The sequence below is a fragment of the Carassius gibelio genome, chromosome B7, assembly GCF_023724105.1.
Source record: "Carassius gibelio isolate Cgi1373 ecotype wild population from Czech Republic chromosome B7, carGib1.2-hapl.c, whole genome shotgun sequence".
NCBI classification, from domain to species: Eukaryota; Metazoa; Chordata; class Actinopteri; order Cypriniformes; family Cyprinidae; genus Carassius; species Carassius gibelio.
In genome coordinates this window covers 7,847,815-8,136,172 of record NC_068402.1, presented here as the reverse complement: position 1 = coordinate 8,136,172, position 288,358 = coordinate 7,847,815, and the positions used below count along the sequence as shown (strand labels likewise).

At 35.8% G+C, this 288,358-nt stretch overlaps 4 protein-coding genes, 2 long non-coding RNA genes and 2 other non-coding genes across 9 annotated transcripts; 3 read left to right on the top strand and 5 right to left on the bottom strand.

Moving 5' to 3' along the window:
* Positions 1 to 24,118: 24,118 nt before the first annotated feature.
* LOC127962699 (uncharacterized) lies at positions 24,119 to 39,732 on the bottom strand. Its single transcript, XR_008154622.1, has 5 exons — positions 39,323 to 39,732; positions 37,808 to 37,994; positions 35,655 to 35,720; positions 34,009 to 34,249; positions 24,119 to 24,783 (listed from the first exon to the last, which is right to left on the bottom strand). It is a non-coding gene; the product is annotated as an uncharacterized LOC127962699 (long non-coding RNA).
* A 3,418-nt stretch (positions 39,733 to 43,150) lies between these two features.
* Positions 43,151 to 43,223, bottom strand: trnar-ucg (transfer RNA arginine (anticodon UCG)). Its single transcript has one exon. It is a non-coding gene; the product is annotated as a tRNA-Arg (tRNA).
* A 423-nt stretch (positions 43,224 to 43,646) lies between these two features.
* LOC127962446 (kinesin-like protein kif7) lies at positions 43,647 to 66,347 on the bottom strand. Of its 2 annotated transcripts, none has more exons than XM_052562004.1 (19): positions 66,206 to 66,347; positions 64,860 to 65,231; positions 63,202 to 63,402; positions 60,216 to 60,603; positions 58,620 to 59,160; positions 58,313 to 58,456; positions 55,207 to 55,404; positions 52,648 to 52,787; positions 52,427 to 52,557; positions 52,150 to 52,311; positions 51,306 to 51,508; positions 50,721 to 50,918; positions 49,451 to 49,576; positions 48,850 to 49,026; positions 48,542 to 48,757; positions 47,176 to 47,382; positions 46,523 to 46,721; positions 45,211 to 45,372; positions 43,647 to 44,353 (listed from the first exon to the last, which is right to left on the bottom strand). In XM_052562004.1, exons 2-19 carry the CDS (start codon positions 65,185 to 65,187, stop codon positions 43,992 to 43,994), a joined length of 4,083 nt encoding a protein of 1,360 aa, XP_052417964.1. In that variant the 5' UTR covers positions 65,188 to 65,231; positions 66,206 to 66,347; the 3' UTR covers positions 43,647 to 43,991. The 2 variants fall into 2 exon arrangements, with proteins under 2 accessions (XP_052417964.1, XP_052417965.1); XM_052562005.1 differs by having other exon boundaries at positions 66,116 to 66,224.
* A 14,269-nt stretch (positions 66,348 to 80,616) lies between these two features.
* LOC127962543 (28S ribosomal protein S11, mitochondrial-like) lies at positions 80,617 to 88,209 on the bottom strand. Its single transcript, XM_052562148.1, has 6 exons — positions 88,026 to 88,209; positions 86,683 to 86,799; positions 86,129 to 86,227; positions 85,641 to 85,770; positions 84,339 to 84,404; positions 80,617 to 80,932 (listed from the first exon to the last, which is right to left on the bottom strand). Exons 1-6 carry the CDS (start codon positions 88,106 to 88,108, stop codon positions 80,825 to 80,827), a joined length of 603 nt encoding a protein of 200 aa, XP_052418108.1. The 5' UTR covers positions 88,109 to 88,209; the 3' UTR covers positions 80,617 to 80,824.
* Positions 88,210 to 88,421: 212 nt separating this feature from the next.
* mrpl46 (mitochondrial ribosomal protein L46) lies at positions 88,422 to 90,829 on the top strand. Its single transcript, XM_052562147.1, has 4 exons — positions 88,422 to 88,713; positions 89,393 to 89,597; positions 89,713 to 89,883; positions 90,330 to 90,829. Exons 1-4 carry the CDS (start codon positions 88,474 to 88,476, stop codon positions 90,575 to 90,577), a joined length of 864 nt encoding a protein of 287 aa, XP_052418107.1. The 5' UTR covers positions 88,422 to 88,473; the 3' UTR covers positions 90,578 to 90,829.
* An 11,634-nt stretch (positions 90,830 to 102,463) lies between these two features.
* On the top strand, positions 102,464 to 102,536 carry trnar-ucg (transfer RNA arginine (anticodon UCG)). Its single transcript has one exon. It is a non-coding gene; the product is annotated as a tRNA-Arg (tRNA).
* Positions 102,537 to 126,645: 24,109 nt separating this feature from the next.
* ntrk3b (neurotrophic tyrosine kinase, receptor, type 3b) lies at positions 126,646 to 238,720 on the top strand. Its single transcript, XM_052562346.1, has 17 exons — positions 126,646 to 127,252; positions 143,028 to 143,102; positions 146,969 to 147,040; positions 176,169 to 176,237; positions 185,348 to 185,502; positions 186,514 to 186,656; positions 186,737 to 186,878; positions 189,880 to 190,185; positions 190,835 to 190,849; positions 192,127 to 192,176; positions 192,264 to 192,366; positions 214,962 to 215,150; positions 225,042 to 225,172; positions 227,297 to 227,469; positions 231,149 to 231,392; positions 235,946 to 236,104; positions 237,343 to 238,720. The coding sequence occupies exons 1-17, from the start codon at positions 127,005 to 127,007 to the stop codon at positions 237,526 to 237,528; spliced, it is 2,460 nt and encodes an 819-aa protein (XP_052418306.1). The 5' UTR covers positions 126,646 to 127,004; the 3' UTR covers positions 237,529 to 238,720.
* LOC127962697 (uncharacterized) lies at positions 231,823 to 249,775 on the bottom strand. The gene is made up of 3 exons (XR_008154621.1): positions 249,715 to 249,775; positions 235,898 to 236,064; positions 231,823 to 232,271 (listed from the first exon to the last, which is right to left on the bottom strand). It is a non-coding gene; the product is annotated as an uncharacterized LOC127962697 (long non-coding RNA).
* Between the last annotated feature and the right edge of the window lie 38,583 nt (positions 249,776 to 288,358).

Genomic DNA, 288,358 nt, shown 5'->3' with positions numbered 1-288,358 from the left:
GAGACATGCATTGACTAACTGTTATCTAGAGTCTGTCAAATGCTCTTTAATTGAGCTGCTGGTCATCTGTTAGTGTGAGTTTGGTCACCCTCAGGCCAGACTCCTCCATTCTAATGGAAATAGACTCTTGTAGAGGGTCAAACGGGGTCAAATGGGTCATTTCCTGATCAATCACCATGACATTTAATGAACTTCAAATACACACTGCTTTTGTGAATGAGCACAGTATGCCAATGATGGTGAGAGAATTTGAGCTTTCATGAAGGACTTTAATCTGTGCCTGATTTTATGTTCATGAATTTAACAGGTGTGCCATTATTAAAGCTGAGTGTCTGTACTCACTCCTGACAAAAGCAGAGCTGTTTAATATTATGGTCAGAAAGACTCAAAATAGGTTTTGTTGAAAACAAAAATAGTCTTACTATTTCTGCCATTAATATTATATTGAGTATATAGATATTTATTATTTACTTATATATTTATATTGGAACAAAAATGATGAACAGACAATTTTATTTTCCAAGTTTTGATATTACTTTTTTATTCAGTTTGACATAGATTCTATGCTTATTTTTCCATTTGTATGATTAAAAAAGTGCCATATAATATTTCAACCAGACAAACTACAAAATAGCCTGTTTTTCTTTGAAAGAAGAAACTCATTATACAGTATAGATTATGTATATGGAGCAAATTGTGTAGATTTTCTGTATGCATAAAATAGACAGAAGACCTTCGCTAAAATGTGCAGAATACACAGAGCACACTGTATCCCACAATGCACTGTGCTTGGCTTGAACTTCCGTTTCCTGTCATCCACAATTTTATAATATCTTGCTTCAATATTTTTCATAACTTTAGACATTAAAATAAACACACCACCTTTTTCAAAATTTTCCAACCCCACCACCAAGATCTACAGAGTTCTTTACATAAAATGCATTAATTTCCCATCCAAACTCTTAGAATTAAATGGTCTGCCCTCATAAAAACTATTCAATTTAATGCAAGGGGATAAAAATCTACACTCTTAAATTAAAGGCTAGCATAATCTAACCATCCTAGTCTCCTCAAAGTTCAACCATTTTTATTCTTAGTGTGAAGAACATTTAAATAATCTACAGAACCCTTTTCCACTTTAAAGAAACTTTTGTGTAATAGAAAGTTTCAATGGATGTTACAGTCTCTTCGTGGAACCATCAATGCCAATCTTTGTTTTTAAGAGTCTATGTTCTGCAAGGGCAAGTCAAACGAGAAGAAAATTGTGTCAGGGCAGATATGCAACAGCTCCCTCAGGTTTAAGGGATTACAAGATATAAACTATATGGATGGCAGTGCTGATTTTGAGCAGTTTTCCCATGGGGATGAGGAAAAGGGGGGCGGAGCCCAGAGCTGAGGATCTACCGCCGCATGGAGCTGAGCGGCTGAAAGCAGGAGAGCCAGGGTCAGGTCTCTTCTCCTCTCTAATCAAACAAGTCTGCAGGGGCCGGGGGGGTCGGGTGTCGCTCCTGTAACAGAGATGTTCTGGTTAATCCTCTGTGTGAAGGGGAGCGGGCCGGCAGGCGGGCAGGTGGGCCGACCCAGCCTTAGTTTACTCTCAAAAGAACTGCCAGCGGAGTTCGAGCGCCCAGAGATCCACACTTGGATCACATAGCTCAGAGGCTGTGTGTGGAACCACTTGGCCTGCCTTTGTCCTACATGGCCAGTCTTGTCTGAAAAGCCCTAGAAAGCCTGTAATCAGATTAAAGATTGCCAGGATGAAGGGGGCTAGTTTTTCTTTCTTTTTTTAAAGGGACCAGGGAGGGAGATTGCAGCCCCTCTAATCAGTACCTGCCATTGAAGAGCAGGAGAGGAGCTAAATAACTCGGCAGGGAGTGTGGGTACAAGGGCCTCATGGACAAATTGGCCTGTTGTTGCTTGGGTATAATGGTGGGCAGTGAGTGGGGGGGCTGGAGGAAAGGTGCTGTCTTTCTTTCAGCACTCTTTCCCCTCCTGACCTGATAATTATATCACTCTTAAGGGCTGATTGGCACTGCTTGATTGGTACATCTGTGCCGATAGACCTTTTTACCCTGAATCTGTCACTGAATCCTTCTTTACTCGTGGTTGAGGGAAAAACACTTCATTTTGGTTGGGTCCTGACGCTGAAGATCCCATTCGAGGGTTGAATTGGGGTCCTGAAGAAATTAAAACTGTGAAGAAGTTCTGTGGCTTTAAGAGTTAATAGATTATTAAAAGGCATTGTATTCAAATTTTTTTATAAAAACACTGTGATTAATTGTGTGAAATATGTAAATAACACATTGTTGAATAAAAATAAAAATATATAGTAAATAGAGATTACAATGAAGTAAAATAACTAATTTTATATTGCAGTTTTTATAGAACACACTTTTTTAATTCTAAGATGTTATTTATATCTGAAAAAACTCAAATTAAGGTTAGATGCAAACAACAAGCAGGAAGCCATTTGTTGACATGTGACAAGAAACTCAAAAACAGGAAGTGATCCTCATGACTGTGTGTCAAGATCTGTACATATAATTTTATGTTTTCATGGCATTTTGTGGTCAAGTTATCAGATGTCAGATCATATAACCCCAAAATACCCTCTTATCCATAAAATACAGATGTTTATTCATAAATATAGGCTTGCATTTCACCTTTCACCAAATAGGTTTATAAAGTGTTTACTTGAGCATCCTAGATACAATAAAGCAAGTTTTTTTTGCTGAAAATTTTTTAAGTTTATTCAAACAACATATTAAATTAACATGAATGCAATAATTACAGTAGCACATTAATTTATTTATTTTGATATCTTGGTCACCTCGGGTGTGTGTGTGTGTGTGTGTGTGTGTGTATTTTGGGGACAAATGTGTACCAAAAGTGGGCTACATCCGATCTGACCATATATACATACATATATATATATTATTTGTAAAAAAAACAAAACAAATCAGAACAAAAACAAAAAACAAAAAACATATATGAATGACATAAAAATCTAATTATGCATAAACGGGGTTAGATTGTAAGTTAGGTCACAGCAACTAACTTTAAATAAACAGTAGAAGTCTATAATATGTATACCCATTTTGAAAAAAAAATTAATTTTGCACTTTTGTTGGGTTAATATAATCATAAAACAATTCCAGGGCCAAACCTCAGTCTTTTATTGGGCAACTGAAGCAAAATTTCTAATGTGAAGTCCAGCATTATTTTCTTTAATTTAAAGCGTGTGAATGTGAATCATACCTTTCATAGTCTTTTTTTCCTTAAGTGCATTAAAATCTATCTAAAGCATCATGAGCCTTCAAAACCTGGCCCTGCTTGTCATGCTAATCCTCATTATTTGTCCCCTTGTTAGAGGACCTTTCCTTCTCTCGTGTGTTGGTTTTCCCAAACTGCTTCTCATGTCGGCTGTTCCTTTATATATATTCATCGGTTTCTACATCCAAGAGCATTACGCCTTGTTAAAACTCAATCAGGCTTTTTCAGTACGACATGAATCCATTTGCATGGGTCAAAGGGTCAGGTCTGAGAGAATATGACCCCATGGACAATAAATATAGCGGTCCATTGACGGCAGTCCGGCTGAGGCAAAGTTGGAAATGAAATCGATGGTGGCAGGACAATAAAGATGGAGCACGAGCCGCTCAAAACATAATGTTCTTCTAATTAGAGGATCCACCTGCATTGGGAAAAGCGTGAAAGCGAGAGTCCATTTAATGGCAGTTCTTTTGAAAAGTGATTATTTGCCTTTTCAGCCACCTTTTGTGCTTGATTGGTGGGTTGCTGGATGAAAAAAAAGGACATTTTGGGATTAGGTTGCAAAAAGATGTTTAGTTTTTACATTTGAGATTAGGATGCAGAATTATTCAAGGATTAATTGACCCACAAATGAGAATCTACTAAAAATGGACGTACTCTCAGGCCATTCAAGATGTAGATAAGTTTATTTTTTCATCAGAACAGATTTGGAGAAATGTAGCATTACATTACTTGCTCACCAATGGATCCACTGCAGTGAATGGGTGCCGTCAGAATGAGAGTCCAAACAGCCAATAAAAACATACAAATTCACAAGTAATACACACAATTCCAGTCTATTGGTTAATGCCTTTTGAAGAACATTTTACAATGACATTTTAAAATGTAAAGTCCTTTATTGTGGATATTGCTTTCTTCAGTGAAAAACTAATCTCATCTGAATCAGGAGAGAATTATGCTCCGATCAAGCAACATTTATAAGCAAAAAAAGTCCAAAACGGTTCTAAACAAATAAGCAGGTGGATTTTGATTATAGAGGGCATCAAGGGATGGACTTTTTCATTAGTGGAAGTGTTTTAATGGATTAAGCATTTGTTTGTTACAAACAAGCAGCTTTTAATTTCACAAGACATTAATTGATGGGCTTGAGTGGTTTGGATTACTTGTGAATTATTGTGATGCTTTTATCAGCTGTTTGGACTCTCATTCTGACGGCACCCATTAACTGCAGAGGATCCACTGGTGAGCAAATGATGTAATGCTAAATTTCTCCAAAGCTGTTACAAAAAAAATTAAAATGTGTACATTTTTTTTTAACACATTTCCATTTTTAAATGAACTATCCCTTTGAGTTAGAAAACACTACAGTCAGTGGGAATGTAGTCCGAATGGAATATACTATGGCTCTCTTCATTAACACATTCATCTCACCTTTTTATCTGGCCAATCCTCCTTTCCCCATCTCTCCTATCAGCTGTGCGCTGCACAATATGGAGGAGGGATGGAATCAATAGATGAACACATCTGCTGTGTTTAAGAGAGCATAGGCTTTCCTGTTCTCCATGCTACATTCCCACCCCCAAAGTGACAAGCCCTTAAATGAGGATCTTAAGCCATGTCAGCACTAGAATTACAACTAATTACGAGGTGGAACCGATGATTATGGCCGGCTGCTTTAAGCCAATGCTCGGGGCAAAAGGGGGCTAATTGGTCGGAATAAACTGATTGGCTCCTTTGATCGATTCCTCTGTTGAGGGACACAGGCAGGGACAAATTATTTTCTTTCAGTGGAAATGGAAAAAAGGGTTGCCTGACGAAGAAGAAGAAAAGCAGAGAGTTCTGGAGCAGGGATGGACTTACAGGGCAAGCTGTCAAACAAAAGTGCTAAAGCAATGGAAACACCTCTCTCCCTCTGTTCCACCATCTGCTGCTGTTTAACATGTGTTTAAGGTGAAGTGCAAAGGAGGCACATAGTCATTAGCTGCGTTATTGCAAGTTTCTTATGTAAAGTTTCTAATTGAATAGCATGTTCTTGGGGTTCAAGAGAACATTATATTTTTCAGCTCAAATTGTGGAGTATTTTTGTAAAGTAGCAGCACCTGGGCACACTATGTTTGTTCTTCGGTCAATTTTTTTTTTTTTTTTTACCTACCTACCCCTTTATCTAGCATGGTAATACTGTAGTATTCTTTGAAATACCTTTGTAGTACTATAAAAATACTGTGATATATGAATATTAAATTAGAGTGTAAAACAAATACTTCTTAAAAATCTCTCTCTCTCTCTCTCTCTCTCTCATACACACACACACACAAACACACACACACACACACATATATATAAACTTTCAAAAAGGCGTTTTCACCAAGTTTGACCAACTTTTACATTTATTCAGTGATGAAAACCAATCAAAACAAATCCCTCCAAAAGTCTGATAATGACTTCCGATGTATAATAATCATGGAGTACCACACTATATATAAAAGTACAATTTTTGGTCACACTTTATTATAAGGTCCAATTCTCATTAAAAACATTAATTACGACTTTTGCCACAACAAACTGCTAATTTGCTGCTTATTAATAGTTAGTAAGGTAGTTGTTAAGTTTAGGTATTGGGAAGGATTAGGGATGTAGAATATGGCCATGCACAATTTGTGCTTTAAGTAGGCTTAATAAATAGCCAATTTGTTAACATTAATAAGCAAACAGTTAAGATTATTGGTCCCTATAATAAAGTGTTACAATTTTTTTCTTTAAATACATTTTCGTGCAACTTTGAATGTTCACAAGCACTTCACAGGATTTCTCTGAAGAAGATTTAAAGGAAAAGTCATAGCTTAGCATCATTACTCTCAAACTGAATCAATTTTTCAGTGCCATCCAAATTTCATGAAAGTGCATATCAATAGCACGAGTTTCGAGTTGGAGTACTATTTATACGCAGAAATGGACTTTGGCATGCATATGATATGCAATGGGTAAGATTAGGGTTGTGGGGTGGATGCATATCATATGTACGAGGAAAACAAAATTGTATTAACCTATATACATGCCGACAAATTGTGTATCATATGCATGCAAAAACTGCATTTTATATGCAGGTCAAACACGTGCGCATCTTATGCATGCCAAAGTCCATTTCTGCGTATCAATAGCAGTATTTTCTGTTTGTATTTGGCATAGTTTTTATAAGCATTTGCATGAGACCGTCACATAATCAGAAATCAAGATGGTGATCTGTTGCTCAAGAAACATTTCTTGTTATCATCATCAGTGTTGAAAACAGTTGTGCTGCTTGTGGAAACCACAATACAGATTTTTTTTCAGGACTCTCTGATGAATAGAACATTCACAAGAACATCATTTATTTTAAATAGAATTTGTCTTTATTGTCACTTTTGATCAACTAAATGCAAATTCTAATTCAAAATTTCAAAGTGGTTTAGTATGTGTAGGAAAATTAATATTAACTGGACAAAGAGAACCTGAAATATTAGAAACATGCAGGGGAAAAAGTTGCATCCCACCAGAAAGTTGTTTCCCGCCTAAATAAAATTCCCAGCCCATGATCCAGAGAGGAGACCCAGTGTCATCTGTATGCACTGCTGCGTTTTTTTAGAGGCCCCGTCGGATCTTGGAAGCAAAAAAACAACAGATTAGTCATGATCTTATCCACCAAGTATCTGCCCCTTTCTTTTCTCCATCTGACAAGTGTCTGAGAGGGGGAGGGTCTGCTTTTCAGAGCCATCAGATGAACTTCACACCAGAAAAAGAGGTGGGCGACGCGGGGAGAGGGAGGTCTTTTCAGTCACACTTACAGAAGCGCCCTTCTCAGTTGCAGGGGCCTTGTTGCTAAGGGGTAAGGCCTCTCCATCTCTACGCTCTTGTTGCTAGGGATGAAGCCTCTCTGTCACTGGACAGCAGTTGCTAGGCAGGGCAGAAAGTGGAGGAGTGCATGCAATGCCGTCTGGCAGCATTGTTGTCTTGGCTGAAACATCTCTTTCTCCCAGTGCTCGCTGAATGACAGGGTGGTTGTGTACCTCACGTGGGACCCGGTTCCTTGTGAAGGGGACTTACTGGGTGGTACCACAGGAAAAAAAGTTTTGAATGCAGTTGGATGAATATAGACAGGGCAGATTCCCCTGATTTCTCTTTGGTTGAGGACATGCTGTTTATTTCACTCTTGGTGAATAAAGCACATTCTGATTCTGATGTGAAAATCTGATAATTAAGCTGAATTCAATGGTCATATTGGAATTTTTTTAGCCGTCATTCACTTTAAAAATAAAGATTCTCAAAGGTGTTTTTTTTTTTTTTTTTTGCAGTAATGCCATATATTATATATTTTCAGTTCACAAAAGAACCCTTCAGTGAACATTTTTTATGATAACTTTTTTTTCTTATTTTAAAGAACATTTTAATAATCTAAAAAAACATCTATCATCTTTCATCTATAAAGAAACTTTTGAGCAAAGGAAAGGTTCCATGGATATTTAAGGTTCTAACAATATATGCCAATAAAGAACCTTGCAACCTTTTTTTTCCACACAAAATATAAACCTCCCAGGTAAAATGACAATATCTTTCACAACGAGGGCCCCAGACAGACTCTTGCATCTAAATCGGGGTCAATGCTCTACATACTAACTTTCCAGGACATAAAGCAGAACAGCTAATGCACAATCACAACGCAGCCAGACTCCATTTATCAAAGCATGCATATTCATATCTCTGCATGCAGCTCTGAGAACCAAAGGACACGTGAGGCCCCTGGGAACCATCTTGGGCTTCCCAGAGTCTTTCTTTAGCATGACAGCACCACATAGGATGCACGACTTATAGACTTATAGGATAGACACCATCCCAGACAGACCCTTGTCTGAACCAGACTGAGCCATGTTCAAGTTCAAGGAACTCCAGACAAGGACGGGTGGAGCCAGAGAGGTGGAGTCACATTACTCCATTGACTCAGACATACAGACACCATCTGATCAGACTGCTGGTTTTCAGAAGTGTACGCTTTTGCCTCCCACTACCATTGGAGGACGCAATTCTCAGACAATGGGGTCAAAAAGTCAGTCTGAGGCAACTAATCTGCCACTTCGTAGACTAGACTGCATTTCATATGTGCCGTCTATTGTGTTCAATCCATGGGAATTCTCACACGGCGGCTGAAATTAAACCATCAAAATGAAGCTGTTGTTACGTTCTAATCCCTCGAGCATGTCGGGTTCTGTATCTAAAGATTCTTGACAGTGCTGCAATTGCAATAATTCATGTGTGTGATTATATTTGAGTCCTATTCTCTATGAAAGAACATTTAATCTATCCTTCAGACAATATACATCATAAGTGTGTTACTGAAACACTAAGATGAGCCCAGGAGCACTGCAATTTACTACTACACGTTGTGAGCTTCAAAAAGCAGGAATGTTTCAGTTTATTGCCATTTAGAAATCATTGGTTTCCTAAGGCTTTGTAGATTGACACATAACCTACTGTAAGAAGCTTAATACCTTGACCCCGAGCAGTGGAAAATATCTACATGGAATAATGAGTCATTTTAGCCTTGTTTTTACCTTTCACCATGCTGATGGTTTTGCATTTGCAATGCACAGTTATTTACTATTGCTAGCGGTTAAACATGTTGAGGTATCTATAAAGATTACTTGTGGGAGGCATAAGGTGTAATGATTGCTTTGCATTGCAAAGCCAAGGAAGCATTATCAACCCTGTCAATGCTCTCATATACTGCTAAACAAATTCAAGAGTCGTTACATGAACAGCAATGTGAAGTCAAGTGCCTTTCATGTCCTTCATAATCAACAGACCTATAAGAAACTCTGGAATGGCAAGAGTAAAGTAGATTTCAATGGTCTGCATTTCTCAACTTGTAAGATGTTTTTATCCATGTCTACAGCAGTACTGAATTTTCTAATGAAAGACTGAAGGAGTTCTTAGGATAGTTAATCCAATAAGGAATACTTGCAGAATAGTGCTCTCTCTCAGGCCATCCTAAATGTAGATGAGTTTGTTTTTTATCAGAATGGATTTGAAGAAAGTTAGCATTATCTCACCAATGGATCCTCTGCAATGAATGGGAGCTGTCAGAATGAGTCCTAACAGATAAAAACATCACAATAATCCACACCACTCCATCAATTAACATCTTGTAATGCAAAAAGCTGTGTGTTTGTAAGAAACAAATCTTTCAAGACATTTTACCTTCAAAACATTGGTTCTAGTTAAAATATTAGTCAAGATCAAGTAATGTTTACAAGCAAAAATAGCCCAAAACAGTTCTAAATAATATGGTGGTGGATTATGTATTGACAAAAGTTTAAAAATGAAATGCCGTAATGATGTATTTGTTTCTGACAAACAAGATAATTTATTGTTTTGTATTTTCATTGTTTTATGTAGATTTTATTTGGAAGAAAAAACAAATGTTGCAATTGCATACATAAATCAGAGGTCTTTTTATGTCTCCTTTGCAATGACATTAAAAAACATCATTTTTATTCTATTGTGTCATAAACCACCTAACAAATTATTTTTTTCTCTTCTTTTTTTTTTCTTTCACATTAAAATTCCTGGCTCCTCTCAGTGACATTGACATTGACACTGATGACATTGACATTGAGCTGGAGGAAGTGTCAGGGAGAGGGAAGTCTGGACGTGTCTGCTTAGACTACTGCCCCTACGACCCGGCCCCAGAAAAGCGAAAGAAGATGGATGGATGGATGGACATTAAAAGTTACATAATTGATTAAATCAGTAAGTAAAACTATATATATGTGCCAACCCACTGCACTTCTCAGGATACACTGTCCAACAGTGGTGACCACACATAGACAACACACAATACCACACACAACTCTCATCCTTTACTAACTAAGAACACACCTCCAATCCCATTTCAAAAAATGTTCAAAGTCTTTGCAAGCTTTTGGAGCCAAACCTTGTCAGAGCTCAGCCAGCTGCAAGGCATGCTGGGAAATGTGTGACACTACATTATTAAATTTTCTTCCTCCTTCACTAGTTTGTTCACAGCTGTCTTGAGTCTACACTTTTTATTGTTTAGTGTAGTTCAACATCACAATAGTTTCTCTCAGGAGTTAGTATTTTAAATGATCTTAATTCATTCCAAGTAATGTCTTGTCAGCTTTTAAACTGCAGCTGCATTTTTTATTTGGACTTGCCTGAGCCTCTTACTCTCACACTGCTATAAGACTACAGGTAATGACTTTTAAGAGTGTGCTAAAGACTAAATAATTGTGTAACAGCCCTTTTGTATACTTCAGAATTGTCAGTCTATCATGTCTTTGCTAAATCACATCTCACAGCGTTTACAGCTCTATCAACAGTCCTGTGATTAAAAAAAAAAAAATGTCCAAGAACCTGCTATTTAAAGGTCCTTTTATAAAATCCTGTCATAAAATGGTTAGGTTCCTCTAACCATCCAAGATATAGCAGTTCTCCTGCACATTTCTTCTCAGCTCAGTGGCAAAGCATTTGAAAGGGTGTAATTATGGCTATAGACGTAACACTAGGACGTCCCATTACAGTGTAGTGGTTGGTTATTACACAGGTGCCATGTTGCAGAGAACAGACTTTACTATTTAAAGAGCATGACCTATAGTGAGTGTCCACTCATCTCTGCGAACCTTAAAGTGGAATTCTGAATTGATTACTAACCTTTGGCCCCAGGCCGGCTGCTGACTGACAGCCAGCTCAGTTCCTCTAACTGTTGCCCACTTAATTGGACCATGCATGATGTGCCTTGACAGCTGTAGTAGCAGAACATAATGACTAAGCACAGAAAAATGCATAGAAAAATCAAGCCAAATTGTCACCTGTTTATTCTGAGAAACTTAAACTTCTAAAAACAGTTATGCATTATTGAGTGTTGTCATGCATTTGTTTGAGATCTGTTGAAGGTCTGAACAGTGTAAAGGACAAATGTCAAATGTCATCATTGTGTCCTTAATACTTCCGCAGGTTGATCGAGGATAACTGTCCTTGCCACAAAAGTGCTGTGAACTAATTTGCAAAAAAGTGTCAAGTAAATAAGAAATTTGCAATTGCAAGTATATGGCAACTGCTAGGTGCAGTGTTGGGGAGTAACTAGCCTACATGTAACGGAATTATGTAATTTAATTACAAAATAAATGTAACTGTAATCCGTTACATTTCCTGAGGAAAAAAATACGTGTAATTAAATGTAGGGGTTTACAACCGAACATTTTCATACACATACAGATATGATTGATTTCTTTCTTAAATTGCATTGACTGCTTTAAAATATGAGACACAAGTGTTTCATGAGTTTGGGACATAGAGTAGGACAATTTTTCAATAACTATTTTATTTCCTATTTGGGTCTATATATACACGTTATACAAAACAACTTACAAATGAGGACATGTTAAGATGCAAGCAGCTATTCCATTTTAAATAGGGTGACATGTAATCTGTAACCTATTACGTTCTGCTCATATTCTCCAAAATGGCCCTATGGTTATGTGTAGAGACACAGAGGAGAAAAATTGTTGAATAAAGTCGTTGTTTTTGTTTTATTCGTATACAAAAAGTATTCTCATTGCTTCATAACATGACGGTTGAACCACTGATGGCAGATGGACTAATCTGACAATGCTTTTCATACTTTTCTGGACCTTGACAGTGTATTTTACTTGGTCTATGGGACAATCACCAGCCCCCCATTTTTCATCCAAAATATCTTAAATTGTGTTCCGAAGACGAACAAAGCATTTAAAGGGTTTGGAACGACATGGAGGTAAGTGATTAATGACAACATTTTAATTTTGGGGTGGAGTATCCCTTTAAGTGCATCATCCGGGTATTTCAAGTGCACTTTTTCTTTTGAGAATTTTCTGTGTGAACACACACTACTCTCACACTATTCATTAAACGAAATGCCATAGAATAGTGCATACGTACGCGATTTGGAACGCTTTGATTTGATTTGATTTGGAAGTTGTTTATTAAAACTAAGTCTCCCCGCGCGCGCACGAAGCACCTGCAGCACCAGGCAGAGAGAGGGCAGCCGATTCCTAGCAGAGCTGCAGGAGAAAGGGAGATCATTGAGGAGGAGGAGGAGTACCGTGAGGGTCCGGAGTGTGTGAGGGGGTGTTTGGGTGAGAGGCGACAGCGTGAGTATTGTCCCAGCGCCTGACTCGCCACTCTCAAGAGGCTCAGGGTTCCCACGGTCCGCACAGCAAACAAACGCACCTCAGCCTTTCTTCCCCTCGCTTCGCAGTGATGTCATTAATTACCATCAAAATGCGCGCGACAGCGAGCGAGAGTGTGTGAGTCTGCTCGCCTGTGTATGTGTGTGTGTGTGTGTGTGTGTGTGTGTGAGAGAGAGAAAGAGCAAGCGAGGCAGTAGTATAGAAAGGGACCATTGTCTGCGCTGAAATAAAGAAATCTCCACTGAACCATTGTAAATGGGTAAGGCTGGAAAATGCACCAAAATTCAGGGTTTGGTGCGTTATAGTTGGCCTGTCACATCTTGTCAGGAGCTCACAACTGATGTCCAAATGCAAACAGGCCTGCCCTCTGACAAGACACTACCTCTGTGATTTGCTATATTCTTACTTCTGTAACTCTGGCTTGTATTTGAACATCCAAAAGATTTTTCTCATAACTGGCAAGGATGTGGTGTGTATGTGCATCTCTGTGGTTGCTTGGCTATAATTAGCTACCTGAATTCTCTGTGTGTCTGTTTTCATTGAGGTTTTGGGTGTATTGTGTATTATGACTATGTAGCAATACTTTCAGTGCTTCCCAAACCTGTCCTGGAGGCCCTCCTGGCCTGCACCCTTTTGTATGTTGCCCTTATTTCACACACCTGATTCCACTCATCAGCTCGTTAGTAGAGACTGCAAGAACTAAAATTGATTCTATCATTCTAAATAATTATTAATTAATTGTTAGTATAATAACAATACTATTTTTGTTCTAAAATTGGGGTCAAAGGTAAATAGTATCCACAATATTTTTTTAAACCTCTAAAATAAAAAGCATTGTTTTTATAAACTCTAAAAAAAAAAAGAAAAGTCAGAATCTGTTCGTTCTTCAGTTCAAGTTGTTGTTTTTTTATTCTAAAAATGTGCTTTAATTAGTTTATTCAATAAAATGTAAGAATTCATGTAGTTAGTAGGTAGTCTAGTCTACCACCTTCATTTACATGCATTTGTGTGTTTACTGGGGTAAATTTGAGTGCCTCTTTGAGGAGATTTAGGGATGTCCATGATAAGAAATATAATTTGCGAATAAAAATGCTATGTTTCATTTAAAAAAAAAAAAAGCTAAGTGTGTGTGCGTGTGTGTGAGGACGTGTATGCCAATTTGTGTGCATTTGTTTGTGTGTTTACTTACGTTGTCATTCCTTCAAGTGTCTGAACACTCTCCTAAACATGTTTTTTATGCATGGACAAGCATGTTTTTGAGGATGCAAAATATGCCCTGTACCGGCATCTTTCTGAATGCAGCCAACCTGTAATGGGCATTACCAGTGCCCTGGCAGCATTGTGCCCTGGAATGTGAGTGAAATGACCCGAACCTCCAATCTAGCACTCATTACTTCTGGGTTGCACGGCGGAAGAATCCACACGGAACACTGTGCTGCCTCATTGTGCTGTGTGTGGACCCACAATGATTGTTTTTAATGTGCATTCACTGGAAGTGATGGCGAGTCTGCGCCATCAAAGCACAAGCAGATAATTGTGGGCATCTGATCTCTTCAAGGACATTCAGTGTTAATTGGGAGCTTCAAATGGCCATAGTGGCCAAAGTGAGGAGAGTGTTTTGTTTGTGCCGTACAAAGCGAAGGCTAAACTTTGCTCAGGCTGTGAGGTACATCTCGGCCCCTGACTGAATGCCTTGTTCTCTTCTGTAGGGCAGGCCTTGTGAAAAAGCCCATCTACCTCATTTATTCAAAGGCTGTCGGACATCTCCGTAATTGGAAACAATGACCTCTTCTCGGAAAGAAGAGTGGGATGGAAATAAATTATTTTTCCTCCTGACTACTAATTGTTTTTCTGCATTCAGCTCATTGTTGCAAACCAACCGTGCAAATCTTGTTACATATTTTTCTAGATCCTTCAGGTCAACTCTTTCTATTTAGCACACAGGAATTGTGGGATATTGTGTATTGAAAGGTTTGCTGACTGACATGAAGGGATAGCCATTTCAAGCTTGACTGCCCCTGTTGCCACAAGATGGTGCCACCGTGGCATGAGACGGGCACTGCTGGTTTGTCTGGCACAGAGCCCTGCTCTTTTACATATAGACTGTATTCTTATTCATGCACTACAGCCATATTATACATCATCTGAAAGTGTGAAAAAGTTTTTTGTCAAGTAGACCTTATAATGGCAGATTTTACTGGAAGTATAAGACTTAGCCTAAATAATGCCTTTACAAGCATACAATATGCAGCATCTGTAAAATAATTATAAGGAGTGCTGATTTAATCTTTTTTTTGTGTGTTAATGGCTTTTTTTAGTCCACACAAATAAATGCGAACCCTGTTTATTTCCATTGATCTCTAGCTGAAGTGATCTGTTAGATATATTTACATCTGCATTATGCCTATAGACACACTGTCCTCAAAACATATCCACAATTATTATTTTGGAATTTATAGTTTTTGTTGTTTCGTTATTTCAACGCTAGTTTAAAAGGTTGTTAATATGTAACTTTAAATGAAAATGCCAATTTTAAAGCAGATATCAGATTACATTTGTAGCCTAAATGTTCTGTCTGTCTGTCTGTCTATCTATCTATCATCTCTCTGTCCGTCCGTCTGTCATTTATGTCAGTTTATGTATGTGCATGTTGTCCATTTTACTTCAATTGTAATAAACTCTGTTAATGAAATTATTATTATTTTCTTTTTAACTAGTTGACTTAAATGCTACTTGCAAAGGCGATATTTTCTCAAAGAAACAAGAACCTGCAATGTTGCACTCTAAAAATTATGCTGGGTTGTTTCAACTTATAAATTTGGGTCAAATATGAACCCAGCTGTTGGGTTGAATTTTTTACATTACATTTTTACCCAAAGATGGGTTAGTCCATATTTTACCCAGAGTTGGTTTGAAACAAACCAGCATTTTGTGTTATCAATCCTGTATTTTGTCCAAACAAACCAAAAATAGCTTGAAAACACAGCATGCCACATACCTGGGTGGCACTTAATGACATCCTAGGGGGTCGCCAGTCTCAAACCCCCCAAATCTTCCATTGCTTTCCCTCTTTCAATGGGCTACACTTTACTCAATGCAACACAGGAAGAAGACGATGAAAAAAAAACAGTCAACAAATCACAACGTCCCCTTGCATGTGAAAAGAACCACAGCAGTGTGTGCCTGCTCTCACAACGGGCTGAGTGCATTAACATTCTGTGTTAGTCCTGCGCAGGCTTCTGGGCCCTGAAAGGCAATGCTGAATCGCTGTATGAGTGTGGTGGTCTGCTAGACAATGACTCCACTGTGTGACTTCCTCTTTTTTAACTTCCCTCTTTTGGACAAGTAAAAATTCCCTCACCTCACATACAAAATTAATCTAAGCTAAATAGCTCAACTTTTTGGGTTTTCTCTTGGTCATCGCCATCTCCTGCTCTGAATGTCTCTGTGAGTTATTCTGCAAGCTTTGCTGAATCGAAAGAGGGAGACACTTTTCTCAACCCTTACATATAAGCTGATTCTTTTATCCTCTTCATAGACAAGCTTTTCGAAACCATATATGCTTCCACTCTCAAAGCTGTAATTATCTTCTTTTGTGTGTGTAGAAAGGTTTTGAAACTTTCTGCGTTCTGGCCCTTTTGAGGCATGTGTACATGTTTTCTGGGTTGGATTATTTTATTCTTATGGTGATCCTCAAACTGGCACTAGATGCCGCACTAACGATTAGCTTTTATCTTTTCTGCACTACATGCTGCACAAAGAAATCATATTTATTAAAACGAGTTTGTTTCTAGAGGATAGAAATGGAACATATATTTGTATACAGTATACATGTACTTTTACGCAAATATGTAAACTTACATCAGTTCTGAAGTTGACAGTATTTCAGATGGTTGAAACTATAGAGAAATAATTGTTGAAAATTATTTTAATTATTAATATTAATTATAATTACAGTAATAGTAGTAATAACAAAAATAAAAGCATGCTAATGAAATGATTCATTATTATTTTTGTTATTATTATAGTTATTACATATATTATTGTTGTAGGTGTTATTACTACATTAAGCATCATGTGAATTCTATTGACTTCTCGGAGACGAGTGACAAATCTAAATTCTTGGATGACTTAAACTGACTCTATTTAGATAAAAAGCGTTCTTTGTTTCTATAAAAACGATCCAGTCTCGCCGTAGGAATCTTTAGAGACGGTAATGAGTAGACAAAAGACCTGATGACAAAGACAACATGGCTTGTGTTGATGCTTTAGCAATTTTATGTGGAAAAAAAAGTGATTTCATAATGCACTGTCAATCTGAATACAGAAAAAAAAATACATTTATGGAGATTTAGCCTAACAGTGTTATAATAATAATAATAATACATATTAGTTTCATTAAATAAAATACCGTTTTATATATGTCTATGTATACGACCATATTTGTTTAAATTGTAGTTACAAGTCACCTTTGTTTTTATTCCTTAATTGAATACACTGAGAAAGGCACATATATAAATCTCTGATCAATATTGATTCGACATCGGGCCCATTTAATGCATTTATTTCGCTATAATTTCGTTTGCTTAGAATTTAAAAGTGCTTTTGCGAAATACGTTTATGCTTAAGATAAATTTCTGATCTCATGTATGAAACAAAGGCACACGGATAATGCAAGCGTGCAATTAACCAGAGGCCCTTTTGGCAGTGCGCCAAATTAGGGGAATATTTGCATCACGAACAGTAGAAAGATGAGGGTTCATCTGAAAAACAGCTTTGTAGTCTACCTTAGAATAAAAAATAAAAAAAACAGTAGAGCTTGGACACTATATTAAAAGCCTTTAGAACAATATTTGATCAAATATAAGGTGTTTTAAAAAGAAACACTCCTGACAACATTCCTGAAAATCGTAGTATATAATTGAATTCATTAAGAATTTTAAAGGTCTGTTAGACTGTCTTTTGAAATGGGAGTTTGGTTCAAGCACAATTTTTGTTTTACCCCTTGTGATTTGCTAATTTAATTTAATCTTATGTTGATTCTTATTTAAATGTCGCCATCAAAAAAAAAAAAAAAAAAAAAAAAAAAAAAAATGAAATATGCCTGTATGACTATATTTCTAAATGATTTGGTGTTTAATATGAATAAGAACACAATTCCTTCGGACAAGAACCAGTATTTATTTTTATTATTATTATTTTATTTTTGTCTAATAAGGAAGTCAGAATATTTAACACATTTTTCCATACAAAATAAAAATGTCATGAAACTTTGATTAACACATTCTCACATCTATATACAGGCCCTAAGCAATTATATAATATTTGTTAAAAAGTATGAAAGTTGTTTTCAATCAGAAGGCATATATGTTCCCTTTACAGCATATGCATCCATCACGACAGGCTTTTGTACTCGAGCTCTAAGTGTTGGATACGCGCCAAATGTGGCACCTTCTTCTTGCCAAGTGTTACATTAGCTGTAATTATGTGTAAAGGGTCTGTTCTGTGTGCTGAACGCTGCACCACAAGCACTAAAAGCCAAGTCAAACTGGAATTACAACAGCAGACCTCATGAACCGCAGCCTGGGTGTTTATACAGGCCTCGATTGAGTTTGATTTCCTCAAAGCATTTTCCCTTCTCTCAACCATGATGTTAAAGTTACTGGACAATAAGTCATTTACACATTGTTAACGCACTGCTTTAACAGAGGATGAGCAGGCTCGTGCTGAGAATGATAGGTTAGTTATGTGTAAGTATAATCAAATCTATTATAGGTGTCATATATATTCTTGTTAACAAATTGCAGCTGAATTTAACGTTGTTTTTCAGCACATTTTCCATCTCTGCAAAAAAATTAAAATAAATGCATGCACATTTTTATTTTAAAACATTATTTTATAAATTATTTAGTTTTAAATGAAATGTGTGTGAGTTTATATACGAGAATGGGTTCTCGTGCAGCACAAGCAAAGGACTGAGACTAAAAGATCTGTTTATTCTCGCGATACAACGAGGTGCAATGTGACATCACACACAATTAGCCTATGCATAAATTAACTCAAGATAATTAATGTTGTTGATGCCTTGATGTTCACGCAGTTTAAAATCCATTCAGCAGCTTACACCAACGCACATCCCCTTGATGGAGGCGTAGATCATTGTGGGGTAGGCTATTGATACTTTATTGATTATTTAGGGTTTATTTTCACGTGAGCCATGCCTGTTAGTTCTGCATAATCGCATGCATCTATTTCAGGATGAATCCAAGTGGTTGTTCAATGCCTTGTTCAAAGCATGCGGCGGGGTTGTGTCTTCTATTGTTGGTATTCCAGCCAAAAGATGTCGCCTTTTTCCTTCAGTTCTACAGATGCGTGAATAGGCAGTTCGCGTGGGGCGCGCTTGACGGGAAAGAAAAAAGAAAAAGGAAAACAATTGGGGCTCTCACATCCTCAGTGTCTCATTATTATTGGAAATCCATTAATAAACATTCATGTAACATTTAAATCAAATGCGCCGGGGCTTATTAATCGATGCATTATCATCAAACAATGAAAAGTACAGTAGGTGCCCATCTGCCACATTAGATATTCACCATTCATCAAAGAGGCAGGGGTATTTCTTATTCTCGTGCACGCGCCTAATGCCTCAGACCTGCCTCACTGAGCAATTATAGAGCCAGTCTTGAGCTTCAACTTGCTACTTAGTTATATTTCAATTAACTGCAAACCCTACAAGAAAAAAAAATGTAAAGAGTTAGCAGTTGCAAGATTTAGGGTGCATCCTATTATTGTTATTGTTGTGGAGGTGAGTGCAGACTAATCGTATGCTATTCTATTTTTATCAAAATGATACTGAAAAGATGAGAACACCATTCATTTTGGCTTTTTTAGGTTATAAGAAAAAGCTAGACCCGTAGCGGACCGAGCAAGGAGCTCTAATGACAAAGTGAATCGACATAGATGCCTACATCAAACTATAGAAAACTGGACTCAAGCAGCCGGGGGGCTTCAGATATATTAAATTACCATGATTGGGAATTTAGGCATGGTTCAAGCCTGTTGAAGAGGCTGGGGTGTCTGAAAGTGGTGCTATTCATCTCGGGAAAAGAGGGTCAGAAGGTCGGGGAAGTTCACAGGACCTGTTCCTATTCTTATGCTAACTTACAATACAGACTCTAATGCTTACTGGTTTGGAAGATATAAATGATCGGACAATAATCCCGGCGCTCTTGGCTTTGCAGAGCTGCTCTGTTGCTAATTGCTGCTCGTCTGGCTCTTAATGAAAGACTTTCGGTGCTGAGCTTTTTTTTTTCTCCGTGGATCTTTCAGAATCTTGGGGACCGGGTGTTAAGGGAGACCGAGGCGTGTTGCAACACATTTTCTACGCCTGTAGCTTTGTGGAGTTTATGCTAAATGTGTGTCAAACTTCCGTTATTTGTTGTAAATCTATGACTTAAATGTTATGTTTTGTCCGGTGAAGACTCTGTTTAAATTACAGTTGTATTCAAACTATGTTTTATCTCATCACACCTAATTTTGAATATATATATATATATATATATATATATATATATATATATATATATATATATATATATATATATATATGTGTGTGTGTGTGTGTGTGTGTGTGTGTGTGTGTGTATATATGTATATATGTATATATATGTATATATGTGTATATATATATATATATATATATATATATATATACGTTAAACACTTTAATTTAAAGCAGCAAATAAAAAGACAAACAGACGGAAAAAAATAGACAACGCAAATATAAAAATATAGGCTGGTTGTGTGTGTGTTTATAACTAAACAAGTACAAGCATTTCTGTCGTTTAACATCAAACGACGCGATCACAAATCCATAAACTACAGCCTAAACAAATAATTTGTAGTTATTTTCTGTCTTTTAAAATATTTTATTTTTTACACGTCTACTGTCACATCAGAAGGGTGGTGCTAATCATTTTAGTAATGTAGCTGATTTGTAATCGATTAAACTTAAAAACCCACCCCTAATGTAAATTTCTTTATTTACTTTTATTTAATGGAAAAAAAAAAACATATGTTTTCTCTCTCCTACATCAAGCCTAACTATTAATTTCTCAGTATTTTTAAATAGGTGAAACCTTTATGCCCGCTGTACAATGGTTGCTATTTATCTGCTTATGACAAGCAGAAAATCCGAGCAGAATAAATGAATGAATACAAGCGATCATACAGCTCCACGTGACTAAACACCTGCAGTTAGCGCGCGCACTTTGGTGGGTCATTTCCGGCAGTTTTAGCGTTCCAATGCGTTCCATTTAATACAAAAGATGAAGAATGTACATCGGATTGCAGAATGCAGCAGAATACGAGGTAAGAGTGTAGCCTACATTAGAACACATACAGCGTCATATCATGTTATGAAATATATATATAAAAATCGAATATTTTTTTTTATACAAGCTTAAACTAGGACGCATTTAACCTGTTTTATTTGGATTACATTTTTTTTTTTTTACTTAGACATTTTTTTTTTATGAAATTCGTGTTTTGTCATAAATATCAATAAGGCATATGCCTTGTTTATTTCTAGATGCTTTCAACTAGTTTGTCTTTTATAAGTTAAATTAAGTCAAATGAATTAATAGTGCTACACAGAGCAAAATCATGCCATCTCTTTCATCTTTGATCATTCAATTGGCCCTTTGGGAATAACTGGACAAACCACTTGAACCTAGCACATCACCTCTGACCCCTGTGTCAGCTGTGACTGGTCCTCAAGAGAGTTGTGTTGACATCAACTTCAAATATGACACTAAAGAGCATCAATGAGGTCTTTTGACTGACGGATTGCAGATTGGTTGATATTTGTGTAAAATTTATACATTTTTGACAAAATAATATTAATAGAATGCTTACATTTTTATAAAAGCAACTCATTTAAATGGATTTCACTGGTGGTCTAGATGATTGTGAATTCTCTTTTTATTTAGGTTATATTTTAGCAATACATAAAGACTTATATGTTGCTTGAGCAAGAAGAATGAATTTATCTTGTATTGAAGAAGTGGTATTCAAGTTATTTAAGAGGCTTGTTAGGGCAAAGTGAACATGTCTGGTCAGTTCTGAGTCAGTCTAAACAATTGGTCAGACAGGTCATAACCCTATTCTATTGAGGTCAGCGAGGAAAGATTTTGAAAGAATCAGGATAGATCATGAAGTGTGTGTGTGTGTGTACCTTGACCATATTTTAGGGACAAATTTGTTCCCAAAGAGTGAACTAAACTTGACAAAATCTCCCAGAATGTCCCTCTGGCGAAGTCCTCATTTGTAAAATTGGTATAAAAATAAAGTAAATATAAAGTTTTTTCTTTAAATTGTTTTTTATTGTAAAAATGCAGAAAGTTTTCTGCTAGGGTTAGAGTGTGGGTTATATGGCTAGGTTACAAAATGTGTAACAGTCTATAGGCCTATGTCCCAATTTAGATAGCTATGTATAAATAATAATAATAATAATAATGATAATTCTGGCTCCAACATAACAATGAGACATAAACATATTTATTATCTTTTTAAAATAAAAGTTGTTTTAAAATGTGCAACCTACACCGTGCAATTAATGTCAAGTACAAAGAGTGCTATACTGGTACAATTGCCATGGTGTATTGAAACATTAAAAGAAAACAGGGACATTTTAATTTAACAATTATAGGACGATTTAAAGGAAAACAGCAAATACGTTTTGGAACAAACTGTAAAAACAGAGGAGTGTTGAGTGTGTCAGGCATTCTTACAGTCATTGTATCGTTGTCCTCGATATTTCTGGGTCCAGTAAGTGCATTTGACTCTTCCTGTCTGGTCAGAAATACACATTTTATTTTAAACATTTAATAAAAAGCTTGTATTTCAAATTAAACGATAGAACTAAATTATAAAGAAGACGCGAACGTCTTGATGCTTTTTGTCTTGTAAATCGTCTTTTACAGAGTCTTGCGATTTGTTCTTCCACCTCACTGGATTGGTGCTCATGTATAGGCTATGATGCCGATTTCACCCCTGTAGCTAATTTCTAATTGCAAACTAATGGTGTTACAACTTACCCCGAGTTACAGCAGTCCAGGTCTCTCCTACAATATTAACTCGATATCCGACGACTAACGAGTCTCTTCTTTCTCCACAGGCTTATCCAGATATGAACACTTGTTTTTGTTAGATTTAGATTGCTAGAAATCTAATACAGAAGTCGTTTATTGCTTACAGTAAATGTTTATTGAATAGCATATAGCCTACAATGGATAGTTGTTCAGTGTTTTTTAAATAAAATATGATAAAATTATGTGTTCTGATGATATCGTCAGATAGTTTCTTCCCCTTGTTTTGTTAATATAATTGATGTAAGTTATTTCCGCCATGATGTACTACTGGTGGGAAGGAGTTTTATTATGTAACAAAATAGACAGAAGTTTCCGCGTCTTTGTTAAACTTTTTTTTTCCTGCTTAAAGGCAAAAAAATCTCAGTTACATAGGCTACAATTTATTTGTAACCTATTCAACTCATTTAACGATTGCCAGCTATATGCTGTGGGAAGAGGATAACGAGAAAGTATACTTTAAAATGTTTTTAATCTCTAAAATGATCTGCTTGTATTGTGTATAGGCTACGCGACAGAAAAAACTGAATGGAACAACATAATGATAATTTTATTTCTAAATAGAATATTGCACCTCCAATTACGTAAAAATACTTATTGAAAGGTATCCAAGTAAAATATATCACAACTGAATAATACGACATTTAACCTTTCGAGTTTACCTTGCTCACAGAGAACACGACATCTCATCGCCAGTTTACCCTTCATTTATAAAGGTTTGACGTTTAACGAACGATACGCTGACGAACTCGAGAGCGAAAACTCTTCCAGTATTTCTGTCATTCTTGAACTGCGGAGGGAAGACACCCATTAAAAATAATTTCACGAAGATTATATCTTGTCTGATTTGGCAGAGAGACATCCATCTTAACTTGAGAGGTGTACGTGAATCCTTATTTTATGGCTTAATGTAATTTAACCAGTGTTTTACATCAGGTATATTTCTCATCAGCTGTCAAGGTGCTGAATGAGTATCTCAGCTCAGACATAGAAATTAACCCTACATTTTGATTCAGAATAATGTTTTATTTCATATGTTAACTATTCTGATTATCTTTTAAATGGCACAACTTATGTATGCTTCACATGTAATCTTAGTAAATGGAAACAATCACTGACATAATGTCTGCCAATCAAGCAAATCCTAGTGACAGAATTATATAAAATCGTTTGATCTCCTTCCCACAGATTAAAAACAAAAACACATCACCTTAAGCACACTGCTTTGACTCACTCCAGAGCAGCCCATGTGTTTTTTTGTGATTTCTGCATGGATAAGAGAGGTGATTTCTTTGCTAGTTATTTTGCTCACTTGCTTATTATGTGCTGTCCAAGGTGCTGACAGCAGCGCCAGTACCATGAGCTGTCAAGCTGTCTTGCAGTAGGTGGTTACAAAATAGCCTGTGGCCACTACATTTGGAGCTGTGTTGACATCCACATCCTATTACAGTACATTTTTATATTGAGTATAACTTAGAATTGCTTTTTCAGTGTAATGCTTTAATGTCATTTTTTGTGCAGTGTATACAGCTTGTTTCATACATCACATAATCAGACAAATGAAATTCCAGAGAGAAACTGACCATAATTCTTGTATTAAACTCCATACATACAGTATAGCTATACAAAATATTTGGATTAAGCACAATTTCTTGTACATCCATTGAAACTGGAACATTTTGTAAGTACAATAACAAAAAATAAAATAAAAAGAATGCTAACATGAAAGTTGCAAAGAAGCATTAAAAGCAAAATTCAAGACATTGACGTTAACATCAACTCTCATTGTAAACTTTTCACACATTAAGGCACATTATTCTCTTCAGTTTATATGGCACTGATGAGACTACAACACGTTTTCTAACATCTAAGATTAACTGGGTGAACAGCCCTAATCCACACGCCCATCCAGTATTAGTGATTGTCTGAAGACTGCAAGGTTTTGACACCCAGTTAAATTAGTTAGTGCACATTTTAAACCATTCCTCATTTGCTTTCCACAGCAGACCATCTGGAAGAGATGTTGGACGCTGGATTCCTGAGGTGATGTGATTTACCATTTGATTCAAACATAGCAGGATGGCCTCAGTTTCTCCAGTAGCTGATGACAACAATGGGGATTGTTCAGTTTCATTGCCAGTAGCCTGGTTAGAGAGAAAAATAAAATAATTAATATGATGTGGCTTATTGTTATGACATAAATGTCAAAAAGACAACATTAACAACGATATGCAAAATCAAAAATATATTTGCACTGATGTTAGTAAGTGTAGTGCTGTTCGAAATGGTGAAAATTAAAAAACGTATTAATGTTAACATTTGAAATAGACCCAAAGATCTGGAGTTGCATGGTCACAAGAGATGGCAGATTTTTTAATGAAGCCTCTGGAGTTGTTTTCTATGCTTCTGAAAGGAAAATAAAAATACTTCCAAAACGAATGCAGTGTACTGATGTTTTTGATGTCTTGAATGTCTCTTCAATATCAACTTGCAAATGCAAATGACAACCCTGCTGTCTTCTGTACTCCATTCCAGATAAATCTAGTCATCTTATATGAGAAAACTTTAGAATTATCAATCAGTCCTGCTACAAATATGGCAAACTGAAACAATGCAGTGCAAACACAACATCTTCAGCTGTATTTTGTTCTTGTTTCACCCAAGGTTGGAGTCCATTTTGGTGGCTTCTCCAATAGTTTATTTTAATGAGAACAATCAAACATCTAAATTGCAGTTTAGGGTAATGCTGTGCTGTCATTTGTGTGTGTGTGTGTTATATGAGAATTTTACAACATCACCATGTTCATTCAGCTTAGTGGTCATTATAGTTTTAAAGAGGATGACATTTTGAGAAAATGTTTTTTTTTTTTTATTGCTCCAAATAATGCAGTCAGTAAAATAAATTTGTTTATCTGGCAAAGGGTAATGCATAAAACTTAACAACACTTTTACATGCATTGACCATATTTGTTTACAAGCCCTAATTCTTCATTTGCTTCCAAAAGTGGTGCAAATCATTTCTATACACTGTCACCCTTAGAATTTGTGTACGATGTGTACCAACGCCATTACCAGTTTTCCCAAATTATATGTAGAGAGGTTTATGGACAATTTAATCCCTGCAGGAGACTTGGCAAGACCCTTTTCTCTGTCAATTTTCACCCTCTGCTTCATTCAAACCCCTCTCTCTTTCTGCGCCTCTACAATGTGGGGTTTCTTTCTCTTTCTTTTTTTATATTCCCGCATATCTTTTTTTTTTCTCAAGCTCCCACCACCCCCAAAAAACCTTCAGACAGCATGCAGCTTATGCAAATCACTGGCCTTTTATTCTCAATTCTCGTCCTCAGCCTTGAATGAGACCTCAAGAAAATGCACACACACACACACTCACTCGACTCACTTGTTCTCACCACACTCTACTGTAATGGGTACGGAGCCCTCCATGACATTCTAATGAACTATGTACCACAGCGCTCCACTATGTTGATTATACTAGCAACAATCATATTAAAAATTTCTTAATATTGTTGCAACAGTCCACAAATGTGCAAAGAACTACACTCTTAAAAATGAATGTGTTTCAAAAGGGGATTTTCCCAGTGATGCTTTTGGTTGCCCAAAGAACCTTTCAGGGAACTGTTAATAATAGGACCGTTTTAGCAATCTTAAAAACCTTTTTCTCTTACAAAGAACCTTTTGTGGAATAAAACTGTTACAGGTTTTTCTTGGAACCTTTGATGCCAATAAAGAACATTCTTAAAAATAAATGTTCCAAAAGGGAGTTTTAGCAGTGATGCTTTAGAACCAATTTAGTAAAAAACTAATTCACTAGAACCAGTTTTTTTTTTTTTTTTTTTTTTTTTTTAATGGAATTGGTACAGAGTCATCATGGAAGCACTGATGCCAATAAGGAACATTCGTGGAAAAAAAAACAGTCTGATTTAAAAAAATTCCCACTAAAAAGAACCTTTTGTGCAGTTGAAAGGTTCCATGGATGTGAAAGGTTCTTAATGGAACTGTCAATGCCAGTAAAGAACCTTTTTAAAGTTTGTACACTGGTACAAAAAGGTATGAAAACAACTCAGAAATTGATGGTAAAGTTCACAAACAATTACAAAGAAAGAGAAAGTAACACACCAAACGGATTGTGTAATCTTGAAGCACAAAAATGTGCTGTAAAACGTAGGTCAACAATCTGTGTTTTATTCACAACTTTGTGAAAATAATTTTTGGTGTACATTGTACTAAGAGAGTATAGTGTATTCATAAAACCTAAATGCCTGCAATCATCCAAGAGTCACACATATTGTTCCTAGATAAAAAGTGGCAATGAGAAGGATTATGGGATGGAAGTAGACATTTTAGGAAGGAGGGGGGCTGTTTACCAAAGTCACTGCGGCAAGGGGGTGGTGGGGGCTGATGAATATAAAGTGCTTGCTGTCATTCCCAGGGTCTGGAACACACACACACACAGGCTGTATATATCAGAGTGTGTGTATATACGGAGGGGCGAGCCAACCATCCTGACTTCCCTCAGACACTTTGACAGACGGGCCTTTTCAGCAGCGCATTGCTGGGCCAGCCAGCTCTCGCTCCCTTAGCAACGGCACAGAGTGAAGAGCCCCCTCCAGCCCGCCACCAAAACCACACGGGTGGGGGGACGGGGCAGATAGGGTGTGGGTTACAAGGGGTGAGCTGGTCCACAGGGGTGGATGAAGAAGTTTGCAGTCTGGCTGGGACTCCCACAAGCAATGAACTTGAACTTGACTCTGATAGCATTAATGAGGATTGCATGTCCTTATACGATAATTGCATATACACTGGATAGGGTGATTATAATACTAAAACTAAAAGCATGAAAAGGATGTTCATTATTTGAACTAAAACAAACATTAACAGAAATACACACACAAAAAGTAAATAAATAAAAAATCAGTTAATGTTTGTTCTTTCAAGTATTGAAAATGGTTTTATGGTTTTAGTTTTAGTTAATAATAACCCAATAATTGTAACAATAATAATCCTGAATTGGAGTAGGGTTATTGTTAATATTATTGGGCTTTATAGAATAATTGTCTTATATTATCTTGTTTTTTATTCAGTTGGTTGCTTACATTTATCATTGTCATTTAATTTAAATGTTAGCACTTAAATAACAAAAACTAAAGCTTAAGAACTATACAGACATATAAATAAACAAAAATGACACAACAAAATGACTTTATCGAACGAAAAATAAAATGAGAACAGATATAACAAAAATGGGGGGTGGGGCTCATTTTCCACGAGTTTATATTTGAAATCATGGGAAAGTTCACGTCATTTACTCACCCTCATTAAAATTGCCATTTGTCAATACACTAAAAATCAAAGAGGTCCAATGTTGTTTGGACCACAACAATTTTCTAAGTAAACAATGGCACACTTTTCTACATATATATATATATATATATATATATATATATTTTTTTTTTTCCCTTGAACTATCCATTTAAGAGCAAACAGAAAAAACTATGATCTTTCAAAAATATATATTTCCTTTCTATTTAAATTTTACAAGTGATGGTAATTCTCCTTATTAGGATGTAAAGTGGGCAAAAAGTGAAGCTAAGCTACAAAGTGAGGATAATTATATCTCAAGGTCTTTCATAATTGTGGGGCCATGATGTGTTCCCTGGTTTCCACTCTCCTGTTTTTGAATTCCTAGTCCTACCCTTTGCTCTCACATCCTCCAGGATACAGTTACTGATGTTCCTGTGAGTGCTTGAAGGATTTGCAGGGTAGTCCCAGCTTCTCTTTTATTTCATTGCTTTATTACAAATTACATCGGCAGAACTTGCAATGCAACTGTAGTCAGGTCACTCCAAACTCATCTTTAGCTCTCTGCATTGTTACCAACAAAAGAAAAGTCTTTGAAAGAACTGCTTTCCAGAGTGACCTCATTTCTTTCAAGGTTATGCCCTCAATACAATACAATACAATACAATACAGAAATTATGATTTTAATGGCATAAACCTGAATAATAAGGAACGAAACATCATCGAAACTGATCTGAAGGTGCTTTTTATATGCTTTTTTTATATCTAAAAGCCCACTTAAAGACACAAATAAAAATTTGTCATCATTAATTCACCGTCATGTTGTTTCAAACCTGTATGACTTTCTATCTTCTGTGGACAAAAATATATATTTGGAAAGGCGATCTTCCTTTCTCTTGTGTCCCACATTAAAAAGACGGTGAAAAGAAGGTGAGTAAATGATGACAGAACTTTACAGAGTATTTTAGGGTTAACTGTCCCTTTAAGGTACAATACTGGCTTTCATCCATCTCTCAAGTTCATGCTTTGGATCAAGGCACCGTGTAGTTATGTGATCCTAACATCTCCATTGTGGCTCTGGATTACCTGCATTTAATAGTTCAGTTTAGATCTACCACTATTCTGACTGTGGTTCTTTTTGCTGCCTGTTATTCCAGCTCGGGAATCCCAATCCCAGGCTTTTCATGGCCACTTGTCTAAGGGGGGGAGAAAAAGGTGGGGGAAACAATTTCAAAGCTCCCCCGTAGCTGATACAAAGCTGAGAACAACCCTTCGTGGGATAATCGCGTTTATCCCAGGATTAAGACGGGATCTACAGCTGAGGTATCCTAGGGGAATTTTACCGAAAACCACACAATGGCCTTCAAACACAAACACAAGAGATGCTTCTGAGTCATTTCTCGCCACTGTTCATTTCTTAGTTATGATCAGCGATGAAAGCGATTCGGAACTCGTCTACCCTTGTTAAGTGTCTTCATTAACACTATCCATTCTCAAATTGTCCTCGAGAGACATCTTCAGTAAAGCATGCATTAAAATGACTTCTATATACAAGTGTGAAGTTTCTCAGAAAGCAATAGCAGCTCCCATTCTCCTGCAGGCATATATGTTTCCAAATCTAATCTGGCACTAAGTTTTTATCACAAGAGCATGAAATGAAATCTCACAGAGCTGGCTTTTAGAAATAAATATGTGAGGCCCTATAACACTGGACATAAAGATGACATATGATGGGGAGAAAACTGTTAGTATGCCAGACAAATATTCCCAGATAGCCACCTCCCATAGGCCTTTGATATTAACATGCCAGCTGCAGCAACTGCCACATGGGGCCACAGACTGAGCCAGACAGAAAAAAGCCCTCCCCCACCTCCTCTATTCTCTGCCAAACACACATTTCCTCGATATTTCATTGTTCATCAGTGTATTTATTAGCGTCAATTGTTTATCTCACCCTGTTTTTTCCACCGCATTGCTGTCGAGAGAAGAAAACCTCAGTTGGTGACATAGTGTCCTCGATGGCTTTCTATGCAAGTCCTCTAACTCTCATGCATTACTTTTTTTCTCCTCCTCACTGCATCCATCTGCTTTTTTTCTATTTTATTTAGCATAAATAATTCCTCCTTTCTTTGTGACTCCGCTTTTGCTTTGCTGTGAAATACTGTCGCTGTCCCAGTGCAAACTTTCTCCGTGGTTTTCTGTATCACTGCCTCCATTTTACTGGGTAATATATTGTAATGGAGCTTTAATTAATTGCTTGCCCAACTGCTGTGCCCTAGCAGAAGGGGGAGAGGAACAAACTGTCCTTCAATTTCAACTGGATTTTACATGAAAAATGCATTAATATATACACAGAATTGTATCAATCCTAAATACCTTGAAATGCACATCATGCATGATCTAAAATACATTACATTTATGCATTTAGCAGATGCTTGCAAAAACAAATGGTCAAAGAGCCAACAATATGTGCAATACAAATAAATAATTAAACTGCACACACTAAGACAGGAGACCTTTAACGACAAACTTGGTAACAACTCGATACTCTAGTAAGCACTGCAAAAATATGTCACAGAGAGGAAGGAATCTACATTGCTGCTAACAACACACTCTCAACACAGCCAGAGAAATAAAGCCCATCCTCAGCCGTTCCCTCAGGATAGTCTCTTAGGGTTTTGGTGCAAATTTAGGCATCTGGCTCTGTCTGGGCCTGAGCATCATTCTCAGCTTATTACCCTCCAATGTCTTTGGCACTCCATTCGTACAGACAATGGTGGGAAACAGGGGGGACCGCGGACCCACGTCAAGTACTCGCAGTACAATGCTGCCATTGTATAAGAGGAGAGGGGTCTGGAATAATAACATAGGCACTATCAAACTGTTTACCAACACAGAGCCTACAGCTGATGTTTTACTCCTTATTTAATACAAATCATCATTTGTGATATTGTTATTGATGCTTGAATATGTGTAAGGAGAAGTTTTGTACAAAAACACTCTGAGACTAATTGACTTTCTTGGACACAGACACTTAAACACAATTATCCATCATTTACACAGATGCAAATGACCTTGTGTTGAAGTGATTATTGTGCCAGACACCTTGGGAGATATTTCAAGGAATTGCCCTTTGCAGTCCATGAAAATATATAATCACGGTCATGCCTAAAATCCACATATGCCACTCCATAAAGCACGTTACGTTGGACTACCAGAGAGAGAGAGCTACAGACCAGTAATCCAAACATGCTAAGGATTTTATTTATTTATTTATTTATTTATTGTTTCATTTGAATTATTAGATTTTATTTCAAATAATTCCATTCATGCAAATACGCTTGTATGAATGAGTTATTTCACAGCACTACAGTGCATTATTCTCTAGCTATTGTGCTTGCTTGATACAAAAAAGAAAAAAAAAATCATTTTCAGACTCAAATACTCATGTGCATATTCTGTTTGACTGAAAGCACAAAGAACTGGTAAACCACAAAAACAATACACAGTTCAGCGCATGATTTGCATATTGAAAACTGGAAAAATCTAGTATGGGTTTGGCACCGTGCCAAGCGGCATAATTAACACTTTTCAGCCACTGCTCTGCAGCAGTCACATTATGCTCTGACAAGCATCCACTCCCCCTGCTCGACCGCTTATACTCACACACACAACATGAACACACGAATGCAAACGTGAACATTTATTCTTGCTACTATACGCTTGTAAAAGCTGTTAACATTTGCTGTTAAACCATCTATAGTTGTGCTACTATTATGCGCCATTTGGGCAAATGCAGTGTTGTTGTGTAACAGTATCACATTAGACTCTCTGTTCAAGGGTGTAAAATGAGTTTTATGTCCCTATGTGAGATATTTAAGCATTGAAGGTCTTTTACATAAAACCCTGAGAGATGCAGAGGGAGAAAACCCCTCCCCCTCACAGCAAGATACACAGCCTAATTAGAAATTCTCTATTAAAGGTACAGTCTCTAATTTCCAGGCTACTATTTCGTCCAAGGATGAGTTTAAAATGTATGCAGTGTTTGGTTGTAAATCCTCAGTTTTGTATTAGTCTGTCTTATTTTCTGCATGTAGATGGAGAAACCATTTTTATATATTAATAATAAAAAAACATCAATTGAGACAAATGTGCTGTGTTAAATCTGAAGCTTTGTGTTGTAGTATAATCTTTTCTTTCACAGGCTCAAAAATGTCCTAAATTATTCTAAGCTATTTCCTTTAAAAATATGAACACGGATTGTTCTTGTCTTTCATATGCAAAACTGAGAAAGCAAATGCTCCTGCTTAATAAAGATTTAAAAAATAATATATTGGATTCAGAATGGACACATTTTTGCACTATACATTTGTGTGTGTGTGTGTGTGTGTGTGTTTGTGTGTGTTTATCCCTGGAAATTTCTAGAATGCATTTTAATTCTCTGCAAGAAAAAAAGGCAGACAGAACACAAGCACAACAATAACATCAAAGTCTTTTTTTTGCTTTGAAATTCAAAAATCAGAATTCAGATTTAAACACAAACATTCAAAATAAAGAATGCTGCCACGTGCCGTTGCTAAAGCGCCACTGTGCCTTTAATTGGGGGCTCAGTCCTCTCTGCTTGTTCCTATGCAATTATGTTAATATGCAGAGCTTGTCTGGTCTTTTTCATTAACAGAGGCGCTTGCATCATTGTTTCCTTTATTTGTAAGCTCCACGGGCACCTTCCGTACATCAGTGGTCTTTTTTTACATTTCTTTTTTGATGGGCTATTCTGCCAAGCCTCCTCTTTAAGGATAAAATGTCAGTCTTTTTTTTTTAATCTCATTTTTGGACAACGAGGTGTTTTAGGCACACATGGTTTCCATGCTCAGTGAGTATGCAAAACGTTTTTTTTCCTCTTATTACGAGGAGGATTCAGTGGCTTTAAATATTCAGCAGATGACGCATCATTTGTCTCGTCTTCGCATTTCAATACGTTTTGATGTATTTTGAATATTTACGCTCTGTTCGTTTGTGTTGTTTTGGTTACAGCACGAAAGCAAAGCTAATTTGTCATCCTAGGGCAAATATGTTTCAGAATGCCTGTGTTTCACCTATCGTAGTCATTGTCTGCGATGAACACACCGGCACAGCTCTGCATATCACCAGCAATCCATTATGACGCAACCAGTCACCTTTGTGAAATGCATTTCAGTGTCTTCCATCCATTTCAATGACATAACATGCAGTTCTCTGTAACCAGGCGGCCCGCGTACATTTCCGTTTACCACGTAACATCCTAGTGAAACGAGCGAGCAATGCGATGTTTTGCACCTCTCGCCTCTTGACTGGCTAATGATACAAACTGTGGCTATTTTCAAAGGCACCAAACATCATTAAAAGCATGGCACAGTGCGAGAGCCACATTTAAGCTGGGCAGGGCAACATGCATGCTTTTGTAAGCTGGTGAGGGGCACTTGGCACCTTTGTGCCACCAATTTGGTGTATCATTAAGCAGCAGAAACAAAAGTGCTCTTCAGACCAGGTTGACTCTGTTGCTTTGGTCAAGAGGATGCCGTATGTCAATTAACGTAGTCTCTCGAGTAAATTCAAGCAGCTCTCGCTTTTTGGTTTCATCTGAAAATCTGCTATGGTCATTTCGGTGTCATCGCTGAACCGAGGGTTTCTGCGCACGGTTTTGTCATGTACACACACATATCACAACCTCCAGTCAATTAACAGGGTAAGAGCACGAATTAATAGCTGCTTTCATTGAAAATGTGTATACAGCAGCATGAGGAATTAATTTGCATTCAAAGCTCGCCACAAATCAGAAAGTCTTTGTGAATATCTCAGTGTGCGCATTTAGATAACGGGGATATTTTCATATTAGACAGGAAAGATGGGAGTGTGATAGCTCTTTTTAAAAGAAAACAATTTGGGCCTAATACTTTCTAGTAGGCATTCGCCTGATTCGTTTGCTTTATGTTTCGAGCGACCTGGCAAACCCGCCGGTGGAGCTAAAAGCAGTGCCAATAACGTCTTATATAGGCAATGATGCAGCTTACCTCATGCCAACACAGCCATTTTAGGGAGCAGCAGCCAGCTTCTCCATCAAGATGGCTTCCTGAAAGCACACCCCTCATTCAGACTTGCAGTCTTCCAGCATCTGGTGGTCCGTGGCAACTGGCAGCCTCTTTGTCCCCATTGGCACTTGGGATGGAGAGTCTCACTCCTTTCTTTTTTTCCTCTTTTCTCAGGGGGCACAGATGGCACTAAATGCTTCCGTTGATGAAGAAGGGAGGGGAGCTGGTAGAAGAAGGATGAGGGTTGACTATTATTTTTCTTTTCTTTCATTTGGACAATTGCACCATTTTTTCCTCTCTCCCTCTTGCTCAAAAAAGGCAGTGTAAATGGCTGGCAGTTGCTAAGGGGAAACAAGAAAATAAAGGACAGAAAAGCCCCTTTTATCACTGCCAAAGCAGATGTCATGGCAACTGCTATATATTATTTCTTTGGATAATATAAATGGTATCAGGCGACTATAAATTTCTTGCTCGTGTCATGCTAAGTAACTGCATGACCGTTCAGACAAACCTGGTATTAGTAATGTAAATAGTTGTGCGTTAGCTCAACACGAATGGTGCGAAGACACGAATGTCTGGCATTTGTGTTCTCGATTGGTCACTTTGAAGGTATACTGAATCGGCCCACATCAATTACTGTCCACCCATAATTTGATTGAATAACCCTTATTCAATTGTTCTAGGTAACCAGTTTAGCTGGAAAAGATCATTGTTAATGAATGATGACAGAATTTCTTTGCTCACATTAATTTTACATAAAGTAATATGCAATGTGATAGTGGCCCATACATTCTTATCATTATCGAGATGGAGACGGACATATAATTTCCTCTCTTCGATCATTTATCGCATTGAAGCCTTTGGCCTAATGTCCTGCAGTCATACTAAGCACAGATTCTCAGGCATGTTGAAATATATTGTGATTTTGATTTATTTTCCTTCTTTTTACACAGGTCATGCCTGATGCTTTGAAGGATATTTCTCGAGACAATTATGCTGTTTTATGTTTAACAGCCATAGCGAGTCCTTTTTTTTATTCATTTGCTTATATTGTGTGTGAATTGCACGTCTGCCTGATATTATTTGAATTCTCCAAGAAAAAAAAAACATATACACCATACAGCTTAACACAAAATGTACCTATAGAAAAATTAAGAAAACGTTTTTGATTATGATTTGCCCTTTACTGTAAAGAACTCGTTGGTGTCTGGTACAAATTTAAAGGTTGAATATCTACAACATGCATTTATGTGCAATTTATCAAAAGAAAATGCATGAGGATTGTATAGGCAGATGGTTTGATGAGTGTAAATTTGTGAGGAATAAACTCTAATGCATACATACGCAAAAACAGGAAAACATTCTCACAGATCTAGGTCACGTAACCACAAACAGAATGCTTTTTATGAATATGCATGTATGTGGTGAGAGAAGGAGAGAAACGATTTGTGTCATGCATATAGTGTCTTGGACTTGATTGGGGATTACTATTTGCATTTGGTTCCTTTCAAGTGCATGCATTCATTAGCATATACTTCATGATTTACTGTGTGTTTGAATCAGATTAACTCAACAAATAATTGTTCTAATTACAATGTTGCATTGTAATATGCCTTGATTGCACTTACCAGATGGCGTTTCCCCCCTTAGCTCCAGTCCTCTGGTCTCTCACAAAGACACTGCAGTTTGAGAGGCTACAGTGAGGTGAAGTAATAAAAGACACTAGGATTAGACGATCATCAGAATATTTTAGTTTTACATTTAAATTATTGATCTAATTCACAAACACATAGATGACAGCCAGATAATGAACACTAAATTAAAAAACTCAGTTTGCACTTTAAATCATATTTGGCATTTCAAACATTTTTTTTTTAAGTGGCAAATATAGAGAGTGTAAAATGAAACTTATTCTTTTATTGTTCTCTATCATCTCTTTGTTAGTTTTTGTTTTCTCTTCAAATTGAAATGATCAATCATTTCCTCTTCTCTTCAATTAGTTTAATTGGCACCCTAAGCATAGACACCTCTGTCTCTGAAAATAAAAGTATGCATCTTATGTATTTAGTATAAGCATTTATAATTTCCATAAAACAAAGAGTAATATGTCAGGCAATCCATTGAATAAGATTAAATTGGCCTAAACTTGATGCACACACGCCATTGTTTTTTTTTTTCGTGATTGTTTCAGAAATGTCTAATAATGTCTCTATAATAAATATCTTAATTAAATATAACCATAAATGAAGGATAAAATATTTTTAACACGTGATTTACTGAAAAGCATCGTAACACACAAGACAGCGTGTGTGTGTGTGTGTGTGCGTGTGTGCGTGCGCGCGCACGCGTTTGTCGTGGCCTGAAGCTCCAAAAGGGCTTACACCTTTAATGATTTTGAACTCTAAACACAGACATAATATTTACATAGTTTCCAGTGATTTTACAGTAGTATAAGGGTGATTTATCAAAATTACGTCTTATGTCATAAAAAAGCCACAGGGATGAAAAAAGAATGCCTTCATTCCGCATTCGTTTCCGCCTCATGTCTTCATCTTTGATGTGTAATTATGGCCAATCATAATGAAGCTGCTTCAGCATGATGTCATTGCCTAATGGTTGTTACTGTGAGCGCATCAAGTGACGTCACATTAATTTTTTTGAATAACACGGTTGTTTAAACATGCATTAATTTACTTTTTTTAGTTTTTATTTATTAGTATGACTATATTCTGTATGTCAAGTAGCCTGTCTAGAGACAGTAAAATAATAATAATAATAAATTCTCACTAAAAGTCAGAGATTCTTTTGTGATTTAAGATTACAAGATTATAGATTAGGCTAATAATTCTTAATATTTTAGAACCTTTTCTACTAAATCATCTCCAACACGAAGGGACACATTTTGTGGACATGTGACAAAAACGATTTCACCTTTTCATCATCTCAGACATCCTTATTTGTCATCGTGTGAATGTTGAGAGAAGGGATTTTCAACACACTTTTTAAGCGTTCATCTATACCCAATTAGTGATCGACTAGTTGTAATATTCACATGGTTTCCCTTCTAGACCAAACCAAGATCGAGATATGATATCTGATTGAAGCGCGTTGAACGCAGGCCTCATTTTGCGCGTCAGAAGCTGAATAAACGCAGGCATAACAGCAGCATTGGGTTGGTCTGCATAAGTGAGGAAAATATATCGAGGGGGTTTGAAGTAGGCAGAGTTTAGGAACCAGCTAGAAAGTTTTTTAACTTATCCAACGCAAAGTTAAATTACAAATTAAATTTAAAATACAAAATAGAGTACTCGATTCTTGCTGTTTTTTTCTCTCTCTCTGTTTCAGTTTTCTCCTTAAAATATTATAGGCTACAATAAACTTACTACCTTATCAGGCTTTATCTTCTTAAAGCTTTTTAATCATTACTCAAACTAAATCACACATTTGACATCAGAACCAATACTGACTGAACTGAAATCAAACTATAAATTACATCGACACTTAAGTAAATCAAACGTCAGTTTATATATATATAACGTCAGTCCATATAGCCCATTTATAGTGTTTCCAACAAAAGTTAAATATAGTCCCTACTACTGTGTAGGTTTTCAAAATTGTTGCAGTAGTGAACGCGTCCACAAACGTGCACCTGTCCGAAGGTGCATTTAAAATGATAAAGCCTCAAACATTACTTTTGACCTATATGTATGATCATATTACTTTACATTGCAGCGATTTCAATAGTCTGTACTGCTCAAACAGAGCAAAAGGGCCTGCTTACCTCATGCAGTTCCCTGCGATCATTGCTTCCCAGCTTGTCCACTATGCAGTTAAGGAGGACGTTTCTACTTTCGGTTATCTAGCTTTATGAAGGAAGATAAACACTCATACAGCTAGATAACCAAAGATAGCAACTACCTCCTGTCAACACTTTTTTTTTTTTGTGTGGAACATCTCATAAAGTTGACCTGATGAACGAAAACAGGGTTAATGCGCAATAAATAAATTACACTCAGATTACACACTCTTTTTATAGACTGTAAATACTGTTAACAAGTCAAGTGTTGAATGGATTTATGAGGTTCTCCAGACCTCGTGGTGAAGACATAATCCACAATAGTCAAGGCCTGAAGTTGCGCTCTGGAGACATTTCAAATTGAGCCTTTGGAGTTATTGCCAGGGTTTCCATTCATCTAAACGGGATTTTGTCCCTTCTGGTCACTAATAATGCTTATAAAATGACGATTATTAGGGCTAACCATTTCATCTGGCTCGTTAAGCTCCAACAATCAGACAGTTATCACGCCTACATCACCATGCATCATTTCATCTTCATCTCGTGCATTATAATTCCGCAAACTGCAGTGGGTAAGGCCTTTTAGCCAACAGTTTTTTTCCTCCAAAATGATGCAATTAAGAAATAAGACCCAAATAGCTTATAAAGTTAATATTATGTAAGTTTTATTTTACAGGGACGCATGTTAAACAGATTTCAACATTTGAAACTATGAAGACGTTCCCTGACTTTTCAAATCGTGTCTACTGAACCCACGTTTCTCTCACGTAAATGTGACGTCATTTAGTCAAAGCTATTGTTAATTACATTTGGTGATATTTGTAAATTCTACAAAATATTATACTTTTTCATCAAGTATATGCAAACTGTATTGTATTCTAAAAGCTATTTATATAAGCATGCATTAAGCAAAATGTCCGCAAATAGACTAAATTAATATAGAGCTATTTTTATTTATAAATATAATACTATACAAGAGTAGTTCAATAAACATGCTTTACCAAATCGAATGACACTAATTTCAAAATGAAGTTATTAAAGGGCTAAAGCACTGAAAACATACAAGTAGTGTGCATCATCCAAAATTACTTAAAAATGGCTTCTTAGGTTATGTTGCCTATTCATATTACTGTGAAAGATACACACGCTACATATTTCATGAAAATGCTCCAGACATTCCAGATGCACCTGCTGTGATGTGAGTGTACAAAGTACAGAGGGCCACATGCACTTACCAGTCAACATGGCCTGTTGTGGTCAGTTATAAGCAATCCACGCAAATTGTTAGTATATTATTATAGTATTAATAGTATATTGCATGCATTTTTGCAAATATGTATTTATTCATAATTTTTTTAAGTCAATTTACAGACTTCTAAGTCACTAAGAGTTATTGCGACCAAAACAATTCAGTGATTCAAGCTGTGCTACGAGTCAATGTTTCAAAATACAAATGCACAAGAGTACGCAGAAATAGCTGAGGTAATTTAAAAAGCTTACTTTTAACAATTGACGTGCATATTCCTCTCTGTCAAAAAGTAAGCTACGAGTGGCCGTGTGTCGGGGACAAATAGAGGATCCCGTGCGTCTCGCGTTAAAGAACATGACGCTAAAATCTCTGAGCAGCGCAGAAGCATCTAGTCAGAAGCCCAACTCTTCAGTGCATCTCTTCAGCGATGCGTTTTCCATTCAGAACTCGCAGTCCTTGAGTATTCGGCCATCGAACGCTGCGTCTCAGCCATCCAGATAACGGAACATGCAGTTAAATTTCCACGATGGGGAATTCCTCCCTTGAAAAGCATGCTTACAGTGTTTATGCATGGACGTGAGAGGAGATGCCAGGTTTACTTTTTGAAAGCACGCACGCATGCGATGCTCTCGTTCCCTCCCCTCCTGTGTTCTGTGCATGCAATGTTCTCTCTCTCCAGCTTGAGAGAGTCTAGTTTCCGACTAAATGCATCCTCCTCTGGCAGTTCTCTCCTGCAGTGACGTCACTCCAGCAGCAGGCTGCCGAATGGCCAATCGCAATCCCACGCGCGTGCTCCCTTTCTCCTCTTCTTTCTCTCTCTCTTGCGCGCGCTTTCCATGGGCCACTGAGTGCGCGCGTGACAGAGTGTCGCCTATAGGTTGCAGAGTTCCTATAGTAACCTAAAATGAATCAAGTTATGCCTATAGTTTCAGCATTGCCCTAAATATTTGCCTTTTAAAACGATTAGGTTTAATAAACTCAAAATATACAACTTTGTAGAAGTAGGTCGGCTTCATCATTTCAGTTTTGCACATACCTTTACATTGGAAATCACTATTCGTTTATCTCTTCGTGACTGCAATCTGTTACTCTGTTATCAAGTGTCTATTTGTCTCCCAAGTACTGAAGCTTCTGGAACTGATCCCGAAAAAAATCCTTGTAATCCAATAAAGCAGATTATGGGTCTAAATGGAAAATACAAATAACAAGTGTGTAAGTACAATTGTGCTTTAAAAATATATCTACATATGCAGTTTTTTTTTTTTGGGGGGGGGGGGGGGGGGTTATAGTATGTATATTAAAAATTAAATAAACTGGGCAACAGCAGGTGTAAATATTTCCCGTTTCTTTTTTGTTCTGTTTCTGATGACCACTGTTGCATTGGGAATTATTGTTGTGGAAACACGCAACAGAATACATCAAAAAAGTAACACTTCTTATTGTTGCATTTGCTACGACAGTACATTACAAATTACTGACAGGAGATGTTTAGCTCCTGTATTGCTATAGACAGTTTATTTCGGCGAACTTGTTGGAAACTGGTCAGCTATGAAGAACTAATTCTTGAAATCCACTACAACTGTTTGCTCTGATTGACAGTTACCCAGATCATACAGTCTATATTCCCTTCCCGCATTGAAATCCATTAAAATTGTATTTTGGACAAATAGCCCTATTTCCAACACGCACTCTCCACCTCAGTTGGTTTTAAATTTTTTATTTTCTGTCAGTATACAATAGCTATAAATAACATTATTAAGACCAATTCTTCCTTTAACCTATTATTATTTAATTTTTTAAAATCAATTTTCCCTTTATAATGTATAGCCTCTTAGAATAACTTTTTTTTTAACACGGATACGCGCGCGCACACATATTTAGATGAGTGTCAGTTTATATTCAATCAGCAAAGAAGAAAATGTGTGCATCTTACAAGTCTGAAGGCAGAATGTCCATTCAGACAGAGCATGGAGACTAAATACTGTTAGTTTCTTGACCCCTACACGCGTAATGAAGCGCGTTTAAGTGAAGAGTCCGCTCTTCATTCACAAAGGTCACTTAGGTTGAATGAATGTTCTGTGTCCAGTCCTGTGACTACTGACCTTGTCTCTTGAGTGTTTAGACATATCTCTGTTACCTGTGTTGAACCTGTAGAGCACTAAACAGGACTTTAACCAGACAATGATCCCTAAGTAACAATAAAAGAGCGCTTTTCTGGCTCAAGGGGGTTTTGTAGACTCGCATCATAAATTTGCAAACAGGATTAACGAGAAGAACTAAAAAAATACCCGTTCTGTGATTATCACTAAATTTTACACCAGTCTCCATGTTACATTAGCCTACACAACTAATCGGTTTACTGATGTACTTAATATTTAGGCTTGTGTGGTAGGCTACTGCTTGTAGAGCCGTTTTGCTTTCCTTAATCCTGTAGTTTATATTTTCCATGCACATATTAGCATGTGATTTGTGGACACTAATGCTAAGGGTTGCAAGGCCTTTTATAATCCTGTAGCCTGATTTTTGCCAATGCTTAATTTTGGACACGTAACGTGCCACCCAAACGCGTCTTGACATCAGCTACCCCTGGCGGTGACTTTCCCATTATCAAGCGCGTATCAGGTGCTTTATACAATTACGTTTCTGTGCAGATAAATAGAAATATTGCAAAGAATTATACGTGATTTCAGAGAATAGATAAAACTGTGTAAGTTGTATGTAGGCAGTCCTGTTTTCCATGTTTGTGAAGTCGAGATGTGTACAATAAAAGTCTCAAGATACTTAGGCTGCAGCGCTGAATTGTCATATTTGTAACTGGTTAGCATTATTTCTATTTCTATTTAAAATGCAGAGATAATTTGTCACCCTGCTTGTAACAAATATCCCAGAAATTGGGATCTAGATGGAGAAAACGGTAGGCTACATTTTATTTAATACAATCCAATCTTACAAATGCGCAATAGTCACATTTTAACGTCAAATGTTTATTTAGACGTCGCAGCACTCACTTATAATCACAAATTTGCTATCATTTAGGCAATTTTTTTGTAAAATTTAGCTATTTTATTTTATCACAGTTTAACAAAAGAAACTGAAACAAAGAGCCAAAGACAAATACATTGTCCAGTTTTTCTTTGTTCTTGTCATTAAAGGTTGATTTTACACATTTCTAAACTGTTTTATTGTCATTCATTTATACCCAATATTTACTCGTGCGTTATTATATATTATTCTCCTCATGTGATTACAGATTTGCATGTGCTCATTTATGACAGTCAAGAAAATCAAACTTTTAAGTGATTTTAGGTTTAAGATGATCGTTGATCATGCAAACGCAAAAGCATGCTAATGTAAGTGGAATACGTTCCAATAGTCTAATAAAAAAATACCTAGGCCTAAACAGCCTCATTATATATTTTTCAATTTACCAAAAACTTTTTGTCCGTAAGGAATCTCTGCGTCTCTCTTCTTATAAAACGGGTTTATATGCCCAACATATAATAATATAGAATAGCCAATAAGAAAGACTGTAACAAGAAGCACTACAAATGTCCTTAGACTTTTAAATCGAAATATGTGTCTACTGTTTCGGAACACTATTTTAAGGTCAACTTTCTCACAGAAAAACGTCAAAGTGGGTGAAATACGCATAATCACATTCTATAGCGATCTGGAGCAGAAAATCTTGAAGTGTGGTGATATAGCGCCACCTGGTGGTTATTTAAGCCATGCCGTATTATATTGTTTTACATGTAAATAAATCTAAAGTTTTTTCATTTATTTTTCAATGCTTTTGTTGGTATTTAAAGTGATCTAGCTAAACAATTTAAGTCGGCACGCTGTGCAGAAATAAGCTGATATAATTATATTATATTATAACATTATATCATTGCTCTTTTTGTTGTTTTGATTGCTTCCACTGTCTTCATCTGTAAGTCGCTTTGGATAAAAGCTAAATGAATAAATGTAATGTAACGTAACATAGTCAACTCATTTATTTACGTCTTTCTGAGTCACTAACAATATCAGGTAAATTACAAACATTGATATATAAACTTGTCCTCAAAGCTTTAAAACTGCGACCCCGGCAGGACTCGAACCTGCAATCTTCTGATCCGAAGTCAGACGCCTTATCCATTAGGCCACGAGGCCGACAAAATCACTTCGCAGGTCACGTGTCACACAGCCAACGACTGAATGTTAGCTATAAGTTCACCGCCAGAGGGCGCAAGGTTTATTCCTTTAGCATCACTTCCAATCAACAGATGTTCCAGAAGAGGGCGCAAGCAGACAAAAGATGACTTATTTTCCAAACGAGACGTTTTAATCATGAAAAGAGTTGCTCCGAGTCAGATTTTTCAGGTTTACACCTTCAATTACACCACTGCAAACTATTTGGCCTATTAATAGTTACAACCAAACGCGGTAGTCGCAAAGATGATTGCGACGATAGGACTGTGACCACGTGGGCCAGTGGCGCAATGGATAACGCGTCTGACTACGGATCAGAAGATTCCAGGTTCGACTCCTGGCTGACTCGATTTCCTTTTCAAAAGTACACAAATTTTAATAATATTGCTTCTTAGTTATGCTATTTTATTTATTTTTCGTTTTTTAATGAAATATGATTTGGTTAATGATTTTTTTCTGTCAAGGCATTTTTATTTCATTGTTTATGAACGAAAAGCCCTTTTACATTAACTAAAAATGTGTCTGAGAGTGTCAGAAACCTACAACAGTGGAATAAAAAAAAGTGCTTGAAATGTGACCAAATGAAACAAAAGTACATTCCAAGGACGATTGACAATGAAGAAGGAAAAAAAAACAATTAACAATGAGTAATCTTTATCAATAAAAAGAATGATATTCTGAAAACAGTGGATTACTGGTACAATATACTGAGGATACTAAATGTACAAACTACACCGGATTTCTCCGAACATCAATTATTGCTGAACTGGAATGAAGTGGTCCTGTGTTGAGGCTCAATCTCCTTAATTCTCTCCGTGCTCTTGTCCCGTTCCAGTGTGTGGAATTCATACCAGGCTGAATAATCCTGTTATTTGGCAGTTCACAAGCTGCTCTCTGCCTGAGCTCCTCCATGCTGTACTGGTCCTCCGTGGGGAGTGAAGAGCGCCTCCATGTTGGTGGAAGAGGGGCATGTACCAGCTCTCGCATCTCTTCTCTTGACTTCTGAACTCTCTCTGTATCAAGCGTAGACTTGGCATCTTCAGGAAGTCTGACCTGGAACCCACTCAAAAGCCGACTGTCACAGCTTGGACCTGAGAAAAGGTGTAAAAAAAAAAAACAAAAAAAAAAATTGAGCCCATGGCACATTAAAACCAAAAAAATCAGACAAAAATGTAATTCCAGCCCCATATTATTTTCTTTACCTTTAGATTTGCAGTCACATTTTCAAATGCACATGATTGTATAACTAAACACAAGCATAAATGACATCTTTGAACTCTGGTTATAGATGGCCGGGATAATGTCTTAAATATCAGTCTGTTCCTCACATACGGACGTCATAAGATTTAAATACGATGCACAAATGAACTAAAATAAACTATTCTTCAATTAAGCTTTTTTTTCATCTTTGACGGTATAAATCCACTTCCATTAAGTGCAAAAAAGAAGCTCAGACATGCTGTGATTCACTTAAAAAAATATATATATAGTTCAGAACAACAAAAGATAAAAACTACAAGAAGTAATGAAGAAAGCTGTTCATTTTATTTATTCTAGTGCTGTCAAATGATTAATTGCATCCACATGAATGTATATATTTCAGAAAAATTTTGTTTATATATTATATTTATTTATAATATAATTATATGAATATAAATACACACAGACACACAAATACACACACACACTAAATAAATATCCACAAATCACAAACACACACACACACACACACACACACACACATATATATATATATATATATTATGCAAACAAAAGCTTTTATTTTGTAGTTGATTAATTGCTATAAATCGTTTGACAGCACTACTTTATACATAAAAAAAACTGGAAATACTTAGAATTAAATTTCTTCCACAGAAAAATAAAAATGTAAAACACTGAATATATATTTAAAAAAAAAACATTGTTATTGAGTGACAGCAGTTCTCACCTTTGCTTTGTTCTCCAGCATGATTTACAGGGCCACACATTTCCCTTAGTTTGATGTTCAGCTCCTGATTGGCTATTTTGCAGAAGTTGAGCTCTTTGCTGAGGCTGTGGATCAATCCCTCATACTGCCGCTGTCTACCAGCCAAACCCTCATCCATTTGCTCTGGAAACAATAAATTGCCAATATGTTCACCTTACAAGTTTATAATGATTTGTGAATTCATGGATGATATTGCCTCATTTTTAACATGCCATAGCTGCTATATAAAAATAAAAAAACAGAGATAGGTTCTAAAGTTTCATTTTGCACTGAATTACATAACACCGGCTAAGCTCTTTAACCAAGGATAAATAATAACAAATAAAATCTAGTGAATGTGCTTAATATTTAAAATTGTATAAAAATGTCATTTACTCACATTCAGACTTTGGTTCATCTATGAAACACATATTAACATATTGTTTAATGTAACCTGGGAGGTTTCTATCCCTTAATTGAAAGTCCAGGTAACTAAAACTTAAAAGACCGAAAATTTCACAAATGATAAACAAATCCATATGAATCAAGCAGTTTTAAAGGGATATTTCACCCAAAAATGAAAATGTGATGTTCATCTGCTCACCCCCAGAGCATCCAAGATGTTGGTGACTTTGTTTCTTCAGTAGAACACAAACAGAGATTTTTAACACAAACCGTTGCAGTCTATCAGTCTTATAATGGATGTGAATGGGAATCAAGGCTATTATAAGACTGACAGACTGCAACGGTTTCTGTTCAAAATCTCTGTATGTGTTCTACTGAAGAAACAAAGTCACCTTAATCTTGGATGCCCTGGGGGTAAGCATATAAACATCACATTTTCATTTTTGGGTGAACTATCCCTTTAATATCATGACTTGTCCAGAGATACGATCAGTTTATATAATGAACAGATTTAATTTAGGCTTTTATTTACATCTGGTATGTTTGCCAAATGTGATGTGCTCAATGTATCTGTCTATCATTGTTCAGATGTAAATAACAGCCTAAATTAAATCTCTACATCAAATTAAGTGATTGTACCTCCTCAGTTGGATCACGATTATAATGCCCGATTCATTTTTTGACACCTATATTATAGCTTTTTTGGATCTCCTCAATTTTGGCTACCTGGATTTTCAAAAGGGAAAGAAACCTTTTAAGTTTCCTTTAAAATATTTTAATTTGTGTTAAGTCTTATAGGTTTGCAACAACATGTGGGTGAGTAAATGATGGAAGTATTCATTTTTGGGTGAACTATCCCTGAAAACTGCAGTAGTCTCAGAACCCTTACCTCGGCACTGCTGCAGCAGCAGCTGGATGTTTCTCTCATGTTCCTTCTGCTGCTGTGTGAGTCTACGGTCTGCCTCGAGCTGCTGTCTTTCCAGAGCTGCTTCCAACCACTCAACCAAGTTCTGCTGCTCCTCGACTCTCAGCTCCAGCTCAGCTAGAGCCATCTGCAGCCTGCGCTCCTCCTCACGAAGTGACACGACCTTTGCAAAACACACAAAGCGTCATAACGGTCACATTCTCAGCTGAAGCGGAAGGTCGAGTGAATAAATAAATATTTCAATTTACTTGCTTCTCACAATGCGTGCCGTTACAAAAATCACACAATTACACAAGTCTTTGCCTTTCCCTAACGTGTTAAAAAGCTATTAAATGGCAGCATGAATATGGAAATAATGTGAGAAAACGTGTGATGTTAAAAACTGTGTCTACATTTGCCAAAACAGAGTAAATGTGACCACACAGGCTAGAAGCTAACGTGTGGCTGTGATAAACACAGACGTGTAAGTGTTGTTATTGTTTAACAGGGATTCGGTGCTGCATTACGATGCTTTGCCAACTGATAATAGATTGCACGTCTTTGAATAAGACTCACTAAAGTGTCACCCTATAACTTCACAAAAGAGATCATTGGAGGAAACTCAGATGGTGTCTGACCTTATCAAAGTATTTACAAAGCAGAGCTCTAGTTTCAGAGGCAGACAGGTAGCTGAGTTTGGCCATCAGGTTCATCTCCCATTGGGTGAGCATGCTGCCCGACGCCCGCAGCTGCCTCTGTCTCTGGGTGATCGCCTCGTTTTTGTACTCGATTGCTGCATCCAGAGCCTCGATGGCCTCGTCCAGCTGGAACAGTGTTCGCTCTTCCTGATGTTTAAAAAAGGACAGTTCAGCTTTAAAACATTTAATATGAGCATCATGCAGTTTAACATTCTAAGGCACACGTGTAGTTATGATATTCTAACTGCAGAATGAAAATTTTTTGAATTCTTAAACTTTTAAAGCAGCATCTTAAACAGCAACTGTACATTATTTTTCTGTGAAATCTGTTGATTCAAACTGCCTGAAGCAGGGATGTCCAATCTGCTCCTGGAGGGCCACTGTCCTGCAGAGTTTAGTTCTAACCCCAATTAAACACAATCAATGTCTTATTAGTCATACTAAAAAGGTCCAGGCAGGTGTGCAGAGGCAAGTTGGAGCTTAACTCTGTAAGACAGTGGCCCTCCAGGACCCCTGGCATTACGTTTGCAGACTGGTTTGGACTTTCAACAACAATCGACTCCTCCGATCCTGCATTTTGAAGTATAAATTTGGGCTAAGTCGTGTACTGTATTCCACCCTAAAGTTAGGCAAATATGACAAATCCTTCATATACTTCAATGTGTTTTCTTTTTTTCAATGTAATTTTATATATTAAATTTAATTGAAATATATAAAATGTTTTTGTGCATATGAATAAGGTTTTATGCATGTGAAATTGTCTACACTCCCAAAATTCTACATTCTGATGAATTAAAACAATGTTAGCTGGGAAATTCTAACACTGTGCACTCTTAAAAATTAAGGTTCCAAAAGGGTGTTTTGGCAGTGATGCCATAGAAGACACATTTTTAGTTCCCAAAAGAACCTTCCAGTAAACAGTTCCTAAAATAATTCCTTTTGAAGAACATAAAAAAAAAAATCTAAAAGAAACTTTTTCCGACTATAAAGAACCTTTTTCTGAATTTGAAGATTCCATGGATGTTCAAGGTTCTTAAAAGGATCATTGATGCCAATAAAGAAACTTTATTTTTAAGAGTGTGTCTACACTGGACAATGAAAAAGACACTAAATAATGATTTGGTTTACAATGGATGTGGTGCAATATTACTGTTGATGCCATGTTCTATTTCTGACATACTCCAAAAGCTTGTGCTGAATTTGTAATGGTCACTTTGTCATGTCCAGTGTAGAGTGTCTCAAGCTGTTGCTGCGTGTCTTGTAAAGACATGGTTCAGTTTTGAAAGTTAAGACTTAAGATTTTTACCTCAGGAGAGAGCAGGTTGCCCTGTCTCAGTTTGTCGTCCAGCTCTACCCTCTGTTTGAGATGCAGCTCCTTCTCCTGCCGGAGGTTGGAAATCTCCTGTCTGATCTGCTGGGAGTCCTGAGCACTGCTACTGCGCAGCAGACCGTTCCTCTCAGTCAGCTCCCGTTCCAGAGACTCGATTCGGCTCGACAAGGTCAACAGGTCCTTACTAAGAGCCTGCAGAGAAAACAGACCATGCCACAACTTGTAAAGACTCATAATGGGGTGGGGATAATAGGACAAAGCAAAGCCACAATGTTTTTACAGACTTGACTAGAGCGAAGCTTTTTGGATTCTAGGTCACTGCGTTCCAAGAGCAAGGCCTCCTTTTTGGCTAAAATCTCTTCTCTCTTGGTCAGTTCTCCTTCCAGGTCTTCAAGTCCACGTCGTTGTTCCAGAACCTTCTCCATTTCCTCATCAAGCCAGCGTTTCTGCTCCTCTATCTTCTGCTCAACCACAGAACATTTTAATGCAGTTATTTACAAATATATTATGTGCTCAATAAATTTGGAATGTATTCATCAGATGCTTTTATCAAAAGTGGAACTGAATTCAAGGTTTACATTTGAACTATATGTTAATTCCTTGGGAATCAAACCCACAAACATGACCTTGGAAAAAGCAAATGCATTTCACCAACATAAATAAAGAATATACCACTACCAGGCTGAGAGGGAATTTGGGCAGCAAACTGAACCCTGAACATGTTGAAACAAGCTACTGAAATGTACCCTTAGCCAAACGTCAGTCAAACTATTAAACACTGTGATGGCGTAAACAGATCTAAAAATAATATTTTATTGCTGGGTAATAGCTGAGGGGAGGGCATGATGAAAAGGAGCACGATTTCGTTTCTCTGTCTCAACCCACCTGCTGTTCCTCTAGTGATACGACCGAGCCGTTACTTCCACTTCTCCTCTGGCGCTGGAAGGCAGCGATTTCCTCCGTCTTAATCCTCAGAATTTTCTGCTGCTGTTCGTTCTTTATCTCCAGTTCCTTCGAGGAAAGAGAAAGAGGCTGTTTGGAAAATTATTCTCTATTGAATGACAAGAATAACTGAGAGGCTGAGGTTTCGCTCGAGATTATTGTTCAGAATACAAAAACGCAGATGACTAATGTTGGCCCTTACAGAACAGAACAGTTTCCTGAAAAAAAATAAAAATAACTGTGATGATCACTCCAAAAAAACATGAAATGTGTAATTTCTGCAACAGTAGCAGTACCATATAAAGAAAGATGTGATCTGAAGCAAACAAGACAGAAAGATAGCTACATTTTATACTTTATGAAGAAACACATTTAATGTGATATATTTTATACACTACTGTTTAAAAGGGCAGTGTTTCTGAAAGAAGTCTCTTATGCTCGCCAAAGCTCCATTTATTTGCTCAAAAATACAGTAAAAACAACAGCTTCTTATTACAGTACTAAAATGGAACTAATTTTTGTATTTTATTATCAATGTTGAAAAACATTGGGTTCTTTCTATCGGGAAGTCATGGCCTAATGGTTAGAGAGTCGGACTCCCAATCGAAGGGTTGTGAGTTTGAGTCCCGGGCTGGCAGGAATTGTGGGGGGAGTGCATGTACAGTTCTCTCTTCAATACCACGACTTAGGTTTCCTTGAGCAAGGCATCGAACCCCCAACTGCTCCCTGGGTGCGCAGCATAAATGGCTTGCCCACTGCTCCGTGTGTGTGTGTGTGTGTGTGTGCGCACTTCGGATGGGTTAAATGCAGAGCACAAATTCTGAGTATGGGTCACCATACTCGGCTGAATGTCACGTCACTTTCACTTTTTTTTTATAAAAAAGAAAAAAACAACTTCAAATGAACGGCATTATTTGAATTTGAAATGTATTCACTGTCATTCCTTGATTAATTTAACGCATCCTTACTGGGAAAAAAAAAGTCTAAATTTCTTTCTGACCTCAAACACTTCAGGTATCAGGTATTTATTATATCAGGAAAAACAGCAACCACAGCCTCTGTCTGGAAACAATCATTATTTCTGCAAATCCACTGCTAGTGAAGCATAAATTACACATTTCTCTTTTAATTCCATTTACACTATTGATTTCTCTCAGGCTTCGTTTCCCACCTATGCAGATAAAAGACTTGCTGAATGCAACACTTGGCTAACCTTGACTCTGTGCTTTCCTTTCTGCATCTCACTCTCCAGTCGTCTCTTCTGCTGGCTCTCCTCTCGCAGGCGGCGCTGCAGGAGGTCCTGCTGCTGCTTCATGTTCTGCACGTTCCTCTCGAGTTCCTGCACGCGCCGCTCGCTCTGCGCAGACAGGGAGGCCAGCTGCACAGTGTCCCGCTGCTTCTGCTTCAATACCTGAAAGAACAGCACCTGTGAAGAGCTACATATATACTGCAGGAATCTAGTTTTGCAATTAACTTGTATTGCCACCATCTACAGAATTAGTATTATAAATGGATAGAGTTCTTAAATATTTACTAAAAAATGAACATTTCTTTATTTCTTTCAAGATTATTCACAAACCTTAAAGTCACTATTTTAATAAATATTAGTAAATTCTGACAGAGTAAGGCCTGTTTCAAATGTCATTTTAGTAATTTTATTTGGTCAATTCTTGCTGTGATATTCAAAATACAGAAATTCTGGTGTGGTGACAACCCTAAAACCTTTCTAGAGAAACGCCAATCAAATGGGATTTAAATAATGATGCCTTTCGGCAAGCCATAGCTGCCAGACACAGACCTGAACTTTGCTCTGCGCAGCTGCGATTTTCCTCCTGCATTCCTGAGCTTTGGAGCGGTCAGCAGCATCACGGCTGCCCTGAACCTCCAGATCCTGCAGCTGCTTTTGTGCCTCTGTGAGCTCCGCACGGGCCTGCTCCGCCTCTGCTTCCAGCTCGGAGATCTTACGACTGTACTGCTTATTCATGGCCTGGGCATCCTTACCTAGAGAGAAAGAGAGGACAGGATTATTTTAAGAGAACTGACAGATTTGTAAACCACAACAAAAAAAAAACACTGATAATTATGAACTCAAAACTTAGGGGACAGTGTACATACCTAAGAAAGGTAAATTTTATTTATTAAAAGGTAAATACATGGGGTAGGGTTAGGTTTAGAGGTAGGTTCTAAATTAGTAACTAGTTATTGTAATTATAAAAGTAAAAAGCATGTGGTATGTACATAGGATACAGGACTGTAAAATAAAGTGCTACCGAAAAAAAAAAAAAAAAAGGAATACTTTTATTCATAAAGAAACCAATAAATTGATCAAAACTGAGAGTAAATTTTTTTTTTTATAAATGTTCTTTTGAACTTTCTAGTCTTCAAAGAATCGTGAAAAAATATGAAGCAGGACAACTGTTTTCAGCATTAATAATAAGAATAAATGTTTCTTGAGGCAGCAAATCAGCATATTAGAAAGATTTCTGAAGGATCATGTGACACAGATTAACGTATTTATCATAAAAAAAAGCACACAAACATTTTCAGATATTTGAGTCAGTATTCTATACAAGAGATACTTTAGTTTTGTTTCAACCTTGCCTTCTATTTTAGTGACCAGCATGTTTTCGTAACAGCCTCACCTGTCTTGACCAGCTCTTTAATGAGTTCCTCCTTCATACGGATGGTGATGGAGAGCTCTCTGATCTTCTGCTGTGCCTGCAGAAGCCCTCTCTCTGAGCAGAACTCGCCTCCAAAACCTCTCACACTCTCCCACACCGAGCTCTCGCCAATGCTGGTGTCAGCTGGAGAATCAATCAAAACAAATCAAAGCTGACTGACTTAATATTGGAAAGAAACTAATGTGGTCCATCAAACACAGAGACCCTTGCCAAATGTTTTCAAGGATGTTTAACTCACATGTACGTCTGTTGCATTGTACACCCAGAGGATGGCCGAGTCCAAACGGCTGAGACAGGGTTGCCCTGGTCCCAGCACAAGACCCTTGGAGCAATGGAGCATCTTTCTTCATCCAGGTTACATTGATGGATCTGCCGAGAATAATGGCAATGCTGAATAGATTAGATGTTTATTCTCAATTAACCTTTTTATTAGAACTAGATTATTTAAATTTTGCATACTTCCGTTTATCTCTGGTGGTTTGAACATGGCCATCTTCATCTCGGTTCAATCCTTTCCCAGAGGTTTCATAGTAAGTGTCTCGTCTGCTTTCCCACTGGGTCTGGTCTGAGCCGTTGTCTACTGACGCACACATTTCAACCTAAAAACAGGTGAAAGGTGAAAAAATGCATTATAATGGTTCTGACTACACATTGTACGAATCGATCCCATACAAAGCACAAGATTTTTTTTTATTATTTTCCTCATGGATTTCAAAAAGTATTTGGTATAATAAAAACATTTGATTTGAATTGTTTAGGGTTGTTTGGGAACCCAACTGACTATAAAATATCTGACACACACATCATGTGTAACAATTTCACAGATAATTATGCTAGTGAACAATATTATTTGGCAGAAAAAAAAACGTTATGTAATTTATAAAATAAATGCAATTTATTCCTGTGATGCCAAGCTGAATTTTCAGCATCATTACTCCAGTCTTCAGTGTCACATGATATACTGATTTGCTGCTCAAGACACATTACTTATTATTATCAATGTTGAAAACAGTTTTGCTGTTTCACTTTTATGTGAAAACAAAATGGTTCATCTGAAGGTGCATTTATTTGAAATATTTTTTTTTCAATATAACCGATTCTTCTTAGTGAACTGGTTGAACCAGTACACCAAATCGGACTGAATCGTTTGAACCGGTTCGTGTCTCCAAGTAAGCATCGAGTCAAAATTAACCAATATCCTAGAGTAATTAATTTACTCAGAAAGTACACTGACTGAACCACTGTGAAGAGAGAACTGATGATGAACACGAGGCGAACAGCTTGTTTGTTGTACTAATGGTTCAATGTGGACTCAGAGGGCTGAGCAGCCTGCACACTGTGACTCTGTGTGGTTTCAAACTCATCATTCTATGCACGGGACATGCATAAGCTCTCTGTGAAGCTCTGTATTGATGCCTTTAGTATTATAATACTTTTCTGCAAAATGATTATTAATAGTCTTTCTTGTTTTGTCATATCTATAATATGTTGCTGCCTTTATGACTGTAAATATACATTTAAAATAAACGTATTTTATATTTCTATATAAATGTATATACTTGTTTTTCCTAGAATGTATTTACAACAATACAAGATTTTACAGATACAGATTTTAGACTTATTCACTTTTGTTTGTAAATAAAATATTTCACTAGATTATATAAAATTATTGTGCACCCATGATTTTTCTTGAATTTAGAGTTATTTCGCTGATGAATTATCCACTAACCTAGTTTATAATAGATTTTTTTTATTTGTTATTTTTCATTAAAATGAATTTGTCTATATGTAGTAGATTGTGTTTAACACACAAAAGAATGATGATCAGGTCAACACAGAGAAGTATGGAAATTCTACACTGTTTAAAAATGTAAACTGTTTAAAAAAAACTGCGCTGGTATTGGATCGGATCGGTCTCGGCAGATACTCAGATTTTTCGGTATCAGATCGGTTCTGAAAAAATGGTACTGTTGCACCCCTACTATGTAGTGCTTTGTGATTAGCCGGCAACAATACTACAGTGAGAATAAGTTACACCTTTCATTGAGTGTTGTTATGTAAATCTTCCAACCCAGTGATGTAGATATGTGGGGGAGGGGGCGTTTAAATGTCGCATTATAGGAAAGCGTGGACAAGCCTTAACTTTTGTAAAGAATATCTCTTTGGGTTAGAAACTTCAGTCACAGATCTTAAATATGCACAAACAGCTTTTAACACTCCAAAGACAAAAAACATTTTTTAATTTGCATCTTATGACCCCTTTAACGTGTCTGTGCTGAATACAAGTATTCTTTAAAAAGTATTCTTTGAAAAGACTTACTGATCCCAAACTTTTGAACAGTAGATGTAAATAAGTAATCTTGACTAGGTTGTACAGTGTAAACAAAACCAGAGAAGAGTCACTGTAAATGCTGGTTGTTGAGTGTTTCTGTTTTATCCCCCTTTTGAATCTGAAATGAATAAAAACTAATAATGTCATACCTAGCTAGGTAAACGTTAAATTTGGCAAAGTGCTTCTTCAATGCTGTTTCAGCTGATACTTTTTTCTGCGCTGCCATCTGCCATTTTGGAGAATAGTGCAGTTGCTGAGTGTGTCAAGTACAAACATCTCTTGTGTTCGGTGAGCCATCCCAAACAAGGCTTAACACACAGCCGCTCATAGCTTATTGCTTTAATAAATAACCCAGTCTCCAGACAATACATCAAATGCCAGCTTTTCATACAACAGACTTGAAAAAATAAGCATAAAAAAAAGCATTAAAAGTTTAAGGTGTATAATTGACTGTTAAGACATCATAACATTACATTGGCAATTAGCTGAATTTGTTTGCCTCTGAAAGTATGTGGGTGAAGTCAAAACACTGAATTACACAGCGTGTGTGGCAAGTGTTTGAAGATGTTTGTGTACTACTAACAGCTCAGCCCAGGTGGTGGCAGCTGCGGATTGTATCTTGAATTAAACTTGATGTGTGTTTGTGGTCGAGGATGCTGTGAGACAAATCAAAACATATCAATTACCTGTCTGGCGAAGCTTCTGCCCACATCACTGTCGCAGGGAGGAGTGAGGCGGCCGGCTGTGTCTGAAGCCTGCAGTAGTGAGTGGATAGGAGCCGTGTGAGGTCTCTGTTTCAGGTGGAGCAGCCCCACTCCTCCAGGCTGGGCTATCAGACTGTGAAGCTCCGCTATTAGATCCTGCTGCTCCTGTAGCTTATCACTCTAGGAATAAAAGAAAACAGCATCCAGTTACAACCAGGGGAAAACACAAAAAATGTCCCCAGTGTTGTTTTAAGTCTTGTGTGCACTGAACCAGTGATGTGGACCATTTAGAATGGAGTATAAAAGTGGCTGAAATGGGTGGATTTTGAGATTCCTAAAATTCCTGAATTTGAAGGAGATGGATAGATAGATTATATTTTTACTAAAATTAGTTTAAGATTTTCATCTAACATTTATTTTTTACAGCTTTTTTATTTTTATTAATTAAATTGATTTTTAATGGTTTCAGTAAAAAATTACACTGATAGACAGACAGACAGATTCATATTATCAAATAAACTTACACTTATTTTATTTCAGTTGGTTGCCACAATTAGACTCTAACTTTCTAAAATGCCGTTTTTCATGTAATAGTTATATTTTTAGCTTTTTTTATTAACACGTTTAAGGTATTTTTAATGGTCTATTTAAAAATAACAACAATGATAGAATGTACGCATTACAAAACGAACAATTCTATTTGTTGGACTTATCCTATTACATTTGGAAAATAAGAGAACTTAAAGTGTGTGAAATATAATGTTCTCAGTGACACTGTGCTCAAAAAGGCAGCGCAAACGACATAACAGTCTGCTCCACGATTGCCTCTCCTTGCTGGGGCATGTTAAAATCATAACCAATGATATTGTGTCAACGGTAGCCAGAGATACTGTCAAAAACATCAACTTTTGTCAATATTCAGATATTTAGCATTTCCAAATAATGTAGGTCTACATTAGGTTACATTCTTATTTTTATAATATGAGAATATGAAGCATCAGATGCCGAAAGCTTCGTCATTAACCTGTCGTTCCTCATTTTTATTTTCTGCACAGTGAATTAACTGAGATTAAGACTTTCACTGGAAGAACTCTTGCACAATGTTTGCACGTTGCTTGTGTGTGACATCCATTGGCTCGCTTTGGTTTTTAACAGAAATATTTCCAACACTGCGATATACCGTGATACCACAGTGTCGTTTCGAACCGAACCATGAATTTTGTGAACCGTTACACCCCTAATAGATCGACAGACAGACAGACAGATACTGTACATGAAGGAATGAAGGAATTCAATATGAATTCCATAGAAATGACAGACGCCTGCCATAAACAAAGATTCCAAGGAGTCCAACTCCTAACTCCTTGCGGGCGGGTAGGAGTGCAGATGACAAATATGTGTAATATTTGTATGTCTAAATTACCATTACACATACACAACAACGATATGACATTTGACCCATCACGTCACCACCACTGCAACAGTGCGTCAGCGCTGTGAGAGAGACTTTTCTACAGCTGGATTTGTAATTCAAGAACGGAGAACGCAACTTAAACCTGGGACTGTGGACGATACCCTTTTCCTGTACAGTAACCTTAAGGGAAAGTAAATGCATAGTTTGTGAGCGAAAGGCCCAGGTTGTATTTTTTCTTGCTCTTTTTTTTTCATTAATAGGTCTATTTGCGTATAGTTATCAGGTTCCATAGTCTATTTAGGTGTCGATGGTAGACTACTTGAATGGCGCAAAACAAAGCGCACTTTCGTTTCATTAGCACATTAATGACACTGTTGTGATGTTGAGAGAGGTGCGAGATAAAAAAAATAAAGCACTTTAATTGGAATGATTTTAGCGTGTGTGATTTATTGCGGGCATGGATCAGGTAACGAGCCAATAATTGATGGGTCTAGGCAGGTGCGGATTTAATTGGTATATCATCATGGGTGACGGGTCGGATCTGGTGCTGAACTTTGCGGGTACGAGCGGGTGCAGGTCCCGTGCAGGACTCTAACACAGATATTATTAGTGCTCCGATAATCAGTACAACATGGTCTATATTAATTTAAGCGTTTTTGCCAATCCATCTCTATTATATCATTCAGCGTTACAAAAACAGAAAAACGTGTTTATTGGGTATGTTCTGAACTGTGCTCAGATCAATCATCTATTTATATATCTGACTGCTTAGCTTTGTTGCCTGTTTTTATGGCTGTGGGTAAAATACTGTCTGTAAAATATACAAAAATAGACAAACAACCGAATGATGATGCATGACAGATTTGACGATGCATGGGCTCATTGGAGATTTTTTTAAGACAGCAAAGCAATTTAACAGCATCATCCTTTGTAAACATTCTGAGTTCTCACACTTATTATTCCCATGCATTTCCATGACTTCACTATGATATTTCCAGTTTGTTTGCAATGAAAACCGGACATTAAAGTTATCATGTTTCACTTCATTTGACCCTTTTCACATTTCCAGGGTGAAAGTATCAAAAGGAAAAAAAAAAAATTCACAAAGGTGTTTCAACAACTTTCCAAAAGAGGACTAAAGACAGATTCGTTGTACCATCACTCCCTTAGGAAACACTTTCACAAAAGTGTTTGGTCATTTAATTCCCAGGTTATTAAATACAATGTTTTACACGTACAATATTGTTGAAAAAGCTTCAGTAAGAATACGTTTTTCGAAGGGGGTGAGGGGGGTTAGGACTGTGTATTAATGTGCAGTAAGAACACATTAAATTGATCAAAAGTGACAGTTAAACATTTACACGGTTACAAAAAATTAATTTAAAATAAATACTGTTCTTTTGAACTTTCTAATTAAAAACTGAAGACTGGAGTAATGGCTGCTGATTTTTAGCAAATAAATGCAGCCTTGGTGAGCATAACAATCTTGCCGATCCATCTTGGGAACCTAATTAAAGCAGAACCTAATCAGACACATATTTACTAAAGAAACTGAGTTTTTCCAGTTTTAAGAATGCATTAATTTTCAACTCTGAAATATAGCATAATTAAATTCATTCAGAAACACAAAATCTAAAACCACAAAGAATTTGGTGGAGACTTCAGTTCCCTCACCTGTTGTTTGTATTGTTCCATGGCATCTTCCAGGGCAGCTAAGAAGTCAGTGTTTTCTTGCTCTAGTCGCTGTATCTGGGCTTGCAGCTGGGAAATGTAGTCGCGTCGGTCTCCACTCCAATCCTCTTTCACATGGCCAGGATCCTTTGGCATACATAAAAAGAATTATGCAGATAATCACATCATGACATCTCTAAAAATAATGCTTGAGGAAAAATGACCTGACAACACACATTATTGCCTTTTTATGATTAATTGTTAAACATAAAATATTCATATGTGAAAATGGATGTGCATGCAGCCCAACCTGGTTGTTCAGTGCCGCCCGCCCTCTTTTCAGCGCGGTGCTGTCCTCGGTAGAGCTGCTCTCGATGCCGCTGTCCAGCCCTGATGCTGAGGTCAAACTGCTGCGTTCCTCCTCAACTGCGCAAAGCCACTCTTTCACCCGCAGGAGCTGACCTGCATTTAGGGTTCCTTCACCCAGCAGCTCCGTTAAAAGCCTGTAGGCAGAGTCCGTGCAAGTCCTATAGTGGGCGCTCTCTGCTTGCAGCTTCCTCGTGTCCAACTCAAAGGGCCGAAGTCTCTTCTCGGGGTCGGAGCGAGCAATGATGCGGGTTTCAGAGCGCTGGCGGTTCTCAAGAGCTCGTCTTAGCGCTTTGATCTGGAGTTCAAGGCCCTCAATGCGGTCTGGTTCCCCTTGGCAGTTGACTGTGGCCCGGTTCTGGATGTTACGAGCCCGCTTGGCGTAGTTGAGTGTGTTTAGGCTCTCATCAAAGTCTGAGGAGGAAGGGCTTACGCAGGCAATCATGAGGGTTTTGGCGTTGCCTCCAAGAGAGTCTTTTAGGATCCTGACAACAAGATGCAACCAAGATTGACACATCTTAAAAGCCTTTAAACTATATCAAGGCAATTTCACACATTCCCTCTTTCCAAAAAAATTTCAATCAGAGATGGAAAAGGTAAAATATATTGTTAAAATTTTGTTTCCACAAAAATATGAAGCAACACCGTTGTTTTTACTAATCATAATTAGGGCTGCCCCTAAAAGTTAACTAAGAGATGGAAAAGGTAAAATAGCTTTTTCATACAACAAACTAACAATATACACTACTCTTCAAAAGATTGTGGCCAGCAAAATTGGATTATGTTTTTTAAATAATTATTGTGATGTACTTATCCGGGCTGAATTTATTTGGTCAAAACTACGGAAAAACTTAAATATTATGAGCATTTAAAATACCAGACTTCTATTTTGGCATATTTTAAAATGTACTTTATTTCTGAGATTTTTCTAATATGCTGATTTGATACTCAAGAAATAGTTCCTATTAGTAAATATGACTATATTAAAATCGGTTTTGCTACTTAATATTTTTGTGAAAACCATAATACTTTTTTCAGGATTCTTTGATCCTTTTTAAAGTATTGTGCAATTACTCAGAACATAACGGTAATAAACATAGTTCAAATATATTAAAATTACTGAAGATTTATTTTAAATAAATATGACTTTTCAAACAAATAAATGCACCCTTGGAGAGCATACGATTTTTTAATAATAAAAAAAAAAATGTTTGAAAAGATGTCACAAACTCAATTTTAAAATTTCCTTAAGAAAAAAGTCATTGTAACTTGGTTTCAACATCTAAGACTACTTTCTCTGTAAAAACAATGTAGAAAGATTATACAAAAATAAAAATATATAATTTAAATCAGAAAGAAGAGATTTACTTTGTTCACTAAAGCTTCACTAAAATCACCAAACTAAAATTATATTTGCCTTTAAGAGTAAACAATAGCAATTGTGGTTCTTGCTTTACCAAATACTAGTAGCCATCAAGGCTAGATCATCTTGCAATTATACTGTAATAATCAGCATTTTATTTTAAATTAGTAAAATTACCTGGTGATTTTGGAATCCCTGTATGGGATATGGGTGCCTCTTCTTTTGGGGTCCCCAAGTGCTCCAATGACATTTCCAAGAGCCAGAAGCCCACTGTTGATCTGAATGCTCTCTTTGAGCCGTTCACCAGTGTTCCCGGTTTTGAGGATACGCTCTGATCCAGCCAAGTCCACAAAATGAAATTTGGAAGAGAGGATCTGCACAGTCCCGGCCGCTCCTCGAGAACCTCCACGCCTCTGTCCCATGAGCACAGTGAAGATGGTGTGAGAGCGACTGGAGTAGGGGTTCATCTGGGTGGCCCCAGTGTGACGGGCCGTCTTTCCTGACTCTAAGAGACTCAGCACTTCATCAAGTCCCTCCACTTCACATTCCTTTACACCGCAAAGCACTGTGGGTAAACACAGAAGATGTCTTTCTTTTTCCTGAACAGTCACATACTGCAAAAAAGACTTTCTGAAAACTTCCTGATTAGTCAGCTTTTCTAGACAGAGTCCTGAAGAATTATATATATAAAAAATAATAAATAAATAAATAAATAAATAAAAAAACACAAAAATGACTTAATAAACATTAGTCTAAAACCAATTGTAAACAATTCTTAATAAAATGTTAAAGGATTATACTGTTTAGAACAAAATAGCAATTTAATATTCACAAATAAAATAAAAATAAAATATTGCACATGGAGGTTTTTTTTTTAAAGTCATTAATTGGCAACTGATTTTTTTTTTTTACTTTTAAATTAATACTTTTTAATGCAGCAAAGATGCATCACATCACATCACATAATTGAAAGTAAATCTAATGTTACAATTTATATTTTAAATAAATGCTGATTTTCTATTCATCTAAGATTTCTGAAAAATAATAAATAAAAATAATTTAAAAAATCAGTTTCCACAAAAACAACACCGTTGTTTTTACACTGATAATTAGGGCTGCCCCCTAAAAGTTGACTAATCGTTAGTTGATCAGAAGAAACTTGGTTGACCAACATTTGTTTTTGTTGCTTAGTGGAAGAAAAAAAAAATCCACAGGTGAAGTCACACGGCTGGTCTGTGGTAATCCAGTACATCTGGCAGGACACCCAAATGCTCGCCTCATTTATCGACCTTAAATATGACTAATCATATGAAATACAGGAGCTTCTCAATAAATTAGAATGTCATGGAAAAGTTCATTTATTTCAGTAATTCAACTCAAATTATGAAACTTGTGTATTAAATAAATTCAGTGCACACAGACTGAAGTAGTTTAAGTCTTTGGTTCTTTTAATTGTGATGATGTTGGCTCACATTTAACAAAAATCCACCAATTCACTATCTCAACAAATTAGAATACTTCATAAGACCAATAAAAAAAAACATTTTTAGTGATTTGTTGGCCTTCTGGAAAGTATGTTCATTTACTGTACATGTACTCAATACTTGGTATGAGCTTCTTTTGCTTTAATTACTGCCTTAATTCGATGTGGCATGGAGGTGATCAGTTTGTGGCACTGCTGAGGTGGTATGGAAGCCCAGGTTTCTTTCACAGTGGCCTTCAGCTCATCTGCATTTTTTTGTCTCTTGTTTCTCATTTCCCTCTTGACAATAGCCCATAGATACTCTATGGGATTATGGTCTGGTGAGTCTGCTGGCCAGTTAAGCACACCAACACCATTTAACATTCATTTAACCAACTTTTGGCAGTGTTGTCAGGTGCCAAATCCTGCTGGAAAATGAAATCAGCATCTTCAAAAAGCTGGTCAGCAGTAGGAAGCATGAAGTGCTCCAAAATTTCTTGGTAAACGGATGCATGGACTTTGGTTTTCAAAAAACACAATGGACCAACACCAGCAGATGACACATCACAGACTGTGGAAACTTAACACTGGACTTCAAACAACTTGGGCTATGAGCTTCTCCACCCTTCCTCCAGACTCTAGGACCTTGGTTTCCAAATGAAATAAAAAAATAGCTCTCATCTGAAAAAGAGAGCTTTGGACCACTGGGCAACAGTCTAGTTCTTCTTCTCCTTAGCCCAGGTATGTCGTCTCTGACATTGTCTGTGGTTCAGGAAATTCCTTGGCACATCTGTATGCCTTGACCTCAGCCTCAGTCCATTCCTTGTGAAATTTACCCACATTCTTGAAATGATTTTGCTTGACTATCCTCATAAGGCTGCCGTTCTCTCGGTTGGTTGTACGTCTTCTTCTTCCACAAACTTTCTGTTAACATGCTTAGATACAGCACTCTGTGAACAGGCAGCTTCGTTGGCATTGAATGTGCGTGGCTTACCCTCCTTGTGAAGCATATCAATGATTGTCTTCTGGACAAATCTTCCCCATGATTGTGTCGCCTAGTGAACCAAACTGAGAGACCATTTTGAAGGCTCAGGAAACCTCTGCTGTTGTTTTGAGTTGATTAGCTGATTGGCATGTCACCATAATCTAGTATGTTGAGATAGTGAATTGGTGGGTTTTGTTAAATGAGAACCAAAATCATCACAATTAAAAGAACCAAAGACTTAAACTACTTTAATACACAAATTTCACAATTTGAGTTGAATTACCTTATTTTCCGCACTATAAGGCGCATCGGATTATAAGACGCACCTTAAAATAAATGGCCTATTTTAGAACTGTTTTCACATATGAGGCGCACCGGATTATAAGGCGGATAGAATTGAAGATACTGCAGTTTCTTGAGCACTAAATCAGCATTTTAACATGAATTCTGAAGGATCACGTGACACTAAAGACTGTAGTAATGATCTTGAAAAATCAGCTTCGGAATCGAAAAAAATCGAAGAAATTTTCACAGGATTTTAAAAAGTATTAAAATAGAAAACAGTTATTTTATATTATTAATATTTAAGATAACACTGTTTTGATGTATCTGATGACTGTTATAAAACATTGAATACCGAATAGTAGTTTATTTTGCACATTCTTTCTTGTTGAACTGAAGGAGAATTTTGCATCAGTTTTCCCTCACAAACTTACCTATGTTGCCCTTTTCATCCTCTCGAATATTTATGTCTTTACTGGCCGCCTCAACTTCCAAAAGGTCTCTGAAGACCTCTTTGTAAACCTCCAAGTACGACACTCGGACGGAGAAGTCAATGAGGTCATTCTCATCCAGCAGTTTGAAGATCTCAGCCACGGCTCTGGGAATGATGCCCTGTTCGTCATCCCTAAAAGCGGCTGCAGCCAAAAAACCAACAGCAGGTTAATGAATAACTCTATGAAGCAGAATGCTAAAATGCAAGATCTCAGATTGCAAGCGGAACGGTGGCAAATGAACCGGGGGAGGTGTTGTTGGCAGCACGAATGTGCAAACCCATGGAAGCATTTTAACAAGACACAGACAAAGCCTTTACTAGCCTTGTGAATCATGTCTGGTCTAGAAGAAGGCCAATTAATAATATGCTGTAAGGAACTGAACTCAGGCATGCTTTTGATCTGTTTACTCAACACATCAGCTGTCTCAATACTCAATACACCTCCAATGAAAGAAAAACATTCCACTTCTGTTATATATTGATGAATATTAAAACATTGTAACACTGTTTATTAATGTGAAGCAATCTGTATTGTATAAAGCTCTGCGGGTGGGCGATCTGACGATTTTCTAACAAATAACAGAGATTGTGACCAAACATGTTCCATTTATGTCTTAATTTTAATATATCCACATATCTTTCAGTTTTAAAGATATTAACATTAATTAATGAGAAAGTAAAGAGTGAAAAGTTGTTAAAGGATTTAATAAAAGTCCTAGCACTCTCTATTCTAAATCTATTCTTTAAAAAAACTTGTAAATTTTAGACTTTTTTTATTATACAATTAACAAAAGCAAAAAAACGCCTCTAACACTAGCTTGCTCTATTTTTTTTCTATTCTGTTTTATTTTTATTACATAATAAAAAAAACTTGCTATGTTTACTGTGTTAGGCTAACTGAGACTTTTTATAGCAATTGCATATCATTGCTCTTTTGTTGATTTTGATTGCTTCCATTGTCCTCATTTGTAAGTCGCTTTGGATAAAATCGTCTGCTAAATTACTAAATTTAAATTAAAATCAAATCAACAGGCAGCATTCTGTGCATGCCTAAACAGTCAAAAACACACAAAAATACACGTAAATACATTTGATTGGGAAAAATCTTAAAGTGACAGCAGCCTAATAAACCTGCTGATGTCTGTCATTAATGCTAATCAAACAACCAAAGAATAAGAGAAAATCACTCTGTGCTCATTATTATAAAAAATGTATCTTTCATTCATGCAGTGTTGTATTTTACATTTGATTACTTTATTCATTTTCTACAATTTACCTAATATGAATAAGTCATTGCTAGACAGAATTAAAACACTGTTTATTTAATCTGTCATTTGTTTCTCTGCTCTGACCATTTACCTTTCCTGAATACATTTTAAATTTGAGAACTTGTTATATATATATATATATATATATATATATATATATATATATATACATTAGTTGTAGGGTTTTTACAGCACAGTGACTTGAAAAAGAATTGTAATAAGATTGTTGTCCTTCCTAGAAAAAAATAGTAATATGATATTTTTGCCATATCGCACACACTTATAAAGTGCTATATAAATAAATGTTTTGAATTATGTGTAAAAGGCTTACAAATGTTGGCTTCTCCAATGGTGTAGGTTTTGCCTGAGCCTGTCTGCCCATAGGCGAAAACTGTGGCATTGAAACCATGAAAGAAGGCCTCGATGAGGGGTTGAACACACTCTGTGTACACATCTTCCTGCGTGGAGTTTTCCTCAAACACAAAGTCACAGTGGAAGTGGCGGTCATTGCCCAGAGTGACCCTCTTCTCCTCTGGGTCTGCAGTAATACAGCTCTCATGGTTGTGTAAAATCTCTTTGGGAAGCAGTGGACGCACCCGGACTGCCACCTGTACAGCCGTTTCCTCCACCTTACTTTGGCCGACTCCTTTGGGAGACATCCTTCATTACTTTTGTGGAGCTTTGATACTGTTTCCTATGGTCACTGAATGAAATACAAAGCAATTATAGATAGACAGAGAGCAGGGCAAAACATCACTGACACAATCTAAGTCTACAAAAATACGGCCCAATGTACCATCCTAATATAAATTATTTTCTGCACTGATTTTTGACAATCCAGTATTTTGAATTATGCATTAAATTTTGTTGTGTTTTAGGATTAAAGGAAATGTCTATAAACACTAGTAGTTTTCTGCCAGGACATTTTCAGTTTTTGTTAGGATTTTATTCTTACAATGCAGAGACCTATCAAACCAACTCAACTTTTTTTTTTAATGCTGTTGAATGATTTTGTAACAGTGCGTCGTTTGTAACTGACACAAAATGGATTTGTCACTTTATAACTGCGGTCGACGTTACATTGTGCCGAAGACAAACCATGAAAAAAAACTAAGCAGACGATCACAACTATGATAAAACAAAAACAACTATGACTCAAAAATCACAAAATATGACACAACAATCACAAACTCCGAGACATACAAAAAATAACAACTAACCATATAAGACAATTAAACCATTATGATTCAGCAATAACAATATACTTACGAGATAATGACTATAATGCAACAACTAATGCTCGCAGCCCCCCCAACAAAAAGGCTAACGTTAGTTAAGTTTAAATCTGATCGAAGCTAAACATGTTAAGTATTTCCAAAACACTTTTGCAGAGCAAAAAATGACAACAATGACGAGATAAAGAAAGACTCCGTGAGTTCATAACTGCAGAGGAATGTGTTGAACTCTTTCCCAAAGTCAGATTAGCCGAGCCGCTACAACAGTTAGCCGCTAGCAAACACATTAAAAGTTTAAATATCTCTAACACTCGTGACACACAATAGACACAAAGCTCAGAAAAATACGCACGTGGATTTGCCTTACAAGATTCAGCACGCGCGCACTCAAACGTTTCTGTCATGTAAAGTTTTGAGTGTTTTACATAACTTTCAAACTTACTGTTGTTTCCGAGTCCATGAATCCGAGTCCGCAGGGCACCGGCACATCCCACTTCCATTTCCATTTCCATTTCCATTCCCATTCCCTGGATCCAAACCAGACCACGACGAGCACAGAGGAGGCAGTGATGTCATTCAGTCGGCTTCCCAAATGCCTGAGTAAAATCTGACCTGTAGCGTGTTTGTTTAGTTGTTGTTGTAACATTTTGACTTAATTAAAGATAAATTATCCTTATGTTAAAATGAACCATTAACAAGTACTGCTGAGTTTAGATTTGCTATATGGTGGATTAAAAAGAAAGAAAAATAAAGAAATATATATATATATATATATATATATATATATATATATATATATATGTATGTATGTATGTGATTTGTAGCCACACTATCATCTTTGTTGGGTAGACTGGGGCTAGTTGTCACAGTTTGTTGGCTACTGCAGACATTTTTGTTTATTATTTATGCAAATGTAGGTTTATATTTGAAATTCAATTTATTTACTTAAAAAAAACAGAACAATAAACATTATTTTGGAGGTTGAAATAAACATGAACAAGTGAATTTGTCCTACTGGGGGAAGTAGTAACATGGGAAGCTTTCCATATCCTCACCAGCAAAATTTAAACCATAAAACAAATTTTAACTCACCCTTCCTTAACTGTCATAACTGATTTTATTGTTTTAATTTTTGCCTCCGATAGCATCAGTAAAAAAAAAAAAATTTTTAGATTTTGATTGCTTCCACTGTCCTCATTTGTAAGTCGCTTTAGATAAAATCGTCTGCTAAATGACTAAATGTAAATGAAAATTGACATGCGGCTTTTTGTGGGTGCCTAAACAGTCAAAACACACAAAAATAAAATGCCTGCTTTGGTGCAAAAAAAAATAAAAATAATAATATATATATATACTTTAAATGGCTGATTAAAATATAAAACATATTTGTATAATCCAACTTTTGACTTAAACCTATAGACTATTCTGTCAGTCTACTAGCCTCAGTCTATTTTGTGTGTGTGTGTGTGTGTGTGTGTGTTAGGAAACGAATGGCTTTCATAACTGTATAAGTCATTAAGTCGTAACTGTATAAGTCATTTCAAGATTCAAGATTTTTATTCGTCATGCATACATGATTATATAGAGCATATATAACCAGCAGTGAAATGTGAATTTTGTTATCTTACATGTTGTGGTAATGCATCTAATAATGTATTTTTACATGCAATTGTTTATAGTCTCAGTTTTCATTAAACAACATCCACTGACAAATGCACAAAAAAGAGACATCATTATTTTATTTATTTATTTAGTGAACACAGTACACATAAGAGTGAGTGAACAGTGGATATCACATTATTTAAAGTAAAAACAATAATTAGGATGCCAGTTTTTACAAATGTTCTCTGTATGTAATAGAATCCTGGATAATCATCATAAACATTTTGAATTTTAATCTTTTGCCCCTTCAGACATAATGTCGGCATTAGTGTGATCTTTGTAGCTGGAAAGTGCTGCTAGTCAAGTTTATGCTGAGTAGATTCTGGTCACTGAGGCAGACTGTGACTTGTTGTCAGTACCAATGACTTCACAACAACAAAATCACTAGTCTTCCATGGTGCCCAAAATATGTGAATGTGAAGACTTTATTCACAATGTGTACCATGCATTCACTGATTACTCTTAGTTTGTTGTATTGCTCAGAACTAGAATGACTGATGCCACATCAAATGCTGAGCTATCACTCAAACAAAAGCATGCATTTTAAAGTCTCTAATCATATTTTAACAGCGGGAGTTTGTCTGATGAATAATGACAATAATTAATGAATATATATTAAAAAAAGATAAATATGAATGCATAAAAAATTGAAACAAATAAATAAGTAACCATAAACAAATAGAGCTGGAACAGTTAATCAGAAACAAGGACCAAAAGACCAGAAAGCCAATAAAACCCTTGTTTAATATAAAGTGACTTGAAGACACGCTGAGAAAAAAAATGTCTGGAGTTAATAATGTCAAGCCATTGAATCCCCCTGCCCTTTCGAGACACAGTCTCTGCTGTCCATATCCACCTTTATATCTAGAGGTTATCAACTGACTCCTCATTACTCAAGCCTCTTACACTGATCCTTTATTACTTTTCAATGTTGGCTCCCAGTTTAAATATGGATGCACAGGGGCTGCCCTCATAAAGCATTTACCTCCATTCTCCATTCTCTGTTATGCTGCATAACTTTGACTTTCACATGGAGGTTTTAAAAAAAAAGCTCTATTGGACAGAACCCCATCCATTCGTACATGCATCAAAAAGCAAGATCTCACTGGGATTATGCAGGCTGACATAATAGTCGAGATTGTAACCAAAGAGAGATAGTTTCTAACCATTCTGCACATCCGCATGCATTCAGGCATTTACCAAAGGTCTCATCTCATGAAAGAGGTCTCTCTTACTGTGGGCAACCTCTTGGCGGATATAATGATTGAATACTAATGCATTATTAAAAAAAATCTTAAGAAATCATGTCCTCTAGTTGCAAAGAGGGTCTTACATTTTGTGCAATTTCCACTGAAGCATTGTGGGTAAAAGTGGGTTTAGTGGTTAGTGTGTCCTTGTGCGGTTTGAATGGACACAAATGGTCATAATAATCACTTGTGCAACTTGCTTGACTTGCCACTCGTGAACCATTTTCAGAGCCACTCTGAAATGAGGGGGCAAACAATGCGAACAACAGAAATATTGTTCTGAGAAATTGTGCCCACCGTCGAAATAAACAACTGGACTACCGTTTCCAAAAGAATAACTTAATTAGTCGGTTTTGTGGGAAGAATACAATTCTCTAGAGCCACTTATGTTTTGGTGAGTGACAGATGTAAGAATAGGGAGCAAATTCACAGATCATATTTTTCAGAGAATGTTCAACGCTGTACACAAAGTGAATTCCTTTTTTGATGGTTGCTGTTTGCTTTGTATTGTGTTTTTGTGATTTAAAATGTGCTAAATGAATATTGTGAAATGTGCAATGCATTGTAAAACATGATTTTTTTTCAAAGTTGTAAACAAAACAAAGATTTTTGCAGCATATTATTTCTTTCTACTTCAAAACTGTATTCAATGTGTCTGTTGTTGTTTCTTTGTTATTATTTGCAACATCTATTTGAGTAAGTAAATCCTGCACCATTTATTTTCAGTGCATAAAAAATATTTGTATATACTTTTGCTTAATTTTGGTTTATCATCATACATGCATGTCTGTTTTAGTTTTTGCTAATTAAATTATTAAATGTACTGTTTTTCTCAGCTGTGAACTGAATTCTACATACTGTACACCTACTGTAAAAAGGGTAACCAAAATATACTTCATGTGGTAATGTCGTTTAATAAATTTTATATAACAAAAAAACATTTTCAAATCAACCTAAATATATTAAGTACTCCATAAAACTAAATTTAAGGGTAAGATCATGTAGAAATAGCTCTTTAGCGTAACAACTGTGTGCAAGGTGCCACATTTTACCGTGCATTCTGTTCTGATTTAACCAAGAATTAAGCAAAGGCGGCATATAGCTTAAAAAAATAACAGTTCTGAGTGAGAAAAAAAAAACTAACATATTTAGATTTAGAAATCATATCTGTAAGGTGAAGAAGAAATTATCTGCCTGCTGTAATTTAATTATGATGCCTCATCAAGCAAGCTTGTTACTCACAACAGTGCAACAGGAAGGTCTAATATTCTTTTTTATTCATATGAATTTTATTAATTTCCTCTTCACTGAGCGTGAGCACTGAACTAAAATGCTTGGCAAAAAACAGACATTTTTGAGTCTCTTTTCTTTTTTTCAACCCTTGACTGTTCCTTCACTAACAGAGAAACACAATCACACTCAGATATACTCCAGTTAAACGGCTGGGCTGTCTTGTTTTGGTGGTTTGTTTTATCAGAAGGCTTTCGGAGCTCTATAAGGAGGTTGATCATGCAATAAAACCATCATATAGTGAGGATGTATAACAAGAACAAAAATCTAGATACCCTTGTTAACATAATGGTGTTCATCATAAACAAACTGACTAATTCAAATGCTGATCCTCTGTGTATGGTTGTATTGTTATGGAAGCAAACAGCACAGACCCAATTCATAATGGAAAAGCATTTTCCTATTCTCAAACATGTCATAATGCCAGTAAATAAATGTTAACGTGCTGATCAAACATGTCATATCTGACAGATTAATCAACTATCTACTTTGAAAACTGTTGGTAACACTTTACAATAAGGTTTTATTTGTTAAAATTAGTTAACATGAAAAATATTTCTGAATACATTATAAAATTCAAAAGTTGTAGTATAGTTAATGCACTCTGAACTACCATGAACATGTTTTATCATCTAACATTAACAAAGGTTAATAAAAGCTGTAAAATACACTGTTAATGCAACAAATGAGACCTTGATGTATGTGTTACCAAATGATTTTAACAGTAGACTGATAAAAAAAAAAGTACAGTCAGGCAAAAACAAGTTAGATATAACATTTCAAATAACAGATATAACTTTGCAGTTTTGCTAAATCATACATGTTGTTACCAATACCTGAATAAATCCTGTGGGATATATCAGGTATTAACATCCAAACATTAATATTTGTAAAACATTGTTTAGTCTATTTATACCTAAAACTACATCTTTGGTTATGCTTTCAACAAAATAAGCGAATTGCATGCAATCATTCCAAATACATATTGGTAACATTTTGCAATGAGGTTTCATTTATTAACAGTAGGGAACTATCTTTGTTAGCATAACATAACAATGAAATGCATTCTTAATGCATTAATGCAGTTCATTTCAACATTTACTAAATTAATTTAAATTAAATTAAAATCAAAAGCTGAATTTGTTAATATTACTTAATGGACATGAGCTAACATGAACTAACAATGAACAACTGTATTTATATTAAATAAAATTAACAAAATTGAATAAATCCTGTCATTTATAGGTCATTTGCTAATGTTACCTAATGGGACTTTATTGTAAAGTATATAAAAATATGTCTATTAAAAAGTAAAAGGGAAAACGTGTGTTTTTCCACAGCATCTGTTTTATAACCTGAGGGGGAAAATATGTAGAATACTTTTGAAAACCATTTTCAAATGATATGTAGATAGAAAGTTGATTTTACAAATAAATTAATTCATATCTCATCATTTCCCGTGTTTTTTTTTTTTCAAGCGAGTTCTGTTTCTCTGCTGTATTGCATGAGTCATGTTGTATACCTTCATCTGATGAGGAGAGGTGAGAATGGTTCTCCTCATCTGGGTGTCACCTTTGCTACGAGACTCGAATAGAGCAGGTTCTCCTATGACACGTCTCCTCATTAAGGCCTCTTGCTGTGTACCACGCCAGATCTGACCCTGAAATACACCCTGTGACACCAGCATGATCACATTATATGACAATTTTGCAGTTAACCTTATTTAGCATTCTAACCCTATTTATCTATTGCATAGTTTTTCATTTGCCTTTAACACTAAGATGAAACCCAGGAAGGCGCATATCAGACGCGGCAGTAAACTGATCAGCCCATCTTTGTCATTAGATTACAAATGTCGCCAAAATGTAGGCTATAATGATAATTTATTTGGACCGGTTACAGTCACAGATAAGGATTTATATCTTGTTTTATCTCTTTTTTTTTTTTTAAGCAAAATGTGGCTATTGAAATCCAATAAGAGATGGTAGCACCAGGCACCAAGGACTTATAGCATTCATTACATGCTCTTGTAAGCATGCTATTTTTTATAACAAGAAGTCAGCAGTGCTACAATCACCTGCCTCCATGAAACGCTAGATCAAATACTGTCCTTGCTCCATGATGCCTGTAGGGAGTGTAGGGCAAGCTTGGGTTCTCCTCCAGGGCTGATTGTAATGGCACATCAAATGTGTCCCTGTTTGTGCACATTCTATCAAGTTTTGATCTTTTTTTTCTAAGGCCATGTGGGGCTTCAAAAGGCTTGCTCCTTCAAAAGCAGGCCCCCTTCAAAGTTGTGTGCACATTCATGCCAAACGCAAACCCAGCTATTTTCTAATCACTTATCTGTCCAGGTGGTGTCACACTGGCTGAATGGAATGCAAAATATATGATGCACAGCATTTGATGTGACGCTAACAGAAATGCATCAGGGTATACATGCACATGTTGCTGTCAGGTGATTATGGTAATTGAACTGCATAGATAAAGATAGATTTAACAAAACGTAAGCATGCATTCATATTTGACAAATTTGCAAGCTGCACCAACAGCCTGCTTTGTTCTGATTTGTATTTATAAATGCAACATAACATCTTATAATTTAGAAAACATCGCATATCAAAATTGCATATTGATATAATGTTTTTGGATTTATTTATTATTGTACTATGAACATACACAAGGCCAGTTGGATCACACTGGAACAGAGCTTAAATCACTGTGGGGCCTTTACAAGCCAAACTGGCACTTGAACATAGAGCTAAACAAAGCAAAATGATGGTGTTTATGCACAAAATTAATATGCAAAAACTCCCTCACACAATGCAATTTTTTTACAAAAACTTAAAAAAATTGTTTGCAAATGACCTAAATAAAAACACAGGCACAAGCAAAGCATGATAATAACAAAGTATTTCAGAATTCAATCTATGTGGAACAACAAGCAGTATTTGAATACACAAAGACAGAATCACTCAGTCTGTGCTATGGGAGTGACAGGCTTAGTCAAATAGGATGATAAACATTTGTAATATTAAACACTCATTTTCAATCAACAGGTCTCAGATAGTTACATTGAAAACTTCCTAAAATAAAAGTGGAAAAACATAAAACAAGCAGAAGAAGAATTTAAAACATTGATCTATAGCTCCCGATTAATTCCGCTCCTGTCGTAAAATATTCCACATTGTTTCACGACAACATAAAATATTAATAATAATAATTATAAAATAATAATAAAAACAAATCAAGCCTGAAACAAACGTAAAATGTTATAAACGATTATAACTACCTGTTGCTTTGTCCAGTGCTGTCTGTGGCACTCACTCCCACGCCAACACACACAGATTTCATCAACATGGATATTAAACTGAGAACATGCGAAAGCTACACACTGTGAAAACGACGTCTTGCTCCATCGATTCATCTTCCCATCAGCGGTTCGTCAAACTGCTCGTTTGCTATCCGCCATAAACAGCGTTTCTGCGCCGTTGTCTTCGCTCTCTCTAATGTCTCGATGTCGTTCAGCACCATGTGTTGTGAACAGCTCCGGTTTTCCTCCTGCAGGAGCTTCTTAAAGGCGAGGTCCATTCCACCGACAGGTGGCCCAACAATTTCACCGACGTCGATGACGTCACAGCTATAGGAACGAGGAGAAAACCGAACGCCCATTACGTCACCATAATTATGAGTAGGGAACAAAATGACAAATATGTTATTTGTTACGCATGTGTAAGGTGAAAATACAAGTTTCCATTTAAATGTATTTTATTATTATTTTAATTTTTGCATTATTTTTTTTCTTAAATTAACGTAAAATAACGTTTTCTTTCTGCATTTTTGTATATTCTGTATTTTATTTTACTTTGCTTATTCTTTTAAAATTATTTGAGATTGTAACTTTTAAAAGTGCTTTAGAAAAGAAAGTTTTATAAAATTGTAAAAAGTTAATTAATAGCTAATAATAGAGCTAACAACAACAATAATAATAATAATAATAATAATAATAATAATGGTATTATTATTATTATTATTATTATTATTATTATTGTTGTTGTTGTTGTTGTTAGTTTTGGTTTTTTTATTTTTGGTCAACATGAAATACCAATTTTGAATTGGTTTGATGAATTTACTATTATTCTAAAATGTAGAATATTTGTTTTTATGTAATATATAGGCTAGTGAAATATTTATTATATTATATTACACACGTAAATTCTAATTTACATAATAGATAAACAATAATATCCTTTATAATAAGAGCACTTGGTGTGGAAGTGAATTTAATTTTCTTTATTATTTTTTTTCATTACATAATTAACTTTCATTGATAATAAAGCATTAGCAAACATTCTTAACTTTTATATCAGTATTTCTATTTGCACCAAATGAATGTATAGAGAACTACTTATATAGTATTAGAAAATAAATTTATTTTACAATGTAATAATACATAAAAATAATACATACATAAAGAATATTTAATATTTTAATATAAAAATATGAAAATATATAAAAATAGATGTTGATAATAATAATAATAATTATAATTATATATATATTTTCATGGACTCTGGGATTTACTAAAAATAAAATTTGGCATTATTTCTCAGCCACAAAATGGACATTTAAAATAGTCAGACTGTGTGCAAAAACACTTACCATCAAATTATGCCCCTGAGTACTAATTGAACAATCAGGTTTGTATTATTGCTCATTAATTTTAATATCATTAATTCCAGAAGCATTTCAAGAGGTGTTGAGTAAGTTCGCTCAAGTATTCTTGCTCTAGAAATAAGCAGGGCCACTTTAATCTACCACTATAATCCACTAATTGCCTTTATGCCCTTAAAGGTTTTTCACTTACATCCCATTCATTTCATCTAAGCGCAGAGAAATTCTTTCAATCCTCCTTGTAAGAAAAAGCATTTAAGTGTATATAATTGGAATGATGCAGTATTTTTAAAAACAAGTTATAATAAGCATCTGAAGTTGAATGAACACACGGCCAAGGTTGAAGGCTGTTGTGCTGACTAAAACTTCCCTTCACCCTGAATGAATGCCGCACTGACATGCAGGTCACAGTAAGCACAGAAAAAAAAGAGAAAATAAAAATAACACTTGCTGGAAATATAAGGGAAAAAGCTTTCTCAAAAGCTCTCATTGTGTCCTGTACTCACATATCCACATATATATATGCAGCCCCGTGTCCACACACATACAGTCCTGTTAACAAAATTCAGCACAGAGCACAAGGGCAGTCACCCACTTGTATCTGGGTTCCCCTCCCCTTCCTGTTTCCCCTTTTGTTTGCTTCCTAGATGTAACCATAGCAACCAGCATCACAAAGCAACCAGTACTTTGAGAAATGTTTGCAAGTGACTGTCAGGATAGTCTACCATATATGTGTCTCATATATAGGGAAAGGAGAAAGGAAAATAAACAAACAAAAGCAACAAATTACATTAACATCTGTCACCAGCACCAGATCCCTCATTGGTCTGTGCTGCATAATAAAGCATTAAAAACAGGGTCTTCAAAAGATTGTGTGCAATAACTATGTAAATACACATATTTGAAGAGGGAACTACAAGTGTTGTCACTTCGAGTCTGCTTGGAGTAGATCAAGCGATGCAACAATTCATGCAGTCTAGTCATGTTCCTAAGCAACAGAGACCTGTCATTTTGATGGCCAATCATCCAAGCAATCCCTCGTTGGACCTTTTAGACAAACCAAATGCTGCATGTGGAGAGTTTGTTTTGCTGTTGCCAATTTACTGAACGGATGTGTGCAGGATTCTGACACTCATTTATTCAGGTTTTTTTTTTTTTTCATGGGTACAGGGACTTGGAACTTGGTGCTCTTTAAACAAAACTGAAGGACCTTAAAACTGAGGATCATAATTCATCTACATTAATTAATATTTTTGCAATTTTTTTGCAAAATAAAACCATTAGAAAATTCTTTGTGGACATTTTTGAAAATCACACTCAGTTAGGTTCTGAATCCATCTACATTACATAGAGCTAATGATTATGCAACGTGAAATTCTCATAAAATATAATAAAAGTTCTAAAAGCATTTGAAAACCATTAGGAAATTGATTGTGAATACGTATGAAAATGACACTCACAGACACTCATTCACCTAATACACGAGTCTACATTAGGCATAAGATGTTTTTCTGTCTACAACTCAAAAAGGGAGGGAGCTAAAGGCAATAGCTAAAAACTACTCATTAATATAATGCTTCAACAATTAGCACTTGTCTCAGGGTTTTATATACGCTTCATAATATCATCTACAAAATATCTTAGCCGCTAATAATGCTTTGTGCTGCCGTATAGGTTGGCTACTGTAAAGCCCAGTGGCTCTCCAATCTTCCCCTGCTCTTGGGCTTTAGAACAAAGGTGCTATTCAATGTAGCAGGACAGGTAAGAGCACCCAAATGGAGCTCAAGTGGGCACTAGGCTTCTTGACTAAATAGCCAATGAGCTTTCTAATCTTCCATTCTCTGCCTCCTATTCCATTTTGATAATGTACCATCGCTAGCAGCTGCTAAAAGCCTGAGCGAGGAGAGGGAGGGGTATAACAGGAAATTTTGGGATGAAAACAAAACGCGAAAGAGGTTGTCTTCAAGATGCTTCTGCGGAGCCGGTGCAGGCATATTACACTTCAACATTTTCTAAAGGGCAGCGCATTAAGACCAGCCCCTGTGGTCCAAAAATGCCACAAAATCAGAAAAATATTCAGCAATGTGAATATCACGCCTCTTCCAACATCTTCTCCTTTTTTTTTTTTTTTTTTACTTTTCTGCAACCCCCCCCACCACCACCTTGTCCACAGCCTGCCATTACAGAAAATTACAACTTATATGTCTACATTCTTGGAAGTGGATAATTGGACGGAGGCCCATTATCAAGCACTCAAGCCATGCATGGAGCTGTATTTCCTGCTCTTAATACTCTTACTCGTTCCTACTTTAATTTTTGGCTTTAAGAAATATGTATACTGTAAAATAGAACAAGAAAAAAGATGTCAGTCGAAATGATGTCTTCAACAGCAAGAGTTCGAGTCATGGGGCTCATTTCAGTTTCAAACTCACTACATTAGTCCAAAAATCAGAAATGAGTCGGTGAAGTCAAGTCATTCTTCTGATTTCATGACAAATGTGGGTGAATCTCACAAAACATGGGCACATTTCACCCCAAATTCAACAGAGAAATCATTTTTTGCATTTCAATATGTAATTAGCATGTACAGGCAGTACAACAAATAATAGCATGAAGTGTAAATACTACAATTTCAAGCATATAGAATAGTTTTTCAAATCATAGTAACAAGAATAAACATTTTACTTGCACAAAACTTAACTGTTAATAATAATTAAAACATGTTTATGGTCATAAAAGAGGGATAATGGTTTTTGGAGAAAATAAACATTCAAAAGACGTTCAAAAATGTTCTGAATCCACCTTTTTTATAAATTATTTTTAAAACAGAGTAGTGTCATTCTTGTAAATAAAATAAAATCAAATAAAATGCTAAGAGAGAGAGACAAACAATAAAATGCTAAAACATGTTTAATTCATTAACATTTCTAACAGAATACAGTGATAATAATTTAGGGACATCTAAATAAAATAAATTAAAATAAAATAAAATAATTATTTGTGGATCTTTCTGAAACGCACACTCAATTACAACCATATATACAATGATTTTACAATGATCCTATAAAATAGGATATGCTTTAATCAAAATTAAACAATTTTATTACATTTGAAGGTATAATAGATATTTTCCTGAAAGGTTTTTGTGAGATTAACCTATGTACAATAGAATGAATCACTGTGCCAAAATTGATAAAAGAACTCCAGAATGAATTGCTGTATGGCCGCTGACCCTATACTAAATGGCAAAACAATAAAAGCAAGAATAATACATACAGTGCTGTACAATATTACACAATGCACATGTCAACTGAGAGCCTGTAGGTCCATTATTGTGTATAAAGTATATAGTGCTTTTAAAATAGTGCTGCAAAATTACGCTGGTTAAAGAACAGAATTAGGTGTTTGGGAAATATACAGGTGCATAGGAGGAGGTCTACCTGAAAGGTTAGTTGGGTGGGTTGTCACATGGAGTTGCTGAGTAGGCTGACAGCTTGTGGGAAGTCGGTTAAATGAGGAGATGGTGTTCACAACAGGGTAACAGAAAGTGCAAGTGCTCAAAAGATTCGGATAAATCCTTCCAATATGTATGTGCCTTTTATATGATTACCTCCTTTAAATAAGTCTACAATTATAGAGAGAATGCACATTATGATTGCAAAATCTATGCAGATATCCAGCAGTGTATTTCCCTGCGGCGTATGAAAGTGTGCGATTCTAATATGTGCAAATGGATGCCTGAGTAGCTCTCATTATATGGTTCCCAGGGTTACTTGGGTCTAGGTCATGTATGCTTCCAAATCCATCTGCAATATTTACTGCCAGTTTAACCCATCACCTTGCAGGAACCTTAAGTGAAGGCAAAACAGCATTCAAGAAAAATATCCATTTCAAGAGAATGCCACGTTATAACAAATTATTCACTGGTACACAAACAGCAGCCACAGAATATGTATGTATAAATGTTTTTTGTTTTTTGCAAGCCCTTTGTTATGTGTTTTCACTCCATCCTGTGACACATGAATGTCAAAACCGGAGAAATCGAACAAAATCCCAGGTGGAAGTCATAATTTCAGTGCAATCAATTCAACTTTCAATTAGGAGCAAATTGTATTTTGAAGTAATTGCATAATAACCCATTAAAACTTTCACCTCTCAACAATTTCCAAGTGCATTTGTTGATTTGAGAACAATGTGGTTTAAAATGCAACCCATGGTTCAAAATAATCAAGTTTTAAGTCTTGCATGGCAAAACGGTCATGTTGCATTTAACCAAGACTCCATTATTTGCTTTGTTCACAATACTGAACCCCCTCTGAAAAAAACAACAACATTTAACTAAACATATTTTCTGATTTGGTGCTCGCTAATCCAAATTTCACAATTTTTGTGGACGAGAAATGTAAACAAACTCCTTAGCCTAAGTAACGGGTGGACTCTTTTCACTTGGTAAGCACCTAGCAACACATCAAAATCACTAGATTGAAACCTAATAGCAGTTACAATTGCTGGACATGTTTTGTAGTTACTGTTCTTGATGTGAATAGACCTTAACACTGTTATTTTCCTGTCTATTACAGTGAAGCTGCTTTGAAAAAATCTGTATTGTATAATTTGCTATATAAATGTGTCTTAACTTAAAACCTTTAAAAAAACACAATCCATATGTAATACATAACAAAAAGACTTCCCAATTGATTGAGATGTAAAAAAAAAAAAAAAAAAAAAAATGACTTTGGCAAAGACCAAGAATACTTTCTCATATAAAAATCACACACTGCAGGCGAACCATTTAACTCTATATTCAATCAACCTTGTTGGCTCCGGTTTCTAATCACTGCCCACAAAATCCCAGCAGGGATACTCAGGTTCCATGTCAGAGCCTCCACTGGATGCACAGGCTATCTGAGGACATCTGAGATGCTCGGCCATCTGGGTTAAACGTGGGTAGAAGTCACGCTTTGTCGCTGATGAGACGTGTTTTGTGGTGGCTCTGACGCTCGGTGTGAAAGGAGACTGGGAAAAGGACAGCTGTTGCTGGAGAGCCACAGAAAAACCGTTCCTGCATAAAGCACCAAACCAGTTTTTTACCTTGAAATGTTTTGGTTCTAAAATCAATGAATCGAATCCTTCAGATTTAAAACTGTAAGACTGAACCACAGACATCCAGGAAGCTTATACATGGACATCAACATAATTTGCTATTGTCATTTATGTCTTTTTTTCCCCCCAGTCCTCGAGCAATAGCGCACACTAAAGCTTGTATAAAAGCAGATGTGCGTTGCAGGCCTGACCTTGGTTGCTATGGGTACTAGGGACAGACTTATATTCAACCGCCTGCCTGAGTTCCTGCTAATTGCCGTTGTCATAGCAACGAAGCACCTGATGTAATGGTAGAAAAGGGCAATAATCTTACAATGGTCCATTTATTTATAGGGAGCTATTCCACCCTGTGCCTGTCAACTTGGAAACGGACTCAGATTAAGTGCTAACATATCGAACAATAATGTTTATAAAAAAAAAATAAAAACATATGTTCGATAGCACACACACAATTTTGTGCAATTTCCCGAAACAAACAGCCACTGTAACACCCTGTCAAATTTTTCTGTTTTTACTACTAAATTCATCAGAAAAATTTACTTGGATCCTAAAGTCTGTCACCACTGGTTTTGTATTTTTAATACAAAACCACAATACCAATATAAGTGAAAAGTTTGATTGTAAAAAAGTAAATGTAAAAAAAAAAAAAAACGATTGTATTTATGTCGTTACCCTTTTACATTTATAACAGCAACAATCAAGCTGCATCAACTCCACAAGTTCCAAACCCGGTGATCCGTGTTATCCAGCATGATCATTGTCACACTGTTTATTTCTAGGTTTTAATTTAGATTTTGAATCCCAAGGTTGCCTTTTAAATTATTCAGCCATGCGTAGCTGAAAGCTGTACATGCACTAATAAGAACAAAAACAGACGTGATGAGTGACACCTTCACACTTTAATAATTATCAAAAAGGTAAATAACATACATAGCACTGCTGTTGTGAAAAAGAAAAAAAAAGCATTACTCTCGAACAGCGTTGACCTGAATAAATGAGCATTCAACCTCTATATTCAGACTGGATGGTCAATGAAAATACAGAGAGAGAGACAAACAAGACTTCTGGGTTCATGGGTTTCTTCCTCCTCACATCCTTCGTGCTTTGCGAGGGCGACAGCCATTGTGTGGCACTGGGGTGTTGTCGGTGATGGAAACAACCTCCAGTCCTCCCATGGTTAACCCTTTAATGGCAGACTACACACAGGGGAGCAAAATCAATGTAGGCCAAGTTAGCTAAGAGATACAGTTTACAATAATACACTCTTTCTACAAAAGACGTGTGTGACTTTAATGACAAAATGATTAAATGAGTCCTAATACTCTTCAACATTATATACTTACTGATTTGGACAAAAATAAAATGTACATAATATCTTTTAGTAGGGGTGCACGATATATCTACACTATATTCGGAGTATACATATATATATATTTTTTTTTTAATCTTTGCTGTCATCTAATGCTCAATTAATGTTTAATATATGGGAATTAAACTTAACAAAAATTTTAATTTGCTGAAAATGTAGGCATCCAAGGTTTTGTTTCTTCATCGGAGCAGTTCACCAGTGGATCCTCTGCAGTGAATGGGTGCCGTCAGAATGAGAGTCCAAACAGCTGATAAAAACGTAAATGTCTAAATGTAAAGTAAATGTCTTCTGAAGTGAAAAGCTGCTTGTTTGTAAGAAACAAATCCATGATTTTTTTAGCCATTTTAAATGGCTGTTTCCGGCTACAATACACGCCCTCTATATATAATCAAAATATATCCCAGACGACCTGAGGGTGAGGATATTTGAAAAAAAAAATTTAATTTTATGATGGCTTAATTCACTTGTAGCATTTAAAATTACTGATTTAAAAAAAAAAAATTACAGATAATTAAATAGAATATTACCTGCCGAACTGTAAAATCAGTGCATCCCTGATTCCTATCCAGCTTTTCTAAGTTATCTAAGCACAAGTATTTACCCTGGCTTGCCTGTTTAATAACATGATTCAAATAAGCTAACACTGCATTGATTTATTTATGGCCAACCACCATCTGCTTAAATGCAACTTAGTCCAGAAGCTTCTGACTGTGAATAAACCGAGGGTAGGTAAAAGAGTAATGCAAGTCTTAAAAGCCCCCTGTTGCCTGCAGCTCTGGAGGGGCTCATTATATTCTCAACCAGCCTTAATGTCCTCCCACCCGGCTCAGAGTAAGAGCATGCAGACCGCCGCTGAGCTCACAGAACTCATCGGTCAGTTTCAGAGTATTGATCGAATAGTCAGCACACATAACTGTTGCCGAACCATACAGGCACATACAGAGAATAATATATAATCACTGCTGCCATTCTACTGAATGTATCACGAAAAGAAAATGGATGAAAAGCAGGAGGTCAATCAATCAACTTGATTTTTACATTTTTCTAAGAAAATGTGACTGGCTGTGCAAAAGCCGCCACCATTATGTCCCTACTTAGTTGCTAATATGTTTTGGGTGGTGTCATAGATTATGGATAATTTTTATTTAATTCCATACAAATTACTGGTTACAACTGACATTGTTTTATAATGTGTCTTGTGATTGGTGGATATCAAACCATCTCTTTTCATTTCCTTATTGATTGGCTGCAGGTTTGAATGTGCTTTTTGTTTGCGTTTAGGTGTTTTTTTTATTTTTCTTTATTTGTAATTGTTTAGTCCTGATGAAGGCCAGTGTGCAGATATGTGTTGGCACAATAAAGGACTGATTTTCTATAGCTCCTTTCTATTCTTTGATTTCTACACTCTACAAGTCTTGCTGGGTTTATAAGTACCTTTTCGTTTTTTTCCACACGCCTCGCTGGTTTTGTGAAGCTGCACTAGAATAACCCCATAAGACTTCTGGGTGAATGGGCCATATAAGTGAAAAAAGCCTCAGTAATAATAGATACGGCAGAGGCCCTTCAATAGATTTTAAGTTCTTTTTTGGCTGCAAATCATCACAGGAAGTCTAAAAGGTAAAAGCACACCAGAAAAAGTGACAGTATTAAGACTACCTTAGCTATGAATTTCAAACAAGTCTTTTGTTTGTTTGCAACCCTGAACCGGTTTTTACTCATTTACACATCTGTGCACATCAAACTGTGAACGGAACCTCTAAGTTTCCATTTGCACATTAGCAACAGTGTTTAGCATCACTTCCACTGTACTAGATTTTTGTTATTTCTTGTTTATTCTTTCAGTGGTGTTTGTTAAAGCATACTCTGGGTTAAAAATCTGAACAAACAAACACCAAGAAAATTAATCAACATCAAATAAAAAATGCTTTGTTGAGAAGTGGGCATTATAGTTTTCACCTTGCACATGATTACCTGGGTGGAAAGAAAATCTCACATACTATTGTTCAAAAGTTTAAGGTCAGTGAGATTTCTGTTTTTGAAAGAAATTCATACTTTTCGGCAAAAATGCATTATTTTGATCAAAAATGACACAAAAGACCTTTATAATGTAACAAAAGATTTGAATTTGAAATGTTCAAATGTTCTTGTTTTGAACCTTCTTTTCAAAGATGACTTGCAAAAAAATTTACTCAGCACAACTGATTTCAACATTGAAAATGATAAGAAATATTTCTTGAGCACCAAATCATCATATTAGAAAGTTTTCATTCTGAAGGATCATGTGACAGTGAAGACTGGAGTAATGATGATGATAGGAATAGGAATAAATTACATCTAAAAAAATATTAATATAGAAAACATGCTTTTAAAATTGAAATAATAATAATATTACTATATTTTCTACTATATTGTATTGTTTATCAAATAAAAATGCAGCCTCGGAGAGTGTAACTTTTCAAAAAAACTGAAAAAATCATACGGAGCCAAATTTTTTTATGGTAGTGTGCATCTGTAAATCAAAAGGACTTGAAAATTGACTAAAAACCCCTAAATAAAATTACATTAAAAAAAAAAACCTCAAAACATCATAGCAGCCACAAAGCAACAACTCTGCAACCACACACAACTAACTAAAAAACTCACGACACACAAGCAGTCACTTTCCTCAGAAAATGTATAATGTAGTTGTTATTCCTATCTTCTTTTTTGTTATCAATTATTAGATATACATTATTTATTTATTTTATTCAATAGCTGCCTGCCCCCTCTACACATTTTCTATGTTTTCTATGTTTTTACACATTTCCTTTTATCTGTATTGTGCACGTACAATACAATATCGAACAAAAATATAGAGAATCTTGGACCTTTGAATTACAAATATTTTCATTATTACCATTTTGCATTTGCATTCTTCTATACCTTTCACCACTGTGACATTTTTTGGTATTCACTGCAAAATTCACTGCCTAGTTTATTAGAAAACAGCAATAACGTGTTTGTCTCATTTGAGAGTGGAGGTAAATGATTCAAGATGCCTCGTTTGCATTCAAATGTGCACAGCCTCACTTTGGTTTTCACACAGTTACAGATAAGCTGTCACGAGAAAGTCTAAATAATCAATGATATAAAATATAGGCAAATGGAAAATGTCACAATAAATAGTAATATTATAGTTTCGCAGAGATTTTTATTTTTTTGCTGTAAATCTTTGGCCTTAGCAAGCTACTCACCAAGCGCCCTGGACCGAGTCCTTTCACTAGCACACGGACGTAGCTGACCCCCTTAGCCCTCGCCTTCTGCTCAAGACAAACATACATACATTTAGAACATTTAGCATAATAAAAACTAATGAATCACTGAGGAAACACAAAATTGCAGGAGCCTAGAATCTGAGGTCTGTCCGAAACTACTAATTTAGATCATAACGCCTGTGTCCATACAGCAAATGAATGGTTATCAGTGGGAAGTCATATACTGATTATACAGCATGCTGTGACTCAGGGTTGTCATTAGACTCTTCACGACACACGCTGATGAAATTACCAACAAATAGCATGGAAGTAACCGAAGAGACATATAAACATGAAACCGAAGATTTGAAATGTTATTTTTAATTTTTTCTATTTCTCCTGGCCAGGCATATAATCAGTATAAACACTGAAACAGTTAATAGGACACTGCTGATAACCTCAAACCAGAGAAACATACATGCACATAAGACCGTGATAGCTAACAACAAAAAATAAATCCTTTTATAAGTTCTCTATGTTTCAAATATGTTTCTTACATTATATTTAATGTCTGTCCTTACAGAATGTTTCAGCATGACTTTAAATTTAAAGCAGAAAACCAGTCAAATACAATCTAAGGAAGGGTACTTTAACAATTAAACAGGGTGTGGTAAATTACTGCAAAGAAATGTGCTGCCATCAAGTGGACAACATCTAAATGACAGAAACAAAAAAAAAATGCACCCCTGCAATGACATGTATTAATAATTATTTTTGATGGAAATGTCTGATATATCTCTCTCTACTAGACAGTTCAAATGAAATCATATATGTGAACCTGGACAACAAAACCAGTCATAAGGGTCTTTTTTTTATTGAGATTCATACATCATCTGAAAGCTGAATAAATAAGCATTCCATTGATGTTTGGTATATCGAGATACAGCTATTTGAAAATCTGGAATAAATAAATACTGAGATAAACATCTTTAAAGTTATCCATATGAAGTTTTTAGCAATGCATATTACTAATCAAAAATTTAGTTTTGATATATTTATGGTGGGAAATTTACAAAATAATGGAACATGATCTTTTCTTAATATCCTAATGATTTTTGCCATAAAAGAAAAGTCAATAATTTTGACCCATACAATGTATTTTTGGCTATTGCTACAAATATAACCCAATGACCCTGTGCTGCCGGGTCACATATGTTTTATGCTTTGACAACTGTACAAAACTTGTTGACACATTTTATTTCAGTATAAAATCAATACGATTTTATATTTTGTGCATCTTACCGCAGCGGCTGAAATCCCAGCAGTCTGTGCTGCAATAGGAGTTGCTTTCTTCACATTCTTGAAACCCTCTGATCCACATGAGGTTCGGACCATGTACTGGCCCAGACAATCTGTGACGTGGATATGTGTGCTTGAGCAAGAAATTAAGGATAAAATACAGTTAGCAATATGGAAACATGCAGTATTAGGTATAAATAAGAATTATAATCCATATAGTATTAACATCTGTAGTCCCTAGATACACCAAGAAAACACTGTAGATTAATTTCACATGGGCATTTAAACTTAAATGTACAGTAGTCTATGTTACGCAACATAAGCACTTTGACCAATGCAACAGATGGATAAAAGACAAACATAGTTAAGAGATTAAATAAGCTTCTGCTTTAGCTGTATGCACACAGCATAAAAACTATAACTATATCTGAACTAAATCCATTTTAATTTGTCAATCACGACGATTTTATTTTTTTTGCCAAGCAACTTACTTGTTATATGTGGCTTTTATGTGTGCAATCGGTAACTCTTCAAACTTCTTGCTGTCCCATGTCAGGGAGCTCTCCTCACCCGGAAATGGAGGGAAAATACTAAATAGGGAAAAGAATATAAGCAACAACAATAACAAAGCATCTCTAGAGAAATAATTTATGTAGACAGAGATACTTTATACTAAATGATAACTATTACTATCAATGTCAAAAACAGTTTTTGCTACTAAATATATATATACAAATTTTATTTTATTTTTTCACAGAAACTGTAATACACTATCACTCAGATATTTAGGGTTGTACAGAAATTGAATAAAGTTGACAGTGAAGACGTTTATAATGTTACAAAATATTGTTTATATTGTTTTAAATAAATGCTGTTCTTTCTGCCTCTATTTATGAAAGAATCCTAAAGAATCCCATTTATTATTTAAAATCTCTGGGTTTAATTTATGTGACCATTTATATCCTTAGAACTGATTAAAAGGTCTGGGAGACCCTTGGTTAAAATTATATTTGAAAGCAGGTGTGTGTCACTGTTTCTGTCATACTCTTTCAGTCTTTTGGCAGGGGCTGATGGCTTCTTGGTTTCCACTGGTTTGGCATCAGCCTCTTGTAATCGGATGGCACTGCTTGATAGCGGATGCTGAAGCCCCACATTTCCCCCACTGCAGGAGACAACAACCAATTAGGTCCCTTAGTAACAAAAGACATCCAGAGTGTGCAAAGTTGGTCTCTAGACTCATATGGTGATGACTTGGAAGAAGCTCAAACAGAAGACCCTTTATCGTGTTATTTCTTAGTTGTGATTACTTCGCTATTAAGGTAAAATAATACTTAAAGTGCTGGTACTGTTAGGTACAGTGCTGTGCAAAAGTCTTAGGCCACTAGTATTTTCACCAACAAAAAATGGGCTTAAGTAATTCTATATTTATTTCTATATTTTGCTGTAGTTTGTCAGTAGTAAATATCAGTTTACATCTCCAAAAATTATTTTTGCTATTAAATGTCTATTTGATTGCACAAAGAGACTGACAACAGCCAGTGCTCCACACAGAGATCTGATCATCATCATCACTCTGTCTGGAAAGACATGAAGAAACAGAACAAACTGAGACAGACTCAATCCAGAAGAACTGTAGCAATGTCTCCAAGACATTTCAAGACACATAAAACCTGTAAAGCTATCTGAAAACAATGCGCAAGTGCACCTAGGATAAAATATTTTTTTAATGCATAGTGTGGTCACACCAAATGTTGATTTAATTTAATAGAAGTTAATTAATAAAATATATTTATGGCATTATATTTGAAGGCATCTTCGTTTTCACTTCACATCATTTTTACACAAGTGCCTAAAACTTTGCACAATACTGTAGCTTTGCAGGTTTCTTGAAGCGTCTTGGAGACGTTGCCACAGTTCTTCTGGATTGAGTATGTCTCAGTTTGTTCTGTTCCTTCATGTCTTTCCAGACAGACTGTTTTGTTTTGTTTTTTTAGTTTTGATTATCAGATCAAGTCTCTGTGTGGAGCACTGGCTGTTGTGCAAACAGAAATCTCACTGGATTATTACAATTAATGGCAAAAATAATGTTTGGAAATGTAAACTGATATTTACTACTGGCACACTACAGCAAAACATAGAAATAACTTACTTAAAACCATTTTTTGTTGGTGAAAATATTAGTAGCCTAAGACTTTTGCACAGTACTGTATACATAAATGGCATAACAGTAGTATTATGAAACCATAATAATAAAAATAGATTAATATTATGTCAGCTTTTGTTATATGATATATGAAACATTAAGTTAACAGTGGAGGATATTTCTGTCACACAAATATCAAACACGTTATGAGAGGGGCTGCTATAACAACCCCATAAGCTACTTACATTATCATCCGTCCAGATGAATTTAAGGGCTCAAAAAGCTGCTGACACGAACCTCGAATGAGGCTATATAACCTAAGATACATAGTATGTGTTTAAATCATGCAGTTTATTCACAAACACACATACACACATGAAGCTAGCTAGCTTGGCTGACATTGACGTTCGCGTACAGAGCGTTCAATGGAAAGTCACAATAATACTAGATTTCAGAGGGGTGTTGTATTTATATTTTAGACGCCAACGTATCGAATGTGACGTAAAGTATTTTGTATAAGGTTTCATAAAGTAATAACAGATAATTAAAGTATAGTGTTTGTTTACTGTTATTAAATGGCCTTTGCAAATACCGCCAAATCCTTTTTCACTTAAATTTGTTCCCCCTATTTTCGAAATAGTCGCGTCTATTTGTCAAACTCCGCAAAGCACTTCGGGAACACGTGCGGTCGAGATGGCGGCGCCCTTCACTAGAGTTTATCGACCATTATGGAGAATAATAACTACAACTACATTAAATAAAGGCGTGCGAAATATTTCGTCCACTAGGCAACAGTGTTCTGCGCTAAATGTCAAAACTGCCGCTGTGGCGTCTCCGTGGGCGCTGCATGGAGCCGTGTGTCTGCAGCGGCTGCCTGTGGTCTCTCAAGACAGGAGCCCTATTGAGGAGGAGTTCATGGAGCTTATGCACCAGGTATGAAAGAATCAATATTTGACATGACATATATATTGTGACCATGGACTACGAAACCTGTCATAAGCGTAAATTTTTCAGAATAAATACGCTTTCTATTGATGTATGGTTTGTTAGGATAGGGCAATTTTTGGCAAATATATAACTATTTAAAAATCTGGAATCTGAGGGTGCAAAAAAAAACATTAATAATAACATTGAGAAAATTTACGCCTTTAAAGCTGCCCGAATTAAGTCCTTCGCAATGCATATTACCAATCAAACATTAAGTTCTGATATATTTATGATAGGAAATTAACAAAATATCTTACTTGATATCCTAAGGATTTTTGTCATAAAAGAAAAATACATAATTTTAACCCATTCAGGGTTTGTTTTTTTTGTTTTTTTTTGGCTATTGCAACAAATATATCTAAGCGACTTAAGAATGGTGCTGTGGTCCAGGGTCACATATAATGTTTTCGAATGATGTACCGGTAGTTTATTACGGCACCATTTACATACATATATTTTATGTTATTTTTCTAATTTTAGTGTGCTATGTAGCATATTTTGTGGCTGGGTGTCTGTATATATATTAATATTGTGCTCTGTCTTTTAAGCATTCCCCTATAATGCTGCCCATTCATTAATCTGGTCACCATGAGACACCTATAACCCTCAAAACTTACTGTTTCAGATGGAGTTAGAGAGAAGTCTGCTTTCAGATCATGAGCTGAGGCTTCTGGAGGACGCTGCACGGATGAGCCGAAAACAAGAAGAGGATTATGATTCAGATGAAGAGGAGGAGGATTATAGAGACAAAGAAATTGTCACAGCCCAAGATCTGGAAGATATTTGGGAACAAAAACTGAAGCAATTTCATCCTGCTCCGAGGTCACAAGGTAAGCATTACATCGGCAGTGAAAGTGTCACAGATTAAATCATTGCTTTGATGCAAGTCATGTTTTTTAAGACATTTCAGAGTTATAAAACGTGTTGAATGTACACAAATTACAGGTGTTGATGAGAAAGGCGTGAGCTCTTCAGAGCGTTGCTTAGCAGAAAGCCTGATCTTGTTGGTGAAGAAGGATGTTGGCAGTCAAAAGCTTTGGCTCCTGCCTCAGACACAGTGGCAGACGGGAGAGACACTTCGAAAGACGGCTGAACGTGCGCTTGCAAGTCTTCCAGGTGCATACAGATTTGTCTATTTTGTTTATTTATACATATATGCAAATGTGTATTTTATTCACATACCTTAATTTTTATTATCTGTGTTTTGGAAGCTTATTCTGTCACCAAAATAAAATACTTGTGTGTGCAAACATACTTGGCAATAAAGCTCTGTCTGATTCTGATGCTTATAATGTAATAGTCATTTAGACAGCTTCAGTTTTAACTGGAGAGTTGGTGTCAGCTCTTAAGAAGAGCTGATAATAAAACATTTTAATAAGCTGACAATTAATGAAGACAGTTTTAACACTGAATCACAAGCAGGGCTAGAAAAAAATGTAAATGAAACATGATTTCATTTTCTGGTTAAAGATTAATTCAGTGCCGTTATGATATAACAAGACTGTAATTCTTAAATCGAATGGGCTGCAGGTTAAATTATTAAGCTTCTGTTTAATCTGTAGGTGCTGATCTAAAGGCTACTTTCCTTGGCAATGCACCTTGTGGATTTTACAAATATAAATACCCAAAGGACATTCAGAAAGAGGGCCGCGTTGGAGCCAAGGTGTTCTTTTTCAAAGCAGTGCTATCCAGCCATAAGCACTTACCTCTGGAAAAGAATTCATTTGCCTGGGTAAAAAAGGATGAACTCCAGGACTTCCTGAAGCCAGAGTACCTAAAACAAGTCAGCCGCTTCATTATGGCTCTGTAATATGCGAAGAGATGGAAATGATGGAGAATATGTGGGAAAACAGGCCGCAAGTTTATGCTTTTCGTATTTTTGGACAATGATTCCATGAGTTTGGACGCTATACCATCATATAAGGGCAATATAAGTGATGTTCAGATTGTCGTATAGATAGACTCTGTTGTCATCTGCATGCATTTGTATATTTAGCCTGCTCATAACTGGAAACCTATTTGACGATTAATGCAATATTAAAAAGGTCGGTTTTTGACTTCATAGTATGTGATCTTGTTGAGAAAAGTCTTCTTTCTCTGTCTTACAACTTAATGCTCAGGAGGGAGAGTCCCAAAAGTCAAAATTATACTTTATTGCAAGAAGACAACAAAACCAAGATAACTGCAGAGCATCTGAATATTTCCTTTTCCAGGATACCATCTTTATACTATTTTGTTATCGGTCACTGTCCACCGTGACCACTATAGAGTATAGAGACCACTTGTTAACGCCTCATTCCCGGTACTTTTCCAAACTTGTTTATTAGTTTAACAAGTTCATTTCATTGTAGAAAAATACTTGCTAGTCTCTTTTTCATAAGAACTTCTCTTATCTACCACTTTCCAGGTGCTCACGGTTACATTTTAGGATTTTAAAGGGGGGGTGAAATGCTCGTTTTCACTCAATATCCTGTTAATCTTGAGTACCTATAGAGTAGTACTGCATCCTTCACAACTCCAAAAAGTCTTTAGTTTTATTTTATTCATAAGAGAAAGATAGTCTGTACCGATTTTTCCCGGAAAAACACGACCGGCTAGAGGCGTGACGTGTGGGCGGAGCTAAAGAATCACGAGCGCGAGTAGGCTTTTGCGTTGAGGGCAAGTGGAAGCTGTGACATTACCGTGAGGGAAAAACCATCATCCAAAACAAACCATGGCTTAAAGTCAGATTCAGCTGTTTATTTATGATCCAGAATCAGATCCCGAGGCTGAAACTTAACGAGAGCACCAGCAGCAACGACTCGCTCCGAGCGGGGCTCGAACCCAGGTCTCCGGCATGGGAGGGGACGCACTAACAAGGAGGCAGAGATATTTGAAGCAGTTTTACTCACCGCCTGCAGTTCCAACACACGATCGTGACCCTTTTTCGTTGGGATTGCATCATCCTTAAGAAATAAACGATACGCAAATCCGTCGTCAAACTGGGCTTTGTTTGTAAAACAAGCATCTTCGAAATGCAGGGAACAAACAAAAACACTTGCACAACTCCGTTGATGCTCTGTAAAAATAAACTCCATCCACTGGTCCCTTAATGCTGTTTTTTTTTTTTTTTTTTTTGGTAATCTGTGCAGGCTTGTCTTGCCCTGGCAACCAAAAACACACTTCTTTTGTGAATTTTCGCGACGCTCTCGCTCTGATCAGTGAAATGTTTGTGCTCAGCCTCGCTATACGGGAGCGCGCGCTCTTTCCGGCAGAAGTGCCCTTAGGACCCATATAAGGAAATTCCGCTCCATCTAAGGTCACACAGAGCCATACTCTAAAAAAATCTTTCCGAAACTTGTGACAAACCGGAAGGAGTACTTTTGGGAACAAAACTTAATTTTTGAAACTTTGTCCATGTTTAGCATGGGAATCCAACTCTTTAACAGTGTAAAAAACTCAGTATGCATGAAATAGCATTTCACCCCCCCTTTAAAGAGCTGTCAGGATTTATTGAGTTGTACACACATTATCTATTTCCACACTGTCTCATCCTTTGGCATCTCCCATCTTTAGTACTTCCTTCTGTATTCTCTATTCATAAGCACAGTTACGCAGGCCATGAGGTCTACAAAGTCAGTTTATTTGGCCTTGAGGCCTTCAAAATGCACCCAGCTCATGAGGCGTACTAACGGTCACAAACATGTACACAGTATCATCTTCAATTGTGTTCTATAAGAAAAATAAAATAAATAGATCTCATCTTCAATTATTTTGGTAAAATGTAGCATTAAATAATTTCCCCAGCAGGGTGGTAGTTTTATTGTTTGTTATTCCTCTACTTCTTTGTCACTTCTTTATCAGTGCATGTTGTCCTTTAAAAACTACCACTTGAGGGCAGTAGATGGACAAAGAATTGAGGACAGACCATCCAACCGGACCCCCCCCCCCCCCTTCATGAAATCACAAAGGATATCCAATTATGCTTTTAGCCAGTTTATTTTTATCTTGTCAAATTTAAATGCCTTGTACTTGGGGTTTCTCTCTCTTGCTCAGTTGTCAAATAGTCTTTGACTTTTGTGCTGTGCTGGTGGAAACTGGGATTAGTAATACTATGAATTATTTAGGCACCTTGATTATGTAGGTCTCTAAAAATTGGCTGTAGAAAGTCAGTTCTGCCAGCGTTTTGGGATTTGGAGGAGAAATTACTTTCAAAATTCCTCATAAATAGTGCAGCTGAGGGCTATGCAGTGGGGCACATTATTTTTATTTTTAAAGAACACAAACTTAAAAAAGGCCAGGTTTTGTAAGTCTAAGTGATATGGTTTATATAATAGGCTTTATTTTCTTTGTTCAAAAATGATTTCTTGTTTTGTTTGGGGGGTAAAATACGACCATAAAAAGAAAACAATTCAGTTTTTGTGAGATTAATGGAAGAGTCAATGTCAATGGAAGAGCTTCTCTTTGTACGCTGAAGCTGTACACTCACTATAAAAAGTACTTTTCAAGTTTAATTCTGCTTTGCATTCAACCCAATTAAGTGGCAGCAGTTTGTGCTTCTCCATTCGTCTTTCAAAACTGCAAACTACATTTCGTTTCTTTCTGCACTTTTCAAATCCATCAATAAATCAGTTGGATTGACTGATCTTGTTACACCAGGACATGAACATAAACCACATCTTTTTAGCCTTGGACTAGGAATATTCTTTCTTGTCACTGAAAATGTACATTTAATGTATATTAAATCATTTGCATAACTATTCACCCCCATCGAGTGGATGAGAGCAATTTCAGACTTGCATTTAAGTGGATAGGATTTCACTGGTGACTGGAGTGTTTCTCCATTCTTCTTTCAAAAGTGGCATGCTGCTTACAGCAAATATCGTTTCAAGTCATAGGAGTCTTGTGGTTTTCCTGATGGATTTTCCTGTATTTTGCACTTTTCATACCCTCACATGTCTTCAAGGTCTTTCTCTAGAGAAGCATCCCAACAGCACGATACTGCCATCACCATGCTTCACAAAATATATGTTGCATTTGGCTGACATGGGTTTAGTTTGATAGACAAAAAGCTTTATGTTGGTCTCTTCAGATGACAGAAACATTTCTTCCAACTGGTCTTGGTGACCTCTCTCACTAGTCACTAGTGTCCTCCACGGTCACTCGGTTTTTTGAGGACAGCCAGCTATAGATTTACAGCACTGCCATGCTATTTCCATTACTTAATTATTGATTTAATACTCCAAGGGATATATTTAATGACTTCTTGAAGTCTACTTGTAGCCGTTCCCTGACTTGTGCTTTTCAATTACTTTTCCGCTGAACTGCTTGGAGTTTTTTTTTTTTTTTTTTTCGTTTTGGACTTAATGATGTAAGTTCTGCCACAATATTGACTCACCAGAAAGTTGGAGCTCCCAGCTAGAGTTGTTTTTATACAGTCAGCTGAAACTCTCTGACTGCACACAATTAATTTGAACTATTAATTAGATTTATTTACGTGTCATATTACGGGGGATGAATACTTATGAAACAAATTAGTTTGGATTTTATACTCGATATTATTTAAAATGCCTTTATACACTGTTTATGTGTTGATCATTGGCAAAAAAGAAGACCAGTGTTATGCATTGCTGTAAAGCCACTATAAACATGAAAAAGTATTTTATAAGCACTGTATCTCAAGTCTGCCATTAATCCAGATATTGGCATATTGTTCCAGTTTTATTAGTTCGGGTATACATACAGTGCTCTCCGCACCTAAGTATACTCAAGACACTAGTGTCTAACCTAATAACGCTGAGAATAAAGAACATTATGCATGTTTTCTGCTCAGACATTTCGACCCAAATCCCATTTCAAATTAAATTGGCCACATTTAGCCCATAAACACGTTTTACCACAACAGCTTAATTTATAATTGAAGGTTAAAACGGGGGCTCAGAGGTCTTCGGAGCCATCTAAATGGAGCCAGGAAAGCAATAAATGGGTGCGAGTATGAACCTTCCCTCCCTTTAAAGACCTCAAGCGCTGAGCTCAGCTGTATGAAATCAGGTGAGGTTATTGAGGTGATGTACAACAATTAGCTGATCAGCATGTTTTGTCCTTGCTCACGTCTCACATTTCTATCACGGTGCTTTGTCATGTCTGACAAGATTAAACATCCTTTGACAATATTAGAATTGATATTTCCTCTGCACTTTTTCCTCTCCTGTTTTGTTTGTTGTTAGACACCAAATCCCATTTCAAATTAAAGTGAATGACTGCCCCTAAAAAACAAAACCTGGAATCAATCAACCATTTATAAAAAGAGAGCACAATGCAAAATCTTTGGCTGTACGGAATGAAGTCCCAAAGAAGATATTTAACCCCAGTTAACCTAACACTGTTTCCATTTGCTTTCTTTTTTAATCCAGAAAAGCCAATTTAATTGAACAAGCACAGACTCTATTGGTCTGTAAAACTTCAGCAAATATATATATATATATATATATATATATATATATATATATATATATATATATAATATGCTTATCCCTCACTTACTTTTGTGAGTGACCCCTACAATATAAAGGCATCTGTTTATTTTCATTTCAAGACTCATTTATACCATGTGAGAAATGTATGCAACTTGTTTACAAAAATTACATAATTCACATTCTGTGAAATATTGTCAGTGCACTTAAGCCAAAACAAATATAACACATTTTTTTTTTCATATAATTTACTATAAATCTTTAATTTATATTTAGATTTTTTTTCTATGCACAACTAGGCATAATGAAAACCATTTTCACTGTAACCATTGTTGTCTTATAAACATAATAAATAAAACATTTTAAATATTTTTTCCCAGTATAACTGTATAACAGTATAATTTTACATAACATTATATATATATATATATTATATATATATATATATATATATATATATTTTAGGTAACATTATATATTTTAATAATTTATTGTAGTAATACTATAGCACTTGGTAAATTCATTAAGGTGTTGTGTCACAAAACAATGACTTCTACTGTCATACAAATGCATTGTTTTTCCTTTTTCAAATTTTTTGCAGATCGTTTAGCTCCCTCTTGTGGTCCCTGGACCCAATTTGAAATACCTATGGATCTCTATGGTAAAACTCAATGAATTTCACTAATATTTAGAACAAATTTCTTGAGCAAACTTACACTACTAAAGAAGAACCATACAGTATATGCCGGGATTTACTTGCGCAAAATTAATCAAATCAAAATACTAATATGGTTTGACATTTCAGTGACAAAGTGACATAAAATTCACCATTACACCATTGAGGAAAATCTGACACTGAATATCCTTCACTGAAAAACCAACATAAAATGTGTCATTGAATATTGAGCACAAAGCAAATGGTGTTATTAGGCGTCATTACAGATATATTCAGTGATTTGTTGCTTTTCATACCTGGCCTTAGTTCATTTCTCAAACACTGAGCTTTGGATGCACTTTTGTGAGTGTACTCCTTTGAAAAGTCATTATATTTGTGAGAAACCAGGATGGGTATGAGCCCCTTGGCAAAAAAAAGAGCTTCTGAAAATTGACCCATCTGTCATTATTACACCTTTTGGGCAGCGTTAAGGAAGACGGGGCATGAGCCCATTTCCTGAACTGCATGAATCCTGAGAAAGGGAAGAATGAAAATGAACTGAAATCCTTTGGGGAAAATGGAGGGATTAGGAAAGTTTGAAGAAGTCCCTGTTAAAGCGAGAACTAGATTGTACAATGGCTTTGAGATTTTTTCCCTTTGTCTGGGTATTATCTATCTCCATATAGCATCAATCGATGTTCTTGATTGATACCCTTCTAACAGTTTACAAGTTTATTGTCTCCCTCTCAAGCTTCTTTCAAGAAACTTTTTTAATCTAAGCATTATGTGTTAATGGCATGAAGCTATTTTGAAAAGTGTTGGTAAATTTAAAATGTTTGTATCTGAAATAGCTGAAACAGTGTCAGTGAATTGCAGGACTTAGCTTCACAATAGATGCACAGTTTTGAAAGCAGTTGCTCCACACCGGCCTGCCAAATGAAGCAATTATGTTTTGCACTTGTTTGTTGTGTTTAAATTAAGCCATAGATGCCAGGAAAGGCACTGAGGGTCATCAATCAATTCACATTACCATTTAAAAACACTGTGGTGCCACACAAAATGCGTAATTAGTGAGAAACATATGGCTGCATCATGCAGGACTTTGCTTGGCTGAGCTTACTGTATTCAATACCTCCAAGAAAAAAGTATATGAAATGTCTATGAACACTTTTTGGTGGGGAGCCAAACACATTCAAATAACACAAAACAGCATTACATTTTGAATTCAACTTCTTGCTTTATCAATACAAACTTGGAAGTACACTACTGTGCAATTTCAAAGGAAGAAACACAATAAAACAATTACTTTACTGTCCAAAAGTTATTAGAAAACCGATTTCCAGGAATTTAGCATTAAATCACATGCCCACCAAAGGAGGCTCTGCAGTGAATGAATGGGTGCTGTCAGAATGAGAATCCAAACAGCTGATAAAAACATGTCATTTGGATTATTGTGATGCTTTTAATCAACTGTTTGAACTTTCATTCTGATGGCACCCATTCACTACAAAGGATCCATTAGTGAGCGAATGATGAAATGCTAAATTTCTCCAAATCTGTTCAGTCTATAGCCTGATGATGAGTATATGCAACAAACTGTAATTTAACTGTAAATTTCAGTTGATTTAACATCTCATACTGTAGTTATAACTGCTTTTTATTAAATAAAGTGAAGTGAAGTGACATTCAGCCAAGTATGGTGACCCATACTCAGAATTTGTGCTCTGCATTTAACCCATCCGAAATGCACACACACAGAGCAGTGAACACACACACACACACTGTGAGCACACACCCGGAGCAGTGGGCAGCCATTTATGCTGCGGCGCCCGGGGAGCAGTTGGGGGTTCGATGCCTTGCTCAAGGGCACCTAAGTCGTGGTATTGAAGGTGGAGAGAGCTGTACATGCACTACCCCCACCCACAATTCCGTCCGGCCCGAGACTAGAACTCACAACCCTTCGATTGGGAGTCCAACCCTCTAAACATTAGGCCACAACTTCCCAAAGTGCAAAAATAAGCAATATTTGTTAAAAAAGAAAATGAAAATATCATGCACTTTGTTCACTTGTCCAGTTTTGTAGTTTCAGCTGACTCCAGAACATACACACTGCATTAGAAAAACCAGTGCATTCATGTGCTGGCACCTAAATGTTTTCCAAGATGGTCTATCATAGTGTTCCTGTAGTTTAGACAGTAGGGCAATGCACTAATAACAGGATGTTCCCAGGGAATGCATGAACTGATAAACTGCATACATTGAATGCAACATAAATTGGGAATGTAAAAATAGCAGCAAGATAGCGGAACTTTGGAAGTACGTGAATTTACATGCAATGCAAAAATATGTTTGTAAGAAATTCCACGTGAGTGCAAAAATGTTGTGAGAACTCAAACATAGCACCATAAAAACGACCTGAACAAACGCTTTGCTAATATATTAAATTAACCATTTAGATACACATTCCACAAAGAGTGGAATGTGGCAAGTAAAAGCAACTGATGTTGGTAAATCAAGTAGGAAAATAATTTACAGTGATTAATTCATTGTACAACCCATTTGAATGTACCTGTGACTGAACTCAAGTTGAAACCCACTAAACCAATAAAGTTTAGCAGAAATTCCAGAAATGGTTATGGTGAGTAAAACTATTACATTTTATTCACACTTGCAAGCCTTCAACACATAACCATCATTTCCTGAAAATGCTAATACATGCACTCCTACTCCTAATTGTTGATTGTTGATGCATGAAAAAGTGTAAAAATTAGATGGCTTTAAATTGCAAAACGGTTACCTTTAAAAAAAAAAGAAGAAGAAGAAGCTATATTTAATTTAAACTAACTTCCTTATGTCCTCCCACACACCCATAGGATTTCCAAATAAGCACATTTGTAAAGATGCGTATACATTTCCCTTGCAAATGAGGCTAAATAAAAGAGATATAGAGATGGAGAGTGGTTGCTTTCCTATGTTGTTTGTGTTGGTCCACTAAAATGAAACCATTTTAAGAAACCTTCAGAAAAGAGTAGCTGCCAAAAGAAAAATCTTCTAACCTCAGATGCATATGATGTATTACATCATACCTTACCTCAAATAACTGAGGCATTAACAAAGGTATCATGTACTGTAATCCATAATTTGACAGCCCTTCTGGATTAATGAAAGCAATTGACCTCGCTGTTTAAACCTGCATATGCTCTTACAAATTTTAATGCATTTTGCTGGTCAGGATGATATAATGAGTACTCAGTATGGACCATTAGACATCAAAGCACACAGGGTTTGCAACCTATGCATCATTTCCAGTTGTGAGAAATGATTTGTTGCAATAGCGCACCGCTGAAATGAAACCAAAACCACATGCAGCCTCTTTAAACTGCTGGATTTGTTTTCATAGGTCAGTAAATATTGGAACATGAAACAGCCAAAGCAATTTCACAGGTTAACTGAAAGTTTACCGACATAGCCCTTTCTGCAATTTGATGTCCATTTCTAGTTTTTAATCACCTCCAAAATCTACTGTGATAACACTAATAACCGGTTTTCACTCCAATATCATCTTCTCCCTGAGGATTATCAGAGTCCTTGAGAAATCCACTCTCAGTAGAAGGAGATCACATAATTAGATCTGTCTGTCTTAATGCATTCATGATATAGATGGTGTGAGGTGTTAAAACCATGTGCGCATAATCAGCGATTGTACTCCTTGGTGCCTTTTTAAATGGTTTATTTTCTTTTGTGGTCTTGTTTTCTGCCTTTTCCCATATGGCGGTATTGATTAGGTGGCATTTGTGAGTCAATAGATCACTATAGATTTGAATGATTGCTGTGAGGCTCTCTTTGCCGCTGCTCCATCACTTCGCCTGAAACCACTGTGCCTTGTTTCTAGGTGACATGGAATCAATATGCACTTCACACTACAGCTTTCCAGAGCAGTTTGTTTGTCATCAGTTAGTTTGGTTGGTGTGAAAGCAGTATTTCAAACTAGATTGTGGAATAAGAAATGGTGGAACTGGCATGAGCAGTAGTTCATCCTACATTATAAAAGTGAACTGCTACTGATTTTGTATAATCGTATCTTCGCACACTCCTGGTTACACTTATGTATTATATTCTCACAGCTCCTTGAGGCTGAATAAATTTGCATTCTCTCACCTCATATCACTGCAGATAGATTATTAATATAGTCCCAATATAATGTAGACAATCTCTTTCTGGCAGATTGTCATTTGGCAAAACTGGATTGGCGCTCCTCCTATTTTGTGTCAGCTTTTTCCTGAGGCCTATATATCTTGACAAGCTAATGATCCAATTATGTGTCTGTCTCAGAAATTTAGTTAATTTTTTATTTTTTTGAAACTCCAGATTCTGTCAATCACTGAATTATCTTTTATGGCTTTAAAGGAACAGTTCGCCAAAAAAAAAAAGAAAAAAGAACATTTGCTGTCAATATACTTACCGTTAGGCCATCTAAGTTGTAGATGAATTTGTTTCTTTATCAAAACAAGATTTGGAGAAATTTAGCATTACATCACTTGCATCACTTTGCAGTGAATGGGTGCCATCAGAATGAGAGTCCAAACAACTGATAAAAAACATCACAATAATCCAAAAGTTATGCACATGACTCCAGTCCCGTCACTTCCAGTCCACTTATCCATAATCCAAATCTTCAGTGAAAAGAAGTCCATCCCATATTGTCCTCTCACATCAAAATAAGTCACCTGAATTACTTGTGGATTATTGTGTTGTTTTTATCAGCTGTTTGAACCATTTATTTTGATGGCACCCATTCACTGCAGAAAATCCTTTGGTGAGCAAATGATGCAATGCTACGTTTCTGCAAAACTATACTGATGAAGAAACTCATCTTCATATTGGGTGGCCTTTTTAGCACATTTAAATTTTTTGTTCATCTGTTTCTTTAATATACTGACAAATATGCTGTGCTTTCTAATTCAAAAATCAGCTTAAGTGAACCCAAAGCCCTAATTTTAAATATTAAATTTCATCTCACACCAGTTTTGGTATGAACCATACCTCAAATCATGTGACTTTTTAATGAAAGGTGTGCTATTAATTTTCTGTGTGATCATACTCACACTTTTGTTTTAAGTCAGCAAGAAACACCTTGCATGAACAGAAAAACCAACCAGAACATTAACAACTTAGCAACTACTGTGGCACTAAGAGTAATTCCCAGAAACATTTTGCACAAGCAAGCACCATTCAACATTTCTTCAGAAAACATACCAATCCAGTTGCTTCCTGAGCAGATAGCCTAACTGATAAAGTTTCATAATGTGACTTTTATTCAAGAGAATAATTCTGAATACATAGCTAATGTGGATGAAATTTGTGTTTCAGCTAGCAGATAACCTAATGGATTTAAAACTAACCAAGTCTTTCCATTTTTAAAGATCCTGCAAATGATACATAGGTAGCAAACTACCCAGCATCAACAGACTCAGCCATTCCAAAGGTCTGGATGAGTGACAGCTTGGCATCACCCTCTGCCCATTTAAGATGACAGAGGCAACTCTGCAGCCAGGGGAAATTATGCAAATGTTATATTCCCATAAGTGAAACTTGTCATATCTGAATGTCAATGCTGATGTATTACCTACTGGAGAATTTAAACATGATCATGAATCCAGATGGTACATTTGAATGCTCTTTAATGAATCATCATGGCTTAATTTAGATTATTGATTATTTAAATTTCAACGTCTGGCTTAAATCCTGCAGTGATATTTTATATGATTCACTCTCACTTTAAATGAGGGGCAATATGATCAGCATACATTAGAATGATAGCTGCTTTATTTTACATTCAAGGTCCAGCTATATAAAAAGATTCAATCTGTCCCTTTAATAAGCAGAATCAACATCCAAGTATCAGCATCCTAGATAGTAATCTATATTTTTTGCAATGTGCATTCATCTACAATCCTTAAGATTTTTCTGGGTCACATTAATGGTAATAAATAAATGATCTGTCCCATAGCAAACTCTGGAAGACTGTGCTGTATATAGCTAATAATAAGTCAGGCTCTGTTAAAATGCTACTTTCAGGCTTATATAGATACCTCTGCGTGACTAACAAACAATGCAGTTATGCTGGAGGCGGTTGTTAGCAATGGTTCCATTTCAGTTTGTTGCAAGATTCAGCTCTAATCATAAAACAAGATGGAATTTTATTTCCAATTGTATTATTTTTTAAGCACGTTTAATAAAAATATACATCATTACATTGTGAATAAAGTACTGAAAACAAATGCCTAGCTGTCGAACAAATGGCCAAAAAGAGACGGTTCTCGATTCAGTGATGAGTTGGTGACTTAAAAACCGCTCCAGGGTGCTTTTCCAAAAAGCAACTGTCGAAGTTACGCCATTACCTATAGAGTTCAGAGTATTGTGATCATAGATGGCTAATGACGCCTTTGGAACTCATAATCAATTTATGGACGAATCGTTCATCTCGGTTAAAAAAGATTAGAATCTACTAACGATTCATTGTTTGAATCGATGGACGTCACTAGATATTAAATGGCCTATGTCCAAAGCTACTTTACTCTAATACACTGGCCTCGTGGCCTAATGGATAAGGCGTCTGACTTCGGATCAGAAGATTGCAGGTTTGAGTCCTGCCGGGGTCGCCGTTTTAAAAGGATTCGTTGAACGAATCAACTAACACCCACACAATCTCATTAGGAAAATTCCACTTTAACGTGACTATTCGCACTCTACTCACTATTCGTCTATTCCTTTCTTTACATTCTACAGTATTTCCCCACCAGTAAGCCATTTCGCCTACTCATGCTGTAATTATAAATATAATTTTTTTTATAACAAATATCACATTTTATTAAATTAATTTCCCAATAAGTTTATTAATTAACAAACTGTGGGATTTTTTCTTGGCTTGCTTGCTTGGTAACTCTGACATTTCATTAATCCAGCTGAGTACAGTTGTTGGTTTTGGAGGTGTATTTGTGATGGTCTAAAATGAACAAAACCATTTCTAAATCCATGATACATCTATTCTTGTGATATCACTACATTTGCATTGATCCTGTGTTGACTACTGTGGACTTTTTTATTTTTTGGTAGCCTGTGTCCTTTTAAATTTGTGGTTTAGTGAATTTCTTTAACTTCTTCAGAGTCTAAATATCCAGTGTGCAAATATTGTGACATTCACATGCAATTTGTGAACAGTTGTTACATTGAGAGCCATTCAGGATATACATTACATTTACATAATTTAATATTTGTATATAATTTATTGCACAAGCATTATTAACATACTGTATCTTCTCTTTGTTGTTGTTCAGAACAACATCTAATTTGGACTCCACCATAAATCTAAACAGCAGCTATCATAAATATCCTTGTCTCCTCAAATAAAAAAACACTAATTGATGTCGAGGCGCAATATATTTCTAATCAATTTAATGCCTCTCTTTAAAGTAGAAAAACACCAACTCAGCACTTTAGTGAACATTAGACATACCAAAACACATTAGAGAGGGGAAGATTAACTTACTACAAATATATTTCACCTAACGTAACCTAATAGACCTAAAGACTTACTGATGTAGTCAATAGCATGCAAAACACTCACATTAATGGGTTTGATCAGGTTGAAAAATGCTGATGAGGGCTGTTTTGGTTACTGGAGCCATTTGTTTCTAAAATAATTTGAGCGCTACGATCATTAGTGTGAAAACATGTCTCATAATTGTATTACACAAGACACCCTCCATATAAAGGCTTCCAATTTTCCAATTTTGTGTACAACAAATGCTTGTGTCTCTGTACCTGGCCTGGATAGATGCATTGCTCTGATGGTAAACTGGACCCCAGAAAAAAGATGTTTTGAAAACAGAAATTCAGCAATACTACACTTTTACCCTTTAAAAAAATAAAATAAAAAAATTTAATAACACAATTGTGGTTAGTAGAACAATTAAGCAGATAAGCAGGGCCGGACCGTGGCATAGGCGGCATAGGCAGTTGCCTAGGGCGCAAAATGACTGTGAGGGCGCTGCAAAAATTATAATTATTTTTTCCGGAATTAAGGCCCCTCTTGTGACAATTGTGCGCTCCTAGACCCATATATTAAGCAAAATAATGCCTGACAGTTATCATAATTTTAGTACTTATTGATAATCGAACTGATTAAAATAATGTTAGAATAAAAAAATTAAAATAAAAAAAAGATTTGACAAAATGTCATAATGTACTAATTTAAACACTTTCATCATAACAAATGAATAATGCGTGGAGCACGCAGTTAAAATTGTTTAAACAATTACATGCTCTTAAAATATAATTTGTAAACAGGCTTGAACTGGCCAATCGGGAGCACAGGGAGAATTTAGGTGGGATTGTCTTTATTTTTTTGTAACAGTGTTGTAACGGCTTTATCATGCCACTGGGTTGAAATATGGATGCTGTCTGCTTGCACTCATAGCAGCCCCACTCTCTTTAGTAAATATTTTCAAGCAGCCCATATTATTATTTTGACTAGACCATATCAATAAAAAAAATCAAAATTGATAATTATCATTATTTTTGCAGAAATCATTGTTGTATTTGTGATCTAGCCGTTTAGGAAGGCTTTAAGACCAAGTGAAATCCTCTGATGAAGTTTTTTTTTTTTTCATTCAGTCTACCTGAGGGAAGACGTCTTTCATTGTAAGTTAATGGTGTTAGATAGAGAGAGAGAGAGAAGGGGGGAGAGAGAGAGAGAGAGAGAGAGAAAAAAAAAACTTCTAGCGTATTCTTAATTGAACCTCATTATTGAAGTACAAGTCCAAGCACCAGAAGCAGCCCACACTCTCTGAAGTTCTTTAATTGAAAAATATGCATTTTCATTCATTCAAAGGCTATATGTTTGTAATGATATTTTAGTTCAAAACTTTAAGTGCCATTGTTTAAACTGCTTTATTGACTGACATTTCATAGACCTTCAATGTTTAGCTTTCAAATTTCATGCCATTTTGTAATTTCACAGTATCTCCACCTTTTAAATTATACACTTGTAAGTCACAATTTTATATTGGTGCAATATACTCAGGCTGATGAAATTATTATTATTATTTTTTGTATGACATTACAATTATTTTTAGAATAAACAGGCTAAGCAGAACAATGATTATTTCTGAGAATGTTTTACCTGCATGCAGACTGCCTACATTAGGGTACAGTACAGATATATCTAAACAAAATTTTATTCAAGGATAAAAGATTATGAACCACAATTGTCCATTATTTTCCAGTTTTGAAGTTAATTGCCAACGCTAACGATGATGTGATTTTCTTTTGACTCCCCTGACAACGGCACCTTGCTCAAAAAACAACAACAAAAAACTAAAATAAATACAAATACAACAACAAAAAGTCAGTTAGCAAAAACTAACAGATTAAAGGAAATGGGTAATAGAAAGCCCAAAGGTGGCACTGAAAAGGCCAGTACAAAAAATAAAATAAAATAAAAAATAAATTGGCCGGTCTAAGGCATGAAACTCCAGGGCTGAAAATGGGCACTCCGGCCTTATTTCTAAAAAAATTTGAAAAATAAAATAATCAGGGGCACAAGGCAGGAAGCGACACAAAGAAGAGGAGCGACTGTGTTAGCCCATGAAGTTTATGTTATATTTAGAAATAGCATTTTTACTACATCTTAACATGGCAACATTGACACCATGGAATGTTTTAGCTTGAGTTAACTGCTTATTTAAATTTTACTTTATTTTCTTTAAAATAAATGTAAGCTTTTGTAATGTTGTTTTAATTTCATTTACATTACTGCTTGCTTTTGATTCACCGAAAAAGTGTCTAAATGTCTTTTGAAAAGACCATGACTAGGACCATAGCATTCAAAAAATGAAATAGGCTAATGAAGTAATTTTCCACTGTATGCACAACATTGAAATGAAAGGTATGGGTATGCTAATTAGACTGGCTTGCTAGCTAGCTGGCTAATATCTACAAAATGTTAAATCTCGCCTAGGACACCAGAACCTGGGCCGGCAATGAGAGAAATGTTTAGAAAGCAGATTTCCTGCACCATAAAACACTGTAAAAAATTGCGGCACATTGTAGCTTTGGTTGTTTTACTGTTATTTGTCTTTGGTAGCTTATTAGTTTAGCTTAATAGTTTAGAAAAGTTCAGTAGCCTTGGAAAAACTGATATTACTAAGGGTGTTCAGGGAAAATGCCTACAACACAGTTTTGTACTTAATCTATCACTTTCACTACTGGCCGGTTATAGGGATTTGTGTCATGGACATGAGTGAAACACAAATGGACATGGTGATTAATTCTGTGGCTTGTTGAGAAGAGGTGTGATATTACTTTCAAGTGGCCTGAATTTCACCTCATCTAAAAAAAAAGACTTGAAATGAAGGAAGAGACATGTTTAGCCCTCAGTCTGACCCTCAAGAGGATTTTCTTTTGCCTAAAAATGTTATCACATTGGACAAAAACCTACTGCTCACAACAACTTACTTTGTTCATTCTTTTTTATAGCTTGTTTTCTTGTAATTGACATGGGTTTTGAATTTCTTTTTGGAAGTGATTGATCATAGGTTCACTTTTTTCTAGTGACATTGCCAAAATCTTTTTCATTTAAAAACTGAGGTGCATATGAGCTCAGATAAACGAGGCCTACAATTAATAAATTCCAAACTGAAAACAAGACCAGTTCTAATCGAAGGAAATAAAAGTTGAATAAAAGGTTTGGCGATGACAGCATAATGACAGAGTTACAATAGTATGCTACTGGAGCACTTTCCATTGCCACCAGTTTAAAAATTTCAATATTGTAAGAAAAGTACTTTTATTGTGCATCATTTTATTGAATATTTACATATTACAGATATAACACAGTAACTTTTGGGTCCTTTGATGTCAACTCAACCAAAGGTCATTGTCTAAAAAAATTAGTTTTCAACTACTGATTATTACCGAGTTATCCTCTATAGGGCGGCCAAAATGATGATTTTCACCTTAGATTTGGAGCCAAATTACAGAAGAGGAAAAATAACAATTAATACTTTGTTTCTGAGCAGAGGTTGTAACTATATTGTTTCCCACTATCAAAACACTTGCATTAAACAACTGTCTGAGTGCCAAAAAAACTCTTTTTGCCAAATTAACTCCAGATATATTAGTATCCTTTTAGATTTTGATTTTTAACACGTTTCCTTCTGCATAATCATTTTAAGACGCTGTATGGTTCAATTCATGACATATGTCATCTAAAGTGATCTATCTAACTGATCTATCTATGCTGATCTAAATGTGGCTCAGTTTGCAAATTTTTTTATTCTACCCATTTTCAATGGAGAAAATATTTTGTCCTTCCTCACTATTTATGATTGTATTTCTTCAGAAAAAAAAAAGAAATTAACAGAATACAATATTATAGCTGAGTAAATTTCTGAAATATGGTTGATTGGACACGCAATGAACCTCAACAGATTGATTTTAATGATATTTACATGTACATTTAATCATTTAATGTTCATTGCACTGTGTTATTCTTATTATTTGTATTGACTGATAATGTCCTGAACATTTATAGGAAAAACCTTACTTCTGCATTAAACAATTCTGGTCGATAGTTCACATATGTCTGTGGGACTTTTTTGTCTTTGGCATAAAATTAGCACACAGCTTCCAAAAAAAAAAAAAAAAAAGGAAAAAATCTGCATCTGATTTAAAATCATTAAGATCATGTCATTCTGGGGTATCGAGCTGTGAATGACTCAGTCGCTGAAAATGTTTGCTGTACTTTTGTAGTCTACCATCTATCTTCCTCAAGACTTTGGGTTGAGCAAACAGTTTATACTGTCATCTTACTGTACTTTCATCTATCATCTCATGTCTTAACGTTGCAGACCAGCACAAACTCAACCTTCACTGTCTCTTACATAATGACATGGCCATGAGTTTTCTAACTGGAAAAGCCTTTGATAAATAAAAGCCCCCGTGAAGGTACATTTAGTTTAACTCTATTTTTAATAATTACTTCATCACGATTCAGACACAGGACACTTTGTTGTTTTATAAATTAATTTTGCACATTGCATGCATGTAATATCATAATAATTTCCTCATCTCTACTCTTTGTGGTTTAGTTGGCTAATAAAATGTCATATAAAATGAAAGGTCTTTGGACAACCCTAATGACTTCACTAATAGGTACTCAGCTCTTTACAAGCATAATCCACAGAGCTAGCTGTTAGTACAGCTAATAGCTTGCTGTAGCCTTTAATTAAACACTAGGTGAGCACAAAAAAAGGACTGCTCTGCTTATCTATTGATTCCTTCATCTTCAATAATTTACATTTAATCACATCTTTCATATATGTGCATTGTAAATAATGTCTGCCTTGATGGATATGCACACAGACTTGAGCCTCGGATCTGTGTAAACATGTTTAATGCTGAGGGACCTCATATCTATGAAATGTCATGTCTGTTGTTTGTGTAGATAAAATTAGATTGCAAAATCAGGCTCAGTTTTAAATTCTACTCCAGACTAGCATATAACAGCAGAATTAATGCACTGTTTGTTGTGGCATATGTCTGCTGTCCATCATACCAAGATCAGTTCATAAGACATTTGATATGAATCTTTATTAATTTATTACCTTGCTTAAAATCCAAACAACCTTTCTCGCAGCAACCGTAAGCCTTCCTATTTTTTTTTTTTTTTTATGAAATAAATTGAGAATTACTGATTCTAGGCATTGCCTGTGGATCAAAGCTAATGAGAGAATTTGATTTGATTGTTCTACCTTTGTTGAAGCTCTGAATTATAATTGTATCACTGCTCTGCAATGCTCAAGTTGCCCTTAAATCCCCTCTGCGCAGCTATTTTAAAGTAACAGTTAATCAGAATAACATTCAAAACATCTAAAATGATCACAAAACAAATATCTATTTTAAATGTGTATCTATTTGATCTCTGTCATGTTGGTTAAAAGTTCATATGAATAACAGATTCTTGTCAGACTCGATAACAGGAAGCTTTCATTTAAGATTTGATCATGGCTGTGAAATATAAAACTTTACTGAATTTAATGATTCAATGATTAAAATGTGTCATGAACATTATTTCAATAAAGTCAAGTTAAAGGCCATTCCTGACTTACCGTTGACAAGATATTTTGGTAGATGACAAAAGAAAAAGCACTGAAAATTAATCAATTCAATCTGGAGTTTTAACAAAATCCTGAATCTTTCAAAAGTCTGCCGGATGACACAAAAGTACGTTTTGCATAATCTAATAGACTTTTGTTGACAAATAAACAGGGAGGAAACACGTTCATTGTAACAACACAAAGCTGGTTAAAACTGAGCAAACATGGGCATCAGATAAAAATGTTTAATCCTATGTTGTTAACCAATATCTTTGCTTTACAACCATACGAATAAGAAAAAGAAACTTTAGTTAATCACATTTGTGTTGAACATTCTTCTCCAGAATTGAATTGCAATTGAATTGTTTGTCCATTCTTCATTTCACTTCTGGTGTGAAGCTACTTTTACATTTGCCAGAGATATAATTTATTTATATTAAAAACAAACATGCATGCCCGGCCCAGATGAGATAAGTAATGCAAAAGTAATGTAATATTTGACTTTCCATAAAAAAGTAACTAATAGAATTAGTTACTTTGTATGATGTGCCGCAATATTGTAATCCATTAATGGTAACAATTTCTTTATCATTGTTATATGTATTGTAATCGGTGTGAAACATTATTTGCTTTATCCATTTTTGTGTATTGTTTTATTGTATTTTAATGTTAAAGGTCCTTTTTTGTCATTTGAAAAAGTTACTAAATGTTTCTGCTAAAAAAGCATTTTATGATGCCAGTTTTACTAATTTCCAACAAGAAGAAACTTGGTTCAAAATGATGCTCTTATTTGAAGTACAGTGGTTAATTTATTTTGCACACATTTATTGCTTCCTACCGTGGTTAACTGATGTCTTGTATTAAATTCAATGTAATGATTTAATATATATTTAACATTTTTTGAGGTATTACTATTGCACAGAGAGCATATGAGAGGGAAGGAAGATGTAAGAAATATTATAGTTGCCCTCTGTTTCCTCAGCTGGTCATTAGATATTTAGCCGAGTAAGGTGTACCTGTGAATACAGAGATATGGTAATCTTCTCTTGGTCTGCATGGCACATAAAGTATTCAGTATTTCTCCCAGCACAAAATGTGCTGCTTCTTTGAACATATAGTGACAGAGGTTGATTTCTGTCTGCTCAGCACTTCAAAAACATTTCCATTCAGTGCTTTGACACTAAAGAACTGCAGTTTGCCTTCAATCAGGCGTTTCCACCATGGCTGTGACCTTAACCTGTATAAAGTAATGCTTTATTCTCTGCAGGCTCTGCCTTGCATAAGATGTTAGCTCTATATGTCTGTCTGAAACCAAAAAAAGCAAAGTGATACCAAACATGGAGACGCACTTCTTATGCAATTATATTCTCTGTTAATACATTTCACCAGATAATCAGGTTAGGAGCTGGTCAAATAGCCATGCTGCATTACACAGTGCTGTATTTCTCAGCGAGTGAATCAAATGTAAGAGATGACTCACTTCTAGAGACATAAAAAATGGACCTGAGTGGCTGCTTCCGCTCTTTTATGTCATCTGATTACATCTTCATGGCAAATGGAGTGACAATATGTTCCTTTCAAAATCGTGGCCTGGGCGACAGGAAGTTGCTTAATACTTGGCTTTGCTGGCTGACGCATTTTCACAGTTTCGGAGCAGAACTGAATGGTGTCCTTGGAGGTGTCTTGAAGAAAGTTCGTGAGTGTCAGGGGAAAAGTCTGTAGCACTCTGTGACTACACTTGTTGACTGTCAAGGCCTCTGATGCACCTGTGAAATTAAACACAAGCCTGGTCCTCTGACTCATCCGCATGTACAAGCCAGAGCATTCATTCAGTTAATGAACGACCAAAAAGGAGTTCAGAATACATCTGACACACGAACAGTAAGTCCTTGATAATGATTATGTGTTTTATATATATATATATATATATATATATATATATATATATATATATATATATATATATATATATATATATATATATATATATATATATATAAACCATTTAATTCGAATATATTTTAAAGCAGTGGTTAAATCTGCACCATGGGAATTTTTTTTTAACTAAGCAAAATTGGGAGGATAGATAACAGAAGAAAGTTAATTTTAAAGCTAGTGATGCAAATCAATTGGACTATCCACATCTTTAAATAAACACTTTTTTTGGACCAGCAATAATAACAATACTTATTAAAGACATTATTCAATATATTATTAATTAGGAGTTGCATTCAAAATCCACATGAATTAGAAATAGCATGAGTTTTTATTTGTATAATAGTTAATTTATGTTTTTAGTCCGCAATGTTTGCCATTTGTTAAAAAAGCATTATATTCTTTTTTTTCCTGCAGAATACATTTTCCTAATGTTCAGTCAAACTGAGTTTTTTTCTGCAAAACAGAACAATGTAGAGGAAATAGTAAAGCAACATTCTTGTGCCTGTTAAATATGCTTCAGTGATGAGTCAAATATATTTGCTGCTCCAATATTTGACAATGACAAACATTTCAAATGTTCATTTATTCAGGACCATGAGTTATTTTTCCACCAGAATGAAAAAAAATGCATTTGAGGAATGAAAGATATTTAGAAGCTTGACTGTCAGTCCTAATTTCTTTCTTTCTTTCTTTCTTTCTTTCTTTCTTTGATATCTGGAGAATCAAACTGAACATGCTTACAGGACTAATAATTGTTATTATGTACTAGTATATGGTACTGTATATGGTTATAAAGTTACATTTGTGAAGCACAGTGAGGAAAGATACTACATTCAGTCTAATTTCAACTTGAAAAGGACATAATTAGCATACATGATGGTGTTGAAAATCAGTTCTAAAGATTGCAGCTTTGAGGCTGCCACAGCGATAATTAACAAGACTGCTATATCAAATTATGATAATATAACATTATAAATAGATCCAAAACATAATAGATAGAAGAATTAGACATGTGTTACGTACTGTGAGAGTGCAGTAATTATTCTCAAATGTAATGTTCTTCCATATGAAAACCCATTTTTGTGCTCCAGTATTTCTCTGCATGCACATTTGCTCACCCCGCATAATGCAGAAGCAATCATGATGACTTTCCACTTTTATGATAAAACTATGCATAATTTGAAAAGCTTCATGAGATGGTTGCTTTTATTCATTGATTCGAATGGTATAATAGGTACAGAGGAGACCAGGGCAAGTTGTCAAAAGGCTATCAGTGACTATGAAGTACATGTATATGAATGAATTATTATAAAAAATACAAATAAATAAATAAATACAAATAGAACCACAAACTAAATATATTATGTATATAAATCATATTGTGTGTGTATTCAGTGCCTGAATTGCTACTGCTGAATATATATAAGGTTGCAATGCTATCTCACAACCAATTGGTACGTATTTTACGAGGTGGCTAATTTGTATGAATTCCTACAATCTCACTCATATGATTTTGTACAATTTGTCTAGACCCCAGTGACGTGGAGGTTTAGGGGCGGGGTTAGGTGTAGGTCATTCGTACAAATTCATATGAATTGTGCAGCTCGTAAAATACGTAAGATTTAGTGCAAATCATGTGATTTTTTTTACGAATGAGGTCGTACAAATTCATACGGATAAGCCACCTCATAAAATGATTTATGAATTGCCGTGAGATCAGGCTAAAAGTTCACAAAAGTGTCTTATGCATTACAATTTTATACAGTTTATTTTGGCCAGTGGTCTAAAATTCTTAAAATCTTTTTTCTGTTTAATGTTTTGTACTATTTTACTATGCAAAAGCACAGTAATTAGACTATAAATTCTATGTATTATCAGTTTCCCATTGTGACAACCTGTGATATGATGCTATGCTGTTGAGGCATGTTGTCATTATGTTTAATGAACTGTAACTTTTACCTGTGAAACATGGTGGAAATGTTTTTTGGCTCCTATACCTCACCCCTGTCAATTATTGGAGTGGATATATGCATACTAATGCGTAAACATGTTTTGCAGCTTAATGTTCCAGCTAAGTTCACAGTGGGTAATGTGGTTATGTATAATTGAAATAGAGTCATAATGCATCATTATGCAGATATGGAAGACTGAGATTTGAGATCTTTTCCTTTCTGTCTCTCCCTCTGTCTTTACCTTTACTAAAGTGCAAGAGTTGAGAAAGGTGACAGAAAACATAATTCACACATGGTCTCCAAGCTAACAGATACTCTTACCTTTATCACCCCTCTCTCTCTCTCACACACACACACACACACACAGACCTACACACACACACGTCTCTCCTCTCACATATCTCTCATCTTTCTTTTACTGCTGTTGATCAGCAGCATTTTCACCCGCGCTCTATTCTCTCTGCCATTGTGAGACACACACAATAACTGAGACGGCACTTTCATCCCACATTATTTGACCTTACTGACAAAAAACACCTGTGCTTGATGTTCTTCAGTTTTTTATTTCAAAAAGTGTCTAACAGAACATGAATTTGGGATTTCTTCAGCTTTCTTTCTCTTTTCCCCCCATACCATCTTCACTGGCAACAGCATAATGAGATATCATTTTAATAGGCATCATTTGGAAGATGAATATGAATATTAATAAAAGTAGTAAGAACTAGATTTTTTTAATTATTATTTAGTTTTATTAGAACTTGCCAACATAATGCAACTCTATGGGATTTTGGTGGAAATTGGGATTGGTAAGCTTTTATTATTAATTTTGAAATAAATCAAACATTCAAGTCAACTAAACTACTGAGAAATATTATTAATATTTTTTTTCTATTTAAGATGGCAAGACTGAATTTTCAGCAGCATTACCTCAGTCTTGCTTCAGATTTGCTGCTTAAGAAACATTTCTTATTATTAACAATGTTGAAAAGAGCTTAATATTCCTGACATTTTATTAAAGAATTCTTTGAGGACTTGAAATATATATTCTTTTTGTAACAACGTGAAAGTCTTTACTTTTATTTTAACGCATCCTTGCTGAATGAAGGTATTCATTTCTTGTAGTCTGAATGTTATGACAACTCACATCCAATAGACTTAAATTAAGATTACTTCACTAAAAGTAACAACACACCTTAACTGAAACAAACAAACAAACACACATTTGGAGGTATTTTAGATGGCTGGATGAACTTTAAAGAGCAAAATGGAGTTAGCTTATATGTCAGTTTGACTCAAAGTTCCAATGATAAAAGCACAGATCAAGATTATGAATATGCGAAATGACATGACCAAAAAACTTTGATTGGTGTTAATGCACCAGCATGCATCTCTCTGGAGCATTGCACTGCTCTCCGCTCGGCGAGCTGGACGTCTGCCCTCTTGGCTAAACGCCTAGATTGCCCAACTCAAAGTCTCAGGCCCAAAGTTAAAATCCACCTTGGCGCTACAGCACGATCCACCCCATTAATTATTCTAAATTAATTATGCCATAATAATCACAAAATCGTGCTGGCTTATGACTGAAAACTGGGGTACCTTGAAGTTATAATTCTCGGGGGAATCGTAAAGTAAAAGGCCGTGCCGTTTTTCTATCTGACTAATTCTCATTGCATTGCCTTTTCAAGCTGCACTGCCTCCGGCTTCTCCGTTCACATTTATAATATAACTTATAGCTTATCAACTGTTCTAAGAGAGGAGAAAGCACTTCTCAGATCTTCTGTTGTTGATGCTGAGGCAGTGCGTTCAATCTCTGGTATTTTGGAACAAATTCATCTGTCTCTTGGCTACTATTAGTAATGCATTATTTGGCTCAGTGATTGTTCTGTGTGTTAGGCTAGTAAGTCATGTTTCTGTTCTTTTAGCATTTATGTAATTGTGCCATTCATCCTTTGTCATGTTAATGTAATATTTAAAGTTTTGCTTCAAGGACATTTCTGGTACTTTTGTGTCTGTAATTCTGGTACTGTCATTAGGGATGCAGAGTATACAGTACAATGGCCATTGGCTAATGTTAAATATTTATTATTTATTATTTTTTTTACATAAATATTTGATATCAACTGAATTAGGTATATGCCCATTTACCCTATTTTTGTGTTTTTCACATTACCTTTAACTTTTAATAGTGGTGTTAAATTTATAGTCCACTAGACTTCATTTTTCATATTTTCCCCAGAGACCTGCTGCTCTCTGCGTTTCCACTGCTGTGTAAAGCTACCGGGAAGATTAGGCAAATAGACTGGTGACGTAGATCTGCGCGCGTTTCTCAATTCAAAGTGCGCTGATTTTGGCCGTGCATCCTCGGTAGTTTCTTTTACTGTCAACGGGTAGTTCAGACTTCGGCGCATTCGCGTGTGACGTCCGCGATGACGCAAATCCGGTAATTCTGCAAACAGCAGCGTACTTGATAACATCAGTCAGTTCGCCTTGGCCACTGCAAATTTCCTCCCTGTACATTTACAATAAAACGAAATATGATATCAAATACCACTGCCTCCTTTCGTTTTCATTTAAACATAATAACAGCTGCAGAAATGTTCTTATTTCAGGGATATGTGTATATATAGCTATACAGCCATTACAATGAAACAAAATATTATATATAAATTTGCCTTTTTTATTTTCATTTTAACATATAGATAAAATGAATACATACCAAAGATTACCTGTTAGATTTACCCAAAACTTAAAGGTGCTGTAGGGAACTTTTGTAAAAAAAAAAATATTTTTTACATATTTATTAAACCTGTCATTATGTCCTGACAGTAGAATATGAGACAGATAATCTGTGAAAAAAATCAAGCTCCTCTGGCTCCTCCCAGTGCTCCTATTGCCATTTGCAGAGCTCCCGGTAAAAAATAACTAATCAGAGCTGCGGTCCGTAACTTTGTTTGTGTTCAAAATGTAGAAAAATGTATATAATAAGCGAGTACACCATGAATCAATTTTCCAAACCGTGTTTTTGGCTTGTCCTGAATCACTAGGGTGCACCTATAATAAGTGTTTATATTCGGACTATTTTAGATTGCTTCGGGGGTACCACGGCGGAGTAACCCAGTACCTTTGTGATTCTTCATAGACATAAACAGAGAGAAGTAGTTCCGGCTACGATGTTCTTCCGCAAGACGCAAGCAGTTCTGTTTATTAACCGCTAAGAGGCTGCTCTCAGCAGATACATGATTACTGAGCTCCCGCTGACCACTTGGAGCTCACGTCTCCGGGATTGGCGAAGCACATTTTTAAATAGGCTCTGTCTTTATAAATAAACCACAGATTTGAGTTTTAAACAACTACATTCTCGCCTTAAATACTTTTAAAATTACATTTCATGACACAATAACAGTAGCCTAATATTTTGAAAATGTTGATCCAAATAAATGGTGGTTGAACTCAACCAATCAGGATGTTTAGCGCCCATGAGTACCAGGCCAAAGACCCTAGTTCCTGGGTAAAGTTCCTGCAGTGGAAACACGGCTATAGTGTCTCTGAGCAGTGATGCGCGGGTCAGTGTATAAACAACCCGCACCCGACCAATGTTTTCAACTAACCCTGCCGCAACTCAGACAGCAAAAAAATGAAAATAAAATATTTTACCCAACCCGCTTCCTGACCCGCATTTTTTAAAAGTAGAATGCGTCGCCCCTTTATATTAATATAATTACTTAAATAGGCTTTAGCCGTTTAGCCGTTTATTTTGGTTTGAATATTTTTGTTTAAATGTAGACATTTCAAGCTTTCTGTAATATATGGCCTATATTTCTTTTTAAACCCACCGACTAAAAGATTAAGACACTACCTGACCCAAAATATCATCCAAAGTTTCTACAGCTTTTTTCTTAGCAATTTCAGAATCTGGAAAAATGACTGGGGCTAACTTGTTACTGCAGTCATGTAGGCTACGGCATGAATAAATGCTCGTCACTTCTGCTGCCCAAACTTTGTCAGCCTATGGGTCATTTGGTTTATTGAAAAACGATTGCACTGATTTGCATGTTTCTTGATGATGTGCTTTATTTTTTTCTGTGGTAGCTACTCACATGCACCATGTCGCTTCACGTCGTATTCTCCTCCATGTCCCACAGAAAAAAAGCTCTCTCTGCTTCGTCATCTACAGGTCTTAATCAAGGGTATGCTGCGGTCCATTCGCTATTAAAAGTGCATCTTCTCTTTTTCGTGGCCATTAACCTGACCTAACAGCGCGCGCGTCAACAGTTTGCCTATCGACTAACGCTTTTATTTCTCTCCTCTGAACTATTGGACATTAGTTAACAGTACGCCTGTGGACGTATCCGTGTATTTATTAGGCAGGGTCGAATGAAAAAGCGGGACAGATGCTCAATTTGCGTGAGGCGGGACAAAGGGTAAAATTGCTGTACAACCTAAAGCAGGACAGGTTGTCACTGTATTCGCGCCAGTTAGCCAATAAAGTGTAGGCCCATACATTTCAAAATCGTGTATAGTATTATATAAATTACAAAGGTTTAATTGGCATATTAATTTCAAAGGACCCGACCGACCGCGACCCGAATATCATTACAAATATTTTTGGATGACTGAACATACTGGACATTATCCTAGTACATCCCTAAATCCTATTCTATTCTAATCTATCTATAGCAAAACTGTACATGCAATTTATATTATTTTTCATTTTATTTTTCTATTTTAGTTTATTTATATTTACATATGTGGATTTTTACTCTCATCTTATTTTTTATTGTCTCTGTGTACTGGAAGCTTGTGACACTAAAAAAAAAAATATTTGTATGCGCAGCTCTTTCTGACTTCTGATAATTTTGCAAATTTAATTTGCAAAAATTAATTCACTTGCAACATTAAAAAAATAGTTTAGTTTTTTCAGTTTGCCTACTTAAAATATTTAGTTAAATGTGTTAATAATTTCCATTTCTTTGTAATAGTTTGTTAAAAAAATTATTAGCAATTTCTGTTAAAATTGTTCCAACTCTATATTTTTCAGTGCATAATAAAAATGAAAGCTCTGCATAACCCTTGAGTTTTTGAGTTTGTTTGCAAACATCTCAATAATTTAAGCATGTTAAAAAAAGGTTGAAACTTCCTTTTATGTAAGAGTTTTCAAAGATTATACAACCTTATTCAGAAGAATTAAGGGTATGACAGATATAATTTGCAAACTTTTTGTGTGTTACTTTGTTGTTTGTGAACATATAATTAATTTCATATTCTGACATCTAAGTCATCACTTGAAACAAAGTCAAAATGATTCCCATCACAATGTTAATAATGAACATTGGGTTGAACTCATATGATGCAGTTAAATGTCTGAATTGCTGATGATGCATGAAATGTCAGAATTTTTGACGATGGTATAATAATGAGTAATGTACTGTTGTTGGACAGCTTTTGAAGCTCTAAGAGTGTTTCTACCTCTCTACTCACTCTTTCCAACTTGTCCTTGAACAGTATTTTCAGAAAAGATCAAACAACCATCAGGATCCAGGGTAGAGGTTCGTCCTGAGAGTCTTTGATGTGAGTAGAAATAATGAAACTAATGGCACCTTTCCTAGTATAAGCATAGAATTAAAAAGAATATTGCTTACCTGCATAGCAAATTCAACCTGCCCCAGGATGTTTAGGTCTTGTTTTTTCTTTTTTGGAGGAAGAAATCTAATTAAATCATAACCACATAATGTATGAATATTCATTTGTGATTTGTTTTTATTTGTGGCAAGCTTATTTTTAATTTGGGGAAAATGATTCAGAGAAGTTGCCTTAGGGGTTTGCCAGAATATTTATTTAAAGAAAAAAAGCTACATAAGACATGCACAAATGGTGTCATTTCTGGGTGAAGCTGTATTTGCAACTGTTCATGTTCAATTAACTTCAGATTGTCTTAAATGACACATATCTAAAATCATTTGAAAACTGACACAGATGCTGTTTTCAAATGCCATTTGCCTCCTGCTGGGGATGCTGCATATTGTTTTTCTCTCTCAACATCCTCACTGTGAGAAGGGCAACAAATTAAGTCTAACTTTTTCATTGCGACAAAGCTTGTAGGTGACCTTTAGTTGACATGAAAGTTGCCAGGTGCTGATCAGCTGCAGTGCTGAGAAGTACCACAGATTTCTATTTATTACCCTTAACAGAGCCTCCTTCTAATTTACACTTTAGCCACTGACAGAATATAACTGGTAGTTTAAGAAGATCAAAAACAGCCCATGAACAATACAAAAATAGTGCACTGTACTCATGTAAAATTTACAATCGATTTTTAAGGTCATTGGTAATTCAGCTTTTGTAAATTATGCCCCAGAGTTATAGAATTATTACTAATGGATGTTATTGAAGCCAGTTCACTAAATCAAGTATATTATTATTATTCCAATTGAACATTCCAATTGTGTGTGTGTGTGTGTATTATTAATTGTATTTTTTTTAATTATCAAAAATACAGTAAAATTGTGAAATATTGTTTTACATTTGAATGTAATGTGACAGAGCAGAATTTTCGGCATCATTACTCCAGTCTTCAGTATCACATTATGCTTCAGAATCAGTCTAAAAATATATATTTTATTCTTTGAATTCATTCTTAAAATCTTACTGACCCTAAACCTGTATATTATGTGTTTGAAAAAAAAAAGAGAAAGAAGTTGTACATGCTCAAAATACGCTTTCTACATGAATGCATTATTTGTAAGTTGAGTGTCATAAAGAAAAATATTTTACTAAACATGAAATGGTCTTTTTTCTGCAACTGCAGTTGCATTGTTTCATCACAATTCATCTTGAGCCAACTGTACTTCAGAGAGCCGTCTGGCTGAACAAAAGGGGTGTTATATAATTTCTTATCACAGACACTGGTTCGTTGACCTGAAAATCTCTGTCGCTCTGTTTCTCTCCTCACTTTTGATGAATCCATTTTTAATTAAGGGTGACAGTATAAAGGTCCCCTAATACCGTCTTTCCCTCACTCACACACTCACTCACTTACTCACTCTTTTACTTTCTTTCTCTTTGCCACCAGCTTCATGAGTGCATTATTTTTAGTTTGTTTTATTAAACTGCTGTGCTGATGGGGGGGGGGGGGACCTCCTTTGGTATTTTCTCGCTTGACCAGCTGATATATGTGGAGACACTGATTAAACTCTGTGAGATACCTGATGATCTAAGCTCACTATGACAGAGACTCGTCTCCCATAGGCAACCTGCTGGGAAAGTGAACGTTTGATGAAGTTCCTGGTAGAGAACTTCATAACCGCTTGTGTAATGCTTCAAAAGTTGCCTGACTCATGGGGATTTTGTATTCTATAGAACAACACCTCTCTCCAACCCAACCCAATCCATGCTTTTGATGTAATACAAGGCAAGGTGCTACTCTAATGGATGTTTGATGAAAGTGGGTTTCGCTTCCATTAAGTTATGAAGTTTTTTTTAGAGAGCACGTCTCATCTAAAATAGCGCACTGTCTTTTTTTTTGGCACCTGTGAATGAGATCAGAACAAAACCCGATCAAAGATCTTAGGGCAACTACAAGCTCACCTCTGAAATGAGTTCAACAAACCGAATCAACACATTCTGTGCACATCGAGTGCTTCACCAGCTCTGCGTCCAAAGTGATCTTGTAATAATCTACCTGCGGAGCCAGTTTGATTTCTATTAGCAAATCACATATTTACCTGTTGCTACACACGACACTTTCCACGAAGAGCAAACAAAATCAGGCTTCTTAAAGCGCTTTAACCTTTAGAATGCATTGTTTGCTCATATGCTTTATCTCTTCTCAATAAATGGTTCAAATGTTCTGTTAACAAAGCATTGTTCAGTTAAAATGTGTAAGATTGAAAGAAATTGGATTTATAAATGAAGAATATATGAATATTTAAAACTGATTTAGTTTATTAGTACTATTACAAACAGGGTTTACAGATATATTTCCTGTGTCTTATCTGTTTTATGACTAACATATATGCATAAAATTAAATAGTTTGTGTAAAAGTATATTTAAATGGATACATATTTTATATGTAATATAAAATGATGGTAAAAATGATGAAAAATGATGTAAAATGATGGCTTAAAACCCATCTCTTCCATCTTTATTTGACCCTCTAACTTTAACACTCACTATTCTAATTCTATTCTTTAAAAAAATCTAACTACCTTTTTAATCTTTTTATATTCTATTTTCTTTTCATTTATTATGCAATTGTATATGTATGTGTGTGTGTATGTGTAAAGACCTCTAACTAGCTTGCTCTATTCTTTTATTTTTTATTTTTTTATTTTTTATTCTATCTCTTTTCTTTTTATTTATTATATTATTTAAAATCCCATGCTACGTGTACGGTGTTAACTTATATATCATTGCTTTTTTGTTGTTTTTGATTGCTTCCACTGTCTTCATCTGTAAGTTGCTTTGGATAAAAGCGTCTGCTAAATGAATAAATGTAAATGTAAATGTAAATGTAAAACAAGTACGAATATTTTTTAATGAATTCTTTAACTTTAATTGAACAAAATGTAAATTATAAGTATAATGCATAAATACAGATGTCACATGTGTAGCTATTTTTCATGTTATGTTAATTTTATATTAGTTAATAATTCATCCTACATTATCTCTCTGAATAATATAGAATTAATGTCAAATGTTAAATAAAAAATGCTAAAAATGGATTTGTTAAAAATGTTAAATAATTTATAGGACATCGATTTGAATCTAATTTGTGTAAAATGCCACACAACAAACAAGACTTGCAACACATTGTCTGCTTGTTCAATCTGTATTCAAATTACAGTTCAACTAACATCAAATCATTAAAGGTCTCAATTATTAAAAGGTGAAGTCTTTGTTGGCTTTATGCCATGCAATTTTCCAAATCCATTACATGTTGATAAAGGAACATGTTGCCTTTTTACTTGAGGCTTAAAATCTGGAGCCATTACAGATGGAGAAGATCCAAAATATTGATTAGATAACCTCTCAGTCCAGAGAAGATGGCAGTTTAAAATGACTGCCAGACCTTAAACAGGTGAAAAAGAGGATAATGTGTAAGCCGTAAAACTGCCTCATTAAATACAGAGGAAATAATGGCAGCATTTATGTTCACAGAAAGATAAAGGCTGTATATGTGTCTTACGATCCGCAGGGGAGTGACAGGTAGATAGAAACTAAAAGGCAGGAGGGGAATTATCTTTCTTTGAAGATGATAAAAGCAGTTAACATTCGGATGTGTAAAAGGATTTAAAATCTTTGAGAATGATGTGCTTGAATATCTATCTATCTATCTATCTATCTATCTATCTATCTATCTATCTATCTATCTATCTATCTATCTATCTATATATCCAACCAAACTCATGAAAGTGCATATAAATATTACACCAAATAAAAACAAAAACTTGTGGTATAGATACGTGAAAATTCAGTTTGGCGTGTATATGCTATGCAATGGGTAGGATAATGATTATGGTTATGGGGTTGATGCCTATCATATGCACGCCAGCAAATTTCATATAATATGCACACCATAGTTCAAATATAAATTTTTACCTCTTATTCGTGAAATGTCCAAACTGTCCTGAACGCAAGCAGGTCTTTCTTCTTTTTCTTGTGGGATCGCAGACTTATACGTTCATTACCGCCACCTATCTCTCAAATGGACCATTGACACTCTATATACAATCTCAGTTAGGAGTGTCAATGGTCCATTTGAGAGATAGGTGACGGTAATGCACTTATAAGTCTGCGATCCACTGTAAAGCAAGAAGAAGAAGACTACTCTTCACTTGCCTGCTGCTGAGAATGCGCTCATGAGGACGTGCTCAGGACAGTTCAAACAGTTCAGACATTGTGTTAATCAGAAGTAAAAACCAATATAAATACTGTGTAGTTTCTTGCACAGACTGATCGTTTTGTATCTTTACACATGAATGTATCGGAACGAGCCACAGGGTTTTGTTTGTGTATGCTTTTTTTGACTCTCAAAGCCGTGATTCCCATCCATTTCCATTATAAGACTGACAGACTGCTACGGTTTGAGTTAAAAATCTTGGTTTGTGTTCTACTGAAGAAACAAAGTCGCCTACATCTTGGATGCTCTGGGGCTAAGCATTTAAACAGTTTCAGTTTAATTTTGGGGTGAACTATCCCTTTAATTTAAAATATTTTCATAAATGAAGGCACTCACTGCTGTTGGCATCCTGTTAGGGGGAATTTCGTCCTGAACAAACTGTAAACTAACTATAATCAAATATCCTAAATTGGACTGGATTCTGGGCAGATATGTGCTGTTAAGTCATTGCTATATGGTTCATTAGATAAGCGCAGTACTTTAAGAATTAAATGACAGCTAAATGTGGGGGTTTTGCCTATGTTCACACCTCAATCTCCTATTTACAATTTTCTTGTTTGTTTGCTTGTGAAGTCATTTACAGGACATCTTAAATGTTACTCATATGGGACAGACACACAGTCCTAAACTGACCTGCATCATACACCCTCCTCTGGTATGTTCATTATATCAACAAATTTAATGATGATATTATATTTTTCCTTATTTGCATTAGCATTTATCTTTTCAATTTCTACTGTACAGTCACTGTTCAGAGAAAGCTTCACAACTTAATGTACAATAACATAAACAATTAAATGCTTGCATATTTCTGTATACTTTACAGCTCATTATTATTTTATGATTCATAGAGGGTAAATCAAGCATGCAATAATGGCCAATGCAGAGCCACATCCATGTTGTGAGCTTTACATAATCAGCCTTTATGCACAATTGAGCATCTAAAATCCCATGAGGAAATATAAAACAAAGACCTGTTGTGTTGTTTTGTCAAAACTTGAATGTATACGTGAAGTTGAGAAGCAATGCGTTATCTTCCTTGTTGTGTTGTCTGTTTAAGCTAAACAAGCCCATAATAAACCTATATGTCCAAAAAATTTAAAGACATATGTCTTGTTTCAAGACAGATAGACGGGAAGATAGGTAAGTAGGTTGGTAGTTAGGTAGGTAGATAGATAGATATGGGTACCAGGTGTCAATCATTGCAATTTCTGGAGTGAGTTCAGTTCCGTTCACACACAAAACAATACTTTATGGGGTTCACTCCCGTATTTAAATACAGTTGTGACTCATGAAACTGTACAGTGTGTGTGTGGCCTGTAAGTGGTGGGATGCTATGATATGCTGACAGGCTTTAAAGCTGAAGTGAAAGTGAGACCTGCCCTTGTTTCAGCAGTCGGTTTGACAGCTCCTCATAATAACCCCCGGGCACTCTGTCGCCTCAGGTGTGGCACAAAAAACCCTGAAGTAGCCTACTTACACTATGCAGTATCTTATTTATTCATCATCAGCAATGATGCTGTAAATGACATGTGAACCTCTGCCATTCACTGGCAACCCCTTGTTGAATTGATCACAATATTGGATTAACCAATACGAACCACAATAATTCATTTCATCTTAAAAAACAAACAAACCTAAATATAGTCAGGTTAAATGACACAGTATCCAAACATTTTCACCCCTTTTGAATGGTTCGAAATAATAACAGCTGATTGTTGTCAGGCCATTATAACAAAGGCATCTTTATTATTAAGCTATGTGAATTGGAGAGTTACATTAAATATGATTAATATACAGATTGTACAAAAATTGCTTTCCAATGAATGTCACAAAGACAAGGTAACGGCTCAGCTCAAAATGAAACAAAAGAAAAAATGTTTTGCATTAAGAAAATAAATATGAATTTAGCAAAGTTTTATTGATTTGTTTATTGATTGATTGCATATGGCTTTGCAACATTATTTTTATGACATTTAAGCACATTTCTCCCTAAATTCTTACTGCTGTGATTGTTTCTCAGTTGTGATTCTCATTAGTTTCTCATTACTGTAATATGTTAACTCTTACTGTATTACAGGAAAAGAAATGAAATACAATTATTTAATGAAAATAAATTTGATTGTATTTAGGTAAGACAAGGCAAGTTTATTCATATAGCACATTTTTTACACAATGGCAATTCAAAGTGCTTTACATAAAAGAAAGTAAAAATAAAAACAAGCAATTTTAAAACTTTGGAAATTATTAAAAAATGTACTTATTTAAAATGAATTTAAAACAGTTAAATATAGAAAATGATTTTACATAAAATACAGTACAATATATTTAGTACTAAGTATTTATGCATTGTGATAATATAATATAATATAATATAATATACCCCAAATCAACAATAAATCAATTGAGGGCTGGAGCCAGAATACAGAATTCAGAAACGTCTTTGTGTAGAGTGTACTTCAATTGCTTGTGAGGCTTATTTTTGTACCTGGTTGTTCTTGCATTGATTGGTTTGAATTACTTCTTGGAAGGCAGTGCTTAAAAGATGCAATAATCAGGGTGAGAGGGTGACTGGTCTTTCCTTTTCCGGGATTTTAACAATAAAAAGCAGACCACAACCAGTGATTCTTCCTGCTGAACAGGTGTGCTTTAGTCAAGCTGTGGTTTTCGGATTCGGTGGTGTAAAACAAGCCATCAAGGCTTAAATGGACAGATCATCCAAAAATGAATATATATACAACTCTAAACCTGAATGTACACAAAAGAAGATATTCTGAAGAATGTTGGTAACCAGAGAGTTGCCGGTACCCATTTTCTTTCTATAGTATTTTTCCATACTGTGGAAGTCAATGGGGACCAGCAACTAAAATAATTCAGATTCTAGGATGTCAACAAGCTGTAACTTGAAATGCAAGACAATACTGACCACACCATTCAGCAAATTTGAGTGGGTCAAGTACTACAATACTCAGAGAACAAGCCAGAATACATTGCCATAACTGTTTATATGAAAATGTGCATGAATGGTAGATTTTACACTAGTTGTATTTCATTGATGTCGTTATGCATTTTTTGAAAGCCTCTCTAGGGTTTAAAATGTATTAAAATAAGCATTTTCCTTATTGACTTGTTTGTCTTGCTTGCTGTATGTTTACATATAGACTGAATGAACAAGGAAAAAACAAAAATGTTACAATTAGCCCTGTTCTCCTCTCTTTGCTCAAAGAAAACAATTAGCCCTCATCTGGAATACACTGACACATGCTTAATAGGATTTGTTGAACATTATGTATTAAACAAATGTATTTTAATGAATTATTTGGATGTACCCCATGACTTCATTATAAATAATAAGCTTGCAGGCTGCATGAAATTTCAAGATGTCACTACAGTTAATAGCAACCAGAAGCTATTTATGTAAAAATGTAAATGGTAATGTGCAAAAAAAACAAAAACAAAAACAACAACAAAAACTTGTTTTCCGGCTGATGTATTGTAATTAATTTTATGTTAGCAAAATATATTGAACACAACATCCTAACAATATACCCTTTTAATGAGAATTTGCAGTTTGCATTTATGAATGTATGCGTTTTGAATTTGCAGTTTGGATCTCGTTAGAAGAATATATGTCAGAGTTTTATTAATTCTATAAAATGATGATGGTATTTTAATTTTCCTTTGAAGGTGTCTGAATCCAAAATAGACGATATAAGGAAAAGTCGTTTAATAGCTATTAATATATATATATATATTAATTAGTATTATATATTTATTTTTATTCTACGCAGTGGTCTTACATAAAAGCCTTTGTTGGTCGGGAATCTGATTCCTCCTCCTCTTGCAGGTGTCAGTCTTAATTCTGTCCAGTAGGTGGGACTTTTTACTCGTCATCCGGAGCATCGCCGCTTTCAGCAGTACTTTCCTCCGGCTTGGACACTGAGAACATCTCTATGATGGACTGTGGAACGGGAAGTCGAGACGAGTTGTGGCATTTACACTTGTTCTTTTGATAAGGCTACCAGATCACGAGCCCAACCTCGCATGATGTTCCGAGGCGCGCGCACTCTGATGTAGCCAACGCGTTTAGATATTTAACACTCAGATCTTCATCAGCGATCTTCATCGTCCCCATCTTCATCAGCCCTGGAAGACGGCGAGTCGTTTTAGACCCAAAAGTCATGGATGTATGGTTCTGTTCAGCGTTTCCAGTGTTCACCTGGAGGCTTTTTTTTCTTTCAACAATCTTCCAGGGTTATTGGAGCTCCATGCTCGATTGTCCACTAACATGCAGCTGTTCGCCCACTGAAATATATTGCAATAAGTCCGACAGTGGAAATTTCTTTCCTTTACTTGCTCTACAAGATCCGGCGAGCAATGGCAGTAACAATAATGACATTGAAGAGCTCTTCAGGAACATCACGTCCATGTAAGTGGGCTTCTGTGCATCCTTTTCCTACTGCGCAAATGTCATATATATATATATTTCGCCGCGTCTTCCTCATATAGTCAAACTTGGGTTCTATATCAAATGTGCACCGTTATATCAACTTTTATTTGCATTATATTCATTTAAAAACTAATGAATGATTTAGACATTGGTAATCTCAGTAAGGACACCAAATAATGATTTTATTATTGTATCAACCGTTTTAATTAAGCGCGTTTTAGCATATTATCAAACCTTGAGGATATCGTTGATGGTAACGCCGTTTTGCTGGTGCCAATTGTGTGTCGTGCTTCTGCATTCATTAATGATCAAACCGTGCAAGAACCTGTTTGCGTTTTCATTGATTTAATCAGTGCAACCAAGTTTTTTTTTATATTATTGAATGAAACCTCATTTTGCTAATTTTGAAATGACTGCAAGCTTACACATTGAAATTAGCCTATTGTCCACTCTAGCCTTTTTGCTCGAAATGGATTGTTTGTAGGTGCTCATTAATATTCAGGTCTAAGCATAAATCCGTTTTCGTGACATTTATATTATAGAAGTGATTGCAGTGATAATGTAACGCTGGTAATGGATGATTTGAAGTGAGCAGCTGAGCACCAACAGGTTACAGAGATTTCTTTCATTCAGCACTCTGGACAGCTCCTTCAAACTGGGTGATTAAATTTAGTCTTGATCTGTTATAAAACTTACACATTTATATAAAATATTAGAGTGATCTACCTGTTTTTCTTGCTGCCAGTCTATGTTTCCATCTCTTGGTTTGTCCATTTCATGCCTGGCTGTATGCTGTGACAGTGTTTTATTTGTTTATTTAATTTTTAGTGAACACATGATTTATTTAGTTGCTGGCTAAGAAAATGGAGGGTATCCGTCAAAGTTTCAGTTTTTCAGTCAAAGTGTCTGTCCTTCATGTGTGAAATTCAGAATGAAAGCTGGTTTGTCTTCCTCACTGAAGGTTTTTGAACCAAAATATTGTAATTTTGAGTCCAGTTAAATTTGGTATGGGGCTAAATGGACTTTTTTTTATATATATAAATGTGTGTGTGCGAGTCTGTGTGTGTGTGTGTGTGTGTGTGTGTGAAAACCCTGGCTGTGAAAACCGAGCTAAAGTCATTTTTTTGTGTGTGATTTACTGTTTTCTACATAAAATCTTTCTTTATAAGATAAAATACATTATGTGAAAATGTAATCTTGATATCTTTAATATTTACTAAGACCACGTCAAAGATTGAGATCATAGTGAATTAATGGTCAAAATAAAACTTTGATGCTTGTTATCTAATAATTAGTTTTTGAGACTTTAGCCTGGATTTCACAGAAAGGGCCACACACACACACACACACACACACGTGTGTGTGCAATTAAAGCAAACATGCATATGAAGAGAATATTTGCAATAACATTTTAAACTTATGACTTACTACAAGCACATCATCAAGTTTGTATGAGGCCGTTTTTGTGTTAAGTAGGTCAGGACTGCCATTTGAGAGTTGAGAAGAACATCAGGGTTTGGCTTTTTACTAGGAAGAAGCGTAACTATAATGGCACTGACCCTGTCTCTTCCCTGCAGCCCCTGATATCCATGCAGTCCTAAAGTTTCCCATTAAAGGAAATTTGTGCTCAAATTTGTTTGTCTCTCCTGTAATAATAGGGATTTTTGTTGGGGAAGCTGATTGTAGATCAGTGTAAGCGGGCTACTCTGAGCCATCTGCAGGGGCCCCTCTTTTACTGAGGAATATAAATGAAGCACCTTCCGAGGCAACAATCAAAAGATGCATTGATAACCTGTGGGAGCAGAGGAGGTTCAAAAAGGAAGTGCTTGAGATCTGGAAACGAGGCTCGGGTTGAGCTGTTTGAGCTTTTGAAGTTTGTTTCTAAGGTGATTGTATTTTAATTAACTTACGATGAATCATGGAGACAAACAATAGTCTTGTTCGACATACTGTACTATGGAGAGAGAAACTGCAAGACAAGGCAGTCTATACAGCTGTTTTTTTCAAATAGTCCCCATGAAATCAAAATGTAAGTTTTTTTAACTTTTAGTTTGTTAACCTTGAGGTTATGAATAAGCTGGTCTGTTCCAAAACAATGACAAAAATGTTGGAGATTTAGGAGATACAAGCATTCAAAAACATATGTCTCTCACCTCCGCTAAAATGGATCACAGATTTTCATGACATCACATCAGGCTTCATCTTCTCATAAAATCTTCTGTCCAATCAAATGCTCTCTAGATTCCGAAGGGCCCACCCCCTAAACTAACTATAAATAGACGTTGAAGCCTTGGCTGTAATCGGTCACTTGTTTACAGAATTGGTAGTAGCAGATCATATGCGTGCCTCGTTGCAGACCACAAAACATATCGGACCTATTTAAATTCTACACAGAATGCTATAACTTATAGCAATACAGATGTCATTGTGGCTGTCATAATGCGACTTTATGGAGCTCAACGGCTCTGAACGGTTGGGCCAAGCTGTGGTATAAACGAACGCTATTGGATATTTAAAAAAGGGACAAGGCTGCTTGATATGTCCCACCCACTGATCTATATATTCTATATTACAGATAAGTGATCCCACCCTGTCTTCCTGTTTCAGTTAAAATGACGTCAACACATAGAACAATGCTCCGTGTTTCAAAGCATTTCAGGGGACATTAACATTTTTTATGAATTAAATGTATAAAATGACTTTAATTAATTTATTTATTTTTGGTGATAAGGCATTATTTTCTGCCAGCAACCCCCCCCCCCAAAAAAAAAACAAAATACTGTATTACAGTAATGAGACTCAAATTACAATCACATCTGAGAATAGTAATAATTACAACAACAAAAACCTCAAATTTAAAACATCCAGACACATTATGGTAATGATAATTTTGAGGGAAATGTGGACAATTCCCATGAACAATATAAAAGAAAAGAAAATTGTAATGGGCCCAAAAACAGACTTCATCTGTTTTTTGTAAAATGTTACTTTTCTTCTTTTCTTTTAATATTACAGTGAAATGTGACTGTCAATGATTTGCCTGTACCAGTTTTTACTAAAATGTTCATGGCTCCTTGTTTAAAAAGTAATAATACACATACAATAACATGGGGTATTCCATCGATTCATGTTAAATGAATGAAAGTAAATGAATAAAATCCACTGCCATCATTTGTCATGATTATTGAGCTAGATTATGTGGTTTGAGCTCATTTCTCCAAACTAGCTTGGTCTCTCAACATGAACGTTCACTTAATGGGTGATGGGAAAAACTTTAGGAGATGATGACAATGCCTTGATGTTCTATAGAAACAGTAAGGATTTGTTTTTGAACAGATAGCTCTTATAAATTCAGCTTTTTCTATTATAATAAGCAAATGTATCCCACAATTTAATGTAATAAAGAGTTGATTTACCCTGCAGTTTCTTTAATTGGAAATGTGCCCAAGTCAAGCTCTGTCTGTGTTAATAGTGAGGTTTCAAGGTCAAAATGAGCACTATTCTTTATAATTAGAGAGTCTTCCGATGGCTAAAGTTCATCTGAAGGAGCTCCAGTGCTTAATGCAGCATAATGCATAATTATGTTGTATGATATGGATATAGAGAGTGGAAAGAAACTAGATCCAGAGCTTCTGTTCAATTTCAGCCAGTTCAAACTGACTTAACATTTTTATTTAATCAAGTGCCAATTATAAAGCCAAAACATGCCATCATTTTACTTGTCATTAGTTTTGAAAATGGCAATGTTTTTAATTTTGTTTAATATCTGGTGATTTTTTTTAAATATGTTTAAAGACAAACCACTTGCAAATTCATTAGTCAAAATATATATTTTTTCCCTTAAAACTCTGGTGCACCAAAGACAGTCTCAGAACTGTGATTTGAAACAGCCTCTGTTTCATGTTGTCACAATCATGTTACCAATTCTGATCTGGAAGTCCAAGATGAGGACTAATTTGCATATTCATGACCCCTTGTATACTAAATGAAATAATATTCAAGGAATTTTAATGATACGCATTAAAATATGTCAATTTGATAGTCAAAGATGATTTTTAAGGGATAAAATTAGTGACTGGAGGGGGACTTTAAAATTTAATCAGAGATCAAATGAATTGTTCTGAACACAAATATTCTCTGAAGAAACAGTCTTAAATAATTTCCATCATAGTTTCCCTTCTATGTCCTGTTTTGTCCCACGTCTCAAGAATGAGTGCAAGATGAAGGTAGAGAGCAAAAAAAAAAAAAAAAAAAAATCATGACATTTTTCAAATTAAATAAGCAAAATATCTCATTAAAAAAATATGTTAGCTGTAGAAAATAAAATTGGAGGCACACATCTCACAACTTGGTGTTTGTTTCTCAAGGTGGTAAAAAACACATCTACATTCAATATAGTTTAATGGCAGCAGCAGCATGACAGCAGAGCTGCACATACTTCGTTTGCCACCACAAGACTCGACTTTCAAGACTGCATTATTCCACCATGAAATATTGAACACTTTGAATCTATGAGCAAAATTCCTTTGATCCTCCTTTTCTAGGTCACATAAAATCCTACATGCCACAAATTCCTTACCAACACAACTATTTTTAGATTCAATTTAATTATCATTTTCTCTCTTTGAAAGCCTAATTTGTGCACACTATGCAAGTAATGATTGCAGTTTAAGCTAATAGGGTAAAGAGCTAAACTGCGAAGTCCTACCTGCTGCATAACATGCTTGAATAGATTTCAGCCGCCGTTTGACAGAACCTTAGACCTATAGGTTCATATCATATCATGAAATGAAATCTGTCAGACATTCATGCATGCCTTCTTTCCTTTAAAGAATATAAACTGAGTAGATATGGAGATTGAAATTGAAATATGCCATGAAGATTTTAAATGGAAATTGTCCTATCCTATTAAAAGTATGTATGGTTCTTGTCATGTGTGAGATTCTCCAAGGGCTTGGAATATGTGAGAAATAGATGTAAGAAAGTGTCTCAGAATCCGATTTGACATATATTACATGAAAAGACTGCTGTCACTGTCACTGCTTTTGATTTTATATTAAACGTCTCCATTATTATAATCTAGCTTCAGGCACTGTACTTACATGACTTGTCTCTGTTATGCATCTGTATACATACTGACTGTGTTTAAGAACATGTTCACTGCCAACCTTTAAGGCAGCATCCTAAATATAATAGAATCTTTAAGTTATTAAACACTTTACAAAACCTGCAACTCGTACAAATAGCTCTCCTCACACAGTTACTCACAAGTGATTGTATAAGAAACTATTTTTTAGATAAGAACAGTTTTTTAGTATTTGAAAACATTCTCAAAAATATAGAATATACTGTAATTCTCTCTATCTCTCTCTTTCTGTTTTGATAATGGATTTCAAAATATTTTATACTGTATTTTAATTTGCAACCAATTATAGAACCTTCCTGGTTGGCCACATGGTTAGTTAGGCTTGGCCCAGTGTTTTGATCATTATTTTACAGTCCACAACGGGGACATTAATGTTAAAAGCACCCATTTTGGGGCATAAACCTTTGAAATAAGCCATTTAGCTGTTGATTACAGAAGCTTTGTATGTGTTTCCCCTTGATTCAGCTCAAAAGGATCAGTGTAAGCAGACATAATGAAAAGAAAAGGATCAAATGTTACAGAAAGCTGCTTTTATGTGTCCCACAGGGACCACACTGGAGACACAACACTTATGAACCACTGTTTCGCAGTTGGGCTGCATGATTTTTCACAACGCATATCCTTCCGTACTTCATTTGAACCAGAATGTAGTTACTAGAGGAAGTTAGTGTACACTTGTGAGTGAACACACACTATGTTTGCTGTCCCAGCCAGTGGGCTGCAAATTATGAAGAAACAGCATGTATGTACCCGGACCCCAGATGGGACGTGCTTTAAACACACTTTATTTTCCCAGCCAAAAGTTTCCCAGATTTGCATGCTGTATGGTGCTTTGGGCTTCTTGCCAGTACAAAAGAGAACAGTGATCCAGTATTTTATTTAAAAGCTTCTCGTACAACAATGGGCTGCTAGAATGCTCATCAGGGGATATGCCATGTATTGCTCAACTCAAGACAAGACATATTGAGTGCACAATAGAAAGAGCTACATGATATAGTACTAGAAGGCTTGTTGACAGGCGTACCTGCTTCGACACCCTGCTGCTGATGTTTTGCACCATGGAATCAAGAAAGCCATTGACAGCAATATTTTATTTTTTAATGTGGTGGCCAGTGAAAAATCTAAGGGTGACACCCATCCAATGAAGACTGCAGCATCAGTGGAAAGTTTAAAACAATACGGTATTTACATGTAATCTGTCAAATTAGTTAAAAATAGTAGATTCGTTTGTTAATTAATGGTGATTAATCGCATCCGAAATAAAATATTTTGTGTACACAATATATGTGTGTGTACTGTGTATATTTATTATGTATATGTAAACACACACACATGAATGCATATATTTTGGAAAAATATGTTATGTTTATATATTTAATATGGATGTGATTAATCACGATTAATCGTTTGACAGCATTAATTTGAACATTACAAATTCTAGGCTGTTGGGAACTTAGGAAAATTCTTTGCAACATGTTTTGAGGTTTGGATCTGGTGAAACATGAAGCAATATTAGTAATGTAATTCAGTGCAATAAGGCAATGCTCATTTTACATATTACCCCCCAGCACATACACACACACACATACAGAGACTCAATCTCCCCCTTGCAAATATTCAACAAAATACACGAATATGCCAAGGAAACCTATAAAGCTCATTCACCCCTAAACAATAAATCTTTCAGCCCAGTTTGTGACTGTAATCTTGTTACCTAGTGAGGACACCACAAGCAGACAGTCTCACCTGTCTATTCAAAGACAGTGGAAACAGGTTCTGGCTCTCTGTTTCTGTCTCTCCTCTGCTGTGCTCACTGCCACTGTCTCCTGTGTCACACTCTGTGCTTCCCAATGACTTGCTGTCCTGTCAGCCTCTTTCTCACCTTGCCTTCCTCTGCCTCAAAGTAAGCTATAGCCTTCTTGTATACAGTTGTATACAGTACAGATACAGTAACGTCTTGTATACAGTTGTATACAGTACAGATACAGTATGTCTTGTATACAGTTACAGTACAGATACAGTAACGTTTGGTGTAAGACTTCTTTTTTTTTTTTACAGAAATTAATAATTTAATTCAGACAGGATGCATTTAATGGATTGGGAATACCATTGTTTTCTTTAAAATATTAAGCAGCACAAAAGTTTTCAAAATGTATAATAATAAGAAATGCTTCTTGAGCAGCAATTAGAACATATATATTTGTAGCTATATTAGCCAACAATGCATTGTATGGGTCAAAATTAGAGATTTTTTTTATGCCAAAAATCATTAGGATATTAAGTAAAGATCATGTTCTATGAATATATAGTGGAAATTTCCTACCATAAATATATAAAAACATTATGTTTGATTAGTAATATGCATTGCTAAGAACTTAATTTGGACAACTTTAAAGGAAATTTTCTCAATTCTTTTTTTTTTTTTTTGCACCTTCAGATTTTTAAATAGTTGTATCTTGGCCAAATATTGTCCTGTCCTAACAAACATACATTAATTGAAAACATATTTATTTAGCTTTCATGTGATTTATTAATCTCAGTTTTAAAAAACTGACCCTTAAAACTGTTTTTTTGTTCCTGTGTCACACATACAGAATTCAGCTTTACTATCACAGGAATCAACTGGATTTTAAAATATTAAATACAAAAAGAATATTTGATTAAAAAAATGTTTAAGACTTATTTTTATAAACATTAAGTCTCACCAACAACATAAATATTAAGTCTCTTTTGAATGATATATGTTTTGTTCATAATGGCAGATGTTAAATATATAATGTGAAAAATCGTAATTTTAACCCCACAGTCAGACATTCTGAGTTGATGACCATCGCTGTATTTTCTTGATATATTCCCCTCACCAGAGAGAAAAATTTTGGCCTGTTTTTCCCTGATAAGTGCGGGAAATCAGAATGGCCTGCTATTCTGTGTTAAGGAAGTCATCTCGTGCAGGTTTTCCAAACAAGTGCTCGCTGTAGCCTTTGGCATGGCAAGTGACATTGGCGTTCCAACACTATTGCTGCTCTGTCTAATGCTCTCTGCCTCATGGGACCTAATTATGCTCATTTTCATTTTGGCTGAAGCTCAGGAGTGGATGGAGGGTAGAGTTGTGCAGAATGTAGATACAGCTCAGGAGGGGTTTTGTTGTGCCTATATTTAGACTGCCAGTTCTGGCCATGGACCATGAAGCTGCGATGCATTGCACACAGTTAATCTGAGGCACACTGATACATGGCCTAAATGCATGCCTGCCTAGACGTGGTTAGTTTGGTTTTATGTGCATTAGCTTCAATAATATGCCAGCAGCACTTTGGATCAAAAATACTTAACACGGAGGAAATCTTCTTTTGAGGATGTGTAATTGCTTTTTTTGCTGGTCAGAGTCAGATGTTTCAGAACATTTTGGAATAAGAATAGTTCACTACAAAATGAAAGTTTTTGACTCACCTTTATGTCATTAAAAAGCTGTATAACCTTGTTTTTTCTTCCATTTTTTTAAACACGGTTATACAGTTACAAAAAAAAACAAAAAAAAAAAAAAACAACAACAACAGGGAAGCATTTAAAAAGGATACCATAAATTTATGTCATAAAAGTAGTCCATATAATGTTGTGTGCTGAACAAACTGAAATTTAGGTCCAGTCATGTGGGGTTGGAATGTCTTAACGGTGAGTAAAGAGTAAACAGTATTCTTTTTTGGGTGAATTAGCTGGATCTGTTGCATAAATGGATTAGATGAGTCTTAAAAGTCATCTCTTTTTTTCTTTAAGGTCTAAAGTTTTAAAACTTGGTTACTTAAAATAAGATTATAAGATGAATCCAAAATATAAGACTGATTAGCCCTTGGTTACCTGCTAGTTGGTCAAATTAGTTCTTAAGACTTTGTCTTAGAGGCTAAGATTATGCAACCGGCCCCTGTTTAAAAGAATAGTTCAGCCAAAAATGAAAATTTGCTGAAATTGTACTTACCCTTAGCCTTCCAAGATGCAAATGAGTTTGTTTCCTCAACAGAACAGATTTGGAGATATTATAATTACAGCACTTGCTCTCCAATGAATCCTCTGAAGTGAATGGGTGCCATGAGAATGAGAGTCTAAATGCCTCATAAATAATTCCACACAACTTTAGCCAATTAATATGTTTTAGAAAAACAAAGTCATCCAAAACAAAACAAATTTACACAAATTCAGCAGTGTCCTCTATCCACAATTTAGCTGTGAAAAAGTTGTCATAGAAGAGACCAAGCATATTTTGGCCAGAAGTGATGGATTAAAAGTGGGTTAAAGTGGGGGTGAAATGCTATTTCATGCATACTGAGTTTTTTACACTGTTAAAGAGTTGGATTCCCATGCTAAACATGGACAAAGTTTCAAAAATTAAGTTGTACGTTTGAAGGAGTATTTTTGTTCCAAAAATACCTCTTCCGGTTTGTCACAAGTTTCGGAAAGTTTTTTTCGAGTATGGCTCTGTGTGACGTTAGATGGAGCGGAATTTCCTTATATGGGTCCTAAGGCACTTCTGCCGGAAGAGCGCACGCTCCCATATAGCAGAGCACTGAGAGCACAACAGACTTCACTGATCAGAGCGAGAGCGTCGCGAAATGTCACAAAAGAAGTGTGTTTTTGGTTCTATTGTGCACTCCAGGGCAAGACAACCCTGCACAGATTACCAAAGAAAAAACAGCATTAAGGGACCAGTGGATGGAGTTTATTTTTACAGAGCATCAACGGAGTTGTGCAAGTGTTTGTGTTTGTTCTCTGCATTTCGAAGATGCTTGTTTTACAAACAAGGCCCAGTTGGACGACGGATTTGCACATCGTTTATTTCTTAAGGATAATGCAGTCCCAACAAAAAAGGGTCACTATCGTGTGTTGGAACCGCATGCGGTGAGTAAAACTGCTTCAAATATCTCTGTGTTGTTAACTTAGCTATCGGCGCGTAAGCACATCAAGTAAACAACATGCGATGTTGTCATCAAACTGCACTTTCCACATGTAAGTTACAGCTTAAAAAAAAAAAAAGACGTCATAAAGTGAAACTTAGTCATTTTCCAAAACCGCTAAGCAAATATATACAGTTTCAGTACATACCACATAGAGACGTCGTTGCTGATGCTGCTCTTGTTAAATTTCAGCTTCTGGATCTGATTCTGGATCATAAATATATGCTGAATCTGACTGTTAGCCATGGTTTGTTTTGGATGTGTTTTTCCTCACGGTAATGTCACAGCTTTCAAACGCTCTCAAAGCAAAAGCCTACTCGCGCTCGTGATTCTTTAGCTCCACCTACACGTCACGTCTCCAGCCGGTCGTGTTTTTCCAGGAAAAATCGGTACAGACTATCTTTCTCTTATGAATATAATAAAACTAAAGACTTTTTGGAGTTATGAAGGATGCAGTACTACTCTATAGGTACTCAAGATTAACAGGATATTGAGTGAAAACTAGCATTTCACCCCCCCTTTAAGTGATTTCTGGTAGTCAATGTTGATATTTCAAATTAACATACCCCTACCCCAAAAGGTTCTTGCCCCTATTTTGATAGATCCATCAAATACATACGAACCCAACCAAAGTCTCTTTAAGACAAGTCATGTCACTCAGTGGCCATCTTTGAAATGAAGCAAAACTGTTCACTAAGCTTAAAATTTTTTTTCATATTTGAAATCATCAGAAAAATGTGACAACAACTGTGTAATAAATATTGTTTCTTTTGCTCAAAAAACAGGCAGCCATGACCTTCAAATTCTGAGTTTTACAAACATTATTGGTGCACTCAAATCTTTCCATAGACATTCTATGACGCTGCGCCAGTTGTGCGTATTAGCAATTGGCTCATTCATTCAGAAGGTGGGGCTTCCTGCAATTGTGCGGCCATATTGAGCGTTGCATTCTTCCCTATTCAAAACTATACGAGTGAAACGTCTTTGGTAATCTTTAGTCTTTGACGTAGACCAGGCAACGATTATGGCAGAATCTACTGTGCCAGCCAGCAAAGGGTATGATGTCATTTGTGTTACTATGGTAATACAGGTCGAATGTGTTTTGGTACTACTGTGTGTTTTAATGTGCATATATGTGTTTTAACTGCATATATTAGTACTGTGAAACAGAGCAAAACCAATGTTACTCACCTATCGAGAAGAAACAATGCAACCTCGGCTTCTGGTGGCAGGCCTTCCCGCTCCATGAGTTTTTTCAGGTGTAAAAATCAGTTCTAAATCAATTACATAAACACGTTATTCTGATGTCTGATATCTTATGAAGATGTCATTGGTGTAGTGAATAGGGGGATATTTGCACGTTTTGAAAGGTCACTGCTATCTGGTGACAGTTTAATTGCCCTGTGTATGTACTAGAGGTGAGGCAATATTGTGATTTTACCTCTATTGAACACCTATTCCTGAGGAAGTCAGACCAATTGATCAGAAAGCTCAATGTTTCAATACTTTTAGAAGTCTAAAGTGAGCAAAGCAGTCGATACACATTCCACTCATTTCCAGTTTTCGATTCTCAGCTGCTAATATAGTCCTTGCTGTCTCACAATCTATCTGCCAAACCAGATAAAAGCTCATTTCAAAACGTGTATTTTGTCAAGCAAATCAAAATTTGAAGTATTTAAACTATAGGCTTGTCAGGTCCTAAAGTTATGTTTTATAACTAAAATATACTCACCAAAGCTACAATTTAATCAAAGCCATATTTTTATTCAATTTCAATTTACTTGAACATTTATATGTATAATACATGCAATGAAACACACTCATTTATGTTTTATAGTAAACCTACATAATATAAGGAGTTAATTAATTTCAGTGAGTCATCTTTGTGATGTGTATATGAACTGTCCAAATGAGAAGATTTAAAAGAATAAAAGCTCAATTCATATCAGAGAGCACTTGAGTGTTTACTTTGGTCTTCAGTTTGATGCATTGTGGCCCATTTGTGCACCTGTTACGAACATCACAGGCATTTATATCGCACCAGTCACAGAAATAAAAAGTTTCCTTGCACAATTTCATTTTGTATGAAATAAACAAAAAAAAAAACTTTTTAACATTTCCTGCAAGTGTTCAGTTCTTTTGACGTTTTGACATCAAGACTCATGGAGAAAACCAACAAGTCAATTTTGTAATGTGCACTTTTTTAATACCTCAAATTTTCTGGCTTGTTCAAGAAAGGTGTCCTACTATTTTTTCCTAGAAAGCAGTTCTTTTTCCCCCCTGACAATAGTACATTTGGGGGGAATTCCCCTACAGAATTAAACTGAGGAAGATACTTTGCTTTGTTGACCATCCAGAACGCCATAGAGTAGCAAACACCTAGTAAGTATCCAAAACACTCTGGCAGCATGCTGACAACCAGCTTGGGAGCCTTAGGAAGCACATAGCGTGGCCTGGCAACCCTCTACAAAACCCAAGCACTTGGACGGACAAACTCCTCTCACATTTTCTTCAGTAAATGTAAGTGCAGCTACTTGTAATCACAGTTTTTCTTCATTTAGAAAAAATATCCTGCATACTCTAGAAGTGCTGTCTCACATAAGGCCACATAAATTTCCAGCGTTTAAAATGCAAATCTGCACCCAGGCACCTACGAATGATTCATAGTTTGTTAGCGGTAAAGGTGAAGCATGATGTTTTTATACACTGGAAATGTAAATCCTGGATTGAAACCTGAAATCAGCAACAGATGGAGGCCAGCTGTAATTTCATCGACTAGATCCATTAGAAATTAGGCACGTTGTACACCTGTCTCAGAGTAATTACATTTATTCAAATGTTATGTGGATGTAGTAGAAGGAACGCCAGTGAATCAGTGAAAAGTAAACAGTATATATTAACCAACTAAAGTGCAAGATAATGGAAAAACTTGGCTTCCGGCTTTTTATGGTTCTTTAACCTTTTTATGGTTCAAAGCCTGACTCTGCGATGAAAAGTAAGGTGTCGCTCAATGCCTGAAGAGCACACCTGAGACAATCTGTTTTATTAAATGCTCTTCCATTAAGCTCTATGTAGTTGTGCTGTAGATAATTTAAACAAAGCAATTAATCATGTCCAAGCGTGGGTTTTGGGAACAATGGAGAGACTAGAGAAGATTATGGAGAAAAAAGCCTTGAACTTGCACACAGCCTGAGAGAGGCTTTTCATCAGATGCCGAAATGAAATGTGCTCAGAGCCTTTGACTGATATTTGAATAATACACATGGTTTAGGATATAAACAGGGTTGCTCCAATGCATCTGGATCACAACAACGCCATCCAGACTCAGTTATAGATTTTTGTGCATCCTGCAAGCTATATCTGATAATTGAACAAAAAATATATTTTCAGTCTTACTGATGTAACTCACTAAACTAAAAGAGATCAGTTTCTTTAACAGTAAGATTTAGTTGGGGACACTGTTGTTAGCAATATTATGATTTATTAATATAATTTATCATTTACTAGGCTACTGGTGTTTAAATTTGTATAAATACATAAAAAAATAATTGTATTAAGAGTATTGTTATAGATTTCTCTATATCCAGTATGCAGTGTCTGAATTAACAAACACAACATTAGTTGTAACTGCTTTGTATATTATGTAAATCACTGGCAAATATTAATATTATTTATTTCTTAATTCATGCATACTCTATATAAAAATTATTGTTAAAGTATAGTTGCAGATTATTTTGATTGATAAACTAATATTCTTTGTTTTAATGAATCTAACTGATTTGTATATTATTTGTAAATCACATTTTAATATTTTATTATTAAACTAAATTGTTAAATTATAAACGTACATACAGCACATACATGCATAATATATATGAAATATGTTAGATTAATGTCAAACACATAAACTTTGTCCATTAATTACCATAATTCTGGATTGCCACATGATGACCGATGTAAAATCTAGGTCCCGAAGCAAAACCACTGATCCTCGAATGGTTCAGTGGTGGGCTGAACCGATCCTCAGTCAAAGCTCTTTGAGGAAATTAGTGACCTGAAGATGCTGTATAAAACCAATGGGCAGTAAAGGAGCAAGGCCTTTGCCTGTATAACATTAACTGCAGTGGAACTCATTTGTAAAGTGTCTCTCTCTCTACACTGCTGTAAATAGAAAGATTAAATCTACTTGATGTACTGTGCTGGACTGTGCTTCTAGGGGCTGGTGGCATTGTCAAGGTGTGTGTGGATCTAGAAGCGTGTTTGCTTCTGTGTGTGGTTGTGTTCTGTCAGCGGCACATCTGTGATTTCTCCTGCTTGGAACACTGCTGTCCAGATTGTGTTTGTTTTAGCTGGCAGATAAGAAGCCTGTGGAATAGGAAATAAAGGCAGTGCCGCTGCATACCCTGGAAATAACTGAATTCAAATGCAAGCGTGTTTTCAAGCAGATTCTGACACTGATAAATGTGTTTCAGTGACACAGTAGGGGAGATCAGGGATAATTGTCATAATTTAAATTATTTTCACTTGGATATTTGGATTTATTCAGAAAGTGTTTACATCAGTGTGATTTAACCCAATTGAAAGCCCTTTTTTGTTTTGCATTTAAATGCCTTTTTAAAAAGTCTGTATGTATATATATATATAATTTTTAAGTGTTCATATCTCTTGATGTTTTGACATTAAGGCTGATAAAGAAAAACCTAGGATTATAAAATCTATAATTATTTTTTTCTTGCATGACTGTGACTTTATAATGTGCTCTTTTTTGTTTATCAGTGTATTTTGTGCATGCAAGCACATTTATTATTGCTAATACTAAGAGTGTTTTTTCAACAAACCTCTACCATAAGTATTAAACTTTTGCACATAATTCATCATGCACCATTTGTGCTACAGAAATGAATGATACGTCAAATCATGTGGCTTGTTCAGGAGAGGTGTTTTATTACTTTTCCAAGAAATCGGACTGCAATTCTTCCTGGTGGACAATAAATGGGAGGGGAAAAAAATCCTACGGAAGTACACTGAAGGATGAACTTTTTCTTTTCACTTGGATTATTCAGAAATTATGGCATAAAGCTTTGAAAAATTGCTTCCAACTATTTTCTTAAAAGTTTATCTGTCATTACTCAATTAAATCATGCATAAATAAAAAAGGACAGCATTTATATATATATATATATATATATATGATCCCACACTGCAAATAATTTTGGGATGAGGTAAAGGTTTAAATTAAGCTTGCACATGATATGGCTATAATGAGTGCACTGTGTGTTATAGTGTGTTACAGTGATCCCTGCTCTCACATTCAAGTTGACTTATGTCTCTGGTTGTTCTACACAGTATACATGATAATTATCTTTGTGCTCCCCACATGTTCTATGCATTTGACCTTACAGTCCAGGGAGAACCAAATTGTGTTCCTAATTATTTCACGGTGTGGTTTGTACGTAATCGCACCCTTAGGCCATCTGCCTTACCAACACACCAATGCATCTGCGATGAATGTTTCTCTAGCACTCGCTGAATTATAATACATTTTTCAAAACTCTAGGGACCTTCCATTGGGTTCATGCCCCGGCCATCAAGCAGAAAAACACGTATCCCCTGCTTGAATAAATTGGTGGTGCTGTTTTCAGTATTTTCTCTCTTTCTATTGTAGACACATAGAGAACTGGACAGGATTGCAGATTCTTAAGGATGTCGATATGGAATTGTACACAGGACTCCAGAGACTGTGAGTATTAAAAGAACCTATCCTATACTGGTGATTATATGTGTATTACACTAAAGCCTGGTGCACACAGAACGATTTAGGCTGTCAAACACTTCCTTTAATCTCAGGGCAAAGCATTACTGACATTTGCTGAATGGATTGCTTGTGTTTATGTGATATTATTTCAGTTTTGGGTTTGGGTTTTCGGTTTAGGGTTGTCTACGATCTTGGGTGATGGGATGGGGGGCTTATGATATTAGACTTCGTAGCCTATAATAAAAGATAATGAATTTCAAACCTTGACTAAACACATTTTTTATTCAAGGATAAATCTTTAATCTTAAGTCTGCCACAAAAAACAACAACATTAAAATCATGAACTCAATGTCATTGTAAAAAAATGAAAAAAAAACAAAAAACAATGAGTGTTGTAACAGTACGTAAATCAGACCTTTCTGTAACTCTAACGATAATAAGCTTAAACGAAACTAACGAAATAATTGTGTAGCGGAGTATTTTTTGTACACAGTGCCGCGAACTGTCAATCCCTCCGGTACGTGTCATCACTGTCCGCCTCGCAGCTGCAGCAACTTGCGCTCTCTTCATCAAGCTTTTCGGACTGTCTCAAATTTTTCGGTACGTCTGGTCTCACTATGTAACATTTTTTAAATTCAGCATTCTTTGTTGAAGAGTTTAAAGAAAAGTGTTTATTTGTTATATGAAATAATTTCTAATATTATAAATTCTTAAAAAAATAAAGTCGCACCTGAGTATAAGTCGCATCAGTCCAAAAATATGCTAAGATGAGGAAAAAAACATATAAGTCGCACTGAACTATGTCGCATTTATTTAGAACCAAGAGAAAACATTACCGTCTACAGCCACAAGGGGGCACTATATGCTGCTCAGTGTAGCCTACAGGAGCAATGAATAGTATAGCGCCCTCTCGCGGCTGTAGACGGTAATGTTCTCTGTTGGTTCATTTCTCTTAGTTCATTTCTCTTGGTTCATGTCAAATTAATTTTGATAAACAAGTCGCACCTGATTAAAAGTCGCAGGACCAGCCAAACTGTGAAAAAAAGTGCGACTTATAGTCCGGAAAATACGGTAGTTAAAAAAACGTAATCAATTCTTCTTTGCACCTTTCCTAAAAACTTATGTTACTTATATTAGAATAATGTAAACTTTTTTTATAACAATAATTCACTGTGTCAAATTCTGCCATTACCAAGCATTTTATAGAACTATTTAATTTCTCCAAAAATTATGTACCTATATCAAACTGGTAATTGTTTGAGAATTTTAATTTCTAATGCTCATTAATTTCAGATGCTCATCTGTTCCTCATTTCAGAAAATATAATTAGTTTTAACATCGGTGAAAAATAGTTAAAAGATTTCACGAGTTAAAAGTATACATATAAAAGCATATAGATTAAAACAGACCAGACCATCTGCTGTGGGTCCAGACTTCCCACAGAGTTTCTTCACTCCTGCTTATGAGCTTCCCTTCACCTCTGTCAAGCCCTCCCATCTTCCTCACCCCATCCTCTCTTCATGGTATCCTCAAGACAGAGTTTCCTCCTCCACTCCCCTTGATCCCTCAGTAAGGAAGCCAAGTGGACTGTTCCCACCTTCCCATTTGCATTTTTCTCATTAACATTCCTCTCTTCTGCTGATGGTGGTCTCTCCTGGTCCAACCCACGCCTGGAAACAGCTCTGACCTCCAGGCCTCTAAATTACCCTCTGAGTTTCCACTAAAGGTCATCAGCTTCTGCATGTGTTGAGCTATGAGCTTCACATCTTTTTTAAGCACAAACACTGTAGATAGCAACATTACATAACCAAACACATGAATGCAGGACCTGTCTGTGGAGGTTCGGTGTGGATTAGGTTAGTTGAGTCATACAACATCTCAGCCCACCTGTGGGGTTTTGATGGGTATGCTAGTAGTTTTGTGCACTGATATTATGTTGACTTAACAATGATGAGTTGATGTACAAACTTTTCTATCCAATCTATCCATTCACATACAGTACAGTATCTATCAATCCGTCCATCCATCTAAACAAAGTCTTAAAGGAATAGTTCACCTGAATATGAAAATTCTGGCACAATTTACTTGTGTCAACCCTACTTTATATGATCTTAGTTCAGTACAAAAAAAATATTTATTTTATTGTTTGGAAATATTGTTTGTACCCAAAATATCTCGTTTGTGTTCCACGGTAGCAAGACGTCATGCTGTTTTGGAAGGACAGTAAATCAGACAAATTTTTCTAGTTAAACACTGGTAGAGACCACCGACCTGCTCGTAGGGAGCAGCACACACAAAAGCTCCATTGCAGCAGCGCCAGAATAAAACATCTGCCTACACTTGAAATCCCACCCCCACAAGTTCACGCATGTCACGTGAAGGACCATCAGAAGGGTTTCACAATAAGGCCCCTTGCATTTGTTTTCAGGCTTTTAAGAGCTGAATGGTTAAGGAGAGAAATGGTATAAACACGGCCAACATCCTCCTTACATCTTCTACATAACAGAGATGGATAATTGTATTCCTAGAAATAGTTATAGTTATAGAGCCATCATCATAATAAAACTAATTCTGTACTGATTACTGTTCACCGGATAAGGGTGTTGTGAGTGTAATCACTTTTTGCATTAAATTCCTGTAATGAAAAGATGCAGTCATTACCAATTAATGCCACCGAGACTGTGCACAGAGTCTTTAGGATGCACAATTCATTCCAGCTGCCGCTGCGGCTCAGTGCTGTGAAATTGGGGACCCTGATGATACCATTATTCTAATGACACTCTCTGAAGAGATGGGAAAGATGGTGAACTGAGATTGCTTCTGCAGTTTATCATCATAAACAGTGTACATCAAGCCGCGAGGCTCTAATGAACTGTTGGCTTCCTCAGGTTTGAATGATCGACTTGCAATGCCAGGTGCAAATGACCAACAACAGAGCCCTCAGTCAAAATTACTGGATGAACCGTGCAGTGTGGAGGCTGCAATAAATGTTGGTGGTCTCACCTTGGGAAATTAATTTGCCCTCATCATTGCTGGATTGATGCTGCTCATTTGTGCCCAACCAATGACACCTGTCATTCACAGATTTTTGAGAGGATCTGTGCATTTTTGTATGTGACCCATGCTGTCAAAATGAGTCGGAATGTGCACAGGCAAATTTTGAGCTGCAAAATGTCAATTTTGTTAGAATTTTGAGTTTTTCACAAAATAAGTACATGAAGAAAATTAAACATCTAAAAGTATTTTTATTTGAACATTTTATTTCAGACTGTTATCCGAAGTGCCCGCATAAAGTTAACATTTGGGGAACTGTTTGGGAAAAACATGGGATGTGTAACATTATATTAGATTTATATATTACGCTATGTCTTAATATAGGCCATCTGTTGCATTAATGTAATTCAAACAAGAAATGAAAAGAGGGAATCACTTACTGCGCTGGATTACAACTTCATTTTGTTTTTCTTTGAATGCTCATTTAGATGAAAAATTAAAAAAGTCATACACTATACACTTGTTTCTTATATTTGTTCTTTTTTGCATTTATAACAACAAAGATAAAATAAAAAAATTATACTGTGATAATTAATGATTATTAAGAAATGAAGTGGAGGAAACAATGTAATGTTGCTAGGTGACTTTTCTTTGGAACCTTTAGAAAATCAGTTTAAATCAGTTTTTATCTAAATTTACTTTGTCGACTCAATTGATTTCAGGTGTAGCTCAATAATTTTTCATCCAATAACTTCCATTTTTAATGGAGAATTAAAAAAATAAAAATAATAAAGATAATTGTAACTCATTTTTCCAGAACAGGTCACATAAAATAGTAACTCTCTCTTTTTTTTCAGGACAATAATAAATGGCAGTTTACGGACAATCCAGGCACGTGCATTTGCGCAGAACCCACACCTGCGCTACATGTGAGTAAAATGTCTTTACAGTATGTTTTTGTCTTTCTATGAATGAATCTTTTAAGTGAATGAATAATTCATGTTAACTTCCAAGCACTTGTAAACAGTGTCTAATGTTGGGCAATTTACATTGAGTGCTCTGATTATCTTACTCGTCAATAGTAGCTGGTGTAACGATACAGTGGACAGAAAGAGTTAGTGAATGAGTCAAAAGATTAATCCTAGCTTCAAGTCTAATGTTTTTGGTCATTAAGGTAGTTCAATCAGAACTTAATTCGTTTTTATTTAATGCTTTCAACCTCCCAGAAATGTCATGCCTATCAACCAATCATTACCATAAAATCAGAGGGCAATTATTGGATAGGCATAGGCACGCCATAAAAACATTTTCTGAAGTTGCAAAGATTACTGGAGAATGTTTTATAAGAAAGTACAATTTTAATCTTTCTATTTCAAAATTTCATTTAATTAAATGTTTTACTTAACATTTCATTGTAATTAATTGTGAATTAACTCGTGATTCTTGGGTGAAAATTGTGGTAACACTGTTATATAATGCATTATAAAAGTAGTTTTAATGCATTGATTGTGTCTTGTAACACACCTTATTACATGGCTCTGTGGAATATTTGATTCTGATTGGTCAGTCGCGAAATTCTGAGGTATGTTATCACTAGATAACAACCTGTAAAAGCTAATAACACAGGCTCATCCGGGTAACAGCAGTCGGCACTGTACTCTTGCTTCAACCATTTTTTCTTGGTGGAAGCTTTGCGTTTGTTTAACTAAGAAAATATTCCAACTCAATGTTGATCCAGGAACAAGTTTCCTCAAGTTAATAAAGGAAACATGCTGGGGAGGGACTTGGTTCTATCAGTCAGTTGTTGATTAGATGGCAGATTGGCTGAATGTGCAGCTTGCAGTAGATTGTAAGAAAAAAGCAGGGTTTAAGCAGACTAAATCCAAAATACATCACTAGAGAGAAGTCTGTCTTTTCAATGGAAAATTTAGATGTGACATTTTAATAAAAATCACCAAATTAAAACATGCATGAATGAATCGTTCACCAATAACATGCATTTAGAAAATAGATAGGGTGAATTTTTATTTTAATGCCAATGTTTTCCTGCTGATCATTTGTTACTTCTGAAATGCAGGTAACAGTTAAACCATTGCTTTTACTTTTCACGCTGGCTAACCTTTCTTTTAACCATTGCACAACTAATGGATAGACGTTATTTTTACCATAGCTAGGAGAAATCATTGTGATACTCTCATTACTACATTTTTTACCTTGCATGCCTGTAAGCAAAATGTCTACCTGTGACCTTTGATGTCTGTCAGAGTCTCACAAGCAGAGCAACGCATGATTTTCTAGGGTATGCGATAATGGTCTCAGTTATAGGCAAGTGAGCACTTCATGAATGGGCCAAAAAGTAAAAGATCCTGTGTTCAGTTGAGGCACGGACAGAGCAGATGGACATGCTAATTGTGGGCTCATTAAGAAATATGGGCAGGAACTTCAATAACAAAGATGATGACTGCTTGTGTCTTATTCATTTGTGGCTCTCAGAGGATTAAAGTGGCCACTTTTGAAGCTGTAATAGCCAATGGAAATAAATCACATTCATTAACGGGTAGCATTTTTAAAAGACAAAACATTGATTAAGGCCATGTGGAGTAAGTTAAGTACAGTACAACTACTGAGATGTTAGACCTCCTTGACTCTGATAAGATTGAGTTTCTCTTAATAAACAAACATACAGTATTCAGTGGATGAATAAATCTCTCTCTCTCTCTCTCTCTCTCTCTCTATATATATATATATATATATATATATATAATTTTAGAGTTATATACACTCTTAAAAATAAAGGTTTCAAAAGGGGGGGTTCTCGGCAATGCCATTGAAAAACCATTTTGATTTCAACAAAGAACCTTACAGTGAACAATTCTAAAATAAATTCTAATAATTTCTTAGTCTTAATAACATTTTAATAATTTAAAGAACATTTGTCCACTATTAAGCACCATTTATGCAATGGAAAGGTTACATGGATGTTAAAGGTTCTTCATGGAACCATCAATGCTAATAAAATGTAATAAAAACTATTATGTGAAATAGATAAAAAATATATATTTTGCATTAGGAAAATTAAGCTGATTTTAGTACCGTTAAAATGTTTATTACTTTTATGAAGAGATTATTTTGAAACAATTGGCAGTCCCTTAATTTTTCACTTCGGGTTTTGGGATAAGATATGACCTTTTATGAAATAACTTGCAATAACAAGAATATATAAGTGGTTGATATATTTTTGTTTGACTGATAGCACGCTCCTTAATCTCAACCGAATTTCCATTACAATGAATCCCCCAGCTCCCAAAGAAACCCGCTTGTTAATTCCACACATTGATTTGAATGAACCTTTTGGTTTTTATGCGTCCTAAACGTCCTGTGTTTTAAAAGACGGAGCACAGTCTGGGTGGCCAGACGTTGTGTCTCCACAGCCCACATATCAACAGGAGCCTAATAAATTTGAAGGGCCCATTGTAAGAAGGAGGAAAGGTCATATCCTCTTGGGAGGGTGGAAAGTCGCTTCCTCATTAAGTGCTTCTCCTCTACGTGATTATTCTTTCCCAAAATGTCACTTTCCTCAACGAACCCCCTCTTCTGACATCCCATTCAATTAGGGCCAAATATTATGTGTTCATTTGAACATGACTCAGATCGGCACAAGAGTATTTCTAACAAATGACTTCACTGTAGGGTTGAGTGATCTTATGTGTGGAATACAGCTAGACATATTGTAATATTATAATAGTCTAAATGCTTTTTGTTGGTGATATTTTGTTGGTGATGTTTCATCATACCATATTTACAGTCTAGTACATACTGTCCTTTTTTACAAATATGGGTTATGTGAAGTACAGGATACATCTAGATTTGTGATACAATGACATTGCTATACAGTACAGGGAACCGATTTTGTGAATATTAATATTTTATCTTTTTTGTTGTTGTAGTTTTCTTTTTTTGTGGGGGGTGGGTTGAGGTTATTTTAGCTTTTTTAATGCATAAAACATTATTTAAATAAATGTTTGTTGATGCTTCATTCATGTGGAAATACAAACTGAATGTATGTATTGCATTTATTCAGTGAATCTAAAATGACCTATTCTAAGTTTCAAGTTTTTTTCACTTTAGCTATAAACATGCATTTTAATCACATTTAAGTCTGGATGTAATTCATTGGATATATACAGTTCTCCCTGAACTAATTATCATGCTAAGCACTCTGGAGCCAATAACACAAAGAACAGTTACTGTAGACGGAGTTAATAGGACAGCTAGATGCATTAGCTGCCTTGGAAAGATGATTAGCCTGCATATTCTAAATATAACATGCATTATGGAATATAAAAAGTAAAAGAAGTGGTTTAGGTTGTAAGGACAAAAAATACCTTTTCCAGATTTCGATCCTGATTTTGATCCTTTGATTTGTATAGGATTAAAATAAAGTGACTTATTCATTAGAGGATATAGAAAGAAGGATGTTATGTCAGTTTTATTCATGATGAAATAGCTATTTCCGGAAGGACTACAAGTAAAAAAAATAAAAATGGTAATAAGAACAACTGTATCATATTAGAATCTATTTTATTATGCTTTATATATTTATATGAGTGACTATAAATAAAATTACCTCAAAATCAGTACTCTCAAGTACCGTTATTTTTAGTATAAAACCCCTGAGATCGCACACTGATCTTAAAAGCTTCTGCCCAGTGATGCCTGTGTTTTTTGTTTTGTTTTGTGGTCTTACTCATTTGTTGTTTCTTCTGGCAGATCACTTTACTCTATCCCAACACTTCTGTTGACTCACCAGAGATTTTTTGGCCCTAAATGTTTTAGTCAGACTAGTCAAGACTCCATTTTGCAGATGCAACATGTATTGTTCATCGAAACAACGGTCCATGCATGTTACAGCGCATTTCACAAACCTGAGCTGCTATTTTCTCAAACACTGCAGCCGTAAATTATATAAAGTGATAACATGGAGGGTTTTCTTTAAAATGTATGGACACTTAGGGCTCTATCATTAGTTAAAGGGTTAGTTCATTGAAAAATCAAAATTATGTCATTAATAACTAACCCTCATGTCGTTCCAAACCCGTGAGACCTCGGAACACAGTTTAAGATATTTTAGATTTAGTCCGAGAGCTCTCAGTCCCTCCATTGAAGCTGTGTGTACGGTATACTGTCCATGTCCCGACAGGTAAGAAAAACATCATCAAAGTAGTCCATGTGACATCAGAGGGTCAGTTAGAATTTTTTGAAGCATCGAAAATACATTTTGGTCCAAAAATAGCAAAAACTACGACTTTATTCAGCATTGTCTTCTCTTCCATGTCTGTTGTGAGAGAGTTCAAAACAAAGCAGTTTGTGATATCCGGTTTGCGAACAAATCATTTGATGTAACCAGATCTTTTTGAATCAGTTCACCAAATCAAACTGAATAGTTTTAAACAGTTCGCATTTCCTATACGCATTAATCCACAAATGACTTAAGCTGTTAACTTTTTTAATGTGGCTGATACTCCCTCTGAGTTAAAACAAACCAATATCCCGGAGTAATTCATTTACTCGAGCAGTACACTGACTGAACTGCTGTGAAGAGAGAACTGAAGATGAACACCGAGCCAAGCCAGATAATGACTCGTTCTCGAGTCAAGAACCGTTTCTGTCAGACGTGTCAGATTCGTGAACCGAGGAGCTGATGATACTGCGCATGTGTGATTCAGTGTGTAGCAGACTGACACACAAAGCATCTGAACCGAACTGATTCTTTGGGTGTGTCATGGTCCTGCCATCATGTCCTGACTTTTCTCTAGTCTAGAGGCAGGATCATGACAGACCCGTGTTTTGTGTACAAGCACATGGCCTTGTCTTTGGGCCATGTGCTTGTGTTGTCTCGTTCCCTTGCCCCGCCCCCCTTGTTATCCTAGTCCTGTCGTGATTGTCCTATCTGTGCCACCTGTCGTGTCTTGATTAGTTCCCCTATTTAGATCTCCTAGTGTGCTCTGTCTTTTGTCGGTTCATTGTTTCCTCAAAACTATTCTACTTATGTGTTCCTACCTGTCAGCCTCCTGAGATATCGTGTCCTTGTAACCCCTCAAAGAAGTCGTTGTACTATTGTGAGTGTTTGTTAGTAGTTAGTGTTCAGAGTCTTTGTTTACCTTGTTTATTGTGTTTAATAGAGTTATTCAGTGTCTACCCTAGTCCTTGTTTTCCCCCTCGTGGGTTTTGTTTTCCCCTTTTTGTACAATAAATCTTGTGTTCAGTAAATCCTGTCTGCACTTGAGTTCCTCCCTACCCCTCCACATAACAGAATGAACCGACCAAATAGGAACTCAGCAGACAGGATGTCCTCCACTCCTCAATCCCAGTTGGAGTTTCGTCGTCAATGTTGGATGTCATCCCCCACCGACAGGAAGCGGGTCACCCTCCCATACTCGCCCGAGGGGGAATGGATCCTCCACAATTATGCCCGGCTGTGGGAGAAGTTCTCCCAGGAGGAGCCACAGGCCTCCCCCCAGAGGTCCCCACCATCGACCCAGCTGCCAGTGATCCCAGAGGGTCATCTCCTGGCAGTTACTACACTGGGGGAACAGGCAGATCCCTCCCAGAGTCCTGAGGCGCCTTCCACAGCCATCAGTCTCCCCAGGAAGCGTGGGAGACGATTGTCGTGGGAGTCAGCTTCAGAGTCTTCGGCGACCGAGTCTGCCCTGCCCGAGACCAAACTCCCCCAACCCGCCTCCGACCCAGCTGTGGCCTCTGCACCGCGGCCAAGGAGGAAGAGGAAGAAGAAGGGGCCTGCCGGTCCTGTGACCCTGTCTCCTCCTGAGTCGGCGAGGTCTCCTGAGCCAGCGGCGGTGAGCGCTGGCGTGCCCGAGCCAGCAGCGGTGAGAGCTGGCGTGCCCGTGCCAGCAGCGGAGAGCGCTGGCGTGCCCGAGCCAGCAGCGGTGAGAGCTGGCGTGCCCGTGCCAGCAGCGGTGAGCGCTGGCGTGCCCGAGCCAGCAGCGGTGAGCGCTGGCGTGCCCGAGCCGGCAGCGGTGAGCGCTGGCGTGCCCGAGCCGGCAGCGGAGAGCGCTGGCGTGCCCGAGCCGGCAGCGGAGAGCGCTGGCGTGCCCGAGCCGGCAGCGGAGAGCGTGCCCGAGCCAGCAGCAGAGAGCGCTGGCGTGCTCGAGCCAGTGAATAAGAGAACAGTTTTCAAGTCTGCTGTCGTGAGGGCGGAGGAGAGAGCCGCGGCCGACTCTGCAGCAGAAACTTTGATACAGTCTGTCTCATCTCGTAAGGAGATGCCGGTTATTATAGCCGCCAAAGCCTTGTCTGATTATTTGTCCCGTCTTGTCCAGATCCTGGAAATCCCCACCAGTCCTGTCTTGTCCCCAGACCCTGTCCTCAGAAATCCAGAGTGTCCTGCCGTTGTCTCCCCGTGTCCCGTGAGTGTTGCCCCTTGTCCTGCCGATGTAGTCATGTGTTGCCCCGTGTCCCGTGAATGTTGCCCCCCCGTGTCCAGTAGATGTTGTCCCCCCGTGTCCAGTAGGTGTTTCCCCGTGTCCAGTAGGTATTTCCCCGTGTCACGTGAGTTCTCCTGTCATGTCCTCTGTTGTTAATGGTCCTGAGACCACTCCCCACCCTAGACCTCCCCGACCTGCCCGAACCCCTCGTTGTCAGCCTTCGTCCCGTCCTCCTAAGACTCCTGCCCCACCCACCCACCCTGGTCTGTCCCCCATGAACTTTGTGGTCCCGCCTCCTCCCCTTCCCTGTTTGTTTTTTTTTATATGCCACCCTAACCCTATAGTTGTGTTTTCATGTTTGCCCTTATTACTATTTGTCATGTCGTGTTGGTTTTTGTCTCTATCCCAGTCAGTCATGTCCCGCGTTTGATGTTCCCTTAGGGAGCGTCTGGAAGCCGCTCCTTAAGGGAGGGGTTCTGTCATGGTCCTGCCATCATGTCCTGACTTTTCTCTAGTCTAGAGGCAGGATCATGACAGACCCGTGTTTTGTGTACAAGCACATGGCCTTGTCTTTGGGCCATGTGCTTGTGTTGTCTCGTTCCCTTGCCCCGCCCCCCTTGTTATCCTAGTCCTGTCGTGATTGTCCTATCTGTGCCACCTGTCGTGTCTTGATTAGTTCCCCTATTTAGATCTCCTAGTGTGCTCTGTCTTTTGTCGGTTCATTGTTTCCTCAAAACTATTCTACTTATGTGTTCCTACCTGTCAGCCTCCTGAGATATCGTGTCCTTGTAACCCCTCAAAGAAGTCGTTGTACTATTGTGAGTGTTTGTTAGTAGTTAGTGTTCAGAGTCTTTGTTTACCTTGTTTATTGTGTTTAATAGAGTTATTCAGTGTCTACCCTAGTCCTTGTTTTCCCCCTCGTGGGTTTTGTTTTCCCCTTTTTGTACAATAAATCTTGTGTTCAGTAAATCCTGTCTGCACTTGAGTTCCTCCCTACCCCTCCACATAACAGGGTGATTGAATCTGAACTGATTCTGTGCTAATGTTAGCCCAGGTAAACCGAAAGGCTTGAATGAAGGGCAATCATCGCCAATGACGCCATTATGTCGAGCGCAAAAGAACTACTGGTGATCCAAAAACCGATGAGTCAATCTTTCGTTCATTATCTGGCTCGGCTCGGTGTTCATCTTCAATATCTTAAACTTTGTTCCGAAAATAAACGGAGGTCTCACGGGTTTGGAATGACATGAGGGTGAGTTATTAGTGACATAATTTAGATTTTTCGATTAACTAACCCTTTAAAGACTGAAAGCTGTAATGGCCGTGAACATTGTTTGTTTCCAGTGACTGGCACACCACCTGACTCCCAGAAGTCATGTATCGCATGTTGGATGTTGGAACTGGTGATTTTGCAGCTTCTGCCATTTTTGTGCAAAATGTGCGTGAGATGGCCAGTAAACAAACTGTAAGCTGCCCACAGATTTGGATGTAGCAAAGTAGGAAGATTTTAGAGGCTGTGAAAGCTTTCCAAACATCTCAGTAAGATTAGCCTTTGCGGGTGATAAGCTAATAGCTGTGGTTGGGTACAGAGCAGGAATTCAGAGGGGTCATACTCTGCTTGGATTAATTGCTGCTTTTGCTAGCGGTTGAATGCTACACTTTGTTTGTTACACCGCTTGGGAAGCATCCTGTCTTTCTTTGTGGTTTCAAAACAGTAAAGGCATTATACAGTATCACTCATTTTTTAAAATCAGTGTTAATTTTTTTTTTTTTTTAAGATTAAGTTTACATTGTTCAGGACCTTAGCATCTTTAAAAAGTGTTATCATAAAGAATTAAAATCATTAACGTAATTTTTACCCCTTTTATCTTGTATTTAATACTGTGCCTTTTTAATGAAAAAAAGAAAAAGTGTCAAGAGTTGTTTGACTTCCTTTTTGTTAAACGTCCCATCTAGGTTTCATTCCATGAATAAATTATCCATTAAGAAGTACTTCATAATTTAATGATAAATGGCAGAATGTCTTGGGATCTTGTGCATCTTACGTAGAGCTTCTTTATGAAAAGAAATAAATGTTCTACTGTGACTATGCAGAACAGTTTTCAAATATTGAATCATTGGTCTGAGAATTGAGTTATACTGTATTTTATTATTGATGGTCTACAAACCTTTCCACATCTTGGATGGCCTGAAGGGTGAATGCATTTTCCCCGAACTAGGTGGGCCTAAGCTGATATGGGAAGTCGTATTTTATCCCCTTAACTGCCTGCTCAACCAAATGGTTGATTTGTCACTTCATGGTAAACGTAGAAAAGCTAAGCTAATGTTTTCAGATAATCCTTTCTGCTGTCAGAATGTACTATTTGCTGAGAAATATAACTTTCTGATCATTCATTATAGTTCATATTTTCTGATTTCCATAGTATGTGTATGAATTCCGGTACTTTTGCCATAAAGTGACATATCAACCATTTGGTAGAGGCCGATATTTTAAAAATTATGGGACGTGTTGAAAAAAAATACATTGAGTGTGGTAACTAATGACATAAGGAGATAAGAAATGCAAACAAAATTTTTTTCAAATGCTTTTTTCTTGGTGGGGCAGTTAAAGGGTTAAGATTTTTTTTCAACCTGATGAATTCATAATGAGCCTTTATAATAATAAAAAATAGCATTTAATAAATATTAGATTTATTATTTTATTTTTCTTATCACAAGAGTATAGTTCCCCTTTCCCAGGTAGCTTTCATGCCGAAATCTGTCAGTGAGAGCCAAAGATGATCTATAGTGAGTCACTATAATTGCAATATGGCATATATATGACACACAAGTCATATCGTTTTCTCTGCAGGCTTAAACTAATATAAAATTTTCCCCGTAAGATTTCTGTACTTTAAATAAGATTAGGGTGTATTGATCCACCCCAGCTCACGTGCTTCGCTCAGTCAGCAGCTTAGGTTTTGACAGACAGTTACATGCTCTGGGCCTGACACCATGTGTACACAGGTAAAGACAGCCTCTCCAAGCCGCTGTCACTCAGTCTAGTCCGAAGTGTTTTATCACAGCTGCGAGCTCAAGCTCATCACTGTCGGCTCAAACTCCGGGGGATTGTGGGAAGATGTCTTCCATTCACACCCTGTCCACTCACTGTTGGGGTCATCTTGCTTTAGCCTGCTTTCTCAACAACAGCTGATAGTTGATTCTGCAGCATAGAACAGTATGCGTTTCATCCCAGATGATGAAAAAAAAGAAAGTTTGTTGGTGTACTCAACACAGTTGGGTGGCTTTTTATATAATAGCAGAAAAATGTGAACAAAAACTTAACTCACAGTGACATTTATTCAAGTTGTTGCTTCTGAGATCTTTCAGGCAGTGAGCTAAGTTGTTTACATATCTGGTTCAGTGCTGCAAATTTGCACACATAATTACATTTTTATTTCCATTTTAGTTTTTTCCCCCGCAGTAACTGTGAGTTCCCTTTCAGTCAGTCGCTCTTGACATGTTGGTGACCGACGAATTGGGATATCGCTGCGATAGACCAATCTACTTGAGTGTAAACTAAACGAGCCAATGCACATTGGCATGCAATTATTGCATCCAGTTGCAGCTGATCACAGCATGAGTATATTAAGGCAGTAGGTGTAATGCATACCAGCTTTTTGCTTCAGAGCCGAACGACAGATATTTGTAGAGCTGCGGGCTGGGTGACCCCTAACATGTTCTCTAGGTTCTATAGCCTTCGTGTAGAGCCAGTATCCTCCTGTGTTCTCACCTCAAAAGGGTAGTGGCACTGAGAGGCCCCGGTTAGTGTCGGTTTGCTAAAACTGCTGAGTGTCTGTACTGTAGAGAACCTCCGGCGCCAGACCTTCATGATGAATCTGTGAGAACCGTGGAAGGCTGTGTTCCATATTGAGACCTAAGGGGTACTTGTATGTATAGTCCATGAGAGCCCGTTTTTCCCCAGCAGACTTCTGCCTTCCCAAGAGGGTTACAATCATCTACAATTTCTCCATATACACCGAAATGGATGCTATATGTGTATTTGCTTCCGAAAACTCCTTCGGGAAGGATGGGGTTTCCCCAGTGTCCCTGTTCCCAGTGGAACAGGTACGTTTTGGTAGGGATCCCAATTCGCTGGTCCCCAACGTGATGTCGAGAGTGACCGAAGGAAGGGAACATCTCGGTTACGCAAGGTAACCCTTGTTCCATGAAGGAGGGAAAGGAGACGTCACGTCCCATCACCACGGTTGTTGTACCAGTACTGAGCGGCCAGGTCACCGGCTCGGCTCTGAAGCGAAAACCTGGAATGCATTGCACCTGTTGCCTTATTATACTCACGCAGTGATCAGCAGCAGCTGGATGCAATAATTTCATGCCGATGTGCATTGACTCTTTTAGTTATAGTCGAAGTAGATTGGTCTATCGAAGTGATATCCCAATTTGTCTGTCACTGACGTGACGTCTCCGTACCCTCCTTCAGGGAACGAGGGTTACCATATGTAACCGAGACTTTTCTCTCCCTATATACAGTAAGAAGGAAACATGTTTTTATCTAATTGCAGACTGCAGCTGCTTTCGTCTTCCCTGTTTCTGAATAATTTCCTGGATATGCAAGCTGAAACTTGAGAAATAAATAAAAAAGTTAAGTCTAAAACTGATGTTTAAATATAAATGTAAGCTGAAGAAATATGCATGAACCATTATGACCTGCAAGTTTACTGGTTGCACTTTAAAATTTAGATTTTCCCTCCTTTAATTATAAAACTACTTGTAATAAATTAATAAATATGAAGGAATTTTGCACACATAGTATGATTGAGTTAAATCTAAAAGTACTAGTATTGGATTTATTTGCAGCATGCGGTACTGTACAAGCACAGGTTTCATGCACAATATTATGCTCACGCCGTGCTTGTATCTGACTGATCTAATTTAAACCCACAGAAGCCTCTCCTGTCAGGTTAGGCCTCCAGACAGTAGGACACTGGCATTACCAAAAATCTCTTTTTTTTTTTTGCTATATCAGTCAGCTTGGCAGAAATGATGCTAATAACTAAAAGAGGAAACTTTGTGGCCAGTGTGATTTCGTTTTATATCCCACCACTATTCAGTCCATCCTTTAGAGTCCACAGCTGGCTATAATTTTTTTCTTTTCTTTCTTTCTTTTTATTTTTTATTTTATCCATTTCTTTTTGTGCCAGACAGTAAGTCACGAGAAGCCTTTACAGTGATTTTTCTTAGGGTGACTACCATACATCCTCTTTTCCTGGACATGTTCTGGCCAGAATAAATTGCCTAAAATGTCCAGGCTTTGGCTTTTTTTTTTTTCACCTGTTGAGATGCTCTACATAGACCTACATTATATGTATGTGTATTCATATTGCTTTGACTGTTCTCTTTAGATTCCACCTTCTTGCACTGGTCAATTATGTAAAATGTCTGCACACTATTGGCCAAACTACTTTTCAGTCATTACCTTTGGCAAGTATGAAAACATTTTTTGGCAATTAAAAAATCCAGACCTGGAAATTTTACCATTAATATTTTTCCCAACTCTACCATGATTAAGCCTTTACTGTGGTGAAATCCCTTACTGTTAATCATAAAAATAAACATTACATTTTTTTAATAATTGATGAATGTAGAACATTAGCATAACTATATGCTGTTTAAAGTGCCAAGCAACATAGCACACTATATATATGTATACATATACTCTATAAATTCTCATGTATTATTGTATACACACAGTTATTATTAAAGAACTTAGTACTTTTATCAATTTAATAAAAGATACAATACATTGATGAAAAGAGCCAGTAAAGACGTGTAAGGTTACAAGAAAATACAGCTTTTTTGAGCTTTCTATTTTTCTATAGGAAAAAAAATTGGAAGAATAGCTACTTTTTTAAAGAATTTTGGAAAAAGAACAGAACTTTTTTAGACTTTGATAATAATAATAAATTTGTCTTGAGCAACAAATCAACATATTGATTTCTGAAGGATTATGAGACTGGAGTAATGAAGCTGAAAATTCAGCTTTGCATCACAGGAATCAATTACATTTTAAAATATATTCAAACAGAAAACAATGTAACAGTTAAATTGTAATAACATTTCTCAATATTACTGTTTTATTGTATTTTGAACAAATAAGCAGCCTTAATTAACATGATAGTATAGTGTAAAGGATCTCTTTCCATACTTCTGGTTGATCTCACTGTATAGTGTGTCCAATTATGTGAGGAAAACCAAATCTCTAGCCGATAGACCAGATCAAGGTAGCCCACTGATTGAGTTTTGCAGGGGCGTGCAGCTTTGCTCCAAACACCGTAACCCTGTGCTAGTTCAACACTGCCATCTGCCCCTGTCTCTCAACTCATCAGAGCAGCTGAAGGTGGCGGGCCCAGGTGCCAGGGCACGGTGACTCCGTGGATGACAGCTTTGCCGGCATTCTGCCAGGCCTGGGCACAGTGACAGTTCAGCATTCATTAGTGCCCCTCACACCTCTGTCATTCACGGGACCCTCTAGTATATGTCCTCACAAGCTTTGCCCTTATCAGTGCTTTTGAAGATATAAAATAGGTTTGGGCTGTATAACAGTATAGACCAGGCTATGAAAAGAATCAACTGCCAGAAACCGTTCAAAGTTTGGAATTGATATGATTTTTTAAATGTTTTTAGTTTCTTAATGCTCACCGTGGCTGCATTTATTTGATAAAAATACTGTAAAAACCTGTTATATTTTAAAATATTGTTAAAGTTTAAAATAACAGTTTTATATTTTAATATATTTTAATATGTAATTTATTCCTGTGATACAAAGTTGAATTTTCAGTATCACTACTTAAGCCTTCAGTGTACTTAATGGCAGTTAATTTAGGGTGTACTCACACTAGGCACGGTTGGCATGAACCGGGCCCGAGTACGATTGTCCCCCCTCCCCACTCCCCCTCTGGCCTGCACTCACATATAGGGTTTCAGCATTCGTACCGGAGCACGCTTACGTCATTATGGTGCGACGGTTTCGGGATAAACAGGAAGAGCGGCACTCTCTGAACACAATGGAGTGCATCGCTCTGTTTTCTTTGTGGATAATTTTGTGTTGTTTGGTCCACAGCCTGTTGTTAAACAGATGTGGCGCCTTAGTGGCGCGGAAATTTTCACATAATCATGCTGCTCGTATGAGGATGTTTGCAAGGTACCAGCTGAAGTGCAGCAAGGACTTTGCAGTTTTTAGTTTTTATGCGTTTTGCACCTCTGCCGTAGACCAAAGCGACCCTTTCCCTGCCATGTTGGTTTTGGAGCGTCGCAAAACCGTGACGCAACGCGTCCTTTTCCGTGCTCCGGCACGGTTAGCGCTCACACTGCATGCGAACCGTGCCCGAGTCCAACTGAACCGTGCCCTGGCCCACCTCTTCCAAGCGGGCCAGGGCCAGCTAATCGAGCCGCGCCCGGGCACGATTTGGAGCACTCACACTAGTCAAAACGAACCACGCTTTGGTGGTCAAACGCACTCGGGCACGGTTCAAACTGGCTAGTGTGAGTACACCCTTAATGCATTCTTGGTGTAAAATAAATAAATAAATAAATACAGAGCCGGACATATTACAAACAAGAGGAACATTTTAAAGTGAACTTTTTCTTTCTTGCTAATATAACTGTTGTGATGTGTGCCGTTACAGTGATCTAAAATGAAAGCTTTTGTCCAGAGTGTGGGAACAATCTATAACATGTACCAGTCCTTGTTAGCATGGCTCATTAATATTATTTAGGTGACATTGGCCCAATAGTTATACATTTAAATTATTTTCTAAAAAGCTGCTTACACTGAAAATAAATAAATAAAAAACTCTCTTTTTTATACAGTACAATTGTCTTGTATTCCTGTAAAAATATCTAAACATACTTAGAGCAAAATAAATATGTGAGAATCAAAATTGTTATTATGATATTATTGTGTCATATTTTGCCTCGGTTTCTGTTCCTGTTTGTCCTTATTTGGTCATGGTGCTCTCCTTGTTTAGTTTGATTATGTTCCATAGATACCTCCTGTGTTTCCCCATTATCCTTTGTATTTAAGTCTCTGCCTTTGCATTCAGTGTTGGTCTGGTCTACTCATTGTGTTCCTGACTTTTTTAATTGTGGGTATTCCACTGTTTCCTGGATTAAGGTCTATTGCTTGTACTCCACGTTTCCATCTTGTTCCTCCAAGCACAGATCATGACAGAAGACCCGACCAAAAGACAGTAACCTCCGTGTCTCCCCTCCATTTTTGTTTCCATTTTTTCCTTAGTGTTTCCCTCATGGATGCCTTCACCCGTCCCAAATACCTCCTCCTCCTGCTGGAGCAGGGGGACAGATCTCTTGAGGACAAACAAGACTGTTCCTCTTGTTTGCTAACAACACCAGCTACCCGGGTTATGTGTCTGAAGATGGTCCTTGAAGACTTCACCACCACTTGGTAGAGGAGAGGTGGGAAAAAGACCTAAATGATTGGGAGGATGACCTGCTTCCTCTACTCCCTCCTTCCTTGGATGCCTTTGTCACCCCTGTTTCAATGTCCAGCCCAGAGTGGGCTGCGGTTCCCACGTCCTGCCTGGAGAGGGGTCCTGTTCCCTTGTCCAGCCCAGAGGGGCCTCCCAAACCTGAGTTTAGCCCTGAAAGCCCAGAGGCTCACAAATGCCCACCCTCCCACCTCTTCTGTCAGCCCCTCTGCTCGCCCTCAGCCCACCATCTATACGGTGTGAGCTCCGTGGGTCTGCCATCCTCCATTGTCACCATGGCTGGAGAATCCCTCACCTCTGCCTCCAGTCTCCAAGGCCCGGACTCTAAAGTACCTCAGCCAGTAGGACCAACAGCTCCACCTCGAATCCTAGCTCCCTCACCTCCACCAACGCCCATCGATCCAACAGCTCCACTGGGCTCCCTAATCCCTCTGGCTTGGACTGGCGTTGACCCACCATTGCCTCTGGAATCTGCTCCTCTGGGTGAACCTCATTGCTCCATCCCACTGTCTCTGTTAGACTCCTTCCTAGTGCCAGCTCCATCTTGGTCCTCAGTCGCTCCAGCTCCGCTGTGGATCTCCAGATCTCTGCCTCCGTCTCGGTCACTAGAGCCCTCGTCTCCAACCTGGCCCCCCGGTTCCTCAGCATCACCCTTGCTTTTTGGCTGTCTGTCTCTGCCTCGGGCTCCTCCACCACCTGCTCCTCTGCCGTTGGTCGGATCCTTGGAGTCGGCGCCCATTCCTCCTGCATGGCTCCTCCCTCCGTTGGGTCCACCGTAGGCTCCAGTAATGACTGTGGCCTGGGTCCAGCTTGGTTCCTCCAACTCCTGGCACCTCCTATCTCCTCCCTGGCTCCCCATGGACTCTGTCTGCCGGCCCCCCTCCTGGATGTCAGTCATCCTCCTGATCTGCCTCTCAAGTTCCTACCTGGTCCCATATAGTTTCTATGGCGGGAGGATGCGCCTTCTGGGAGAGGGCCTAATATCAGGATTCTGGACTGTGTGTATAGTGTTTTGCCCCAGTTTCTGTCCCTGTTTTGTTCTTACCTGATCATTTTCCTGTCCTCGATTAGTTTTTGTTCCAATGATGTCACCTGTGTTTCCCCATTATCCTTTGTATTTAAGTCTCTGCCTTTGTGTTCAGTGTTGGTTGGGTCTACTCATTGCGTTTGTGTGTTCCTGTCATTTCCATTGTGGATATTCCCCTTTGTTTCCTGTATTAAAGACTATTGCTTGTACTCCTCATTTCTCTCTCGTTCCTCCGAGTGTAGATCATGACAATTATAGCCTTTTTTAGAAAGTATTTTAAATATTTGAATTCTTACGTCCTCTGCAAAATGTTTAATGCTTTAAACCTAAACGTCACAGAATTATAAATTATGCTTAAAACAAGAGAAAGAAAATAATTCTTTATATAAATTTTTCTGTATGAAGGATGTTTGAGTGTTTTGCATCGGTGCTGCTTAAGTTGCATTGTGGATGTGGAGAGGTTTCTGTTTGGTCTTAAAGCTTTGGTGTTTTCGTTTGCATTTTGGCTAAGCAAATCTAAGCTATTAAATTATGACCATTACATAAAAAGTTGGAGGGGCAAAAAGCCTATTTACACCCAGTTATAAAAGCTGCTGAAGCCTTGGTCTTGCCTCCCACCGCAAGCACCAAAAAAGCAGAACACATTTTAGCAAAGTGTTGATTCCTTTTTAGGCCTTTGGGGAAAGTGAACAGATGACTTTTATAGACAATGCTTTTTCTACTGGTGATGGCTGATGAGACTCTGAATGGATTTGTGAGTGTAATAGGAGAGCTATTGAAGGAGACAGCAGGGAGATAGTTTCACCTGCTGGGTGCAGAGAACACCCGGAGCAACTGAAACACAGGTGATGCTTTATTTGGTCTGGCTGCAGTAGCACCAGATCTTTCATATACCAAGTGTTTTTGTTCCCCATCCATCCTTCTCCCACCCCACCCCCACCTGAGCTTATATTTCCTCTCTTTTCAAGCATCCCCTGCCAGGATTATGCCTGAAAGCATGATGTCCCATCTCATGAATCTATTTCCTCTACTCACCGGCAATCACTGAAAACCAGCGTCATCAGAGCCAGACAATCAAAGGGGACAGTATTTGAAAAGCCATTTACGGGGCAGTGCAACTCATGCAATGCAATCCTCTCAGTTTTCTAGTTCAGAGACTTGCAATATGTTACATTGAAAGTAAATTTTTTGTTTTCCCTTTTTTTAGAGCCACAGAGAGTGCAAATGCTGATAAGATTAGTCGATTATTTCATGTTAGTATACACTGCACTGGTACATTTTACAGATTCTGTCTTTTAAAAAAAAGCTTTTTACCAGCAAAGAGCAATTGGACAGCAGTTACACAAAACAAGTCATTAAATGAACCTTTTTAAACTATTATTGCACTTGCGTGCCTTTCTGTGTAACTTCTCAGTAATTAACGTGAGCGTGTTGACTTGAAAATAACACATTCTGTTAACAGCACCCACTTGTGTCTGGGAAAATATTTCTATTGTGGTTCCTGTTGTTACATATAAGGTCTGAAAACATTTATTCCTTTGAATGTCTTCATATTAGTGAGTTTGGTGGGGCATTATGATAATTAGGTATGCACCGTTCATGATTTTTCTAATTTTGCAAGCAAATGGGCCAATTCCGATACTGACTGCAATTTTTTCCATTGTTAAAGCAAGAAACAGGTAAAAATGAAAGATTACATGAACAAGATGATTATTTCTATTATAAGCTGTACTGACCTTAAATAAAAAATATCTGTAGCGATTTGAAATGACAGAAAACTATCATTTGCATTTTAATCACAATCCAGATAAATCAAGGATCAGCCATAATAGAACAATGTATGGAGCAAAAACTGCCAAGTTTTCCAAAATTTTGCCATGAAAGAAATGCTGTGCACCCCATACTGACATTGACAGTAAAGAGAATCTTTAACTATTTCCGATCAGCGTAAATTCAAGATTGGAGTGGCCGATCGTTTTAGGGCTCGTAAGCTGTGTTTTAAATTTAAAGCAGGTATCTGCAGTTATGAATAATAGACAGCAGCATGACTCAGCCTCGTGAAGAGAGAGGAAACTGAACAGGGTGGGTGGCATGCTGCATATCTGACAACAACACTCTTAAAAGTTAGCTCTAGCCAAGCCAAAAACAGACACTGGCAGAACTCCATCTCAGCCCTTGAACCAGAGCTGAGCAATTAAGCTCCCGGTTGTTGTTGCCCCCCCCCCGCGAAAATCATGTCAGTCCAGATTTTATTTAATAATTTTAGATAACAAGAGAAATATTCAGCCAGTCTTTAAATGTGCACAGCTTCAGGCGAGACACTGCAGGCAAAAACAATGTTTTTTCAAGCACCTGTCAATTTTGAGATTTTGGGCTTTTTGGTTTTTCATAAAGTGCTTTTTCAAACTAGTGGAAGGAAAACATCCAAAAGACACTGTTAAGTGTTTCTTTTATAGCACTTTATCTGTTTGTGTCAATAGATTTCAATTACAATACATATTTTTAAAGGCCGTTTTCTCAAAATGAGTTTTTTCTTCAACACTGAGCCATAAATCTCAACTTCAGTAGCACGTACACACACCAAACTTGACATTTTTATTCCTGTCTGTATTCTGAAGATTTTTACAGAGGGATTTGTTCATATATATTGTCCTTGATTATATACAACATTTTATTCCCCCCAAAATTGTGAAAATATATTGTTTTCTGGCTGTTCAAAGTATTTTCTGAATTATGGAGTGACAAAAAAAGATAACCAGAATTCCCTCTGTAAAAACATTTGACTCTAATATGTCAAAAAAATTAAACAAAAAATTTGAAACTGACTTCATCTAGTGTTCAGATTTTTGTACTAGAAATGTATGCAAATTAACACATATTTCATTAAAGAATGCCTCATTTGCATATTTAAACATAACATTTTTGAAAACTTGCAATACAAAAAATGTTTGCAATAATCAATGTAATCAATCAACTGGGTAAGTAAGGTGATAACTATTAGATATTTTTTTTTCCCTATTCACCTGCAGTGTCTCGCCTTCACTCCGTTTATGACTCAATGTGTGCTTACACAGTCTGTACAGTAACCTATTTGTGATGGACTGATTGATTTGAGGAACTTAATACAGAACTTCATTTGGATGTATTGCCGGCTAGATGTTATAAGGTCACTTTCTGAGGAAAAAGAGCTTGTCAAATGAATCATAAATTGTGCAGAAACTGTTTAAAAGATAGCCTACGTACTACAGCTTCCTTAACCTAAAGTTGTATTGCATCTCTCATGATTAAAATAATTTAATTATAAGTGCATAACTGATAAAAAATATTGGTCACTTTATTTTAAGATCAAGTTCTCGCTATTAACAAACTATTAACTATGACTTTATCTCAATAAACTACTAATTTGCTGCTTATTAATAGTCAGTAAAGGTAGTTGTTAAGTTGTTAAGCCAAAAAGCCTGTGAAACACAGAAGACTTTAGTTGTATCCATATATGAGTGAAAGTGAAAAAAAGTGAAGTGACATTCAGCCAAGTATGGTGACCCATACTCAGAATTTGTGCTCTGCATTTAACCCATCCGAAGCGCGCACACACACACAAAGCAGTGAACACACACACACACACTGTGAGCACACACCCGGAGCAGTGGGCAGCCATTTATGCTGCGGCACCCGGGGAGCAGTTGGGGGTTCGATACCTTGCTCAAGGGCACCTAAGTCGTGTTATTGAAGGTAGAGAGAGAACTGTTCATGCACTCCCCCCACCCACAATTCTGTCCGACCCTTCGATTGGGAGTCTGACTCTCTAACCATTAGGCCACGACTTCCCCGACTTATTGTGAAATTACTACATTTTCGTGTCAATCCATGCTAATTTCTACAGCAAACAATTGTCAGCACGTGCAGCACAGCAAAAATAGACTCCGTTCATAAATGATCGCTGCACTGCTGCAGACGCACCACTCCTGGAACACACTGACGGACCGCAACCGCATGCAGTATGAAAGCTTTAATCCATCAACATTTGTGCATAAAAAATATGCAACGCATAAGCATGTGAAATATGATTTGGAGTCTGCACAGGGTGTTTATTTTTAAATGTACATGATTTTTTAAATTCTATTTTGTATTTGTTGTGCAGTTTGGATGTGGTGTGTGTTCAAAAATAGACTAGGCGCCTATCTTTAGCGAAGCAGCGTGGAGAGCCACTTTTGGGACGCTTTTTAAAAAAAGTGCTGTGGCGTGTCTGGTGTAAACACAAACACTGACTAGAGTGGCTGCAATCAGCTCTGGTAGCCGCATCAGAGCCATAATGCGCCACAGACATGTGCAGTGTAAATCAGGGGTAAATCGGGGTGAAACAGGCATTAAAGTGACAGAGCTTTGGTCCACGGTAAAAATTTACATGGATTGATATGGAAATGTAGTAATTTACATTTATGCATTTAGCAGACACGTTTATACAAAGCGACTTTCATTTTATTTATTTTTATCAGTACTGTATTTTCCACACTATAAGGTGCACTTAAAAGCCTTTAATTTTCTCAAAAAAATGCACCTTTATAATCCGGAGCGCCTTATAAATGGATCAAATGTTGACATTCTCTTTAGCACAGCTCCATCTAGTGGATGCATAACGCAAACCCAGTCAAAATTTTGACTGCAGTATCTTCTATTCTATGCGCCTTATAATCCGGTGCGCCCTATATATGAAAACAGTTCTAAAATAGGCCATTAATTGAAGGTGCGCCTTATAATCCGGTGCGCCTTATAGTGTGTTCCTTGGGTATTGAACCCATGACCTATTGCGCTGCTCTAACACTAAGCGACAGGAACAAATTTTCACAATAAATAGATAACATTAAAGTCTACTGTGTTTCTATCAGTGGAAACTTTTAATTTATAATCAAATGTGTTTCTACTTGTTTGAGCAATTTAATTAACAATTATAATAAAGTATTTTAATTGCAGGTGATCGCACTAGTGCCATCTGCCCATCAACGAGCTACTGTTCAGCTTCTGCACACTTGAATAGCGCACATTTCTCTAAGTTAAAATTAAATTGAGCGGACATGTAAAGAAGTCTTTGCCTATGGAATTTTTCTTTTTTTTTTTGTGATCAGTCGACTTTTAGGGGGATGCCCTAAAAAGTTATAATAAAACTGCATAATTTCTAAAAAAAAAAATATAGATTAGTTTGCCACAGCAGAGTGGTCCACTCCCACATGTGTGGTTCCTGTTATTACCACTGAAACACTGGCATGCCTCTCAATCTCTGATGGAAGAGCAGTATTTAAATTGTACCCTCACTGACCCAGACATAAACAGTTGCTTCAGAAGCGAGGAGCAGAATGCCTGTGAGCACATTATGATGATTCATATACTTCCTCTGTATATCACTGATTGTTGTGAGGTTATATACAGTCTCATTTTGTTCTGAATTATATTGTAGAAGTATATCCTTGTATTGATGTATTTTCCACTGATAAAGTATAATGGTGTGCTCAGAGCTTTTAATAGACTGTATAGTACGTTGATTACCATATTGATATTTACAGTACATGTTACTCAGTGGTACATGATCATGGTATTACAGTTGTACTACCAGTCTTTAAATCTTACATTTGAATTTGCATTTGTTGCAGCAATTTTCCATCAAATGACTATGTGACAGTCTGAGATCAATGCTTTTCAGTGAAACAGACAGAAATTTTTATTTTGCATATGTTTGGGAGTGCAGAATTGGAAAATGCTAATGTTCTTAGGCCTGACTATTTCTGCATCTCTCTCTTAGACTGATACATTTTTCATTTTTTCGATAAATTCCGTGTGGTTCCTGCACAACTGGTGCCAAATTAATTTATTTCTTAATTCATTAACTACCATCCGCCTTGTTCAATTTGCACTGACATTTTTCTTCACAGTGGTGAAAGATGACCTTTTAAAAGCGCAGCTCCTGAAATATGCAGGTGGCTCTGCACAAAACACCAAAACATTTAGATTTACATTGAAGGCATTTAGCAGACTCTCTTATCTAGTGAGACTTATAAAAGTGTTTCAATTGCAGGAATTGCTGCTGTGGTCTACCAACAACAGGGGAGAAAAAGTGTTCATTTGTTTTCATCACCATTACTCCAGTCTTCAGTGTCACATCATCCTTCAGAAATCATTCTAATATGCTGATATGCTGCTCAAGAAACATCACCTTTTATTATCAGTGTTGAAAATAGTTGTGCTGATTATTATTTTTGTTAAACATTTTTTTTTTTCAGGATTCATTGATAAGTATAAATGTAGATGTAAATGTTATATGTTAATGTAATATGTTGAAGTCTTTATGGTAAATTCTGATCAATTTAATGCATCCTTGCTGAATTAAGGAATGGATTTCTCTTTAAAAAAGTAGTCCGTTCCAAATACTAAGTAAGATGCAACAAAATTATACAGCCTTAAGAAACTAAACCTTTAATTTAATCTAATTATATGGCAGCAGTTTTTTGATCATTCAGAATAAAGCAATCCCAGAATGCATTGCATAAAATGTCCATTCTAAATGTAATGTATTTAATTTAATACTAAAAATAGTGTACACTAGTAACCACCAGGCTATGTCACTGGACCGATTGCATTGTTGGGCTTTTTGAATTTGATCCAGGCATCAATAGCAGGTTCATAGCAGAGGAAATACATATGAATATCTGGCCTGGTTTAGGATCAGCTGGGCTGCAGCATTCTCCATGTGCTGCAGACATTTTATTTCTCATACTGGGCTGCTGGCCAACAGTGAGTTGCAGTAATGAAGATGAGAGCAGTGTAAGGGCTGTACTGTACTGTAGTAAATCTCCTGTCTAAAAGACAGGAATAGACATCTAGTGCTTTGAATTCACAGGTTTGTCATTATCTTAAAGGGGTCATACGATGAGCAATCACATTTTCCTTGATCTTTTGAAAGAAATTAGTTTGATGTACTATGAAAATGTACTGTAACTTTTACAACTCAAAACATCTTTCCCAGAAACAGTGCTTGTTGAAACAAGTTCACTTAAAATTAAAATGTGCTCACAATTTAGGGCATCCAAGATGTAAATTAGTTTCTTTCTTTATCTAAATAGATTTGGAGAAATTTAGCATTCTATCACTTGCTCTCAAATTGATCCTATGAGGTGAATGGGTGCCATCAGAATGAGAGTCCAAACACCTGATAAAAACATCACAATAATCCATCAATTAATGTCTTGTGAAGTGATTCAAGTTCTTATGAAGAAACAAGCTGTTGGCCTAAGGTTAAATATACTTTCAGCAAATGTTCGTTAGGTGAACTTTTATTTGGCTGGTCCGGTCATGGTGAGTTTAAAAGGAGAAAGCACTAGAGATGTTATTCCTAAATATGGAAATATGGAAAAGTCAGCCAAACCTTATGCTATTCCTAACTGTATAGCATCTGTCACCTTGCATACCCCTTCTTAACACTCCCAGTGTTAGAAACGAGCAACTCAAGTTATTTTTTAACAAAGTGCCTGATCATTTCAGTCTGACTATTCATTTATGCAGCATATTTCAGCTCAGACTGTGTTGCAATTTTATAGTGTGCATGGCTTTTGGATAAGATGGTTAAAAAATATTTGGACCCCACAACAAAAAGCAAAGTGTTTCTGAAAGGCACAGCAGCAAAAACAGATGAGTCATGGGGCAAAATTACTTGAGTCTCAATTTGAACTTTCTAGAACTATTCTTGGACAAATTAGATAAGTCTGTAGGTTTACAGAGATTTTTTTTCTTCTTCTCAGATGTTGTGACTTTCTGAAAATAAAGATCATTTCTCTAGTGTAAGAAAAACGTATTATTATTTTTTACAGACAAATCTTGCCTGAGAGATTATTTTATAAATGATCCCTTGCTAACTTTTAATGAATATTTTAAAAAGCTGATATTTAAGATAAAATGCCTTTTGCTTCAAGAAAAACTGTGCATATATTCTACTGTTAAGTATAATCGGAGCTGGGAGGATTACTTGCTAATAGCAATCCATTACTGATTCCAAATTACGTGACAAAAGTTCCATTATCCATTACAGTACACATTTTAGGTAATATAATATACTTTTTGATTACTTTTGAACTAATTTGTTTATCTCATTGAATTAAATAAGATAATATTGTAACATATTGAATTAAAAAATGCAAAGAAAAATAAAATATATTCAATTTGTTGTCACTGACAACATGCAGTGCATTAAACAGTAATTATGTCAAGGTTTCCCAAACTTTAGGAACTGCAGGGGGTTTATGAGTTTACTAAAAAAGCACATTTATTTAAAAGATGAAAAAGAAGAATTAGGTGTCAGACTCTGTCCCGTGTTTTGTGTATGTTTTTGCTCCTCATTTTGATTGATTTCATCCCAGGTGTTCCATGTAATTTCTATTGATCCCAGGTGTGTCTTGTGTTCCTATTATCCTGTTCTGTGTATTAAATAGTGTTCCCTGTGTTTAGTCCAGCATCTGCTCTTGAATGTCTTTCTACGTTGCCAGCATTCCCTATGTGTTTGGATCAATAAAGTCTGTGTTATTTGAAGAATTGCTTGTCTCCTTGTTCACTGTTCAAGAGAAGTGTGACAGAATACTGGACCGAAACAAATGACTGCTGAGGACAATCTGTGGGGTTTGCGACAGGCTGGTCGGAGGTTGGAGCGGTATGTGGAGGATTTCCTCGAGCTTGTGAACCTGCTGAGCTGGCACGACGCCGCTCTTGGTGCGTGCTTTCAGCTGGGACTGGACGGCGAGATGATCTGCTGCGATCTCCCATATGTAATTTATCGTCTGATCGAGGTGATTCATCTTGTTATTTATTTAAACTTCAATTATGAAGTTGAAGAACTGGGGGAAATGTTTCAGTCTCGTCATCCAGTCAACAACCCCCCACCCCCCTCCCATACCGCACGATCGGTTCGAACCACCTGCTCAGCCCCAAATCCTTCAAAACTCCAAAATAGTCCTCAGCCCAGTTCCAGAGTCAAACCTGCCGCTATCCACGGCTCATCAAAGGCCGCTGCCAGTTAATATGGCCAGCCCAATGAACAGTTATATGGCAAACACCACGAACATTAATGCGGCGAGCCTTCCACCCCAAAGCTCACTCCAATGCCCGCTCCTCTTTAGCGCCCTCTAGAGCGCCCTCAAGTGACTGCTCCTCCAGAGCTCACTCCAATGTCGGCCCAGGCCCCAGAGTTCGCTCCAGTGTTGGCCCAGACCAGCGTCTGGTCTTGAATGTCTTTATGTGTTCCCAGCATTCCCTATGTGTTTGGAGCAATAAAGTTTTAATTCCTTGTCTCCTTGTTCCCAAGAGAATCATGACATTAGGGAGAACCAATAAATTATCAATCATTTATTGCTATTGAGTGAATAATATGTAATCAATAAAACAGTAACTGTAGTCTGATTCCAAGTCTTTTAAAATGCAATTTAATCTAATTACAAGTACTTCATTTTTGGAATTGCATAATCCATCTTACATGTAATCAGTTACTGCTCTATGCATCATATTGACCCTGTGTTGCCATGTCAGGGTGTATTTTTGATAGCACCACAGAGATACTGAAAAATATTTAAACAGAAAAAGTGCACTTTAATATGCTTCACCTTTAAGTAACACCCACAAAGATTTGCAATTACATAGACTGACTTATGCAACACATTTTAATAAGACTCAATCAGAAGCTCTTGAAGCAGAAACTGAATGGTTGAATTACTATGAGTTTCAAATAAAAAATGGACTAATGCTCAAAGGCCTCAGTCAGAGTGTACATGTGTGTGTTTTCGAGTGTGTGTTGTGGGTGTTGACACTTTAAAGCACACAGCGGCAACAAAATCCCTCCCCCTGCATCAGGCCGCATCAGGGAGCTTGTTGCTATGGCGACTGTCTTTGGCAGCAAGCAGTGCTTGTTATAAAACTCATAAGAGTTTCTAATGACCCTGAGAATACGCCAGTCGTCTAGTCAAATAGCTTCTCAAAAGACATGCATCCATCACTCCGGCCATCTTACAGCTGTGTGTTTCTCTAGAGCGGATTTCTTGAGAAAAAATTTAAATACCACGTGGTTGCTCGGTAGTTGATTAATAGTCCAAGTCAAAAGAGCCCACCAACAAGTCCAATTGTTCTGGTCTATACTTCAGTCTAATTCAGTCTAAAGCTGCTCAATTTGAGTTATCCGTATTACAAAAAAGGTGAGTTACATGATAAATATAAAAATATTAATACTGTCAAATATTTTGTAAAATAGCCTTAAAGGGATCATATGATGCAGTGAAATAAAATTCTTCGGAGTGTTACAAGCTCTTGGTGCATAAATAAGATCTGTAAAGTTGCAAAGATAAAAGTCTCAAATCCAAAGAGATATTCTTTATAAAAGTTAAGACTTGTCCACACTCGCCTAAAACGGCCTTTCAAAGGAGGACGATATCTGCTTCGTCATGTCTGGAGCTGATCCGTGCTGGCCGCTGAGGAAAAACATCAACTTTGCATTGTGGATCACCTGATTGGCTTGCACTGTGAATGAAGCGGAGTCCAGCCCAGGGTCGTCACATGTGGTTGCCGTAAGCTCCTTCGTAGAATCCACCAGCCGTGCCATTCTCAAGCCGGCCCACCTCTGCTCAGTCAAATCTGCCTCAGTGTGTGGCGCTGTTTCATCGAGAAAGAAAAACTTCTTTGTTTGGCCTTCCAAAAGTGGACACGACTAGAAATTGTGTTTATAATGGGGTTTAATGTTTATGTCTCATCGCTCTAGTTGGATAGGGCATCACAATGTGTTAAGGGGCGTAACATTTCCGTCAAACGCTTGAGGTATTCGTCCAATCACAACGCACTGGATAGCTGGCCAATCACAGCACACCTCACTTTTCAGACCTATGTATTCAATGCTTCAGAAATCAATCTGATATGCTAATTTCTTGTGCAAGAAACATTCCTTATTAATAAATCAATGTTGAAAACCGTTGTGCTGCTTAATATTTTTGTGAGAATGGTGATTCTCTTTTTCAGAATGGTTTGATCAATAGATTGTTTAAATAGTTTAAAAATAAGACCATTTAAAAATGAATAAACAAATAATAATCTTTTGTAAGATTATAAAAGTTTTTACTTTTGATCAGTTTAATGCAATATTAATTCCTTTAAAAATAGTTTGGCCCCAAAATTTTGAACCGTAATATCAATGGTCTTTTTATTGGTGCTTATTTTATATGAAATGTAGAACCTTTGAAACACTGAGTCAGAAGCTTTGTGAAGGATAAAGCATTATCTTTTCACTGAAATTAACTGATATAAGTCTTCTTTTCTGAGGGATACATAAAGGCTATAAGTTTCTTCTGAGTGCTTCCTTAAATGAATTACTTGATATATTTGAGATAGAAAGGAACAGATCTACCAAGAGGTTTCAGACCATGGACCATTTATAACCATATTTTGCACTGAAATCTAAAACAAATGCATTGATAAAAATTATTATATTACCATTTGGCACAAATATTTTTACTTAATATGATTTAAGTCGAATTACAGACCCATTCTATGACGTACGTTCTATTTTTTCTCCATATCACGTATGTCCATCTTTCTTTATAACTAGTGGATTTATCTAATTCCCCCCACCACATATCATGCCTGTGGCTTTGTTGGTTAAAAGCCATTTACAAGTCCCAGACCACCTCTTTGTATTGAATTTGTTGGCTTTTAAAACCTGCAGTCTTTCATTGCGTCTACTGAATTTGTAGACGGCGAACTGCTCAAGTTCTTTTTATTGATTTGGCTGAGCAGCCCCTGCAGCTGCTCCTTTTCTCTGAGCTCCTCTTGGCAGTGATGGAGGCTCTCTCTGATTTCCTGTTGCATGAAGTCCTTCTCTCTCATGTTAACTCTTTCATTAATGTTGTGTTTCACAGAATGTGTTCACTGAATTAGTATTTGTGGATCACTTTGTCTAAGTCTTTATACTTGCGTGTCTAATCATTTTTAAGCATTCAGTATGAGCACTTTTAAAAAAAGTACAGCATTTGACTTATTTTTAATGTTTAATATTCACTCATGTTTGACATTTTAAGAGAGTGTCTGCTACTGTATGTTCTGCTGTTTACCATTCTGCTGAAGAGTAGAGCTTGTGGTTATGTGACAATGTATAATGTATATTTCTTAACTCAATGAGTAATGGCTGTGCTAATAATGCTGCTTGTTTGTGTGCTATCCTAAATATAGAAACTATAGAAACATACATAACTGAACGTTAAACACTAACAGGTCTTTCTGTTTACTGAAAAACAGATTTGGTATACTCAGAGAAAATATAAAGTTCAACAAATTCTGTTCTTATTTGTTCACCCACAAGTTTTTCCGAACCTGTAAAAGTTTTGTTATTTTGCTGCACACAAAAGAAGATATTTTTGAAGAATGCTGGTAACCAAACTATGGATGTTCTCTGTATTATTGAAGTCAATGGATACCAGCACCAACATGCTTCAAAATATCTTCTTTTATGTTCAGCAGAAGAAAGAAACTCATGCAGGTACTAAACAACTTGAGGATGAGTAAATGAAAACCATTTGAATTTTTAGGTGCACTATCTCTTTCAAATGTATGTCTAACATTAAGAGAAATTCATTTTTAGGTTACCTGTAAAAAAAAAAAAAAAAAAAAAAAAAAAAGAAACAAAATTATATTCTATTCTATCCTATTGTAGATGCTTCATGATCATGTAATGTCCCCTCAAAAATAGTTTACTATTGTTAATTTGTCTTATAAATTAAGTTATATTTTTAGGGTAAACATGAAATTAAAATGTATTTTCTTCTAGTCATATTGTGCTTAATTCAGAAAATATTCTTGAACATACAGAAAAAAAATCTTCATAATCTTTCATTAAAGTGTACAAATTTGCTTCATCTTTCTATCTTTTTCAGCCGATGTCACAATTCTCACAGGAAATATCCCATTTTGGGAGTAAAATGTGTCACAAGCCTTATGTTCTGTTGATTTGTCTGCTTCCTGTGTTCACAGCTAAATCATAAATCACTGTTTTTCTTGTCTCCTTGCACAGAAACCTGTCCAAGAACCCTCTGACCACACTATCTTGGCAGCTTTTTCAGCACCTTCAGCTGGTCGAACTGTAAGTTCATCATACATTAGTTAATAGTATTTCCAAAAGTGAGATAACTGCATGCATTTAATTGCCGAATCGCAGTATAAAAAACACACCAAGCAACAATTCCTATGTTATTCTAATTCTATGATAAGCAGCACTCGCCTGCTAAATTGGACGCTGAAATCCAGGCTTGATACTCGATCGCACTGCAGTGCTCATTACAAATGTTTTCAGCACTTTATTGTCAACTAATTTGTTTGTGCGCCCCCTGCTCCCATCCTCCAATAGACTTGTGTCTCTGTCAAAGCAAAACATCTCTGGTGATGAAGCAGAGACACTTTTACATGTCTGTGAACAGTCGAGTCGTTTGTGCTGGTTAATTAAGACATGGCAGTGAAATGTATTGGTCTTGTCTGCTGGGAGCCTGACCTCATTTTCTTGTTTGTCATGAATATTTGAGCAATCTGCATGCACATAAAGTGATGAGTTTGTTTATTGATTGTGAGCGACGATGTGGTGTCTTCATGTTGCGCTTAAAATGACAAAACAATTCAATTCTTTTGAATTTGACACGTCTCTGTCTTCGCTCTTTGTTGTGGCTGAACACAACTTGTAGAGCCACTTACATATGTCCTGCTTAATTTTTTATTATGCACATATTCAGCCTTTTATTTCAGAATGTGTTGGGGGAGTTTGGGACCATGTGTATTGCTGTCTTTTCCCGTCCTCCCTCCTGTGGATTTTGTGGATGATATAAACAGCGCATGTCATTTGTCCAAATCTGTCCTCCAGGAAATTAGTTTTACCAGAATCTGATTTGCGTTAACTGTTATGGTGAAATTACCAGGTGGGTGCTTTAGAGATCATTTCAGCACAGTTCAGTGCTAAAATGCAATATAATTTAGTACTGAATTTAATAAGTGTTCAACTGCACCTCTAAAATGTGCAAATATGAGGCAATAGCAAAAGATCAACCTTGCTCAAGTACTGTTTTGTGATTCTTTGATTTTAGGCCATTACTGTAATAGCTCTGTAAGGAATGACTTGTAAATATCATGAAAATTATAATATTCAGACATGGGAAAGTTGTAGAAATGAGTTAACGTCACAGACATTTTTATAATGAATGTTAATCTAACTATAGTTACTCCTGTTAGTTCATTTGTTATTGTTTTTAATGGGTGAAATCTGCAGTAAATTATGATTAGAAGCTTTATGTATTGATAATGAATTATTGTGAAGTTAATTTATTAGATAATAAGAAGATGTGGGAACTTTGCTTAAATTATATCACTATTGTAGTGCACATTAATGCTTAAAAACAAAGTTGCTTCACAATGCCATAAAATAACCTTTTTTTGTCAAAACGGTTCCATAAAGAACCTTTAACATCTGAAGAACCTTTCTGTTTCATAAAAGGATCTTTGTGGCTGAAGAAGGTTCTTCAGATTATAAAAAGGTTAGAAAGAGATGGTTTTTTAAAGAACCTTATGACTGAATGGTTCTTAGTGAAACCATAAATGGTTCTTCTATGGCATCGATGTGAAGCACCTTTATTTTTATGAGTGTAATACCTTTATTATAGATGATGATATAAACAACACATGTCATTTGTCCAGATTTGTCCTCCAAGAAATTGTTTTACCAAAACCTGAGGTGGGTGCTTTAGAGATAATTTGAGCAAAGTTTAGTGCTAAACTGGAAGATACTTTAGTACTAGGGGTGTAATGGTAAGTGTATTCGTACTGGACCGTTTCGGTACAGGGCTTTCGGTACAGTGCACGTGTGTACCGAATGACCGAATGCAATATTTTGTATGCGGAACGTAGGTACATTTTCGTGTTTCCACGCGAACATATTAAGTGGCGGAAGTCTCCGCGTTCAGCGCAAATCCCGCCCGGCAGCTGATTCTAAAGTTTTCAAAAGGCATCACGCGAGTGTGAACATCACTACAACTAAGAAAAAACTACAGTAATTCAAACGCAGCTCCCGTCAGCATTTAAACAGGCCTTTGCTCTTAATTCCGATCGGTCCAACGCAATAACGAAATCTGAGCAGGTCTAAAAACTGAAACTGTTGATGCGGCACTTTACACTTTGGAAAAGTTATATATATATATTTAAATATGAGCAGGCCTACAAGCTGGGATTGGTAATGTTATTTATATTTTTCATTATATTTTATGATGTTATATTGGTTTGAGACTGAGAGTTTTTTATTTAGTGGAGAACTTTGCAGCAGTATTTTATTTATTATTATATTTTATTAAAAAGTGTTTAAAAAAGTGTAAACAAATTGTTAAAAAAAGTTTATAGTAATAAACAACCTGCAGTTTAATGTTTGCATTTCTTTCCCTTACTGTACCGAAAAATGAACCGAACCGTGACTTTAAAACCGAGGTACTTACCGAACCGTGATTTTTGCGTACCGTTACACCCCTATTTAGTACTGAATTTAATAAGTGTTCAATTGCACCTCTATGTGCCATTATGAGGCAATATCAAAAGATAATCCTGGCTCAAGTAGTGTTTTGTGTGATTCTTCAATTTAGGGCAACTTTAAGAAATAACACTGTATGGAATAATTTGTAAATGTCAGGGAAATTATAATTTTCGAACCTGGAAATTAATGAATGTTCTATACTCAAAGTAAATCTTTCTAGTTTTTTTATTATTATATATATATATTTTTTGTTAAATCTTGAGTAAATTACAGTACGTTAAGAATCTTTATTTATTGAAGGTTAAAGGTGCACAAGGTGATTGTCTTAAGAAACAATTTTTGTTATACTGTTGAAAGTCTCTTTGCATCCCGATAGCAATCATTATGTTAAGTGGTTTAAATTTATTTATCTGTATTTATATATTCTGCGGAAGGCGTAGGACCAAGAAATGTACTTCCAATCAAAACGCTCGGTCCAAACATTTTAAATTGCTTTTCTACCTGTCTGTCAACTAATGTATCTGCATACCTCCATGCACCCTGTCCGCGTGGACAGAATACGTCATTAGTGCATTCACACATGCTGTGCAGAGCTTGAATGGCAGACAGACATCAAATGCAAATGTTTCTTTTAAGTTTGCAATGTTAAATATATAGTAGCAAAATGAAAAATGAAAACTGGCATCATTTACTCACCCCCATGTTGTCATTAAAATGTTTTTTTTTTTTTTTTTGCAATGCTGTTTGGGCCCAACGTTCTTGAAAATATCTTCTTTTGTGTCCTGGAGCAGAAACTAAACAACACGAGCGTGAGTAAATGATGACAGATTTTTGTTTTATGTTTTGGTTGGATTATTTCTTTAAAGAAATGTGTGCATGATTTGTCAGTTTAAAATGATGTTTCAGAGTTCAATCAGAGCACATAACCAATCGTAATGTTCTTGCTGTCCTGTATTATCTGAAAGTGACTTGGAGATACATTCACCCACTGGCATGACGTGTCATCAAAATGATTGATCATACGGTTAAACTGCACTTAAAATGAAAATGAAAGAATGCATTGCAATAAATCCGACAAAGTCATTGTCTTCAAGGACACTTAGTACACAAACATTTGCAGGCTTACTTCATCAGCATAAGGTCTGAGTGTCTCCTCTGTCTGAGTGAGTGAGCACTTCCTTTTTTTTTCAAAGGAAGTGACATCAAGATGGTCTGGGGGTTACAGATTATAGCTTAATTTTTCAGCCTGTTGTTGTGACAATATTCAGCATGACTCTTAGGTTGAAATTATAGTTAATTTTATTGAAAAAAAAGAAAAAGAATAAAAATGCAAAATATAAATTTACTTGTTCATTCATTCATAAGAGCCATCCTTTCAGCAAAACAGTCATTATAGCCAATTAGATTCAAAAAGTTTCATGCGAAAAGTAAAACAGAGACATATTTTCACTAATGTGGCAAAAAATAAAAATCTGGAAAATCTGCATTTATTTCCACCGAATATATTTAGTAAACAAACACATTTGAACTTCACTGAACAAATTGCATGTATTATGGAGATAAATAGTGAAGATTGGTATCATTTATGTTGCTGTGGATCTGTAATATTGGTGTAATCTTCAAAGCTAGATGAGATTCACAGGCATTATTGATTTTCAGACCCAGTGAATTCATCCTAAAAGTCACAGTAATATAATATCATGCCAGAGGGTTTGGAAAAAATAATTGAGAATATAGACTTTATCCGTTAGGACAGCGATTCTCAACTGGTTGGTCCCAGGTCTGTTCTGATGGGGTCATGAATAGCAGAAGAAACCATGAAAATACTGAAATGCAGAAAACAATAATAAACCACAACATCAAAGCTTAAATATGTTTTTGTTTACTTTTAAACAGTGTTGGTTTTGCGGTCTCCATTTAAAGTCCAATGTAAAATCTAGATTCTGAAGCGAAATCAGACACACTGCTTCAAAGCACCACAATGTTTTGTTTATTCTTCAAAAAGAAAATGATCCCATTACATTCTGAAGAGTTCTATGCATCTTACAATTTCTTTTCTCAATAGCTTTCAGGTGCACACGCACAACTAAACCTCATCAGCGTGCATAATCATGTTATGGGCTGTCAATCACCGTTGATGATCAGGCCCCCCGTTGGCCACCGCTGGGTTATTCCTGGCAGCGTAAATGATGTCTAAGTTTAAGCTCAAAGCATGTGTAATTACTTAAATACAAAATGCATCTTTTTTGTTATTGTTGTTGATAGACTCTCTCACATCTTCTTTGTTTACTTCACGAACAAACACACATTTCTGTCAGAATTACACTGAAATAATTTCAGTGAATATGCATGTAAGCTCATTTCACGTGTTACAGGAGCGTTTGTTCTCACGAGTGACCTGACTCCTGGAGGTTTGCAGAAAGGGATTTGCAAAATAATGAAGGGCTCTGAAAACATACAGTAGTGTATTTTTTAACCCGAGCATACAGATTAATGGACTAAAGTTTCACGCTAAGATCAAAGCCTGTGGGTAATGATATACAGTTCATCACGTTGTGAGCGCCTCATCTTTCTTTCCATTCAGCGACTGCAACTCTGTTTTTCACAAACTGAAATGTTGTATTGTTCCAGTAATCAATGTCCGCTCACCAAGTACAGCTTTGTATGTTATCACATTCTTATTTGTCAGCATAATATGCAGTTCTTTGAAGAGTACATTGGTTTTAGAAAGTATGTTATGTAATTTATATGTATTTTACATATAAATTATATATCTCATATAATGTAACATTATCTTAGACACATCAGAATGTTTCTATGCAAATCAAATAATGATGCACCCTGGACTGGAACTATATATAGTCAACCTTGGTAAATATGATCAAAGAAGGCTGTGAAAATTAATCTACATGTTGATCCTTTTGATCTTTTATTTAAAAAAATCTCAAAAAATATAACCTTTCAATGGATAATACAAGTTTAAAATGGGGGGAAATATCATTATGAAATAAATGTTTTTCTCAAATACACATTGGCCACAATTAAGGACACCCCTAGAAATTCTTATGAGTAAAATAACTCTGAAGTAAATTCCCATTCATATTCACAATTTTGAGTACTCCAGGGTGATTATGAAAATGAAATTATCCAGCCATTGTTTCCTGTTTCACAGTAATATAAATAGGGGGGAAAACAATGCCCAAATGCCCTTAATCATCCATCACAATCAGAAAAACCAAAGAATATATTTCTGAAGTGCAGCAAAAGATAATTGAGCTCCACAAATTAGTGAAGTGGCTATAGAAAAGAGCTAGAGCAGTAGAGAATTGTAGAGAACCAGTAGAGAACCACAGCTGGAGAATTGCAGTTGAGTCTCGGGGTCAGAAAACCTTAAAAAAAAAAAGTCAAACAGCACCTATCAACACATGTTGTTTGGGAGGGTTTCAAGAAAATGTCTCCTAGCTCATCCAAAAACAAACTCCAGCATATTAATTTATCAGACACGACTGAAACTTCAAATGGGACTGGGTTCTATGATCAGATGAAACAAAAAAATTAGCTGTTTAGCAGCAAACACTCAAGATGGGTTTGGTGAAAACAGGGATAAAAAGTACCCCATGTGCACAATGAAATATACTGCTGTATTTTTGATGTTGTGGGCCTATATTTCTGCTGGAGGTCCAGGACATCTTGTTTAGATACATGGCATCATGGATTCTATCAAATACCAACAGATAAAAAATCAGTAAGTGACTGACTCTGTTAGAAATCTTATAATGGACCACGTTTGGATCTTCCAACCGTACAATAATCCATACACAACCCTCAAAAACAACACAAAAATGAGCACAAAACCAAGCTTCAGCTATAGCCATTCCAGTCCTCTGACCTGAACCCTTCGGAAAATGAGAGGTAATTGTGGCCAATTTGTATTAGATAATTTTTCATTATTATCTAATGAAAGGTTAGATTTTTGTGATAAAAAAAGAAAAAGATCAAAAGGATTAACAATGCAGATTAATTTTCACAGCCTTCTTTGATCATATTTACCACGGGTGTCCATATTTTTGGGCATGACTGTACATTTACATTTAGTCATTTTGCAAACACTTTTATCCAAAGCGACTTACAATTGGGAAATACATAAAGCCATTCTTCTTAAAGAGGGAATTTTTTAAACTATATTTTCATTACTAAGTTTGGGGTGGGCAGTAATTTTTTTAAATGTTTTTGAGAGATGTCTGTTATGCTCAAGAGGCTACATTTACTTGAGTAATATTGTGAATAACTATAAATATTTTACAGCGTTCTATTTGAATATAGTTTATAATGCAATTTATTGCTGTGATGTAAAGCTGAATTTTCAGCATTATTACTCCAGTCTCAGTGTCACATGATCCTTCAGAAATCATTATAATATGCTGATTTACTGCTCAAGAAACATTTCTTAATATTATTATTAATGTTTAAAATAAGTGTGCTGTTTAATAATTTTGTGGAGACCCTGATAAATTTTTCAGGATTCTATGATGAAAAGTTCAAGGTTTTTTTTTTGTTAGTTTTTTTCATAATATAAAACATATCCTTGTGTCGCGGCTGACACAGAAGATCGTAAGCTGTCTGCGTTCTGCTCATATTCTCCAAAATGGCACTATGGTGATGCAGAGAGATACAGAGGAGACAAATTGTTGAATAAAGTCATTATTTGTTTTATTCGCATACAAAAAGTATTCTTGCCACTTCATAACGTTACGGTTGAATCAATGGCAGATGGACTATTCTGACAATGCTTTTCATACTTTTCTGGACCTTGACAGTGTAAGTTACTTGGCCCTCAATGGGACAGTTACAATCCTTTTATTCAAAATATTAAATTGTGTTCCGAAGACAAACTAAGCTTTTACGGGCTTGGAACGACAAGGGGGTAAGAGATTACAAATTTTGTACAAACAAATTTTCATTTTGGTTTGGAGTATCCATTTAAGCGTCTTTGTTTTGCAGTAAAAAAACAAGTTTGTACTCCAGAACTACTAGAAGTAGTAGTAGACGCACAAGTACTACAGTGCAAATGCTCCTAGCTATGCAAGCTCAATTTCACACATAGTTGCGTTCTGAAATGTTTCTGAACATAATTCATAATTCGGCAAAAGTACGTGTTGAGTTCAGAGGCATTAGTGTAAACTGCCTTTTGTAGGCACTAAAGTAAGCAGCTGTCTGCTGCAGTCACTTCTCTCTTTTCACAATTTTGCAGTTAAGTTCAGCTGTCAACTTGTTATAGCTAGCTATCTGAATAATAAGGCATCTGTTTTAATGCCACAGACACAGAGAGGAACGTTATTACCTACATCAGTACTGAGATTTGTCACGGGAAGGTGCACTTACAATGTGCTGTCCAAGCATATTTACATACTTGCATATGTTTCTGGTCTAAAATAAAGCAAATATCTGGAAGCTATTAAGATGTGCTTTCAGACAATGTATCTTGAGTTTTTTTTTTTTTTTTTTTTTACTTATTTTTTGCATAAACATGTCATTTATATTCTGATGTTTTAGTAACTGATTCTAGGATTTCGCTGCTGGGAAAGAGAAATGTGTGCTTTGTGCACTTGCCAGTTTTACAGCTTTGAAATGCAAATAGCCATGCTTTTAATGCTGTGTATGTTATGCATCATGTATGTGACATGTAAAAAGACGCAGTTGACAAAACGCTGAGATGTGAAATGCATGTCATGCAATAGTAAATACAGTCAATTAGCAGATGCTACACTTGCCAAGGCTTGACTCTTACTTCTTTCTAGCTGAAAAACAAAAGAATATAAGTAGATTATGTTCTAAAGCTAAAAGTACATAAGGAGATTTTTACAAGAAAGAAAAAAAAAGTTTATTATAATACAATACCTGTATTCTTATAGTTTAAGAATTTATTTTTTATTTTTTCTATTTTTTTTTTTTGTAACCGGAATACCAATATTACACAGGAAAACTGTTCCCCACAATGCAACATTTTTAATTATAAACTAGCCTGAATGCACCGGAACTCTTATTTTGAAATGTCCATAAATAACCATAAACTAAACACTGTCACAATTCATCATGTGTTGAATGTGCATAAATGCATGGTATTTACTGCACATTCAATAGCACCATGTTTAGACTTTGAACATGTAGCACTTATCATATCCTTTTGAAGTTTACCGTAATCATCACATTAGGCTGTATTGTGAGTTTTCCGTCAACAAATTTAAGACCTTTTAAAAATGATAATTAGGATTTACCGTATCTTATACTGTTTATTAGATATTCTCGTTTTTTAAAACAACTGCAGGGACTTGTTTTATTCGCATAGATGCTCCTACTGTAAATACATTTTATAGTTCTCACTCCTCTATTTTAAGTGGCAAATGTGAGTGAAATGCTTGCCCCGTTGAGCCCTGTTGTCTGTGGTTATGAGAATTACTCAAGGGCACGATGGTGATTGCTTATGGATCTCCCCATGAAACCTACAAGCTTTCAGTATTCAGCCCGGGTCACAATGCCACACCACCCGGGAGATATAGTGTCACAAACCTGCTGCTTTCAACTAACGCAGGCGAAGTTTGATTGATTTCACATGGCCAGCGCAGAGTTAACACTGCATGAAAATGCTGGAGTTTGAGTATTGTATAACTGTTGGCTGTGTGTTGTTGATGCAGGAGGCTGGAGGGGGTCGTCTTTGACTGCGGCTGTGAGATCCGATGGATTCAGCTCTGGCAGCTGCGAGGTGAGGCCGGCCTGCACACCCAGCACCTCTACTGCAAGAATGGCGCAAGCAAGATTCGTCTGAGATCAATGAGCATTGCCCAGTGTGGTAAGACATCTTTCTTCATAAATAATACAGCTGTAGGTCAAGCACACACTATGTATTGTTATATAAGATTATTCGTATGATGCAATATTTATCTCACATTATGTTGCAGTATTGGGCATAGTGAGGTAAGATCTGTCAGTTGTACTGCTCTCTTAATGAAGGAAATCATTCAACCAATTATTATTTTTTTCTTATTCTTTCTTTCTTTTCTAGTTTTTTATTTTTGGTCATGCTAAAATAAAATAAAAAATAAAAAAATACATACACATGAGAACTGCACATTTACTGCAAAAAATATGCAAATAATAACAATAATAATAAATGAATCATGAATCCATTATCCATTTCTAAAATTCTAAATCATAGATGTTGGTAAATTGCCAGTTTTAGGGTTAAGATTTGCCCTGAATTATTCCAATTAAGTCATGTACAGTATATGTGGCCATATTTTATAGATCAGTGTAATTTTAATATTATTATGAAGGATTAAAGTATTTATTGATATTTTACATTAAATTAAAATAAAAACAGATATTAAAATATCAGTTTTATGAATTACATGCTTTTGTCATTTTTGTCATTTATATGATTATTTATTGTATATATTTCTTTAAAATTATTACAAAAGAATTAATGATATAGTTATATATCATATATATATTTAGTTAATAAATTTCCTGAAAACTGAAGTAAAAAAACTACAACAAAAACAGCACTTTATCATGTATATTGTCTATAAAAGTTTTTTTTTTTTTTTTTTACAACTAATGACCATGCTAGCGATACTTGCCATACTTAACACAAAATGTTATTGTATGAGCAAACAAAAAGTCTGAAATACAGAAAATTCACAAATATATACCATTCCAGTTAATTAAGTATGGACTTACAGTGGTACAAATATCTGTTTTAGGAATTATTTAGGCAGAAACTGTGGTGACTATGATAAATTCTTGTAAGATTATTTACATTCTTTAAGTAATGTACATAATAGTCATTGTTGTGATCTAGACCTGCCAGATATCAGCGTTGCTCACAGTAACCTGACTGTGCTGGAGGGCGGTAATGTGACGCTCAGCTGTAATGGCTCTGGGTCTCCGGTACCTGAGGTGGACTGGACAGTGAACGGCCTTCAATCCATCAACACACACCAGGTGATCATCCCACACCAAACACACCATTTAACCTTCTTTTCAGTCTAACCATAGAATAATGTTTCTGGTCTGCCTTCCAGTCAACTGTCTACTGGCCCAACATCCACTCCATCAACCTGACACTGGTCAACGTGAGTAGAGACGACAACGGCTTTGTTCTGACCTGCATCTCTGAGAATGTGGTTGGGATGACCAACGTGTCTCTTCAGCTGGCTGTGCTATGTACGTATTTAGTGCTTATTACAGGTTTTCTCGTCTCATACTTAATGGTGTTTGCTATTGCTCATACTGCAATAATACATCAAATTATGTGGCTTGGTGAGAAAAGGTGTGCTAATACTTTAGCAAACAGAAGCCATATAAAAAAATAAAATAAAAATAAAATCTTAAAAATAAAATTATTACATTTTTTTTTTAAGATTCTAAAGATAAAACTAACGTAATATTCTTAAAAAATAATTGTAATCAACCTTTTAGCTTTTAGCTTTACACTTCTTGACCTAAAACCAAAAAGGTAAAATGTTTAATGAATTTATTATTATTGTTCAAATTTTAAGCATAAATAACAGTAGCTACATATACTATATATATATACATGTACATATACATTGTTCTCAAGAAAACCTTCAACATTTCCTCTAGAACGTGTAACACTTTCAGCTTTAAGAAACACACTTTCAGCTTTTCATTTAACTACTTGCAAAATAAGTTGAATGTACTTTAATTTGTGTGATATTTCTGAATCTGCAGCGGCCTAGTTAAGAGCTTGTGAACAGTGCAACGAGACTATGTGTTTTAGGGTTTTGGCGTATAAAAAAAAGCATATAGTCTGTAAATCTTTAATCAGATGTAACCTTAAAAATACATTTACTGAGGTTGCAAATTTTAACGCATATAACACCTTACTCTTTTATGAAGAAATAACTTTATGGACACGTTCAAAATAGAACAAGGTACCAAATGATGATGAATTGATACAGCAATTAACAGCTCTGAACCTGTAAGTCTTTGTGTTAATTTAATCAGAGGGTGCGTGTGTGTTTAGGGAAGGCGTTAGGTTGTGATGCATACATAAAAATAGACCTGCACTGCGCCATGTTAAACTGGGTTAAACAGGTATATAAGATGAGAATTAACCAGAGGCAGGATTGAATCTGAAACATCTCTGCAACTTTTCTATGTTTTAATAGGAAGGAATGGAGGACTTTTCCCAATGATGGCATTAATGTTTTAGGACTCAGATATGATCTGACACTCAGACACATCATTATGCTCATTAAACAGCACATGAATTTAAGACAGTGTGTAGATGAAAAGCATTACATTTTATCACTCTGCTGACTAATGACTTTGACGTTAAATTGGAATGACATTGGCAAGATATACAGGCACTGAGTCTGTCAAGTTTGGTTTTAATAACCAAGTACATGGTCTTGTCTTTATGAAGTAACTGTGAGTACTGATTTCTGATGGCTTATAAAACCTTTATAAAGCTAATTATATTATATTTAGGTTTTTATACTTTTAATATTTGGTATATCATTTGTATATATATTTAATACATATCTGTATGAAAATTTGTATTAAGAAATGAATAATTAATTAATTAATTTTCAATTTTAATTAAAATAAATGATAAAAAATAAATAAATATTAAATTTCTGTTTTTAAATGTATTTTACATTTTGTAATAGGTATTTACATATTAAAAAAGTGTATGAAATATGAATGTATAAAATACAATAATTAAATTTAAAATATTTATATTTGACAAATTAATGAAATTATATTTGATATATAAAATAAAGTAAAAAAATATACATATAAAATACACCGTACACATTTATTTATTATTTAAACACAAACTTTTATTTTGAATGTGATTAATCGCAATTTTTTTTAATAAAAAAATGTATGGTAGCCACCGCAGACCAGTTCTTGACCATAATGTCAGAGAGCACAAATATGCTTTCTTACCTGACAGAATAGACAATCAGTCCTAAATATCGGATTTGAGAAACATCACAACTGGGTGCAGAGTCAACAAAGCCAAAAGGTTTGGCCCTGTTCCACTGAGACGCATTAATAATGCTAATGAAAAGTGCAGCAGTTGGATTTTAGCATTCCGATCAAAAGCTCTGGAATATGAGACGCACGTATGGGATGCACATCCCTCCCATTCTCTTTTCCTTTCCTGGTGGGATTGCAGCGGGACTCTCTAAATGACAGGCCTCATGCAGTAGTGAGAGCAGACAGGCCGAGAGCAAGGGTGCTGCTGCATGCTGATTCTAAAACACTTGTCATCTGTTTAGGCGGGATGTGTGCCGAGCCGCTCTACAGGAGGGACATATCTCTAGTCTAGTCTCATCAATCAGCCAAACACAAATCACTTCGGCTAGAGAAGGCAGCTGACAATAATGCCGCCTTCTCATTTGAATGACAAACAAATGTGCAGTGTCGGACTAGATGTTTGCATGCAGTTTACCTTTGAATAGTGTACACTAGTGCGTCTGTCGCCGTTTTAGTCTTATGTTGTGTGTTCTTTTCTTTTACCTGTGAAACATAAAATGAGACGTTAGTCTGAATGTCTAAAATTCGGTTTTCCATACAAGGAAAAAGGAATAGAGATTTGTATTCCCAAGCACATTTAGATTACATTTACACTGCACCAAATTCTGATCTGTGTAAATCTGACATTTAGGACTATCTGTACACATTTTGCAGCTAATGAAATGAGATCCGTTTGTTGCCATAGTGATGATTCCAGAAACATAGGAGTCGTTGTAGAAAGAGTGCATCTCAATAAATTAAAATGTTGTGGAAAAGTTCATTTATTTCAATACTTCAACTCATATTGCGAAACTCGTGTATTAAAAAAATTCAATGTTTGAACTATTAATCAACAATTTAGGTTTGGTAAGATTCGATAAATGGCAAAAAATAATAATAATAATAAAAATAAGAATTTTATTATATTTATATTTTTATATATATATAATTAGATTTTTTTTTTTTTATTAATTATGTAACTATAACTACCATAACTATTTCATGGTAGATTGGATGCCATGTTTGTAGTGTTCTTCCCATTGCCTAATGGCTTTCCATGAGAAATAGGTGTACTTCCCTGATGAGAATTTGCTGTCAGCCATTCTGTTCCTGTATCTCTTACAAAAAAGCCTCCGTCTTCCTATAAACCCTCAGTTTTTCTTTCCTCCAACAGTTCCGCCAGTAATCCTGAAACTGGACGAGCCAGAGCGGAGGCATCACACCTGCATTGAGTTCACTGTGAGGGGTTTTCCCCATCCCACACTGCGCTGGTTCCACAAGGGCCGCGAGATCCTGCAGAGCGGATATATCCACATGGAGATGGAGTACTACCAAGATTACTTGGAAGGCTGCTTGACTTTTCAGAACCCAACGCATTACGACAATGGAAACTACACCCTAGTAGCCTCCAACTCTCTTGGGTCAGTCACCAAAACCGTACACGGCTATTTCCTTGAGCCACCGTTCATTGAGGGTGATGGTAAGTTATTAAACGACTTATTTACTCTTGTACCATGTGGTATAACTTTATTGATATTTATTGGAATGACTCTATATATATAGATTTGTATATATATCTTGATGTGTGTGAATTTGAAGTTTGAGGTCAGTTTGATTATTTTAATTAGTTCTTGAAAGAAGCCCCACCAAGACTGCATTAATTTGTTTAAAAATACAGTAAAAATCCTGAGACTGTGAAATGTTATTATAATTTAAATGAACTATTTTCTATTTCAATATATTATCAAATGTAATTTATTCCTGTGATGCAAAGCTGAATTTTCAGCATCATTATTCCAGTCTTCACTGTCACAAGAAATCATTCTAATAAACTGATTTGCTGCTCTAGAAACATTTCTTAATATTATCATTGTTACAGTTGCTGCTCTGTGGAAACCATGGTACATTTTGTTTTTCAGGATTCTTTGATGAATACAAAAGCATTTATTTGAAATATTTGATCCAAAATTTTAATGCGTCCTCGCTGAATAAAAGTATTGAATTTCAAAAACAAAGTCTTACTGACCTCAAACCTTTGAACAGTATATCTTTTACACATTTACATTCGTTTTCCAGTTTTAATCTTATATAATTTTCTTTCTTTTTTTCATCTCACGCTGCTCCTTTAGGAATAATTGAGTACAGTAAGTGCCTCTTACTTTTTAACAAATAAATAAATATAGACAGAAGAAACATATTAGTCACATCACATGTCCTTGTTCTACTTGTTGAAATTAAAGCAAATATTTAGCTTCAAATAGACTATAATATATGATAAGTTCTACATTGAAGAATTTAATAAAACAATATCATCTTTCATGCAGTATCTCTTAATAACAGCTCTTCTCAAGTGCACCAAAAACACAGAGCTTAGCAAACAAAAATGCCCAACATAGCACACTTGCACCATCCCATACTTGAAATCATCCTTAGTATCCGTAAAAGAGGACACCCCTAATGTACACAAGTAGATTGAAGAATAGCCCTTATGAATTGCAGCATGTTTTTGGCACGTACTGTATACAGGCTCTATGCATTATTAGTTCAGGATGGTGTAATTGTCCAGAGGAGGACGGCTCGTGCTTTGGATGCGTGATGCAGCAATATGTGAGCCCTGCTACACCTCTGCCATTATGACTTAATTAAATGGCAATTCCTCTCTGACACCTGTGCACAAGACACACACAGGTTCAGACAAAAGCCTCCCCTATCAAACCAGTTTACACTGTGGCTCTCAGGCAGCATCATAAATGTACAAGTCATGAAGTGAACCTGACAAAAGAAATATCTAGTAAGGAACAGAAAGAATTCAATATATAGAGCGGAGATGAGCTAGTTCTAATGGAGAAAACTGTCACAGGGCTAAATAGTTAAATCAGAATATAATTTATTTATATCAATTCTGATATTATGAAATTTGGCATCACACTAGCATAGTATTTTTATATGAGTATATACACATTTCATGTTAGGGCTGGTTGTCTTAATTTTGTTGCTGGTTAGTGGTAATCACATGATTTGATATGTTGTTGTTTTATACGATTTATTACTTATAATATCTATTGGGGGTTTATTTTTTTATCAGCTTATTTATTTGTGTTTGGCTAGATTTTTTTCCCTCTGAGAAATAAAGGTGAAAATGTTGTTTAGCTTTTATGTAGCCAAGGATAAACATTATAAAGCAAACATTAAAAGTAGTAAAATAAAATAGTATTATTATATATACTTATGTTTTAGAGATTTTGTTATGTGCTGGTTTTTACGTTTTTATTTTTTATTTTTTTATTTTTTTACATTTCGTACGTTTTTAATTTAATATTTGTATTTCAGCAGTATTGCAATTAACATAATTTTTTTAATTCATTTTAGTTATCAGCAACAACACTTGTCTTTATTTGAGCAACGTCTTTTATATTTGTAGCTCCAACACCTGAAGATGAGGCGAAGAGTCCGGAAGAAGATTCATTTGGAGTAAGAAGTTCTTTCTGTCTAGAAAAATCAAAAGGCTAAAGTTCTTCTTTCAATTCAGTTTATTGCTTTATTGTTTTTTTTCTGTAGATGTCGATTGCTGTTGGTCTGGCTGGCTTTGGCTGCGTCTTCCTCATTGTGATTTTCGTTCTCATCAACAAATACAGCAGACGCAACAAATATGGCATAAAAGGTATGACTAGAGTTTTTAGCTGCATTTTCTTAATGTCAAAATAAAGGCAACTTCTTGCTCCATATTTTCAGGAAAGTCAGTGGCTATCTTGCTCGATGGGAATTAATTGATTTGCGGAAAATGCTCTCCTTTACGACAGGTGGTTGGATGGGAGTAAATATATTTTAATAAAAGACAACAAACGTTTTTGTCTTAATGCGCATTTAAGTAAAAAGTGGTCCAATTTTGATGTCATGTTAACTTTAGATATTTTATTCCCAGTGAAAAAAGCAAAACTACCTTAATTCTCTTCATCCTTTCTTGAAGCAACACAATAGATTTCCTCAGTCTTTCAGCTGTCAATCAACTTGCGGGAGTTCTGGGCTTTGGTTTTAGGCTATGTTTAGAGCCTGCTTTTAAACAGTGGTCTGGCACATCATGAGTCAGATAGGGTTTGGTTTGTGCTGTGTGGGTTTGTGTGAATAGAATTTGAGTTGAATGCATCCTCCAGTCTCAGACCTTGGGGAGGCAGTTGGCGGAAATGCCTGCGAGTCTTTCGTTGGTTAGCCTGACTTCCTCTGCTAATATTAAGGTTTATATCACTGTGGTGCCAGTGCATTCAGAAATGCAGTTTTATATTCAAACCTACATCTGTAGTAAAGGTGGGCAGTACCAGAAAAACATATGACGATATGAGCAACAATATATGTATATGAGATTGTTTCAATTTAAATGACCATGAGTTCATACCTACTGTAGTTTTGGATACTTAAATGAAAGATAATTTTCTTTTTAACTCAAGTGTTTCATAAAGTAAAGCTGGTGTTGCATTGATGCCAGTGGTATTATTTACATTAATAATCACACCATTGACCATATAACATTTTAAAGTTATAAATATTATCACCCATTTACTCACCTTCAGGTCATTTCAAACCTGTAGGCAGATTTTTGATGGATTCTTTATGTACCAACACAAACACATTGAGTTTATGCATAACCCCCTTGATCCAACATCCTTTGCTTTTTTCTCATATATGTGTCATAAGATGAAAACGCTCTCTCACTTTGTTGTGACAGTCCTGTGAGAGACAGAAAATATGGCCTTTGTTAATTCCAAAGAGGAACGGCTCATTATGTCTCACGATCGCTGGCAAGGTTAAAGAGGCATAAACGGATTGACACTCAACGCGTGACGTCAATACGGGCCCTTTTCAGCATGCTGGCCTTCCCACAATACACCACTTGTACTGTTTTTCTCTCCAAATCAACTGGAGGTCTCAGGCAGCCATTACCTCAGATTGAGCTGTATTGGATTTTTGCCTCACTCAATCATTCGGGAGCATTTTTTTTTTTGCCGTTTGACTATTAGGGCAAGCAGTAAAATCTGATTTTGTTGTGCGAGTGTGTTTCTTGTTTTCTGTGTTTGGACCTTTAGTTTGCTATAAAATCATCAAATCATGAACAGAGGTTGTGCTGTGCAGCGTCTATCTGATTTTACTTGCCTTTCAAGTCGTTCAGGGCATTTCTGCAAATGGTAAAGCTTCATAATCTGCCTCCGTCTTAATCTAGGTGTTTGGTTGTAATTGTAGGTAAAAATCTAAAGAGAGAACTTGTGTTTGCATATTTTTAATTTAAGCTCATTATCAAGTTTTTCCTCGTAACTGTCTTGAGAATTTGTATACTCTCTTGTATACTTACATTAGTCTACAACAATAAATGGATAAATCAGTAATTATTTCTTAAGGTGAAAGCGTGAACTTTCGTATACAGTAGTTAGTTTCTATAACATGACTATATTACAACGTTTTAACAAGGAAGAAAAGCATTGTTGTGCATAGACATCTGTTGCTGCCATTGTAATGATCAATTTTAACTAACTTTGGCCCTACTGTACATGGTAGTGCTCAAAAATTAATACTTATATGATACTAATTGACAATGTTGTTAGTCATACTACAGCGATAAAAAACACATATTATTGCTGATAACTGATAATTGAATAAAGCAGGCCTAAATGCCTAATTATTTTTAGTGCAAGGGCTGGTTTGATCATATCCTGTATGATGCATACTGTAATTTCCTGATTCTGTGGAGGGAAACTTCTTTTAATCAGTTCCTGTCCACCATCAATCAAAATGTCAATATGACAACAGATAATTGATTTTCATTACCAAGAAGAAAGCACAAAGGAAATGTTGATTTCAAACATTTCTCTTTGCAACATTTCCACTGGGGATTTCAGACGTTTTATTAAATTCAGTTCCAAATAATGCATTCATTTCCTGTCAGGAGAGGATGTTTTAAGAGAGCCTCAGGCTTGTGTATGATCCTATGGTCATTATTTTATCTGAATTATAATCAGACATTTTGTCCAGCCACAGATCTCTAATATAATCAGTATCCCTGCATGATGTAAAAGTGGTATTATAGATATATTGAGTATCGTACATGCATATGGTGTATACAACCCGTGTGCTGTTTTCATAATATATATATATATATATATATATATATATATATATATATATATATATATATATATATATAAATAAATATATATATATATATATATATATATATATATATATATATATAAATATATATATATATATATATATATATATATATACCTCAAAAAAATATTATTTATTTTCGATATATATATATTAAAAATGAATATTTAAATTATATGTATATTTAATTTTAGATTGTTTTTTAGAAAGCATACAACAAAACTACCCTACAATAAGTATTTTCATAAATTATTTTATGAATAATTTATGAATCAGTTATATATGAAAATATAAAGCTATATTTCATAACAAAAACAATGTAAAAGCTTGATTTGTGCATATAATTTCTTAATGTACTCTTAAGTTTTTATAAAGTATAAGGGTACATTTCCAGACGGTGAGGTTGCGCTCATATGTAGATATTTCTGTCGGGTATTATGATAATTACTAACTGCGGTATACTGCATTTAGAATAATCCGGATTCATCAGGATATGATGCTCTAGGGCTTCTGCTTTTGATAAATAATACATCTAAAAAAAAAAAAAGTTTAAATGTACTATCTGCATCACTTTCCTGGAACACCGCAGTGCAAACGAAGAAGCTTTGAAGTTTGTATTCACACCCTTGAGCCAAAAGCTCAGTCTGTGATGTTTACATCCTGAATTGGTTAAATATATTTTCATTATGTGAATGTGCAGGTCAGAGTTCAGCAAACCTGAATGTCAGTGCAGTATCCAGTAAGAGACAACATATATGTATGTGTTTGAATGGAAGTGCAATGTAATTATTTGAGGACACACCTGTTGTGAATCTGGCAGAAATAATTAAGAAATATTGTATTATTACTATTCCAAGTAACAGTTTTCTATCTGAATATATTTTAAAATGTTATTTATTCCTGTAATGCCAAGCTTAATTTTCAGCATCATTACCCCAGTGTCACATGATCCATTTAGAAATCATTCGATTATGAATGACACATGAAAACAAGGCTGCAAATGTATCATTGCAAACACCTGTGATTCTGAACATGTTGTCAATTTTACTTCCAGCCAACTTGAGTCGACATGCTTGACAGATAAGTTGAACATTTTGTACCTGAAAAAGCAGAACAATAACCATGAATGACCTCTTAGGGCTTCCGTACAACAGAAAAACATCTTAATTTTACATAATTTTTTCCGAAGATGTACTGTGAGTAGTCATTCTGGGCTTACTCTTATATGCTGACTTACTGTTTAAGAAATATCTAGCTTACGTATGTATCCCTCTTTCCCTGAAGGAGGGAACGGAGATGTTATGTCAGAACAGACTGAGGAATGGGGTCTCGCCTGAGAACTGGTATGTTAAGTACATTGGTCTGCAGGATTTGCAAGCTCTGCCCCACTGTATGAGTATATAAGGAGCAGCGCAAGCAACTCGCATTCAAGTCTTTGCTTAGGAGCCCAGCCGTGTGACCTGGCCGTAAAGTGGAACAGCGATTGTGGCAAAGGGACATAATTTCTCTGTTCCTTCCTTCAGGGAATGAGGGTTACATTGGTAACATAGATGTTCCCTTTCAGTGGACGAATGGGATTCCTTACAAAATGCCACAATGGTGGGACTTATTAGAAGACTTACAAAGCGAATATCAACCCGCGTAGCGGTGAGACACATGAATCTCTACCCAGCCCGCAGGGTGGAATGTTTCAAAGTCAGAGATGGCAAGGGTTGCTTCCCAAGGAAAAGGAAAACCCGACGCAAACACAACCCGTAAAGTTCTTTTAAAGAAATAGTTCTTTCAGTGGCGCTGAAGCGCTCAGGGGAATGCAGAGCTAGAGAGAAGAAGCAGGAAGCCCACAAGAACCGCTAAATGATGTTTTTGTGCCAACACTCGTTTTGAGACACTCCGGAGAAACAAGCAGCTTAGATGTGCTCGGCTCTGAAGTGAAAGCTTGAATGTCATTTGCTCACGCATTTACATTTAATCATTTAACAGACGCTTTTTTCCAAAGCAACTTACAAATGAGAACATTAGAAGCAGTCAGGTCAACTTTAAAATCAAGGTGATTTTAATGCGAGCGGCTACTGGTAGCCAGTGTAACCATCACGCTGCTCCTTATATAACCATACAGTTGGGCGGAGCTCACAATGCTAATCCCACAGACCAAGGTACTAAATCTACCATTAGTCCATTCTGTTAACAAGACCCCATTTGTCAGTCTGTTCTAATGTAATGTCAAATGTGACCGACTGAAAGGGAACATTTATTATTATCAATGTTGAAAACAACTCTGCTGCTCAATATTTTTGTGGAAACATTTTTTTCAGATTTGATAGAATGTTTAAAAGAACAATTAATTTCACATAAAATTATTTTTTAACATAAAAAAATAAATAAAAAAATAAACACTTATTAATTAATAAACACTTACTTAACAATACCCCCAAACTTTTTAACAATAGTGCACATTATATAGCTTGGCCACATCTTAATGTCACACCAGACATCTGAAATGGCATGAGATCTACTTTTTGGCAAATATTAGGGAAGGAAGTCTCCCTATGAGTCATGACTCATGATGATAACATCACTAACTGCATGTGACAGAGTTTATTTTAGCTTCACCATGAAAACCCTCCCCTTTGCCTCCCTCTATGCACTTTGCCCTGATAGCTCACCTGCCTATTAAGATCCTATCATTGCTGTCACAAGGGCTTAAACCTTCCACGGCTACATTACTGCAATAAGCCAAGGGCTGTTTAGCACACATCATCAAACCCAAAGATTTAATTCCTGACTGACTCACCTTGCCCCAGCCGATGAAGCAGTCAGTGAAACCACGCATAGAACAACAGTTCACATGTGAAGACACCCACCAACATTTTTGCAGCAACCCTGAGACGCAGCTTCTTTGACAGACAGCGATGCACAAAGAAACACTGAAGCTGTCGCTGATACAGATCAATGACCATTTTCTGATGTCAAAATCCCAGCAAGGAATGGCTGCCTTTTTTCCTCCTCCTCCAAAGTGGAACAGGGTCATTCAGCTCCATTTTTCAATTTTGAAAAGCACTTCACTCCATTATGATTGGGGTTTAAAAGGATACTTTGCCCATTGAATTAATGCACTGTGCTGTTTCAACCATATTCCTGCCCTACCAGCAACCGAACAAGTGTCTGTAATCACATCATTTTGGTAATAAAAATGAACATATACCCCTCTTGAGATAGAAAACACCACTGTTCCAAAAAATCCTTGCTCATCTCATATTTTATCATTGTTTCAGGTTCATTTGTTGCTTAAGTGCTCCCCAGCTCTCACATGGTGCCAGTATGAACCCATTATTCCTGACTGTAGTAGTATTTGGTATTATAAGTGGTGTTTGCTAAAGCATTTGAACAAACCTGAAAAAAAAAAAACTTTGACGCATTACTCATCCTGCACTGTTTGCAGAACAGACATGAATGATACATCAAATCGTGTGGCTTAGTGAGACCTTTTTTTAAGCCATTAGAATTGCATTGTTTTGTAGACTATAAAATAGATGAAAACCCATAGGCTTGTCACTGAATATGTCATTTGAACCATATCTAGAGAAGAGAATAGAGACCAGCTTTTGACACGAGATAGTAGAGGCAACCACCAAGAACACTTTAGGCATCATGGAGGAGAGTTTTGTTTTTGTTTGCATAAAAATCAGCCATCTGGCATTTGAATTCAAATAAGGAAGTGGAATTACTGAATCCTATCTATCATTTATATATATTTATCCATGCATCCATTCATTCCATCCGTCCATCCATCTATTCGTATGTCCACCAGTCCAATTGTCTGTTTTTATATCCAACTATCCAATCCCTCCATCTATTTATCCATCCATACATCAGATCCATACATCCACCTATTTGACTATCATTCATTCAATTGTCCATCCATACATCTGTCCAATGTTCCATCAATCCAATTTTTCATCTGTCCCTCTATTTTTATATCTATCCATTTGTCAATCCATCCATCCATTCTTTCCATCATCCATTCATTCATTCATCTATCTACTTTGTCATTCATCAATTCATATATCATCTATCGATTTATCTGTACATCTATCCAATCATCCTATTCCTCCATCCTTCTCTATATTCAACCCATCCGTCCATCCATCCATCCATCTGTCTACTGTTCCATCCATCCAGTTGTCCATCTGTCTATTTATCCATCTATTTGTGTATCTTTCCATCTGTCAGTTAATCATTTTTTTCTGTTCATCTATCCACTTGGCCATCCATCTATTTGTATGCATACTTGTCCGTTTTTCTGTCCATCTATCCAACCATCCAATCCATCCATTCGTTAATTCCATCAATACATCCACCTATTTGTCCATTCATCCACTCATTCATCCACTTTTCTATCGATCTAGTTGTCCATCTGTGCATCTATCCATCTATATGTGCATCTATCCATCCATCCATCTATCCATATCTGTTCATTCATTTATCTATCCATTTGGTCATCCATCCATTTGAATGTCCATCTGTCCAATTTTCTGTCCATCTATCCAACCATTCAATCCCTCATCTATCCATCCATCCAATCATCTATTTATACATACATATATCTGTCCACTGTTCCATCTCTCCAATCGTTCATCTGTCCATCTATTCATGCCTCTATCCATCTGTCCATCCATCATTCTATCTACCCATCCATCCATCAAAATTTGACTTCTGCTGAAATCCATCCACCTATCCATCAATCCATTTATTTCTCTGTTCATCCATTCATTCCTCCATCTATCCATCCATACTTTTATTATGTCCATCCAATCATCTATCTCTCCATCTATTTGTGCATCTATACATCTGTCCATCCCTCTATTCTTTCTGTTTACCCATTCATCTAAATTTGGCATCTGATTAAATCCAAGTTATCCATCCATCCAATCATCTATCCATACATACATACATACAATTTGACATCGGCTGAAATCCATCCAAGTCATCTGTCCATCAGTCCATTCTTTCTGTCTACCAACCATCCATCGAAAATTGACATCTGCTGAAATCCATCCATCCATCCATCTATAGACCGGAGTATAGAGGGGGTGGTGTTGGCACAGTGGATAAGACACATGCCTTTGGTGTGAGAGTCCTGGGTTCGAATCCATCTTTTCAATTCTGTCTACCCATCCATCCATCCATTGAAATCCGTCCATCAAGTCATCCGTCAGTCTATTCATCTGTCCATCCATCCATTCATTATTGTCTACCCATCCATCCATCGAAAATTAACATCTGCTGAAATCCATCCATCTATAGATCCGTCCATCCATCAGTTTCTCTGTTTATCCATTCGTCCATCCATCTATCCACCCATACTTTTATTCCATCTATCCAATCATCCATCCATCCATCCATCCAGGAAATGTGACATTTGTTTTTGAAATTTAAATTGCAATTGTGTGTCCTATTTGCTACCTCAATTTAAAATTCAACTGAATTTCAGGGGTTTAGAAGGCATTTAAAAAACAATTCGGAAATACAATAGCTCAATATGGTCTATTTTTATAGTAACCTGTGGATAAACTATATGCTTCTCTGTGACTGAGCTGTTTTTTTCCAACATAAGTACTATCTAGTAAAAACACTTAACCTCTGAATGCTGTTCACCAGACAGATACTGCCCATCTCAACTCTATTATATAGGGAATAGGGGACATTGATAAACGCTGTTCTCTCCCTCTTAAGGCAGTATGAAATGGAGATGAAGGTGTGTGTCGTGCAGAGATGAGGGGTCATTATCAGCCCCCTAAAGGCAGTGCACTTAATCAATTTCATGCCAGTGAAATGGCTCAGTCCCTCTTGCCGTAACACCATTAAACATGACAGAAGCTGACATGGTCTGGACGTGCTTTGATAATGATTGGGGTGAGCACATGTAGATTACACAAAAAAAAAAAATTGTATGCAGTTAATTGTGAACTGGTGAGATAAATATGTTCTAGAACTTCAGTCCAGGGTCAGAATTCTCATTACAGATATGTTTGGTTTATTTTGGGCTTGTGTCTGTAGATAATTCAAGGTGAGGAGCAGAAATCTTCTGTTAAAACTTGGCCTAAAAGAAAAACTTTAGATTTAGATTTAGAAGTGCATATGCACCAGAGATGCAAATGTCTGGTTATAATGCGTTTTTATTTTATTTTTTTTCAAAATGTTTGACCATGTTATGTTTTATTATAGTACAATAGCTCATTCTGACTTTGATATGACTATTTATTTTAATCACAGTCACCTTAAATCAGTGGCTCCATTCTTGTATGTAACACACAAAATAGCCGTATTTGAAAAAGTTATTGGAGGTTATTGTCTTTTAGGTAAAGTAAAGTATAAATTGTTCTGCAAAATTTAATGGTTTATAAATCAGTAAAAATGCTGAAACATATATTGTTAACTGTTATTACAGTACAATTTGTAATATTGTGAAATATTATTAATATTTGAAAACATTTTTGTTTTATATATTTAAAAATAATAATAATAATCTATTCCTGTAAATAAAGTTGAAAGTTTAGCAGCAATTACACCAGTTATTTGTCCCATGATCCTTTAGAAATTACTCAAAATATGCTGTTTTGCTACTGCTGCTGCAAAAAAAAAAACATTATTATCATTATATTTTAGTTATACAGTAATATATGTTAACAGTAATATATTTTTTCAGGATTCTGCTGAAAGTTGAAAAGAGCAGCATTTATTCTAAATAGAAATCGTAACATTCTAAATCAATTTAATGTGCCCTTGCTGGATAAATGTATCAATTAAAAAAATATATAAATAAAAAGAGTAGAACAGTTGTCCTAGCTTATGCAAAATGTAAGTATTTTGTAGCACCTGTTTCCAAATATGTATATGTGTGTATGTACGTGCATTTATCCTGATTCTGATTATCCATGCTCTGCATCCTAGTTTTCCAAAGACTATCTGTCTGACCTGTGCAATACACTTTTGAAAACACAGGGGCATTCTGTGCATTAACTTTAGCGGAACTGTCATCTATAATAGGCAATTTCTGTGATCGTCATGGTGTGTTGTCACGGTTGTCACAAGAGAGGAGGACACAATAGTGAAGAGTGCTGTAGGGATGGAGAAATCATTACTTTTCCACACTGAATCAAGACTGTGTTTCCCCCTCACCAGTGTTCTGCATTTATTGATAGGTCACTTAATTTAATAGAGCCTCCACAATGCTCATAATGTCAATGACGTGAGCTGTCTGCCTTAGTATACACATCTCAAGCCTTTGTTTTTTCATGAAGGAAACAAAATTTATACATACATATTTACAAAAATTATATAAAGTATATGTATAAACAGATAGATAAATAGACAAATAGTTGACGCAAACAAGACCAAATGCAGTTCAGGATGCAGATATTTTAATGTCATCACTGTTGGTTACACTTTCAAACTTTGTGCTTTACTTTCTTGAAAAGTATAAAGTATATACTAATGAAATATAGACAGCACACCTGAGGCTAAAATTATAAGTTACAATTATGCTTTTGAATAGATTCAGTATGTTAACATGGTTCAGGCTGACTTAAAGTTTCAAACAAAGGAAAATAAATACATTGTTGCAAGCAGTGTAATTATACAATACAATGGCACTTTAATGTTGATTTGTACATAATAACTTTCTGTCTGGACTTTTTTGCACTTAAATGATATTCAGCAAAAAAATTAAAAAAATAAATAACGTTTTTTGTTATATGGAGGTCATCCATTGTTATTGTTCTTTTGTCTTTTTCGCACACAAAATGTTTAATTTATCTGTCAAACATCAATCTATAAGCATGTAGACTCAAGTTGGCTGAAAATAAAATTGTCCATAAATTCTAATCTAATGCACTACCTTCTGTATCTTATGCACACACTCTCATTCACTCACATAAATCATGCTTTGCGTGCAATCAGACATTCAGGAACAAACTTTTTAGCACTGCCCCGCATATTTTTATAAACTATAAATATCTTAATCTCTCAAGGGCTACATTAACTTTCTCAACATGGAGCTGGTAATATCATTGTTTCTAAAGGAATAAGGAAGTCACAGCTTCACTGTCAGTAGAGAAATGTGGCCAAACGGAGGTAATTCATATGTGCACAGATTCTCTTTCCTCTCTTTTTCTCTCTCTCGTGTAAATTAACACTTGATGAATTACAATGTTCTGAGAATAGAATATTGAAGTAGAGATCGCTAAACTATAAGCTAACAGGTGCTTTCAGAAAGAAAGTGTGTTTATAGCGGAAAGAGAGCACGTGCACAGGGTTGCCAGGTTGACAAAGACAAGTAACACACTTATTTCCGTATTGTGCAATGTTTCGGAGATAACATCTCTTTATATCAGGCAACCCCGGTTTCCGGTGTGTTCCCGGTTGTGTGATTAAACCTGACCCAAGCTTGCGCTTTTCAACTCAATTTTAAACGGTGTCCTTGTATCCAAATTAAGCACTGTCCACTGCTGTGCTTGTGCCACAATATCCATACTGGGCCAGCTGTATCGATATTCGTATTGTCAAATCTCTGTGACGATACATCGTCGTATAGATATTTTGAACACAGCACTAGTAATGATGCTGAAAATTCGGCTTTGCACTACAGGAATAATTAAAAAAATTTATTAAAATATAAAAAAAGCTATTTAGAATTAAAATAATAGTTCACAGTATTAAAGGCAAAAGTCTAATAATGCATGGCCCTCTAAGGGGTTCCATAATGTCCTGCATTAATTAATGACTGTAAAATTAGTCATCACCCAAAAGGCAGAAGTTTAGATGAGCGTTTGCTTCTAAAAGGCTTCTGTTCTTATGTCACAGCTTTTGTAACTTAATCTGTCTTAGTGCTGCTTTTCTGCTCCAGTGGGAACAAATGCAGCCAATTTTTTTTCATTGAGCGTGATAATTAGCAACAATTGTAAAAGTAATTTCCCAGATTAAGCAACCTCGACAGAGCAAAGCATGTCTATTAGCTTAAAGCCGGGTGCACACTGTATGATTCTTGCAGTAATTTTGTCGTGTGAGACTAAATTTGCAGGTCGCATAGTGTGACATGCTCACCAATGGCTGATTAATTGCCTTTGTTCTGAATCTTGTACAATCTGAGAAGCGTTGATCATAAAGGATGGTAAAAAAAAAAGATGCAGTGGGCACTTGGTTTAAAATGAAAATGAAGCACATGATGGCTCTTCTTGGAATAGGAGTTCATTGAATTGTCAAAAATTTACATTTGCTGAAAATTTACTCAACCTCAAGCCATCTAAAATATAGATTTTTTTATAGGATAGGTTTTGGAGAAATTTGTGCAGTTTGAGAGTCCAAACAGCTGAAAAAAACATCACAGTAGTCTACAAATATGAGTCCTCTATCCATAATTTTGGGTGAACTACTCATTTAAGGCCATCTGACCAACACGTCACTGAAAAGGGAATAAATTGGAACTCTATCAGTAAGACATAAATGTTAAATGTATTGCTTCCATACAGTGCTTTAAGTGGCCCAAAAGAGGTGACAGTACTCTATTATATCCTAATATATATATATTAGGGGTGTAACGGTTCACAAAATTCACAGTTCGGTTCGATACGATACACTGATGTCACGGTTCGGTTCGGTACATTTTAGATACAGCAAAATGTAAAAACATCTCAACTTTTCAGAATGCCGCAAGCGCACAGCAGGTCATGTGACAAGAACTAACCAATCAGCTTCATCCTTTCCCGTAACAACGTTGAAAGCTCAGCCAAGATGAAGGAACAGCTGATCATAGTTGTATATGGATTGCAATTTTGAAATAAATTTAGTAGCAGAGCTACTGCAAGCGATTTTTAGTGCTGCAAATCCATTTATCCTTTGCTGAAATTTCAGCGTCTCATGGAGAGAGCACGTCATTGTTGCTTAGCAAAGGCAGACGCCTCAGGGGCGCTTCTGCCCGAGCGTTTTGGAAAGGAGGAGAAAGCGGCGCGACTAGCGTTTTCCACGCGTTTTTAGGCACGATATGTGAACGGCCCCTAAGGCGCTCGCTCACTCAGCACGCGCTGAAGGCTCGTTGCAAAATGTCTAATGCATTTAGCAGACCAGAAGTTGAAGATCCTCCAATAACCAACAGGTCTGTTTGGGTGCACTTTGGATTCCCTGTAAGCTATAATGGTGTACCGGTGTCTAAATGCTGCGGGGATAGTTTGTTGTTTCTCATTTTTTTCGTCTTTCCCAGATACTAACACAATAAGGTGATGTCGGCGTAAATGAGTTGACATGTTTCAAGTATTTCCGCTGGTGTTTTTTTTTATTTATTTATTTTTTCCCCGCTGGTGTACCCTATTGTCATGTAGCAGATACGACATACCGTTGTTTTTTTATCCACCACTCTCTTGCCATCACCATGATAGCTTACAGGGAATCCAAAGTGCACCCAAACACCAGACCTGTTGGTTATTGGAGGATCTTCTATTTCTGGTCTGTTAAACGCATTGGCCATTTTGCAACGAGCCTTCAGCGCGTACTGAGTGAGCGAGCGCCTGACTGAGTAGCCTAACATAAACATATAACTATAAGTTGGTGTTTTTTTCTTCTTCGGGGGTGTCAGGGGCGTTGCCTGTTACGTCGTTTGGGTTATTGGGCTACCTTGTTGAACGCATATCATTATATTTCTCTCTCTTTTTTTTTTTTTTATATAATTAATTAGTCCAGCGAACCGGTTCAATACGAATACGCGTACCGTAGCGATATCATTCAGGCTTCCTGGGGTATCAGCCAGCGAGTCATCTGATTTTGACTGTGTTGATTTAATACTCAGAGCCTGAAGCCAGGAGAGCATTTTAAGTATTGTTCATTGTCTTTAAATTTATAGCGAGCCAAGTGTGCTCGTTTCATTCACTCTCTCCGGCCACGTTGAGTTGTTACTGATAACGACATAAGCAACGAATGCTGTTATCACTTGTAAAACTCAAGGGTGTATGGGTAATGTAGTATCTGCTCTCGGTGGGACGAATTAGGAAGTTTGCATTGTGAAGGGCACTCTGAAAAGCAGCAGCGCAGGCAATAGAATAAAACCTCTATTAAAACAGATGTCCAAATGAGCGTACCGGTACGCTAAAAGCACGTTCTGGGCGCAGAGAGAGGTGGCGGTACACTCAAGAGATATATTTGGAAGTGACGGTACTGAGTACCGGTGCGTACCGGCCCACTTAAAGCACTGCTTCCATAGCAGATGATTTTGTGGTGGCTAAAGCCAAGAAGGTTGCTGGTTAGAACCATAGATGATCAAATCTATGAAGTATGACCATTGTGCCACTGAGAGGCACTTAACCCCAGCTGCTCAGAGGGAATTGTTGTTGTATTAAACAAAGAGTTGCTTTTGATAAAAGTATCCACTAAATGAAAATAAATCTCTAAATCTGTCATTTTTCTGTCACCAGGGTTAAATTTTAGTCCTGTCTGACAAGATCATTTGCAAAATTTATAGCGTATTGTGATATTGCATTGTGGGATCCTTGGCAACTCCCAGATCGAATGTTTTCCTCATTTTCTTTTCAGCATATTTAGGATCTCTGTTGAAGGTATGCGAAGAGTCACGTATCTCAGACATTAGTCAAAGACAGTCATCCATCCGGTCGATCTGCTAGAGGAACACTTGTATTCTTTCACTGTACATGTCAAAAACAGCGTCTGCCATGTTCTGATACCAGCGTCATCCCTCAGAGAACGCGTCATGTTCAGATAAGTGGGCGAATGCAAATCAGTCTTATTTCCAGCGCTCTAGTGTTTGATAAACAGCACAGAAACCACTGCACTCTCAGAATCACACACCTCTAAAATAGCCTATAATCATTTTAATCCCAGATGTGAGAGGAAGTTGCTTTTTTAAAGATCACAGTTTGCTTCTGAAAAATGTCAGCACACACAGTTTGTTTGAGAACTTGAAACACTCGTCTTTCTCTTATGTTGATCAAACAAAAGGAATATTCTTACTTTTTTCACCTTTGCCTTAAGCAGTTAAAAGGAGAAATGTAATACTTGGATTGAGATCTGGTGACTGTGGAGGCCATTTTGGTAAAGTGAAATCAGTGCCATGTTCAAGAAACCAGTCTGAGATGATTTGAGCTTTGTGACATGGTGCATTATTCTGCTGGAATGGCCATTTTATACTGTACAACAGTCCACTAAACCAACAATATATATTCTGTTACATTTAGACACAATATTGTCTGTTTTTCCTTAATTTCACCAATAAAAAAACAGCAGGACTGTTGTGTCTTTTTCTAAGCATCACACGGTGCTGTTTTATTATAGAATGAATCAATTTTTTTATTTTATAAATCGACTGAGCAGTTAATAAAGACAGTCAGTAGCTTCTTCTTGGATGAATTAGCAGTTTTAACAATTCGGTTGAATGAACAAATTGAATATTTCATAATTCAAAAAAAATAAAAATAAATAAAATATATATATATATATAATAATAATATATTAACCATTTAAAACTCATTTATTCTTAACTTTATTATACAGGTTTTTTTGTTTGTTTGTTTTTGTTTTTTACACAACTGATTGAATTTTCTTCTGGGAACAGTAAAAAATGGCCCACTTTTTTTTGTATTGTATTGTATTTTTTTGTACTGTAATTTCACATCAAGTAATTCGTTTGACATACCTAATAATTATATATCATCATGCATACCTAATCAAAAATTCACTCCGTATTTGAGTGTGTTTTGCTTATCATGTCACATTGTTAGCTTAGCAACATACACTCAAACTCAACCATGAGTGTCTTAATTAAGAAATGCCATTTGCATCCTATGACTGTGAAGATGGTTGATACCTACTGTATGTAGAGCACTTCAAACCAGTCAATTAAGAGGTTCCATGACATTAGTATGCTGTCTTAGTAGGTAACAGCCTAATTATGCTGTACAACAGAGAGCACAACCACTCACTAGGGTTTGGAAAATAGATATTGTAAAGCTGTCTAACAGCTGCAGTAAGAAAGATCCATCAAGAGCTTTTCTGAATGGAAGTGATACATTCAGGTGATCATATACAGTGCAGGTGTGTTTTTTAATTGGCAGGATATAATCGGCAGCGTGGTCCTCTCAAACATCTGTTTGAAACTGATTTCAAAGATAATGGTAATCATATAGGCGTCAGTCATATATTATGTATTACTTGTCCCATTTGGTCTTCACTTTGAGTGACAATATACTAATTACCCCCTCTGGGACATGGGCTTTCTAGAAATCATTTGGAGAAATACCATGAATCATGTTGCATCCTCAAGAACTTGATGAATCAGATCAGTGCTGGTTAGTGTCTGCAGAATGGCAGCAACTTTAAGTGCCACAAAAAGCTACCCATTTATGTCAATCACAGGCATTAGTCTTTCTAAGGACTAATACAGCAATCACAGATGGACAAGCATGAGATATGGATTTTTCTTTTGATTCACAAATAACTAAATGACTTCAAGGGCAGCATCGGAAAATCAAGAAAAGGTTGGAACTTCAAAAATGTCGCTATCGTTCAGCAGCACACTGATTGCTGGAGGATATTCTGCCTCATGTAAGAAATAAACTGAAAGGCTTATGGACAGAATATATTGAAATCCTAACAAGAGCTGTTTGCTTTCTCTCAAACAGTGATAAGCCTCAGGCAGCATTCAGTGCTGCAAAGCCCCCTCATCGAGTATTTATGTGACATCTGAAAGAGCAGGAATTAAAAAAAAAAAAAGAAAAAAAAAACCAGTGTGAATGTTTGATAACTGTAGAAATGATTTAAATGCATGGGATGCTCTCTCTTTGAATAAAGCGTAACATTGAAGTTTGTCATTAGTGCTGTTTAGAATAGAAGTGCCACTTTACATTAATGTGTTACCCTTAAAGAGGTCAGGTTGTGAAGAACATAAACCTGGGTGTGCAATAAACCATGATTAACATTTTCAAGGGCGTTTATCCTCAAAATCTAAATAATTTATTAAATATATAAAGTTGTGCTGAAAGTCCGTGCCAAAAGCCTTTGTCATTAAAAGTCATTAAAAGTCCTAAAAGAATGTATGCATGCATAAATTAATAAATAAATAAATTGACAAAAATATAGCAAATTGTTAACATTGCAAAGAATATTACAAGTAATACATATAATAAACCAGTTTCAATATATTAATATATTAAAAGTGCAATGTTGCAATTAATAAATACATAAAATAAAAAAATAAAAAATAAAATGGACGCACCTCATTATTCCAATGATTTTGAATGTTTTGCATTTGAGTTTTTTGTATGTGACATTATTTTCAGAGGTGATTCTCAATCGATTCTCATTATGATAATAATAATTAAAAAAAAATAATCAGCACAAATTACATTTACTGTAAAAGCTTCTCGGGGGGATATCAAATTAATAATGCATTATTAAATATAATGCTTTAATATATTTATTTCTCCCAGACAAAACGGTTACTCTGGTAATCCACTATAAATAGCTACATGAATCAAAATGAAATATTTCTCATATTTGCCTTTAATGATTAAAAACAGCACTGACAGGGGAATCCCTGTGTTCTATCTAGACATTGTAACAGGGTCACAGAACCGACATGAAAAAAAAGCCTGCAAGTCTTAAATTATTAAATTAAGTGTTGCTCACATTCTCTCGTTTTGTTCTCGATTTGAGCTTGTTTGTTCCTGTGAACTTGTCGCTTTGTTCTTTGGATGGGATAAACACAGTTGCATTATTATTTAAAAGCAGCTAAATATATTCCAAGGGCCCCTATATGTGTGTGTGTGTGTGTGTGTGTGTGTTTTGTTTGGCTTTAATAAACTGCTTGGACTACCCATGGAATTCTATCTAGAATTAACTGGAGAGCTAAAAAGAAATGCTTATTTGATACATGTTATGTAACCATCTGTGGCACGACTTGAGGAGAATCAGACAATAATTACATTCTTGCCTCCAGCACTGTGTCTGATTGAGCCCATTATGCAAACCCAGATTTTGGGTGACAGCGGCTCACCTCTGTGATTATCTGTCCTGCAGATTTAAGATTAGCTGGTGTGTATTTTGGCTTTCCGTTTGCTACGGTATTTGCAGATGTATTTCCTAGAGTCCTCAAGTTGTGACTGAACCCATGCTGGTGCTTTGGTCTAGGGAGCTTTAGGAGATTGTCATTGTCTGTGGTTATTGATGTGACTTCCTTCCCTTCAGACCTCATAGAACCAAACTTTGCACCATGCATTCATTTGTCTATAAATTCATTTGGATTCACATGAAGACATACTGTACAAACTATCCACAAAAATGTGCACATCTGTGGCAGAAACAACTTTAAACAGTTTGCGTTGTTAGATAACTGGAATGAATATGTTTGCAACATTTAGCCTCCATGCAGCCTGTAGCATTCTCATATTTATGTGCAGTATGAAGTGCTGTGCTGGCACTTAAACCGTCCAAATCTATTTTCTATGCGTCTGGGCCTGCCGCTGTGGGTTTTGAATGTGGCTCATTGAACAGAGTTTTCTTTTCACTGTTGGATCAGTGAAGTCATGGGGCCACGCAGAAGCCTGATCGATAGCAGTCTTACTGTCAGTATCTGAGTAATCCAATGTTTCTGTGCACTCCCTGCGACTCTGTAATACAAGGTAAATATTTAATGGCCCTTGCTCAATCGTGGCCCACCACCGACTGCCCAGGATGATGCAACGATATCAATTTTGATCACACCTCCCTCTGTTTAAATGGCTGGAGTGTGACTGATGAAAGTGGCTCTTTATTTTTTCATTGCACTTCAGTTCATGAGATTGTGTGCTAGTGTAGACTATAAAAAAGTTGGTCTAATGCTTGTATTGTGCTTGGTTAGCCATTCTAATGTACATGGAGCCTGGTAACATTGTTAATTACATGTTGAGTTGTATTTTTTTCTTGTTTTCCACGTCCACTACTTCTGTTTTTTAGTCAATTCAGTAGAGTGGCAGAATGTTCTTGACTACTGAACTTATGGTTATTTTTGTTCACCCTTGTAACATATTGTTAGAGAACTGATATGGTTGTACAATGACAAGCTTTATTTATTTATTCATTTATTGCATGTTCCCATTAACATTCAATCATGTATTCATTTTTTCATGTATAGCATGTAGTATTTATCACGGTAGTATTTGTTATACTGGATTTTTTTTAATTTATGCTGATTTCATGCTGAGTAGTAATGAGAATCCAATCAGAGTCACCACACAGAATCATTTTAAATAAATATTTTTTTTGAAAATTCTTAAATACAAGATCCAGATCTAATGAGAATGTTTAAATTAATTAATTAATAAAAATAATAATAAAATGAATTAAGTCAAATAAATAAATAAGACCTCCAGATAGAGTGAGAATATGTTTAGGGTATATTTATTTAATTGTAATGAAGTCTTAAAATATACTTAATTTTCTGAATTCAATAAAAAAAAAATGAAACGTAATTTTTTAAGGGCAAAATTACCTTGCCATTTTGTGAGATTCATCCCATTAATGTCAGTGGCTAAAGACAAAATAAATGTGTATTATGCGTTTAGTAGGTTAAGAATTCTTGTAGAATAAAACAGGCTCCAACTTTTCTCCCAGAGCTTTTTATAAAATCGTAAACAAAATAAATGATTGGCCCAATGGAGGAGTCATAAATTTCCAAGAACCTACTTTGTGAAGAACCATCAATAACAGTGGTCTGTATACCTCCGAGTGAGACTTGACTGGGAACACCAAGAGTTACACTCAACTGTTTAATATCAAACTCTCAGATTTACTTTATGTCAACAAGCATTATTTCTCACTAGGACCCTAAAAGTCAAACTCAAAAGTTGTGTGGTTATGTTCATTTTTACCTATTATATGTCACCACATGAGCTACTGAGTAGAGGCTTCGCCAGTTCAGAGAACTGCAGAAGATTGCAAAAACTCATCAAAGAGACATTCACCCTTATGAAAGGAAAATATATTTACCAATATATTTCTTAAAATATATTGCAATATATTATTTTCCCTTTTTATTTTCTAATATTTTATATTTTTGAATACATTTAATAATATATTGATGATACATATATTATATAATATATTGCAAAATATAAAAATGATTGCCGCTTTCAACATATTGCAATATATTGGAAAAAATAAATATATATATATATGAATATATGCCTAATATATTACATGATATTTTCCAATATACTGCAATATATTTTTGTTTCGTAAGGGCATGAACATTTACGTATAAGACATTTAGCAGACCCTAAATATACATAAGAAAATGTTGTGGTCAAATATGCAATGTAAAAACATAGAGACCAAAACTAAAACCTTATGCCTTATTCAAAGCCTAATAAACTCAACACGAATAAGCAAGCCATGTCACTTGTACTTGTCACTTTTAGTCTGGAGTGTTTGCTTTGAAGCAGTTATGGCAAGACTTCACACACCTTGCACCTATGGTTGTATTTGCGGGGGTTACACCTACAAGTCTGGGCAATGCTCCATAAGCCTGAAACAGTCAAGGTGAGAAAAAAAAAACACCTTGAGGTCTCTTCAGCTGGTACTGATACAAGAGTTGGGGAGATATATTGATTAAATGAAAAACTATTCTTTCTGATGTTAGCCTTCAAAATTCACAGAATGTGACAAACTCACCTAGTGAGCTGCCTACCTACCTAAGACAGCATTTTCAACATCTTGGGCAAAAAGACTTAAACGGGCTTTGAAGATTCTTACATTTGGCCAATTTGCATGGTGTGTATCCTTCACAGAGAGGACAAAACCAAAATGGATCATGACTATGTGAAAATTAGTACAGGATGGCTAGTGGAGATGTGGAGTATATCCTAAATATATACTATTCTTATTAAAAAGTGACTATTTTACCCAGTATTTCTTGTGTGTGTGTGTGTGTGTGCGTGAACATAGAGGGCTGTAAAGATGACAAACCCAAAGCTTCAATATGATTTCCATCAATAAAACCCAACAGGGTTTTAAAAGAACTGTAATAGATCTAACCTTATATTTAATGTAATTCTACAGTAAAAGACTGTTAAGGTTTTAAGAAGAGAATACCCATTTAATGTGTGATTTACTGTGAAAAACTGTCAACTGACATTCCCATAATTCCTGTATTCCTGTATAAAAAAAAGAGTGACACTTTACATTAGATTTTTTTCACTGAAATTACTGTTGTGTGTTTGTTGGTGTATTACAAAGGTACAAAACAGATATTATTACTTCGATAGGTTGGTATATTAAAATTATATCAGTTCATGAAATGTTTTTCTGTCAATTTTAGGGTGCTTTCACACCTGTAGATTGAATGCTTTGTTCTGAAACAGGGATTACAATTATTACAATGTTGCTTTTTATTCTTGGTGCAGTTCCCTTTCACACTGCAGAGTTTCAAACTTTACCAAAATTGTTAATATAAGTCACATGGGGACACCGGGACCGTATATTACTTTTCACGGAACTTACGTAATTACCCATTAAACATTGGATATTGCCTGGTTTGTTGGTCCGTTGGATCAGATTGCTTTCTCACTACAATTGAACCACTCCAGAGTTTGTTTTCATTCAAGCCAAGACCACCTCTTTCAGGCGATCTCAGACCAATTGTATTGGTGCGGATCTGAGCACAATTGCCATGGTCACATATGCTCAAATGAATCAGCTAATGGTGGAAACAGCCAGGTTCCACAACAACAGGCCAGGTACTGTATGAAAACACCCTTAATTAAATCAGTAAAACCTAAAACATTGCTGTATGTTTTATAGTAAATTTATTTTCTTTTCCATTTTTTTATACTTAGATGTTTTGTTTAAGATAATCATCACAAATTAACAAAACTTGCATGAACTCTCAAGTCTAAAAACAATCACAAGAACTAAAAAGCTAAAGCTATAAACTACAGCAGACAAATGACCTCCACCAAGCTCTAAACTCTTTCAATCATTATTTAAAATTACAGGTTATAAAGTGAGAATTGAAATTTGAGAAATGAAACTTGGCAAGTGCTTCATAATAAACATAACAAGGCTGTAAAAGTGGAGTTATATGAATTTACCTGTTGGTCGTGATGAAATTTAATGTCCTCAACAAGCTCTGTAGTTCAATTTAATCTTTTGCCACCTTTTAAAGAAATGTTATAGCTTAAATCAGGAGTGGGGTAATACTGATATATTCATGTTGAAGAATAAAAAATAAAAACACCCTGAGCTAATTTCAGATATTTAACCAAAAAACCCACTGACATCAGGACAATGGAACCAGAAATTGTATTTGTGGATTTAAGGACTCCTGCAGCCCTCAGAAAGGCAGCTCACTAGGTTTTGGAACAGAACTATAGAGAATTTTATTCGAAAATCAGGGTATTCAGATAAATGGATTAATTTTCACATTAGGATAACTGAATTTCACATCAAACATTAACCGACAAGAACTCAGCTTGGAATGAATTCAGTGAAATAATGCTCATTAGGTGAGTTTACAGATATCTGTCCAAGTCTACTGCATTTCAAACAGATTTTAGATATTTGAGGAGACTACATTCAGTACTTTCGTCCCTCTGTGTTGATCATTTGTTTGGTTGGCCATAAATCGGTCCCCTGAGTGTGCTTGTGAACAACCGGCTGTTTTGAAAAATCCTGTTTTGAGGCGGGCTTGTTGAAAATGATATGTTTACCAGCAGTAACATCCTCCTTCCTCCCCAATTCCCCAGTTCAGGTCAGTGGCTCTCCCTCAGGTTGCAAATTTAGATGATTTTCAACCAGTTAATTTCACAATGACTAAACAAGTATACTTGATGAAAGAGTTTTTGATGTCTTTGTAGTCTTGTGACGGTTTAATGTTGTGAAATGAGCCGATGGTGGTTAAGTCTTCCCGTTTAGCTAGTGTTTAAAGTCTAATGTCTCCTTTGGCTCTTTACAAAGACAGTTATCTGAGCCTGATTGGGATCAAAGCCATCTTTGATTTTTTTTCAATACTTCAGAATCAAATTCAATCAGCTGCATGCTCATCATTACTTTGTACTTGCTCTACAGGCCCAGTGGCAGTCATCAGCGGTGAGGAAGACTCTGCAAGCCCTCTTCATCATGTCAACCATGGTATCGTCACACCCTGCTCTCTCGATGCAGGACCTGATGCCGTCGTAATCGGCATGAGTCGTATTCCTGTCATCGAGAACCCACAGTACTTTCGACATGGACACAACTGCAGCAAGCCAACCACATGTGAGTACAACCACATTTGTAGAAATTCTACATAGTTCTTAATGTACTGAACTGAACTGAACAGCTAGTTGTTAATGTTGTATTTAAATGCGTATAAGATTTGTGTATGTGCAGTGCAAGAAATCACAGTGCAACAGGTACGATTTGACTCATTAGTGTAAGAAGATCTTGCTTTAAAAAATAGCAAGTAAGAACAAGGTCATAATAAACTTAAACCCAAATGTGTTATCTTGGAAATAAGCCACATGCCAAAATATTGCGACATAGGCTTGCCAACTTTATTAACTCCATAAACTGGATTTTTTTAATGAGCTGCGCCCAAACAACACACCAGAAGAGGCTTAAAAAGTGTTGCTTATAATAAGTGGACACGGCAACCCTTCAAGACCACGCTCTGCCAAGCAACCTTCCAAACATAAACAAAACATGACGGCTCTGTCAACAATGATTAAATTAAAATCTCTGAGCATAATGAGTCTTTGGTCACTGTAATATTACCAAAAATAAGATGTCAAAATGTTGATACGGTTACCAGGGTGTCAATCATTGCAACTTCAATAGTGAGTTTTGTTCCGTACACACACAAGCCTGGAATTCACTCCTGACACAGTGGTTCATATTTATATTTCAAATAAACACTGTTCTCTTGAATTTTCTATTTAAATGTATCAGTTTCCACTATTAAGCTGCACAGCTGTTTTCAACATCCAAATGAAATGTTTCTATAGCACTACATCAGCATATTAGAATGATTTCTGATCACATGACACTGAAAACTGGAGTAATGCTGCTGAAAATTCATTTAAATGTACATTTAAAAAAAAGTAGAAACATTTTAAATTGTAATAAATCTAATTCCTGAAGGATAAAATAATACACCAACTTTTTTGCTCTTTATACTCTTTCACTCAGAAATACTTCTACGTAAACGGAAATAAATGTTTATGACAGTATCACTGTAATTGAACTCTAGTGACACTTTAGTGAATCTACATGGTGCTTCTAAGGGAAGCCGTGAATTTTACACATAAAAAAAGTTAAATACTCCATGGCCACATCACATTTTTCAGAAAGAGTATTTTTAAATGGTGATGGAAATAATATCTGTGTTTATGAAAGGTCTCTACAGTAAACCTTTTAACTAGCTTAAAGTATATCCTCATCATATAGCACAGTATATGGGTCAATATGAAGATGTGAAAATTAGCACAATGGTGTTAAGAATAGATGACTTTTGCATAGCCGTAGCTTGCACTTATTGCAGAGTGCATGGGAACAAATGCCAACTCTGTTGTTTGCATAAATGGCTCAGAATGTAAAAGCAGAGCTGCTGCTATAATTTATAAGATCATTAATATATTAATTTGCTATTTTAGGGGTCTGTTGTGACTGAACCCTTCCAAATGTATTTTCTAGAGCAAATGGTGTCTTAGTTTAGACCTTTAATGTAATTAATTGGAACGAATATACTTGTGACTTTGCATAAGTGTTTTTGTTAGTCAGTTTAAAAAGCTGAAAGGGGCACTGATTGATTTATAGGACACAGTATGGTATACATGGAGACACACTCTTGCACTCATCAACACAAACGGCCTATTTATATTCCAGGCACAAAACAGTGGTCTATTCAGAGGGTGAACTGACGGCTATGAAAAGGAATCCAAAGGCAGAGGACAATCACATTTTGCCCTCATGAATAAATTAACTCTTTATGCATAATGGATGGCATAAAATCTTTATGGCTGTAGATGCATAACCATCATAGCGTGCCCACATCTGATGAGTGCATGATATTTAAATGACAGTTTAGCTGCTTGAGAGAAGGTATATCTTTACTTCTCTGGCTCTGGGCTACTACAAAGCACTTTATATTTAAGCTGTAAGCTGAATCATTTATATAAAGAAACACCTTATAAAAATGGTCCAAAGTTTAGCTCATGATTTCTTTTATGGATAGAACATAAACTACATTAGTAGAGCAAGGAGTGTGGGTTGGCTATCAGACCAGTTTCACCCAGTTAACAGATGACATTTTTAGAAATCTAATCACAGTCCAAATCCATAAAGAATCCAACACGCAGACTTCAGCTTAGAGCATTTGCATTACAGGGCAGATCTTACAAAGTGAAGCAAGTCATATTTTAACCCCAAATCAAAATGAATGAATAACATGTGTAGCATAAATAAGATCAAGATCGTTCCTCTGTGAGGCGTGCTGTCTGTTCAACCGAATCCAACTCCATACCGAGAAAAGAGATCCTCTGCATTGGCAAGAGTTTGCTCTTTTCCCAGTTGACCCGAAGGCCCAACAGGCTGAGGTGCCGGAGCACCAGGTCCTTATGCTCGCACAACTGATCCCGAGATTGTGCTAGTATCAGCCAATCGTCTAGATAGTTGAGAATATGAACACACTGCTCTCTGAGGGGTACAAGAGCCGCCTCCGTGACCTTCGTGAAGACACGGGGAGACAGGGCAGCCCGAAGAGAAGGACCTTGTACTGATATGCCCGTCCTTCGAACGCAAACCGCAGAAAAGGTCTGTGGCGTGGAAGGATCGACATGAAAGTACGCATCCTTCAGGTCGATCTCTGCAAACCAGTCTTGGGGACGGACGCACCCAAAGATGCGTTTCTGCGTCAACATCTTGAACGGTAGCCGATGAAGGACCCGGTTCAAAACTCGCAGATCCAAGATCGGTCGTAACCCACCGCCTTTCTTGGGTACAATGAAGTAAGGGCTGTGAAACCCCATCCTTATATCGTCTGGAGGGACCGGCTCTATTGCATCCTTCGCCAGTAGGACTGAAATCCCGCAAAACAGGGGCATCAGATGCTTTCACTTGAACACCGGGTGAACTGAATCGCATAGCCGAGGCTGATGGTCCGCAGGAGCCAGCGAGACGGGCTAGGTAGCAATGACCAGGCACTTAAAAACCGTACAAACTCATAAAAAAATAATTATTGTATTATTTCAATGTAATACATTAATCAGAATCTAATGGTAAAATCTGAACGCATTATGGCAATTTGTGGGAAAATGGCTTTAATTTTCATTAATGTCACAGTTCAGGAAAAATAATAATAATAATTTGACCCTAAAATAGTCTTAATTTAAAATGTGAAACGTCCCTTTAATTTAATGAGTTTAATTTATACAGAAATTGTGACTAATAAAAAATCTAACTTTGATTACATTTTATCTGTAGACTGCTGCAGTAGGTGTATTTGAAAGGAAGCTGTTGCACAGATTCAAGTAAGCGAGTCCCTTGAGCCATGACATGCTGACTTTTCAGGAATCCATAAGATGATTGACTCACACAAGCTATTCTGCAATAACAATTGAGTTGTGCTGCATTTACTTTCCTTTTCAACCCAAGAAGAGTTCATGCCTGACCTACTAGCACCAACTAGAGTTTAGCTTATATATATATATACTTTGCTTTTTGCCAAATAGATCACGAAACATACAACTATGTTAACATAGCACATTTATTTCAGAAGAGCAAGGGAATTTTTCTCTCTCTATTTCTCTCTCTGTGAGTTGGCTCTTTAATTTATTAAATTATTAATCATGAAATATTTGCCGCTGGGATTTCTGGCATAAGTCATGGGAAATACAGCGTCTGGATCACATGCAATAGACTGAAGATCATTATTCAGGTAGCAGTATTCTAGAGGAAGTGAGTGCACTAGAACGTACAATGAGCTCCAGTGAGTACAAAGGCTATAAATATACAATCCTGACTGTGCATTGCAAATATGGATGATTTTGAGCAGTGCTGTGTCTGGCACATTTATCAGATTGTCAGATTTTATCTCTCCAAAATGCCGTAAATGATCCATCCATCAATAAATAAACATTTTTGCTAACAAGAACCATTATTAAAAAATTAACAGCAAATCAGCATACAGTATTAGAATGATTTATGAAGAACCATGTGACACTAAAAACGGTAGTAATGATGCTGAAAATTCATCTTTGCATCACAGGAATAAATTACATTTTCAAATATATCCAAATACTCAATAGATATGTTAAATTCTAAAATATTTGTCAAATATTACTGTTATGCCTTTGTCACTTACATAATAATATTTAAAAACATACTAGCTACAGCTTAATGCGTTCCAAAAAAAGTCGCATATGAATGTGTACCAAGAGCCAAACGGCAATTATATATATAAGAAATTAAAACAATGACTTTTTAAATAACCTTAAAGATACAGCTGAAAAAAGCAATTATTTTATCATACTCCTGCAATATCCGTTCATTTCTCCACTTCATCAGGTTAGTGACAATGACTGCTGACATTTGCATCCAGCAGTGACTGTGTTTTTGCGTCCTGTTCACATTGAACTGCTCGGGACGTTTAGAGAAGATATATCCATGCTGATGTCTCCTGTGTGCACCTTCATTGTTCTGGACACAAATACTTCGATTGCATTGTTTCAAGGTAACATTTGATGACAAGCTGAATTTATCAGGCTTGAGAGTGAGAAGACAAAGGCATGCGCTCAGAAAAAGGGCATTGTAAATGAATGCAGGCCAGGTTTAATGGAGCTCTGAATGTGCACACCTTCACAAAGATTCTGATTCAGTCCATCTATTGTTGCTGCTCATAATTGCAATGCCATCTCATCAAACCATCTCAATGAAGGTGGACGCATTCACAAACTGGGTGCTTAATAACAACCGATCAGCCATATTTGCAAATATGTTTTGTTGTTGTTGTTGTTTTGGGTGGGGGTTATTTTCTGCACCATGATTAATTTTTGATTATTTTGTGTTTTATTTATATGTTCCTCTTCTAGTTAAAAATTAAAACTGCATTCGTGCATTTCTTTGAATTTAAGTCCATTTTAATTTAATTGATACATTTATTTTCTAGTTGAAAGAATAAAATAAACATATTGCATTTGTGAATTTCAGTTGATTTGAATTATATTGTTTTAAATTCAAATTTGCATAATCTAAGCATTATGTAAACATTACACTTGTTAAATTTTTTTAATTTCTTAAAATTTCAGTTCGTTTTTAAATCTACTGTGCTACATTAATGTAAAAATTATGAAATAAAGTAGAATTTTATTATTTATACATTCATTTTCTTTCGCATTTTTCTTTTGCATTCTAGTTAAAAACTGCGAATTTCCTTGAATTTGAGTTCAGTTTAATTATAATTAAATGAAATTTGTTTTATATTTTATTCCTATATACAGGTACCTAGCTGAAAATGACACTTATTATTTATGAAATTCTTTGAATTCATTTTATTTTAATTCTACTTCCTCAAATTCAAATCTGCATTTCATTTATTTCATTTTCAAACTGAAATTTCTCTGAATTTTTATTAATTTTAAGTCTTCTTTTTCAAGTTATTTTTCCCTCAATTCAAATTCAGGAATTATAATTCAAAAAGAATCCAATTCAGTTGTACGAACCTTGGTTTGGGTCTACATACTGGCCTAGTCCACTCTTCACCAGGACATGTCAATTTGTTGAATATGTAAATGAGGGGAGTCAAATAGATTCACGGCTATAACACCGCAGTGATGCTTTCAGAATAAGCTTGTTTTGCATTTTAATTTAATTGTCTGCATGAACTGGAGGAACTCTTGAGGAAAACAGAGAAATCTTGATTGCTTCAGTAAGAATGAATGGCACTATTTCTAATCATAGATTTTTGCTGCGATAAATGCCTGTGTGCTCTCTTAAATTCAGCTTTAGCGGCTGATACAGTTTTGGCTAGGATGAGGATTAAATAAATGATGGTGATTCTTGGGATAGTGCCTCTGTAATTCAAAGTCTTTACAAGAATGGATTGTGGTAAATAAGCAGCAGGAGGAGCTGGGCTTTACCGGTTGGGTGGAAAGCTGAAGGTTAAGTTAACCCATCCCAGACTCTTACGGCAGGTACACATGTAATTGTTCTCTCAAGAGGATGGGACAAATCCAGAGGACCACTTAATGGAAGAACAAGTGAATATAAATGAGGTTTTGGGGGACAGGAAGGTGCTCCAGCCTTGACCTGATCCTGCTTCAATCTGCTAGAGCCCTGCTGCTTGAGTCTCAGAGTGTCAGTGATGATTGTAGCACTTGATACTGGCTCAAGTGTCTCTGATCTGTAAGATTTGTTGTCTTTGTGGCAAGGTGCCATACTTTTTTTAAGCTGTTTTATTAACAGTTTCTATGAAACACTTACTGATTTTAAGTTAAGTGTTTATTAAAATGTTTAATTTACTGACAAACTGTCAATTAAGAAAGAGCTTGAAGCAAGATTATGCCATAAGGGCAAAAATAAATGTGGATATATAATTACTGTTATATATATATCTTATAGTAGCCTTCAGCTCTTCTGCATTCTTTGGTCTGGCATATCGCATCTTCCTCTTCCCAATACCCCATAGATTTTCTATGGGGTTAAGGGCAGGCGAGTTTGCTGGCCAATTAAGAACAGGGATACCATGATCCTTAAACCAGGTACTTGAAGCTTTGGCACTGTGTGCGTGTGCCAAGTCCTGTTGGACAATGAAATCTGTATCTTCATAAAGTTGGTCAGCAGCAGGAAGCATGAAGTGCTCTAAAACTTCTGGTATACGCTGCGTTGACCTTGGACTTCAGAAAACACAGTGGACCAACACCAGCAGATGACATGGCACCCCAAACCATCACTGACTGTGGAAACTTTACACTGGACCTTAAGCAAAGTGGACTGTGTGCCTCTCCTCTCTTCCTCCAGACTCTGGGACCCTGATATCCAAAGGAAATGCAAAATTTACTTTCATCAGAGAACAACTTTGGACCACTCAACAGCAGCCCAGTCCTTTTAGAAGTGAGACGCTTCTGACGTTGTCTGTTGTTTAAGAGTGTTGAATGTGTTTTGTTTCACAATCATCTCCAGGGTGTGGTCTCTACTGTGAGTGATCTCTATTGCTTGTACTGTACACATTTTTCTACCACATCTTTCCTTCCCTTTGCCTCTCTATTAATGTGCTTGGACACAGAGCTCTGTGAACAGCCAGCCTCTTCTGCAATGACCTTTTGTGTCTTGCCCTCCTTGTGCAAAGTGTCAATGGTCGTCTTTTGGACAACTGTCAAGTCAGCAGTCTTCCCCATGATTGTATAGCCTACAGAACTAGACTGGGAGCCCATTTAAAGGCTTTGCACGTGTTTCGAGTTAACCCTCTGGAGTCTAAGGGTATTTTTGGGGCCTGGAGAAGTTTTGTCATGCCCTGACATTTGTGCTTTTTTCAGTTTCTTATAAATATCTAAATGGGTAGTCTAATCTCACTGTAATCACCACAAACTTGGCTAAAATAATATGTGAAATGCATTTATGTACATGATTGTATTTTTGAGAAAAAAAAAATTATGCGTGGTTAGTGAAAAACTAAAAATGTTTAAACACTTGAATAAGACCATAAAACACATAAAGATCTGCTGATTAATGTGGCACCGTGTGTCTTCAATATTGAACCTTTTCACAATATTCTAATTTTCTGAGATACTGAATTTGGGATTTTCCTTAGTTGTCAGTTATAAACATCAAAATGAAAAGAAATAAACATTTGAAATATATCAGTCTGTGTGTAATGAATGAATATAATATACAAATTTCCATTTTTTAATGGAATTAGTGAAATAAAGTTTTTGATGATATTAATTACTAATTATATGATCAGCACCTGTATATACATATCTAAAAAAAGATTTATTATAATGTGGATTATCAATATTTTAATAAACAATTAACTTAACATAAATTCATTATCCTATATATATATAAACTTTTCTTAATAATTGTAGAAACATTTATTGTTGTCCTTATGGCAAGGTGTACTAAATATAACCTTGCCTTTAGCGGTTTTATTGACAGTTTGTCAACAAATTAAATATTTCTGTTAACTCTTAACTTGAAACCAGAAAATTTTTATAAAGTATTCATAAACCACATTTTAATGCATCATATATTGTTTACATTACAATACTCATCTAAAAACACAGTTTTGTCTCAGAATGGCAGCTCTGACCCAGTCACCCAAGCATAATACTAATACACAATATAGCTGTGTGTCTTCATAGCAACCCCAAGGAATTGAATCAATACAACAAATCATTTTGGTTTGGATATGAGCAAACCATTAAATTTTTTTTTTTTTTTTTTTTTTTTTTACAGACAGCAGTATAACAGGATACATGATATATGTTTACATAATGTGTGTGTGAATAATAGCCTTTGTGGTGTCTGTTGATTCATTTAGAAACTTGGATCAACATAATAATTTGCCTTTATTAATGAAACATTTGGTAGAGGCCAATGAGTAGATGCGTTTATTTGAAGTTCAAGATTAGATACAGGAAAAGAGAGGCTGCTATGTTTTTGTAGAGTCATATTTGTAGTCTTTTTTTTTTTTCATTTTTGCTTACTTTAAATTCACACAAATAATTGGAAATTACAATGAACCATGATGGCAAAGCATTACAAGTCCCAGGTGAGTTCCCAACAGATGGCAAAAAAAGACCTTCCTACAATTGACTCGTACACTCGTACATTTTTGTTGTTGGTTATTATTATTATTATTATTTTTTTTTTTGAAAAAGAGAATATACAGCTGTGACTGCGAGCAGCAATTCTAGAACACCATCTGCACAGGAACTGACCTTTTACACAATGCGAAATACTCACGATTGAAGCTTTTATTTACACTTGTACACATATGCGTAAACAACACGCACATTGGGTGCATACAGATAACCTGTCACTCATATTTCATTTGGCTCGGTTTTCCAAACTCATGTTTGCCATCGGTTCCTGAGGGACGTTTTTTCCTATGAAGATAATATTTGGATAATTGCATACCTGGAGCTTTCTCATTGTATGATCAAATATTATGGGCACTGATAAGATTCAGTGACAGTATTTTAATCCATCTAAATAAATAAATAAATAAATAAATCCAAACCTATATGCTATATTCTGTGTAAACCAAGATATGCTGAACAACAACTCATAGTGACCACAAAAAAAAAAAAAAAAATATATATATATATATATATATATATATATATATATATATATATATATATATATATATATATATTAGGGGTGCTCCGATCACGATCGGCCGATCGTTATGCGCATCTCGTCAGTAAAGCCGGTTTTCTAATCAGCGGTTAATTCCATCAGGTGCGTGATTTCACATAGAGCAGCTGTTACTACACAGAGCCGTTGTTAATAGAGAAGATGCGCAAATCACGTTAATTTTCAGCGTTTATTGGCCCATCTTCTCAGTTAACAACGGCTTATCATGATCGGCGCACCCCTAATATATATATATATATATATATATATATATATATATATATATATATATATATATATATATATATATATATATATATATATATATATATATTTCCAGATATATTCATAAAACCTTTTTAGAAATATTTGATTTATTTTTTATTAAATTAAATAAAGATAAAATTAAATATAAATATTAGATGAAAAACTAAATTAAAAATGTTGCTTTGGCTGTTTTAATATCACTCAGATAAAGTTTAAAGCAATTTTTCATTTTTAAGGTCTAAATAGATTTATACATTTTTATTTCAGTTTATTTAATTTTAGTTTATTATATTAATCTTATGGACAACTTACTGAAATGGCAAGAGCAGATAAGATTTCAACAAAAAATTCAACAAAATTAAATGAAACTGAAAATATAAATGCTAATTCAAAACATAAATAAATATATTTGACTATTCTTTTAAAACAGTACCATTTTACAATCCAGTCTCATTTTGCTGCATTACTGTGAACTGATGACCATGACATACAAAACAAATTTAATTGCCGTTATGGTTTTCTCCTTCTGCATTTCTCCTTTAGATGTGCAGCATATTAAACGGAGGGACATTGTTCTGAAGAGAGAGCTGGGCGAGGGAGCTTTCGGGAAGGTGTTTCTTGCCGAATGTTACAACCTCAGTCCCACCAAAGATAAGATGCTGGTGGCTGTGAAGGTGAGGCATGTTTCTGCAGTTAAAAGCACCTTCTTCTGGCTTGGCTTTCATTTGACTTTTCTCAAAATAGATGCACTGCTCCTGTGCACTCTATTCCATTACCAGGAATGTGCTTTATGAAAGTAAAAACTGTTTTTTTTTTTTTTTTACTAGGTTAAAGGTACTCCGATTTTTGTTGCACCAACTTTTCACAATCAAGTCAAATTCCAATAGCTAAGAAACCAAACTTCAACCTACTGTACATCTTGTTCTTGTTGAATCTAAAATAACTGAATGCAGTTTTACGGTCTTACTGGTTCTTAATAGAATGCCAGAAGTGTGTGTGTGTGTGTGTGTGTGTGTGTACAGTGACAAAATCTTCTTACTTTATCACAAAATATTTTTCTGTGTCCAATGTAAAATGTGAGTGCTTTTGAAAAACTAGTTAAGAACTGGTCTAGAACTACTTCCTAAGACCATTAACATAATTTAACCACTGGAAGGCATTCTCCAAATACTGGTTTTCCACTCGATGTCCAATGTAAAATATGTGTCTTTTTTTTCCCAAAACCAGTTGAGAACAGGTCTAAAACAACTTTTTAAGGCCAACTTAGTTATTTAACCACTAGAAAGAACTATCCACATCTGAACTTCCTCCTGTAATCTAATGTACCGCCTCACCAGAGCGATTGAACTATTACATCATAAAGATAACCGAAGATGCTGTGAAAATACTCCAGTGTCATGAGGATATCTTATGAACCTGGGGCTGTCAGGCCAGCTCCCTCCAGCAGAGCGCTGCAACAGAAATACAGCGTGTCAGAACTGTGTTGAGTGGCATGGAGCTAACACTTCCCCTGACAGAAATGAGCGCTTCACCATCTGTGTCATTTAAGCCATTCTCTGACGATGCCTCCCTCTGCTTGTGTCAGGGAGATCAGGGGAATTCTGTAATTAAAATCAAATTGCAACATGTGCCATTCAGATTAAGTTATTTAATTGCTAGGAGCAGGACTCGCAGTGCAAAGGCTAGTAAGTACTCTGAAGTGCCTGGGAAGATTAAATGCTATCACATTTCTTATATGGTAAAAAATGTATAAAAGCAAATGTATATAGGTTTAAAAATCAGCATTTGCCAGAATGTGAGATGTAATTTGTCAGATGGTAAATGTAATGCATGTCATGTTAGGTTAAGGTGTATCAGGAAATAAAATTACAAATATTCTTGCAGAATGTTGAAAATTGTTATACTTTCTTCTGCCATTCTTCCCTGATAATAGCATGCAATTTGACATCAGGATGTTTGAATGAATGTTGTAACTTTCAGTTTTCAGAGAACTATTTTTTAACAAACTATTCAAAATTATGTTAATTAAAAAACAGCAGAAATAAAAATGTAAAATATTTTAATTACATAAATTAAAAAGTAAAAAATAAAATAACAAAGAAAACAGAAATGTTGCCATGGTAATTAATTGAAATAAAATAAGTTTAATCTGAAGCACTAAAACTACTAAAACTAAAACAGAAATAAAAATAAAGCTACATTTAAATTTTACAAAAAAGTAATTAAAATGACAAAAGTCATTAAAAATTTAAATGAATGACATACTGAAAATGTATAATCAAATGTCTTGTGTGCCTGCTGAAAATGTTCTGTAAAAGCAAATTTATGCTGGTCTAAAAATGCATCAATGACTGAAAGAATCAACAACAACAAAATTAATAAATAAATATTATATAAAATAAAATACAAATCTTTACCATAATGGTAACTGCTTTTAGCAAATGCAATTATAAATGCCACCTAAAAATGTTGAAAATAAAAATCTAAATAATAAGACATTCTTTTATTTGAAAACTCCCCGATTAACTTAGCCTTTAACATGAAATAGTTTATGCAAGTCACATCATTGCACCACTTTTCTTTGGAGAATTCATGCTATGGCCTTTTGTTGTATGTTTTTGTCTCATTTCAGCTTATGGCAGACATCCTGAAATGCAATTAGACATATTAGTTTAACCTCCATCTCATTTCTCCTTGCTCAGAGGACGACTTCAGTAAAAACGTGGCATCCCTCCCTCCACTGTGCATTCGCTCTTGTCTGTACATCTCCTAGAGTGAACATACTTTCTGTTTCTCAGACTCTCAAAGATCCCACCCTGACTGCCAGAAAAGACTTTCAACGGGAGGCCGAGCTCCTCACCAACCTCCAGCACGAGCACATCGTGAAGTTCTATGGCGTGTGTGTGGACGACGACCCTCTCATCATGGTGTTTGAGTACATGAAGCATGGAGACCTCAATAAGTTTCTGAGGTATTTTTATTGGGATTTCAGTGGGAAATATAAAGCACAGGCTCCATGGAAAAATGTGCCTCCTAAAATGTACCTACAAATTAATTCACTGCCGTTTTCAGCTGAAATTAACACTAGATATAGTAATACGCCAACAACTATTATTCTTTTTCTAACAAATTATGATTATGAGGGCAGATTATTGATTAATAAAATATGTTATGACCTCAAAATGCTTGTACTAAAGCACATGATTTGTAAACTAATACATTTTGATGTTTGCATCACATAAGCATATATGTACAGTATGGCTTTTATAATGTAGTAAACTTGCTTGGTAGATCACCTGGTACAGTATTTCACTTGCAGGTCAGCCCTGTGAAAACACAAGTTGTGATAAAACAGCTCAACGGTTGATTCAGCAAATGCGTTTTTATCTCTGATAACTTGATAACACTAGGTTAGGTTAGGTTAGGTTAGGTTAAGGGTAGGATTAAGAGTAGATGGTCTTTTATTTATTTTTTTCAAAAAGTGATAAAAATGATAAGACTATTAACCTTTCAGTTCCACTCATTGGACGTTGTCATCATATGTACAACACCCAAACTTACTAAAAGTTGCCAGGCACACGTCTATAATTACTCACTGGACAATTTCTCTAGAAAGTGTTGCAAAACATGCAAGAAGTGACAATATCATTTTGCAGAAATTTTGCCACAGGCATATATTTCCAATGAGTCTGGGCTGGAATTATAGGATTATCCTATAATACTATGCACTCCCTTAAGCAAAGGCTGTCTGAAATTTTAGGTAGTGAAATTATTCTAGCTCCTAAAATGCCTAATTTTGGCCAGAATTGTAGGGAATATCATGTTTCCTACATGAATGATATCATTTTATCATACGTTGCTACAAGTAATACAAAGTTTCATGTAATACGGTGGACAGGTCCAATCCAGAGGGAAATTTTATTCCTCTCATTTAGCCCAGTAGACTTTTATTGAGGAACCAACTTTGTCTAAAATATGTTTTTCTTAAAATCCTTTAGGATAAATAAAAATGGACACAGAGATTTATGATTGACAGCATTGCCAAGATAATTTGATCCATTAGCAGTTTCAATCATTACCGAGATCTCTTCTGAAGATATAAGACTTTTTGTTCTCTGGTTCACGTCATTACTGTAATTCAGATATTAAAGAGATCTGATAGATTTACTGATGGGAAGTAGTGATATATATTTAAAAATGTTTAATTTCACCATTTCAAATATGAGACACATTAGGTTACTGCTCAAATCAATCAATTATGAAGTTTCATTTCGATGCTGTTTATGTAGACAGCTGTCCATGTATACTGAAACAGCTCAGGAGGTTTTGAGACACAAGATTCAGCTCATGTTTGAACTTTATTGTATGCACATCACAAGGTGGATCGAGGCCACATGAATTGTAATTTGCAGGGGTGAACTGTGAAAATATAAAGGCAGATAGGGAACTGGAGTGAGATGATTGTCTTGTGGGAGCAAAGTGATAGGTGATGATAATAAATTATTCTTTTGTATAGTGAGATAATTTTTTCTTACACTTATGCAGATGGCCGGACTTGCATTTCAAGAAAAAAATAAAAAAAAAGAAAAAATGATGAAATTCTTTTTAGAAAAGCTGCAATGATACAAGTCTGGTTGATTTTCATGGACAGCAAAAGGATTTTGGCAGCAGACTCCAGTTAAGCTTTATGCAGATGATATGTGTGTTGAATTTAAGAGATTTAGCGAGAACTTAGGTAAAGCATATTAGATAAGTCAAAGTACATCATTGTATGTATGTGCTGTACATGTGGAAGAATTGACAATAGGGCTGCACAATTTCTAATCAAGATTACAATTATGGATGCCACGATTACGTAATCGTTTAAAGCTGCAATTAATTGTTCAAGTTCACTTATGTTATTCTGCATGCTTAAGATGCATTTTTTTTTCCTTCTACGTGTTATCTTAAGGGTTTTTCCCTATTATTTAAATTTTTGTTTAACTTTATAATACCATTCATATTTGTACTTTTTTATAATTTAAAGAAGAAACCAATCTGATGTATAGTTGACAATTGAGGCTTAATGCTATAGAAAAGCACAACGTTTTTCAGATAGTGTTTTCACTTTTGAGCTTGTTTATTTTCAAATAAAAAATACGGCATGCAGTTGCTTTAAGCAACGTAACATTATTCAATGTAAATTGTGATAACCGTAATTAATAATCACAATTACAATTTTAAGGGAATAATTGACAATTATGATTTATGTCATAATCGTACAGACCCATTCATATGCTTCATATAGTTATATATATAACTGTATATAATACGCATTTAAAAATTGCATTGCATACCTGCTGCTGCCATAATAAAGACCCATTTTGAATATTCTTTTCTTCTCTTTCTGTGGTGGAGTAGTTACAAAGTATTGTTCTTCTAAATACTTTCCAGCATTTCAGAAGTAAATATGCATGAAAATTAGATTGAAGTACAACAGTTATCATATGGTGTTCGGCAGTGGTCAAAAAGGTATTAAACATTGAATTTTGAATCGATTTCTTCTCATAACTCAGAGATGTGGATTCGGATGCAGTTAAATTACCACATGACTTTGGTGTTTTACTGCCTCTAGAGTTCATTTTAACTGGAAATTGCAGTGATTTGTACATATAGGTAAGTTTTTTTTTTTTTTAGTTAATCAGGAATTTATATAGAGGCACGTATTTCCAGTAGGCCTAGGTTGAAAATAATAAGCAAATTAACCTTTTCAACATTGATGATGATAAGAAAATAAGCATATTCAAATTTTTTCTGAAGGATCATGTGACAGGTAATGATGCTGAAAATTCAGCTTCACATCACAGGAAACATGTTTTTTGTGTGTTTTAAAACATATAAAAACAACAACAACAAAAACTGTTATTTTAAATTGTAATAAAATTTGCAATATTAATGTTTTATTGTATTTTTGATCAAACATATCCAGCCTTTGTGACCATAAAATTTTTTTTTTTTTAAATAAATAAATAATTAAATTGTATCAATCTGTTTTAACGGTAACTGGTTGGTATCTCTTTCTTTAGATTATGGGTATTGTAGTTCCTCAAAAGGAATTTTACAATTAAATACACGTTTTCCAAAATACTCTGACTTAAGTGGCTCCACCGGAATTACCTCTTGAGAAATCAAATCTTTTAAACAGTGTTTTTACATACAGTTAAACACTGCTGAAGAGGCACTGACCAGGAGAGATGCACAAATTACAGTCAAGCCCTTTTGAACAGTCACCTCATGCAAATGCTGCCGCAATCAGACAAAAATACTTTTCCCTGAGTGAAGAGAAAAATCTAAAAAGTTAACTGAATAGATGATTTTATTTCACCAGGCAGTTGAAGTCAAAGCAAATCGTTCTTTGCCTTAATTTACTCACTTCGAATTGGACAGCTTTACAGGATTAAAGGATTAGACAGGGAATTATTTTATGGGGCAAAAAGGCGGTACGTTTGAACACTTTGACCTTGTGCCCTTTTACATTGATCTCTAATCAATTTTCCCTGCTCGAATCCTAAACGCAAGTAATTGCAAACCTGGACGAAGCTCAGCAGTGAAGGACAATTACTGCCAAGACTAACAAGTATAACCAATACGTCTTTCTTCCCACATTTCAGAGCCCATGGTCCGGATGCCATGATCCTCGTGGATGGCCAACCGATGCAGTCTAATGGGGAACTTGGTCTCTCGCAGATGCTTCATATCGCTACACAGATAGCGGCAGGCATGGTCTACCTGTCCTCCCAGCATTTTGTGCACCGTGACCTGGCCACCCGCAACTGCCTCGTGGGTAACGGCCTGCTCGTGAAAATTGGAGACTTCGGGATGTCCAGGGACATCTACAGCTCAGATTACTATCGAGTAAGTATCATTACCATTTTTTAAAGGTCAAAAAGCATCATTGTAGGTACAGTGCTTTCTATATGCACTTCTGGACCAAAATTATAGGAATATTTAAAAGTATTTTTGTCCATGAAAGGAAAGTCACTGGGGTCCAATTTTATTATGAAATCTATTGAATTTGGTGTTCCCAGTCAAAAAATTAAAAGCCTTTTAAAAACTGCTTGCAAAGCTATATTAATTACCAATCTTGAATTCAATCTGATCTTATGCACCCTAGTTGTTAGGTAAAAAAAGGATTATATATGGATAATTTTGGCAACAATGACTCAACAATTAAGGTACATAAGCTCTCATCAATGAGGACAAAAATCACTCTGTTCCAAAAATAATTATTTTTTATTTATTTTAAATTTTACAAATCTAAATTTGTGAAAAATAAATATCCCCTCCAGGTCAAAACGACCAGAACACAACATAAAGTCTGTTGTTTAAAAAAATAAAATGTTTTCTATTTACAATCCCAATCTATAAATATTCCAAATGTGATTTTCCTTTATTTGTGCTAACAGTAGCAACCTATTAGATCGAGCTAAATGCCAAGGACAGCAAACTATTCCACTGAGAAATTGGATTGTGGAGTGAGTCTTTGTATTCAAGGCAGTCGTAAGCTGAAGGCTAGAAACATCTTTATCAGCCGCACATACACAAGCTTACGCACAGTCTGCGATATTGAAAAAGCGGAGAGATTACGAAATTATTACCGCATTGGACACGTTCACTGTGTCAAGTGATTATAAATAGAGGATCCTGCCAAGCACGTAATCCACACATGGCGAGTCATATTGACGTTTGTTGTCTTCTGGGGCTCGAGTGTCTGGCCACAGGAACGGAGCATGACTGGAAGAGAGATCGAGGTACTGTCATCAGTGACCAATTCAACCGCCTTCGTCAAGATGTTATAAGTGGCACATCGACGTTCTGTCACCTAATGGCCTGCTGAGTATCTTTTTGCATGAGATGTTTTTGACAACTCGGTTTAGAGCCTCTGATTGTTGTACAGAAAGTTGTCTAAGCTGTCGTCTTGGGTTTTCTTCACCACAAATAGCCGATTACACGCTATAAACAAGTGAAATATACAGGTCACCCTGTCATTTGGGTTTTTAACACCCTGTAAATAAACCACTCAAGAATTTAAATGTCATCACATATAGGAAAGGTTTTCTTTCTAACTCTTCTTTCTAAAGGTCCGTTTTTACTTGAAATTCAGCCAAGTGTTTTAAATGGTTGGAGAAATCCGTTATCAGTCATGGTTGCATGAATCTGCTTCCCGTTACTATGCATACAGTAAATGCCCAGAGAGTAGCTCTAGTGGGGTTGTAATCCCTTCTCCACCATGCTGCTTTGCTCTTCATACCCATAATCCAATCTAACCCTCTACCGCTGAGCCACAGACTAGCCAAAATATACCAAGATAAAGCAAAAAAACATGTTGCCTTCTTCCTGAAACCCACACCATGCTGACGGAATGGAAATATGGTCAATCAGCAGAGAGATTCTTAATTTTCCCCTTTCAGTCTTTTATTGTCTAATGGGCTCGTCAATTTTCAAACTGCCAAGCTAATTGCTCCAGTCCCAACCACAAAGCCCAAACTGATACAGTGGATAGTGGTTTGAATGATTGCTTAACCAATTTTAGTTGCTCATCTTAATTTGGAATTTAAAAGAAATGTACATGATTTAAGGGCCGGGACATGTGTGAGTCTCCTGCAAGCCTATTATTAAGATCACTGTGACTCAGCTCATTTGAATGAGCAATTAGCAATCCACATGAATTGATCCAGTAATACCATTTGAAATAGCATTTCTCAGTAATAAAATCAGTTAATTATATTTTTTAATCCTTCTTAATCCTACTTAAACTGCATCAATAAATCAATTCAGATTTGAATTTAACAGTCAACAACCATGACTCTTTTCTTTCAGGTTTTTATAGATAAAACTTGCTGATTACTAGAAATGACAGAACCTATTGATGTTTTTAATTAGCTACACTTTCAGATTTATTTTTTAGTAAAACACATTTGCATGCAAAAAAATAAAAATAATTTCACAAATGACATGGTCTCACAGGGGTACTGCAGTGAACTGATATGAAAAAATTCAGATTTTTATTTCACTACATACCTAGGGTATGGAATTAAAGAGTTTGCATCCTTTTTTTCTGAAAAGAGAACATATTAGAGTTTATATGAGAAACGGCAATGATTTCTGATTACAGGAAATTATTTCACCGCAAAAAAATAAAAAAAAGAGTAACAAAACAGTATTTGTTATTTGTTGATTCCCCACCCCACCAAGAAGCAATACTAAGTATCTTGTCATTTTGCTGATCTAGGAAATGCATCTTGCTTTAAGAATTTAGACATTTTGACTCAAAACAAGACCAAAATACAGACATACGCTTTTTTGCAGTGTTCATACTTCATACAGTATTTTGTTAATGTTTAAAATGTTACAGACATGTCCACATAGTGTGAGAATGAGGACAGTGTGCGCTAAACAAGTCTATGTCCAACCACAGTGCACAAGTGATTTCATGCATCATTGTTTTATGAAACATTGTCAATATACAATTCATAATGTTATGCATTCATGTCTCGCTGCAGAGAAAGTAAAGATATTTGGAACTTCCTGTTTGCTCCTTGATTTTGCATCCTCTCCCGACTATCACCTGCAATAAGAACAGCTAAAATACAAATAAACAAAGACACGTTTAGGCTGAAAAGGTTGCAATAAGTTATTGACAATACATAGCAGAGAGTAGTCACAGGAACATGGCTAATTCCTAATGTGGAGGTAGACATCCATTAGTCTGCTCTCTGCCAGCCGGAAGTAGGATCAATGTAACGGCACACAACAGAGGGAATAGTAATTACAAAGAGAATTTCACGCTGAGCTGGAAGGGCTCCAGCAACACCCGGCAGTCCCGTGGACATTTCCTGCTGGCACAACTTGATGAATGAAGTGGAATTGACGTGAATAAGAAATAGATTTGAAAATAGCCCATTTTAATCGAGCTGAGTGCAAGCACAATTAATGCATTATTGTTTAGTCAATTTGCCTCAAATAGTGGAGGAACAAATCATTGGTATTAATAAAGCGAATAAAATTTTTATTTTTATGTTTAATAGTCATCTTATGTCCTTGTTTTATCTATTTTTGTTACATTTGTGTTTAACAGTGGATCAGGATAATCAGTGTGTAAAAATATAAAATGTGCAAAATGTAAATCAAAATTATTATTATTTTTTTAATCATGATGAGTTTTGCAGAGTGTTAAAAGATATGTGTTTACATACACCTAGTTAGGATTTTTACAATATTTTTAAACAAACAGTAATATTGTGAAATATTATTACAATTTTAAAGAACTGTTTTCTATTTGAATATATTTCAAAATGTAATTTATTTCTTTTATGCAAAGCAAAATTTTCTGCATTATTACTTTGATGTGGTGTTGATACTTCAGAAACATTCCAAATGCTGATTTGCTCCTCAAGAAATATTTATTCTTATTACATTTATATACATACTTATATATTTATTGATATATAAATATGTGCTGCTTTATATTTTCTGGTAATGGCGATATATTTTTCCAGAACACACTGATGAATAAAAAATGTGAAAGAATATTTATTATTTATAATTTTTTTTATGTAACAATTTAAAAGTCTTTAGTGTCATTTTTGATTAATTTAATGCAGCCTTAATAAATTGAAGTATTAAGTTTTTTTTTATTTTATTATTACTGACCCCAAATATTTAAACGGTTGTATATATTTACAGTATTCATTCTCGTTGGTGTACATGCTCTTTCATGCCCTCGGTAGGGTCTGTTCATCACGCTACTGCAGAGTTCATTGCACTAATGCACTGCCTCACACACAACAGTGTCTCTTTCCTCCTCAACAGTGAACACTCTGCCTGAACTTACTGAAACTACACACAGCAACCGGTAATAAAAATGACTTCAGAAAGCACACATTGTATGATCTCTCCTTTAACTCACTAAAGTGTTCTATAATTGACAGAGTACATAATCTTGCATTATAGCTAATCAGAATCCGTGGTTTTATTTTTGTGATGAATTGCAGCTCCAAAACCGTTTAAACTTTTTTTTTTTCATAGAAAATATGTGAAGCTGTTTTTTGTTCAAAGTCAGCCTCTGAAAACCCCCAGAGGACACTGATTGCAAAAAGTGTATTAGTTCTGCAAAAAGTGTCTTAGTTTATCAGGGTCTGCAAAAGCTGAAAGTAATGCACTCATGTGAATCTTTAAACTATAGAATGTAAATCTCATTATTATATATTCAGAATTTCTAGAATGCCAAGCAAGATCAAAACTGTTGCAGTGCATACATCTTTTTAGTTCGCCAAAAGAGCTTTTGATAACCAGTCAGATCTAAACTAATAAACTAAGCTGTTTGCTTGTTTAGAAAAAGAGCTAAATGTCATCCATACCACGTAAGATGTTTGTGAGCGATGCTTGAGGTGTAATCTTTCTTGTAGGTGGGAGGTCACACCATGCTGCCCATACGCTGGATGCCTCCGGAGAGCATCATGTACAGGAAGTTCTCCACTGAGAGCGATGTATGGAGCTTCGGAGTCATTATGTGGGAGATCTTCACCTATGGGAAACAGCCATGGTTTCAGTTATCCAATAATGAGGTAAATGTTGTCAAAACCATTGATAGAACATCAATGTGAATATGACATGTTTAGAACACGAGTGTGCTCTCTACAGGCAGGGTTTAATGCTGTCGGAGATCAGGTTAGAAGCTCACATCTCACCACACACACACAGCTCGGCTGGATAACCTTGTGAGATGTCTACCTAGAAAGTATTTTAGGAAATCAGATCTCGTTAACTGACACGAGGGCTGTTTAAAAAGGTAGAATAGGTCCAAAGTCTGAATTATATATCCGTTTCTTGTGAATTTGTCAGTCTTGTTTTACATTATGTAAAGCTCATATTCATATTCAGGCTCTCATAGTCTCTCTATATACAGTGTGTGACCCTGAAGTACAAAAACCAGTCATAAGTAGCACGGGTATATTTGTAGCAATATTTTGAAAAAGATTTTTTTACTTTTTTTCCCCCCCCTTAAATTCCAGATTTCCAAATAGTTGTATCTTGCCCTATGTGTTATATTTAAAAATAAATATATTTTTTATATATTTAACTATTATATACCACTTATTTTTTAATATTTTGTATTATTTAAATAATTTATATGAAATAAAAAAAAACAGTTCAGTCTAATTAAAAATAATTGTAAACAATGCATTACCATTCAAAAATGTGGGTTCTGTAATATATATATATATATATATATATATATGTATATATATATTTTAACATACTTTTATTTAGCAAGGATGCATTAAATTTTCCTGGGAAAAAATTAATCCTGGTTTCCACTAAAATATTACACAGCACAACTGTTTTCATCACAAAAATAAACGTTTCTTTAGCACCTTATCAGTATGTGACACTCAACATGCAGTAAAGATCAGATTTCATCACAGGATTTAATTAAATTTTGAAATATATTAAACAAACATTTATTTGAAATTATTCAATATATATACTTTTTTTTCCAGACTCCAAACATTTGAATGGTAGTATGTATGCAAAATATTTTTATGCCTCATATTATAGATTAGAATGCTAATACAAATCAATTGGAAGTTTAGTGTGAGTAAATTATGGGAATGGGACAAATAGAGAGTCAAAATCCCAACATTGTTTCAACCAACGTTGCTGTATCAGATTGAATATCAAACCAATAAAGTCACAGTGTGCAACATGAGTTCTATTTGACTGAAATAGCATGAAAAAGTAAACAGACCACCTCTAAATCAATTGCACACATTTGCTCATTTCAGTCTCTCTCTTTTTTTAGGTCATTGAATGCATTACCCAAGGTCGGGTTCTAGACAGGCCTCGCCTGTGTCCTAAGGAGGTGTACGACCTCATGTTAGGCTGCTGGCAAAGAGAACCGCAACAAAGACTGAACATCAAAGACATTCAGAAAGTCCTTTACACTCTGGGAAAAGCCAAGCCTGTCTACTTGGACATCCTCGGCTGAGACTGATGCGACGGCTCTCACCAGAATCCAACACAATCCAGGAATAACCAAACAAGCCCTTTTCCCCACGTCGGAGCTCCACTGTAAAAACACCAACACGTCGGAGATGGACTTTAAGTGCCTGCAACACTTTTTTTCGATACACTGGGTATACAGAAAAGTTAAAAAAAAAAATATTTAAAAGCAAACTTTTACATTTTGTTTACAGTATATAGTGTACAGAATTATTCTACAAAGACAAAAAAAATTTCCTAAAAAGTGATGGCGAAAGCAGAATGTGAAAGGCACTGTGTTTGAGAAATGATGAGTTTCAGTGTTTTATTTTATAAGCATATATACACACATATATGAATATATATTTTTTATTTATTTTCTTTCATTTTGAAGGTAAAGTATGGGTGCCTGTCATGTTTAGTGCTGTTGATATATTATTTTATCAAGACGGACTCTTTGGTTCTGCTCTGCTTTAACAGCTGGGATTTTGTGAAGAAAGTCTTATTAGGTTTCGATTATTTTGCAGATGCTGCGGTCAGCATCCTTTTCTCTTATGATTTTCTTCCTTCAACTTGGAATCTTTAGAATACTAAAACATTGATATATTTTCATTGTACGTGATTGTAGGCTATATAGTGTAAATTTATATTCATGTCAGCCTGTTAACTTATTTTTATTTTTTTTTATGTGTTTTAATTTCTTTTTCGACACTCTTTAGAAAGGGTCAGCCTGGAGAGAACATAAATATCATACAGTATCTTAAAATGAGCACTTGGCGGCTCATTAATAATACAGGGTCTCTAATATTGTTGGAGGGCAATGCATCATGGCTGAGTCTAGTCTGTAACCATGCTGCCAGACTTTTCTGATAACCAAATCTGAATGTGGTCAAACTAGAACTAAACTGTAGGTTCAAAGTCACTGAGATCCTAAAATGACAGCTGTTTGAATCGATGTTTCGCAATCTTCATAGCGTTTGATAAATATCAATGCCATTGCATCTAAAGTTAATGATTCCATGTTGTTGTCTGTAGCTAAACAGTTCTATGTTATCCCAGGGGCCGTTTCTCTGAGATGTTTGTCGATACGACACCAAATCTTTTTGATGTCAACAGATTCTCTTGCCTCTTTGCAGTACCACATTTGCAAAGTACATATTAAAATGTATGTTTAGATTAAGTATGAAATAAATATCAGAACCTTGTCAAATCAAGTCTTTCCTGTTCGTTGCGTTTAGGCGTTTAGCATAACCTAGCTAGTTTTGACTCTGGCTGTCATGAAATTCATTGTAACTGCTGGATATGCCCTGTCTTTTGCTCTTGAGGCTATGCAGAGTGAAATCTAATAATTTGTGGCCACCATAAGCATTTTAACTTCAGTGCCATACACTGTAGTGGCTTGCTGGCTAGCAAGAAATGAACTAAGGAAAAAGCATTTGGGTCCTAACATATTTTAATGTGGCCGTTTCTTTGAAAGATATTCAGCAATATAATTCCTTATTATAAAAGAGTCCGTTTTAAATATGTAGAATGGGCAAATCATGTAATGTATTCAGCAGGGCATTTAGTTTATTCATATGCAAACTGATGCCATATGCAATGGCTGCATGGTTGTCAGGCTTAACAATTAACCATAATCACATCATTAAACCATTAAATGTAAAATATGCTCATACGCCTGTGATGGAAAAACTGTATGCTGTAAATGTAATGTTGCAGATTACGCAATTACTACATTTCATTATGCTTTATGTGTCCACACTTTTGATGCCTATTAGCAATCTGAACAATTTAACGTGTGCAATGCGGCTACTCATGAAACATATCCAGGTCATATTTCACAAAAAAATTATGAGTTACAAATTAGCTTTTTTGTTTTTCTAAAAAAAAGTAAGCCTGTTTATAGGTCTAATAAGATATTTTGCATTTTGAATATGTTTTTTGACAATGATTAAGCACATTTTAAACACAATTAACCAGAATTCTATAATTATATATATATATATATATATATATATATATATATATATATATATATATATGTACTATATACAGTCTTGGCCAAAAATATTGGCACCCTTGGTAAATATGATCAAAGGAGGCTTTGAAAATGTATCTGCATTGTTAATCCTTTTGGTCTTTTATTTAAAAAATTCTCAAAAATGTATCCTTTCATTGGATAATAAGAATTTATAAAGGGGGGAAATATCATTATGAAAAAAAAAAAATTCTCTCAAATACTCGTTGGACACAATTAATGGCACCCCTAGAAATTCTTATGAGTATAATATCTCTGAAGTATATTCCCATTTATATTCACAATTTTGAGCATTCCAGCGTGATTATAAACATGAAATCATCCAGCTCTGGCTTCCTGTTTCACAGAAATATAAAGAGGAGGGAAAACAAAGGCCAAATGCCCTTAATCATCCATCACAATGAGAGAAACCAAATAATATATTTCTGATGTGCAGCAAAAAATAATTGAGCTCCACAAATTGGTGAAGTGGCTTTAAGAAAAGAGCTAGAGCAGTGAAAATTCCCATTTCCACCATCAGGGCAATAATTGAGAATTTCCAACCAACAGAAAATGTTACAAAACTGCCTGGAACAGGACATGTGTCTATATCCTCCTAATGTGTGGTGAGAAGGAGAGTCTGAGTAGCTAAATACTCTCCAAGGACCACAGCTGGAGAATTGCAGAAAATAGTTGAGTCTCTGGTTCAGAAAACCTTTAAAAATAGTCAAACAGAACCTACATCAACACATGTTGTTTGGGAGGGTTACAAGAAAAATGATCCTAGTTCATTCAAAAACAAACTAAAGCATATTCAGTTATGAGCCATGACTGGAGCTTCAAATGGGACTGGGTTCTATGATCAGATGAAACTAAAAAATTAGCTTTTTAGCAGCAAACACTCAAGATGGGTTTGGTGACCAGAGGAAAAAAAAGTACCCCATGTGTACAATGAAATATACTGCTGTATTTTTGATGTTGTGGGCCTATATTTCTGCTGGAGGTCCTAGACATCTTGTTTAAATACATGGCATCATGGATTCTATCAAATACCAACAGATAAAAAATCAGTAAGTGACTGACTCTGTTAGAAATTTTATAATGGACCACGTTTGGATCTTCCAACCGTACAATAATCCAAAAACAAACCTCAAAAACAAACCAGAAATGGGTCACTGAGCTCAAAACCAAGCTTCTGCTATAATCATTCCAGTCCTCTGACCTGAACCCTTCGGAAAATGAGAGGAGTGAACTGAAGAGGAGAAGCACCAACATGGAGCTGGGAATCTAAAGGGTCTGGAGTGATTCTGGATGAAGGAATGGTCTCTGATCTCTTGTCAGGTGTTCTGTAACCTCATCAGGCATTATAGAAGAAAATGTAGACCTGTTAAACTGGCAAATGGAGGTTTAAAACATAATTCAATAAAAGGGTGCCATTAATTGTGGCCATTGTGTATTAGAGAAAAACATTTATTTTATAACGATATTTCCCATTATTAGCATGACAAAGTAAAAAATAAGGGAGATGAAGAAAAGCCTTGTAGTTTGTAAAAAGTATTTCCAGGTTCTGTAATAATTTGAGCATCACCGTTTCGACTGGACATTGGCTACTGTATTGACAATTAGAGATTACTCTGTCCACCGTATAATTTCTCTATCACACATGATGACCGTATGACTTTTAAAGTGATAGCATTTGATACTCTACCCCTGACTGGAACTCTGTATATATGAGCCACTCATGTCTATGTGATTGCTTCAGGCAGATGAAGATGTTCTCTGTCAATGGTGTTATCATAATGAAGGGGGATTTTCAGGAAACACTGTGAAACCCAGCTGTTTGAGTATCAGTATTAAATCCCTTAAGGGTGCACAGACTGAGAACTAAACCCACATTCCCTATTGCCTTCATAAATGCAACACAAATGTGCACTGCAATACATCTGAGATATTATTCTGCTTTATTAGAACACTGTAGATTATTATTCATGGAATCATGACAGGTATGGAGCCAGTATTAGATGCATACAATATATTAAGATTAAACTGAAATGAACTTCAAATAAAAGTAATAAATAAAAAATGACACCACCGCCAAATTACCAAAACTATTGCCTTAAAAGCTATTTAACCACTTTTCCAGCCCACTTCAAAAATATAGAAAGCCTGCACTTATTCTCCATTTGAACTGATTGTCCTCTTTAGCTAAAATATTACTATAACGTGATGAAAATCATATAACCCTTGAGAGAGTTTAAGAGCTTTTCTAGACCAAAAAAATCGAATCTCGTCTGAGTGAGTTTCTCATATTGGGCAAGCAGACAGTGGGGTAAATTGTACCACTTTGTGTTTTATTTATCCCCGAGTTCTTCTGTATAGCTTATGATAGTAAAGTGCCAAAATACATTTTAGCTTAGTCTGACTCTTAATGGTCCTAAATGGTTCTTTTTGGATGTTATTTGCTGTGTCTTTATGAAAATCCTCTTTCACATGTTAAAAAGTGAGTATGAGGACATTACAATGGGGAAAAAAAGAGCACATATATATAAAATAGATGACCTAAAAACTTGGGGACTTGGGGCCTCATTTATCAAATGTTGTGCAGAAACCATCCTAAATTTGATCTCACGATCTCTCAAATATGCATATGTGTCATTCACAGAATCAATGTACGCACAGAAAACACACGTACGCCTCTCTTTCAGATGAGAAATCCATGAATCGTAAATGATCTTGAACTTGAGCACAATGGAATTGTTTCAAACGACTCCTAATATATGTCATTAACATATAAAAGATCACCAGTCGTCATCCAAATCCTTTAATTTAGAACAGCAAGCTGTAAGAACAGCTTACATTTCCAGAAACCTGCAGTACTCTGACAGGAAAAAAAAGGTATGTTTGCTCAGAATCTGATGTAATGCTAAGCACTTTTCCACATCAAAGGCAGTTTTTACAAATGTACGATCATTTGGCGTGGATTTAAGCATATGCACACTCTAAGATCAAATCGGAATGTACGCACACTTTATAAATGAGGCCCTTACAATTTTAACCTGGGAAATTAATGTTGTTTATTCTGACAGCACCAATTCACTGCAGAGGATAAAATGCCAAATTTTGCAAAATATGTTCCGATGAAGAAACAAAGTCCAAGATCTACATCTTGGATGGCCTGGAGGAGAGTAAATTTTCAGCTTTTTTTTTTCTAAACAAATTGCTAAAAGAAGAGCGACATATCAAAGGTAATGAAAACTAAAAGTCTGCACTTCAACCCTGCAATGATAACACAATTTCATAGCGACAAGTGTTAACAACGTAAAGCACAACGTTGCCAGAAGTAACCACCCGACACATATTACGGTCATATTAAATGCTCCGTTTGGCAGGTAAAAAATTCCTCCCAAGAGAGCGACCCTATTTAGAAACACTATCTCTAGATAAGTGATGACAGAATATTCTGAATTATTGCACGCAGTTGCACCATAATCAAGTGTTACATTTATTCAGCATAACTCCGACTCCAAATTTTGAACTGGTAAATAAAAAAAGAAGGGAAAGAAAGAATTTTCTTTGAATCAATCCAGTGACTGATCCAAATATGGAAATCCGGAACAAAGGAAAAGTCACGTTGGGGAGCTGTACATACTCGTGGTGCTTGCTCATGTCACCCCAGAGCAATATCCAATTCCGGCGACAGGTGTTGACACCTAGATTAACCTTGGTTTGCAGAGAGCCAGGCTGCCGAGAGCTTATTAGAATGCACGGAGGATGAGAGCTCCACTCCAGGGCTGCAACCCTCAGGGGCTTTGCCCGCTGTGTGTGTCTGACAGCTCGACTTCATGTCTGCTGTGTGAGTGTGTACCATCTAAAAAGAGGACGTGTGGACTGCGGCAACATCGCATTACTGCACACACAACCGTGCTCCATCACCTTTCAACCCAGTTTCTCCTGCAAATGGAACTCCTTTCATGTGCACGCTTTCGCTCACACTTAAATCTGATTTAGCTAAAAATAGATTTTAAATCAACCCTCTACATTGCGAGTAAATCACTCACATATGCAAATAAATAATCTCTAGCTATTTTCTAATCAGGGCTCCAGACTAACTTTTTACACTAGGAGCACAGTGGCCCCCAACTGAAAATTTTAGGGGCACAACCAGAAAATTTAGGGGCGCACACCGTAAATCAACATGCTAACCAAATCTACTAATTTCCACTGTATTACTAATAAATACTTTAATAATAGATGCAGAAATTACAATGTGCCGTTTCAAATTCAGTGTCACATTTTATTCTGCACTTTTGAAGATGCAACAAGGTAAACTGACAGCACCATCGCTGTCATGACAGTACAAATAGTAAACAAAATTCCATACACTCAGAATAAAAAATGTGCATAGTAAAAAAGTTTGTGTGCATGCTTTATCGTTGTTGTATGTTTCGTTAAGTTTTAAGCCATTCTTCCTTTGAAGGTCGAGCTGGCTTTTGTATTTGGTGAAAAGTAGTTCTAATAATTATAGTACCTCAGCCATCTGAATTCTTACAGCCAGTCTTCTCGAAAATGGTGAGTGTGGACCAGGGCCGGCCCTGACCAATTTGCAAGATTTTACCTGGCGCCTCATGCATATATATATATATATATATATATATATATATATATATATATATACACACACACACACACACATTACAGCAGAACTGTTTCCAACACTCATAATAAATCATCATATTAGAATGATTTCTAAAGGATCATGTGATAGACTGGATGTCACATGTGACACTGAAGAATGGAGTAATGATGCTGAAAATTCAGCTTTGCATCACAGAAATAAATGATAATTTAAAGTATAATAAATTGAAAACAAATTATTTTAAGTTGTAATAATATAACACAATATTACATTTTTTCTGTATTTTTGATCAAATAAATGCAGGCTTGATGAGCAGAAGAAACTTCTTTCAAAAACATTAAAAATAGTAATGTTTCCAAACTTTTGGCCTGTACTGTATCCCCCCAAAACTGCACAACTGTAGAGTAAAAAAAAAACAAAAAACAAAACAAAAAGTGATAATAAAAAATGCGTCTTAAAACTGATTGTACAAAATCACAGTCTGGGGACTCAGATCTCAGAACAACTGCTAACATTAAGTTTAAGGTAAAAATAACTGCCATGAAATTATAGTATCTTCTTACTCCTATGCAATAAATTGCTATTTCACTACATCTCTTTACCTCTGTCTTTATCCTCTTCTCTTCTTTTTGGCACTGTATCTATCGCAGACTATGCTCATTTATAATGTGTCATGTAAATTCGGCCTTCCGTCACAATCAGGAAACTTTCACCGTGTCTAGAACTGGCGCGAGCTGCCAGGCCCGTTTCTACGAGCTGTGTGTTAACAAAAGCAGTGCTGTATACATTGGATGCGGCGTCGGGCACGCTACACAACAAATTACCAACAACTGATCGTGCGCGCACTCTGTTTCTGACACACTTCAAGCACTCGATGGGCGGGGGAAGATTGAAGAGCCGGATTTTTTTTTTTTTTTTTTTGCTTTATTTGGAAGTGTTTTGAATTAATGGTTTTTAAATAGTAGCCTATTATAAAAAAAAATATGTAAAAAAAAAAAAAAAAAAAAAAATCACTCGTTCACTCATTCTGGCGCCCCTATGGATGAGTGGCGCCCTTAGCATTTGCCTATACCGCGGGCCGGCCCTGGTGCGGACTTTTTTAGCCACACCAACCTCTGACTCTGAATCATCATCTGACGGTGACACTAGGCTCTGGCACTGGTACACTAGCCGCAGGTCGGAAGAACGAATCAATAGTTCGCTTGCTCATAGCTCAGACGCACGCACATATCAGGTTGTGATGATATTTGTCTCGGTTTCCTTCCCACAGATGTTTACGCCCGCTCAATTATCTCTAGGCCCCTCCCCCTCCACACATTTTAGCCACTTACAGTGGCCATTCCCTATTCTTCTCACACGCATTTGCCGCCTCACAGACAGGCATCACTCAATGAGACGCGAGTGTGTGCAAGTGTGTGTGTGTGTTTGCGTGCGTGCGTGTGCAAATCTACTGGTCGCACATGTGCGACTGGATGTAAAATTCAGTCGCACACTCTCAAAATTTGGTCGCAAAATGCGACCATTTGGTCGCAGTCTGGAGCCCTGTTTCTAATAAAGTGTTAGATTTCGCTTACAAGTGTCTGAGGCTAAGAATAAGTTCAGTACTGATATATACTGATATACTGATATATTAACTAGTTTGAGACATTTTGTTTGTTAAGTGTAGTTGTTAGTCTTCCAGATCATATTACACACACACACATCATATATAGCAAGCAGTCTTAAGTGGCTCTAAATAAAAATAATAAATAGCTACTAACTGCATCTTCACCACTGTTATTAGATTACTGTTCCAATTACTCTTTCTAGGTTTTATTAAAAACTCTCTAGGTTTTATTATAAACATGAATTTTAATTTAATATTAAAATGTTTTATATAGAATTGTTATATAGTCTATAAAGTATTTAACACAATAACATCAGAAGTAATTGTAAATAAATTACAGAATAAAAAGTAATCCCATTTTCAAGAGAAAAGTAATGAAATTACAGTAACTAAATACTTGCTAATGGATTATACCCAACACTATTGGCAAGTAAAAAAATTAATAAAATAAAAAACCTAGCCAATGGTGATTATATTGCTGAGGTGTGTAAATTTTAACTGTATCTCTAATTTTATCATTGCTCTCTTTGCTAAAGAAAAAAAAATAAAGAAAAAATAAAGAAAACGCTCAATTTACTAATGAATAGCCACCAATGGCCTTCTGTTTTTTTACACACTGTTTGTGAAGTTTTCACACAAGATTCACTCAATTATGTGCTGAATGCACTTTGCACATCTGATGTTGTCAGTCAGTTCTGAGTCACTCGGCTCTTTAAAATGGTGAAAAGTATGGATATATACCAGGATATCACGCTCTTCTCCATCATTTTGATGAATTACTGCTGCCATGATCAATAGAAAACATAAGCATTACATTTCATTTAGCTCCTGCTTTCTGTGGGCAGCAGTATGATGCTAATTGCGCCAGACAAACAGCAAAAAGAGTTCTGTGAATGAGACACGATAATGAGCCTAATCTACATAAGATACATGTTTGTGCTGAAAAGAATGACAATGCCTTAAATTAAATACTATTTCAGTGTATTTAGCACCATTTAGCATGTCACAACTGTGAATTGTGATTTGCTTCTTGCCATCGATAGCCAGTGACCAGAGCGGGTTACGGTTTTTCCAGTAAGTTTGGCCCGCTGGACCCTGCTGGGAGATTTTGTAATATAGAAAAATGTATTAGTGGAATTTACTTTTCACTTTTCAGAACTTACAAGCAACACATTGAATTAAATGTGAAATTTAAAAACAATAAATGGAATTTCCTGGAGAAAATTACTTAAATTACTAGAAAATTTAATTTATTTGCAATCTCTCTCTCGCTCTCTCTCTATATATATATATATATTTCTTTTTTTTTTTTTTTTTTTACAGTGTGCACTACACATCGTTCAAAAAATAGCATTTTCTCCATTAGCCATCTCTTCCGACAAATATATATATATATATATATATATATATATATATATATATATATATATATATATATATATATATATATATATATATATATATATATATAAATGATTTCAAAATTTGGTCTGACAGGTTTGGAAGCAGTTTTGCTGCATCCTAGCCCTGGACAACGGAGTAGCACAGCTTAATTCAGATTGGAAACATAATGATTAGTTGTCAGGCAGATGCATGGTGCCCTTTACATCTGAACTCCACAAACAATTTATAGAAAGTGTGCATCACTTAATTGGCTTTTGATCAGAGCGGAAAGCAAACATTCCAGTCATTTCATGTAAAAGTTCTTCATGGCTATTACTGACTACTTTCCATCAATTACACACCAGGGCTGAATTACATGCTTAAAAGCTGCACTTTCTTTTTTTCTCTGTTATAATGCTTTTATGTTTGCTTTTGCTTTCTGACTTGATAATATATTATGCTGTAATATATCTGATTGGCAGATTTCGGGTAACTTCCAAAGCTGCAAATTCATGTGCAGCACTATTTTATCAAATTTCAAAAGGCAGAACACTATGTAACTGCAAAACATTAGAACAAAAAGTGCAATATTTCATTTTATTCAGTAAATTAATCAAAGACTGATGACATTTCTAACACTTTCAATGTACATTGTTTAGTAAGAATTTTCAGCGATAATAACGGTGCCTTAGCAAGTACAACTAATAATGTTTGTTAAAGATATTAAGTAGGTTTATTATGAAGTGTCTCTGAGAATTTGAAATATCTACAGCTGTTTTGCTCATAAATATGATTCTCACATTATTTTCTAATAGAGTAAGTTCAATGAAAAACTGAACCATATGTTAAATGCAACATTATTTTTGCTGTCTTTAAACTGTCATTTAAAGATCAAAAAAATATATATATATGGCAGCTTGATTGCATCATAAACAGTAACTGATGCGCTCTTTAAATTATACATTTATCTGAATGTATTTACCTTTATATTTAAAGCATTTAGCTGATGCTCTTATCAGAACAGCTTACATAAAGTGCTTCATATTTAATGTGAAAGTGTCCCCATCATATTCTAATAGACATCTGTCAGAGATCAGAAACCATTTTTCTGTGCAACCTCAATGATATATCATTTACATGAATCATTTACATGCTATTTTTATGCATTCCCACAATCAGTATACACATACATTCAAACCTGACTAATTGCATCTAACTCAAAGCTTTTCAAGTGGCCAAATCTGTGCTTTATAGAAGCCCTGAATGCAGTGTATCTCGCAGGGCATGCATAGCAGATTTATAAATATTCCTGTCACATCCACTGCCTGCACGGATCTATGTTTCTTAATCTAATTAGCTGGGCTTGACTTTATGTTGCCTGTCAATCGCAGGACACTGTGTGAAGGTCAAGATCTCCTTCAGAGATGCATGCAGAGATTACAAGCATGTAAGCTACTGCTGTATTTACCTCCAAAACATTTTTTCACATATATTATGCATGTGTTAACATTCTGATGCAGGATAAATTGGATCTTGCATTTTCCTTTCCAGAATGAGATTCTTGTTTTCAAAGGGATGCTGTTTTTTTAACATTTAAAATCATAAATTAGGGCATCAGTCTAATGTACCTAACATATTTTCCCAATTGAACCACCATTGGATTAAAAATTTACATTACATTTACATTTAGCTGACACTTTTATCCAAAGCAACTTACAATTGCTATATATGTCAGAGGTCGCACGCCTCCAGAGCAACTAGGGGTTACGTGTCTTGCTCAGGGACACATTGGATTCAAACCCGGGTCTCTCACACCAAAGGCATGTGTCTTATCCACTGCGCCAGCACCACCCCTATAATAATAGATTATGATAAAATGACTGCAAAAATCCTATAGTCTTAACCAATGATTATTAGTTTTTTTTTTCTTTTTTCACTAACATTTTGGTAGTGAAACAGTTTTCACTCAGAAATTGCTAATTGTTTTCATATAAATACAAAGAAACTGCAAGTAACACTGATTTTTTTTTTTTTTTTCACAGATGGTGTTTTCTTATGAAATATACTTCAATAATCAATAAAATAATTTTTACAGAGTATAAAGAGGTATTTAGGCCACCTAGAGATTCAATCTGATTTAAGGATGGTCTCTTTTGAATAGTAACCACCCAGAACTTCTTAACAACCACTTACTGTACAACATCATAGCAACCGCAGAGCTACACCTTGGCAACCACTCACAACAGCCTAGCATTGTGGCGACATGAGTTAAACTGGCAAACACACGCTTACGTTTCCTTCATAAAATATAAACATTAGTTAGTTACTTATTAGTTTTTAGCGAAATTATCCGTTTTGGAAATTCATTAACTTACAGACACGGTTAATCAACTGACTGATTCAAGCAGCGCCAAACCACACGGCTATGGCCAAAGACTATATACAAACGTATATAAATATACTATATACAAACATACAAAATTTACTTGCGTGTTGCAAAATAAGGTGGATAGCATCGCTAAGGTTCATTTACACGTTTATACGAACCTACCTTCAAGCTGTGGAAATGCAAACGAAACACAGACAACCAAACTTAGTTCTGAAAAGGGGCGGAGCTACATAAGACATAGGCCTAGACATTTTAAGCGGGATGAAACAAAAAAGAAAAGTAAATGTGTTTTTAATAGCCAGTGAAAGTACATTTAAAATATTTTACATAGTCTTGTCAGTGATGAATATTGCAGCTGTTAATATATTACATTTTTAGTTAAAAAAAAAGTGAAAGTTATGTGCTGTATTCTATGTGATTAAGCTCCCCAAAATAAAATATAATACAACTTTCCTAATTGTAATTTATTAAATATTTATTTTTTCCAAGACCTGTCTTTACTTCTCTCACGTCTGTAACTGAGTGCACCTTAAATCATGTAAAAATGTACTGAAACATGTAGCCTACTTGTAGTTTATTCTTTCACAAGAAATTCTCACTAAAACAATAATTCCACTAAATCTATAATTATCTCACCTCTTTGCATCCCTGAGTAATTGTAAGTTCATTACTGTACATTATTCTGACATGCATAACGGTGTAACTGTGAAATGTGATACTAAATATACACAGTATATTACAAACTTACTCTGTCCCCACTAGAATTGTCTTATATTTCGAATGCACAAATTAATAAGAACGCTGTACAAAGTCAGCAGTTTCCCGCACACCCACTTTTGCAGTAGTGAGAATGACAGCGCATCATTCAATGCACCAATGTCTTTTCAAGCATTCCCTTGGATTTCTGTCAAAACACTGCATCTTTGACAAAGAGAGTGGGCGGCGTGCCACAAAAGTTGTTTGGATAACAGAGCAACATCTGAATCCCGTAGATCTTCTCTGTAGCTCACTCTCTGAGCTGTCAGAAGCGGTGAGACGAGCGGACCGTATGCTTTAGCTGGCAGAGGCCTCTCACCTTGAAACTCGAAGGGTCAGTGTGCAGCGCTGTCATTAGGCAACATTAAATGCACTCTTTCACATACACATGCGGTTCCTGCTTGTAAGTTACTTTCATTGTAGCTACCGTAGCAAGATGTGCCTCCTTTGATGGGGTTAAAATAAGGACTTGGAGCTAAAGCACTTTTTCGTGTTCTTTCTCCGAGAGAAACCTGAATAAATGATTCCAGCATGAAAACAATTCTGCTAATAAAAATGCCGCTTTTCTATTTTCATCTGAGCATGAATAGTAATACGGGGAGCTGCAAATGCATGGTAGCAGTGGAGGTGAGCTAACTTGGGCTTTTAGTAGGTGTGGGGAGACTAACAGTCTAGAAAGACAAAAAGTCTAGAAACTTAAAGACTTTGATCGTGCCTTGATCATGCATTGCATCACCTTGATAATGCATTGTTCTTGGATTGCATCATTTTGATCATGTTGATATCAAACAGTCATATAACCTGTCAGAGCCATGACCTAGTGGTTAGAGTATGTTCTCATGCTGGAGATTGAATGAAAAATAATCTATAATGAATATACTGCCACACAAGAAAGGCCGGTAGGATACATTTCCATGGCTTTCACATGATGTCATCATAAAGCACTGCCATGAGTTTATTATAGAGACAATCTCCAGGGATCAGAGTTTGGCTGATTACAGTACAATGGTCCTGCTGGAAGATGCCGTGCCTACGCTATTTGGGGGCATAAGCAAATTTTTCCATTTGAAGCAGCATGCTGAAAATATGGCAAGTATTTAATTATATCATAGTAAATAAGTCTGTCTGCTGTCTTTCAGATCACTATAGTTAAGGTGAAGGAGTGCCGTCTGCCAATCTGATGTGACTACTTACATGACTTTTATGGCATAATTATGTTTCATCCTTGCTGATGTTTCCAATAGAATTGAGGAATAGACTTAGCTTCATTTATTTTATCGTTGCAATCAGAATACAGTGCATTCCCTTCGGGAGAATTTAAGTTATCCATCTCCTTTAATGAAATGTGATTTAAACTTTTCACTGAGAGATACATTTCTTTATTTTTCTGACAGTAACCATGCTGTTGGTATTGTAAAATGTCTTTGTTTTGCATTGCAATTTTTTATATTTCTACATTAGATGTTTTCATGCTGACATTTTCCATATTGTAAAATATCTTAAACTCATAAAATAATACAAATACATTTAAGGACTATGACAATTTCTTTCTTAGTCGGAGTTATATATATGGTTACCCATTGCATTTATGTTCTATGTTTTTCAAATGTTTCTTAATAAATATGTTGCCTGCCAAAAACTAATTGGAAAAAAATAAAAAAAAAATAAAGATGGTATTTTAATTTGATTGATATATTTTTTATATTACATATCGTTATAAATATAAAGTATCCTGTTATTCAAATGACAAGGATAATGATTTTCAGGTTACTATAAGGTAATCTCCACTGAAAGACAAGGATTCGTCAGTGATATCATTCACTGAATCGATTTGTTCAAAACACAGATTCCTTCAGGAAAGTGCATGGCTGCATCTGAAATCACATACAGTACTTCCCTATAGGTGAAAAACAGTGTGTGAACAGTTGTATGTCCAAATTTGCTGTCAATAATAGGCAAGTCCCCAGGTAAGGTGATCTGCTATTTTAATCTAAGATTCTGAAGTGTACATCCAACTATCCCATGAGGTAATGGCACAGGATTTGCGAGCAGTGAAGGTCACATGACAATGATAACATGACAAATGTTGTACATTCAGATTACATACTACACAAATTCATATTACAGGAAGTACATTTTAATGGTCATTTAAACACTTATTCAAAAGAAGTATGAATGAGCTGAATGAGTTACTAATTTTAATTTTTTTTAAACACCATTTCATTCAAGAAATGTAGAAGTGCAACAGTCTTTGAACGAGCAAGAATAGACAAAGTACCTTCCAATATCGTGTCTAAAGTGATAATTAGCTTCTTGCTTATTTATTTGTCATATTAAAGCATTAATCACAATAGCAATCATGCTTTCTCTTCACCCCATACCATTTCTGTTAGTTAAAATATTAAAAGCTTGGAAACAAAAAAAAGATAGGTATGTAATATCTTACTACAACCAGTAAAATGTTTCAGGAGCTAGATTTGCTCATCCCTCATGCAAAACCACTTGCTTGTGTGCCAATTCATTTAAGTGATGACATAACACCTCAAACACGCTGCATTATGTATTCCCATCAGTATTCGGAAGAGCACAACTGATTGACTGTTTTAATTAGACCTATGCTTGAATCCTATTGCTTCCATTGCACAGTCAATATCAGTCATCAGTTACCACCCAATCGCTCACCCCAGCCACCTTACACTGTAACTAATCGACTAAATGTCACAGGTACACAACCAACTGACCTGTGGTGGATTCATCAGTGATTACATTTTTTGCACTAATTTCACACCAAGATGAGCTCAAGATTAATGAAAGTGTATTTATTGGCTTAATGCTATTTGCAGATTGGTCATGTCGTGTCCCTGTGTCAAAGAAGCAAGAGAGTAATACATTCATGTTCTACAAGAGCAGCATAAATAAAGACCATTTTGGGATGTGTGTGCATTTCTGATGACTCTTCCAGGTGATATTTTGGTCAAAAACAGCAAGGACACTATAAAGGTTGGGGAGTATGAGTAAAAGATTAATTGAGCTTTAGTCTAATCTAATACTTCATTACATCTTAGTCCATCTGATGACTGCAATCATTCTTGTCTCATTCAAAAATTTAAAGGACAAAAAGTTTGAAATACAAAACTTTATTCCAAAAATAAAAAACTATAATAGTCTACATAATTTTCACATATGCAGATCACAGTGTACGTATTAGCCCTACAGTTACAGCACTGAATACTGTTTAAACCTATCACTATTAACATTTTACATAACATTTATTTATTTTATCTCACTGTGAGATATCATCTAAGAATTGTGAGAATATATTCAGAATTTTTAAATATAAACTCAAATGTACCTTTTTTCATTTCTTCCATAGATTGCTATGTGAAAACTGTCAAAAAATGTATAATAATAACATTGATTTTAATCAAAGTCAATCTATTTATACAAACTCACCAATCCCCAGTGGATGCTCATCATCCTCATTTAATGTTCCTTAAAATTTGAAATAAAGTGAAAACTCCATCTGCGCGTGAGACTTATCACTCTCGCTCTCCCTACATTTTTTACTTTTTTACTTTAAGATGTGCATTTTATCATGTGCGTGTCCATAAACTAAAAAGCTGACATTTTCATCACGTGGAATTAGTTTTTGTCCCTGCAATACTGCATTTAGCTTTCACATAAGAGTTGCGATCACTCAAACTTCACCATCTGACAGAGAAGTAAATTAAAAGAACCCAAAGAAAGATTTTCTCAAAGTACGAATGGCTAAAACATTTTGATAAATGTGTTTAATCTCCAAATACTTCACCATTGCATGAGAGAGTTCTGAAGTGTTCTGAAGGACTTTACAGCATTAAAAAGTGAAGGTGATTTTTCTAAAAAAATATACATATATATATATATATATATATATATATATATATATGTATATATATATATGTTGGTTCAGTTCAGTCAGAGATAGTCTGAGTGGCAATACATACAGGTACACAAAGTACACATTGCACCGGTAACCATTAATAGTTCTTCAGCCTGTGTTTCTTCAATAAGTTATATAAAGTGGTTGTGTAGCTCAGAATACACGGGCATCTCTCTCATTTGAGTTAAATATATAATCAAAGCAGATGCACCACAGAGTACATCATGTAAAAAATTAAAAATTTGTGAACTTAATTTCTGCTCTTCAAAAAGGCTGTTTTTCTTTTCTAAACAAAAAATAATAAACTGGGGAAAATCCTATGGTGTGGTTGTGTAACGGCACGATGTTAGCAGCAAAAATCTTTCATCAAAAGCTGGGTGGGTATTTTTTGCATGCTCTCAAACGGTACATGTAAAATTCGATGAACACCTCTTGAAGAAAAGGATTATTAAGGGTTGATGTTATCCAATTATTATGATAATTTGTCATAAGGGAGTTAGTCTATATATGCAGGATTCACCTTTCTTTCGTTTTCATCAGGCCAGAAAACAGATACAGTGGATCAATGCAATATACTAAAGGTCATTGAAGATCGAGTCTTTCAAGATTCTAGAGCACATCCCTAATTAATAACTGCATAATCACATTGACAAATGAATGTGGATTTAAATCAATTAACAGTGCATTAATTGCAGGTACAGTTTCGGGGTTAATTGACTGGCTGAAGGGCGTACAATGTAAATATAATCTCATTTCCTACACTTATTAACCTTAACCTGCCCTTAATAATGAAACCCAGACCCTTAACCATTATTAATCTTTGATTTAAAAACAAACTTACGACACAAATAACAACAATGGAGAATTACAAAACGATTTTTATGATCTGACCTTACCTTTGTTCTTTCTGTAATTGTTCTTCTCACACAAATCCATTAGCCCCTACTCTATGTGACACTGAGTCATACAGTACAGTTTTTCTGTTTGCTTACTACCGTATCACTCTCGTTGTAAGGGAAGACCCGTTAGAATATTTCATTTTGTGTTCCACAGAAGAAGTTAAGTCATACTTACATGAGTGAGACTAATCTTCATTTTTTTTGACTGAAATATCTTTTAAGTTCTGCATTCCAATCATTCGTGAAAGACAGACTCCATACCCTCAAACAGATTGTGTTTTCACACTACACTGAATCCGCTAAATAAGTCCCAGTGTGTCTTGTTAGCTGTGCAGCACACCTGGAGACATTACCACAGTGATGAGGGGTTAGCGGAGCACTGCAGAGCCCTACTACGCGATGACCTCATTGCAATGATTATAATAAAACAGCACATTTTATGCCACTGCTTTAATTACGCTTTAAGGGCTTTGATAGATTTAAGGTATTTAAATAAGTATTTTATTGTAGACCTAAACATATATGTGACCCTGTAGCCATCTTAAGTGTCAATCCTTCAAAATTATACAGCTTAAAGTTTTGAATTATACATCAAAAAACATGAAGTTGTCCAGATGAAGTTCTTAACAATGCATATTACTAATCAAATGTTTTTTGTTTTTTTTAAGTTTTGATATATTTATCGTAGGAAATTAAAAAAATATTTTCATGGAACATGATATTTACTTAATATCCTAATAATTTTTGGCATAAAAGAAATTCTAGTAACAATTATTGACCCATGCAATAATTTTGACCCATACAATGATTATTTTTACTATAGTTAAAAATACACCTCAGCAACTTAAAAATGATTTTGTGCTCCAGGGTCACACACACACACACACACACACACACACACACACACACACACACACACACACACACACACACACACACACACACACACACAACACACATATACATATATATATATATATATATATATATATATATATATATATATATATATATATATATATAAAATGAACCTACATGCTACACCTTTAATACTCACCCTTCAGATGACACTTTTATTATGTACTGTGAAAGCGTGTGCTGTATTTTTAATTTACAAAAAAAAATAAATAGACCTAGTCTTTTATATAGTACTTCTATCAGTTTTTATAGAAAACCACCTTTTTTTAACTTTAAAGGTGTTTTCTTACTCAGATAAGAAACAAAATCTAAACTCTAGCATAAGGTCATGACTGTTCCCAAAATCTCAAAAAGTGTAAAAAGTAGTTTTGGAGTGCTACAGGTACCGTCTAAATGTAAATGATAAATGCTTAATGAGTTGTTGTCAGTTTAGTGCAACAATGCGGTATGCATTTTAAAGTCAACCCTCTGGCTAAATCACCCTTCTGACTGGAGTCACATTTTCATTATATATGTCCTCTTGACAAGGCAGTTTTTTACAATTCCTTTTCCCCTCAGGCCCTGGAGATGACAGGGGCTTCATCTGGCCGTAGGCAGTGCAACAATAAATGACTCTCTGTGGCAGACCGTGAGGTCTTGAGGTCTGTGGGAGATGTGGTACATGCAGTTCAGCTGCCATTCTGATCAATGAAGCAATGCCACAGGGTTAGCTAGACACCTGTTTATGTAACTCTACCACACGAGGAATCCTTTGAGCTTCCTCCTGCAGCTCTTTCTTCCTTGTGTCTAATCTCTTTTTTAAATAATTAAAAAAATTCTACTTTATTTGATGTTTTCCTAAACATTAGTTCTCCAAACAAATACTTTCGCCCCAGATCATGGCATTAGTTGAGCTTATGTCTCTCCTTCTGGAAGATAGATAGATCGATTGATAGATCGATAGATAGATAGATAGATAGATAGATAGATAGATAGATAGATAGATGATAGATAGATAGATAGATAGATAGATAGATAGATAGATAGATAGATAGATAGATAGATAGATAGATAGATAGATAATCTTTTTAATAATATTCAAACAACTCTAAAGTTACACTAAGCTATATGAAAAGTATCCGACTACATATTAATATGCACAGCATGCAATTTGGTTAAAATTTAATTATTTTTAAACACATGATTTGAATTTTTAAATACATATGACATTATTCCTGGAATAATAATAAGGATCTTAAATAGAGTAAAAGTGAATAAAAAATGAATACATTTACTCTGAATACAACTTATAAGAATTAAACCAAAGATCAAACATATCCCTCTAGAGTTTCAGAAAATATCCAAACAATTTCTCAAATGCCTGAAACTCAGTATGAACTCATCAGTTTTTTCCAAGACCAAATTATCTGATTTATTTGTACACGCTCTATTCAGACAGGACTAGTTATATTGAACGTATTGGAATGCTACATAAAAACGGATGTTGTGGTTATCCAGTGATGTGTTTGTGCTGCAATGACTGCTAGTCTAAGTGCAGACTTCAGCAATGAAGTTTTCAGCTCTCTCTAGCTGCACGTCTGACCCCGTGAGACAGTGTGTGGCACACATTATGGATTACACACCTTCTGATTGCGACTCGAATCACTTTACACCCGATTGTGGAATACTGTGATTTATCACACCACATCAAACAATATCAGCTCAGAAAGGGGCAGAGAGAGGGAGAAATGGAGCGAGAGACACAGAGTAAGTGACAATAAGGCCTTATGGCTGCTTAAGAGAGATAGATGGTGGACTGATCCCCCTGACTGAAGTGGGTGAGAGAGAGAAGGAAAGAGCTTTTGGATAGGATCATTTGGAAATGATCTTCAGACAGCCCAAAAAGATTACAAATCCTATTATTATTGACTCAACGCCACTCAAATACATATTGGTTACTATGATGAATTGCAACTAGTCTGATAAATTGGTCAGCATTTCATGTAATGTATTCAATTATATGTTGTAAATAACTAAAGACTAATGATTAATTTTCTTAATTCTTAATACTTAATTTTTATAACATTGGGGTTTAAAAGACACTTAATGTTCATAATATTATCACTTTGATAGCACTGACATTGTTGGATGAGAACAAATGGATAGCATAAAGCTGGATAGTTTTCTTTTGTAGTGCTGCGTTGTTGTTGAAACTGAAGAGGTTTCATAATTATTGAACTTCATAATTGATTCATTAAACTGAACTGAATAAACCTTGAACTAAACTGAGCTGACTGTCATTCTAGAGCTGTTTTACAGCTGGAATGGTATTGGTTATTTTATAATTGATCAAACTGTTTTTGTTGTTGATTTTCTTGTTTATTACTGTCAAGCTGCTTTGAAACAATCTCTGTTCTATAAAGCGCAATAAATAAAAGTGACATTAATTACTGTATAGGCCACATTAACCAAAGGCAAATTCCTATTTGACTATTGTTTTAGGCTACTGTTTTGACCTTGTTCTGTTAAAAGTGGTAAACTACTGCAATAATAAATCAAATCTAATAATAGATTTTAAAAAAGAAGTATTAACGTTGACCTTCAACCGCCACATTCCAGTCAAAAAGTCTTCTCAAAAGTGTGTTTGAGGATAGGCGTCCCTTCACAAGCCGCTGCAAACCCACATGCAGATCCAGTGGTTTCTAGTATATAAAACACATTTTCTAATCAAAGTTATTCATTTCTCCCTGATCCGATCTCACTTGGAAACATGTCACATTATGGAACTAATATTATGGCAAAGGTCAAGTTGACTTGTAAATGAACAGTTAAGAAAACTGGCATAATGCTGAGGAGAGAAAATCACATTCAGTGACTTGTTTACTCAAATATTATCTGATGTCATGCTGGTTCAGATTGCTGTCAGACTGTGCCATAGAGTGTGTTTTGTAACACTCAAGTAAGTCAAGTCAATTTCATTTGCATGGTGCTTTTTACAATACACATCGTTTCAAAGCAGCTTGCAACCTAATGAGTCTTGCTTAACACTAACAAGACAGTGAGATGCTGTTTTCTTTAGAAATATGATGTTACATTAAAGATGTAACACTCATACTCTGTCAACTGTCATCTACTTTTCAACGCTTGGCAACAAGAAGAGCACAACATGCAACAATAAATATTGCAAGCGTGCATGGTTGCGTTGTCAGCTACTCATCTGTATGACTTCGTGCTACACAGTCTGCCACCTCTGGCAAGATCCATCCAAATAAAAGCGCTGGCACCTCTTTTTGACATCTAGAAATGAAGGTAATGTTCTGTCTGTGCCTCCCTTGGAAATGCAGGGCATGGTATTATGGGTGATTTGTCATTGTTGGCAGGTGTTTTATGCAGCACTCAGTGGACCCATAGAGCACCATGTTCTCTGACACACGCCAGGCAGAGCTGCAATGCTCAACTTGTTCTTCATCTCTTGTTCTGTGCCAAAGCATTTCAAGCCCCGTTTCAGGAAATTCTCTCAATGCGATGGCAACAGAAAATGGTGCCAACAGAGATGGAAATGTGTCTGCGGTGGGTCGATCCTTTATGCTTCTGTTGTCTCTTTTGGAGTGAAGAATTCATCTAAATTTTACTGCTGATTCTTGACCTGTTAAAAATCAATGGCAGAAGAAAGCAATACTATTTTTACTGGAGAAAGCAATACTGTGGAAAAAGAACTTGTATTTTAGATGGAAGCAATGGCTTGAAGTTAATATCTTCATGATTATTTTATTACAAACACAGAGCTTTTCACTTCACAAGACTGGAGTTGTGTGGTTTACTTGTGGATTATTGTGATGCTTTTATCAGTTGTTTGGACTCTCATTCTGACGGCACCCATTCACTACAGAGGATCCCCTGATGTAATGCTAAATTTCTCCAAATCTGTTCCAAAAAAGAAACAAACTCATCTACATCTTGGAAGGCCTGAGAGAATTTTTTTTTCATTTTTGGGAGGACTATTCCTTTAATTTGTTTAATTTCAATGTGGAATATCAGAGTCAAGCATTGATGTCCAGAGTAAAATTTGTGTCCTGAAGTAAAACCATAAAACATCACTGTGCATTTTAACATCCCTTATGCATATTAAAATATGCATATTATAACATTTATTCAAAATGACTTGTTTTTTTAAATTATTTGAAAGGTCAAGACTTATGAGAGCAAATGTGTTCACAATTTTGTCTTTGATATGCATTTGAATGATTTTTCTGGACTTAACAAGAGAAATATTTAATTATTCTGAGCCTTTTTGCTTAATGAGGATTCAGAAATGTTGACCCAAACTTTAACCCAAAGCCCCAGTGCTTCCAATTATGCAGTGTTCGCTTCTGCTTTACACTGCTGAAAATGATGCGATGCAACTAATGAGCCATTTGGACAGTTTGTCATTAAAGAAAATATATAAATGAATCGAAAGCCTCAGTGCTGCTGAATAATATGAACAAGATAACCATTATCTGCCAACCAGTCACTGTCGATCTTAATATATCAATATGGTAATCTATTCTATTTTGGCAAAATGCACTTCTGAATACAGTTTAAAGCCATGAGGGGCTAAAACACACTAACCTGCAACACAGTTTAATGAAATGGAAATTTTATTCGTATTTCATTGTGTTGAACAGCATGAGGAGCAGAATACATTTCGTGACCTCTTTAAAGGTAGAATTTTAGATCCCTCGCTGACCTTTGATGTCTTATTAGCAAAGCCTCAAATTCTCTCTCTGATTTACACAATGACATGTCACAGCTTTTCAAAACACAGAGAAATTATAATGCAGTGAATATGTTTAAAAACACAGAGACTGTGAGGAATACAACAGGAAAGTATCTGACGCCGGAAAAATCCTTGTTTATGTATGTTTCTTAAGTCATGCACAAGAGAGACTCTACCTTTGTACTGAACAAAAAGATAAGCTTGCAAGCAGTGGCCTAATTCTCATCTTTATTCTGTCTAATTTATGAAATGCGCACAGCACTCACTGTGATCTACTTTGACATTTCATATTTGCTGTGTAAGCATTACTGGACTGTGCACTCATGGGTAGCTGCCTGCACATTTGTGGGGCATTTTCACAATAAGTGACTATAATAATACCTTATCACACACATTCACACACAGATTCGCTGTTGTTGTAAACAGACACCATGAAACAAAACCATAATGAGACGCATTAGTGAATTAAATAAAATATTAAACGAGAAAAAAAAAATGCAAGGACCATTCCATTGGTAATTGATAAGACTGAGAAAACGGGTTGTTTCATATCTGAATACGAGATTGCAGATGTCTTGTAAAAGGATGAAAAAGGAATTAGTTCATATTTATTTTAGCCTGTACCAGCATGGAGCCAGGCTGGTGATGGGTAGGTTGAGGTTGAAGGTCAAGTTCACCCTTCAGAGCAGCTCATCATATCCTAACGATGATTCTTAACCTGCATTAAATTACTGTGCCAACTGGCATGTCAAAGGTTGTGTTACATAATAGCTTTAATTTTCACCACCCAGCTGAAAAGTAAAGTGTTTTCAGGGGAGGAGAAAGTTATTACTGTACTTAATTTTTTGATGCATGATTGCCAGGACAAACATTTTTCTTTGGAATAAAGTGCACTGATGAATCAGACAGCAGGAAAATCTATTTAGAGATTAAACAGGTTAAATTCAGAGTTCACGTTGACTTTAAATCGGACGTAAATGATTGGTGTTAGCCGTGTCCAAGCAAAGTACAGTATAACTGTATAATAAATATATACATTTATTTAGAGACACTATTACTAGTAGTAAAAAATGAATAAATAAATTAATTAAATCCCTGTAAATGTTCATAGTTTTGATTTTACAACAACTAAAAATATTTTGGAAAACAATTAATTTTTCTTCCATTTGATGATGCAGAAACTACATTAAGTATTGTTTTCTGTTCTGTTCTATTACTCTTCTATTACTCTATATTATCGTTATGTCACTTAAAGTGTCTACTAAATGAATAAAAAAATAAAAGCTATGCAAAACTGACTAATCAGCAATGGTTATTCCAGAAAGCCATGCAATAGGTTGTCATCTTACAGCATATGCATATCAACATCAACAGTGTTGTTTTCATGTCAGTGGATTGCATCTCTCATGTTCAGATAAGGAATGCCTAAAACATCTCTTGATTCTCCAGGAGTAACATCCGCACCTTACTGAATAATTGAAACAATGTGGCTGTTAAGAGTGAAATATTTATGCATTTTCTGCAGAGTAAAGGAAAGGTGGATGTTGTGATGGAGCTCACTGTAGCACACTGAGTTTTCTCTGTTTACAGATGACTGTGATTGTATCGTTGCTCAAATCTCACCTGATTTCTGATGTCGGTTTTAGAATGCCACTCAAACCAAAATGACTTTTGTGCACTCAAACGGTGCTTGTGTTGAGCGCTGGAGTGCAGGCGGAGTGTAGGCATTCACAATCTCACACAGAATGAGTCATGTGGTCACAGATTTTGGTTCAGTAAGAGATGAGTACATGTAACCGCCTTCACTTTGCATGATGCTGTTTGCCTCTTTATGCATGTGCTCAATAATAACTGATACCAATTATCAATCACTTCTAAAAATGAAAAACCTGTAATTTAAAAAGATAATTTATACAATTTTGTATTCATACTAGGGCTGGAATATATATATATATATATATATATATATATATATATATATATATATATATATATATATATATATATATATATATATATATATATATATTTATAAATATGGGTAAGAAAAAGGGTTTAGTCCAATGTGATAATTCTTTCCAGGTCAAAATGAATCTTGGCCATAATGCAATTATTATGTATTTTATTTTAATGACATGTGCAGCCCTACACTTGAGAGAAAAATAAATCCTGATGGATCTAAATTCTGAATTCTGGAACCAATTCTAAAGAAATCAAATAGGATCAAACAAGGATCTTCTAAGAATCCACAAAGTATCCAATCAAATCCTGCTTAATAAACTAAGGCTCCTATTTTTCAGATTGAAATATTACAGAGCTACATTTCTACCTTGACACTAAATGTGAGACAAATGAGTCAAGCCTCCCCAGGAGCATTGGAAATGAATGCAAACTGAAGTTAATTGAATTTGGTTGCAAGAGAGCCAAAGATGCATTGAAAGAATAGACCAGATCCAGCACAGACACACACTAAATCCAGACCCAACATTTCATGCTATTTTACAGTCCCCATATATATATACAGTTTTATGTGATGTAAAATTAAACCGTTACATACCAAAGAGTTGATCCATGTTTTTTTCAGTTGTTCTTTTCCTTTTCTGTATTGAATTTGGGCAATAGATTTAAACATTTTGCACTGAATCCAATGCATCAATTTTGTGGCTTCACAAGAGGAATATGACAACTGTAGCCAAATTCCTTGACACGTCTGTGTGTGGTGGCTCTTGATGCCTTGACCCCAGCCTCAGTCCATTACTTGTGAAGTTCACTCTAATTCTTGAATCGATTTTGTTTGACAATCCTCTAAAGGCTGCTGTTCTCTCGGTTGGTTGTTAATCTTTTTCTTCCAGATATTTTTTCTTCCACTCAACTCTCTGTTAACATGCTTGGATACAGCACTCTGTGAACAGCCAGCTTCTTTGGCAATGAATGTTTGTGGCTCCTTGTGAAGGGTGTGGATGATTGTCTTCTGGACAACTGTCAGATCAGCAGTCTTGCCCATGACTGTGTAGCCTAGTGAACCAAACCGAGAGACCATTTTGAAGGCTCAGGAAACCTTTGCAGGTGTTTTGAGTTGATTAGCTGATTGGCATGTCACATATTCTAATTTGTTGAGATTTGTGAATTGGTGGGTTTTTGTTAAATGTGAGCCAAAATCACAACTAAAAGAACCAAAGACATAAACTACTTCAGTCTGTGTGCATTGAATTTATTTAATACACAAGTTTCATAATCTGAGTTAAATTGCTGAAATAAATGAACTTTTCCATGACATTCTAATTTATTGAGATGCACCTGTATGTTCTGCCCCAACATTACAAACTACAGAGCTCTGATCATAAAACAAGGCATTTAAAAATCATCTTACTAAGACATATTATTGGGAGATACAGAGTGACATCTGATATTAAATGCATTTTATGTAAGTAAATAGTTGATATCATTGATCAGCTTTTCATTACACTTTTTGGCCATTTACATTTTTTCCTTCTGGAGCATGAGCTCCGTATAATACCACATGGCACTGATGTATCAAATATGATACTCAACAAAAGCACAAACTTTCCCTTTTTATTTATGTGATTTTTGTGACTTGACATCCCAGACTTCACAGGGTTAATCACCATCTGAGGGACTTCCTAGAGGTCTGGTCAAATTTTCATATTAATGTAGATGAGCCATAAGATACATTATTTTCACCTTTTTTGTTCTTTTTAAGATTCACACTATTCTGCAAGCTCTCATACTTGTCAGCTGTTGTATGTTTTAGGCACATTACTCAGGTTAAACTGTCTGCCCGCAGCTTTGGATGGGCATGAGAGTCATCTTTTAAGCCTGGCTGGAGCCTGCAGCCCCCTTGCTGCAGGTGGATCCTGAGGGGCCGTGCCAGGGCATGGAGGCATGATGAATAACAGATGTTTCCTGATTGGCTGTGCCATTTGTCATACACCTGCCTCGCCTCAGCTGCTGAGAGCTCCACAATATGTCACTGTCGCCGGGCGGATGGCCCCAATGCATCACCCCATCTCAGTAACGCTCAGCTCTCCAGATCCTTCTGCTTTTATAGAGTCATATTTCTCCTCCCAGCGCTAAATAAAAGAAAACTGGACAGCTCATGTTTTTCTTTCTTTTTTCGCTCAGCATGTTCTTAGCTCAAGGGTAAGGTCAAATGGACACAGTTGGTCGGGTTTTAAATGTAAGAAGCACTAGGCTGGGATTGCATTTGCAAAGCTGTGTCATGTTCAAACCATGGTGAGAAAGCCTGCAAGCAGCCCTCAAAATGCTTTTATTTAATGCAAAGTCTATTATGTAAAAAAGTCCTACACTGAAGACATTTTTCCCAGGCACCAGTGATTCAACGATCTATCAGCAGAAATCAGAAAGTTTCATTTGCTTTGGTTATTTGCTATTTGATTTGGTGAGTTTTCCAATAAATAAAAAAAGTTGCTAATGTGAAGAACATGATTAGTGGTGTTCAATAATATTACAATTTCTTATTAATATCACCATATTATAAGGTTCACCACATTAGCATTATTTAATACATTAGGTATGATAAAATAACAATGAAAATGTTTTACTGCAAGGCTAAATGTTATTTCTACATACAGTATACTAACACTTTAAGTTGCATAAGTTAATATTTAAATACAATAAACGAATATGAATTAAGAATCAACATTGTCAAATATTTTTGATTGTTGTTAGTTTAGGGCAGGGATCCTCAAATCTGGACCTCGAGATCCACTTTCATGCAGAGTTTAGCTCTAACCCTAATCAAACACACCTGAGCAAGCTAATCAGTGTCTTGGGATCATTAGAAAATCACAGGTAGGTGGGGTTGATCAGGGTTGGAGCTAAACTCCGCAGCACATTGGACCTCCAGGGTAAGATTTGAGGAACTCTGGTTTAGTTGTCACAGTGCAGGATGTCTTCTCAGCTTCCTCTGCAGTCTGTGTTGTCCTGTCATGTTCGGTAGCTTGTGGTCTGTTTAATCAGCGCTGATACTGTGGCGGGGGTGCGCAGATAACAGATTCACCCCTACCAATCGCACATTCCCCCGCCCCCTTATATGTCTCTGCCTTTCTGTCAGCCATCGTGAGTAGATTGTTTTGTCCTTGCTCATGTTTTGTGAAGTGTGCAAACAACAGTGTTTGACCCTCTGTTCTCCTGTTATTAAAGACTCCTAATACGGACATCCGGCAGCTCGAGTTTCCGCATTGTGTTGGCCAGCTCTGGAATCTTTGTTCACCTGTGCAGCATTTAATTATTGTTCATGTTATTTTGTGCTTTGTGGCGTAAATACAGATCCTAATTTTTCACTTCTTTGCATCTGAGTCCTCTATCTATCCTGAACCCTGACAAGGGTTATATTACATTCTGTTTTGTTAAATAGAACTATTTAAATCACTTTAGTTCATTTAAATAAAAATTAATAAATGGATAGTTTTTTAATGGTCATTAAAAGAGAATGGTGCTGACCTCAAAATGTCGATCTTCTTTACAGTGTATCAGTTGGTACTATATGTTTACTAAAAAAAAACTAATAACATTTTCAAGCACATAACAAAATTACTAAAACATACTGAAGTTAAAAAATGAAACATAAATCATACTAAAATAATATGGAATGCATGAAACATCTTGGTTATGCATGTAACCCTTATATGGGATCTCAATTCGTCGGTCACTGACGTGACGTCAAGAGTGACCTACTGAGAGGTAACTATTGTTAACAAAATGAAACTTACTGTAAAGTGTTTCTGGTTACTTTTCTAGCTATGACTCTTCTAAGTGGCTGGATTACGATTTACTTAAACAGGGAAAAAAATCCCATTCAATTAACTTTTAATTCAGTATAGATCTGGATGGAGTCATATCTACAGTACATATCAGCAGGACCTAGCAACCAAGGGGGAAGTCGTGGCCTAATGGTTAGAGAGTCGGACTCGCAATCGAAAGGTTGTGAGTTTGAGTCTCAGGCCGGGAGGAATTGTAGCTGGGGGGGAGTGCATGTACAGCCTCCACCCTCAATACCACGACTGAGGTGCCCTTGAGCAAGGCATCGAACCCCCAACTGCTCCCCAGGCACCACATGATAGATGCCTGCCCACTGCTCCAGTGTGTGTGTGTGTGTGTGTTCACTGCTCTGTGTGTGTGCACTTTGGATGGGTTATATGCAGAGCATGAATTCTGAGTATGGGTCACTATACTTGGCTGAATGCTATGTCACTCACTTTTTTAGAACGCCATAGCAACCACACAACAACAAGCTAACAACCAGAACAATATCATTGTACAATTCCTAAATTTAATAAACGAATGCTTTCATACTGAGCTGCTTAATCTACCTCTTATGTATGTACTTGTACATGTACGTGTACTTCACATAGGCTGCTGCTCACTTTCACATTCAGCCTTCACAAAGCAAAAAGTGTCCACGTTCTGTGTGAATTGACTCATTCCAGACCGTGCATCCAGAAACACACCCCTGACCTTCCTCAGCAAAAGTGATCAAAACATTTTAGCATTTTCTCGTTATTAATATCTAAGATTTCTCCGCCGCATTATAATCTCTCTTCCAGCCATGAATAATTGAAGAGAATGTGTTTTCTCTTTTCACGTCTTATTCTGTACCTCATATCCTGGCATTATTCATGCTTGAATCCTTAATGCCGTGATACTTGAATGGAGTGGTGCTTTTGTGTGGATCTGATCAGCCTACATCAAACAACAGACTGCAGGATTACGCGCTCCGCATTTCTTAGACGGCTCGCATGAATATTATAAGCACTCAATCGCAGACATTAATGATAACCAAGTTAATGTACTTGAACAGCTTTTACCCAGAATTTACTTGAAGCATTTTTAGCTATCAAATAACAGATGGCTTTTAGACGGCTTTTTCTTGAATACTATGTTTGTGGCTAATGGACAGACATAGTGATCGGACTCAGTAACTGGTACAATCTCATAAATGTATATTTAAAAAAAAAAAAGGGTCATAAAATATAGTTGAATTTCAAAGAATTTTGACTTGAGCCAGCTTATTTATTAACTAACATCAGCAAGAAGAATGATATTCAACTGCATATTTTTACTAAACTTGATTTCACACTTTTACAAGCTCTAAAAAAGGATCACTGGCTAAATATCTAATGTACTATAATGGAATACACAGTCTTATTAAATTATAAATACTAAGTCGAAAACAGTTCATTTTTAATGGTAGAATTATACAAAGTTTGCTGAAAATCTTGTACACAATCTATCACGTCTTGTCATATGATTGATAGTTTATACGTTTTTGACAAGTACAAGGCCTTTTCTTTATATCATTTCAAGAAGCAACTTTTAATTATCCATTCCATTTTTTTTCACAAAAACTGATAAAAAAGAAACTGCTAAGATTTGATAATAAAAATAAGCTTTTTAATTTCATACCAAGTCATATTATTGGGAGATATAGCGTGACATCTGAGTGACATCTGCTATACTGCTATAAAAAGCTCATTGATTTACAAGCAATCAGAATACTTTTAGGAAAAATAAATAGCAGTAACTGTATAAAATTGCATATTTTTACTAACTTTTTCTGCTCAGATATGAGCTGCATATTAACACTATATCGTAGTATATGAGGCATAAAAGCCTGATTATTAAAAAAAATCATCAAAATAACGATCAAATGTTTTATTACAGTAAATGGTTCCATTTTAAAAATACTACTTTTACAAACAACAGGACAGGGTTTAGAAACTGAAGGTGAAGTTACAACAGACTAACTAGTCCATGTTAACTAGTGTGGCCGACCCATAACCTTAGTTCAGTGCTTTTCAGGTTTTTTGTTTTACTTCAAAGAGCTCATGACTTGCAGTCATTTGTGCTAAAGAATGAAAAGAAGATTTATATACTGTATGTTACAGTTTCCATCCCATGAAATAGTTTAGAATTTGGCATAAATGTATAATAATTAGAAAAATGCCCATTTTATGACTTAATTTATTTATATGATTTTTCCATGTCTTAAAAAAACCCACATAAGGCTTCACTGGCAACCACCCTGTGTGCACTGTAATCTCAACACAGATGAAAGCAGCATAGAAGAAAGCATTCATGAGTGTTTTGCATGAGCATTTTAAGAGGAGCTTGTACTTGACTCTTGCTCAAGTAGTTTTCCAGACATAAATATCTGCTGGAGTTGATTTTTCTGCTTCTGGTGGAGAGGGATTTATTTTACTCTCTGCTCACCTACACTCGTTTAATATCTGATTGGACACGGTGATATATAGACAGTGATTGTTAAGTGCTGTATGTGGGTTTGAGATAACGGCGTCCACAGGAGGTGAACTGCTCAAGCGCACTCATTCAGGCCACCACATGAAGAGAAAGCTACATTAAACATCTCATTAAGATCTCTGCTGCGATTTACTGCTACTTTATGGACTCGCCTGCTCTGTTTTTTAGTGCAGTATTTGCCCCAAGATACGAAAAAACAACAAAAATACAAATCTTCCAGGAAATTGCTTTTACTTTATAACACCATCTTTTAAATACAGTTTAGTTGAATGATGAGAAAAGTGACTGGCATTTATTGTGATACCAGAATTTAAGCAGAGATGTATAAAGTACTAGAGAACCATACTTGAGTAAAAGTACAAGTGCTCTATCAAAAAAGTGACTTGAGTAGAAGTAGAAGTGCTCTTTAAGCACCACACTTAAGTAGAAGTACTAAAGTATTCAACATTTTTTGTACTTAAGTATTGCAAGTAGTCTATTTTAAAATTTACTACTCAAGTACTGAAAGTAAAAGTAGAAGTATTGTGTTATGTAGCTATTAAAGAAAGTAGTCAAAAGTTTGAACATATTGTTTTTACTATTTCAAATGATTAACCTAAAGGACAATCACAATTCCTTTGACTGTAACTTCTTGTAAACAAAAAAACGGTTACTAGGGTTAGTTAGCCCAATTTGCAAAATGATGTCATTAATAACTTACCCTCATGTTGTTTCAAACCCATAAGACCTCAGAGGGTCATTTAGAATTTTTTGAAGCATCGAAAATACATTTTGGTCCAAAAATAGCAAAAACTATGACTTTATTCAGCATTGTCTTCTCTTCCGTGTCTGTTTTAAGACAGTTAAAAACAAAGCAGTTTGTGATATCTGGTTCGCGAACGAATCATTCGATGTAACCGGATCTTTTTGAAACAGTTCACCAAATCGAACTGAATCGTTTTAAACAGTTCGCGTCTCCAATACGCATTAATCCACAGATGAATTAAGACGTTAACTTGTTTAATGTGTCTGACACTCCCTCGGAGTTAAAACAAACCAATATCCCGGAGTAATTCATTGACTCAAACAGTACACTGACTGAACTGATGTGAAGAGAGAACTGAAGATGAACACCGAGCCGAGCCAGATAATGACTCGTTCACGAGTCAAGAACCGTTTGTGTCAGACGCGTCCGATTCGTGAACCGAGGAGCTGATGATACTGCGCATGTGTGATTTAGCGTGAAGCAAACCGACACACAGAGCTTCTGGAACCGAACTGTTTTCTTTTGGTGATTGATTCTGAACTGATTCTGTGTTAATGTTATGAGCCCATGTGCAGTCAACGCCAATGACGCCATTGCATCGAGCGCAAAAGAATCGGTGAACTGTTTTCTTCAACTGGTTTATTGAATCGAACTGTCAGAAAGAACTAACGTTACTGGTCATCCGAAAACCGATGCAACCGGTTCTTGACTCGTGAACGAGTCATTATCTGGCTCGGCTCGGTGTTCATCTCTCTCTTCACAGCAGTTCAGTCAGCACGCGCAGTGTCGCTTGATTCGCTCAGTGCCAGCTTCATCAAACCTGCCATCTACAGTTCTGGCAGTGGTTTGTAATGGAATGATTCGTAACATTATTATAATTGTAACGAGTAACGATGCCGCACATAAAAAAAATATCGGAGTAAAAGTATTAAACTCAGCGAAAATATGTACCGAAGTAAAAGTGGAAGTAGGAGAAAAAAATAATACTCTAGAAAAGTACAGATACCGCCTTTTAGTACTTAAGTACAGTAGCGAAGTAGTTCTACTTCGTTACTATACATCTCTGAATTTAAGCATATATTTGTGTTAGAAGATGCTGATTTAAGTTTGCTTAACAGATCATTGTACACTAATAGAGTGTACAATGTATATATATATACACACACACACACACACACATACAAGTTTGTAATTAGAAGGAAAATATTAAATTTTTATGGAAATAATTACAATTAATGTGTGCATAAATAGAACCATACAGAGTTTCTGCAGGTTGTATGAAGGTACATTTTAAGACATTTTCAGATCTTTAAAGACCAAGTAAAAATAATATAAGGAATAAATCGAACAGATCACAATACTTCAGTATTGTCTCATTTTCTTTTTAGAACTTTGAAACATTGCAATACAAATTCCAACAGATCTCCATTCCTTTTCATTTATTTTATTAGAAAAATTAAAATAAAATAAAAATTTTGCAATTAATCATGCTCCTGACCCATAATAATAATAATAATAATAATAATAATAATAATAATAATAATAAAAAGCAGGGCCACTGAACATAAAACTCATCTTTAAAAGCATCTTTAAAAACTGTGAAATGCTGAAAGAAAAACATCAAGACACACACATCAGAACAATTCAAAAGCTATATAATTGTGTCTGTTGCCTGATTTACACGTCTGCGTTTAATTCTTTTTATTTGGAGGCTGTTCACCACACATATTGATAATTAACATTTTACATTTAGTTTTGAATGTAAAATTTTAAATAACATTATTAATCAATTAATTTAATTTAAAGCCCTAATCAAAAGTCACCAACAGCTTCATACATGGCATCTAAAACTTGGTATGGCATGCTAACTATCATGGAAGGAGAAAGCCATACAGCACAGCAAATGAAAGAGCAGTCGTTTGAGTTATGTATGCACATACTGGCCTCTGCAGCCATAAAAACACAAAAACGCCAAAGGCATAAATAAATAAATTTATTGTTGTAAAGAAGATGCTACAACTTGCATCTACTCTGAAGCAAGAACATTTGCATAGTAACTTAACTGACCGTCTGAATACCCATCTTAATAAATGTGATTCAATTGTGTGTCGTTATACTGCATTGATATGAAATGCATATTTGGCCAAATGCAATAAAGACTTTTTTTTTTTTTAAATCTGCATGCCCTCTGGAAACAAAAACCGAACACAATATCTCATCGCCTCTGAGGAGTGCTGAGAAACTTGGAATGAGATTAAAGATTAATCTTCTCTGTCCCTGCTGAAGATACTTGGGCAACAATTCAGAGGTAACACACTAAATTCTGAGCTTGTTCTGCGTACAGAAGATCTGCAGCTCATTTGTAGTCACTGTAGACTGTTGTTATATATGGCATCTGAAGATTTAAAGATCAACTCTCTACTACATTATAAAACCTATTTGATGAAAATTTTATTGTGTTCATGTCTTTATAAATATGTCTGTATAGTTTTAATAAGTTTTAGTTTATTAGTTTAAGAGTACATTTACACAACAACAATGTACTTCAAAACGGAAAAAAAAAAAATTCTGTGTGTTTTTGAAAAGTTGTGTGTCTGCGAAAATGACTAAAATTCTGCATTATGCATACCAGGCCAGTAGGTGATGATGTCACTTTGTGAAGGAACTCGCACCTATAGAATGAATGCACAATTTGCATCCGCATGACATCACAGTTTCACAAATTGGCGTTTTTAGAGTATACAAGGAGACGATAACGGTAGCATTTTCAAACACTTGCACTTTGAAACCTGTTTATCCAAGTTTGCATTATCGGCCACCGAAACACTGTTGTCATGTAAATTAATGGCTAAAATTAATTAAATGGATTTTAATGATTTTACTGATCATTTTATTGATTCTCTAAAAAGGTTATACTAATTATATTAATTTGTTTGTGAATTGCCACTGCTCTCGCAACATTTCTTTATTTACTTTTTTTCTGATTCACCAAAAAAAAAAAAAAAAAAAAAAAAAGTCATTTGCTTGTGAATTTGCACCATAAAAATACTAATTATTACATTTACTCAACACAATGAAAGTCTAAATGAACATATAAACAAACCACTTCAATATTAAGCGTGTAAATCATTTCTATTCACCCATCTTATTTTGTCTGGCCTTCAACAAACACATACTGTACATGCATGTGAAACAAAACAAGTCTTCCCATCAGCGGCCACTGTTTGCCAGCTCAGCCTTCAGATCCTGTGGCCAGAGAGAAGCGAGAGATGAAAGACTCAAAACAAGGAGAGGCAGTCAAATATTTATGAAAGCACACATCCCTCTCACAGACAAGGGAGAGAGAGTGCGAGATGCCGTCAAGGTGTTTGATCGATGTAATGGAGTCCGTTTAAGAAGCGGTGGGTGCGTGGCCGATTCCCTAGAGCACAGAGAGCAAGTTTGATATGATAATGCACCCCGTGCCAGTTCTGTGCGCCATATGCCCATCCTTTCATTGGGGAGATTGGTGCAGATGGTCGGCTTGCTGCTAATAAGGGGAATAAAGCAGGATGGGAAAAGGGGTGAATGATCCCTGGTGCAACATTAATGACAAGCCCAATGACAACACCTTCAGTCTAGAACCGCAGGGTCAACTTGTCCTGCCTTCTTCCCAAAATCACAGAAATCTGTCTTGTTGACTACAGGCTGAACTCCTCTTGACTCTTGAATGATTATGGTAGAGGTAAAGCGAGTCATTTCTTTGCCAATAGCGGCACCACATGATGGACTCGCTAAAATAATGATTGTTTCCAAACAGGTCTCATTAGGGGAGAGTGCTTTTATATTTAAACCACCAAACAATCTGGTGCCACATTCACCCACATTGATATTATTGGATATTATTAGGTGTGAATGATTGCAAATACAGAAATATGGTAGCATGTTTTTGGCAAAAAACTCATACAAGTAATTTGTTTGTGAAAAGTAGATCACTAAAAATATCCAGCACAATTGTTTGTAAATCCTAATTTCATTGATTCACCAGAAAGAACTGGCTCATAGTCATTTGTTTGTGAATCACCACTGGTTGTGCTACTTTTTGATTCACTAACAAGAACCTGCTCAGAAGAGTCATTTGTTTGTGAACAGAAATTGGTCATGACTCATTCTGCATTTTATTGATTCACTGAAAAGAACTGGCTCATGAATAGGCACTAGTCTTGCCAGTCAGTTGTTCATGAATCATACTTTTCACACAAGTTATTGATTCACTAAAAATAACTGGCTCATGAGAGTCATATGTTTGGTTATCTGACTAATATATTGATCATGCTTTATGTTTTTTATTAAATAAAACAAAAGCAACAAACTGTTTTTTAGTTATTTAGTTTTAGTTAACTTACAGTCTCAAATAACTGTGGCTGTATTTCTGGCAGGAGTGAATGACTGCTTGCTCGTATTCAAACCCAGGTTGAAAGGAAGGTCTACACAGCTCTGCACTGCATCCATTAGAAACTGCCCGGTGACTCCATCAATAAACATGATATCTGTTCATTTCTTGACGCTACACCTACTAATAAAAGGATTCAGTATACAATTCCTTTAGAAGCAGCGAGGTCAGAGGACTGGACATTACTGATGGATACCTTAGGGTATCTGTCCCTTTCATCAGCATCTCTGCTGATATTTCCATGCTTGTTTTCTCCCTGTCAGCGGCCATCTGCTGTGCCAAAGTGTAAGCAGTGTTAAGTGACGGCAGTGTGGCAGAGCTGTGGGGAACCTTTGGTAAAGATTCATTCTCTCTGACTGACATACAGTACATGTCAACAACTCAATACCTGGTGGAGCACTGATTTTTCACACAAAGACCATCTGTCAAGAAAGAATAAATGCCCAAAACTCAATGAATGATTTGCAGAAAAACATCTCTACTGTGTGAAAAAAAAAAAATAGCTGAAAATGTACTCACCTTCAGGCCATCCAAGATTGGAAACACAACGTCTTGCTTCACAAGACATTAATTGAGTCTTGTAGATTATTGTGAAGTTTTTATCAGCTGTCTGGACTCTCATTCTGACGGCACCCATTCACTGCAGAGGAGCAAGTATTGTAATGCTATTTTCCAAATCTGTTTAAGAAATTAAGAAAAAAATTATGGATGGCCTGAGGGTGAGTAAATCTTCAGCTAACTTTAATTCTGTGGGTGAACTATTCCTTTAATCAGCAATCGATCAGTAAAACTAGAACGGTTTTCTATAATTAATGATCATAATCAATGGTTATTATAGGTGATCTTAATGCATTAACGAACAAAAAAAGATAATACATTTATGTTTACAAACCCCATTGCACTGTTTTTTTTCTGAATTAAGATATGTATAGAAATAGAAATGTTATGTCTTTTCTTCTTAGCATCCTGTAATGATGACTGAACTCAACATACTGTTGAGCGGTGCACACTGAATCACTCACATTCTCTTTCTCACAGCACTGACAAACTAAACAAGCATTAGGGGAAATGTATTCTTCTATGTTTGTACAAAACATACTTGTGTTGTGTTGTCATCACAAACAAAAGCTAAGTGCTGACTATATACACTTACATTTTTTATTTCATTTTGTAGCTGCTGTATGATGCAGAGCACAGTATAATTCTTAATAAGGGCAGAATCAATTTGGTCATGCGATGATATTATTAAGCTCTTCACAAACACTCTTATGTGTTAGCACTCCAACTGTTTGGATATGCAGCCAACAGCAACTGGCACCGCAGGGTTCTAATGCGCACAAGTCAGACATCAAATGTGCCAGCTGAAAACTTGGTGTAATGCTTCCAGCTACAGATTTTTAGTTTCTCAATAGAGGTAAAACCAACCAGCATCCCCATGGTGCAGAATGTTAAATGTGTAGATGCACTAGACCTCTATCACGCGCGATCCTAAGTAAGAAATGTCAAAGCCTGGTACGATGAGAATTCATTACCTTATGTTTCGTGACAATAAATTTCATAGTAAAAAAAAAAAAATTGCAGTAATAGTTTCCTAGAATACTCTTAATATTTAAAATTGTCAGAATTTATATTTATACTCACAAAGACTGCATTTAATCAACAATACAGTAAAATGTATATACGTATAATACACAATACTATAATAATATTGTGAAATATGTTATAATTTAAAATAACTGCTTTCTATTGTAACATATTTTAAAATATAATTTATTGTGATGCAAAGTTGAGTTTTTAGCATCATTTCTCCAGTCTTCATTTTCACATGATCCTACAGAAATCTATATTTGGTTCTGAAGAAACAAATATTATTGTCAATGTAGCTGCTTAAAATGTTTTGGAATTTGTTTGTAACAATGTAAAAACAGAGATTATCACTTACTGTGTCAATTATATGTTTAAATAAATATGCAAAAATAAATATTTATAAATATACATGTAACTATGGTGATATCATAATTTGGCAACATATATGTAATCCTAACAATCATTATTCCATCTCTCTCTCTCTCCGTTTTTTTTTTTTTTTTTTTTTTACCTTTTCACCTTTTACTCTTTCACCTTCCAGGGGAAAGAGAGCTGTCTAATCACGCTAATTGCATTAAATACAAAATGCAAAGTTCATCAGAAGATTTTGTGGTTTATTTAATGTTGTTTTTATATTAGAGCAACACTGGGATGGTTTGTTTCCCTGAAAGCTGAATAATTAGCTAAATGGGTTTCTCTATTACCAGACAATTTGTTAACATGCAAGAGATGTGCAAGAATAAATACGGCTACTTTTTGCATTTGTTTTATCTTCAAGGCGTGCACTAATTACAAATATGTAATATTATAAATGCCCAACATTATGCTGTGATTTGAGACAAAGCCTGACCCTCGACCATTACACTTTGCTTTGCTGTTAAACTCATTCAAGAAGCCAAATGTCTTACAGATAGTGAAAAAGAAAACCGATGAATACTAAATATTCCAAAAAGCATTTTGGCATTTCATGTCATAAACTTTGTATTTGCTACTGCTTAAGGGGTTTTCAGATGGAATTTAAAACATACAGTCTTGAGATTGTTTTGAGGTCCAGTGGAAATGATATTCATACATCCATGCCTTACAGAAGTGAAATAATTGCTCATATCATTCATATGCTGTTTGTAGTTGTAAAATGGCTATACGCACACCACACGTACATGAAAGTGTTTTCATTTCATACATGAACATTATTTTTGACAATATTTATGAATCTCTGCTGGGTGTGTTGAATATAACTGCTGGGTCAGTACTTCTATACCATTAACATGAAACATGTTTGCATCTCAATAACTACCTTTGCATGCACAGCACATATGTGCTTTAAATATGTAAACGTTAAGCCATGTGTTACTGGTGTTAGCACTGGTTGCTTAATGAATGTCTCATTAATTGCATTTATTACTGTCGCACTAGCAGTGATTCAAACGCCTCAAAGAGCAGCTGAAGTCAAGAGCACCTCGTGGTATCAGAAAAGTGCAAAGAATATGACAGATGTCAGAGAAGTTGCCTGGGCAACAGGGATCTTTGTTCTGTGATTGATTCACTGCAGTCACCATCCAGGCATTACAAATGAGTCAGAGAAATGAGTCCCCAGGAATTATTAATGCTGACTAATCAGCTGCGGGGAATGTAGACGAGGAACTGTAAAAACAGCGAGTGGGTCTGAAAGGCTCCACTTACTCAATGGCTGAAGCAGCCACATGCATAACATCTTTTATCCACTTAAGATCGCAATTCCCGCAAAAAAAGTTTTGTTGGATTTTGCTGTGAAACTGCGTTTGCATATGATGTGAAACAGGTAGGCAAAAACTATTATGTACTCCACATAATGAAGTCAAGTACATCGTAATCGTTTTTTATTGAATTATTAAAGGGGGGGTGAAATGCTCGTTTTCACTCAATATCCTGTTAATCTTGAGTACCTAAAGAGTAGTACTGCATCCTTCATAACTCCAAAAAGTCTTTAGTTTTATTATATTCATAAGAGAAAGATAGTCTGTACTGTTTTTTTCCGGAAAAACACGAGCGTCTGTAGGCGTGACGTGTGGGCGGAGCTAAAGAATCACGAGCGCGAGTAGGCTTTTGTGTTGAGCGCGTCTGGAAGCTGTGACACTGTGAGGACAAAACCATCCAAAACAAACCATGGCTAACAGTCAGATTCAGCGTATATTTATGATCCAGGGGCTGAAATTTAACAAGAGCAGCAGCAACAACAGCGGCTCTATGTGGTATGTACTGAAACTGTATATATATTTGCTTAGCGGTTTTGGAAAATGATTAAGTTCCACTTTGTGTTTTTTTTTTTTTTTTTTTTTTTTTTTTTTTAAGCTGTACATGTGGAGAGTGCAGTTTGATGACAACATCGCATGTTGTTTACTTGATGTGCTTACACGCCGACAGCTAAGTTAACAACACAGAGATATTTGAAGCCGTTTCACTCACCGCATGCGGTTCCAACACACAATCGTGACCCTTTTTCGTTGGGACTGCATTATCCTTAAGAAATAAACGATGTGCAAATCCGTCCTCAAACTGGGCCTTGTTTGTAAAACAAGCATCTTCGAAATACAGGGGAACAAACACAAACACTTGCACAACTCCGTTGATGCTCCGTAAAAATAAACTCCATCCACTGGTCCCTTAATGCTGTTTCTCTTTTGGTAATCTGTGCAGGGTTGTCTTGCCCTGGCAACCAAAAACACACTTCTTTTGTGACATTTCACGACGCTCTCGCTCTGATCAGTGAAGTCTGTTGTGCTCTCAGTGCTCTGCTATACGGGAGCACACGCTCTTCCGGCAGAAGTGCCCTTAGGACCCATATAAGGAAATTCCGCTCCATCTAACGTCACACAGAGCCATACTCGAAAAAAACTTTCCGAAACTTGTGAAAAACCGGAAGTAGTATTTTTGGAACAGAAATACTCCTTCAATCATACAACTTAATTTTTGAAACTTTGTCCATGTTTAGCATGGGAATCCAACTCTTTAACAGTGTAAAAAACTCAGTATGCATGAAATAGCATTTCACCCCCCCTTTAAGTATTTAATAATATATATATATATATATATATATATATATATACACCATTTTTATTTAGGTTTTAATAATTTTGTTATGCACTTGTCATTTTTAGTTAACAAAATTGTTTTAATATTTCTACTCATATTTATTTCAGTTTTAATTTACCTTTAGGGTTTGTATTGTAAAAAAAAAAAGAAAAAAAAGAGTATTTAATCATTTACTTTTATGCATTTGGCAGGTTATAATAATTAAATAAAAAGTTCAAAATACTTTTTTATTTTATTTAAATTATAAAATTGAAACAATAGAGATATTACTTACGGAGAAAAAATATTAGGCTAAATCATGTGCACGATTTACTAATTCGTTCCCTCAATGTACTAAAACGTGCACACGATTACTATTACGTTCCTTCGATTTACTATTTAGTTCACTCGATTTATAAATTGTGCGCACAATTTCCTAATTCATTCACTCGTTTTGCTAAACCGTGCGCACGATTTAGCAAATCGAGGGAACACAATAGTAAATTGAGGGAATGCAATAGTAATCGTGTGCACGTTTTAGTACATTGAGGGAACGAATTAGTAAATCGTGCGCACAATTTATTTATTTTTTCTTGCATGTCATGTGCGGGGCTCCGTAATTACTACTGAAATAAGCCTATATTAGTTTAGTTAATATTTACCAATGCTGCATTATTTAAAGTTTTTAATCTGAAGTTTTTCATCTCATGTTTATATTTATATTTACTTTATTTCAGCTCAAATTGAAAATATTAATTTGAATTGCTTGTTTTATTTAACAATAAAAACACTGATTCCAGACATGGTGCTTGGATCAGGATGAATCATGGGACTACGGCGCTACCAATTGCTTTTGGAACCGATTCTTAATACTTGAATAAATATCACATTCGAGGAGAGTTTTGATATCCAGTCGTGCAGTATTGTGAGGAATGCTTAACACTGATCAAACGAGGAATATTCAGCTCCTCACACTGCACACAATTTAAAGCAAAATGGTGTTTTTCTTCAGGGATAATTTCACAGAGCGACGCGGGGCAATTCTGCTCCAAACAAATATCGACGTACAATACATCTCCTTAGCTCCATAATAGAAATATCCTGAATTCCCTGATTTAATGGAAAGAAAAGTGAAAGCTTTCTGTTGCCAGTGGGAAGCAGAGAAATTGAGTTTGGTAGTAATGAGAGAGTTAGTAAATGAGTCATTTCACTGGCAGTGGAGGAAATGATTTCATAGAGTTAAAAAGTGGATTGACTGAAACAGTATCAGACCCCACTCAATACAACACACTGCGGCTCAATTGAGAGTTGCTTAACTAAAGTCATTTAATTGTAATATCCGGTTTTAACAGGGTTTCTGTTTCTCGGGGGAACAGACGTCCTTTTTTGATTACAAATGGCAAGTGGGTTTGAGACAGCAGGGCTGTTCTTACAGTATTACTGTTTTCAATTAGGGCTTTAAAAACTACGATCAATGATCAGCTATAAGGACAAAAATAGAAACCTCATTCCCCCATTCAATAAGATAATAACAATAATAATAATAAGAAGAATATAATTAATGGAAAATTTTTGGTTTTATTATCAAATTATATTAAAAAAAATCTTAATACAGAAATACTATTGCAATAATACTATTGTACTATAAAATTAAAACTTTAATAATAATTTAAATGCATTTGGTAGTTAATTATTATTATTATTGATATTATATATGCAAAAAAAAGTTAATTTTCTTTCGTGTATTTGTCATTGTATTTTATTACTAATTGTTTCAGAATAAATTTGTATACATTTGGCAGATAATAATAATAACAATAACAATAATAATAATAATAATAATAATAATAATAATAATATCAGGAAAATGTGTTTACAGAACAGTAAAACTACAATACTAATATGTATGTGCATTTTTTTTTCTTTGCTTTCAAAGGTTAGATTCATAGAGCTTTTTATTTATTTATTTATTTATTTATTAATCTATCATTTAAACAAGTATTTCATAAGATAAGAAGAAAACATTTGTTTACAGAACAAAGAGTAAAATTACACAACTACAATATTTATGTCTGTCTTGATTTATTTGCTTTCAAAAATTAGAACCACAAAGCATTTTTCTTTTTGTCACGAAAGGGTGTATAAATGTATACAGTACATCCCTGTATACATTTATATAATTAAACTGCCAGTCATGTTTGTCTGAAAAATAAAATGGTTCTTATCTCCACTCAGTGGACATTTCACTTCAGGAAATCTGAACTGAATCCTCTGGATCATCCTATTTCTGCTAAAGGCTCAAATAAGCAGCGCACATTGTTATTGAACGAGTGAAGAGGCGAGCTCCACTCAGGCTTGAGGAGTGGAGTTGGAGAGTGTTTGTCTTTGACTTTTAATGACAGTGATCAAGCACATAAGCATGACTGGAATCGACCCTAAGATCATTACCACCCACTGCCATCAGCTCTATTAAGTCTCAACTATTCAGTTTCTGTTTATGCAAACAGGAGCTCTGAAGTTTTTATAAATGCAGGTCCATGCGAGCTCCGTTGCCCCAAGGACACTTGTTCCAAAGGCCAAACTTGAGTGAAAAGTTAGAGAAGGAAGCTCAGGTTTTTAGCTCTGCTCCCCGAGGAGAGTTATCTATCTGCAATTCATTCAAGTAGACCCTACTGTCTCATATTGAGAAAAATGATTTAGGCTCATTATGTACTAGACTGTGTTATAATACACTCGATGAAATGACAAATGTCTTTATAGTATTGCAAATGAAATTCACACTATAAACGAGGGCATGTATACAATATTAAATGCTGAATTTTCCACGTACTGTAGAATAAATAATTTATGTTAGAAAATAATACATTCCTGTTCTCAAAACTGTTGTGTGTAATTTATTACCACACCTGTTCAAAATGTTTTTTTTTTATATCAATGATTAATATGTAGAGTGGAGTTAGGCTGATTCAACTGAAAGGTGCAAACACAGTGGCACTTGCAAAACACTAATTATAATTATATTTAATTATGTACTATGGGTTTGGTTCGTAACAATAATAATGTGTGACTTTAAAATTACAATATTTATTACTAAATTTGATGTACTGTAGATAGACTAGCTGATTCTAGTTACAGTTGTTGAAAATAGTTAAAGTTGTGGATGAAAATACAATCCTGTCCTCAAACTTGGAGACTTTCATTTTTTATCTATGCTTGCGAGAGAAGAAAAAAAAAGAAAAAAAAATTCATATCAAGAGTCTATTACTAGTAAGTTATTAGATTGAGAAGGGTGCTTGCAAAACACTATATTTACTGTAATTATTTATTTTTATGCATTTGGCAGTGAAATGTGTGCGGAACAGCAGTAAAAAAAACAAATGTAATATGAATTAAAAATACAACTCTGATGTACTGAAGCTAGACTGGCTGATTTTGGTTAAATTGTTAAATAAGTTATGGATGAAAAATACATTCTTGACTTCAAAACTAAAGTGTGTAATTTTTTTATGCTTGTTACAATATTAAAATGTCTTTACATATTAATCTGGGATATGTGGAGTCAACTATGCACAAGTTATTACGCTGATTCCTCTAACAGTATGACACAGTATGCAGAAATGACACACTTCACCTTAAAAAAAAAATTAATTAAAAAAAAGGTTAGTGACATCAGAATGCTTTTAGGCCAGCACTGTGCTAATCAAATTATGATATTATCAGTGCACTGATATTGATCAATATTGCCCACCATATCCCATATAACGTTTTTGTTCCTCTGGTGCAAAATTTTCACATGCTGAAATGCAATTATAGAAGTGTGTTTTGTGTTACTGGTACAGTGCTTTCATGATGACTGATAAACTATTAGGAGAAATCATCTCCATCAGTGTCGCAAACTTCAAAGTTCACTTCTGAGAACAAAGATTATCTCTACACTACTGACAAAGCTTCTGCTTTCAATCATTTTATATATATTTTCCATACAAGGATCAAAAGTTATCATCTTTTTTTTTATCTCACTTCCACCACATCTCAAAATACATGAATAACATTACAACTTGAGCTCTGGGTCACAACTAATTAACAACAGAGGGGTTTTTTAATCATAAAGAACTGTAGTTGTACTACTATTTACTGGCCTATTTTCTAACAAGCCAGAACCCTCAGAATCCCTCACCCAGAATGAAGTAATCAAGCAGAAATTCACACATGACTGAGCCAGTTGTAAAAATACTGAAAATGCTGATTGCCTTTAACCTAACTCTTAGCAGTTTGTAGCAAACATCTAAAAATCACTCATTCAACAAATCTTGATGACATTCGGTGATCCCTGCATGCATGCACTCGCTCTCCTCCCTGCAATCTAGTTGGACTGTTACCTTAGCAACAGGTTTCACAGCATTGCAACCAACAGTTGGCAAAGCCGCATCACTGCCATGAAACTAATGGCTGCAGGGAAACACAGCACAGAGCTTTTACACACAAGCATGCACTAATCATATGAGCGTCAGTGCTAATCACAGGCCATCAGCTCACAGACCTGGGCTCAATCCTGTTATGCAACACCTCAAAAATATGCTTGAATATGCATATGCTGTCATAGAAGTATTTCTAAATGATGGATGTTTTCAGAAATATGCTCTGGTCCGTTAAACATTGGACCGGTTAGAAACAGATCTAAAGTTCGTGATGGGCACTTACCAAACACTGCTGTGTTTTAGAATCGTAAAGGACACATTTCTCAATGCTAAGGTCATTTTCTCCAACGTTCAGCTTGGCACAGCAGTAAATTTCATATCCAAAATGCACTAAAACAACCAAAACACTTCATACAGGTCTTAAATCAAGTCACTCTTCCATAACACTAGCAAAACACACTTATGAAACAATGACAAGATAACATTATACTTATTCTGCCAAATTTCTTCGCAAAAACAAGAATAACTGTATAGTCCTTATGCGTCAGAGGAACAAGTGTGCTGCCATTTCAATTTTTTTGTCTTTGAACTTATATTTTCGCGGTAGCTGTTTAAGTATCACTGTTATTGGCTGGTGAAGTGGATTTATTGGGAATCTACGTCACGCCGCGCTGGATTCCGCCATGTTTTAGGTCTCGCTCAGGAGCAAAGTGTAAACACACGCAAATAAAAGCAAAGAAAAAGCAGACCGTTTACTATAAATATATTTTTAAACCATCTTACTCTTAGAATTAAACAGACTGATATGTAAATCTCTTTAAATAATAAAACATTATTTCCTCCGTGGTTTGTCTGAGAGGCTGCAAATAATCATTATTCAGTCTCCTTCACTAATGTCTAATGTCTAATGTTGTTAGAGTTGCTAAACCATGGCTATTTTTTAAAGGGGAGAAAGCATAGCTAGATCTTAAACAATGGATCATTTATATCATCATATTGCCCAGTAAAACTACTCTGTGTAAACCATTAAGCCATTTTAGAGGTAACAGAGCTTACTAGAAGCTGCTTTGAAATTATGTGCAGATAAAATATCTTGACTTGAATGAGATCTTACTAGATGCTGAACTGTGATGGCCTGGATTTAAACCACACAATGCGTATACATTCATCTTTGCAGTTGATCAAGTAAAAGGGCATTTTTATATTGGTTTGGTTTACGATCTTTGTCTTTGTACTGAATCAGTGCACAGGCTTAGTTATTTGGCTTAAGGCTAAAACATTAACACCAGATAAAAGTTCATTCTTGAAATTAAAATGACTTGAAATGTTTAATACCTGCTGTGTTGTGGGAATGGACCAGCCTAGTGACAGAGATTCAAACAGGAAGTTGTTCTCTTTTATGTGAATTCTAAAGGAAATTAGACTATAGCAACTTTGAGGTATAAGAAGGGACATAAGAAAATGTGATGTCTTGATCAGTGTGATTTTTGTCTAATAGAATCCTTTTTCATTAACTAAAATTTATTCATGGTTCCAAATTTTGTTAAATGTATTGTTAATTCCAAATTTGTTGCTGTTCCTGTTGTTGTGAAAATGTGTATTGTTTTGTTTCCTCTTGTCTTGTTTCATGGTGCTGGCCACCTCCTATAAATTCAGTGTGTGTTTTGTCTAGTGAGGTTGTTACTTATTGTATCCTGGTAAAGGTGGTGTGGAATGTTGTCCTCTGTCAGTTTGAGAGGCATGCCCAGTTATGTCCTTTGTGAATCTCCTGTGATGTAATCTATGTGGAATACCATTTTTGGTCTTTTTCCCCTCTAATGAGGTTTGATCACTTTTTATCTTGTGCTCCCTGAGTAGAACAAACTAAACAGGGAGGTAGGGCAAAACACTCATGCAAACAAAACACACTCCTTGTCGGCCCCGCGATCGACTCACTCAATCATTTGCATAGAAAAGAGATGTAATATTATGATTTCCGTCATTACTTATATATAATTACATATAATTACATATAATTATATATATATATATATATATATATATATATATATATATATATATATATATATATATATATATTTGTGTAGCGGGTGGGCTGGCCCATATTGGCCAGCGGCCCACCGGGAAAAGTCCCGGTGCTCCAGATGGCCAGTCCGCCCCTGCCATAGACTATATAAAAACAGGTTTTAACTAGTACATATACAACATTAGTCTGTATAGTCTTGACTCTTGGAAATACTGAGAACAGGCCTTCTTCAGTTTTCCTTAAAGGCTGTCCTTGTCCTATTTTTAATTGACTAAAAAGGGGGGGAAATATATCCATTTAATCACTTCACAGTTTTATGATAAGCTAAATCCTTATAATTACGTGATAATAAACTTAATATTTGTAAATGAGTAACGTTAGTGAAATTAAAGAGAGATGCTTCAGCTCCATCACTAATACTGACATCTTGTCAAAGTGCTTGCTGTACATATTGTGCTCATAACAGAATTTAGTTTATGATATAAACTGCAATATAAAGTTAAAACTTAATAAGAACTCGTTTAAAGGGGGGGTGAAATGCTATTTCATGCATACTGAGTTTTTTACACTGTTAAAGAGTTGGATTCCCATGCTAAACATGGACAAAGTTTCAAAAATTAAGTTGTACGTTTGAAGGAGTATTTTTGTTCCAAAAAAACCTCTTCCGGTTTGTCACAAGTTTCGGAAAGTTTTTTTCGAGTATGGCTCTGTGTGACGTTAGATGGAGCGGAATTTCCTTATATGGGTCCTAAGTGCGCCGCGCTCCTGTATAGCAGAGCACTGAGAGGCTGAGCACAGCCTGATCAGAGCGAGAGCGTGGCGAAAAGTCACAAAAGAAGTGTGTTTTTGGTTGCCAGGGCAAGACAACCCTGCACAGATTACCAAAAGAGAAACAGCAATTAAGGGACCAGTGGATGGAGTTTATTTTTACAGAGCATCAACGGAGTTGTGCAAGTATTTTTGTTTGTTCTCTGCATTTGGGATTGCACATCGTTTATTTCTTAAGGATAATGCAGTCCCAACGGAAAAGGGTCACGATTGTGTGTTGGAACCACATGCAGTGAGTAAAACTGCTTCAAATATCTCTGTGTTGTTAACTTAGCTATCAGTGTGTAAGCACATCAAGTAATCAACATGCGATGTTGTCATCAAACTGCACTTCCCACATGTACATCTTAAAAGAAAAAAAAAAGACGACATAAAGTGGAACTTAGTCATTTTCCAAAACCGCTAAGCAAATATATACAGTTTCAGTACATACCACATAGCATACCGCCTTCGCTGATGCTGCTCTTGTTAAATTTCAGCCTCTGGATCTGTGTCACAGCTTCCACATGCTCTCAACTCAAAAGCCTACTGGCGCTCGTGATTCTTTAGCTCCGCCCACACGTCACGCCTCTAGGCGCTCGTGTTTTTCCGGGAAAATCGGTACAGACTATATTTCTCTTATAATAAAAATAAAGACTTTTTGGAGTTATGAAGGATGCAGTACTACTCTATAGGTACTCAAGATTAACAGGATATTGAGTGAAAACGAGCATTTCACCCCCCCCCCCCCCTTTAAACTTTGAATTATTATAAGTGTCAGCTGTCACAGCTAACTAGCGATATCGTTATCTATTTGTCTGACACTGGTGACTAATTAAGCTGTCAACATAATGTAAAAAATTACCAAAAAACATCCAGAAACAACTGTCCAGTCTTACGTGTGAAAGATTATACCCCGAGATCCGTTTTTATTATTGTGCGACGGTCTATAGATGCCCAAGCTGGCGACGAGTCAGGTAGGCTTATGTTTTCCTGATGTGAGAGTTGCCCGCTCCAATATGGCGGCGACGTTGAAGTGCGGTCGAGCGGCCAGTGAAGCTTTGAGGTATTTAGGTCTATGTCTATGGTGTGCATTGTAATGTTCAAGGCGGATCTTATAACTTATGTCCGTAGACGGGGAAGATTTTAAAACGAGAGGCTTATTCATAAATTCGTAAGAACTTACCTTAAAGGGATAGTTCCCCCAAAAATGAAAATTATTAATTAATAAATTCATTATTAATTATTCACCATGTCGTTCCAAACCCGTAAAACCTCTGTTTGACTTCAGAACTCAAATTAAAATATTGTTGATGAAATCCGAGAGCTTTCCATCTGCCAGCTTAAAATGTTTGATTTAATGAAATAATTATTTTTTTTTTGTTATAAAATAAAAACTTTTTCAAATAAAATAATGGTTATTTTAACAGGTTAAAAATAATCTGATTTAGAAGTTTGTCACTAAACACACTGCAACCATGCATGGGATGGCCCACATAAGTCGAAATGCTAGCCTACATTTCTTGAAATAATAATTTCTGAACATTAAACATTGACTGTCAGTCTTCATTCACTGGTTTCTCTATACAATTAATTAAAGTAAATCATGTCACATCGCCAATGTAACAGAATAGCATAGTTTAATTAGCGGGGCGCATTTTAACGCAGTGTTTTCAATGTTCCCCCTCTGCGCATCTGGAATTTATAACTGGTTAGTGTCTTCTGCAAGTTAGTAGCTCTTGCCACCGAACTCAACAAATCCAGTACTTGTCTATGTTTGTGCTGTTGTTTTCCCTCCAAAATGAAGTCACTCCTGGGATGATGAAGTCACTATGGAACTTAAATATTCAAACAATTTTGGTCTGAACTTGGATCTCATATTTTTTATTCTGCCACTGTTTTATACTTCTTTTGTGTGTGGCTTTTTTATTATAATGACATTAAACCTCTTGCATAAATAACAAAACAAAAACCTTAACATTGCTTAAATATTACTATATCTGAAACAAATCCCAGTGTTTTCCTTGTGTGTGTTTTTGTGCTTGTATTATGTTTCCCTGACATGTAACACTTTGATTTGTCTCAGCAAATTGGTCAGAATTAAAAAAAAAAAAAAAAAAAAAAAAAATTGCCAACATCTCCTCAAACCTTAAATCATCACTGTGTCCTCTTAAGTGTAATTGAAATTGAGTTTAATATTTTTTTC

Coding starts and splice junctions, on each gene's coding strand:
- LOC127962446 (XM_052562004.1), bottom strand. CDS start 65,187: ATGTCTCCCAAAGGAGTCGGCCAAAGTAAGGTGGAGGAAACGGCTGTA. Junction 63,403..64,859: donor CATTGGAGAAGCCAACATTT/GTAAGCCTTTTA, acceptor TTTTGGCTGCAG/CCGCTTTTAGGGATGACGAA. Junction 46,722..47,175: donor TTTGTAAATACTTTGATAAG/GTCAGACACCAT, acceptor TGTTTTGCAAAG/GTCGTGTCACTTCGTGAGGA.
- LOC127962543 (XM_052562148.1), bottom strand. CDS start 88,108: ATGTATCTTAGGTTATATAGCCTCATTCGAGGTTCGTGTCAGCAGCTT. Junction 86,800..88,025: donor TCATCTGGACGGATGATAAT/GTAAGTAGCTTA, acceptor TGTCTCCTGCAG/TGGGGGAAATGTGGGGCTTC. Junction 84,405..85,640: donor CTGGGATTTCAGCCGCTGCG/GTAAGATGCACA, acceptor TGTCTTGAGCAG/AAGGCGAGGGCTAAGGGGGT.
- mrpl46 (XM_052562147.1), top strand. CDS start 88,474: ATGGCGGCGCCCTTCACTAGAGTTTATCGACCATTATGGAGAATAATA. Junction 88,714..89,392: donor TCATGGAGCTTATGCACCAG/GTATGAAAGAAT, acceptor TTACTGTTTCAG/ATGGAGTTAGAGAGAAGTCT. Junction 89,884..90,329: donor TGCGCTTGCAAGTCTTCCAG/GTGCATACAGAT, acceptor TTTAATCTGTAG/GTGCTGATCTAAAGGCTACT.
- ntrk3b (XM_052562346.1), top strand. CDS start 127,005: ATGGATGTATGGTTCTGTTCAGCGTTTCCAGTGTTCACCTGGAGGCTT. Junction 127,253..143,027: donor TTCAGGAACATCACGTCCAT/GTAAGTGGGCTT, acceptor TTTCTATTGTAG/ACACATAGAGAACTGGACAG. Junction 215,151..225,041: donor CTGCAGCAAGCCAACCACAT/GTGAGTACAACC, acceptor TTTCTCCTTTAG/ATGTGCAGCATATTAAACGG.